The sequence below is a fragment of the Mastigoproctus giganteus genome, chromosome 4 (genome assembly GCF_048544385.1).
Source record: "Mastigoproctus giganteus isolate SK-2022 chromosome 4, ASM4854438v1, whole genome shotgun sequence".
Classification (NCBI taxonomy): Eukaryota; Metazoa; Arthropoda; class Arachnida; order Uropygi; family Thelyphonidae; genus Mastigoproctus; species Mastigoproctus giganteus.
The window spans coordinates 50012382-50293358 of NC_143578.1; the positions used below are offsets into that span (position 1 = coordinate 50012382).

The following is a 280977-nucleotide window of genomic DNA, read 5'->3' on the forward strand; positions in this document are numbered from 1 at the left end:
ACTTTGAAGAAAAAATTAAAATGTAATTTAATATTATTTTAATATAGTGGTCGGCGATGAAATAGCGATCGTGGCATTGGTAATAAATAATATTGTATTCTCTTAAGACCCATTCACAATGAAAGTTAAACATAAATATAACGTATTGTACCAAACGTTACCGTAAAATTAAGAAGTCATACCAACATTCACAATGGGAACATAAACATGACCGTAAACATATTTGGTAACCATGGAAACACATCATGCTCTTCTTTCATACTTCAAAAAAATTATGTTTGCATTATGACGGATGATATAACTATGCAGTTTATGGTTATAAATAACGCCGAAGCACACATGTTAGGTGTTTTGCATCAGAAAAACTTAGAAGTGCAAGCACAGGCGATGGTGATTCATCCTATGAACTAGAGAAGGATTCAACAATGGGACTTCCATAACCTCTACGATTGTCTTGTTTTAAGCCACTTAAACAAAAGCATAAAAGCTTGGAGTTTGCAAATTTTCATGTTAACGTCTTATGATTAAGTTTAAGTGTAACCTTAAACTTAATCATAAGCTTAAGGTTAAGACTCGGTCACGGATTGAGATCCGTGACTGAGCGGGCCACTGCAGCAAAGAAAAGTCATTGTCATGTTCCTAGAACCATTCCATAGTGATTCGGGCTTTGTGCACCGGCGCATTATCCTGCTGGAAGTAACCATCTGACTGAGGATAAACTGTCAACATGATCGGATGCACTTGGTCAGCAACGATGTGACATTCAGATGCGAATCTATGGTTATCAATGGACTGGTTATCAATGGACAGTTGTCAAGGACACTACTGACACTACACTGCTGCAACAGGATCTGGAAAGGTTCAGCAGATGGGCTGAGAGGTGGCAAATGAAGTTTAACATTGACAAATGTAAAGTACTACACATGGGAAACAGCAACCCCAGAGCAACGTATCAACTCTGTGGTACTACACTGACAGTGGTAGAGAATGAAAGGGACTTGGGGGTGATTGTGCAGGCAGATATGAAGTTCTCTGAGCAGTGCAGACGGGCTGCAAGAGTAGCTCATGGAGTATTGTCAATGATATACAGGAATTTTTCCAGCAGGGATAAGGAGGTGATTATTCCATTGTACAAGGCAATGGTCAGGCCACACCTAGAGTACTGTATACAGGTCTGGAGGCCTCATTTCAAGAAGGATGTAGAGCTGCTGGAACGAGTACAGAGAAGGGCAACAAGATTAGTGAATGGAACAAAGGGGTGCTCTTACGAAGAAAGGCTTAAGTTTTGCAAATTACAGTGTCTGGAGACTAGGCACCAGCGAGGTGATCTGATAGAGGTGTATAAAGCCTTGAATGGTTTAAGCATGCTCAATGCTGATGGGATTCTTCCTCTAGCTCAGAAAAATCACCTGAGAGGGCATAAATTTAAATTGAGGAAAGACAGATGTAGGATAGACGTGCGGAAATTTGCCTTTAGCCAGCGGGTGGTTGGTTGGTGGAACAGACTGCCATCCCTTGTGGTGGAGGTTGATAGCCTAAATAAGTTTAAGGCTCAGCTGGACAGGTATTTTGAACGAACAGAGGGGTGAAGTGGAAGTGGGTTTTTTTTTTTTTTTTTTTGGCTGATGCTGCATAAGCTTGCTTTCTTGCATCAAATGCCTCTACTAATGCTAATGCTAATGCTAATGACTCAACGTGTGCCAAGAAAACATTCCCGACACCATAATACTGCCCCACCACCTTGCACAGTAGTCGTCAGACATGACGGATCCATGGATTCATGTTGGTTTCGCCAAATTCTGAGCCTCCATCAACATGATGCACCAGGAACTTCGACTCGTCAGACTAAGCAACTGTTTTCCAATCCTCGATAGTCTAGTGCGGTGTTACTGTGTCCACAGGAGGCGTGCTCTCTTGTTCTTCATTGATAACAAAAGTACGCGATGTGGCCGTCGTCTGTTATAGCCCATTCGCCACAAAGTGCGACTAGCGGTCCGTTGCGATATTTTGTTCTGCGCACCAAGGTTGTATTCTGACGTGATGTGCGACATTGTGGCCGGTCTGTTTGCTTGCACAATTCTAGCCATCCTGCTCTGATCTCTCTCATCAACAAGCGATTTTCTTCCACAGGAGTGCCGTTGAGAGGATGTTTTCTGTTCGTTGCACCATTCTCTATACACCCTTGAAATTGTGGTGCTTGAAAAGTTCAGGAGAACTGCCGTTTCAGAGATGCTTTGTCCAGCACGTCTTGCACCTACTACCATGCCAAGTCCGTTAGATCACTCCTTTTCCCCATTCTTGCTACGGTTCTGCTGCGGTCATGTGACTTGCAACGTTATGGGACAAACCATTTGTGCACAGCAGGGGTGTACCCAATAAAGTGGCAGCACAGTGTATATGGAACGGTCATAAAAACATACTAGTAGGCTCCTATGGGTTGGGTTAGGTTATGAATCTACTTGCGATCCGCATTGATAGGGTGCCAAATATCTCTAACATGCAGGCGACTAACAGCCCAAAACCGGCCCTGCCACCCCTGAGACTGACTAACTCAGGCATGGAGTGAAAAAACCCACGAAAGTTCATGTTGTTGACGGGATTAGAATCCAAGCCTTTTCCACCCGGTATAGGGAAGACGGTGACGAAAGCACTGTGCTACACGCGCAGCCTGTTAATAAAATACTGGTAGGTTACGATTCAGCAAAACTCTCCGAAACAATCAATTTTTTTAATAATTTGAGTGAGGTTTTTTTTTTTTTTTTTTTGCACACTGCGCTGGTATTATATATTTGACAGAAATTTTCTCTTTTCATCCAATAAAGTACAAAATCAACATTATTAGGAGTAATATTTAAAAAGATCAGTCTTTCTTTTGTCACTGTTCTTACTATGCGACACGTAGAAGTATTAGTAGTGGCAATTATGCCAGCAAGCAAGCTTATACAGCATCCCCCAAAATAAAAACCACTTCTCAAGTCACCTATCTATTACCTCTAATAGTTTATTCTTCCTTGAATTTATGAAAACTAGTCACCTCCACAACAGATGGACTTTGTTCCAACAACCAGCCACCCTCTGGCTGAAGACAAAGTTGCTCACATCTATCCTGTGACCATCCTTACTCAAGTTGAATTTATTCCCCTTCTTCATGTGGGTATGTGGTCTAAGAATGAGGAAGACCATTAACATTGAGTTTGCTTAATCCATTCAAAGCCTTAAACAACTCAATCAGATCACCTCGCAGAGACCTGGTCTCCAAACACTGAAATTTGCAGAACTGAAGCCTTTCTTGGTAAGAGCTCCCTTTTGTTCTTCTCACCAATCTTTTGGCAATCCTCTGCACCTGTTCCAACAGATCTACATTATTCCAGAAATGAGACCTCCACAGACCTGTATGACGTATTCAAAATGCCGCCTAACTATTGCTTTGTATGATTTGATAATCACCTTATTCCTGCTAGCAATATTCCTGTATACCACTGACAAAACCTTCTGAGCTGTCCTATCTGTTCTGCTCAGAGAACTTCATATCTGACTGCACAATTAACTCCAGGTCTTTTTCATTTTCCTTAACCTGAGTTTAGTACAATCCCCCAGTTGGTACGTTACTATGGGATTACTGCTGCCCATATGCAGTACTTTGCATTTGTCAATGTTAAACTTCAACTGCCATTTCTTGGCCCATCTGCCTAAGTTTTCTAGACCTTGCAGTAGTTTACCTTGATTACCATCATTAACCACCTTGCCAACTTTTGTATCATATGCAAACTTCGACATTAAGCCTAATATACCTTCATCGGTAGTAGCACACGCTCTTTGAGTAGACCGGGGTTCAAGCTCCTGATTGCTAAATACGGTCGATCTGCCAACACACACTGGAACAGCGTGGCAGATTATGGTCCATTTCCCTCAACGTGAATTGTTGAGGAGCCTTCCATCCTGCAGTGGGTTGATAATGGCTGCAGTTTACCTTCATCGGTACATTAAATTTTAAAAAAGCAACAATAGGTCCATCACTGAACCCTGGGGGCTCTACTAATAAACTTCTCCAACAAGAGCGGCGTCTGTGATAAACACTCTGTCTTTTCCCACTCAACCATCCATTTATCCATAGCACTAGCCTTCCCTTAATGCCACCCTGCTCAAATTTGGAGAGCAGTCTTTTATCTGCAACAGTATCAAAAGCTTTCCTGAATTCCAAGTATATGATATCAAAATTATTTTTTGCACCCAGTTCCTTTGTTACTGTGTAATACACTGATGTGCAAAACTTAAGGACCAAAACTGTTTCTAAAGGCTACAACCACAAAATTTTTACTTAAGGTACTTACTGATGAGAGTAGATTCAGTCTCAGCAGCGATTCCGAATGTCAGTTAATCTGGCGATAGGTTGGCACACGGTATCACCCCGCAAACATCACTGAAAGGGTTCGATATGGCGGTCGAGGTGTTCTCGTCTGGGGAAGCGTTATCTTGGATGGACGTACACAACTCCAGATACTGGAAGGCGGTACTGGAACCGGTGCACGCTACTGTACTGAGGTAATCCTTCCCCTTGTGCGTCTCTTCCGAGGTGCCATTGGCCCCGAGATCGTGTTTATGGATGATAACGCCATACCCCATCGCACTCCAGCTGTTGATATGCTTTTGGAAAGTGAGGACATTGTTCATATGGATTGGCCTGTCCGTTTCTCTCGATCTAAATCCCATCGAACACATAGGATCTCTGGGGAGACGCCTAGTGGCCCGTCTACACCCACCAGAAAATGTTCACCAGCTGAAGATGGCGCTGACAGAGGAATGGACGATGTTACTGCAAGAACTTATCAAAACAACATTTTTCTAAGTATGGACAGGCGGTGCAAAGCCTGCATCGACATTAGGGGTAGCCATATCTCTATAGCACACGCTCTTCGAGTAGACCGGGGTTCAAGCCCCTGACTGCTGAATACGGTCGATCTGCCAACCCGCACTGGACCAGCGTGGCAGATTATGGTCCATTTCCCTCAACATGAATTGTTGAGGAGGCTTCCATCCTGCAGTGGGTTGATAATGGCTGCACTTTACTTTTACTTTTTTTTATCTCCTATTGGGGACCACCTCTTCCCTTTGTCCCATCTTTGGCAGTGATGCATCTGCATTATGGCAGCTAGTGCTATGTTGCCATTTTTGAATAAAGTCCCTCTGTACCGTTTTGTTTCCGTTGTGTCGGTGTTGTTTCCTTCATCATTTCTGTACCTCACGAGGTTCCGTTGGTATGCTTTTCCCATATCCAGGCCACTCCTGTGAGAAGCTACAGGTGAAAACTTGATTGGTCTTTAAATTTTGCACCCCAGTGTAGTATCCAATCAGATTGGTGAAACAAGATCTCCCCTTAACAAATCGTTGCTGTCGCTGCAAAAATACAGACTACATATTTCTGACACAATACAAGGGTGCAATTGCGACATGCAGAACTTATCTGCATAATACCACTTCCAAATTTGACTTCAAACCAATGGAACTCCTGCGAGTCGTTTTGGAACGGGATGTGGGACGTATGGACACGCGACCATCATATATTTCGACACTGTGAAATCCTTGCAGGCTTCAGATCCCTTCAGACATCTATTTGAGTCTATGCCTAGGCGAATAGCGGCTGTTATCCGCGCGAACGATGGCCCAACACTGCATTAGGTAGGTCGTCATAATTCAGTGTTCACTTAGTGTATATCAGTTATTATAAAGTGAATAGGAAACGTAAGTATGTAACCCATTTTTTTTTTTATTTATGCTTTCATCCAAGTTAGCTGGTTTTGCAAGATTTACGTGCGTCCAGAACTTTAGTTTTTCATCCAGCAAACAGACGAATAAACCGGAGAATAATGCAATTTTCAAGCACACTTCTTATGACTTGAGTTGCTTTGGCGCAAAAATAAAAACTATAATTTGCCTTCATAATTTTTTTAAATTTATTTCTTTAATTAATGAAGATCTGCGAAACATTATTACATCGCTTGATGGCGCTGTATTTAAATGGTAAATCACGACAATTTGGAATCTATCTTTGCAACGTAAGCAGCATACTCGTTCAACTTATTTGAAGATGGCAGGTAGTAAGAAACTTACTAAGGAAGAGGAGTTACTGCTCCAAGATTTCAGTAGGAATGTTTCGACAAAGTCATCAGCCTTATTCTATGGAAATGCCTTCATAGTATCAGCAATCCCAATATGTAAGCAATTTTTGAAGTGCTTTTAGTAAATCTGTTCAGTCCATCTTCCTTTTCCTATATAAAAAGCCGGTGAAAACTGACCTAGTTAATAAAAGAACAAGTCAAGAAATTTTTATATTTCCTTTCTTAGAAAGCGATATGACAGTAGAAAATCAGCTGGGGAAAGTTAACCTTTTATAGGAACTTTATTATAACACTTGCTCAGTAGCACTAGTTAATCGTTACTTACTGTGACCCTGTATGAACTCATTAATGACGTAAGTGATTAACATTTTTATACGAATTTTAACTCATAGTAATCCAGCATGGCAGATCCGTAATCTTTTCGTTACTTGCAAGTTTAAACTCCTAAGTAACGAAAAGAATATTATTTTGTCTCGCTAGTTAACATAAGGTTATTTTTAATTTATTATTCATAAATTAAGAATAAGATGAAAATAAGATGCAGGATATATCAGAGACTGCTGGGAATCATTGGGGTACAAGTAAACACATGGGTTGTGTTAGGGTAGCTAAGAAAAAGAACAGGTGCATGTATACTTGCGTGTACACCAATGCTAGGAGTTTAGTAAATAAATTTGATGAAGTTGAGGTATTGCTCAAAACATCAAAGGCAGATATTGTTGGGATTTCAGAGATGTGGTGTCACACAGATATAAGGAATGCAGAACTGGAATTTGGGGAGTACAACGTCTACAGAAAGGATAGACAGGATAGGAAGGGAGGAGGGGTTATGCTATTAGTTAAGAAATACATAACATCCAAGGAAGTGAAGCCAGTGGACATCGCTGGACAGTGCAGTGTCGAGTCAGTTTGGTGTGACATAAGCATTGGGAGATCAAAATTGAGAATAGGAGTGTGCTATAGGCCTAATGACTCTGATGAGTATAATAAGAAACTGTGCAGGGAAATAGTGGGCCAGTAAATCAGAGTGTCTTATAATGGGGGATTTTAATTTCCCAGATATTGATTGGAATTTGGGGGCTGGTCACTCGCACACTAGCAAGGCTTTTGTGGATTTATTAGATGATTGTTTTCTACGTCAGCATGTTCGGGAGGCAACTAGAGGGAGTAATACTCTTGATTTGATTATCAGTAGTGATTCTTCATGCATTAAGAATCTGCAGATAAATGAACCACTAGGTGGCAGTGATCACAGTGTGCTGAAGTGGGATTTACTCAAAGAGGTAACTATCATCAGGGGTAAAGGGAAGGGTTATTGCTTTCGTAAATGCGACTACGATGGACTGAGACAGTATTTAAATTCTATATAGTGGGACCAACTGATGATGTTACCAACAGCAAATTCAAAATGGGAAGCATTCAAAGAACTTATCTTGGAAGCTACTAGGCTTTACATACCAACTAAGAAATATTGTTCAAGGTTTAGGCCTAAATGTATGTCAGATGAACTAATGAGACATATGGCAGAGAAGAAAAATGCATGGGACACATACAAATTAACACGGGACACAGAAGCCTATGATAGATACAAGTTGATCTGTAACCAAGTTACAAAGTAGGTTAGGCAGGCGAAGGCAGATTACGAGAAATCTTTGGCAAGGGATGCAATGAAAAACAGCAAAGAGTTCTTTACTTATGTAAACTCTAGAAGGAAGGGGATGAATCAGATTGGTCCACTTGATATCGATGGGTCAACTGTTGATGATCCTGCTCAGGTAGCTAACAAACTAAATGAATATTTTGCATTGATATTCACACATGAGGAGTTATTCAGCGAAGGGGAATGCCAGAGGTGTATTCAACTCTGGCAGTAAGCTAGAGAATCTTGTAATAACTGAGAGTAAAGTGGAGGAGAAATTGTTGAAGATAAACACAAGAAAGGCACCTGGGGCGGATGGGATCTATCCAGTTATATTAAAGGAGGCAGCAAAGGAAGTAAGCAAACCCTTAGCCATAATTATGAGAGCTTCCTTAGACTCAGGGGAGGTACTCATAGACTGGTGATGTGCAAATGTGACCCCAATTCACAAAGGAGGATCAAAGGCTGACACAAGTAATTATAGACCTGTGAGTTTAACTTCTGTTCAATGAAAATTAATGGAGGCACTGGTTAAAGAAGCACTGCAGGATCTAGACAAGACTTCAGTTATAGCTTGGACACAGCATGGTTTTGTTAAGGGAAAGTCTTGCCTGACAAATTTGATTGGATACTATGATGCAGTCACAAAAGAACTGGATGCAGGGAATAACTTTGATATTATATACTTGGATCTTAGAAAGGCTTTTGATACTGTTGCACATGGAAGACTGCTGCACAAATTGGAGCAGTGTGGCATTGGAGGCAAATTGCTGCTATGGATAAAGGGGTGGTTGAGGGGGAGAAGACAGAGAGTGGTAATCAATGGACGCTGCTCATCGTGGACTAAGGTTATTAGTGGAGTCTCTCAGGGTTCAGTATTGGGTCCATTATTGTTTTCTGTGTTTATAAATGATATTGATGATGGTATATCAAGCTTAATGTCCACAGTTTGCAGACGATAAGAAGTTTGGCAGGGTTGTCAAGGACACTACTGACACTATGCTGCTGCAACAGGATCTGGAAAGGTTGAGCAGATGGGCTGAGAGGTGGCAAATGAAGTTTAACGTTGACAAATGTAAAGTACTACATATGGGAAACAGCAACCCCAGAGCAACGTATCAACTCTGTGGTACTACACTGACAGTTGTAGAGAATGAAAGGGACCTGGGGGTGGTTGTGCAGACAGGCTGCAAGAGTAGCTCATGGTGTATTGTCAATGATATATAGGAATTTTTCTAGCAGGGATAAGGAGGTGATTATTCCCTTGTATAAGGCAATGGTCAGGCCACACCTAGAGTACTGTATACAGGCCTGGAGGCCTCATTTCAAGAAGGATGTAGAGCTGCTGGAACGAGTACAGAGAAGGGCAACAAGATTAGTGAATGGAACAAAGGGGTGCTCTTACGAAGAAAGGCTTAAGTTTTGCAAATTAGTGTCTGGAGACTAGGCACCAGCGAGGTGATCTGATAGAGGTGTATAAAGCCTTGAATGGTTTGAGAATGCTCAATGCTGATGGGATTCTTCCTGTTCCTCTTGCTCAGAATAATCACCTGAGAGGGCATAAATTCAAGTTGAGGAAAGACAGATGTAGGATAGACGTGCGGAAATTTGCCTTTAGCCAGCGGGTGGTTGGTTGGTGGAACAGACTTCCATCCCTTGTCATGGAAGTTGATAGCCTAAATAAGTTTAAGGCTCAGCTGGACTGGTATTTCGAATGAACAGCGGGCTGAAGTGGAAGTGGTTATTTTTTATTTATTTATTTATTTTTTTTTTTTATTTTTTTTTGGCTGATGCTGCATAAGCTTGCTTTCTTGCATTAAATGCCTCTACTAATTTATTTTCTTAAGAAAATTAAATTAATGCCCTTCATCCCCACTCCGTTTCTGGGTCGATTTTGGACACAAAATTATTATTTGCAAAGCAGCTTTCGGACTTTATTATCTTATTTTTATTGTTTTTTAGTAAGTTAATTTGCTGAGCAGTGCAGCAATCCCAATATGTAAGCTGCCAGTGCAGTTCATGGAGTCTTGTCAGTGATATATAGGAATTTTGCTAGCAGGGATGGGGAGGTGATTATCCCGTTGTACAAGGCAGTGGTCAAGCCACACCTAGAGTATTGTGTACAGTTCTGAAAGCTTCATTTTAGGAACGATGTAGTGTTGCTAGAACGAGTACAAAGAAGGGGAACAAAGGGGTGCTCTTACCAAGAAAGGCTTAAGTTCTGCAAATTGCAGCACCTGGAGAGTAGGTGCCTGCAAGGTGATTTGATTGAGGTGTATAAGGCCTTGAATGGATTGAGCAAGCTGAATGCTGATGAGATTCTCTTTTTTGCTCAGATTAAGAATCTGAGGGGGCATAGATTGAGATTGAGGAAAGACAGTTGCATAATGGATGTGTGGAATTTTGCCTTTAACCAGCAGGTGATTAATTTTTTGGAACAGACTTCCATCTTTTGTTGTGGAAGTTGTTAGCCTAATTAAATTTAAGGCTGAGCTGGACAGGCATTTGGAATGAATGGAGGGGTGAAATGGCAGTTTTTTTTTTTTTTTTTTCTGGCTGATGCTGCATAAGCTTGCTTTCTTGCATCGTATGCCTCTACTAATTCTAATTTATTACTTTAGCAACTTATTGTTTGGTATCTGAATTACATTTTAGTTCAAACACTTATTAACAAATGTATTCTGAGTTTTCAAATGTTAATACATATTGTGGTGGAGAATGAAAAGGACCTGGGGGTAATTGTGCAGGCAGATATGAAGTTCTCTGAGCAGTGCAGACGAGCTGCAAGAGTAGCTCATGGTGTCTTGTCAATGATATACAGGAATTTTTCTAGCAGGGATAAGGAGGTGATTATTCCCTTGTATAAGGCAATGGTTAGGCCACATCTTGAGTACTGTATACAGGTCTGGAGGCCTCATTTCAAGAAGGATGTAGAGCTGCTGGAACGGGTACAGAGAAGGGCAACAAGATTAGTAAATGGAACAAAGGGTTGCTCTTACGAAGAAAGGCTTAAGTTTTGCAAATTACAGAGTCTGGAGACTAGGCACCGGCGAGGTGATCTGATAGAGGTGTATAAGGCTTTGAATGGTTTGAGCATGCTCAATGCCAATGGGATTCTTCATCTTTCTCAGAATAATCACCTCAGAGGGCATAAATTCAAATTGAGGAAGGACGGATGTCGGATAGATGTGCGGAAATTTGCCTTTGGCCAGCGGGTGGTTGGTTGGTGGAACCGACTTCCATCACTTGTTGTTGAAGTTGATAGCCTAAACAAATTTAAAGCTCAACTGGACAGGTATTTCGAACAAACGGAGGGGTGAAATGGGAGAGGGTTTTTTTTTTTTTTTTTTTGGCTGATGCTGAATAAGCTTGCTTTCTTGCATCATATGCCTCTACTAATGCTAAATGCTAAATTTTTTTTCCATTTAAAAAAATATTAAAGTTATGTCCTTTCTGAACAGCCCTACATAAGAATAGGACATTTTTATCTATGATTTTTTTTTTTTTTTTTTTTTTTTTTTAATGATTGGGGATGAGGATATTAACAATAGGTATTTTTTATTTGCATGAATTTATTTACTAGCTATAATGTAAAAAGTAATACTCTTATTTTATAAATAATATATTAATCATTCATGAAGTATTAACCCACAAAGTTATTTTTGTGGATGATGGACTAATATATGATAGTGCAAATTCCAGAAACTTATTTCTGTGCCAAAAATTGTCATTGTTATAATAAACCTGAAAATAATTCTCCCTGTGGCATCATGACCTTGTCAAGATAAGATGAGTAGAAACATACTTTTGCAATATCACAATCAGTCAATTTAGTTATTTTGCTCTATCAAGTGATTATTAATACCAGCTTCATTTGTTAGAGAAAAATATGAAATATTGATTCTAGAAGGATGGAACATTTCTGTATATACCAACAGAGATGTCTCAATGAAACTTTCCATAGAATGTATCTGCCATGGATCTCCGCAATTGCCAGCTCCTTTTGACTGGCCACTTCACGGCTTGGACCTGTTGACATGATCTTGTAAATAATTGGTTCTGGATGATCATTAAGGAACATGTGGCTTAGCAGCACTATTAGACAATGGAGGAAATGAAACAAAGTTGAGACTATCACTTTGGTAGCAACATCAGTATAAGAAAATATCACACAGGACAAGAATAATTGTGAAGTTCACGGACTTACAATAGGTTATGTTCCTAGAAAAGGTGCCACAACTTGAAATTGCTCTTCCCACAGGAACAATGATATATGTTCTTGATTAAGGGCTCAGTATGAAACTTTATAGTTATGAATACAAATATTGTATTTAATATTAACTACCAAGCATACATAATGTATATAATAATGCCCATTATGACTATTATAATTACTTTGAAATCCACTGAACTAAGTGTTATCAGTTTTATTTTCACTTCAGTTGTAATGACCGTTTAGCCACTTTTGTTTTCAGCATTGTTGAACATTGATTTTCCTTTTATTAGCTATAATGTAAATGAAAAGAAATCAGATATACATCTCTAACTCCAGGCCGGACAGATGTTTAGCCTGGAGCCAGTGGTGCAGTTTCAAATTCTGGACCCACCCTATCCACATAAAATTCACAAACATGCTCTCCCCTGTGCTCTTTGATAACCGCCAAAAACCAACTGTCAAGGCCTCTTGACCCTGCAAGTTTACCCAAGGTGGCAGGTACACTTGGCATTTCAATATTACCTGGAGCGAGAGGTAGGCGCTTCCGTAGCCAGGTGGGCAGGAGCAGCAGTGCATAGCACACGCTTCTTGATTAGACAGGGGTTCGAGCCCGTGACCACTGCATATCCCCGAAGTAATATGGTCTTAGTTGCTAATGCTCCTAAAAACCAAATAACTACAACTACCTGGAGCAATGAGGTAGACAGATTGGATGACACATTACTCTGTAAGATGTATAAAATTTGCATTGATTGATTTTGTATTGATTTTTCATATAAATTTTATTTTTATTTTGCCTTTACTGATGTATTTGTACAGTTTGGTGAGATGTATAATTTTTTAAAACGTCGAGCAGACTGCCATAAGGACTAACATGCATAGCATTTCATTAGTGATGTATGGATTAGTGCAGGCCAGTATTTTGGTCCGAAAAAGTGGTTTACCAATGTATAATCCTGATAATTGACTTTTTTAATGTAATCTATGATTGAATTGCCATAAGAAAAATGTTATTAGACAATAGCTGAATGCTTTAGTATAAAGTCATATTAAAACAGAAGTTGTGGACTGTACCAGCTCTGATCAAAACGTTTAGGGGACTGAATTTGAATCTTTGAATTGCAGCATTGTAGGAGTTGCAATTTGTTAACTCATCTGGACACAGTGATGCATGAATTGCCCATATCTGCAATTGGTCCAAAGCATATGTTGAATGGGTGTTTTGTTTTTTTTTTAGCATATTTGAAAATGAACGATTTTACTGAGCAGCAAATTTTCATCAAATTTTCTTTCAAATAAGAGAAGAGGGCAACAGAAACACATGAAATGTCAAAAACAGCTTTTAGAGAAGCTGCTCTGAGTTGTTTGAAGCCTCTTCTGTAGCTTAAAGACAGCTGCTCTTCACCAAACACAATCCTTGCTCTGGTCACTCTTCAACTTTGACAATTATTGATTATTTGTTCAGGTCTCTCAAGTGAATTAGCAGTTTAACTATCCATAAAGTTGCTAGTAAAGCTGTTATTTTTTTTATGGACATGTCACTCAATTTTAACACAAGACTTGGGAATGCAATGCATTTCAGCCAATTTTGTGCCTCATCCTTACTGATGATCATAGAGACTGGCGAGTTCTTTCATGTCAGAATCTCTGTCACTGTGCTGCTGCTGATCTACACTGTTTCTTCCCATATTACTGGTGATCAATTGTGGGTATATGGCTATGATCTGGAAACAAAGGCCCTATCCTCTGAATAGAAGACTATCTTATCCAAGGTCCAAAAAAGCAAGACAACCTTGATCAAATATCACACGATCTTGATCAAAGATCATGTTTATTGTATTTTTTGACTCGTAACACATTGTGCATTATGAATTTATCCTTCGTGGTAAAACAGTGAATGAAGAACACCAAAAAACAGTTTTATAGCAATTGCAAGATGCTGAGTGGAGAAAGCGACCAGAAAAGGCAATTGGATGGCAGTTTAGGCAATTGGTACCGGTATCAAGACAATGTCCCTGCACACTTGGTGCTTTCCATTCAACAATTTCTTATGAAATATTCCATCACTGTGGTCCTCTATTCTTACTAGATTTATTTCCCTGTGATTCTTTTTGTTTCCCAAGCTGAAAACTCCCTTTGAAAGGCCAGAGATTTACTACAGGTTATTCAGAATGTAACATAGGAACTAGTAGCAATTCCAAAAGAAGCCTGTCAGGAATTCTTCCATAAGTTGTATAAACATTGGAATCAGTGTATACAGTGTAAAAGAGATCCATTTGAATAGCTGGTAAAACTTTTAATTTTTCCAAATGTTAGCCCTGAACTTTTTGATCACATCTCACATTTAATGATTTTTGTAATACATATAAACTTTGTGATTATGTACCATATGTATATTTTGAATAATATTTATTTTAAATCTGTTATAGGGCTCTTTTGGAGAATCCATCAAATGGAACCATATCAGTCTGCTATCCTCTTTGCTGCTGTTACTCTAGTTAGCACATGGCTTGTGTCATTTGCTTACCGCAATGTGAAATTTGTACTAAAACATAAGTAAGGTTTGATGCATTTTTTCCCCTTATTTTAAAAAACAAAAATCTTGGTTTTAATATACTGTACTTCTAAAAACATTGGCTATCTAATGATCTTTGGATAATACTCCGAGTGGCTGCTACCTACCTGATTGTGAACATGTTCCCCTTTGGCCCTCAGAACAGTTTGGATTTATTGTGGAATGGGCTCAACGAGGTTTTGAAAGCATGCCAGAGGGTTGCTGGTATTGATAGAATTGCTTCCCACGATAGTTGCAAATTGGATGGTTTCAGACCTCCTGTCCGAATAAGTCATTCCACATCACCCCACAAGTGCTCAATTGGATTGAGATCTGATAACTGAGGAGGGGTACTTCAGTTGACTGAATTCACTCATGTTCCTGGAAACACTTTGATACAGTTCTGGACTTTGTACATGATGAATTATCCTATTGGGTGATTCCATGTCAAGTGGCCTAATTTTGAAGATGGTCCCTGCTCGACCATCTTCAATTTTGTTGAAACTTGGTGTAGATGTTTAAACAGGTTTCCAAAAAAGCCGTGCAAAAATTCAGTTCAAAATATAGTATACTTGAAGCACCAGCACCTTTTTTGTGCAGGTCACTTGTGTTACGCAGAGCAAATCACAAAAAATTGTGATTTGAAAAAGTTAAGTGTTACTGTTGCACAACATTGAGAGATAGTGCTCCGAAACTTGGTACCTAGTTAACTTTTGGCAGATAATGCAAAGCTTCTGGTGTCCACGCTCAAAAACCTTCACATTTTTTATAATGTGGTCTAAAACTGGCACCAAAAATTTATTGTGACAAATTTAAGCAAGATTTTTGAAAGTCATAACTTTGAAATAAAAACCTTTGGTACCTTCTTCTTTGGGCATTCCATTTAACATCTGCATGAATTCAGCCTAACTAAATATGAGCTCTTATATTTGTTTGCTGGCTGAGATATTTTCCTTCAAAGATAGACTCAAAATTTGACCTATCTTTAGGGGCAAATATCTTAATGTGGGGCACCTTCAATTCTCTCGTTTTTGCCACCATTGGAAAGAGCAGATTTTAAGCAACAAGAATCATGATTTTTCAGTTGTCTTGCTACTTAAGGCCTAAAAAATGGCCTTAAACATTTTATATTTTCCACATAATATTTGCATACTTATTTGAATGCCCTGCAAATGCAGGAACTTGATCACTGCTCAATACTCCACATTGTCAACCATAGCATCCTACCTCAGATTCCGGGCGCCACCTCTGGTGTACGATCACTTATTCGAATGAAATTTTACATGTTAATTATTGACTATGTAGCCAACTTATATTAAAAACGGCATCTTTCTATTGATGTTTTATTTAGCTCAGGGTACGAATTTTTTGAATACCCCCTTGTACAAGAGGAAGAAATTAATGTATGCATCATTAATATGCTAGTTATTAATATACAAGAGGTGAGGGAAAGAAAACTTTGGGGAACCCCAACAATTGAACTCATAAATTGTTCAGTATGGCTACAAATTTCCATAAAACCTGGAGGGATTTGAAAACAGTTTTATTTTGAGTTGCTAGATGTTGAATGCTATATACTTACTAATTTTTACTTTGAATTTATTGAGGGGGTTTCTGTATTTAATAAATAATGTGCAGTTTTCTTTATATCCTTATTTCTTAACAGTTAGAATGTTTTCCAGTCCTATAGCAGAATAGTTGTAGAAGCTAGTTTAATCACAACTTGCTGTAGTGTATCATAAAAGTGAACTTTATGTTGTTATTTTAAACTTTTTATTTTTATAATAGATGTTTATGTTTTGTGATGTTTCAGAGTAGCTGTGAAAAGAGAAGAAGCAGTAACTCGTGAGATCATGAAAAAACTTGGTGATGATAAAAAGATGTCAAAGAAAGAGAAAGATGAAAGGTGGCATTAATTTTTTAAGATTATTTCCTCCTTTTCCTCTGTATTCACATAAAATTGTATGATTTGTCTGTTGGGTTTCTGTAATTTCTGTGTAAAGTAGAAATACAGTTGATAATTTACTGAACATACTTTACACAATATGGTTACTCCTACAGCAGTTCAGAATGAAATCCATTTCTGTTCACATAATGTGAACATCTGCCTACCGCACTTCTGTATCTGCGATTTGTATCTTTTTATTTCATCAACATTCCACAATTTCCTACTGCACTGTTTCACTACTTTCCATAAGAAAAAGCCTATGAGGTGTACTCTGTGGAGGTTGTCACAGACATTCTCTCAGATATGCCAGACAATCTGTACTTGCTACCTGGGAGTCTAAAACGCTGATGGAACTGATATTCGGGTGACACTCAAGTCAAGTGGACCCAATTTCGGCAAAGTCTGCACGGTCTGTGACAGCCAAATCCTCTGCTTGCACCTTCATGATGGTGGGACTGTTAGTAATCCTGGGTATAACCTCCATGCACAAGTACATGGTGGGTGACCACCCAGGTGTGAACCAACGTAAGCAGGGGTCGAGGTGTGGCACCCACACCACATGGAGGAATGCCACCCCTCTATCTTACTTACTAGGCAGTACTAGGTGGTAGATGACTCTCATCAACCGGCGAAATACCACCACTTTGCTTATTGGAGGCTTGAAGTGGTGGAACCCATGTTTAGTCTCTAGAGCTAAGTTCCGGTCAACCCTTCCCTATCTCTTCCATCATGCAGTATGATTGATGACTTTTGAGGTTGTGATGAACATCGTGGCGAGATCCAATATTCCTTACATTTCGAGGGTACAGCTCTAAAACGGTGTTTGCAGGCCGGCCGCTAGTTAGTACAAAGGACCGAACCTATTGGTAACTCTCTAGGAGGCTTCCGGATCAGCTAGTGTATAATCTTGCTACCTCTACTCTGCCAGATAGTGACTGAAGTGAGTCCGAGTAGTGTGTATGCGGGGAGCATTGCCGAGGCCACGTTATGTCAAGGATCTGGGTATATTCTTACCACGTGTACGCCATATCCAAAAATTTCATTACTTCATACAGCATGTCCCACCCACTTTTTCTTACTATTGAATACACCACAAATTATCAAACTAATAGAGCAAGCTTATCTGCGAAAAGATCTAAACCTCCCAAGCACTTCCTAATTCATTTCACAAATATACGCGGTCTCAATTCTAATCTCAACGATGTCCATTTCCCCTTGCAGTCTGTCAAACCCCATGTACTTTTTCTGACAGAATCTCAGTTCTCGGTTGATTCAAGTACTGCTCATCTCAGATGCCCAAATTATTCGCTGTATGATTCCTTTCGCCTCAAAGGTGGTACTTGTGCATATGTCCGTTCTGATATTCCCTGTCAGAGACTTTGCAATTTGGAATCTCCTCTCTTTGATCTTCTCTGGCTTAAAATCTCTCTACCTCATTGTGTCAAATTCATCTGTTGTCTCTACTGTTCTCCCATCTCCACTAATCACTTGGAGCTCTTTGACTTCCTCTCTTAGCATCTTGACTTTCTCCAGTCCAACTTTCCTAACAGTGAGGTAATTTTCCTTGGTGATTTTAATGTTCACAACTCCAGCTGGCTTCTGTTTTCTAGTCATACCGACCCAGCAGGTCGAGATGCTGAGGCTTTTGCAATTACTAATGATCTAGCACGGATTGTTCATTTACCTACAAGAATACCAGACAATCCTAATCATACAGCCAATATGTTTGATCTTTTTCTCACAAACAACCCTTCTAAGATCACGGTCGAAGTGAGAGGTCCTTTAGGCACTTCAGATCACAACTTGGTGATTGTCTCTTCTCCAATGGAACCTTTATCTCATGGCTATTCCCAACCTCTTGTTGTTTGGCATTACAAGAATGCAAAATGGGATGATCTGCAAGACTTCTTTTCTTCTTTTCCTTGGTCGGATTACTGTTTCAAAACTTCCGATGTCAACGTTTGCTCAGATCGTGTCAGTGAAATTATCCTTGCAGGAATGGAATCCTTTATCCCACACTCCACTTTAAAATCTCATCCTTTATCTAAACCTTGGTTTTCTAATAAATGTGCTAAGGCTGTTCAAGAGAAGAATGTTGCATATCATAATTGGCTTGTTTCTAATTCTTCAGTTTCATTTTCTGCCTACACCAAAGCTTGCAACAATTGTAAAGTAATTATTAATCAGTCCAAAGTAGAGTTTGAACAGGCTAAGAGTAGGAAACTTGCTTCTTGCCCTAATGGTAGCCAAGCATTCTGGTCTCTTGCCAAAGCTATTGGCCGCAACTTTTGCCCATCTCTGCTCCCACCTCTGTCCAAACCAGATGGTTCTGTTGTCACTTCAGCCAAGGATAAAGCTGACCTGCTAGCATCCCATTTTTCTTCCAGCTCATGTATTAATGATCTTGGTAAAACACCTCCCACCATTCCCAACACGCTCCATTCAATGCCTCCTGTGGTCTTCCGTCAAAAGGATATCAGAAGGATTTTGATGAATCTTGATGCTAAGAAAGCTCCAGGTCCTGATGGTATTTCTCCACTTGTTCTCAAAACCTGTGCTCCTGAACTTACTCCTATTCTTTGCCACCTTTTTTCACTTTCTTATTCCAAATGTGTTTTTCCTTCTGCTTGGAATTTTGCACATATCCAGCCAGCTCCTAAAAAGGGTGACAAAATCCCTCCCATCCAATTATCGTCCCATTGCAATTACTTCTACTGTTTCTAAAGTAATGAAGAAATCAATTAACCGCCAACTCTTAAACTACCTAGAAACCCTCCTTCTGATCAACGAACGCCAGTATGGATTCCGTCAGTGTCGATCCACTGGTAATATTCTGGCTTATGTTATCCATTTATGGACTAATTCAATGGAAAGGTTCGGCGAAACACAAGTAGTTGCTCTTGACATCTCAAAGGCTTTTGATCGTGTTTGGCATAAAGGTCTTCTAAACAAGCTTCCATCTTATGGTTTGCCAACTGTTTTTTGTAATTGGTTATCCAGTTTTCTCTCTGATCGCTCACTGAGGGTGATGGTAGATGGCTCTCTGTCTTCTAACTTCTCCACTAATGCTGGTGTCCCCCAAGGTTCAGTTCTTTGCCCTACTCTTTTCCTCTTGTATATTAATGACCTTCATCCATTGACTGGAAATCCTACCCATAGTTTTGCTGATGATAGCACATTGCATTCCACTTTCCATTTTGAGAAACCTTGTCCTGCTCAATCAGCTTCAATTTCTCGAAAATCTGCTACCAATTCCTTAAATGCCGATCTTCAGGTAATTCTCCAGTGGGGCAATGACAACTTAGTTGATTTCAACCCTTCTAAAACTCAATCTTGTCTTATATCTCGCAAAAAGGATTCTTCTGCTCCTATGCTTATCTTTAGTGACACTCCGATTTCTAGGCAAAATGATATATCTCTTTTGGGGATTACCCTGACTTCTAATCTCTCTTGGCACAAGCACATTACAAATATTGCTTCCTCTGCATCTAAAAAACTTGGTTTTCTCTTTCGCTCTCGCCGTTACTTTTCTTCCAAACAGATGTTCACTCTGTATAAATCGCAAATCCACCCAGCCATGGAATATTGTTCCCACATCTGGGGTGGCACCCCCAGAACCTCTCTCAGGCTTCTTGATTCCATTCAGAAGAGGACAGTTAGGTTAATTAATGATTCATCTCTAACAGAGTCTCTCCACTCGCTTTCTCATAGACGTACTGTTTCTTCTGCATGCCTCTTCTACAGATACTTCCATGGGCACTGTTCTTCTGAATTGGCTTCTGTAATTCCCGCTCTCTCTTTCAAAACACTCCGAACACATGCCCGCCACCAGCCAACATCCATTTACTGTCCAACTTCAAACCCACAGAACCAACTTTTCATCTTCCTCATTTGTTCATTCAACTACCGTTTTCTGGAACAACCTTCCTTCGTACGTATTTCCTGAAAATTGCAATCTACAGAAGTTCAAGTCCAATGTCAACAAATATCTTCTTTCGTCTTCCCAGCCTCCAACCCAAGCACAGTACTAAGTACTATAGGTTCTAATACCTCTTGTGTTTGGGATTCACATAAAAAAAAAAAAAAAAAAAAAAAAAAAAGTTCCAGGTGCCATTGAAAATAATTTGGATTTTTGACAATTTAGAGGTAACCTTATCCGACTACACAGTTTGATCTAAGATTGAGGGTTTACAGGATCTCATTATTCAATGTGATAATGCAAAACTGTACTTGCCTGTCTCAATTATCTTCCATTAAAATGGATCAAACTTAAATCAATATGGTTTAAAACCTGCAGACATCAGTAGCTGCAGAGATGCTTGTTAGATATCAAGCTCTTTTGAGGCCCTCCTTTACAGATTTCCTAGAGTTTGGAATTAACGTTTCTGCCACCAGCTTGTTATCCTCTGTGCATACATTTCTAGGTTTACTGGATTTATGACCATTTAAAATTTGAGCCAAATGAATTTATTGGGAATTTAATAGATTGCACAGTCTGCTTGGAGGGAGATAGCCTGAGAATTTTGCTCGTTTTCCACCTGGCATATTCAGCTCCTGCTTTGTTAGTTATTATCAGATTGCTAGTCATTATCACTTAAGGAAGTAAAACAGTTCATTAGCTCCTACATATTTCACTATTTATGAACTTTTTGGTCACTCAGATGTAAGTGATTATGTTTAATAATGCAGCCAGCTGTCTGCTTTTCTATTACACCCATAAAATGGATGTGTAATTGTTTATAATTTTTGTGTGTTCTAGGGTCAGTTTTCCTGTTTGCAAAAGTAAAAACCATGGAAAGTGCTTACCTATTTTGAAAAGGCCTTAATAGCTTCATCTTATTAGGACCCATATTGAATGGCACCCTCAATATTTTAACCTAATGTTACAAGTACTTCATGTAATAGTACAATTTAAAAGAACCCTTGCTTTAGACTGCAGGCTGTGTAATCTCTTAACTTTCGGCTAAAAATAGTAAAGGAAGAGACACTTAAATGAAGCAGTTTTTTTTTGTTTTTTTTTCAACATTAATCCACTTAAATTGTATCCCCCTATTAACCATAATTACTCTAATTTAAAAAGTTGTTGTAAATACTTAAATACCAAATTTCAAAATCTCTCTGTAAGAAACAACTGCTTATAGGCTTCCCATCAAACTGTTCCTGAAACTTATTGAACTGGTTAATTAAGCTTTTAGGACTCTGATGCCTATATTCTGTCTGTATCAAGTGGATAAAAGTGATACATACAGAATTTCTAATGAGAAAGATATACAGTACAAGTTAATCACTTAGAATATTGAAATTTTAAATCCACTTGCTTGGGTATTTAACTTTTTTTTAACGGAAAGTGAATTTTCTTAAATGCTTTGAACTTTAGGATTATTAGTAGAGGTGGGATTTAATTCTTAAGTAGTCATATGGAGTTCTGGTGTAGTCCAGAGGAAGACTGGATCAAAAATTCTTACCGGGGAAAACAAATAGAATGTATTGGAAGTCAAAGTGCAATATTGAAAGTCACACTGGCCTCCGGCCCACCATTGTTTCCCTGGTAAGTCTTATGGCCAGTCTGCCTCTGGTGTAGTCCAAGCATTTTAAGTGTTTATAGCATGGTGTTTTGTTGTTGTCATTGTTAGCAGTATTACAGCATTTCCAAGTGTAAATATAATTTTGGTTAACAGTTTAAAAAATATATTTGAACCAAAGTGGCTGTTTAGGAGCACTTTTTGTAATGTTTGAAGCTCTGTAGCATCAGAAGTAGATCTCTTATTGCGTCGTTTTTCATTAATCAGTAATACAGGTAACCCTCGTGTAATGCGAAACCGTGTTTATAAGGTACTAAGAACCAGTATACAAAGGGGGTTACATTCCAAAAAGCTAACAAAAATACGCTTTTTTTTTTCCTAACTATTGGAAACTTAATTTTTATAGTAGTAATAACTTAATATTTTAACTTCATTTTTATAATAGTAGTAACTTAAATAGTAATAACTGAACTAACGTCTTACCTTACAAACTGTGATACATTATATGTCAGATAACGTACGTTCATTTAATTTTCTTCCTCTTCATTGCTGCTAAACACAATCTCTTCTGCAGCATCTAGATTTCGTGTACCTTCTGCTCTCTTTAAAAGTCAGGACTGCACGCTTCGAAGTCACAATTTTTTATGGTCTCAAACAATCACAAGTTCCGTAGAACAGAATTTAACCCAGGGATCTCCCAACAAAATACAGTGGACCTCCCCTTTAAAGAAAGCACAAATTTAACTTTATTACCTTACCATTTAACAAAGTTAAATGATATGTGAAAATAGGAAGAATATTTTCCAGTTAGCAAAATAAAAATAAATCTACACTTGCATACATAGCTTAATTAATATGTACTGTACATACTAATTGATATTTCTGTTCACTGACTTTTTTTTTTTTTGTTGTAAAATTTAAAATAGTAAAAATGATAAGCTATTAATAATAAAGAATGCAGCATACACAAGTTGTAACAAACATGATACGCACAAGTGAGATACACAGTAATGAGTTTCTGAAAATTTGTTTTCTAAATGATTGAATATATCATGGAAGGGGAAACATTTCACCATAATAATGTAAAAACTCATTCCAACTATTGGTACTATAGCAATTGCAAGAAGATAGTTTACTACTGTTTATAATTGATTACACTAACAGAAAAGACCAATAAACCAGAAACTGCAAATTGTTTTTATTGTTTATTGGTAGTGACCTCCAGAAATGTGTTTTAGAAAAATATCACAAAGGTGATAACAACTAGCAAGTCAACAGCAGGGATTCACAAAAAGGAATAGAAACGTTGAAAATTACATTTAACACAATACATAGCAGGGTTTTCCCAGCACAAAAGCTCAAAAATACCGTGTTATGTGAGATTTCCTGCAATTCTCAAACCATGTTATATAAGTACCATGTTGTGCCGAGGATTGCCACAATTTATCAGTCGTGTTAGAGCGAAACAGTGTTGTAGAACTATCGTGTTATACGGGGGTTGCCTGTATAAGCTTTATGGAAGTAATATATTGTATTCATAACTTTTTCATATTTTTATCATGTGGGTTTATATTAATATTTGTTATTCATTTTTTAGGAGAAATTCCAGTCAGTATTATAAACATAATTTCATTTTCATAGTTGGATAGTTATTTAAAATTTTAAGTAAATCATTCCAATTTTATTTTAATTTTTTTAATTCATTTAATGTACTCTCATGGAACTCCTTCTGAAGGATAGACTGCCTATTAACAATTGATGTTACTGAATATCAATTATTGAAAAATCTTTCAGTTATTGAAAGAATATAAATTGCTTTCAGTAATTTATTGAAGGCAATTTACGAAGTGATGTGCCTCTAGACTACTAAAGAATTGCACGTTGGATTTTCCTGGTCAGTACTGCATAAATCAATGCTTCATTTGATTGGTGTCAGTCACCAGTTGAAATTCTAAAGTAATAATGCACTTTATTTTTGAACATATACTAGCTAAGTTTGACTGTTCTGTATTTCTTTTGTCTCTGTCTTCACAGATTAGAGAATAATAGCAACACAAAGGTTGATCTTTGGGCTACCAGGCGATATGTATGGTATGGAATGAATCAACCCTACTATCATGCTAACTATTGGAATCAGACAGGTCTTGAAAATTGATTAATGAAGCTAAGGAAAATGCTGCTTCAGGCTTCAGCGAGACTAATGACACTTAAATGCTGTGCTTGATGCACTGTATTTAGCTTAAATAAAATTTGTTTCTAGGATTTTTTTATTAGACTTAACATCAATAATGAATGGATTGGATATTGCTGAAGGAGATGTTGATATCATATCAACCAAACATGTCCAAAAATGTGAAAATTCTGATAAGTGAAGTTCCAGTTATAATAAACCCTAGTGATGCTGTGAAGATGATCAGTAATATCTGCATATGCTTTAGTTGTGAGATAGGATACTGTCACAAGTTCAACAGTTGGAAGTGATACTTTTTTGACAAAAAAAAACATTTAAAAAAAAACCCAACCACCTGAAAAAAAGGGCTCCTGTTCCAATATTTTTCTGAGAAATATACATAGTTTGTTTGAGTGAAAGAATAGGCCCCAGTTAATTTTTATGGTTTCATATGATTGTAGTAATTTTTGCTTTTAATAACATTAATACTTTGCAATACAAATTTTAATGTATTGTTAAAAGCAGGTAACATTCATCAAAGTGTTCATGAAAGATAATGAAGGTTACAATAGGGTAGGGGTCAGCAACCTTTTTTGAGTGACGAGCCATTTTTGATTTAATTAAAAAAAAAAAAAAAAAATCTGAAGAGTTGCACCTCAGCTCAAGCTGAGGAGGGGGGTTTAAGAAATGGATAGGGTGGGAAGGTGTTTATTAAATAAAAAATATTTTTTGAAATATTATTTATTAATAGGGAAAATATGTAACAAACATCCAGTTCGGTACGAATTAATGTGACTTTTGCTACTGAACTTCTTGAGAGAGTCTCTCAATATCAGGCGGGTATGCTGTAATTTTCATCTTTAAACATGCTGAGAGACTCATTGTTCAGGAGGTTTCTTGATTTATTTTTAATATAGTTCATGTTCGAAAATATGTAGCTTGTCGTACATGTGGGCTAAAAGTTAGAGCTACAGTTACATGTTCAAAGAGCCACATGCGGCTCGCGAGCCACAGGTTGCTGACCCCTGCAATAGGGTGACTAGGATTGATTGAGCACATCAAAAGTTTAAATATCTCTTGAATTTAAAACACATCTGCATGCCTTCTTACACATTAAGGAAAAAATTAGTGATATTCTCATGTTAATGGATATTAAAATTACATAACTGTTTCAACAAGATCTTACTAACTTAGCTGAAATGTGCCATCTTGTCTGTTAGCCACATCATAATCTTGTATGACAATGTAGTGTTGAAGAATTTTAATGAAGTGAGTGTTGAGGGGTGAAAGGCATGTAATACAAAATAGTTACAATGAATTCTGAATATAGCGCAGTTGACATTTTTACTGTCATACTGATTAAAGAGAGATATGCTGTTTTGAGTGAATTATTGATAATCTGTGTGTATTGAGGCATTGCATTAAATGAAATTCTTATTAATAGAAAATTGTTAACCATAAGGTCAATTTAAGTAGTTGATTTTATTTGATAATATATACCTATTTTTTTTTATTACAGATATGTTTTTAAACCTGGCATGTTTAATAAAACATGCTGTTTTGGTAAAAATTTGTTTTATTTTTGTTACAGAATCTTGTGGAAGAAGAATGAGGTTGCTGATTATGAAGCAACTACATTTTCCATCTTTTATAACAACGCATTATACCTCATGCTTATAGTACTCTCATCATTCTATGTTTTACGTTCCTTTGCACCTACAGTGTATCCTTTTTATGAAAGTGTTAAATTTTTTATGCAGATTTCTTTTTTTGTTTTGTTTCTGACTGGCAGTCAGGTAAGGATAAATGTGATGCATAAGATGATAGAATTTGTTCAGTTTCATTACTTGGCCATTTCCAGGTTTTGACTGCATTTTCCCAGTTGGAAGCCTCCTTTCAACATCACAGAAAGGATCTTTCTTGATACTTAAGATCAGCATATACATGCTTGTGCACCTTCAGTAGTGGACTTGAATAATATTCAGTAGGTTCCTACTCTGACAATCAAATGCAATTTAACACCTAGCACATAATGCATGCTTGTACACTTGTGCTTCCTTCCATCATCACAAAATATGTTGCATGCTAGCAGCAAATCCAACTCTGCATCTCTCGTTTCCTGCAAAATGAAGAATTTGCAGTTTCTTACAAAGAATTTACAGTAACAAACTGTAGCATTATTGAACAAGTACCTGATTCTTGTAATCGGCTGATGTTTAGTATTACTCTGGGTGGAAACAGTGATCAACTTATTATTATTATTTCGACAATCATACACAACAGTTAGTTTCCTGTGTGTTTTCTTCTTTCATGTTATCTTCCTCTAGAACAAGCCTCAGAGATTGTGGTAGTCCAAAAATGAATAAGGAAATCCTTTTAGCAGATCCCTTATTGGTATGAGTAAATATTTTCTATTCTTTTGCACCCAACGTATTTCAACATTCCTTTCCTGCTTATAGTCATTGTAATGGTATCTGGATAGACTTATTTCCTTCCTCTTTAAGACTAGTATGTATCCTCAATTTTTCTTTGTAATATAACTTTCTAAGTTGGAATAAAACCTGTTTAGCATCATGTTCTTTTACAATTTTAATTGTTTCCACCTGTTTGTTTTACTTCATTTAGTATTAGTGGGAAATGATGCAAAGATGCTTATATAGTAAAAAAAAACAAAAAACTAGCCTCATCTGACCATCCCCTCTAATCATTTGTCTAATTTTTTCTTACTTTTATTCAAACTACCCACCTTTTGCTGAAGGACATAAAGAAAAAAAAAACTGTGTATCATGGACACCTGATGAGGAACAACGAATATGTAATTCCATGGCTAATTATTGAGGGGAGAATGGAAGGAAGAAGAAAGCCAGGGAGAAGACATACATCATGGCCTAATAACATTAAGATTTGGACAGGACTAAACACAGAGCAGCTGTTCAAAGCTACTAGAGACAGAGACATTTGCCATGGTTGTCACTGACCATCCCTTAGGAAATGGCATGCAGAGAAGAAGAACCCACCTTTTAATGTTAAAATCTCTGCTCTGTAGCTAATTCCTCTTTTGTGTCACCATTTTGCACTCTTATTGCATTGGTGCTTTCCCCTGTTGCCTGGAAATTTGCTCATCAAACCCATTCCTAGAAAGAGAAAACAAACAGTTCATCCAGTTTTTGGTTTTTTTTTGTCTTTCCTTTAAGTACTTGCTGTTCACATTTCAAAAGGTATTACCCAGGTTTGATAGAAAGACTACAAAGAAGGCTTTTCTCAGATCTCACTCTCTCTTTCTTGGAATAACCTTTAACTTCTGCCCCTTTATGGGACAAACATAATTATAGCAGCCTTTCATATTCAGAAAACAATTAATTTTTCCCCTTTTACTCCCTGAAGTTTTTGTTAATCCTGAACACTCCATACTCCCTCTGAATATTTTTTTTAACCCAGAACAAGTCTCAAAATCTACCCTGCCATGGGATAACATTTTCAGATCTGAAGTAATATCCAAAACTTTACTACCTAAGGCTAATCCAAGTCTTTACTACATGCCTTCTCCAGATATTTCAGGTCAGCTTTCCCCTCCCCCAGTCCTTTGCCATTCCTTTCTATACTGGGTTAAGCACCCCTCCTAACTCCACATTCCTCCATGTCCAGACACACACTACTAATCTAGTAGTCTCTATGAAGGTGAATTCAACACCTGCTTCTGCTGGATCCTCAGCCGTATTGGGATTATAGGAAATGATTTGGCTGCGGTATCAGCAGCCGTGATGAATAATCTTGATCTGTCAGTCCTCTATACAGATTACAGGCAAGTAAACTGTAGTAAGTTACATTCTCAGTGGCAAGATTTGTGGCATTGGCAGGTTACAAACAAACTTTATCAGATCAAGCCTGGAATCAAATTATGGCAGTCTGGTCATCATGTAGAGACCATAAAGAGGAAGTTGTTCTTGCTTGGCTCCACATAGGACACAGTCATCTGACACCTGTCTGCTGAGGGCTGATAACCCTCCTGTGTGCAAGCATTGTGATGCCGTTTTATCTATTAAACATTTTATCCAAATGTACTAATTTTAGAAATGCTCGTTTTACTGCTTTTTGCCATCTGACTGAGCCTTATACACTCAGTCAGATTTTATCAGACAGTGACTGTATATCAGCAGTTTAATTTTTTTTACAAGCCATTAATATGTATACATTTATATAATATTGACAATTTGTTTTTACTGTTATACTGAATTTTAGTGTGTGTGTGTGTGTGTGTGCGCTCGCGCGTTTTGAAGAGGTAACCTTTTAAAACTTTAACTGTGATTGGTGCATTGTAACCCTAGTTGTTTTTGCACCATAAAAAATCAAACCCAACCTTCCATATACTCTTACATCATCCCTACTCTTACTTTCCCTTGACCCACAAATCCAAGATTTTTACTGTATATTACTGTATATTTTAATTAAACGTACTTTCCTTTAACTTTGCAACAGTAACTATGTTTTTTCAGTAGGTACTGCAGGAGGTCTTTTGGCATTGTTATCTACTGGATCTCAGTAATGCAGGATAAGAAAACAAAAGACAATTTTTCGTTTTCTGTTTTTATATCCAGCTTGACTTAATTGTATAATAAGACAACTTTTATGTTACAAAAATAAATACCTGAAAAATTCTCTATATTGCATATGACTTTTTGCATCATGCACCTCTACATTCTGTTGAAATTATGAAAATTTAAATGAACCCTTGGGGGCTGTTGTTTGCACTAAAAATTCTGTAATGATGTCTGCTTAATTTACATAGGCATGTTTTGTAGTTTACAAAATAGTTTAATATTGATTTATGCTGTTTGGTTCAAAATTTATATTTAGTTGTGGTTTGGGTCGCCTGCCCTCACATAGCGGCGCCTCCGTGGTCAGGTGGGCAGGAGCAGCAGTGTGTAGCACATGCTTCTTGATTAGACCAGGGTTCAAGTCCGTGACCACCAAATACGGAAGATGCGGAAAGGTCAGGGAATGACCACCGCATATACCCTAAGCAATATGGCCTTAGTTGCTAATGATCCTAAACACCAACAAACAACAAACCCTCACATAGCAAGCATATGCAACAGGATGTTATAGTGTGGGGATTGGGTTCAAACTTGCTGATATGTATTGCACTGTTCAGTCACTTTTCAGACAAACTCCAGTAAACACTGCTAGTTGCTGCACTGCTCCATATCGTGTTAAATGAATGTTTTCTTTCAAAATTTTTTTCATTCTCAAATACCATTGTTATGTATAGGTACTTAATAATAATTGTATATTATTATACAATATCACTTATAAAAACGTCATACTCAAAATATTTTATAATAAAATTTCAGAACTATTATACGATTTCAGAGAAGATAGGCTTAATGGTTTGTGATAAAAATATGTTGAAAGCGGTTTGCGAGTCAAAAAAGGTTGAACTACTGGTAAAGAATTAAGTCAACTGGTATGGAATTGGTACACTGGTAGCAGTGTTTGAAATCATGCAGTTAATAATTTACTTGACATTTTGGACAATTATGTGCTACCAATTGCAGTGACAATACAGCCACTCACCGGCTAATGTAATACTTGAATTACGGAAATTCGACTTTACGTAAGTTTTTGCCAGCTGGTGCAAATTTAAGAAAATCTTGGAAACATATTTTGCATCCTGTAGGAATAAATGGAGATATTGTGAGAATATTGTAATGTGAACCCAATAACATATTGTTTGATAATTCATTCCAAGACCTCGGAAGTTGAAATTTTCGCTATATAACTAAGCTATTTATCTCTCTAAAAGGTCATTTTTATAATGAAAATTGCACTATACTTTCATTGTTATCATATCTTCCATTATAAGAATCAATTTTGAATGCCTTTGTGATATTTTTTAAAATGCATTTCTGGAGGTCATTACCATAAAACAGTAAAAACAATTTGTACTTTCTGGTTTATTGGGCTTTTCTTTTAGTGCAATCTGTTATAAACAGATAGGTAGTAAACTCAATCTTATTGCATTTGCAATAATACTGATAACTGTTTGTCATCTATTGCATGGAGTTAGGTCTCGCTGCTTCAACAGTGAATACCGTTTAAAGGAAAGTGTGCATATAAAAGAACATGTTAAAGGATCAACACGTTTAAGATCAGCAGTGATCACAAAACAGCGTTCAGGTGCTATATCAAAGATGGAAAAGCTATTAATGATATGGATGGAAAATCGGATTCAGAAGCGAGTTATACAGAGAAATTCACTCTATTTCTCTGTATAACTCGCTTTATACAGAGAAATAAAGTGGAAACAGAAATATAGAGAGAAATAGAGTGGGCCAGTAAATCAGAGTGTCTTATAATGGGGGATTTTAACTCCCCAGATATAGACTAGAACTTGTGGGTTGGTCACTCACACACTACCAAGGCTTTTGTGGATTTATTGGATGATTGTTTTCTACAGCAGCATGTTAGAGAGACAACAAGAGGGTGTAACACTTGTGATGTGATTATCAATAGTGATTCTTTATGCATTAAGAATCTGCCGATAAAGGAACCACTAGGTAGCAGTGATCACAGTGTACTGATGTGGAATTTACTTAAAGATGTAACTGCCATCAGGGGTAAAGGGAAGGGTTTTTGCTTTTGCAAAGATGACTACAATGGTCTCAGACTTTTTTTAGGTTCTATACAGTGGGACTAACTGATGATGTTACCAACAGCAAATTCTAAATGGGAAGCATTCAAGGAAGAAATCTTGGAAGCTACTAGGCTTTTTATTCCAACTAAGAAATACTGCTCTAGGTTCAGGCCCAAATAGATGTCAGATGAACTAATGAGACTCGTGGCAGAGAAGAAAAATGCATGGGATGCACAAATTGTCAGGAGACAAGAAGCCTATGGTAAATACAAGCTAGTCTGTAATAAAGTCACGAAGGAGGTTAGGCAAGCAAAGGCAGATTATGAAAAATCCTTTGCAAAGGATGCAAAGAAAAATAGCAAAGAGTTATTTACTTATATAAACTCTAAAAGGAAGGGGAAGAATCGGATTGGTCCACTTCACATCAATGGTTTGACTGTAGATAATCATTCTCAGATAGCTGCCAAACTAAATGAGTATTTTGCATCTACATTGACACATGAGTTATTCAAGGAGAGGGTCAGCTGTGTATCAAACTCTAACAAGGAGTTAAATGATTTTGTAATAACTGAGAGCAAAGTGGAGGAGAAATTGTTGGTTAAACATAAGAAAGGCATCTGGGGTGGATGGAATCCAGGGCCGCCATGTGGGTGTCAGCTGCCCATGCGCAAACTTTCATAAGACTGCCCTCTACTGTAGAAAGGGGTTACAAAAATAATTTAAAAAAATTTTTTTTGTTACCTATATATAGGTAACAAAAGACTACATTATTCAGTAATCAAAGTACATTCAGTTCAACTTATTGGTGGATTTTATTTAATTAAATGATATTTATCTGTAGGGAATTAGGTGTATATGACAAATACCTAATACTGTAAACTTTATCAGATATCATTATTATAATCTTCAATAAGAACACACACACACACACACACACACACACATATATATATATATATATATTAGTAGGTAACAAAATATTTTTTTGGCACCACAAAAAGATTACATATGTAAGTAACTATTAGTGTAATATCCTAATCTTATATAATATGTAATAACTATAATCAAATAGTAGTCTATTGCTTTTAATTTGTAAATTTGTATTATATTTTTATATAATAATGGAATTTAATCACACACATAATTTGTACTCTTTGGGCTTTTCCCTGGGCTGTTTTAACGCATGGATGCACCTGGCATGCGCCAGGGGACTCTGCCTACTGGGGGCCTCACTTGTTGATCTTAAATAATTTTTTAAAAGACTCTGTCCCATATGTTACGTTGCGGTCGAAAGCACCTCAAACACAGAACATAATGATATACGAATAATGTTTTTGGCTTTCTTTAAATAGTTGCAAAAAAAGTACCAAAAATATTAATATTTAGAAAATTAATTAATTAAATTTAGTTCTCGCTTATGATTATAAATTAATAATATATATAATTATATATATTATTAATTTATTATACTAAGAGAGACCCAGAAAAAAATTTAAACTGAAATAGGGGCCACATTTGGAAATTTGCTGGGGGACCTGAGAGTTCTTAAAACGGCCCTGGCTTTTGCCGCTACAAAATTCTTAATTAATGCACCAATGTCCAAATTATCCATAATATCATTTTCTATAGATATTGAAGAAAAATCTGTTAAACATTCCCGTGCCATAGTTGATCGTAAATATTTTTTTTATAATTTTAAGCTTCTAGAAACTTCTTTCCCCTGAAGCAACTGACACTGGTAGTGTCAAAAAAATTCTTAGGGCTACTGAAATATTTGGAAACGCATCCTGTAAATTGTTCTCGTATATAAAATTGAATAAATCGTGAAGAGACATTTCTTTTTTTATAAAACGTAAATATTTGATTTCCTCAAAAAGAGTTATGTCGTCAATATCGCGATCATTCGAATTTTTGTCATCGCTTAATTTCATGTGCAAATCTTTGCAAGGTTTTAATATATCTTCCTCATTTCATTCTTTTAACGCATTGATATGGACAATTTTAAGCAGTTCATTATTCTCTCTCAACAGCATAAACCTTTCAGTAAGAGATGACAAGAGTAGTGTCAAGTATCAATAAAAAAAAGTGTTTTAAAATTATCTATGGCATTTTTTATAGGTTCATCCCTTGCTTCATATTCAAACATTTTTTTTTTCCTTTGGTCTTTTTTGAACCTCGGTAAAAACATGATCAATATCCAAAATATTCGCTATTTGTGTTGCAGATACAAAATTAATAACATTTTCAAAATTCTGGTGTGTTCTGTAATCTTTTAAATGATTTACAAGATGTTCAATAACTGTTTCTATATTAAATGATGGGTTCAGCATCATTTTACTGATGCCATTAATTTGGCTTAAAATATCATGCCAAATAATGATTGAGCAAAGAAATTTAAATGAAGTTATTTTTGAAATAATATTAGCTTGAGCTCTTGAATCATTGTTATTATTATTATTAGCTATATGGTGCAAGGAAGGCTGAGGCTTATGCTGCACCAGCCAAAAAAAATTTGAGAGAGAAAGAAAGGAATCACCAAGAGAGAGAGAGAGAGAGAGAAGAATGATTAAATGACTTGAAATAAATGTATATAATACCTGGCCAATGTCGACAGAGCAAAATTCCAAAAAAATATTTCTGCAATGTTTTTATTTTTATTAAGCTACACAAACCTGATAAGTGTTAATTGTTCTGTTAGGCTTATATCCAGAGGTATCAAGAATTAAAGAATAATATTTTGCGTTTTTAACCATTTCTAAAATGTTTCATACTTGCGGAAATTATATGAATTATTTCATTCTGTATATTCGATTCGATTGATAGTCGATTAAAAACATGGCCCCTGTAATAAATGGTTTTGTTTTGTTTTTTTTTATTTCATTCTAGTTACAACAGTTTTTCTCAGTTCATGTTCGTCACGTAGCGTAACACGAGGGGTACCGTTACAGAATTTGAGCCTTTCTGTGAAAAAAAAAAAATAAAATAATAATAATATAGGCTATATATATATATATATATTTTTTTTTTAAGAAGTGTGAGATTTTATAAGTTCGAAGAAATATATGTATTTAATTTTTGTATGTAAATAGTAAAATTTACAAATAGTAAAATTTACGGTCCTGATGGGATTATCCAGTTATATTAAAGGAAGTAAGCAAACCCTTAGCCATATATCTGGGAGCATCCTTGGACTCGGGGGAAGTCTCCATGGACTGGAGTTGTGCAAATGTATCTCTGATTCACAAAGGGTGACAAGTAATTACAGACCTGTTCGACTTCTGTTCCTGGTAAAATAATGTAATCACTGATTAAAGAAGCATTGTAGGATCATTTAGACAAGGCAATAATTGAGACAGCATGGGATTGTTAAGGGGAAGTCTTGTCTGAACAATTTGATTGGATAATATGATGTTGGTCACAAAGGAATTGGATGCAAAAAATAATTTTGATATCATATACTTTGATTTCAGGAAAGCTTTTGATACTGTTGCACATGGAAGACTACTGTACGAGCAGTATGGCATTAAGGGCAAGTTGCTAAAATGAATAAAAGGATGGTGAGTAGGAGAAGACAGTGGTGGTCAATGGTTACTGCTCTACATGGACATGTTATTAGTGGTGTCCCTCAGGGTTCAGTGTTGGGCCCATTGTTTTATATATTTATCAATGATATTGAAAGTATATCAAGCTCAGTATAAACGTTTGCAGATACAAAGGATGGTGGGTTGTTAATGACAACCCACCAACTGGAAAAGTTGGATAGATGGGCTGAGAAGTGGCAACTGAAGTTCAACATTGACAAATGCAAAATGTTGCATATGGATACCAGTAACCCCAGAGAAATGTACCAAATCAACCCCAGGGGCTCACATCTGGTGAGTATGGGCTTGACAAACCCAGGGTCCTGAGCTGGATATCTTTCTTGGTGATTCCTTTCTACTTCTCTGTCTCAGGATAACTTGCGAATTTTTTTTTTTTTTTTTTTGTGGCCGGTGCAGCATAAGCCTAAGGCTTCCTTGTACCATATGGCTAATAATAACTGTGGTGTTACACTCAGGGTAGTGGAGAATGAAAGTCCTTGGGGTAATTGTGCAGTCAGATATGATGTTTTCTGAGCAGTGCAGACAGGCTGCCAGAGTAGGTCATGGGGTTTTGTCAATGATATACAGGAATTTTGCTAGCAGGGATAAGGAGGTGATTATCCCCATACATAAGGCAATGGTCAGACCACACCTTGAGTGCTGCATACAGGTCTGGAAGCCTCATTTTAGGAAGGATCTAGAGTTGCTCAGAATGAGTAAAGAAAAGGGTAACAAGACTGGTGAAGGGAACACAGGGGTGCTGTTATGAAGAACGGCTTAAGTCCTGCAAATTGCAGCTTCTGGAGACTAGGCACCTGCTAGGCGATCTGATTGAGGTGTATAAGGCCTTGAGCAGGCTTAATGCTAATGGATTCTTCCTCTTGCTCAGATTACAAACCTGGGGAAGGGGGACATAGATTCAAACTGAGGAAAGACAGTTGTAGAATAGATGTGCAGAAGTTTGCCTTTAGCCAGCAGGTAGTTGATTGCTGGAACAAACTTCCATCTGTTGTTGTGGAGGTTGATAGCTTAAATAAATTCAAGGCAGAACTAGACAAACATTTGGAACGAATGGATCAGTGAAATAGGAAGATTTTTTTTTTTTTTTTTTTGAATGATGCTGTATAAGCTTGCTTTCTTGCACCATGTATCTCTACTAATGCTAAAAACTGTCAAACGAAGTTAATTGGAAAATGACATGGATATAGCATTTCGTGTGTTTAGCATAATATAATTAACTGAATGATAGGAGTACGTATTTAGAATTTTGTCAGAACTCGTTTGGCCTTATGTGGCTCCTAGCATATAAATTTAAAAATTTGGAACAGTAAAGTAATTTACATCGAGACAAAAGAAAGAAATTCGTGTCAGCATATTTTGCTTGAAGAGAGGATAAGCACTGACAAGCAACAAATAATCTAATATGCTTCTGAACTAAAGCCAACAGTTCGAAAAAAAACATTGTGGTTTACCACCCTGCAGCATGATAAAACCTGTACTTTCACTGCTCGTTCTACAGAATTAGAGGAAATGAACTTTAAGGTAATACCCCTTATATCATATTTGGCAGACAACTCCATGGGGTTATCACCCTTTTTTTTATCTGCTAAAAGATGCAGTAAGAGGACGGCACTTTTCGTCAGATCAGGTCAAGATAGCAGTACACAAAAGGCTTCACCAACCGCAAAACTTCTCTAGAAGAAGCCAGGCATTAATGCAGCATTGGAAAAGTGTCGAATAATGGAGAATACAATGAAGATTGGCTATATTCGTAGTTTCCTTGTTTGTGAAATGCAACTTTTATATAACTTTTTCAGTTTTCATTTGAATGGTCCTTGTAATATGAAAATCCGCATGCATCTCTTATTTGTAGACTGTGTGAAAACAGTCCATAATATTACTACCCTTTAAACAATAAAAAAGTACAATAGAAATCTAGTGTTCGCGAGTAGCACTAGTATTGTATCGCTTCTTGGCATTCTGGCTTAGATCGTATTGTAGCACTAGTACTGTGCCACCCACAAGAATGCTAGTTAAATATATAGATAGACTGATAGTTTTACGATTCAACAGTAGAATATTATGATATTTCTCCTTATTCATAATACATTGCTCGACAAAATTAACAGATCATATCAAAAAATGTGTATCTCGTGCAGCTCGCGATGAAGAGAGAAAAAATTTGGTATGATGGTGTACCATAGAATAACGAAACAGCGAGAACTTCGGATGGGTATAAAGAGTATTATAGGGGTTGTATCAGAATTACCAAAAAAGTCAAATTACAGAATTAGATACAAGATGCTCGAAAATACGATCGCGTGACATCAGTATGGTGTGTGATTCCATCCAACAGCTAAACAGGCATGACAACGGTGAACCATGCTCAATATAAGGGTGTCTAAGTTTGTGGCAATAAATACCATTCCACCAGCTCAGGTCTTAGCTTACCAAGTGACCGAGGAGTTGACTATCGGTGTCCATGGGCGTTCCACAAATTCGATTGGAGTTATCGTGCTGGCTATAGCAATTGTTGGATGTCTTAAATTTCAAGATATTCCTCCACCACTTGAGTTCTGTGTGCAGTGGCGTTGTAGTGCACGAAAAGAAAATCTGGGCCAACTGTACCCACAAGAAGTCACACAGATGGTTCTAGGATCTACTCTCGGTACCTCTGCACAGTTATAGTACCCATATCAACAACATTACGAGGGGTGCGGATGTTGATCATTATTCAGCCCTACGCGAGAATACCGCCTCCACCGTAAATGTATCTTTCTCTGCTGTTGAGGGATGGTACCACTAGCTGCCTTGAGAATACAAATTCATTACTCCAAGGCTGGCCTTCACTCTGACAACCAATACGGCTTTAGAAGGAGATGCTCCACGGTGGACGCCTTAGAGAATATCGTCAAAGCAGCTACCACTACCAGGCATAAATACTTCCTTGTCATTTCAGTGGATTTTGCCGGGGCGTTAGACTCCCTCTGGTGGCTAAGCGTCCTCGGCAGACTCCGGAAAGCAAAACTACCAGCTAATTTGTACAATTGTATAAAAACCTATCTTGCAAACAGAACAGTAACCGTCAGTGCTCCGTACTGTTCAGTCACACGACCAATCTATAGAGGATACCCACAAGGCTCAGTACTTGGCCCACTTCTCTGGAACGTGGTGCTCGACAGCTTTCTAAACCTCGACCTTGGTAATGTGAGATTGCAGGCCTATGCGGATGACCTGATTCTGATGCTGGCGGCAGATTCAAGAACTCAACTAGAGATCTCTGCAAACCGTGCTATAAATATCCTACAAGACTGGGCCACCCAAAACCACTTAAAGATATCCCCAACAAAAACCTGCTCCATCCTACTTAAAGGTTCTCGCAATATCAGAAGGCCTCCCCAGATAAAGATTCAGGAAACAACAATTAAGCTTTCCACCGAACTTAAATATCTTGGTATTCTGCTAGATAAAAATCTGTCCTTCACACCCCATCTTACTTACCTCCGAAGCAAAATCAAAAAATACTCCGCACTAATAGCTAGAGTCACTCGTCGCGACTGGGGGCTTAAGAAGAGGACCCTAGCCCTCTTCTATAAGGCAGTCTTCTTACCAGCAATAACATACGCATCAGGAGTCTGGTTCCACAAGGCGGTAACAGCAGTAAACAAAAGAAAGCTAGAGACAATTCAACGTTCAGTCCTACTGACAATCTCGAGAGCCTGCTGTACTGTAAGCACCCACGCCCTCCAGGTCCTCTTCGGCGCTCTCCCCCCCCTGGACCTGGAGATCGCCCGCTGTGGGTTGCTTTACCAACTATCCAAAGGCAAAGCAATCACCTGCCTAGACTACACAACTGATCCGGCAAACGATCTTAAACTCGAGAAAAAATGCCTTCTCACCCACCTACAGCAGGCCTGGCAAACCCGCTGGACGACTTCGACAAAAGGGGAAGTCACCCGAAGATTCATACCGGATAATCAACTAGTGTTTCCCAAAAGCCCAAACTGGTTTTCACTGGGACTGCTGACATCTTACCTGCTCACGGGACATGGCGCAATAAGAGCAAAACTCTCCAGTTTCGGATTGAGTGACACCCCTCTCTGCCACTGTGGACAGCCAGAGACGTGGGAGCATCTCATGCACCATTGCCAACTAGACGAAGACCTCCGCTGCCTCTTAGTAACTAGAATACGTTTCTCGCCAATAAACGAAGAACAATATCTCCTGGAGAGCGAGGACAATTATAAAGTCTTAACGCAGTTTGCGCAGGATCTTTTTAATAGAAAAATATACCCACAACCTTAGCAGGAATTTTCCCACAAACTAACCACTCGTCATCCATAATAAAGATCCTTAGATGTGTCAACCAAACAAAAACCTAACAGTTACAATCTGAAGAACAACTAATCAATCATTAACTTAACCTGGATCTGACCACTGGCTTAAACTCGAGCCATTATCTGGACTTGACCACTCACACGGACGGGACAACGTGTCCCAGGAATGGCATACAAAGACATTGTGCAGTTTGCTGCCGAAACATCATTAGGCGATCTGAACCGGGTACCCTCACTCGGTTCACTTTCTTTCCCTTCCCTTGGCAGGGAATGGTTACTCTGTACCCTCCCCTGCCATCCCCTATCTTCCCCTGGCGAGGCATGGGCCTGTACCGCCGACTTTTGGGGTTATCTTCACTATTTACCCCATATTTCTGTCTTTCACCCCTCCGTCTTCAGTCTCCCTTCCCTCTCTAGCTATCTTGCGACTAGCGTTTGACCCTTGCCAAAACTACACAAGCCCCACACTAAAATTAAAAAAAAAAAAAAAAAAAAAAAAAGAACTCTAACCCGTATAACTTATATCTCGGCCTGACCCAATTTCTAGCGTTTCTCCCCCCGCCTCCATTTTTTTTTTTTTTTTTTTTTTTTAGGTCCTAGCCACTGAAATCTCAGGAAATTAGGTGGCAGGACCTGCCAGAGTAAATAGTAAATTTCTAAAATACCGGTGTACCTGGTCTGCCTCCACAAGGTATAGTGTGGGCAACGGTGGGCCTCATTTGAGACCCAACGGCTAAAAAGACCAGATGAACAACGGTACAAAACATTACAAGCCACAATATCCACACACTTTTAAACCTCTGACCTCTACAGTGTTCTGTATAACACCACAATGTATATTACGCGGAGATGGGGGAAACCCCTGGTGCCGTTAGACCCTAAACACACTATACACTATAGCTGCCTTGAGTAGAGTCCACTTGAATCGAGCCTACTTAACACAATCCTATTGCAAATGTTTTCACTTGTGGCACCCTCAATTTCACCACAGCAACCTCAAGAGACAGTTGATGACAGGACATCGTCTGGTTTCGTCTTGCCGTTAGAGCCAGATAGCGGTCTGTTCTGGTTGACGTAGTCTTCTGGCAACCTTGGCTAACTTTTCTTGTAATGGCTCCTGTCTCCTTAAACTGCTACCAGTGCCGAGACGAAACTGCGTGATATATTTAGCCATCGTTTGCATGCCAGAATCTCTAAAATCTGGTACTGTCCGACTGCCATGAGAAGAATCCTGTCAGTCATTCTGCATCCATCGATAATACGATGCTGTATAATACAGCAACCCTCGATTGCGAGCCTTCATCACACTTAAAAAAAAAAAAAAAATGAACTCTTCCGTTTCCATGGAGGCACAATGATCTTGGTCGTAAAGTAGAGTACTGTATATCCATAAATCGTTTTAAAGTAGTGACAATCAACTGAATTATTAAAATGAAATGATCTCAGATAGTGTATGTTTATTATTCTGAAAATGTGCACTGAAATATAGCTCTTGGCAACTAAACTGATACTGTCTGTCACTTTTAATCTGAAACAAGAAAAAATGAGATATCAAGGATGTAATAAATACACTACTGTATATTAAATGAAAATATTCAAAAAAGTTGCAAGACGATTTGCAGTGCTAGGTGGCGTATTGTACTTCACGTGTCTGTTGGCTGGTGTTTTCGTTGCGTATGTCTTATTATTTTTAATTTTTTGTTATTTTTATTCTATTTGTATATGCATAAAGTATGAGTAACATTCCTCTTCGAAATGAAGACTATAAGAAAGTTGATTATTGGAATAGTCGATATGAACAAGAAGATTTAAATGATTGGTTGTTGCCATACAACCATTTTCGTCATCTGATTCTAGAAAACGTGAAAGGCTCAGATAAAATATTGATGATTGGTAAGCATTAAAATCGAAAATATTGTCAACAATAGACTTTAATATTAACATAGGAATTGTCGGGTGTAGTTATACTTACCATACCTAAACGATATTAACTAGCCCAGCTTTTCTCAACATTTTTATATAATCCACATAAACGGTGAATAAATAAATCTGTGATGCTTAGAAAACAGGCCTTGTGCGTCGGGTTGCATTATATCGTCCAAGTTCTTGCGACGACCGACTAACTGGTTAAGATATTTTTTATTTTTATTAAAATAAAATATAATATATTCATAAGATAAAACAGAAATAAAATAAAAGTGTTAAAATACAATAAGATAAAAGAGTTAAAATATATATAATAAAAGCCGTAAAATACATAGTAGCTTCTGAAGCGAAGTGCCTCTTCATCAGCTGGTCTGTGACTGGTGTACTTCAGTATATATTAATGGTTACAATAGCACAAGTCAGCTGGGCATGCTCAGGTATCACGAGTCTGGTGTCGGTAAAGTAGAATTACGTACACGTGATGATCACCAGAGCTCATCACACTGCAATACAGTATATTCTGTAATAGGGTGTAAATGTACTCCCCTTGTCCGATTCATAGTACTATTATTGGTGGTTATGTGTAGTGCTTCAAGCCATGAGCGCTGGCGGTAATCACGTGAATAGTCGACGATTTCAATATCCCGTTGGAGTCAAGATTGTGCTGCTCAACCCAAAAATGTTTGGCGACTGACGTGATCATGTCCAGCTGACTTGTGCTATTGTAACCATTAATATATACTGAAGTACATGAGTCACAGACCAGCTGATGAAGAGGCACTTCGCTTCGAAAGCTACTATATATTTTAACGCTTTTATTTTATTTCTGTTTTATCTTATATATATATATTATATTTGAATTTTTAAAAAAATTATTTTAACCAGTTAGTCGGTCGTTGCAAGTAACTTTGATGATAAAATCTGTGATCCGTCCTTCTCGAAGTTGTATTTCGTTTGCACTGGTTGTTAAAATTTTGTAGAATTCGTCTTTTTGATTTCTCTTAATTTTTCCTATACACAAAAGCGCCTATAAATATAATTAATAAAAATTATTTATCCATTAATATATAGTTTAGCTGCTAAATGGGTAAAATTACCCATTTAAGGTAAAATATTTAATGTATTTATGTTAAATTTATCTTAAATTTTGTTAAATTTATCCAAATTATAGTTTACAAATATACTCATCAATTACATGTATTTTATTTTTAATGCGCTTCCTATGTTTTATCATATTGATAAAATCTCATCCAGATTTTCCTGCATCCCGCTTATAGGTTGTGACTTACAGGTCGAGAAACGCTAATCGAGCCAGTTTGGTAGAATCCAGGGCCGAATTTATGTTTAGAGAATGAGACCTTTGACTAGAACCCGTGTAAATAAATAAATAATAATTTTTTATTTATTACCTTTGAAGAGAAGTGCATAATGAGCAGTTGCCTCATACCACAATATATACAAGTCATACTATTTTTAGTTAAATAAAAATTAGGCCCTTATTAGTATTTCAAGTGCCATTATTTGGATTTTTTTTTTCTTTGAATGTTTTTTCTGTAGGCGTCATATATTGATATATTGTCAAAGGCCTGCAGATTTATTATTATTATTATTAGCCATATGGTGCAAGGAAGCCTGAGGCTTATGCTACACCAGCCAAAAAAAAATTTCTGAGTTACCCTGAGACAGAAGTAGAAGGGAATCACCAAGGAAGAGAAGAATGATGATATCCAGCTCAGGACCCCGGGTGTGCCAAGCCCATACTCACCAGATGTGGTTATTAAAATTTTATAAAACTATTGCCATATCTCTAAAAGAATAAACTAAGCAAACCAGTTTTTAAATAACTGAGTGACACCACTGACTTTCCTTACCGTATCTTGTACTTTTGCAACTACAGTAGAACCTCATATATCTGCCATATACCTGGGACATAGCATATGCCAGATTTTTTAAAATTCCCATTTTTTTAAAGGTATTTAAATTTGATTTACAGTAACCCTGATCACTAATATCCACCAGCATTAAGCCAAAATGTAAAAGTTTGCTGTCAGATTAGGTGTGTAACATGTTTTTCTAAAAAATAAAGATCATGGGTTTGAATGCTGCTTCCATTATAGGTGTTGTGGCTGTCCAGTATTTTTTATTATAAGATATAAATGATGTAATATAATTTCAATAAGCAAATCACCTTAAAAACTAAATATAGTACATACTACTGTTGTTGTTGGTTTTACGAGCATTGGCAACTAAGGCCATGATGCTCCGTGTATATTGTCTGTAAATTGCATGGGTTCTGAAGTCAATTTTCTGTTTGCTGGACAAAAAGCCCATGTTTTTTGGAGAAAAAAACCATGCTACCCTTGCCTGAGACCTACTAACTCAACCACATTTGAATAAGACCCAGAAAAATTTCCTCCCATCATCAACGGGATTGAACTGATTTTTTCTGCCCAGTGTGGGAAGGACAGCAGTCCTACCAACTGTGCTACCCATGAGGGCATGTACTACTACAAACTGTTCTGTGAACTAGTATTGAAAGTCTCACAAAATTAATGATTTGGGGTGAGGGGTGCCATCAGATTATTTTCCACATGTGTGCAGTAAAATGGTATACAGTCTAGGAAATATGTAGAACAGAGAGAAATGAGTGTTTGAAAATCATTAACGAAACAAAGGATAAATCTAGTCCTCATTAAGTTTTCTTTTTCTCCCCATGTCCAATAAACTTATTTCCTTTCTGCCCTTCTGCAGTTGGCTACCCCCAGAGAAATATTTTAAGGAAATGCAGGATTTTTGAATTCTGTGTTTATGAGGATCTACTATACTGAAAAATCCCTCCCTCTTTTATATCTATTTCACATGTGTGCATACAATTTCTATTCCCTTAATATTTTGCATAAGCCAGAGGTGGCCGACCCATGGCCTATTCCTTCACATTATGTGGCTCATGGTCATGTAGACAAATAAGTGTTATGCATCCTCTGAGTTTAAAATTACCTTGTCACAAAATATAGTTTTTCATTGACTTCTGAAAATATCTGTTTTTGGTAACATTTGAGTACAGCTCAAATGTAACTCTCGTATAACACGGTTATTAGGTTCCTGTAAAATGTTGTGTTGTTCGAAACCATGTTATAAGGGACTAAAAAAAAGTACACAAAAGGGGGGGGGGTTACATTCCAAAAGCTAACAAAAATACACTATTTCATTAACAAAAGTAGCAAAAATACACCATTCTAGATTTCGTGTATCTTCTGGTCTCTTTAAAAAATCAGTAATCTGGGTTTGCTTTTGCTTGATAAATCTATGAATTTCATCGTATGGAACTAAGCATTTTTGAAGCTCCCTTTTAAACTTTGGGCTCCTTTCATTCAAGAATCTGCATTCAAAAAATAAGATTCTAATTCCTTGGCTAACTTTATGCCTTCCCCTATGCTTTTTAGTGTAAAATTTGGAAGTCTAGAATTTTCATCTGCGATATCATCATCTGAATTGATTTGATTTTACCTCCAATGCCATTTGCACCAAATCTGCTACACCGGCTTCTTTTTCTACCAGTAATTCTTGAACATCATCAGTATTCATATAATTTTTTAGGAGCATCAGCGATTAAGGCCATGTTATTCTGTGTATATTATCTGTAAATTGCATGTGTCGATTTTCTGTTTTGCTGGACAAAATACCCAAGTTTCTGGGAGGAAAAAAATCATGCTATGCTTGCCTGAGCCTGATAACTCAGCTGTGTTGTGAAAAGACCCATAAAAATTGCTCCTTTCATCGACTGGATTCGAACTCATGTCTTTTCTAGTCAGTGTGGGGGAGGAGGGCGATTCTATCAACTGTGCTACCCACGAGGGCTTCAGTAGTCATATCATCAAAATCTTCCCCTCCTACCGACATAGCAAGTTCTACTATCGCACTGATTCCATTTTCTGCCCATTCGATCATATTTCCCGAATGAACTGACTCTGGCCATACATTTTTTCCACACGCATTTAACGTTGATGGTTTTACTTCTTTCAGTGATAAAGCTATGATTCTGATACAGTCCACAATTGAGAAATGTTTCCATGCCTCCATTACTTCAATAGATTCAGAATCAATTTTTTTAAAATCCATTGTAATGATTTTCTGATAGAATGAGTTTTAAAGGTGGATATAATGCCTTGGTCTAACCGAATGAATGAAAGTTGTATTAACCGAGCATAACTGTGGTGGTAGGAACATAACTTCAATGACTTAAATCTTTTGGATGGCCTGGTGTGCTATCCAATAGTAATAAAACTTTGAAATCTAGATTTTTCCGCAAGTTCAATTAATAAAACTTTGAAATCTAGATTTTTCCGTAAGTTCAATAGCACAGAACATAACATGGGAATTTCACAACAAAATAAAATACAGGGATTTCTCAAATTTTTTTTTGACTAGCGAGTCAACAGTGGGGATTCAAAAAGAGCGGAAGTGTTGGAAAATTACATCCAACATAATAATAGCAGGGTTTCCCCTGCACAAAAGCTCAAAAATACCCTGTTATGCGAGGTTTACCAAAATTCTCTAACCATGTTATATAAGTACTGTGTTGTGCAAGGATTTATCAACCGTGTTAGAGCGAAACCGTGTTGTAGAAGTACCGTGTTATACAGGGTTGCCTGTACTTAAACTAAATATAAACATTAATAACAAAGATTTAAGCGGTTTTGAAAAATGCATAATTAATGATGATGAATCGTTCTTGCAGCCTATTTCTTGCAAGATCCTTGCAGTCTGTGGCTTTCACCCTTTTGTGTTTTGGCCCACTAACCAAAAAGGTTGGACACCCCGTATAAGCTCAAGCAACTGCCCACAAGAAGTGGTGCTGCATTAAAAATAAACAGCAACAAAGCAGAAAAGGGTACCAATATTGAAGTGGGCAGGAATGCCATTATTAACTTTTAAAAATTAGTATTTCAGTTATTAAATTCCAACAAAAAAAAAAGTTTCCAGACTCTTAAAATTGTTTCTGTTATACATTCAATGTTATTAATCATGACTTCCAAATGTCACAACCAGTGAAAATTTGTGAATATTTGTGATATAATAAACCCTAATTTGCTGGATTTTGAAAATAACGGACATTTACTAACCCATGCTTTTTGTCCATATGGATCCCAGTGACAAATTCCTTAGTGTGATGGTGTATACCAGGGGTGGCCAACTTAATTTGTGATGCGATCTACTTTTTTTATTCAAAATGTGTCGCGATCTACCATCTCAAGAATTTCATTGCACATGGTTAAGAGTTAATCAATGCATATTGAAAATTGTTGTTTATAAATTTTAAAATTAAATACAATTCAGAATTCTTATTTTAAATTAACTTATATTTAAATTTTTAATTTATGTGAAGTTTGTGTCTTCATGTCATCTGCCAAGCTTTCAAAATCAGGGATATACTGCGATAAGGCCAACAGCAAAAAATTTTCTGTATGCAAGTCCGTAAGAGTAGAGCAAATCTTCGTCTTTGTTTTTTTCAAATATGAAAAGGCCGATTCACATAGATATGCAGAACCAAAACAGGAATTTAAAAGTTCACTGCATTTTTTACATTTGGGTACTTCTCTCGGCAAACATATTTCCAAAAGTCTTTTTCTGATGATCTGGAAGATTTTAAGAAGATTTCGCAATGTAATAATTTCATGTTCAAGCAATATTTTCTCTATGTGAAAAATCTCAGTGATTTTTTTTCCTGCAATTTGTTTCGTATCTAAGTCGACATTAAATGGATAAAAATGTATTGAACAATGTCTTAAATTGTTTTAAAATCACTTTAATTTTCTTGTAAAATCTAAGAAAAAAGCCAAATCATACAACCACTCCGTATCTCGTAGCTGCTGATAATCATCTCCCCTTTGATCAGCAATTTTTTTTTTTATTTTATTCAGCAAATTTTGAAATCTCAGTAGAAACTTACTCCGACTCAGCCACCTCACATCTGTGTGTAATATCAGATCTGGTTCATTTTCATTAAGTTGCATTTTGAAATGTCTCCTTTGAAGGGATTGGCCTCTGATGGAATTCACGATTTTGAAAGCTACGACCATAACATTTTTAGTATTTAATCTTTTTCTGGCTAACACTTGGTGGATGATACAGTGGTAACTCAAAAAATCTGGTAATTCGTCTTCCTTTTGGCACAATGCGATGAATCCATTAAGATGCCCCGTCATTGCTCCATCTGTTGTTATTGACACGAGCTTAAATAGTGGTAATTTAATTTTTTCAATAAAATTTTTGAATGCATTAAATATATCAAGACCTCTGGTTCTTTCTTTTAATGAAACCATATCCAGCAGTTCTTCTCTAGTGGCAGAATCATCGAAAACCATACGAATAAAAACGAGCAATTGAGCTGTATCATCGACATCTGTAGATTCATCCAGTTGTAAAGAAAAGGACACACAATTAGCCAGTTGAGCACGCAATTGTTCACTCACATTTTTACTCATTTTTTTCGATGCATCACATCACAGTATTTTGAGATAATTGCAGATCTTGAAGAGCACTTTTAAGCCATGGAAGCATTGCAAATCAAACAACAACATTTTTCTTTTATCATTACAAAAAAGTGTTCTAGTTCCCACTCTTGATGAAAATGATACGTTTTACTTTTTTGTAATATTCATTTTAAATCAAAGGGTATTAAATTAACATATAAGTACTGTCCAGTTATTAATATTAAGTAAGCTAAATAAGAATTTGACACAACACTTCTCTCCACAATGTAACTGTATGAATTTTCACTAGACAAGCCTAGTGGCTGCGCGGCAACGAGTAGTCACGTGGTTCAGTGGATTTGTAAGAAGCGTATGCAGTGGGACACATAATAATAATAACATTTAGATTTTGACTAATCTATTTTTTATATACAGGTAGTTCTCAATTTTACAAGTTAATTCGTTCCTAGTGTGCGCTCGTAAAGTGGGAATTTATGTCCCATAGACTTAAGGTTAAAATTAGGGGTTACGTTCTCAACAATGAAATTAGTTAGCTAATTAGTTTATGTTTAAACAATGATTGATTTATCGAAAGAAATGAAAACATAGCCTGTAAAATCAAACAAATTATAATAATAGAGAAATTATTTACGACTTACAAATGTTAAAGAATGTTTATTCTTCACCATCATCATCGACTAAATGCACACTCGTTGATTACTCATTATTGGCTGGGCACTCGGTTTGTTGCTCAAGGAGTCTTCAGAAATGTTTCAAGAGGTGTTTGTTTCCAAGATAATCTTCTCTTTTAATTATAAATTTCACGATTGCATGCATAAGCATTTTTTAATGGCACCACAAATTGCAACTAACACGATTCGCGTGGAGTAACAAGTTTACCAAGCTTTAAAAAAAAAGGAATGAAGAGAAGATTCTGAAAATTTATGTTTTGATATGATTGAAGATTTCATTAAAGGGCAAACACATTTCACCATAATAACTTAAAAAAACCACACAATTCCAGCTATTGGTATTTTCGCAAATGCAAGAAGATCGAGTTTACTACTGTTTATAATTGCTTGCAGTAACAGAAAAGCCCAATAAACCAGAAAGTGCAAACCGTTTTTATTGTTTTATGGTCGTGACCTCCAGAAATGTGCTTTAGAAAAATATCACAAAGACGTAATTGATTCTTATAACGGAACATATGATAATGATGAAAGTGTAGTGCATTTTAATGATTTGAATTGGTAACTAATACAATTTAAAAACCACGCTCACGACCTTTTATGTGGCCTTAAGGTCACACTCGTGACCTTAAAAATGACATTTTAGAGAGATAAATAGCTTAGTTATACAGCAAAAATTTTAACTTCCGAGATCTTGAAACGAATTACCAAAAAACAATGTGTTATTGGGTTCACATTACGATATTTTAATGATATGGTGTCTCTGGAACTGATTAATATCGTAAAGCGTGGTACACTGTATTGTATAGCTGCACACATGGTATGTAATGCGGTATTTATGAATGTTTAACATTCATTTTTTGCAATTAATGTTCATATTTTCGATTTTGTTGATACTTGATACTTGGGAAAAAAAACTCATAAAGCGAGAACTGCCTGTATATTTAAAATTCGTCGTGAATCGACCAAAATTAAAGCCGCGATCGACTTGTTGGTCACCTCTGGTGTATACCATAATTTGAAATATTTTAATCAACAATATTACACAAAATAGTGGTTGTACTTTAACACATGCCATCTACTCCTGCTACATCTAGTGCAGATGCAACTCATTCAACGATTGTACAGTTTTCCATAGTTTTTGAAATACTTGATTTTTTTAAATAATTATAAAAATAATACAGCTGAACATACAGTGTCTTCAAATTTTCCAATGTGAAATGTGTGTTTAAAATTTATAGGCTGTGGAAATAGTACTCTGAGTGAAGAAATGTTCAAAGATGGCTTTAAACATATTGTGAATATTGACTATTCCAATACTGTTATTTCCAAAATGTCTGTTCACTGTGATGTATGCAGTCGCATGGAGTGGTGTGTCATGGATGCTACTAATCTGTCATTCCAGGATGGTAGTTTTGATGTTGTTATTGAAAAAGCTACTATAGATGCAATGATGGTAGAAGAGAAGGACCCCTGGAACATTTCGCAAAATGGAAAGACCAATTTAGAATTAGTATTAACTGAGGTACTTGTCAGTATTTTTATTATATAGTAATTTTTTGTAGCATTTTGTGAAGATTTTTTAAGTATAAAATATAAATTTTTAAATGTATTATTCTATGATTACAGTTTAATCTGAGTTGGATGGGGGGGGGGGGGGTAGGAACAGGTGATATTCTTCCAAACACATCTTATCTTGACAATACAGGTCACTTATAAACCTTATTATTGTCGTATTTTTCACTTTATATGAGTTCTGTTTGCTTAGAAAGTAAAGCAGGTCAACATGCTCATACAAGAAATTAATAGTGAAACCTCCAAGCAAATTCAACAGTTAATTGACTTTTTACAGCGATCTGGACTCCAACTCAAAAATGCCAAGTCAGCCCACATGACAATCACGAAGAGGAAGGTCAGGAATGACATTCGAGTTACAGTTAATGGTGAGTCAGTCCCCAAAGTTTCATCTCATACTGACCTGGGACTAGCATCTAAACAAGTCAGAATTACTGAGAGAACCCAGCGGTGGTTCCAATCGGATATGAAAATTGTCTTTAGAAATAAGCAAAGGGCATATAGAAAATGGTTAAAAATCGAGCAGTACAAACCACGAAACCTTTAAAAGAGAGAGAGCTTGTTTCCTTCGTTTCAAGAGGGGAGCACATCAACAGTATATATTATCCCAAATTACAAAATCCCGGAGAATTTTCCCAAAGTGCAACAACCATCTCAACATGGATGAAAAGCTATTTGAGGGGTGGACTCACATACCTTTCGATCATCAAGATATGACCACTGAAGTTTCAACCCTACCTAGTGTAAACCAGAAAACTCTTTCTGCCATGGATGATGTTATAATCACTAAGCAGCAGCTCATTGATGTGATAAATGGCCTGCCCAACAAAGCTACTAAGGGCCCTGATGGTATACCACTGTTATAGTTAAGGTGTGCTCTGTGTACATTGTGGATCTTCTCTTAATCATCTTCCAGAAGATTCTAAAGACAGGCACCATACCGGAAATCTGGAAATCTTATGTCAAACCAGTCCCTAAAATTGGAAATCCCAAGATGCCTAAGGACTTCCGTCCAATCTGCGTAGGATGCACATTATTAAAGATATTTGAAAAACTCATATACCCAGTGATTATTCAACACTGTTTTGCTCACCGACCACCCTACCTCCACACAGTCCTGCACCATAGGTCCATGACCACTAATCTCCTTGAATGACAGAGCCCAACTGGACATAATCTTTTTCAATATCAAATCTGCCTTCGATACTGTCTCCATTCCTACTCTTATAGGCACCTTAATAGAATATTTCAAAGTATCTAACCAAATTGTCAGCATTCTGAAGTCCTTACTACAGCGGAGACAATTATAGCCAATGGAACTCACCAGAATACAACCTATGCAACGAGGGGTATACCTCAAGGTGGGGTGATGTCGACAACTCTTTGCAATCCTACTTGAACCATTCCTTGCAAAAAATCCAGATTTTAGCTCCTTCGCTGATGATCTAAAATTTTTTATCAATTCAAAAGACCCCAAACAGATACAAGAAATTAATAATGAAACCTCCAAGCAAATTCAACAGTTAATGGACTTTTTACAGTGATCTGGACTCCTACTCAAAAATGCCAAGTCAGCCCACATGACAATCACGAAGAGGAAGTTCAGGAATGACATTCGAGTTACAGTTAATGGTGAGTCAGTCCCCAAAGTTTCATCTCATCTCATGGGATGAAGACTTAAATTTCAAGGAACACTTCCTAAAGGCAAAGAAAAAGGCCTATGCTGCTTTCTGGGCTAACCGCCAGGAGCTCGCAGGCTGTCACAACACAAATTGATTGGACAATACATTAACAGATGTCTCACACCCATACCATTATATGCCTCAGAAATCTGGTCCTCTGCATCTACCTGTCAATGGAATATTGGATTCTGCGGTGGCTGAACCGTCTGGGAGGGAACCCATTCACCATCTGGAAATCCATTCTCCTAGTCAACCTAGGCATGACCTCCTGGAAGCTCACTGTCCTCAAAAAAAATCTGTCAACACTCACCAAGCTGCTAACTTGCCAGATTGATGCCCCATCAATAGAAGATGTCATCACACTAACAAGAGGAAGAAATAGAAGCCATCACCCACTTAGGATGAAGCTATCAACCTTGGACTCCCTAAAAGGAATGTTCTCATGTAACACCATTGAACACTTCAACATCTTCTCCATTGATCTGGTAAAGTTTAAAGTCAATAAAGCCTACAGAAGCCAAATCTGGACTAAATCATCAGGATTGCTGTGAAAATTGAGCAGTTTTTATCAAAAATTTGTATGATATGAACAATTAAAAGCAATAATATAATGAAAATAAATAAATCTGTTATGTTAGTTGCTGATAATGAAGTCAACTTGTGTATTTAACTCTTCAATTATTAAGATCTATGTTATTTCAAAGTGAATACAATTAAGTAAATGTATATATATATTTAATAGTTTTTACTATACAATAATTATATTGTAAAGATCTGAAAATTTGTATAAAAGTGTATAATGTATATTTCAAAATTTCTGTACACCCTCCTAGCCCCACTACCTGTACAGGGGATGAACCTTGTGTTAATAAACTGATAGTAATAATAATAATAATTTTTTTATGGAGTAAAAGACATTACCATAGCAGGACTGACCCAGCAGACATGGGCCAATGCCACAGGCACCTGTGACTCAGGGATAGACCCTGTGGAGTGTGAAATCATTTTTAACTAAGGGAGGGATAGACAATTTCTGTCCATGTGCAGCATTGTTTCTAAAGAATTGGATATGCAAACAATTTCCACCTAACATCCAGCATTGGTGGAAGAATTAGTAGTGGGGATATGTGAACAGTCAAATGTATTGCACAGTTGGCAAAAAAAAAAAAAAAAAAGTTGATTTGAGGGAGGTAAGAATATGGCAAGAAGATGAGACTGGATATAACACAGTAATTGAAGCGAAGAAAAGGTTAAGTTATGCAAAGGCAGAAGCTGTCTTGATTATCTTATTAACAGCATTTGACATATCTAGTTCTGGCAAGGAATTCAAAAAATATTTTTATGCTCTTTAGATATGAAGAACATTACAAAACAACTATATTATCCTCACTCAACAGAATTTCTGAGTTCTTTAAAAGAAAACAATACAGGAAAAGGATTGTCTACTGATGAAATTTTGAAGACTAAATGCACAAGGCATAATGTTATGGGTTGAAATTAACTATATAATATCGATGTAAATACACCATAGTTTACCCATAAATTAAACCCATGTTTAGTCTCTAGAGCAAAGTTTCCGGCATTCCCCTTCCCCCGTACTTCTCCTTCAACCCATGCACGGTACTAAGTACTATAGGTTTTGATACCTTTCGTGTTTGAGGTTTTCATAAAAAAAAAAAAAAAAAAAAAACATAAGTAGCGTAAAGGCATAGTTTGATTATATCTCATATTGTGGCTACCTTCACGAGATACTAGGTATTGCACTACTTTGAATAAATAACGCTTCTCTAGTAGAGGAGACTACTTTTATTTATTCTCAGTGGGCACCACGACCCAGACGTGTTTCAGAGCTTGTTGGCTCATTCATCAGTGTGTGGGTAGGTACCCTGATAATGCAGACATGCCATTACGGTTGCGAAGTCATCACACTTCGAAGTAGTGCAATACCTCGTATCTCGTCATGAAGGTAGCCAAAATATGAGATATAATCAAACGATGCCTTTACACTACTTATGTAGTTAAATTTATGGGTAAACTATGGTGTATTTACACCAATATTATATAACTGATGAAATTTATACTTATTAATGTTTTATTACATTAAAGTTTATTGTTTAAAAAAATATATATATATATATTTTTTTTTTTCATAAATTTTTTTCATCATATTTGTGTCTTAATACCATCTAAGTCAGTATTTCTCAACTTTTAATAAACTGTGGAACACCACAAAGCGTTTCCTAATTTGGGTTGAGCACCAGAACACACACACGGCGCCTCTGTAGCCAGGTGGGCAGGAGCAGCAGTGCATAGCACACGCTTCTTGATTAGACCGGGGTTCGAGCCCGTGACCACCAAATACGGAGGATGCGGAAAGGTCAGGGAATGACCACCGCATATCCCCAGAGTAATATGGCCTTAGTTGCTAATGCTCTTAAAAAAAAAAAAAATAAATAAATAACACACACACATAGATAGATAGATAGATATAACAAAAGGCAAGATTAGAAAACAAGCCTTGTGTGTCGGGTTGCATTATATCATCAAAGTTTCTTGCAACGACCGACTAACTGGTTAAAATAAATTTATTAAAATAAAAATGATATATACATAAGATGAAAGCATTAAAATACTAAGATAAAAAGGCGCCTCCGTAGCCAGGTGGGAAGGAGCAACAGTGCGCAGCACACGCTTCTTGATTAGACCGGGGTTCGAGCCCGTCACCACCAAATACGGGGGATGCGGGAAGGTCAGGGAATGACCACCGCATATCCCGGAGCAATATGGCCTTAGTTGCTAATGCTCCTAAAAACCAAATAACAACAACAACAACTAAGATAAAAGAGTTAAAATATATATAATAACAGCGTTAACATACATAGTAGCTTTCGAAGCGAAGTGCCTCTTCATCAGCTATTTTTGTGAATGGTGTACTTCAGGATATATCGATGGTTACAATAGCACAAGTCAGTTGGGCATGATCATGTATCATGTGTCGGTAAAGTAGAATTACGCACACGTGATGATCGCCAGCGCTCATCGCACTGCAATACAGTACATTCTATAATAGGGTGTAAGTGTACTCCCCTCGTCCAATTCATAGTACTATTATTGGTGGCTACGTGTAGTGCTTCAAGCCATGAGTGCTGGCGGTAATCACGTGAATAGTTGACCATTCACATGATTACCAGATTAATAGTTGACCATTCACATTGAGCAGCAACCGGTCGCTGCTCAACCCAATAATGTTCGGCGACTGCGAAGTGTTCAAAATTAGTGGTTCGCAGAGCCACCTCATGCTCAGAAACCCGATCTTTCAATCTTCTACCAGACTCACCTACATGACATCCTCCACAATCCGGACACGTAATACGGTATACGGAACCACTCTGTAGGAAAGGAGGAACAGGTGTTTTCACCTTAGAAATAATAGATTGTAATTTCCTCCCAGGAAGTTGCACACATCGTATATGATGGAGACGCAAAATCCTAACAAGACGTTCCAATATGCCCGGATAATATGGGATGTAGGCGGTAGAAATAAATTGATTGACGCGAGGCGGGTTAGATTTCGTAACAAATTCGTGAGCCTGAAACTCACATCTGTCTAGAACATAGCCACAATTTGAAATCTCCCTGTAATTTTAGAAATCTCCAATTGCTTGTCACCAGTTAAAGTACACCATTCACAGACTAGCTGATGAAGAGACACTTCACTTTGAAAGCTGCTATGTATTTTAATGCTTTTATTTTATATATCTTAACTCTTATCTTATTTTAACACTTTTACCTTATCTATATATCATTTTTATTTTAATAAATTTATTTTAACCAGTTAGTTGGTCATCGCAAGAAACTTTGATGATATAATGCAACTTGGCACAAGACCTGTTTTCTAATGTTCGTTTAATGTATGTCCTGTACGTGTATGGTGTTACTGTCAGTTTGCAGAAATTGTTTGTCTGAAGCCCGTAATAGACAACATTTACGCTTTGCACATCGGTGTAAAGCCCATCATATTATTCCCAGGGGTTTTAGATTCAAGGAATCATTCTCCTGTGACCGTTTCAGGTGTGCCTGCTTTGGCTTTGGTTTGAAAATGTTGGGAATCTGGATTGGTATGTTCATCAAGAATTGAAAAGGATCATCACGAACAAATCCAGGCTCATGCAAGAATTAAGAGGTTTGGTCCCTCCTATATTTTCTACAGTGGTTCATGTTTTGTGTTCCCAAGCCATGCATGTGACTGAAGCATATCGTGTATGTCAGCTGAATAAATTTAATGCTTTATTACGAGAAGCATATACTGCTAGGAACACACACATGAGAGATAACTCGCAGTTTGTTTTGAACGTGAGTAGCAAACAATTATCTAAGGAGCAACATGATATCTTGACCCTCAACATGAAGTTTGCAGTCCTTCCTTGTAAACCTCCCATTACACATTTGGCTATGGGTGTGGAAGCATCTCTCGACAAGCTACCTGAAGAGACTGCTAACGTAATTTGCTTTAAAACAGCTTCGATTTTGCAGCAAATCCAGCCTATTACTAATAACCTCAGACATTGTCAACAGGAAGCTCTTTCTTCTTTGTGCAAAGATGGCACTATTGTAGTTTTGTCTGAAGATAAGGGGCGGCGCGCTTTTGTCCTGGACAAGTCGGAGTATATTCGTAAAGCCCTCGGGATTGGGAGGTTTATGAAACTGTGCAAGACTCCCCTGTGAAAGTGTTGGAGAAGTTGGAATCTAAAGTTAATAAACTTGTGCATTCTTGGTTTTTAGCTAAGTTTACCAAGAACATCCGCTGGAAGCTTCATGCAACAGGTTGTGAACTCCCACAGTTTTATGGACTTCGAAAGATCCATAAACCTGATATTACTTTACGACCCATTGTTTCTTGTTGTCATACACCTATGTATAAACTTTCTAAACATGTTATTAGCACCCCTTGTTGGGAAAACTGTTTACACTGTTTCCAGTAGTACGCATTTTCTGCATATTATTAAAGATTTTATTATTTCTGAGAGCGATGTTATGGTCTCCAAGTTCACTTCTGTTCCTGTACAATAGGCTATTGCCTGTGTGAGACGTCTTTTGAGCAGGGATACCTCGCTCTCTACAGATATTTGTACTGCTCTCAATCTGTGTTTAATGGTTGGTGTGATCATGTTCAGTGACTGTTTCGCCAAATACAAGGTGCCCCTGTTAGTCCTATCGTGGCCAATATCGCCATGGAGAAACTTGAGAGTCAGATTTTCTTGAACTTACCTATTCCTATCACTCTCTGGTGTCATTATGTTGACGATATTTTTGCACTTGTACCCCGGGAATCAGAATCTGGGCTGCTGCAATATCTCAATTCCCTGTCACCCGTCATTCAGTTTACGATTGAACTATAGGTTGATAATACCCTTCCTTTTTTTGGATGTGTTAGTCCAACGCGTGGATTCGCGTTTAGTAACTTCCATTTTTAGGAAGCCAATTTACCAGTTACGGCTCTGTGCACGCTCCTGGTCACTTACGTAGCACTGCTTGTACTTTATTCTCCCGTGCTTGGACGCACTCTAGTTCAACTGGTGACAGGCAATTGGAGATTTCTAAAATTAGGGCGGAGCTTTCAAATTGCGGTTATCCACCTCATGTTCTAGACAGATGTGAGGTTCAGGCTCACGAATTTGTTATGAAATCTAACCTGCCTCAGATCAATCAATTTATTTCTACCACCCATATCCCCTATTATCCAGGCGTGTCGGAACGTCTTGTTAGGATTTTGCGTCTCCATCACATACGATGTGTGCAACTTCCGGGGAGGAAATTACAATCTATTATTTCTAAGGTGAAAAAACCTGTTCCTCCTTTCCTACGGAGTGGTTCTGTATACCATATTATGTGTCCGGATTGGGGGGGGGGTGTTATATAGGTGAGTCTGGTAGAAGATTGAATGATCGGGTTTCTGAGCATGAGGTGGCTCTGTGAACCGCTCGTTTTGAACACTCCGCAGTCGCCGAACATTATTGGGTTGAGCAGCACAATCTTGATCCCCAACGGGATATTGAAATCGTTGACTATTCACATGATTACCGTGATTACTTGAAGCACTACACATAGCCACCAATAATGGTACCATGAATCGGACGAGGGGAGTACACTTACACCCTATTATAGAATGTACTGTATTGCAGTGCGATGAGCGCTGGCGATCATCACGTGTACATAATTTTGCTTTACTGACACCAGACTCGTGATACATGATCATGCCCAGCTGACTTGTGGTATTGTAACCATAAATGTATACTGAAGTACACCATTCACAGACTAGCTGATGAAGAGGCACTTCGCTTCAAAAACTACTATGTATTTTAACGCTTTTATTATATATATATTTAACTCTTTTATCTTATTGTATTTTAACACTTATCTTATGTATATATCATTTTTATTGTAATAAATTTATTTTAACCAGTTAGTTGGTCGTCGCAAGAAACTTTGATGATAAAAGGCAAGATGGTTACTTACATTAAAGTAAGGGTACAGGTACATTGACGATTGCTAATGACATTGAATAATTGAACATTACATATTATTGCATATTGCATATTTATTGATATAATTAAAACTATTATGCTGTTGAAGTTATTTGAGTGCCATATCTTATATATAAATTGCATTCACGTGAACATGAATGCAATTTATAGTTTAGATATGGCATGTATTACAGATTTTTACTCAAATATCAACGGCATAATAGTTTTAATATATACTAGGGGGGCTCTGCCCCTGCTTGCTTTGCTTGCCAACCCCTGGACCTCCTTTTCTACGTAGTATGTAAAGGTATGACGGAGTAAGTAAAATCTTTTCTATGTAAAAGACACCCGTTGAAACACACTGATCGATATCTAATCTAATATATAAAAAAAAATAGAAAGTGTAAGAAAAACTATAAAAAGTAAAATTGTGTGAATGAAAGTTACTATTAATTGCATGTTCTATCTTAGCCTCCTCACTGGACAGACTGATGGCTATGCAGGCCCTCAGGGGGCTCATGGTTATCCAAACTGACACCATGCTGTAGCCTTTCCTAGCTGGTATGGTGTGGGATGCTGCCACTGGCCATTAGGGTAACCCCCAGGCCAGTGTGGGACAGAGCTGCAAAAAGCACACTCCACCATAGGAATATCTTCCCCTAGTCTCCCCCTTTCAAATCAGACAAGTGCCTAAACTACTGCCCCCCCTCTGTTCTCTGCCCCCTTTATCCACTTTCCCATCTACCCATTGTCTCCTTTCCAATAAAAAATTTTTTTTTTTTTTTTGGGCTCTCCTTGGATGCCTAGGCTACACCAGGGTTCACTCCACCAGAACTTTCTTCTCTCTTAATGTGTTCTGGCCCACCTCACCTCCCTGGGGCAGTGATGGAAACTGTGGGTTGTTAGTGGCTCTCCACAGGCCCCCAGGCTAAGTGGCCAGAGAAACAATACAACCCACACTAATACTTCACATAACACATACCCTGGCCTTATGCAGAGTACTGTATTCTACACAGAGTAAAAATGCAAAGTTGGGGGAGACCCCCAGTGCTGCCAGACAAAAAACACTATGTCACTATGATAGATATCTAATCAGGAATTAATCTGTGTAATTATTTACCTGTGCATTTGTAGTGTGCGGCATTGAATCACTATATAATTATTTACCTGTGTTTACATAGGTCGCTGAGGAAAAGGCCTTTTGCTTCGGGTTTCATAATGCATGAAGAATATTGTTGCATCCCAAAGAACAGGACTAAAATATTTAACTGAAATATTTACAAACTATACAAATATTTACAAAATACTAAGCTACTGTATTTAAAAATACACAATATTCATTAATATATAAAAACGTTACGATGGAACATCAAATGTTAGACAGTGAAGCACGAGGTTGGTGAATGTTATAGAGGCAGTTGTCAATAATTAATTGCATTTGTAGAGGTGTAATTGCCTTTTTTGTCACATTTCAGCAAAATTTTTGAATTTGATGTTAAAATTGGACTACTATTTATTATTCAGCTTAGTCAAAAAAAATCATCAGTGTACTTCTGAAATGAACTTAAAAAGATTTTGATTTGAGGAAAAAATCAAAATGGCCCCAACAGGTTGTAGCATGAGTAGAGGCAGCACAAACCATCCTCATAAAGTCAGCAGTTCTACACAGCTAAATGTGCATACTGAAAAGCAAGCAGAAAATATAACAGATATGCCTTCAGATTAAGTAAATATTAATTGTATAGATTTTAATTTTATTCATATTACACTGCAGTATTCGTGCTTCTAATTTCATTTATTTATTTTTTTAGATAAGTCGTGTTCTAAAGAGTGGTGGTCACTTTCTCTCAATTACATTTGCTCAGCCTCACTTCCGTGGTCCATTGTATGCATCTCCAAAATATAAATGGTCTGTAAAGAAAGAGGAATTTGGAATTGACTTTCATTATTTTTTCTACATTATGATAAAAGGAGAATCGTTGAGACAGTTTTTCTCATATATTCCCCCGACAGTGATTGAAACGAAAGAAAAGGAACATAATGAGCCAGAGAATGAAAATTTTCTCTTTCTTATAGATGACTACTAAAATTAATTTTATATACTTTATTATATTGTAAATATGCTGAAGTTTTTTAATACTATATACTTTTTTATACACTTGTGTATTTATACTGCTAAATGTTTAGTTTATATTTATGAATTTTATTGAAACTTCCATTTTTATCAATAAATTGTATATATTTTCTTATCTTGAAATTCATGATATATAGTTTCTACACTCTCTTTATTCTAACTGGACATGGCACCATGTGAGCCATGCTTGCTTCCTTCCACCTTTTCTGATACTTCGCTCTGTCTCTGTGAACAACTTGAAGAATGGGAATGTGTCCTGTATCACTGTCCCTACTACCAAGACCTTTGTCATCCACTGGCTGCCTACTGCAATCAGTTACAAACCTTTGCTGACAAGGTCTTTTCTAGATGACCTACTGATGTCTTCTACTGCCTCTGTTCCTACACCTGAAAATGGCTGAAAATTTAGTTTCTCAAGTTAAATACCTAGAAGTAATTCTTGATGATAAATTGCAATTTACACCACATTTAGATTGCCTGAGTTCTAAGGTTAAAAATTATACCGCTTCCATTATTAGATTAACTAGAAACGATTGGGGTTTAGATAAGGTTATACATTTATATTATAATGCTATTTTTATACCATTAGTTACTTATGCCACCTCTATTTGGTATGCAAGAACCGCTTGGGTAAAATTTAAGCAGAAATTATTGTCTCTACAAAGAGTTATGTTACGGGTATGTAAGATAGTGTCGACCAGTGCATTGCAAGTTTTAGCTGGGATTATGCCTTTGGATTTATTTCTTGTATATAGATCATTCTGTTATTATTTACGTAAGGGAGGTCAAATAACGTTTTTGGGTATTAGTGTAAATCCATCATTAACGATTACAGAAAACAAGCAGGATATATTATCTAAGTTAGTTAGTGGCTGGAGCGTTGGGACTTAAGTGTAACTGGTAGGACAGCATATTCTTTTATTTCTAGTGTACAATTTAATTATAAGAATAAATTAAACAAGTGGTTTTATCCTTGTATGGAGGGTTCATACATACTTACAGGACATGGTTCACTGAAAGCAAAATTACATGAGTTAGGATTGGAAGATGAGCCTTACTGTGTTTGTGGCATGGTAGAGTCATGGGATCATGTGTTATACGATTGTAATTTGTATGATGAGTTCAGATGTGAGCTGATACATTTGGTGGCTAATTTTGGCAGGGGGAATGAGGCAGTGTTGTTGTCTGCAGCTGTTAATTATGATGCATTACAGCATTTTTGTAGAATGGTTTTTAGAAAGAGGAGGTTGGTATTGAAAAAAAAATTTTTTTTTGTATTCAGTATACGTGGGAATTTTTTAAGAATAAAAAATTAGTTCATGTCATACAATTTTCTAGCGACAACCGACTAACTGAGTTAAAATAAATTTATTGAAATAAATAAATAATATATACATAAAATACTAAAACAGATAAAATATAAAATAAAATAAGTGTTAAAATACACAGTAGCTTTTGAGACAAAGTGGCTCTTCATCACCTTAGGGTGCCTCCATAGCCAGGTGGGCAGGAGCAGCAGTGCGTAGCACACGCTTCTTGATTAGACTGGGGTTTGAGCCTGTGCCCACCAAATACGGAGGATGCGGAAAGGTCAGGGAATGACCACTACATATCCTCGGAGCAATATGGCCTTAGTTGCTAATGCTCCTAAAAACCAAACAACACACACACACATCACCTTAGTCAGTTAATGGTGTACTCCAGTATATATTGTTGGTCACAACAGCAAAAGTCAGCTGAGCACGATCATGCATCACGAGTCTGGTGTCGGTAGAACAGAATTACGTACACATGATGATCACCAGCACCCATCGCATTGCAATACTCACTGCATGCTCAGCTTACCTTTGCTGTTGTAACCAACAATATAAACAGTTTTGGGTTCAGTTTTGCCTTACATTTAATAACCATTCACCAACTAAGCTGATGAAGAGGCGCTTCTCATCAACGTCTCAAAAGCCACTGGTTATTTTAACGCTTTCATTTTATTTTATGTATATATTATTTATTTATTTCAATAAATTTATTTTAACTCAGTCAGTTGGTCATTGCTAGAAAATTGTACAATATGCAACCTGAAGCTCAAGGCCTGTTTTCAAAAAAATTAGTTTCTGCATTCATTATAAAAAGTAGTGACTCAGGGATCGAGGAATTTGAGTGCTTGCTCATGGTAGTCTTATTCTTTTGTTACCAAGAAAAAAGGCTTGAAGCTGTAGCCTTAACATTAGTGATAAAGTCCAGTCAGTTCATTTAATTTTAAAATCTTGCTTAAAAATTAAAATGAAAAAAGAAAAGGGCACCTTTAATTAAATTTTATTGGCAATAAAGTTAGTGGAATCGCAATAGTATTATCGGAGCCCTCAGAGTGTATCAAAGACAGAAAAATGTCTAAGTCCTCCTTGTGTGAGAAGAACTGTGTTAAATATTGTAAGGCATTCTGAAGGAATTTATCACCAATTTTTAAAAGTAGGAAAGACTTTATAACCATCCTATACTTGCAATTACCTGGTTGATTTAAATGTTATTAATTTGACTTAGATCGGTTGAAAACTAGCATGTTAGGTAATTCAAAATGATCTCAGATTTCATTTATTTATTATGAATTGTAGCCCTAACATTAATGATAACATAACTTAATACCAATGCACCAAAATAAAAGTCATTTAGATAAGACACTAAATTTTTTTTTTTTTTTTTTTTTTAATTTCAAGTTAAAAGTTTTCATTTGTGCTTCATTTTTAGCTTTTCAGACATTTCGATAGGGTTCAGTTTTGCCTTACATTTAATAACATATCGTGCAAACTCATGAAATAGTCTCTCATATCCACATTATCCACACACTTTATCCACAAGAGCTGGCAGTAGTATATCATAACCCTAATTTTTCACATGTTCTCTCACTTCATCTAAGGAATGAGTACCTCCATGCCCAGTATAGTGATCATAGAGAATTGCTTATTTAGGGATGTTGTAACCACTTGTTGAAATGCATCAAATTCTTTTATCGAAACAAATTATGTGATTTGTCTTCTGACAGCCGGGACAGTCACCTCCATTAATCTTCGAATTAAGATAACTATAATTAAAAAACTCTGTTATTCCATATTATTTACCTGTATGAAGAGCATCACGTTCCATGATCTATACCGATCCCTTGACGACATGCACAACTCATCTGGGTGGTCGGGATGTCCAGGCAAATAAGAAAAGGGAAAAGACATCATAAGAGAGTAACTGATCCCAGTCAATAAGAGAGACTAAGAAAACCTATCCTCTCTCTCTCTCTCTCATTGACCAGATCAGAGATCTTCATGTCAAGGCTACAGTTATGCTCAGGTCTCTTTTATTATCAACTGCCTTTGAGTTCGATATCCAAATGCTGTGTTACTCTTGGTTTACTGCTACCCAGATGCAGTACCTTGCATTTATCAATGCTAAATCTCAATTTTCTTTTTTCAACCAATATGACAATAGCATTTGGATATCGAACTCAAAGGCAGTTGATAATAAGAGACCTGAGCATAACTGCAGCCTTGACATGAAGATCTCTGATCTGGTCAATGAGAGAGAGAGAGGATAAATTAAATAGGGCAAGTTGTGTTAGTGACGAAACCATCTGAAGGTATGACAAAAGAAAAGAAAAAAGAAGGGTAAAGGAAAGTAAAAGTAAGGGTGGGATTGTATTTAATATGGTGGTACAAAGATTGTCTAGAGGGTTCTCAAAATGAGAGAGAGAGTTGCAAATATTCGGGGAACCTGTGGCAAGAGATTGTCATTTGACCCTCAAAATGATGGCTGGTGAATTGGATACGAATAAGGAGATGATTCATCAAATTCTGCATGAAGATTTAGGGGAAAGGAAAGTCTATGCCACACAGCCTCATGGATGAGCAAAAGCAACAAAGTGTCTTCATGTGAAGACTTCATCCAGACTTTTCAAGACAGTTCTAACTTCCTCGACTGTAATGTCACTGGAGATGAGTGTTGGGTGTTTCCACAATGAGACAGTGTCAAAGCATGCAGTAGACTTCAAAATCATCACCAAGGCCCAATAACAGTTTTGTTTACAGAAAAGCAGAATCAAGATGATGCAGATCATGTTTTTCAACAAATGGTGTGATTCACAAGGAATTTTACCTGAAGAGAAGAGAGTCAATGTGTCATTTTATATAGAGTTGCTTCAAAGACTACTGAAGTGCATTTCCTGGGTGAAGCTGCAATTTTGAGAGAAAGGCAGCTGATTCTTGTTGCAATAGCACTATGCCAGTGGTTTTGACTGTATGCAGTAGTGCCCACCGGTGGGCCCCTCAGGATTTTAGGTGTGTGTGTGTTGAAGAACTTGCCAAACTCAAATTAGACATTGTCCAACATACCTTTTACTTCAGAATGGAGACATTGGAACACTCTTGCATCATTCTGCAGTCTATGTCCACCTAGCTGATAGGTGGCAAACAGAATTTAACAAAAGCATTATTACTAGGCTATTGTCTTCTTTACCATTCCATAAGAGGGCACTACAATTGTAACTCCACATGCATTATTAATTGTGATAATTTGATTGTTTTTGGAAGCCTTATTTTCGATGATATGGTATTACTATAAATATATATATGCACTTTTTGGGTGCTTTATACTTGTCTTGCATTAAATCCAATTTCAAGAACAATTGAATTTTTCACCAATTTTATTTTATTATTGTTATTATTATTGAATTTTGTTATTTATTATTTTGAATTTTGAAATTTATTATTATTGAATTTTTCACCAATGTTATTTTATTATAACAAAAAAAAAAAAAAAAACTGACAGTTGCAATGATTAAATTCCTTTTTTACTGACCTTAAAAGTCTGTAAAGGTGGATGCTTTTTACTTGGCTGAAAATTTAAAATATCTATTGAAGTCAACTTACAACTTCAAGGCAAGTGAAAAATTATGTTGCACTGTCAAAAGTGATTGTACAGCTGACAAGTTTTCACATCATCTTTATGCTCTTAGAATTTATATGATACCTTGTTTACCTGATGTATTAGACTTGGAGGTAGATGTATAGATGGTGACTCTGTTCATCATAAAATGCATGTGATATGGATGTTCATTACTAAGGTAAAAAAATAACATTGCCCTTCTTAGCTTTTCCTACCTCATATTTTGTCAAGAAAGGATTCAGTGCAGTCAGCAATCCCTTGTTCAAAAAAAAGAAAGACAAAGACAAGTGGCACATGACAAAAATTGAGCAATGGTCCAAGGGTGATACCTCATATTTTGGAACAAAAATGTGATTAACTTAATTCTTATAATATAAGAATTAAAAGAAACATCATTTATTGAATAAACATATCAACTAATAATATTACACAAAAAACTAATTGGTTGTCAGTCAGCTATAATTTAATGAATAGGCAGTATCAAAACCAAGGTAACTAATTAAAAAACAGCTGCTGTTTGATCACAAAAATTGAAATATTTTCTTAAAATAATGCTTCTATGCATTATGTTTTTTAGTAGATTGTCTGGGGATGCTGCTATCCCTCCAGTGTGGCTGACTCTGCTCAGGCTAAGGTTCTTCAGAAACAACTACATTTATCCATGTAGTCAACCTAAAACATTATCCATTGGGGTAATATCATTTCAGGTTGACTACAAGAATACCTCGCACAGCGCAGTTAATGCATTGGAAAAAACTACCACACTGACTGAATCAGCTAAATGGGGAATAGTTTCAATGGGAAAAATAGTGATATGTGGGTATCATCAGAGGCGGATTTAACGGCGCGCGCCCTGGGCCCAACTTCTGAAGGGCCCACGCAAAACCCCAACAAATTAGTTCAACTATTAGTTCAAAACTTTGTGATTAGTATTATGCTATTATTAATTATATTATACATATATTATATTCAAATTTTATTGGAAATAAAACATTAAGAGTACATAATATTTTTTATTTATTTTAAAAAAATGGGTAACATGTATTTTTATTTTTCCTGTCTCTCTCTTTTTTTTTAAGGGGCCCAATATTTTCTTCTGTGCCCGGGGCCTCAACCGACCTTAAACCGCTCCTGGGTATCATAGGGATTTTTTTATATTAGAAATAATTATGCATGATTAGTTAGAAAAATAATTAATACAAATAGTAATGAGGTAGACTAAGAATGAAATTAATTGATAATCAAAAATTGTGCAGTTGCAGATTATAAACTGGACTATAGTGAATCCCATACTGATTAAAGCTGCACTGTGCAAGGTATTGCTGTACATGGACAAACGTTGTCATTTATAAAGAGCTAAATCTAAGCACAGTCACCATCACTGGAAAGACAACAGCAGCATCCCCAGACAATTGACTGAAAAACGTAATGGAAAAGCATTATTTAAGAAACTATTTCAAAAGTGACTTCATTGAGCACATGATGGGAATCAGAAATTGTCATGAATTTCTGGTCTAGGATTTAATTCCACCTTTCAAGAAGTTATTTTTTATGAAAAAATTATATTCACTTTAATGCATTTTTGCTTTACTTGGTCTTTTTCAGACCAAGTAAAGCAATTTATTTGAAGTACATCAGAATTCACCTGAATTCCTTAGGCTGTAAAATCAGTTTAAAGTATTCAATAATTTGGTCTTAAACGAGTTGGGATAGTGCCCTTGCGTCATCTCAATGTATTTAAAAGTATATGTTTACTTTTTCAGTTATGGAATTAAGAAATTCCACTTGAAAAAATAAAATAAAACAAAGAACTTTATTAAATGAAATGATACAGACTTGAACATAAAATTAACAAATGACAGTGTATTAAAAAAAAGATATTATACATCATACTCCTAGTAATTCCTAGGAAACTGTTATATCAAAAAGAAATAAAAAAGGTACATAAACCGTTAAAACATGGCGGCAAACTCTATGCTTTGTTATAAAAGCATTTAAACATTATTATTTTAGTCTCTTTTGCAATTTATTCTTAAAATATGCCCACATAATTATATAATGTTATATTCAATAGCTTTGTTTTTCTATGTTAATATTAAAAACAAAAGTTTTGTTACATAGTTGATCAGATATTTACAGTTTATCAAGTATAATACAATGTGATTTCTTTAGCTCGTAAGGTACCAATTTTTTTATTTTTGTGAGATCAGATTCTTATTTTGTGAATAGCATTATTAGTCTTGACAAACATAGTGGCAAAACTACTACCATACCGTCACCACAGGGAAAGAATAGTTGGTTTGAAATGGTGGTTAAGGAATATGGGGAGGGGTCTAAATAATAATCCTGTAGAACATATTGCAGTTTAAGTTCTATCATCTATTAGAACAGCATCTTTGATATTGCTTAAAAAATATAAGTATGTTATTCAGAAAACTATTTATTCTACAAATTATGTACAATCGACAAACTTCAGTAACATTATTTCTGTTAAAACGACAATTCACTTGTTAATTTACATTGATTGTATTTAAATTATTATAGTAGTCTTGTTAATATTAATAAATTATATCAAATTGTTTATTCATTTGATTTTTGCTAATTATAAGTTCTGACAAACCTATTCCATAATTTGATTTTCACAATTCCATTTGTTTTCTATTTTTCGATTTTAATATCATAGTATAACTAGATATTTTAACATTTGAGGCAAGTTCTGCAAATCGGGATATCCCCCAGTTTATAAAATCAAGAGGTATTCTAGTACTAGCAGTTGGATGAAATGGGGCTTTTTTTGTGTCTCAGATGTCATGTGATATTTATATATGCTTTTCACTTTAACATAAACATCTTGATGTTCATATAAGAACTAAAAACGAAAATGCACATCATAAGCAAAAATTAATTTTTATTAAAACTAGCCATTTGCCTCTTATGCACCAAATCAGCATCATATGTGTTGTTATAGTGAACAATGTTTCCTTTGCTACTAAGCAAATTCTATCCAGGATAGTTACTGCAATTTTACGTATGAGTAAATGGATATTTGTTTCTAATAGGCATATGCTTGTATGGTGTAACTCAAGACATTTCATGATCAGTTAGCAGTTTTTTTTTTTTTTTCCAGCTTACATAAAAAGATAAAAAGAAATCAATGAAATGTATTTTTGCTAAGTGAAAATATATGCCTCTAACTGCATAAACTGAAAAAATAAAGCTCTGAAATATTTCAGCTGTACTGCTGTTACAGTGAAAAAATATTCTTCTTTGTTATTGTCATGTTTCTGTTAAAATGATGTTATAAATTTATGAAGGAGGCATCACAGTAACCAGAACTTTGTTCTGTCATTACAAATAAAAGACTCCAGTCAAACTACTTCTGACATGTAGTCAGATTACATTACTGGATGGCAGTTGTTTGAAACCAGCATAACCAGCAGTGTGGAGATAGTGTTATTTGGTTCTTGTGGATCGTGTTATTTGGTTCTTGTGGATCATTATATCCACTTAAATTCATTGCTAGTTAGTGGACATTTATGTCAAGTATACCATACAACAGCTACAACAAATAAACTCCATGAGGTACCACACATTACTTGAGAAGTTAAAGGTTGCAATACACAGGATGAGAGCTGGGCTTGCTTTTTAAGGAAGTGATTCTTCTCATTGACAATGCATATCTCCAGAAAACCAAAACCCATGAGAAACCTGCATGAAATTCTGCTTTGCCCAGCATACAGTTCCAACTTGCCTCTATCAGTCTTCAAAGACTGGTTGGTATTATAGACCCCAAGTTCTACTACAATAGCCTAAACAATCTTCTTCCGTTTCACTGGGGCAAGCGACTGAACAGTATCGCTGAATGTTACTGAAAAGTAATATGATCATGTCTCTGTATCTATCCTATGTTGATTTTATTACAAGCAAGCAGTTTATTTGGAAAATACAAGTAAATTCTGCTTACTTAATGATCCCTTTTCATAAAATGTAGAACTGATATAAGCAGAGATAGAAACCTTTAATAATGATTGGTACAACATGAGAAAATTCACATGTAGCCAGTTGTGGTTGACCAGTCCAGTCAGTTTGCAGATATTTGCATTATTTGAATCTGCACAATACCACAAAAATGCATTACCCACTGTTAACTGAGTATGTATGTGATTACTATAACAGTGACATCATTGTAAGCTTTTGCCTTGTTTGGTTATTCTAGAACAGAAACAGAATTTAGGCCAACCATGGCCATACAGAAATTATGCATGTTTGAATCAAAATTATGCCATAAAAAACACATCCCATTGTTAAATGAATGTGTACCTTCTGTAACAATGATTTTAGCATTCCACTTGCTATCCCAGAATATAAAGAGAAAAATGTTTTATAAGTATTCCATTCACTGGGCAAGTTTCATTCTGAAGACCAAGCTGTTCAAAGTGGTTAACAGGCTTTAAATACTGCAATTTTTTTAAAATTTACTTTGTAAATGCCTCAAAAAAGAAAATGTTTTCTCTGATTCCTCTGTTGCAATCTGTATGGATCTTTTCCAAAACACTTAGTACAAGTTTTTTGTTTTTCATTTATATCAGATACCATTTCAGGGTCAGGGAGTGCCTTATTAATGCACTGAACTGTGAATTCTTCAAGGTTAGTAATGGCTCTACTTATACCTGTGATTCATTCTCTGTATCTGCCAACTCTGTCAAGTGTGAAATGGTTAAGGAAATCAGCTGTTCTTACCACCTACGAACCACTTTCTTAAAAAAAAAAAAAAAAAAAAACTGTAATTGCTTCCAGCTATCCCAAATGCAGAAAGCATGTTGAATTATCTGACATGCTAGCTTGCCATTTCACTCTACATCTTATCACATAATATGCACAAAAAAAAGTTTCAGATATAGTCAGAAACTATTATTTTTTGCTTTTCATTACTTGACAAGTACTGTTTATCACTGTCCCCATTCTCTGAATGAGAATTACGGGACTTCTCAAGGGCAGAAATCAGATTATTTATTGTTACTACAGAATTCTCTCTAGTAATTGCACTTTGTCCCCCACTAAAGCTTGGAACTAATTGTTTACCATTAGAATAAAAATTGTTCTTTTCATTTCCATTCTTGTTTTTTTCATTATCTTTATGCTGCAATCCAGTTTTTAGTCTTTTATTTTTCTGTTGTCTCTTAGCCTTTTTCACATAATTACTTTTTCTAAAGATTTTTGATGATCTTCCTGACTTTTTTACTGCTTCTGCAATTTTACTCCCTAAAGAAAGATGATCTTTTTCGTCATCACTGTGATCTTCTGATACATCAGTAGTTACATTGCCTTCATTTATTGATTTTTGCTCAGGCAAATACATTTTATACAGTGATAATGTTGACTCGTTTTGCAATGGCATGAAATACAAAGTCTCTTTTTCTTCGTTATGAGATTCATTATCTTCATTTGAAACAACATCATTTCTCTGTGTTACAGAAGATAAAGTAGAACGATTTTCTTCAAAAGAATTCTTGTTAATCTGCTCCATATCAATTTTATAGATTTTCCACTGAGGATCGTTTGTGTCATATTTCCTTAAATGTGAAAAATCCAAGTTAGTGTGAACTTTTTCAAATTCTTTTGATGAAAATTGCTCTGACTCATTTTTTGTTTCTCCACTGTAAACTGGATTCTGTTCTTTCATAGGATATTTTATTTCTATATCACTAATTCCTTCATCAGATAAAGATTCTGTGGATGGAATAAAAAATTGCCTCTCTTTGCTATCTAATAAGCATTTCCCTGCTGAATGAATGTCGTGAAATTCAAAATCATCATTAGCATCAGTAGTAAAAGAGCCACATTCATCTGAACATGTGAGTGAGAGTCTGCTGTCAAATGATCTTAGGCTGAAGCTACTAGTGCTATCAGAAAGGGATGAATAAATATGAGAATTATCATCACAAGAACACACAGGAAAAGTTGTGTCTGTTATGGGAAATTTTATAACAGAATCATTATCAGTAGGGAAAATATTTAGAGAAGGTGGATAATAATTGTTAAAACCATGAACATAGGAATTAATGGTCTCTAAGAAAGGATATCCGCATGATTGGGATAGCAAATATTTGTTCCATTCAGCTTCTTGAAAGCTGGGTAAGGAATTACCCATCATGGCATAATTTGGTAGGTTCTTAGTCAAAGATGAGCTGATGAAATTTGTTTTCTGAATTCCACTAATAATGTTGCCAACAGGCAGAGGGCAGCTCTTTTGATCTGTAAAATAAAACAAAGAAATAAGTATATTTTAAGCACACTGCTCAGAACAAGTTAGAGGCTGTTTCAAAATTGCATGGAACAAAACTAGAACCATATTCTACAAATTATATACAAATTAGATGAAAAGTCTAAAAATAAGAAAATGATTCTTATTAATATATGTTTCAAAAGTCTAAACATTAATCACAAATTACAAAACATAAAATAAATTGAAATAAATCACTAAAAGGAAAGCAACTGTTCAAGGTGACCTTTACTCTGTTTAATGCATCATTCAGCATAATAAATCTACCATTACCTGGTTGGTATTACTGTTTTAGGACCATTCTTACTGGTTTCAACGGCGCCTCCATAGCCAGGTGAGCAGGAGCAGCAGTGCATAGCACACACGTCTTGATTAGACCAGGGTTTGAGCCCGTGAGCCACCAAATATGGAGGATGTAGAAAGGTCAGGGAATGACCACCGCATATCCCCGGAGCAATATGGCCTTAGTTGATAATGCTCCTAAAATCCAAATAACAAATAACTGGTTTCAACAGCTTCCAAAATGCAATTTCTTGTTTGTCTTGTGTGGTAATACTCGCAGAATGGATTTTATGCTTCTCCAAACAAAGTAATCTGAGGGTGTGAGACTGGATAGTCATTGTGGCCATTGTATGAGGCAGTTCCAATCCAATAGTTACTATACTCCATATTTAAAAAATCAGAACTATAATGGGGAAAAGCTGGTGCACCATGGTGTATTAACCGTATTCTCTGCTGATTTTAAAGGGGTATGTCTTCCAGTAGTTCCTACATATTGTTCTGCAGAAAATGTAGATATGCTATTCCTGAAAGCATTTCTGTTAAAAAATAAGAACCATTAAGACTCTCCCCGAGGACACCACACCACACCAAACATTAAAGAAAAAGGTACATTCATAATGAGTACAGGTAGTTCCTGACTTTGAGTTAATTCATTCCTAGCTCGTGCTTTTAAAGCGAAAACTCGTAAAGCGGGAATTTATTTGCCATAGACATAATGTTCAAAACAGACATTATGTTCACAACAATGAAATTTGACCATAGTAATGTTAAAGGTCAATAAAATAATAGTTTACACATAAACAATGATTTATTTATCCAAAGAAATGAAAACATAGCCTTCAAAATTAAGCAAATTATAATAATAAAGAAATTATTTATGTCATACAAATGTTAAAGAATGTTTATTCTTTATTATCATTAACTAAATGCACACTCGTTGGTTTGTTGGAAGCAGAAGGAGTCTTCTTTAGAAATGCTTCACGAGTTGTTTGTTTCCTAGACAGTCATCTCTTTTCTTTATAAATTTCATGATAGCATGTATAAGCATTTTTGAAATTTGTAGCAACTTTTCTAATGTGCTCAAAATTTGAATCTTGTGACTCAAAAATCTTAATTGCTTTTTTCTGTGTTGAAAAGCTTCGTCAAGCCCCTTGAGAGTGAAGGAACAAACAGGAGTTCAGCTGTTAAACTTTTTTTTCCTTAGCTTCTTCACATTTTACCATTTCAAGGAGGCCTTCGTTTGTCAACCCTCCATTGTGTGCTTGAAGCACACCAGTGATGTCAGTTGTAGAAACCATAAGCTGCAATTGGTTAGCAATATTAAACCACTTCTGTTTCATTTTGTACTGTCTCTTCTGGTTCTTGAAATCCTTCAGAATTATCAATAAACTGAGGAAGAGTTTATTCCAAACGCCCTTCAAATTTATTCCCCTTAATAAGCTGGATAAATGTGAAATAAGACAAGACGGCAAAAATGAAGAGTGACACAACTACTCTGTAATGTCAGAATGGCAACTGCTTTATGTTATGTGAGTCAACGAGACCCTCTTGTCTGCCTGAACAAGCGCACACATAGTAGTACTGTATTGTATAGCTACATGTGTGGTTTGAAATGCCGTATTTATGAATGTTTTCGAAAATTGAAAATATAAACCTTTAATGTTCATATTTTCGATTTTGTTGACACTTGATACTTGTAAAAAAGAACTCGTAAACCCAGGAACTCAAAGTGGGAACTGCCTGTACTGACAATCGTATATGGGTTTTCTTCAGTCTGTGTATGAGTGTTTCAGGACTGACAATTCCATTTCTTTTAAAATGTAAAAATAGCTGATTATAGCTGAGGATCATGAGTACATTGCAAAATGAGCCACTAACAAAGGCTTCTGCATTTACTGCTGATCAAACATTTAGGTGACCTGACAACCTTTTGGTAAGAGATACTTGAAGATCATAAAGTATTTGCAGTTTGTTGAAATCTCTACCAGTGTTTACTTAATGGGTTCAGCATAGCTGTTTCTCTAAGTCATTAATGTTCATATTTTCGATTTTGCTGACACCTGATAATTGAAAAAAAAAAAAAAAAAAAAACAGAACTCGTAAACCCGGAAACTCATAAAGCGGGAACTGTCAAATTATGTGATGCATTTAGCTCTCTGCAACACTCATTTGGAAAGGTCTGGATTTGATTCCTGATAATGACTGCAGGAATTAGTGAATGGAACAAAGGGGTGCTCTTACGAAGAAAGGCTTAAGTTTTGCAAATTACAGTGTCTGGGGACTAGGCACCAGCGAGGTGATCTGATAGAGGTGTATAAAGCCTTGAATGGTTTGAGCATGCTCAATGCTGATGGGATTCTTCCTCTTGCTCAGAATAATCACCTGAGAGGGCATAAATTCAAATTGAGAAAAGACAGATGTAGGATAGACGTGAGGAAATTGCCTTTAGCCAGCGGGTGGTTGGTTAGTGGAATAGACTTCCATCCCTTGTCGTGGAAGTTGATAGCCTAAATAAGTTTAAGGCTCAGCTGGACAGGTATTTCGAATGAACAGAGGGGTGAAGTGGAAGTGGTTATTTTTTATTTATTTATTTATTTATTTGTTTTTTTGGCTGATGCTGCATAAGCTTGCTTTCTTGCATCATATGCCTTTACTAATGCTAATGTGCAACATGGTCTGTTGGTGATGTGGCTAAAACCCAAGAACATGATGCATTTCACATTAGTGTGAATTTATAATCAACCACATTCAAATAAAAGCATTTAGAACTGCATAAATATTATCAGAATTGCACATCTGTGTAGAACTAAGCTAATGAGGGTGGAACCTTACTCACCACAAGGCATCTGCAGGATAGCCTACATCTGTCCATGTTCAAGCATTGGCTGAGTTTGACCATCACGGGGTGTGTGTGTGTGTGTGTGCACGTGCACACATACACACACAGTAAATTATTGTGTTCTTAATCTGTATTACATAATTTGTATTAATCGGGAGTCTCTGCACTATACAGATATAAGCCCAACCAGCGATTTCCTAACAGCAATCGCATTAAGCATTAATGTCAAACGCATAATTTTTTTTTTTTTTTATAGGTCCTAACCACTGAAATACCAGGAAACTAGGTGGCAGGACCTGCCAGAGCAATTTGTTGTAATACTGGATACACCCGGCTAGCCTCCACGTGGCAAGGTATGGGCAACGTCAGGCCCCACTAGAGGCCTGGCGACCAATAAGCTGGACAAACAATGGGCACAACATATCACACTGCACAGACACGGCCCACACACTTTCAAGTCTCTGGCTTGACGGTGTACTGTCCTCGATACAGCAAAACACACGCGGAGATGGGAGAAATCCCAGGTGCCATCTGACACGAACATACCTTATACCTTGTACAGATATAAGTATTCTATCCATTTCATTCTTGTTAAAAGTACAACAAAAAGTGTCTGTAGTCACTATGCACCACTATAAATGACATTTATTCCTATAAAATCTTCATTTGAAATGTAATATATGAAGGGGGAAAAATGAGAAATTATGTATTGTACAAATCCTTACAAAGGGTGTTCAAAATAGTGCCCATGTACATGCAAACAGGCATCTATGTACCTTTGCATGTTGTCTGCCTCATTTATATTGGTAATTTGTAATGATTTACTCCTGCCCCAGAAGATTATGGAGATTATCTCTGTAAACTGCAGTTTTTTAATTACTCCAGATAATGTCTGGTGTTGCCAAACATAGGTTACTTAACCCTTTTAAAGTCTTATAGATTTGGGCTCTACAAATCTTTCTTGTTAAGAATATCCTTTTATGCTTCCAACAACCTTGTTGCTCTCCTCTGTGCATTATTCCAGATGTGGCCTAACCATTGTCCTTTACGGGATGATCACTACTTTGTCCCTTCTGGAAAAACTCCTGTATATCATAGATAGAACTTCATGAGTTGTCCTATCAGCCTGTTTGCACTGTTCAGAAAATTTCATGTCAGATTATACAATCAACTCTCAGTCCTTTTCATTCTCCACTCTCTTGATTATGATATCACTGATTTGTATATTACTCTGGAATTATCGTACCCAAATGCAGTCTATGTTACATTTATCACTGTTAAACCTCATTTTTCAACCCATCTGCCTACTTTAACTGGATCTTCCTGATGGTGCTTGTAGTAACACACAAATCTACAATTACCTTTGTAAGTAGATGTAAGATTGTGTGGCACAACAAGGTCTCTTTGATGACACAGCTTGGTATCTCCATGAAGCCTCCACAAGTGTGGTGCAATTTGGTCTTCCATGGTTGAGTAATAAACTTATCCTAAACCAAAAATACAGGCACAAAGGCAGATTTCAACACAGAAATCCAAAATGTAGCCAATTTATTTAGTTGTTGGGACTGTTTGGATCTATTGTAATAATTGTTCTCTCATTCCAATAAACTAATTAAATACTACACATGATAAAGTGTCTTTACTAAACCTATCACAAAGGAACTGGATACAAATAATAATTTTGATACATATACTTGGATCTTAGGAAGGCTTTTGATTCTGCTGCACAAATTGGAGCAGTGTGGCATTGGAGGCAAATTGCTGCTATGGATAAAGAGATAGTTGAGTGGGAGAAGACAGAGTGGTAATCAATGGTCACTGCTCTTCGTGGACTAATGTTATTAGTGGAGTCCCCCAGGGCTCAGTGTTGGGTCCATTGTTGTTTTCTGTGTTTATTAATAATATTGATGGAATATCAGGCTTAATGTCCAGGTTTGCAGACGACACGAAGGTTGGCAGGGTTGTTAATGACACTAATGACAGTACGCTACTGCAACAGGATCTAGAAAAGTTGAGCAGATGGGCTGAGAGGTGGCAACTGAAGTTTAACATTGACAGATGTAAACTACTGCATATAGGTAGCAATAACCCCAGAGTAACATATCAACTGTGTGGTTACTACACTGAGGGTAGTTGTGCAGTCAGATATGAAGTTTTCTGAGCAATGCAGACAGTCTACAAGGGTAGCTCATGGTGTCTTGTCAATGATATACAGGAATTTTTCAGGAAGGGAAAAGAATGTGATTATTCCCTTGTATAAGGCAATGGTCTGGCCACACCTTGAGTTCTGTATACATGTCTGGAGGCCACATTTTAGGAAGGATGTGGAGTTGCTGGAACGAGTACAGAGAAAGGCAACAAGATTAATGAATGGAACAAAGGGTTGCTCTTATGAAGAAAGGCTTAAGTTTTGCAAATTACAGTGTCTGGAGACTAGGCACCTGCAAGGTGATTTGATTGAAGTATATAAGGCTTTGAATGGTTTGAGCATGCTCAATGCTGATGTGATTCTTCTTCTTTCCTAGATTAATTGCCTGAGGGGACATAAATTCAAATTGAGGAAAGACAGTTGTAGAATAGATGTGTGGAAATTTGCCTTTAGCCAGCGGGTGGTTGATTGCTGGAAGAAACTTCCATCTGTCCTTGTAGAAGTTGTACAAAGCTCAATACCATGGTTAAGTTGCTATGTACAAACTGCACATAACACAAGCTAATACCAATGCATGTCCAGTGGTGCTGAGAGAATAAGTCATGACCCATTAAGCAATGATAGAATATGAAATGGTGTGATGAGCCATCCTTCACCCTTTTTGTGGCAAATAGATATTGTGCATCTGTGGCAGCAGCTGAAGAAACTGTACCTTCCTATAAATGTATCCGACTACTGTGGGATGAGTGATCATCCACACCCCATGCTGAAACAGTTCTGTACTCTACATTGTCAAACAGTGGTACAAATATCACAAGGACAAAGTTATCCACTGGCCTTACCCTGCCAGATATTTAACATCTATCCCATAGAATGTTTCTGGGAGTTTCTGCCACCATCCAACCTGCAACTGATGACTCTCCCTTGTGGACAAATGATGACAGGTGCCTGTCGTACAGTTCCAGAGTCCTGTGGATTTGTGCCACACCACATTGGTACTGTCTTGATCACACAGCAGACCAACAACATACTAATTGACTTTTGATATTATTTCCATTATTCTCTTCACCATCTGTATATCATATAGCATATGTTCTCATCACGTAAATTGTTTCAGCTGTGCGATTCTGTGATTTTCACCATTAGAAGTATGCGAGTTTATCAAATTTTAACAACAATCCTCTAATAGTTTTCAACAATAAAGTCAAAATTGCAAAAAATTTAAAGGTATTTATGCACATGGTTTTTCAATGTTTACAAATTTACAAATTCCTTGAAAAAATTCACTAGTGAAAAAGTTATACTTACATGATATTATTAATGATATATTTAAAGAATTGTTCAAGCTATTTTCAGTAATTTGCTTCTTGGTAAACTGTACTTCTCAGTAAAATGACATACATCTTACCTTATATATGTGTGCACATGTATGAAATAATATATACAGTAAATAGTATGATTATTTTTAATGTCTTGGGACTCAGGATGTGAAAACATACATAAGCATTTATATGATTTACAGAACCTATAACATTCAGTGCTTTACCTGATAAATTAGGATATGTTCCACGTTTTCTCTGCATTGCCTTTTTCACAGCATTTCGATATGGCAAGTCAGAAATATAAAGTACAAATGGAATGACAACCACTTCACATAGTCGTAACCAGATTGTTGCATTATCAACCCATGGTGACCAAAAAGTTGGTACCAGTACACCAATAATGGTGAAACCCTGAAAAGTAAACAACACAACATATATTTGTAAAACCTTTTAACCCTACTGGAACAAAATTGCATACTTTAAACACAGTTATGAACTAGTAATTCTTCAGTTTTACATTTTTGTAACAGAAGAGTGTTTTTTTTTTTTTTTTTTGCAGGTAAATCTGGAAAAAGATTTTTATACATATATACTGTGTGATTGTTACGCTTACAATCAAGTTGTGATGTAATGGAATGTTTATCTCACTGTTTAGATTGGCTTAAATTGCATAAGCCTGTTACCTGTCATTATTCCATTATAGTTTAAGAATTATATGGTAATAGAGCTTGAAATAGAAAATTTTACAAAACGGAATGCACATTTATAAAATATCTTATTTTTAATAATCAAGTATGTACATTGTATTACCGATGACTATGAGAGTCACAACAGCATTCAGGTGTGTTCCGGTTATTCTGAGCCCTGTAAATATTGTATACTGATCAGTAGCAACTACGAATTCTGAAACCCCACCTTGGAACTGGTGGTATACCATTGTTTCACTACTGATATTTGATTTCTGCATTACATAATTTCACTGGTTTGTAATGCTATACATCATATTAAAAACTTATATACAGTGTTCTGTGGTTGATTTTCTGTTTGCTAGACAAAAACATAAGTTTCCAAGAGAAAAACCATGAATACTCATGCTATCCTTGCCTGAGTGTATATGCTGGAAAAAATGAGAAAAACAACATTATAGGTTTATATATTTCATTTGTGTATTCTGAGCCATTCATAACCACAACACATGTCAAAAAAAATTGTTGGCAGGGGCTTTTCAGTCTGCCCTCGTAATATAACTTTTAATCATAAGTAAAAAGTCTTAGCCAAGACTTGAAATAGAATGCTCCTTAACAAAATACCTTATTTTTAATAATAAACTAAACATATCACATTACGGATGCGTATGACGAACCGGAACGATGTTATGAGGTGCTCCGGTGTATTTCGAGCCTTGAATTTAACGATTTACAACTATGAAATCAAGGGATTACTAAATTTAGTATAATTTGCTAAGGCAGATTATGAGAAATCTTTGGAAAAGGATGCAAAGAAAATAAAAAAAAACAACAACAAAGACTTCTTTACTTGTGTAAACACTAGAATAAAAAGAAAAGAATCACATTGGTCCACTTTGTATCGATGGTTCAACTGTCGATGATCCTGCTCACGTTGCTGACAAACTGAATAAGTATTTTGTGTCTACATTCACACATGAGGAATTCTTTAGGAAAGTAGATGCTAGTAGTTTATCAAACTCTAAATGATTTTATAATAACTGAGGAGAAAGCGGAAGGGAAATTGTTGAAATTAAACATAAAAAAGGCACTTGGGGTGGATGGGATCTATCCAATTATAATAAGAGCCAGCAAAGGGGGTAAGCAAACCCTTAGCCATTATGAGTGCATCCTTGGATTCAGGGGAGGTCCCTGTGGACTGGAGATGTGAGAATGTATCCCCAATTCACGAAGGGGATCAGAGGGTGACACAAGTAATTACAGGCCCATTGATGTAACTTATATTCCAGGGAAAATAATGGAGTAACTGGTTAAAGAAGTAATGCAGGACAATCTACACAGCAATGCAATTATATTGCAATTACAGCATAGATTTGTTAAGGGGCAGTCTTGTCTGACCAATTTGGATACTATGATACAGTTACAAAGGAACTGGATGCAAAAAATAATTTTGGCATTGTATATAGTACTTGAATTTTAGAAAAATTTTGAACTGGATGAAAAAAATTATTTTGGCATCGTATACAGTACTTGAATTTTAGAAAAAATTTAGAAGAAAGCCTTCAGGAACCTTTGGTGACAACTTTCCAGAAGAGCCAATTGAGATGGCTAGGACATCAACTCAGACATCCTCCAGCAGTCAATTTCATCCTGCTTGCTCTCTATAAACCCATAAATGGCCATAGGAAATGAGGGAGACCTAAAATTCAATTCTGGCAGTATATTAGCAAAATCCTTAATAAATCTGCACAACTATTTCCTATTGACATTTTCCAAGCACACAAAACAGACAGACTTGGCTCTTGCTCGTACAATAGACTTTTCTTATATCAGATTTTTTACCAGAACTGCCTGTTTACTCACAAACTTTCTTTTATTTATGTTTATATGTAGATATTGTTTCCCTCTTGTAAATAAACTATGATGATGATGATACTCGGATTTCAGAAGGCTTTTGGTACTGTTGCGTGTAAAAGGCTGCTGCACAACCTGGAGTAATGTAGCATTACAGGCAAGTTACTGCTATGGATAAAGGGATGATTTAGTGGGAGAAGACAGTGGTAATCAATGGACACTGCTCTTTGTGGATTAATGTTATTAGTGGAGTCCACCAGGGTTTGGTGTTGGGTCCATTGTTGGTTTCAATATTTACTAATGATATTGATGAAGGTATATCAGGCTTAATATCTAAGTTTGTAGATGATACAAAGGTTGGCAGGGCGGTTAACGACAGTAATGATGGTGTGCTACTGCATGCAACGAGATAAAATTAGGCAGATGTGCTGAGGAATGGCGATTGAAGTTTAACATTAATAAATGCAAAGTACTGCATATGGGTAGCAGTAATCCCAGAATAACGTACCAACTGTGTGATACTACACTCAGGATAGTAGAAAATGAAAATGATCTCTGAGTAATTCTGCAGTCTGATATGAAGTTCTCTGAGCAGTTCAGACAGGTTGTCAGGACAGCTCCCGGCAGCCTGTCTGCACTACTCAGAGAACTATACTAGCAGGGATAAGGAATTCTGCTACAAGATAAACAGGTGATTATCCCATTATATATTGTGATCAGGCAATAAATGTGTGGGCAGGTATGGTCGGTGACTGCTTAGTTGGCCCATACCTGTTACCATCCCGCATGAACTCTGCTAAATATCGGATCTTTCTTGAACAAGTTCTACCAGGGTTACTTGACGATGTTCCAGCAAATGTGAGACGCAACATTTGGTTTCAACATGACCGGGCACCTGCCCATTATGGAAGGTGTGTTCGTGACCATTTGAACAGGCATTTTGGGCATCAATGGATTGGCTGTGGTGAACCTGTTGCCTGTCCCCCACGCTCACCTGATTTATTGAGCCTTGATTTCTTTCTGTGAGGGGCCCTCAAATCAATCGTGTATGAATCGCCTGTGGAGACGGGAATGGATCTCGTGGCGGGACTCGTCTGCGCTGCTGCTACTGTCAAAGAAACTCCAGGTGTGTTCGACCGTGTCTGCCAATCCATGTTGCGTCGGTGTCATGCATGCATCGCGTCTCATGGTGGAACCTTCGAGCATCTGTTGTAACATCATGAAATGCATCCATCTCGTACTCCATTGTTAATATTATGTCAAATAAATGTTTGCCACTAATTACTGTCTTGTGTCATTTCTGCTTCTTGTGCCTCTTCTACTACTTTCTCGTGACATTTCCGGTTATGGGTTCCTATGCAATTCACATTCCTTTAGATGTTACCTACCTCCCCTAAACGTTTGTACCAATATTTTTGAGACACCCTGTATATCTTTGAAAGTAGTGTTGCAATTTAATAAATTTTGATTCTGTTGTAACAGCAAATTTAAATATCATGCCTATGCAAAGTTTCGTTATCTATTGTGGCTGTGGCATACTTTTTCTTTATTGAAAGCTTTTCGGTTTCTCGCTCTTAAAATTTGAATTAATTCAAGTGTACTTACTTATTTAATTTTTTATATTTAATCAATATCATTATCAATTATATTACTCTTAAGCTATATTACTATAACCTCTTTGGAATTAAAAATTTAAAATTGTCGATAAATAATGAATTAAATGAAGCAGTAATTAAAGCAATACTGTATATGACAAAGACTTTCTGTCTTCATGTAATCATGTATATTACTGTATATTTTGTACATTATTGTTTATTTAAGCCTGTAAAAGTCTCGGGTCCAGCACGAATGTACCCTTGTTTATTGTACATTGTGTTCCTCGCACCTTAGTCTGTATTCACACCCTTCTGGCACAGAGCCATCCCGGGGTGACCCAAGGTTTTTTTGGGAAATAAACTGATTTTAATAATAATAATAATATATCAACATTTAAAAATGCATTAATCATAATAGCAACAAATTTTTATACGAAAAGCCCGTGACTGCTAAATACGGTGCTGTTTCTTGTATTCTCTCTATCTGATGAACACCTCTGGCCGTGTGGTCGTCCTGCAGTATAAACACAAAATTTATTTCGTTAAATGAAAAAAGCAATTTTCTTTCCTTTAAATTGTTCCTTAAATAATCTTGTTCTCCTGCATTACATTATTTTGATTTTGTCCAAAATTTGTATAATTTTTTTTTCTGCGTCAACGAGACAATGCAGTATTATTTAAAAAATTGTTTACTGGTAAATTCAATTTACGTTAAAACAAATCAGTGATACGTGGTCAGCCAGAGTCGATGCCGTTTCAGCATTCAAAAGAGGATATAAAAAAATTAAAGAAACTCTTATCAAAATTTCAGCATCTGAACACAAAAAGCCATTTAGCCATAAAGTTCGGGGACCTCAAAATAATTTTGTCTCGAGCCTTGAAATGTGTAAGTACACCCCTGACTGCAGGTCGTAACTGGATTCATCTGTGAAGAGCACTCAGCGCAATTCCTCATCACTTCAATTACCAGGTTCCCGTGCCTACATTCTTCTGTCCCTACCATGTCACACACACACACAATGACTTTATATTTATGTGAGTAGACCAATGGAACACACAATATAAATCTTTTCACACAAGAGTCCACGTTTGTGCAGATGATTTCTAATGGTTAGAGTTGAGGCAAAGGGTCCGAGCAGCATTCAGGAGTTAACAATGATGGTCTACGAATGGTCAGGGTTTCTTGGAACCAATTCCACTACTTGTTGATGGCAGGTTGTGGAATGGGTCGGTCTTAGATGTGGCAAATCCGTGAGATGACATTTTAACAGGTGTTTTTTGGAAAAATAATTTACATCTGCACATCAATCCATGAACGTTACTTATCATTTCAGCTAAAAAGTATATTTATATGGTAGATTTTCCAATAGTTTATGCAGTTATTTCCTAATTCTTCTGACCAGTGTAAATATAAACTAGTCATCAGTTTCGGCCACTCTGTTTATTCTTCTTCTTTTTCTATTCTGAAGCCTGGATTCGATCATCATCTATTTCTTTTTTCATTCACAGGTGAGTTAGTCGATTTCAAGCAAAGGTTGCATGGCTACAGCACGATATATTTATACCTCATGGACCAAGGCAACATGGCAGTCCTTGCGGGTAGCACAATATAATTAACGTCCTCCCCACAACGGGTTCGACCCGAGTTCGATTCTCATCGATGACGCTAGGAATTTTAATGGTAGGTGTTTTTCACAACATAGCTGGCTTAGTCGGCCTCAGGCGAGGATAGTGTGGTTTTTTTATTCCGGAAATTGGGTTTTTTTTCATCCAGCAAATCGCCTACAGAACACACGCAATTTACAGACATATTATATACGGTGCAATATGGCCAAGTTTCTGATGCACCTAAAACTCACAACAACCAACCTGCTTTGGTATATATGATTACTGTATTCTAAACAGCCAGCCAGATCTGGCTGGACAGACTCTATCAACCAAATTCTTGACAACTTATTCCCTATGGATAATCCTGAAGATTCTCCAGAGCATATTGCAATTCGGGAGGCAAATAACAAATACACCACTGAAGAACACACTGAGCCATTTACTTTAGAAGAACTTACCTCAGTGGTTAAGAAGATTAACGTGAAGAAATGTCCAGGAATGGATATGATTGAATATGTGTTCATTCTCCGACTTTTAAAATTAAGACCTCTCTATCTGCTCTTCAATAAATGCCTCATGGAAGGCATCTTTCCCTCTGGAAGGTTTCTTTGCTCCGTCTTATCGAAAAGCCGGATAAGCCTGCCTCAAATCCATGTGCCTACAGACCAACTGTGCTGCTTGCTAATCTTGGGAAGGTCTTGGAGCAGCTCATGGGTCTTCGATTAACAGCTCTGTTTCAACAACAAAATCTCTTTTCCACCTGTCAATATGGCTTCACTTATTCGTGAATGAAGGTCATTCTTGGGAGGAGGCCTTGACTGACTTCGTTTGCCACATTAAAAATTCTAAGTCCAAATTTGAACTAGCTATTATGGTCGACTTCGAGGGTGCCTTCGACACTGTCTAGTGGGTTAGTGCCCTTGAACGTCTCCGGTCTGCCAGATGCTCCCTTCATATGTACAAATTATTTCAAAGTTACTTCTCCGACCACTCAATAATTTTCAAATCAAAATTTCTTCAAGTCTCTAGGAAGGACTTTCGAGGGTGCCCCCAGGGTTCATTTCTGGGGCCCCTTATCTGAAACACTGTGCTTCAAGACTGGCTGGGCTGCTCTCTCCAGAATTGTAAAATTTTTGCTTTTGCCAATTACCTGACAATTGTGGCCTCAGGCAGTTCTTGTGCGGTGTTGGAGGTGAATGCAAACCTGATTTTAACTGATCTTTCCACCTCATCATTGGCTAACAAACGTAAATTTAATCCAGTGAAAACAAAATGATGCTTTTTTAAATCCAAGTTAGACCTCAGGCGGCGGCCTACCCAAGTAAAAAGTTTTGTCAAGTGGCTCCCTATTGTCACTGAGGCGAAACTCCTAGGGATATTTATTGACCATAAGCTTTCCTTCTGTCCTATCTGCGCGGGTAGTACAGTGGTATCGTCACCGTCCTCTCCTCACCGGGTGGAAAAGGCCTGGGTTCGAATCCCGTCGATGACGCGAGGAACTTTAATGGGCTTTTTTCATTCCGTGGCTGAGTTAGTTGGTCTCAGGCGTAGATAGCAAGGTTTTTCTCCCCAGTAACTGGGGTTTTTTCGTCCAGCAAAACAGGCAAATCAACCATAGAACATACGCAATTTACAGACACAAATACGGGTTAATGTATTTAATTACGGATAACCCTAAAATAATAATAATTTTTTTTTTTCCCGTTCTATCCTTATCTGATTCACATGAGTACTAAAATCAAAAATTTCAACAATTAGAATTTCCAGAGAGAAATTCTAATTAGAATTTCCAATGCTGTTTTCCTGCCCATAGTCACCTATGTGGCAGGAACTTGGTTTCATCGACCACCAATTCCAAAATGAAGTTAAAACTGAATTCCATCCAGCGGAGCATGCTCCTCTCTATCCTCACAGTCTGTAGAACAGTTTCCACCGCTGCAGTGCAAGTTATTGCGGGATCCCTTCCTTTGGATCTATTTGTCATCTATCGTGGACTCTGCTATCAACATAAAAAACAAATACAGTACGTGCTCTACTGGAACTGGCCCACCTTCCTGTGGTGTGGACTAGTACCCAGAACCATCTGTCCATGTGACTGATGCTTCTGGGTAGCCAAAAGGCCAGAACAGAACACACACAGAATACACGCAAACCTACACTAACATATTTCTGGCCCTTTTGCAGTTGACTCTGTCCTTCACAGAGACACGAGGCAGAGTTGAACAGACGTTCCAGGCGCCGCCCTATACATATACATACGTCCGTGTCCACAGATTATTATTATTATTATCTTATATTATTTCTCCCTGATTGGGGGGGTTCCACCTCGTGACGGGTATTGCTACCAAATACACAGGGTGGTTGTTATGTCTGGTGTTACTGTTGGTCGAGGAACTCTCTGACTATCCTACAGGTGTTCAGGATTGCGACTTTCTGGAGTTCCTTGTAGGTGTTTGCTGGGAGACCTATTGCTGCTAGGCTGTTATGTAGGGTGTTTGGCACCATACCTGTGGCTGACACGATGATCAGGATGGTCGTCACTTGTTGCATATGCCACATCTTTTTGTCTTAGGTTCGTGTACTTCCTGATTTTTACCCCCATGGGTTTTCTGCAGGTTGTCAGGGTTGGGTACCTCTATGTCAATCAGATAGGTAGCCTTTTCCTTCTTGTCCACAAGGGTTATGTCCGGTCTGTTATGCGGAATTGTCCTATCTGTTATTATGGCACGGTCCCAGTACAGCCTGTTGGTTGAGTCTCTAGTATTGCCAGGAGTTCGTACTTGTAGTACGGTACACTCTCTTCGCTCAACTGGTATTTTCTTGCTAGCTTCTGATGTATTATCCTGGGCTACCTGGTCGTGTCTATGAGTGTACTCAGTCTGGGTGATCATCTTGCAACCCGCGGTGATGTGTTGGATCGTTTCTGAGGCCAGGTGGCATCGTCAACGTGTGTCATCGAATACCCTGGGCTCCTTGGCGATGTATTTTCTATAGTTCCTGGTGTTTATTACCTGGTCTTGGATGGCGAGCATGAATCCTTCAGTCTCAGGGAAGAGCGTCCCGCTCGTGAGTCATGCATTGGAAGCAATTTTATCTATGTGATCTTGATGGAGATCATAGTAGTGTCTGCCATGGCGTGTCTTCTCTGCCCATCTTTCTAGTTTCGTTTGTGCCTCCTGGTTGGGAGGGGACTCCTCGCTTGGGTTGAGTGGGGTATATCGCTTGTCTACCTTCCTTATGCCTTATGGCCTTGTGGAGTGCTGCTGTGTGTTTCTGGAAGTAATCCTTCAGGTTAGCAATCGCTGTCTTCTGTTGCTCAATGAGATCTATCAAGCCCCTTCCTCCTTCTTTCCGGGCAATTGTCAATCTCTATCCACGGCTGATTTCGGGTGGTGTTGGCGGCTCTTAGTCATCATTGTCCTTGTCTTTCTCATGATATCCTCCAGCTCGGTGTTAATCCAATCTATGACCCCGAAGGGGTGTGTTAGCACTGGGACTGCATAGGTGTTTATGGCTTTAACTGTGTTCCCTCCGTTCAGCTTTGCTTTCAGCAGGCTTCTGAGTCTCTGATGGTATTTTTCGGTCAGGCAGGCTTTAATTTCCTTGTGCTGTAACTGCTGAGCCTACATCATCCCCAGATATTTGTGGGCCTCTCCCTCTGCCACGGCTTCGATCTCTTTATCAGTCTGCAGCTGGTAGTTTCGGTTGACTAATTTTCCCTGGCGCAATTTTGGGTCTTGCATTTGTCTAGACCAAATTCCATCCTAATATCGTTGCTGAATTCTTCGGTGATCTAGAGTAGTTGCTGGAGTTGCTTCTCGGTTCCCGCGTAGAGCTTGATGTCATCGATGTACATCAGTTGGGTAAGGGTGTATAGGTTCTTCCTTCCTTTTTTGAGGTTATATCCGTACTTGTTACTGTTGAGCATGATGGATAGCGGGTTAAGTGCTAGACAGAACCACAGTGGGCTCGGGAATCTCTCTGAAAGATTCCTCTCTTCTTATTATTAGTTACATGGTGCAAGGAAGTCTGAGGCTTATGCTGCACCAGCCAAAAAAATTCCCGGTTACCCTGAGAGAGATCATTTTGCTTTCTTGTGGTATGCTTTCTCAGTCGTTCTCGTGCCAATCTGATCCTTGCGGTTAGGTATAATTAGGTATAAGAAATGTTTCTAGGTATAATACGGATGCCTACATTATGAATATTGTTTTGCAATTTCCATTGAAATCAATAGCAAATAGGAAATAAATATCTTTATTGGTAATTGCTATTGATTTCAATGGAAATTTAAGCAGTTCTGAAATATGTGCTAAATTAATTGCTTTTAATAAAAAAAAATAAAAAATAAATGTATAAACTGAATAAGAGACTGCTCGAATGTGATTATTCGAGACCATATTTTGATGGTGTGTGTTTTTATGATTATTTTTTAAAATCCAAGCAAGAATTGTATTCGTGAATTAAGCATATCCTTTCAGTTCTTTCGTTAAAAAGCCATTATTTTTGGTTCAAAAATATTATTTTTTTGACTCACAGAACTGAAAGAATGTTTGATTTCCATTTATCAAGATACACACACTGGACAGCCTTAAAATTAGGAGGATTCAAAATTGCAATACGTAACATAAAATTAAATTAAAGATAATAATATGATAAACAATGAATTAATTAACAAAACAAAATTACATTTAAATTAACAAGGCAGAAAACGATAGATAATACGATAGAAAATAACACAATCACAATGAATATACACAATTTACCTTGTAGTCTTTCATTTTAACTTATTGGGTTTTTAATAACCTAATTCATATCTATTGTATAAGTATTTTTTACTAATAAATCGAAATTAAAATTAAAATCGAAACAATTTAATTTCCGTTATTTTATATTAAAATCTACTTAGCCCTGTAACTTACGTAATAAATTTCACTTAATGTTTACAAAGTTTACTGTCTTTCCATGTTTGTCACTCGGGTAATAACACCCAGGGCATTCACCTATCGTTCGGTTAAGGACCTGATCGCTAAAATATCACGTTATAGATTTTAGTCACGACTGCCAGTGGCTATAATTTTGGCGTTTGTGTCTTAATCTTACAACGCCCGCTAAATCTAGAATTAATTACTCAATAATAATAACAAACACGGAATGGTATAGAATTGGTATTGAAGAAAAAAAATTAAGATGCAGAGATCAGTGGACTTAAAGAGCGTGAGTTTGTGTTGTGACACGAAACCTTGAGATACAATAAAGTTTTCTGAAAATTCTGATTAATCCTGCACCTGTGTGGATTTTCCAACTTGAGATAAAATCGCTCTAAAATAGTTCCAGATTTCTGCCTTCTCCCATCCCGGCCAATTCATCCCTTACTTTTCTTTGGATATCACAAGATAAAAGAATCATTTCATTTCCTGAAATTTTCTAGCATTTTAATAATTTTAATTAGAATTACTAATGAAGAACAATTGACAACAACAACCACTTGGCATTATGAGGCTATCTGCTGAAAAGATCAAATTTGTCTCATAATTTAGGATGAGAACAATGTGAAACCTACTCTGGAGGAAACTCTAGGAAGTGATAGTAATCGAGCAGAACTGAAACATGAAATACAATGGTCATAAAATTTCTGAAGTTTGACTAATCTCCAAAATACCACCGTAAGGTGTTTAGTAGAAAACTTCAGAACTGGTAATTTAAGAAACCGCATTCTGATAAAATGTGTAGAGAATATCTATAAAGAACCAACATTCAACAATTCAAAACACCCTACAAACTGAGAGTAGATTGTATTTACGGTTGAAAGAATGCATTTTGATTGTAAATTTTTTCTTCCTTTTGCACACATGATATACAGAAATAAATGTCTGTCCAGGACAAAACAGGAATTCTATTTTATTTTGAAACGACTTCCGGTTAGTGCCATCATTTCTAAGTTTTAAAACAAACCCCTCGTCTTGCTTCGATGATTTATTGGGATTTGATAAAATGCATCATCAATTACTATCTATAAGAAATGCACTTAAAAGGTGTACTTTAATTTGTTTTTAATTAAATTTTAAAGTGATAAAAAATCGAACATTAAAAATAGCAAGAGCTTTTTAAGTAACTCACCTCTTAAAAAGAAGCTCTTGCTAGTTTTAATATTAGATTAGTAAGTCAGAGTAACTAGAAATCACGATCTATAATTAATGTCGAGATAATAAAGCAAAAGGTATCGCTCGTGCAAAGCTATTACCTCATCCTCACCGGAGCAATATGGCCTTAGTTGCTAATGCTCCTAAAAAACAAATAAAAACAACAACCTCATCCTCATAGATTCATAATTCAAAGAAAAAACAATCTTAAAGAATAAATTTAAAAAAATGAAGTTGCATCCCAATGTGTAAGAAAAGTACCGCTGTTTAGATAAATTACAAAGCACAGCAGGTCCCTTTTAACAACAGTTATGGAACGAATGTCAATGTTTTGAAAGGTTTTCATTTAATGTTTACAAAGCGGATTCAAATATTAAATTTAAAAAAAAGTTTGAACGTTACCAATAGACAATGCGGCACTCATTGCAGTTACCTAGGTGAAGTCACAGCAGCAACACGCCATCTGGAAAGTCACCGAATCCAAGGTACCAAATGATTATCTGTCAGTTTTGACATCCATAATAATTATAGTTTAAAAGAAAATTTTATCCCTTCTTATGGTGTGACAGTTGAAATGTCAGTTCATTTGCTCTTTTATAGAGTCAATCATCAGAGTCATTTAAAGCGAAAGCAAAGAGCGTGAGAACAACACTGGTAAAAGGATTATTAAATACTATTTGGTTTACGATGGCGTACTTTTATTCCCTCCGAATTTTTAAATATAAATAATATGAATTTGAACAGCACCAGCGAATACTTGTATAAAATAAATTTTCAAGCTCTCACTGGCAACTTAACATAATCATAGTTAAAAGGGGAACGGATTGCATATAAGCACCATCTACCCCCATCTAGTGGAAAAGGCCGGGATAAAATCCTGTCGATGACGTGACAAATTTTTATGGGTTTTCATAAGGTGGCTGAGTTAGTCGACCTCAGGCGAGGGTTGCATGGTTTTATTCTCTCAGAAACTCGTATTTTTCGTCCTGCATAAGGAAATCGCCTACAGAACACGTAAGTTACACACATAATATATATATATATATATATATACTAAATAGATACGTTATAGTGTAAAGTTAATATCTTTAAAGTTTGAAAATCCATATAGCCATAGTCCTGCCATATCTCCAGTATACATGAAAACCAAAATATAAATCATATTAAGTAAATTAATAAAATAATAAAATAATAAGCCCAACACAGGAAAATTATTTTGCAAGGAACTTTGTCGAGGGCTAAACCCTTACAAAATAACCAACCCATGCTAGACTGAGCCATCGGTTTCTGTTATCATCTGCCTGTATACTAAAGCCAAAATAATATAATAGTGGAAATGTGGAATAATTTAGTATAACATTAACGTAAGATTTGAGACAAATGTAAGTCTAGAATGCCAAAACAACAAGTGTCGTACCGTAATACATAACAACAATTTATAAATGATACAGGCTGGATGATATCATCCAGCCTGTATCATTTATAAATTGTTGTTATGTATTACGGTACGACACTTGTTGTTTTGGCATTCTAGACTTACATTTGTCTCAAATCTTACGTTAATGTTATACTAAATTATTCCACATTTCCACTATTATATTATTTTGGCTTTAGTATACAGGCAGATGATAACAGAAACCGATGGCTCAGTCTAGCATGGGTTGGTTATTTTGTAAGGGTTTAGCCCTCGACAAAGTTCCTTGCAAAATAATTTTCCTGTGTTGGGCTTATTATTTTATTATTTTATTAATTTACTTAATATGATTTATATTTTGGTTTTCATGTATACTGGAGATATGGCAGGACTATGGCTATATGGATTTTCAAACTTTAAAGATATTAACTTTACACTATAACGTATCTATTTAGTATATACATAACGTCCGATGTAATGTTCGATCGTTTGATGGCATTAATTGGGTGTTCTATATATTACACTTTAACTATAATTTTACATCTTTACAACCTAAACTCAGTAATTTTATGGATGCTTTATATATATATATATATATATATATATACGGCCCAATATGAGAGTCGCTGATGTGTCTAAAACCCAATAAGAAAAATAACGAGGAAAAATGAGGAAAAAATGTATTCTATATATAGCATTAGCATTAGCATTAGCATTAGTAGAGGCATTTGATGCAAGAAAGCAAGCTTATGCAGCATCAGCCAAAAAAAAAAAAAACCCACTTCCACTTCACCCCTCTGTTCGTTCAAAATACCTGTCCAGCTGAGCCTTAAACTTATTTAGGCTATCAACCTCCACCACAAGGGATGGAAGTCTGTTCCACCAACCAACCACCCGCTGGCTAAAGGCAAATTTCCGCACGTCTATCCTGCATCTGTCTTTCCTCAATTTGAATTTATGCCCTCTCAGGTGATTTTTCTGAGCTAGAGGAAGAATCCCATCAGCATTGAGCATGCTCAAACCATTCAAGGCTTTATACACCTCTATCAGATCACCTCGCTGGTGCCTAGTCTCCAGACACTGTAATTTGCAAAACTTAAACCTTTCTTCGTAAGAGCACCCCTTTGTTCCATTCACTAATCTTGTTGCCCTTCTCTGTACTCGTTCCAGCAGCTCTACATCCTTCTTGAAATGAGGCCTCCAGACCTGTATACAGTACTCTAGGTGTGGCCTGACCATTGCCTTATACAATGGAATAATCACCTCCTTATCCCTGCTGGAAAAATTCCTGTATATCATTGACAATACTCCATGAGCTACTCTTGCAGCCCGTCTGCACTGCTCAGAGAACTTCATATCTGCCTGCACAACCACCCCCAAGTCCCTTTCATTCTCTACCACTGTCAGTGTAGTACCACAGAGTTGATACGTTGCTCTGGGGTTGCTGTTTCCCATGTGTAGTACTTTACATTTGTCAATGTTAAACTTCATTTGCCACCTCTCAGCTCATCTGCTCAACCTTTCCAGATCCTGTTGCAGCAGCATAGTGTCAGTAGTGTCCTTGACAACCCTGCCAACCTTTGTATCGTCTGCAAACTTGGACATTAAGCTTGATATACCATCATCAATATCATTTATAAATATAGAAAACAATAATGGACCCAACACTGAGCCCTGAGGGACTCCACTAATAACATTAGTCCACGATGAGCAGTGTCCATTGATTACCACTCTGTCTTCTCCCCCTCAACCACCCCTTTATCCATAGCAGCAACTTGCCTCCAATGCCACACTGCTCCAATTTGTGTAGCAGTCTTCCATGTGCAACAGTATCAAAAGCCTTTCTAAGATCCAAGTATATAATATCAAAGTTATTCCCTGCATCCAGTTCTTTTGTGACTGCATCATAGTATCCAATCAAGTTGGTCAGGCAAGACTTCCCCTTAACAAAACCATGCTGTGTCTGAGCTATAACTGAAGTCTTGTCTAAATGATCCTGCAGTGCTTCTTTAACCAGTGCCTCCATTAATTTTCCTGGAACAGAAGTTAAGCTCACAGGTCTATAATTACTTGTGTCAGCCTTTGATCCTCCTTTGTGAATTGAGGTCACATTTGCACATTTCCAGTCTATGGGTACCTCCCCTGAGTCCAAGGAAGCTCTCATAATTATGGCTAAGGGTTTGCTTACTTCCTTTGCTGCCTCCTTTAATATAACTGGATAGATCCCATCCACCCCGGGTGCCTTTCTTGTGTTTATCTTCAACAGTTTCTCCTCCACTTTACTCCCAGTTATTTCAAGATTCTGTAGCTTACTGCTAGAGTTGAATACACCTCTGGCATTCCCCTCGCTGAATAACTCCTCATGTGTGAATGTCGATGCAAAATATTCATTTAGTTTGTTAGCTACCTGAGCAGGATCATCAACAGTTGACCCATCAATATCAAGTGGACCAATCTGATTCATCCCCTTCCTTCTAGAGTTAACATAAGTAAAGAACTCTTTGCTGTTTTTCTTTGCATCCCTTGACAAGGATTTCTCATAATCTGCCTTCGCCTGCCTAACCTCCTTTGTAACTTGGTTGCATATCAACTTGTATCTATCATAGGCTTCTGTGTCATGTGTTAATTTGTAAGTATCCCATTCATTTTTCTTCTCTGCCATATGCCTCATTAGTTCATCTGACATCCATTTTGGCCTAAACCTTGAACAATATTTCTTAGTTGGTATGTAAAGCCTAGTAGCTTCCAAGATAAGTTCTTTCAATGCTTCCCATTTTGAATTTGCTGTTGGTAACATCATCAGTTGGTCCCACTGTATAGAATTTAAATACTGTCTCAGTCCATCGTAGTCGCCTTTACGGAAGCAAAAACCCTTCCCTTTACCCCTAATGGTAGTTACCTCTTTGAGTAAATCCCACTTCAGCACACTGTGATCACTGCCACCTAGTGGTTCATTTATCTGCAGATTCTTAATGCATGAAGAATCACTGCTGATAATCAAATCAAGAGTGTTCCTCCCTCTAGTTGCCTCCCGAACATGCTGATGTAGAAAACAATCATCCAATAAATCCACAAAAGCCCTGCTAGTGTGTGAGTAACCAGCCCCCAAATTCCAGTCAATATCTGGGAAATTAAAATCTCCCATTATAAGACTCTCTGATTTACTGGCCCACTCTATTTCCCTGTACAGTTCCTTATTATACTCATCAGAGTCATTAGGCCTATAGCACACTCCTACTCTCAATTTTGATCTCCCAATGCTTATGTCACACCAAACTGACTCAACACTGCACTGCACTGTCCAGCGATGTCGACTGGCTTCACTTCCTTGGTTTTTATGTGTTTCTTAACTAATAGCATAACCCCTCCCCCCTTCCTATCCTGTCTATCCTTTCTGTAGACGTTGTACTCCCCAAATTGCAGTTCTGCATTACTTATATCTGTGTGACACCACGTCTCTGATATCCCAACAATATCTGCCTTTGATGTTTTGAGCAATACCTCAAATTCATCAAATTTATTTACTAAACTCCTAGCATTGGTGTACACGCAAGTATACCTGCACCTGTTTCTATTCCTAGCTACCCTAACACAACCCATGTGTTCACTTGTACCGCAATGGCTCCCAGCAGTCTCTGAAATACCATGCATCTTGTTTTTCAGGCTTCTGCTCATTCTAATAGAAGCAGTGCAAGAATCTCTTTCACCTCTGCCAGTGGCTACTGTCAATCTATTGGTCTTTGTCTCCCCCCAAGCTAGCAGTTTTCCGACCCACCCAACACTGCCTCGATAGCATCAGCAAATATTCTTGCACCCTTTCTATTTAAGTGTATCCCATCCCTGTAGAAGCAATCTCTCCTGTTAACAAGTACAGTCCAGGCTGAAAAAAATTCTACCCCTTGTGCCTTGCACAATAGGGTGACTAAATTTTCAGGGATGCAAATCGAAACAAAACGAATTCTGGAGATGGAAAAATTGGGACAAAACGCACTCTGAGAAGAAAAATTCGGACATTTCTCGACTCCATCGATAAAGGTTATGGTGGTGTAATTTTTACTGCCCTGGTTTTTCTAGAACACCCTACTATTAGAAACGCTAATATTATTTTATAAAATTGAACAAAGGAGATCTTTAATATTAAGAAAAATTATATATCAAGTAAGATTATCAATGATTTAACGGTAGAGCACAAAAAATCCTAATCGACGTACAATTATCACGTTTTATATAACAAAAGATTGACTATAGGAACCCAAAAAACAAAATACATTTTATATTAAAACCTATCAAATAACAGTATTCAAAACTATTAGTTTGTTCATCACCAGATACTATTTTGTTTAGAGTTTTTGTTTTATAACAAAGTGAAAAATTCCAAACAAGCTGATTTGTAATCAGTTGCTACGATACTCGCAGAATCGCTTTCAGTGTAGAAACTTCCATTCGATTTCTCTCTTCTGCCCAGGTGAAAGAAAATATTTACACATTAGTAGTTAAAGAACTGAGAGGGAGAAAAAAAAAAAAAAACATATGGCAGAGCTCCAAGTATTCTGAGCATGAAAAAGGCTTGGGTTCGAATTTATCTCGATAACAGGAATTTTCATCAACTTTTCCACAATGTGGCCGAGTTAGTCGGTCTCATACGAGGGTTACACGATTTTATATTTAGAAAATTTGAGTTTTTTTTTCTACCAAATAGCATACCCACGCAACACTGCAAGCTATTACACTGAGTGGACAGAAATCATGGGATACCTACCTAGTAACGAGTAGACCCACCTTTCACCCAGATAAGGGCAGTCACACAGCGAGGCATTGAGTCCACTAGTTCACGAAAGCGTTCCTCAGGTATTTCCATCCATGCTTGCTGCACCGCTATCCATAATTCCATCACATTCCTGGGTGGAGGTTCCAAAGCTCGAATGGACTTTTCCACAGCATCCCAAAGATGCTCCACAGGGTTCATGTCCGGTGAACGGGAAGGCCATTCCATGGTGGTAAAATCTGCAGAATGCTCTTCGAACCATATTCTAGTCACCAGAGGCTATGGGGAGGCACACTGTCCTTCTGGAAGATTCCATTGCTCTGTGGGTGCACGATAACCATGAAGTGATGTAGATGGTCTGCAAGGATTCCATGTAACCTGGACCGTTCTGAGATGCATCTAGACATACCACAGGTCCTGTGTGCCAGTTGAACACGCCCCAGACCATTAAAAAACCGTCCACCTGTCTGAACAGTTCCTTGTTGACATGACGGGTGCATAGCTTCGTGCAGTTTCCATCAGATACGCACCCTCCCGTCCACTTGAAATAACTGGAAACGGGACTCATCGGACCAGGATACCCGTCTCCAATCATCGAAGGTCCAGTGTCGATGTTCTTTTGCCCAATTGAGGCATAGAGTCCTGTGTCGTGGTGTTAGCAATGGGACCCTGGTGGGTCGGCTGCTCCCATAACCTACTGCGACTAATGATTGCCTGGTGGTCTTGGTAGAGACGATTCTGGAACCTCTCTCGTTGAAGTCAGCGGTGATTTATGCCACTGTCGCTCTCCGGTTGGCTGAAACAATGCGAGACAAACGTCGACGGCCACGTTCATCCACCACATTTCTCTGTCCACAGCGCTGTCTGCGCAGGTAGCACAGTGGTATCGTCACTGTCCTACCCACACTGGGTGGAAAATGCCCGGGTTCGAATCCCGTCGATGACGCGAGGAACTTTAATGGGCTTTTTTTTCATTCCGTGGCTGAGTTAGTCGGTCTCAGGCGTACATAAGGTTTTTTTTCTCCAGATACTGGGGTTTTTTCGTCCAGAAAAATAGACAAATCGACCAGAGAACATACACAATTTACAGACATAATACATATATGGATATATGTAAGAAATTACGGGTGGCCCTAATATAATATAATAATTTGCCCACTTGATACTGTCGAACGGGAACAGTTCAATTTCTGTACCGCCTCCGCGATAGAATGATCCTTGTCGGGCACTCACGTTCATTCCTCTTTCAAAGTCGGTTAACTCACGACATTTATCCATACTGTTACCGTCTACGTGAATACAGTGTACCTATATACCTGCCAAGCGTTGGGTTCGTCCACTAGCGAAAGGGGTGACAGCGTTGCGTTGCTCAGTGACCAGGTATCCCGAATTCTGTCCTTTCAGTGTATATATTATACCTGTAAATTGTATGTGTTCTGTGGTCGATTTGCTGTTCACTGGACGAAAAACCCGAGTTTCCTGGAGAAAAAACCATGCTACCCTTGCCTGAGATCGACGAACTCAGGACTTTTCCACCCTATGTGGGGAAGAACAATGATTATACTAATTGTGCTGCCCAAGAGGACGCACTAAACGGAATCATGGAACGGGAGAGCCATCAGTTACAATAACTGTTCACCTCTGGTCGTTACTGATGGCACGTTAACGACAAAACCTTATGCTGAAACCATTTCTAAGACTAGTGCTTCTCCTATTCATATACTCTATCCCAAAAGCTATTTTTCAGCCGGAAAATACCCGCCCACATATAGCTCTTATACACCGACAGTGCCTAAGTGATGTGGACACGCTTCATTGACCTGCACGTTTCCCACAACTTTCATCCATTGGACGCATTTAGGAAGGATACGAATGGACATTCACTGACCTCTGCCTCTCACCCTCTACCACTGTTACCCAACTTAGAGCACAAATGCTAGAAGCACATTCACCAAAATGACATTCGCCATCTTTTCAGCTCCCTATCGCGCCGTATGACCGCTTGTTCATGAAAGCCATACCTCACAGTGATGGGCATATCCTAAATACTGCTGAATGATACACAAACTTAATAATTTCTTGTCTATATTGATATCTGTCGCTACACTTATTTTGAGTTCAAAGCCTATTATTTAAGCCTATTATTATAAGTGGAGCGATTTCAATAAGGAGCAGTGTAGGAATTTCCGGCTTTGGTTGCTGAAAATTGCCAGATAACTAAAAAGAAAAAACGCATTAAAAGAATAATGGTTCCTCCACAAAAAAGTAAAGTGAAAGGTGAAAATTGTAAGGCTAGAATTTTATAATTACATACACCAGAGTGTCTCCAAAAGTTAAATTGTATCTATGGTACACGAACTTAATAATTTCTTGTCTATATTGATATCTGTCGCTCCACTTATTACTTAATGGAATACTTAAAAATTACTTAATGGAATACTCTTGGAAGAGTATTATTATAAGACTGTAATACTCGAATTGGAAAGAAATTGCTTCTGCCCTATTTTCATGAATCATAATTATATGAGGTGATTTCTATTCAGAGCAAATGGGTCAGTTGTGCAGAATTCAGGCGTTTAAAGAGAAATACGATCACGCCTGACCACATGCTTAACTGGAATCCAGTATGGTTCGCTCATATTTTCTAAACTATTTTTAGAACAAAGACTACTTCAAAAAAGCGACGGAATAACGAAGAGATATTAGATCCCCCAAACCTCCTAGTTACTGAGTAGTTCTTACCTTCTAATTTCTGAGTAGAGTATGAAGAAGTTAGCCGTATGATAAGCGACGAAGCAACCAAGGCTATAAGACATCAATATATTGTGTCTGCAATTGCTGATGTGTTCTTCGGGTGGTTTGCTGTTTGCTGGATGAAAAACCCGAGTTTCCGGGAGTAAAAACACGCAACCGTCGCCTGAGACCGAATAACTTGGCATGTTGCGAAAAAACGTCCATAAAAATCCTTCGTGTCATTGAAGGGATTCAGCTCAGGCCTTATATTTGGTGTGCGGAGCATGGACTGTATGGAGAGTAGATCTTAGAGCATGATTCTGGGAAGAGGTTCCCTGCTTCATCTATCTTCCTCAAACTCTCCCTCAATAGGATCTGCTGGCCATTCCATTCGAAGAATATTTCTCGCTTTGGAGGAATTCGTTGAACTGCTGAGCTCCGTGTGGAAGAGCATTAGCATCCCTGAAAATGAATTCAGGGACTATAGTACCTCTGAAAAATTTCACATAAGACTCAGATTTTGTGTTTTTTGTTTTTTTGCCAAGCAAACTAAGGGTATAAGTAATCACTTTATTGTCTGTAAATTGCGTATATTCTAAGACACTAATTCGTCTAAAACCCTACAACAAAACTAAACCAAAAACCTCAAGGGATCTTCCAAGTAACACAGTCGTTAGAATTTGCCCTTCTGGTTAGCACAGTGAATACGTTCAGCGTTATTCCATATTGTGTGCTGTTGTGCTTTATTCTTTTTTTCCTCACACCTTGAGCGAGTTGGTCTCAGGCATCTTGTTTTGCCTTTTTTGTAGTTTTATGTTATTATCTTGCTTTTACTGTTCAATACAAGTCAGTGTGAAGAATTGTACGGACAAATACTATTACTATTAAATACCATTATTATTGATTTTATTAGTATTTGCATCTTTTATCATTAAAAATGATGAGACAGCCACATCCTACTTGTGCTCCCATTGAAGTTTTGTTACCTATCCTCTAAAGAGATTCTAAGCACTTGAAACACTATAAATACTTGTACTCGTATGTAACTTTAATTAAGCCTTTGTGATGCATATGCATATAATTGCGGCGAGATTGTGCATTGTTTCATCCCTGTCTGTACCTCCCCCTTTTTATTTAAAATAGGTCTAGGAATAAGCAAACATGTTTCTTTAAACATCCCGAACAGAAGAAACCCCAGTATTGTAGATGAATGTTAGCTTTCTCATTAGGATAAAAGAGCATACGCCTATGTTAAAGACGTGTCTCCAACCACCTATTGAAACTTTTAACCGCGACTCGTTAGTGCAGAGAACAATGAAACAAATATTCTCAACGTACTGCTACACTTCTGTCGCTCGTATAAACTTGACCTTCAAACCGGATTTTGTAGGTCAGTAACCCTGTCATATATTTAGCTTAATAGCCCAAGAAAATCTAGTTGTACTGAGTTAACGCTCTTGATCTCCACCTGTATACGCTTGATTACATATTAGTACATTTGAAGATGACATTTCCTGTACGATTTAGGATCAGATGATCGGAATTAATTTGAAATATTTTCTGTCTATTGACTTACAAGGAAGTGGGTTGGAAGGGAATAACTGCGGAATTCACTGATAAATAGGAGCAGATAAAGAAGTAGTCAGATACATTAACATCTCTAATACGTATTATTGACTTGCTAATTTAGTGTCCAGGAAAAAAATCATTCACAAATGCCCTTTAAACCTTCACTCAATTTACAGACAAGTTGTAATAACGCCTCACGGTCCTAGTTGCCGCAGCAAAACGAAACCCCAAAACAAAACACCTTTGCTTGGAAATATATCTGTGTTCGAATCCCGTAGATCGCAAATGTACTTATTCAAACCTTCTGGAGTGTGACTAATTCCAAAAGACAATCAGGCGGCAGATGAAGGATTTTCCTGTGACTTCCTCAGTTTTTTTCACTCCTCGGACCAATCAGCCTAGAACACAATTTATATATATATTGACCCCTCGTGAATTGGGGTGTTTTGATTCTCTTAACAACTGCAAGAAAAAAATTAACATCCCTCCTCTTCTAAAAGATTTCAGTCTTTTAGTCCATCAAAACAGCCAAATCGACACGAGAACTCGCAATTTACAAGCACAGTACAAACAGGCAGATGAGGTGTTCTCGGGTGGTCTTAATATCACAGTTTTTTTTTTTTTTTTTTTTGTTTTGATTTTTTTCTGAGCACCACAATGGTCACAATACAGTAGCTGCAACAGACAGAACAACTTTAAGAATACCACACAACAGACAAAATTCAAGGCAATTAAGGTTCTCTGTTAATGATGACAAAATAAACGGGAATTTTTATAGAATGTATGAAATGTGTGAAAAATTAATGTCCTCTGTGACTATATAATGGTTTCGCCTCTCATTCAATTGAAAAGGTCTGGATTCAAATCTCCTCAAACAGCTGGGGGAATTTCTTGAAGCCATTTTCATTTGGGTTGCTATTAACCATTCTTGGAAGGAGACGTATGGTTTTCCAGAGTGAGCTATTCAATTATTATTTTCGCTTAATGATTTATTCTCCTGATGACTGAGGTCATAAGAGTTAATACATTCATTGTGATTATATACATGTTGAATTTTGGTAGTGTATGGGCTCGAATCCGTAACCTCATTATCTTTGGCCAAGCTAAAGAAAGAATGACGTGTCCTCTTGATCGAAAGGATATCCTTTAATTCCTCCCCCATTCGGTAGCCGTGTTTACATGGTGATTAAAACTAACTGGAAGTTAAGTCTATCCGTTGCATTGAAGCGAACCAAAGGTTATAATGGTTTCAGTCAAGGGTGATTGTGCGTCTATAATACTAGATCCTCTGGTATTTTTGCTCAAAGAACTATTGCTCTAGCAGTGGTTCTGAAGCAAAATTTTGCCATGGTTGAATACAGTTTTTAAAATAACATTTTGAAGTGAAGGACACCGTTTGGTGTTGTGCCACCCTACTCTTTCGGCATTTCCTTTCAGAATAAGCATGCTTAAAATAATAAAATGATTATTCTGATATTCAAAGAGGGTTCATGAAAGTCAGGGTTTTTGAAAAAGCTTGACCTTCATAAACTAAGAAATAGTTTATAATATTGTAATAAGAGACATAACTGCGCTACTGAACTGCAACTTGATTAGAATCCGATCCGCGATTGGTACAAACAAGAATAAGGCTGCAACTGATCTATAACAATGTCGTTATTTTTGCTACTTTGATTTGGTGACAGAGAAGCTAAGGCCATAAGGCACATCAGTACATGATATCTGTAAACTGTATAATTGCATGAATTCTAAGGATCGGTTTTTTATTTTACTGGATGTAAAATGTTCAGGAGAAGCAGACAAATTTAACCGATTAACTCGGCAACCATGTAGCCGAGTTAATCGGTCACGGAGAGGACTGCTAAAAAAAAAAAAAAAAACCTTCAATGAATGTGTAAAAAACAATATTCAGGTAAGATGTTCAGTGGTACTCAGGAAAATGAAGTAATACCAATACTGTAACAAAATTTGATAACACCATAAATCCAGTTACTTTTTAATATCATCCATGAAAAAGTTTGTGGCCATAGTTCAGAATCCCTGCTGTGGAAACTATAACAATGGACAAATATAGCATATTATCTCACCATACTTGACGATCATGTCCAACGGGAGATAAACACTGCTCCAAAATGAACATCTCAGTCAAGATCTTCCCTAATCGCAATACCTACCCAGTTGTTCGATCTCAATTCCATCAAGAAGTCTTGAAGCAGGTGGGTTTGATCGTTAAGCGAAAACCAAGATTTGCTTTTTTTTCTCACACTGGAAAAAAAAAATGTTTCCAAAAAAGTGGTCCATCGAGCAAATTAGCCCAGGTAAGATGTAGAAGAAAATAAAGCATTGCCAGTAAAAATATAATTTTTTTGACAGACTATACTCACTGGTTGCTACAAAAGTATTCAAACACCAAACAAGTCCATTAAAAAAAATACTGTTCCTGACTCTGAGTGATTACCGGGTTACAGTTTATTGCTCAATTAGTACTGTTTGGACTTCCTGAAAAAAAAAACACCTTTCGTGTACCCATGATCATAATTTCCAATTTTCAACTAATTGTGATTGAAAAAGAGAGGATGGGGACTCTTCCCATCCTCTCTTTTTTATGTCGTATTTTATGAGTATATGTCAAAGAAAGCAAAAATCATACGTGATCAACAGTATAAAAATCACAGGAAGTACCTCAGAACACTATTATGGGGAAGACTTAAGTGTACGAGAAAAGTTCAATGCAGTTCATGCAAACCTCGAATGTCATTGGCGCGTTCCCATCATAGCAAAGCATACCAATCATTAAGGCACAGTAATTACGATAATAAACTATACTGAGCTGTGAGCTGAAGTATTGCTTCAGGACAATATTTCTTGTTTTAGTCGCCGTTGGAACTTTAAAAATCGAGTTTATAATCGTTACTATTCGTAACACCGGGAACATTTGAGTGAAACATTTTAAGAAGAACAAATATACTTTACAGACCTAATGATGAGACAACTGGAATTGCAACAAGTACTGCTTATACCTTGAGGTGAAAATTTTTAACGTCTATAACTGATGAAGCTAATAAGCTTTAAAGATTAATAAAGGAAGCTATAAGTTATAGATATGTAAAAAACAACTTTGACAGTAGAAGTTTATTGATGAGATGGTTTTCAATTAAATGATAAATTTGATTTATTTCTGAGTTTAAATTCAAATACAGTTTAGTCTTTGAGTTTGATATTTAAGTTTAAAAACAATTAATTGGTTATCTGTGTTTCAAATGCAATACAAAGATGTATAGATGTCGTTTATATACTCTAGGAAAACCATATGTGTCAGTTCCGGAGTTATTAAACACAAAATCTGTTTATTTATAATTTATATATTGGACAGCTCTTTATTTTCTTTTTCATCCAAGGAGATGACCATTTTTTGTGCTACATCTTTTCGTGAGTAGTTCGAAGAACATGATGGTGAACGGTGCAAAGAAGAATAACAAGATTAGTCAGGGGAAAAAAAGGGTATTCTTACCCTTTTGTACCCTGAAGAACTTGAGTTCTTTCAAGTCTTTCATGGGCACAGAAAGACTTGAGTTCTGTAAATTGCAACATCTAGAAGCTAGATACCTGCAAGATCTGATTGAAGTCTTTGAGATTTTAAATGGGTTGAGTAAACTAAATGCTGATGGTATTCTTTCACGGACAATACACACACACACACACACACACACACACGCTCAAGCGCAGGCACACACAAGGGCAGTGGTGTTTTCGGGCCGGAACGCACCGGAACGACGTCCCGGTACTTTTTTCTTAATGTCATAATAGAAAATCATTAAATTTATACACCTAATATTATGAAACAATGGCATAATCAAAGGGGAGGGAGAAATATCTATTTTACCCATTCCTACTAAAAATATATATATTAATAGTAATCTTTAAAATTAATAGATTTCTTTAAAATTTATTTAAAAACAAAAATATAAATTTCGCAATGAAACTTGAACGTTTCTTACTAAAGTACAATGTGTTAGATAAAGAGATCCAACGAATGAGATATACTGGGATGCGTGCGAACGCTGCATTTTGATTCGCCATGAGTTGGACGCTAGAACTGGTTGTTCTATGAATCGTGAGTCTGAAGTCTGATTCAGTTACTGTGGCGTTATCAGACAGTCTTCCGTAGCCGAGTGGTCAGGAGCAGGAGTGCAGTAGCATACGCTCTTTGAGTTAGACCGGGGTTCAAGCCCCTGACTGCTGAATACGGTCGATCTGCCAACCCCCACTGGACCAGCGTGGCAGATTATGGTCCATTTCCCTCAGCATGAATTGTTGAGGAGGCTTCCATCCTGCAGTGGGTTGATAATGGCTGCACTTTACTTTTTACATATAGTCTTCTGGAGAACGAGCGTTCCGATACTATTTTTTTTTTTTTGTAATACACCTCTGCACAAGGGGACATAAACTAAAAAAGGATGGTTGCAGGATAGAAGTGTAGAAATTTGCTTTCAGCCAGAGATTAACTGATTACTGGAATAAAATTTCGCCTGGTGTTATGGAAGTGAATAATTTTAATAAATTTAAATATGGGTTGGACAAATTATTAGAAGGAATGAGCAAATGAAGTGAGTATTTTTTTTTTTTTTAATGGCAGATGCTGTATAAACTCGCTTTCGTCATTTTGCCACTACTGAGGCTAATATTAATTCACTTCTCCAGTCTAAATTCTTCAAATATGAATCCTACTGAAAATTAGTGGGAAATACTGTATACTGACAAGCAACCTGCGACCTTCGGGGGAGAGTGGGAGGGGGCTTTGGAAGGAAATTTTAATTTTATGTGGGAATTCTTTTCTAAATATTAGGAACCTCTTAAAAGGAAAAAATATTAGAGTCAAATAATTGTAGTTAAAAGAAAGTAAAATAAAATTTAAAAATAATGTAATTTTAAACTGTAATTTGAAATTAATGTTACTTATTTCTCAATATTTTTTATGTATCGTAATTTGAAACATTAGAAAAAAGAGGAAGGTCTTTTTCAGGGGTGCCCAATACGGTGCCCGGGGTCTATGGGTCGCTCGTTAGCAAGGTAAAAGTCGCCCGCAGCGACTTCTTAAATTTCTGATTTGCTAAATCTACGGATAGTACGGAGGAAAGTTTATTATTATCATTACTTGTTTAAAGAAAAGAAAAATTTAGTAGCCCGCAAGAGGATTCATAAATAAGTTTGGACACCCCTGGTCTAGATCTTCACTAATATTAATATTATTAATAATATGAATATTAATATTATTATATTGGTGCTATAATAATCCTAATATTTTGAGTGGGGAGTATAATAATCAATAAAAGATTCGAATTAAGTGTTTTGTTGATAAACGAATCCATCGTGATCGGTTTTTAATTTCTAAATTATTTGAAGGACGAATTAAATACTTACATTTAACTGATTCATTTCTACTCTTTCAAATTACATTTCATATTCAGCAACTAAAATTCTAATATTAGGGTTACCCGAGAACAACTTCATCCACACATGTGTATTATGTCCATAAAGTGAGTATGTTCTCTGGTCTATTTGCCTGCTTCGGTGTGGGCGAAAAACCGGAGTAGTGGGATAAAAAAAAATCTTGTTATCCTTCCCTGGACCGACAGACTCAAACACGGAGTGAAAGAAACCCATAAAAGTTTTCGCGTCATCGACGGGATTCGAATTTCTGGAAAAGACAGTGATTATAGTCACTGTGCTATCCCTTAAGGGTGTATTCAGCAGCAAAGACGAGCAATTGATACATATTTTCCATCCCATTTGAAAGAACTGATTTCGGGGCTGAGGCGAAACTGTAAATTCCAAGATCCCCAGTCAAACTGCCCAGTGGTTTCCACGGAATATTATTAGGGAAAAGGCTTTGGAGGTTGCGAAATCTATGGGAGTAAATAAGTTCAAAGCTTCTGTGGGATGGCTAGACAAGTTCAAAACTCGGCATAAAATTTCTTGGAAAACCGTAAGTGGTGAAGGTGGATCTGTTGATATTGGGGTTGTAACAGAGTGGACCGTCAAATTGGAAGATTTATGTCGTGATTTTGAAGCTAAAGATATTTACAACTGTGACGAAACAGGGTTGTTTTTTTAAAGCTCTTCCTGAAAAAACAATGAGTCTAAAAAACGAAAAGTGCCAGGGCGGAAAAATTTCTAAGGAACGCTTGACTGTACTATTGTGTACAAATATGCTGGGAGACTTTGAACAACCTCTTGTTATAGGAAACCCACAAAATCCTCGTTGTTTCAAGGGCATAAAGTTGAATCTTTTGGATGTTGACTGGGAGTCTAATAAAAAGCGTGGATGACACGAGATATCATGAGCGAATGGATAAGTCACTTTAACCAAAACATGATTCGTCAAAACAGAAAAATTATTCTTTTCATGGATAATGCTGGATCTCACCCGCACATCGAATTGTCCAACATTCAAATCATTTTTCTGCCACCAAACACATCTGCAGAGTGTCAGCCCTTGGATCAAGGGATAATAAAAAATTTTAAACTTCACTACACAAAACGTGTTTTAAGACATCTCATTGCAAACATGAACGATGTAACACGTGCGAGTGACCTTGCAAAGAAAATCAGAATCCTAGATGCGATTCAATGGATTTCCTCTTCAGTAAACGCAATTAGAAAACAAACTGTCGTGAACTGTTTTGTAAAGTCTGGCTTCTCAAACGCAAAAATTGAAGTTGTGAACAGCAATGTGGAGCACCAAGAAGAACAAGAACTTCAACATCTATTGATAATGTACGATACTTCCGCTACAAGTGACCCTGGCTACAAAGATATAGACTCAAACCTCACTACAGAAGATGGTGCTCTAGATATCAACGACATTATCATCGATATTTTTCAAGAAGTTCCTCATGAGGATGAAGAAATGGAAGGAGGTCATTCTGTCGAACAACATATTAACGACGAACCACCGATGAAAATAGAAGAAGCGCTCATACAATTCAATCATTTAAAAATGTTTTTCGCCGTTGAAGAAGATACTGAAGGACTTTCGATGGTTTCTTCACTCCAAACAAATGTTGAAAACAAAATTATCAGCCGGAAGAAGGTGCAGAAGAAAATATGTGATTACTGTATGTATTTTTCTTAAGATAAAGTCATAATATGCGTAGCACAATTGTATGTATATTATTTACAAAAATATTGTGCAAAATCTGTATATAATTTAATTTAATTTTACATTAAACGTTTAACGATTTTTCTTTCTTTCTTTTTTTTTTTTTTTTCTCCCTCACTCTTCTTGTTAGCGGACACTTCTCTCTAACGCACACATTTTCGTTCCCCATGGCTGTCCGTTAAAGGGAAGTTTCACTGTATACAGTATAAACCGCACATGAACTTGCTTGTAGAAACATTAAAAGTCAGTAAGAGTACAACTAATAAACATGCACATAAGGTAAAGAGTCTGGCAAGTAGCACGCGCACACATAAAGATTTATACATGACGTTTTACTCTATATTTTAATATATTCATTTAAGGGGTCCACGTCAATTCGGTGCATGACAATTCGCTGTATGCGACAATTCTGTGCATGACAGTTCGATGTACGAGACAATTTGGCGAATGACATTTCGCTGTATATGACAATCCTGCGTATGAAAATACGGTGAAAGACAATTTGGTGTATCACACAGAGATCAGGCATTAACAAATCAATGACGTAAAAGGTTTAGGAAACAAGAGAAATTTTGGCGACTTAGAAAGAAAAAGAAGATGTAGAAATTTAAAAAAAAAGAAAATAATATAGTTATATTCATTTATTCCGTATAAAAGGATTGACGCCAATCCTTCTCATAGGTAGGTTGGAAAGTGAGTATGTGCCTATTTCAGCATGACTCCGTTCATATTGTAAAACCTATAATACGGATAAGATTATTTATTATTTTAACATACCTACTCAGCTGAATCCGCCACGGGCCCTGTTGAAAATGCTTCACCGGCCAGAGCTCTTTTACATAAGGGGACTCGGACTCCAATTCCAAACACTACACAATCTCCAGGGAAGTATACCCGCCTGGAAAAGGTCCGAGTATACTTCCCTGTGCGAAAAACCAGTAAGGGCGAAAAACTAGCAAGGCCTCTGTTGCAATTTTTAGGAAATACAAATGGGGGAGTTGTCCCAGAGACCAAAAGGGATACAAGAGAAAGCTGTTCGCCCTTTACTTTTAAAAGTAAAGGGCGAAAAACTTTCTCTTTTATCCCAATCTTTAACCTGTCCGTGGCACTTTTAAAATATATAAAATCAAGAACAGTATCGTGAAATATGAAGAATATCAAGAACAGTATATAATATAAAAATCAAATAAAACATCAAGAACAGTATCGTGATCACTAAATTCGCAATTTACGCCATGGCATATATGTTAAACGTTTGCATTTTCTGTATTGCTTTGCCATACGTTGAATTCTCCCAAAGAATTCACCGAATCATTGCACTCACCTAATTGTCGCGGCCACCAACTGTCTTTTAACAAATTGTCATACACTAAATTATCACATACAGCGAAATGTCATTCACCAAATTGTCTCCTACACCGATCTGTCACGCACCGAATTGTCGCATACACAAAACTGCCGTACAACGAATTGACGTGCTCCCTCATTTAATGAATAGATGTTTATAATGATTTAGTTAGGTGAACGGTTAGGGGGTGAGTTTTGGAGCCATTGTTTCCCTGAATGTCTTCCATCACTACATTGTTTGGGTTCTTTCGTCGGTTTGCTTATTTGCAGGATGAAAAACTTGAAAGAGTTGTTTCCGATGTTGGTGGTAAAAAAAAAAAAAAAACTACATGGTCTCCTTGCATGGACTGACTCGCCCACTAACAGAAGCCTTATTAACAGTTTACTATAAACTTGTATTAATGTATCCATTTTTTGTTTTATTTTATATTTTTAATAATGTGAAATGGTGTACGTATATATTTTATTCTGTATTTTTATGTTTTTATTCAGGTAACAAATCAGAGTTCATTATACCTCTGTATTATGTTTGCCTTACGTAAATATTTGCTGTTGTTTAAATAATAAACATGAACGATTCACAAAATTTAAGTTGGGTTAATTATTGGACATAAATTCGTCTTTATATTTTATTACAAATGGTCCTGCTTGCTTACAGTCGTTTGCTTTACAGTTTGTGTGATGCGTAGATACTGTTAGTTGTGCTGTGACGAATATGGAACATCAAGGGTAGACGTCAAGATGCGAATTTAACAACCTCAAGAAACTCGTTAGATTGTCACTTGTAATGTGTAAATCATCTGTGGGTGGTGGGCAAGTTTCATTAACTTGGATGCTATCAAATGTGGACCTTCAGACTGCTGGAGCCACAAGTCATACTGTAAATGTGCCAGAGAATACAAATCATACACGCACGTGCTATTTTACCCTGTTTCAAAAACCCGTCGTTGAAAATGTGGAATGTAACAGAAGAGAAAGGACTGTTTACTGGCCCCTGATATGTACAATGGCGCTCAAAAAAATTGCACCACCTTATTTTTAGGTTGCTTTTCCTTATACTGGCAGCCAATCTTTTAGAAATAGCTGTAAGAACATAAGCAATAAAAATATACATATGAAACTATCAATTGCAGAAAAATTTACTTTTATCCTTATGGGTAAACATAAATAAATCTGCAGTCATTATCAATCCACTGCATGAAGGAGGCCTCCTCAACAAGTCATGGTGAGGGAAATGGACCATAATCTGCCACGCTGTTCCAGTGCGGGTTAGCAGATCGACCGTATTCTGAGTTTTATTACTCAAAGAACGTGCGCTATTATACTCCTGCTCGTGACTAATCGTCTAAGGAGGCCTATAACTGGTAAATATACAATGAAATACAACAATCACTTTTCTCCAAAATAATAGCTTGTTACTTATGGTTCATATAATAACAAAAATTCTATGAAAGCAGTGACTTTTTCATTACTTTGCTCATACCAAGACGACAGGCATATGTATAACCGAAAAACACAAAAAATGCACACAAATATTTCGTTAGCCCACTCCTTGCTTTGGTGACTGTTGAACATCGTCGTGACATTGACTGAATAAGGTTGTGAATGTATTACTGGGAAATATCATGGTACCAGATATGGATTAATTTCTCTGTTTTTGGTTCCTTTTGCATTACTGAAACATCCATTTTGTTCCAACAATTTTTATTGTGCGAATTGATTTATCTTTCAACCATTTTTCACCTGTGGACAGTAAAGTCAGAGAAATAAATTACATTTATTTAAGCAAGGATGCGACGTTTCCTAAATTTAAAACTTTTGCTAATTTCATGAAGTAGTACTTACGGTTTTAGCTTTATGATATGGAGCAGAGTCGTCGTGAAAAATGTAATTAGTAACGTTCCTATAGTGATCTCTAATTTTGGGAAGTAATTTTGTCTCAAGAATGTTCTTGTACACCTCATCATTCACTGTTCCCTTCACAAATTCAAGATGGCCAACTCCTCTATGTGAAATACAGCCCCATCTCAAGTGATATGGGGTTGTATTTCACATAGAGGAGTTGGCCATCTTGTTGGCCATGCAGAATGTTTCACTATGGGGACGATACAGTCAGGATGAAATTCTTCACCTTTTCTTCGTCTAATAATCTGCTGGCTCTTCGAACCAAGAAAGTTGAATTTTGATTCATCAGAGAAAAAATAACACATTTCCACTGACCCCTCAGACCAACTAGCACGGTCTTTTGCTTACTTTAGACAATGGGCTTCCTTTTTTTTCGTCAAAAGTAACTTTTTCTTAGGCGATGTGCTACTAAACCCGATGAGAAACGGCGTCTACTCACTGTAGTAGTACTTTCCTTTACACCCGTGCTGTTTTTAGATCTGTCGATGAGGATCTTCTGTTTCGGACACACAGACGAAACAGAAATCTGCCCTGCGCTGCAGAAATATTCGTGTGTGTCCAATTCTTTTCATTGTTTGGACTACCAGTTTCTGATAATTTTCGTAATAGACGTGCCACTGTTGTCTGATTACAATGAATTCTTTTAGCTATTTCCTCTGCATTCGACGCAGCAGCAACACTTTTCCTATGTAGTGTTAATTGTGAAAACTTAGCCATTGCAATAGCACAGAACACTGGGCTCGAGGCATATGCACTGTATTTATATTGCCGCTAGAGTGATGCAATCATGTATGGCACGTGACATCATCGAAGAGAGTTTGCTAAAGATGGATGATGCAACAGGTATGATGTATTGCTAAATTTCAAAGAAATTCGGTGAATTTTGCAAGTGATGTAATTTTTTTGGGCGCCACTATAGTGAATGAATCTTACCTCAGAAAGCATCGTGTTAAAGATACATTGCTGTAAGACGTTGCAAAAAATAATATGAAGAGAAAAGGTTTTCTTTCTCGTCATATTTCTGTAGTTTATCAGGTTCATGATCTGGGTAGTAGGGATGAGTGAGGAGTAGATAATGTTTACAGACAAATATAACAAATTACATATCTGATTAAGTAAAAAGGATATTATGATTGATACAAATCAGTAGCCAAACTAACTGTAGAGCTTCCCATATCTTAGCTGATTTATAGAGCTTCCCATATCAATAAATAGTAGGACAACTGCAGGACAGACAAACAAACGTTTTCATGTTAGAGGTAGATTACAAGTTCCCTCAGCTGATGCTCATGCACCCGCAGGTTATTGAGTACTGTATAATGTGTCTGAAATAGCGAGTGCTGTTCTGTCGACCTGCCTGCCTTGCCGGCCAAAAAATACTAGTTCTGGGAGATAAAACAAATGCGCCCTCGCCCGCTAAATCGATCACGACATGAAAACAGCCCATAAAAATTACTCTCATTTCGACGGGATTCGAACTTAGTCCTTTTCCACCTGACAAGAACGGCTATTGCAACCAGTGTAGCCAGTTTACTGAAAAATTCTTCAGGCCAAGGACTATTTGTTGGTTCCAAATGCCCAATTTTCTGTGTAATGTGCCTTTAGATAACTAGAAATGCAAATAACTGTCTGCAAGCCAAAAAGAAAAGCTGTAGATCCGTTGGAGCTGTGCAGAGAAGCGCAACAAGATTAGTTAGCGGCACAAATGGGAACTCTTACCATAAAAAACTTCAGTTCCGCAAATTTCAGCTTCTGGGAACTATGCATCTTCGAGGAGACCTGATTGAAGTGTTTAACGGAGGGGGGAAGACGAGAGATTGTCAACCGGCTAACTCGGCCAAGATGTTAAAAAAGCCCATAAAAATTCAATCCATCTTTAACGAGATTCCAACTCAAATATTTTCCAGGGAGTGTAGAAGAATGGTGATCACAACCACTGTGCTTTCTGCGAGTGGATAACCCTGAGGATAGCGAGAAACTTCGTGTAACCAATGAATGCCAACAAAAACAGGTGGCAGCGTATACACATTAAGCTTGTAGGATTTGTATTTAATGAATGAAAATTCGCACTGTGTATTCTTAAACAATAGATAAACAGGGTTTTTTGCTACCTATGGCCAAATATTAGAAATGAGCCTCTGCTGTTCATAATTTTTTATTAAATAAATTAAATTATAATTATATTATATTAATTAATAATATTTTAATGTGTTGATAGATTAATTATAAATTAATTAAATTATAGAATAAAATAAAACAATTATCATTAAATTGATATATAAAAGCCTATACAGACTTATAATACAGTAATTGATTCAGATAATAACAATTTTTGTAATGACATTTTTAAAACGAATTATAAATTCAGTTATTCTTGCTTTTTCTGTAACCCATTCGGGGCCTTTGGTGAATCACCGGCGATTCGCTGTCATTGCAGAGCATACGTTCGCCATACCCTAGTTACATTACTGCTCTTGACCTCTTAATAAAATCGATGCTCTTTAATATCATCGAGTATGACACACTTTTTACGGTCACACAGCGTGTGCAGCAAGTGAATCGTTTCTCCCCCTCATAGTTTACTTACACTGAGGGGTGTAACTTGTAAACAGCCCTTAAAAGGCACTGTTGTATTCTCAGCTTCGTTTATACTTCATTATACTTGGCTGTGTATTCCACACGTTACACATCACTTACATAAAGTATCATCAATAACATATAGAGTTTAACAAGACTGTATTTGGTAAAACAGTAAGGAACCTAATGAACAAGCGTCAGATGCGGGATCTGGATAAATGATTTCGGTGTTCCAGCCAAGAATCCCATATGAATAAATTAACAATAAATAATTCTGAATAAATAATTCAATTGCGAACACCAAAGCAGTCACTGGACGAAAGATTACTTTCGCCACCCCACAAGAAAGTGTTGCTGAACAGTCTGTATTAAACTAAAGGTTCTATAACACAATATAATCATTGTTGTGATAACATTACTGACAGCTGATTAATGAACAACTTCCGCTGGCCATGGTAACTCAAGCGAGACGACAGACTTCTGTTTTGTTTTTTTTTTAATTAAAGTAAGTTTCCACACACTCGACATAACAGCAATTTCGAAGAAATGATTAACCAACCAAGGTTTGTCGACTTTGTCTGTTCCTTCCGAAGATTATTATTATTATTTTTTTTATACTTCTGAAATGGACGCTAAATTTGTAAACGGCACATCAACACGATCTTGCGAAAACTTATAAGCACTGCAGCGTTAGAGTGTTTCATCTTCTTGGTATAAATAAAAATAAATAAATTGCAGCCATTATCAGTCCACTGCAGGATGGAAGACTCCTCAACAATTCATGCTGAGGGAAATGGACTATGCTATTAATATTGACTACCAGCAGATCGATGATCATCTAAATTTTTTAATGACAATCCCAAACACGACACTTGTAAGTGCTCTAATAAAATAATAAATGTTCTGTTTATACTCCGGCACGACAACAAAGTCAGTAGAGTTTACAATAAATCGTCAATACAAATATTTATCGTATTTAGTAGTCACGGGCTTGAACCCCGGCCCACTCAAGGAACGCGTGCTATGCACTCTCACCCTGACCACTCAGCTACGGATGAGTTAAAGATCGAGAAGAAAAAAGAAAAGAAGAAACAATTGAGAAGAGCAATGAGAAATATCTGTAGATTTCCAATTCAGGATTGAGCTGGATTTGTTCGGAATTTGTGAAGCGGAAACAGCAGGACGATAAACTCGAGTTTCTGGTAGAAACGCAAGGGGGAGGAACTACACGAAAGACAGCCTAACTCGGCCCTGATGAGAAAAAAAAAAAATAATAATAATAATAAATAAAATAATAATAAATTCCATGAAAGTTCGTATATTTCCTGACTTCGACCGGCAATGGGAATCTAACCAAGCCTTTTTCACACGATATAAGAGAACAGCGATACTGTCCCCTATGCTACCTGCGAGGGCGTAATTTTCAGGAAATACAAACGGATGAAGGTTGTTCCAGAGAGCAGATGTACAGAGAATAAATGAAGAAGAGAAGTTAGTTGGCGAGTTTACAGTTCAATTGTGATTGATTGCCGGCAGGTTGTCACGCGCGTGTTCTGACTGGTTTAAACTTAAAGGAAAGCAGTGAAATTACAGATGCCAATTCAGAAGGCAATGCCCGTGGAAATATCTGCAGGAGATGCGTACAAGAGAAACTGAAAATAATAGGAAGTGTAGTGAATTAGTGAAAATAAAATCGTTGAATGTTTTTTTTCTTTTAGATTGGGTTGAAACATTTTACAAGTTTTGGGGAAATTTACATAGATGTAGGAGCAATATTCCATGATCGAATGAATCTGAAAAAGCTTAACAGCTGCTCAAATTAAAAATAATGGCAAGAGAACAAAAGAGAACCCTTAGTTTTATTGGATGGCACAGAATCCATAGTTCTGATATTGCCGAGAAAGGTTAGAAATTATGGGAACCTTCTAAGCAAGAACAGTGGCTACGACAGCTGTTCGTGCATGCCGTCTGGAAAGGGTGTCGATTCAATTTAAATGAGAAGAGCTTATAGAACGGTGGGTCTCATAAATGTTACTTTTTTCCCTCCTGGTTCATTTTCATATAATTTTTTATTCAAATTCAGTAAAATACAGTGAATATGCATTAATGAATATGGCTTTTTTCCGAACTATCGAGGGATTTTTAGAGTAATATTACATTCAAACGGTCACTGCTTTCTTATCTATGGTGGAGAAAAATATATGACACCGCGGTTTTTTTTTTTTAATTGTTGTAAAAAAAAATAATAGAATAGCATGTAAATGGGCACCACCATAGTCACCAAAAATCTGTTTTTTAAGGCTAATATGGCAATTTATTTTTAAAATAGTCATAATATAAAATACGCAATTTACAGACATGTTATATACGCGCACTGTGGCCTACGTTGCTGATGCAACGAAAACCCTACTACAACCAACCACATCTAATGTCAAGAAGATATATTCAGTAAACTATTATTAAACGTCCACCTAGATAAAGTCTGAAACACATGATGCGTCACACTAAAATGAAGATCAATCGACTACTGCACAGAATAATTAGTTCATGTATAAAAATAATTCATTATTTTACACTTTAACGGTAACGGCTCATCGCTCTACAAAATATTGACATCATAAATTTCAGAATAGCAACATGTATTTCAATGTACAGGGTGATTATTAAGTCCTTTACCACTTTAAATATTAATAACTCGAGAATTATGGGTCGGTTGTTTGTTTTGTAATCAGTATATGTGTGATTTTTTAACAATAAAAACGTTCGAACATTTACCACCAGTTTAAGTGATTTATTCGGGCCAACGTGGTTTACATAGAAGCAGAATTTTTAGGCAAGATAGGCCCCATATTAGCAATAATGTCAAACAGTTGCTACGAGAAGCCTTAATGAGAGAGCGAATTGTATCAGAATTTTACCCTGACGGTAAAATTTTGAACTATTTTTTATTTGTTTAAAATCCCACATGTACTTACAATGCAAAATTTGATTACAATGATTATAATGCAAAAAGCCGTTTTTCGACACGACCTAGTTTTAGAGTTATTAATTTTTAAAAGTGGGAAGGACTTTGTAACCACCCCGCATTTCAAAAAAATCAAATAAATGAAACCACTTACTGTAACATAAAAGTTAGTTAAAAAAAAAGTTTGTACTTCTAAGCATAAACGTAAACTCACTAAGCATAATTCTTAAACATAAACCCATTAAACTTAATTTCTGAACCTTCTAAACATAAAAAACTCACTACACCATAAGTAGTTTTCTTATAGACATTAATTCATTTTTTTTTCATTTATGGAGTAAAGCGGCTAAAAAGTAAAGCGGTTTTCTATATATATATATATAATAAATAAATTATCTGTTTATACTCCGGGACGACCAAAAGATCAGAGGAGTTCACAAGATAGACAGAATACAAGAAACAGCACCGTATTCGGCAGCCACGAGCTCGACCCTGGACACTCCAGGCACGTGTACACGGCACGCCTGACCACTCGGCTACGGCGACCGATTGTATAACTGTTGGATTTCTATTGGTCCAATTTTAACGAAATTTTGAAAGACACGACAAATATTTTTAAAAGGCCCAAATATAAAATTCATGAAAATCCATCCAATGGAAATCAATCTAGTTTTTCCATGCGGGCGGACGAACAGACGGAGCAACAGAGTAAAGACAACAGGCGCATATGCGTATATACACTGGTGTGCAAAACGTAAGGACCAACACAATTTCTAAAGATTACAGCCACAAAATCAAACGAAACAGCCTGCGACGATTTGCATAAACGTGGCCGTTCAGTAGAAAGCTGGTGCACATGCAAAAATTTGAATCGTGATGAGAGGGCTCACATAAAGAAATAAAAGCAGCAGTTCAGCAGTTATGTCCAAATTACCGAATGGTTGTTACAGACGGCTTTCATACAGTGTTACAGACAACGAAATGGCCAGTAGACATCTGGATGACTTTACCCGGGGTCGAATAATTGGGAAGCTCGAAGTGCGAGGAGTGTGGATGCAGAGTGGTTTCGCCCATAGCATCGTCTCACGTGCGTGGTTGGCCTTCAGAACGACAGGTACAGCTGTTCGAAGGACCAGTGGTGGTCGTCCACGAAAAACAACGCCCAATGATGACCGCTATATACGCCTACAGGCCAAGAGGGACCGACACCAGACAGCGGGATCCATTGCAAACCAGCTGCACAGGACGCAGGATATCGCGGTTTACTGTGGCCAGGCGACTGTTTGCCCGAAGGCCAGTACGCTGTGTCCCTTTAACACCTGCACATCGGAGACACCGTTTACAGTGGTGCATAGAACACAAGGACTGGACAGCAGCGCAATGGGGTAATGTACTCTTTACTGATGAGAGTAGATTCAGTCTCAGCAGCGATTCTGGACGCCAGATAATCTGGCGAGAGGTTGGCACACGGTATCACCCCGCAAACATCACTGAAAGGGATCGATATGGCGATCGAGGTGTTCTCGTCTAGAGAGGCGTTATCTTGGATGGACGTACACAACTCCAGATACTAGAAGGTGGTACTGTAACCGGTGCCCGCTACTGTACTGAGGTATTCCTTCCTTCCCCTTGTGCGTCTGTTCCGAGGTGCCATTGGTCCCGAGTTCGTGTTTATGGATGATAACGCCACACCCCATCGCACTGCAGCTGTTGATATGCTTTTGGAAAGTGACGACATTGTTCATATGGATTGGCCTGCCCGTTCCCTCGCCGATCTAAATCACATCGAACACATATGGGACGATCTTGGGAGACGCCTAGCGGCACGTCCACACCCACCAGAAAATGTTCACCAGCTGAAGATGGCGCTGACAGAGGAATGGACCATGTTACCGCAAGAACTTATCAACAACATTGTTCTAAGTATAGAGAGGCGGTGCAAAGCCTGCATCGACATTAGGGGTGACCATATCTCCTACTGAGGACCACCTCTTCCCTTTGTTCCATCTTTGGCAGTGATGCATCTGTATCATGGCAGCCAGTGCTATGTTGCCATTTTTGAATAAAATCACTCTGTACCGTTTTGTTTCCTTCATCATTTCTGTACCTCACGAGGTTCCTTTGGTATGCTTTTTCCCATATCCAGGCCACTCCTATGAGAAGCTACAGGTGAAAACCTCACTGGTCCTTAAGTTTTGCACACCAGTGTGTATATATATATAAATATATCATGGCATGTGAATATATATATATACACACTCAGTGATCACTGAATTATGATTACCTGTTTAATACCATGTTTGGCCACTATTCGCATGGATAACACCAGCTATTCGCCTAGGCACTGACTGCACTAGATATCTAAATACGTCCGTAGGGATCTACAAGGCTGCCTGCAAGGCTTTTCAGTGTCGGAATAGATGTCCATACGCCTCACATCCCGTTCGAAAACATTCCACAGGTGTTCAATTGGATTGAGGTCAGGGGAATTTGGAAGGCGAATCAAAATGGGTGATATTTTTATTGGGTTGCTAGAACCACTTGTACAGTATTGGCCAGGTGACACAGCGCATTATCTTCTTGGAAGATCCCGTTTATGTCCAGAAAAAAATACAACTTGGAAGGCTGCACGTGGTCTCCTAAGAGCTGCCGGTAGACCTCACCAGTGAAACGTTGGTCCATATGCACCAGGAGTCCTAGATCTTGCCAGCAAAAAGATACCCCATATTAAGCAACCATCGCCACCAGCCTGGATAGTGGGCACCATACACGATGGGTCCATGGACTCGTGTTGCTTGCGTCACACACCATGGCGTCTGTCGGCGTGTTGCACCAGGTATTTGGACTCTTCCGACCAGCACACTCGTTTCCATTCCTCCAGTGTCCAATCAGAATGTTATTGACATCGCAGCAGTCGCTGTCGACGATGAACAGCGGTGAGAGGAGGGTGTCTCTTGGGTTGTTTGCTGTGGAACTTTATAAGTCTGAGTGTGCGGCGTATCGTCATTTACGATGTCCTTGCATTCCTCATATTGTATTGCGATGTTAACTGTCGCACAGGTACCTGCTGTTGAGCCCGTACAACGCACTGCACTCTTCGCTCATCCACGAACATCCAACTTGCGTAATCCTTTCGAGTTCTGTCGGCGAAAGATGGTTTGACCCGTTCGACACCATTCTTTTAACCTTTACACAGTGGGCCGTGAGCAACCGAAAAGACGTGCTGTTTACGATATGGAAGCACCCAGCATTCAGTCTCCCTACTCTTCTTTCACTTCACACCCCGTCTGCCCCACACGTCCAAATTTAATTAACACCAAAATTCTTGCCCGACCTATTAGGCCTCAAAGCTTGATATTTAAAGCGCATACCTACCCGCCATCTAGAGAAATTCTCTAAAGTTATTGGCAGAATAGACCGCGTTCATCTTTTACTTCTTAGGTCCAGCCACTGAAATCTGAGGAAAGTAGATGGTAGGATCTGCCGGAGTACATTTGTCTTAATGTTACACCCGGTCGGCCACCCCGTGGCTGGGTATGGTAACGTCGGGTTCCACCAGGCGCCCGGCGGCTAACAGACCGGATAAACAATGGGCATAACACACTACATATCACATGATCCATACACTTTTAAAATCTTTGGCTTTGACAGGGTACTGTCACTCGATACATAGAACATACGCGGAGATGGGAGAAATCCCAGGAGCCATTAGACCGGTGTTTCCCAACGTGGGTCCTACGCCCCACATGGGGGAAATTTGATTGTTCAGGGGGGCAATTCAAAAATTGCTCGTCTAGAGTTTAAAACAACCGCCTACTATGACTTAACTTGTACAAAAGAAGAATTGTTGGTAAAGTCTCTGTTTATTGCTCATACTGCAACTATCAATCGTACTCTTGAAGCTAGTTATGAAATTTCTTTACTCATTGCTAAATCTGGGAAAAATCATACTATAGGAGAGAATTTAATCAAACCATCAATATCAGCATTTCTTAAAACAGTTCTGGAAAAAGATGACAAAGACGTGAAAGCTATGCCACTCAATAACAATACTGTTAGCGAAAGAATAGATGAAATGAGTGAAGATATTGAAATACAACTTGTTGGAAAGCTGAAAACAAGAAAATTCTCAGTGCAAATGGATGACTCAACTTTGAGAGACAGTGAAGCCGTACTGATAACTTATGTAAGATATATTGATAAAGGTAATTTTGCTGAAGGAAGAAATGTTATTCTGTAAATCGTTAGAGAGCACCACTACCTCCAAAGATATATATAATAAGCTAAAAAATTACTTAGATGACAATAATATACCAATGAAAAATATAACATCTTGCGCTGCAGATGGTGCTCCTAATATGATGGGCAAGAAAAATGGCTGCTTAAAATTGATGAAAGATGAGAATCCAGAAATGCTTCTTGTGCATTGTGTTAGGGAAAACTTGTGTCTCTTCAAGCTTTTTTGTGAAGAACAAAATGAAGACCATGTGAGACTTTTACTTCACACTGAAGTAAGGTGGCTCTCGAAAGGGAACTGCTTGAAAAGATTTATGGAACTATTTGATACTATTAGTGACTTTTTAAGTGACAAACCTAAAATGAAGCATCTGTTAACGGTCGATGGTAAAGCATTTGTGAGTTATTTAGCCGATATCTTTGAAAAACTAAATATATTAAATAAACAACTTCAAGGAACAAATAAAACTCTCGTCGATGCAAAAGCGAAGACATTTGGTTTCATTACATTTATTAAATTATGTCAAAAATATATTTGTAAAAAAAGTTTGAACAGTTTCGTTGTCTGCAAAAATGTGAAGTGACTGATACCGCTGTACTGTATTTGTTATTGTTGATCATCTGAAAATTCTGTCCGATGATTTAAAAGAAAGGTTTTTTGATTTAAAACAAATTGATTTTCCAACCTGGATGATGCAACCAATGTTAGTGGATTTGTCTGATGTATCAATGCAGTACCAAGAAGAATTCTCAGAAATGCAAAATGATGAGTCAGTTAAAACTTTATTCAATATAAAAGAAGCGATGGCATGGCTTTGTGATGAAACAGAAATTAAATACCCAAATTCAACCAACTTTGCAAGAGAGCTATTGTTACCATTTCCATCTTCATATTTAGCTGAATGTGGATTTAGTGCCATAAATGATTTGTTACTAAAGAAAAGAAATCGACTGGATATCACAATGTCTATTATATGTTTTGAAAATTTACTTCCTATTTTTTTCTTAATTTTTCCTAATGATTTCTTCCTAAAACCTAAGTCTCGTGTCCTGAACAAGTTGTAATTAGGCTTCATTTAGGGAATAATTCAATTTTTGAATATAAAAAATATGTATATTGGTGTTTCCCAACGTTACATAGGGGGCATCAGAATTTTAGAAAGACTTAGGTGGGGCATGGTAAAAAAAAGGTTGGGAAACACCGCATTAGACCCTCAACATACCTAAACCTATATTTAAGCGCCCGACGCACTAGCTCCCACAATCAAGCCTTTTGAAACCCCTTGATATTTTTACAATCTCACAAGTGCTACTTTTTAACTTTAACTTACACGACCAGATGAAATTACCACTGGTCAAGCGCAGGAAGCTGTTCAGCTTTTTATACTGCGAGCTATGTGGCATAGTCCATTACTGATGGGGGTGGTCACAATTCAGTGATCACTGAGTGTATATATATATATATAAAATTATTTTTATGTGTAGAATATAGTAAGTATACATATAAGTATCGAGTTTAACTAATGCTACTAATGAAAATACGGTGTACCCTGGGAGCGATACATGTGTTGAACAAAGGGTGGAAGAAAGGAAAAGAAAAAGAAAAAAGCGTAACGAAAAGAACAAAATGAAAAGAAAAGAACAAAATGCAAATTTTGAAAAAAACAACGACCAAGGTAGAAATAGCATTGCAGTATCTTTCATAATTTTTGTGTCTTCTTCAGAGGTCATCCACCAAAATTATGAAAAAGAACAGCAATACTCTTACTTCTGTTTCTGACATGTTCTGTATGTCAAAGAGCACGTGTAAGAAACCACGTGGTAAAATCTAAAAGGAATTTTGAATACAAATTTAGAATAAATAATTAAAGTCAAGTTATGCAAAACTATTATGTGTTACTAAAGTATTACATACATATAGACTGAAAATATTATGAAGAAAAGTAAAAATAAAGAGCAAAAAAGAAACAGAAATCTGGCGCAAAATCTATTGTGCCAGAAATCTCGCTTAGTTTCTTACAACAAATTTCTTATTCGTATTTATTATCTAAATACATTTCTTATTCGTATTTATTATCTAAACTTCAAGACACTTTCGAAAAGACTTATTTACTGCTGACATATCTTTGCCTCTTGCGCTCTTGTGTGTACACGTACTTTTTTTGACGATTTTAAATCAGTGAAGTACGGAAAAAATGCGCTGCTAGTTATTTAGATCAAGCTATGGTCATAACAACTATTAAAATGTTCAAACTGAAACAGATATTTCGATGGCACGTGCAAGAAAACTTGAAAGGACTGAGGAAAGACCACAAAAACAAGAAAAGCACACTTGAAAAAATCTGATAACTCCTAATTGCTGTTCAAGCTTCATAGTTTCCTACCATTGCAACAACTCTGTGTGGCGTGTAGGTTAGTAGCATTCCATTTAAACAGATGAGCAGTAGAGCAATCCAAAGTTCCTGGAGGTTTGTAAGGGACTAATGAGTTGCAACCCGTGTCTTAGGACAAGTTGGCAAATTTATTTTTCTGTCTGATGCATATTAATAAATATTTTAACTTACTAGTGTGAAGAAGCGCCGATCAGTGGTGCATCCAGAAAATTTTTTGGGAAGAAGAGACGATTAACAACGATATCATGCAGAAAAGATTAACAACAATATCAGGCAAAGTGCTATTTATGTGTAGTGCAACGCAATGGCAACTCGTTGGAATAAATCACAAAATGTGAGATAAATGTCAAAAGACTTTTTCCTCCTAAACTTAATTGTTTGCCAGTAGTAGTCTTTTTTGTAAAAAAAAAAAAAAATTGCTGCAAGTCCCATAAATTCAGGTGACTTCAGCTAACAGATAGGCACCAAGTTCTTCTAAACTAATTTTGATTTACGTACATAAACGCAACGGTTACACCAATTTAATATATAGTATAAATACGTTAGATATATTATTCATATTTACATTCATGCACATACCGTTTCTTTCTCTGCTTATTTTTGAATGAAATGAAAAAGACTGTGCATATTATTTGTGTCTTTTTTGGTTATAAACTATGCAATTAAATTTGGTAACATTCAATTAATATTCCTCGTTTAAGTATATTAATGATTCTTACTGTAAGCGAAAATTTTCATTAGAAAATGGAAACTACCTACTGGTGCCATTCAAAATCAGTTACAGTAATTCGCCACTGGTGAGACAGGTCATCCCGCACTCTCCACTGGATTCAGTTTAGCAATTGCAATGGTGTGCATATGTTCAAAGCGCTGAAGAAACTGAGACTATTAGGGATCAGTATATCGTGTCTGTAAATTGCGTATATTCTGTGCACAATTTGCCTGTTTGCTAGAAGAAAAAAAAAAAAAAAATTTCCAGGGCATAAAACCATGAAGCTCTCCCCTGAGACCGACTAACTCAGCTACGATGTGAAATAAGCGAATTCCTTAAATAAGAATCCCGTCATTGACGGAATTTGCATTCTGGTCTTTTTTCAGGCGGTGTGTGAAGGACGATGATTTTATCCACTGCGCTAGGGCAACTGCGATGGTAAAACCTTAACGGCGATTTCTTGCACATATTCTTCACTCACATCAGCTATGTGCGGGAAAATACTTTCCTGTATGAAAAAAAGGTTTCTCCAAAAAAGGTATCTCCAGCAGCAGCACAGCGCCCGGCATAAGGTGTGGGAGTTTTGTTCCCGTGCTTGTTCCTCGTTCAAATATATGTGCCTAGCCAAACTGGAAATCTATGCGCCTATCCAATCCGTTTCATTTTCGTTGCCGATTGAAATATAGTACGTCTACATAATTGTATGTAATGAAGACGGAATCTTGACTCGCTAGCAACATTACTGACTCATGGGTGCTGGGTCCAGGGAATGGTTTCTAGACAGAAGTTTAGAAAATACGTATTATTGGTCGTTGGAGTCATTCCTCCTAAGGTGGTTGCAATAAGGATGTGCCTTAGATGCAAGGATGGGACTTCAGTCATCTCGAGAATAAACGGAACTTTATTTATGCTGCCGAACTGCAATACCAAATTATGTAGTCGCGATCGCAATCTTTCCACACCGAATGGAAATGGCCTGGGCTCGGTTTCCATCTAAACGGCGCTATATTGCTTCAGGTAATATCGAAAACAAACAACTAAACAAGTCAAGAATGTGCTGTGCTACACATTACAGGCATATTATCAAATAAAAAAAAAAGAACAAAAAGAACCGAAATAATTTCGATTCCTCCATATTGCTCAGTCATTCTTCCAATCAGCTCACGGCAGGGCTTACAATACCGAGATCCCGGGAACCGAATACTGGGATCCCGCTCATTTTTTTCAGGTATTCAAATACCGGTATTGATACAAAAATACTGGTTTTTCGGTACTAATTAATTGTTTATAATTTAATGTTATAAATTATAGGTTATTAAAGGTGGTTATTAAAATCACCTTTATGTGGTTTTATAACCGCCAACCAAAAATGATAAATATTTACAAAAGTATACTGCAGCAGAATTTGACAAAGAAATTGTGCAGTTATATTCCAAGACACATTGGAACAGTTTATTTGTCTATGCTTGAAAGCTTTTTTGAGTTGATATATTGTGTGCAGAAAGCTTTAAATTGATTTAGATTCAAGTATTTATTTCTGTGAGGATGAATTTAATTTATTATCTGCGGCTATATCTACATTAATGCCTATAAAGTTAACAGTAGATGTTCTATGCAGCAAAGAAGCAAATCTTTTAAGTGCAGATGTTGCAATAAAATTTATGATGAAACTCTTGGCAATCAAAATTCTGAAATAGCTATAGAATTGGATACAGCATTGAAACTCCGTATTTCACAGAGGCGTACAATTTTATCACGTTCTTCAGTATTTGCAAAGCGGGACACAATAGGATAGCAAATTATTTAATATTAGTATTAGTAATGGCCATATGGTGCAAGGAAGCCTAAGGCTTATGCTACACCAGGAATAAAAAAAGGAAGTACAATAAAATAATAATAATAATAAAATAAAATTTAAAAAATAATTAATAAATAATAAAGAAAAGCAAATAGACAACCTATGCATTTCCCTCCCTCCCATCCAGCTGACCTTTGAATTTTCCCAACCGCCCATGTAGGTAACTTATTCCAGTAATTTCTAACTCGCTGGTTGAAATAAAACTTCCTGCAATCCAGTCTAAACTCCACCCCCCACCCCCATGATTTTTCCGGTTTTGCCCATTATCTTTCCTCATATGGTCGCCCTTTTGCCGATCTCATCAAAAGAGTTCCCCCTTCTTTGTACCCTTTCAAGAAACTTGATGTCTTTTTTTAGGTGCGGTCTCCATACTTGAACACTATTCCAAATGTTGTCTAACAGTAGCATATATATAAGTCTATTATATTATATGATAGACTTATATAATGGGATTATGACGTCCTTATCTCTACTAGCAAATGTTCGATAAATCATCGATAGGACATCATGCAACATTGCAACCTGTCCACAATTCTCGGACAACTTCATGTCTATCCGTATCGTAACTCCCAAGTCTCGTTCCTCCACTACTGACTTTAGTTCAACTCCACCAAGTGTATAAGTTATTCTGGGGTTGCTGTTCCCCAGGTGTAAGACCTTGCATATTGCTGAATTAAAGCATAGCTGCCACTTTTCTGACCATACCGGAAGTCTATCTAGGTCACTCTGAAGAAGCTCTGATTGGCGGTGATCATTAAATACTCTACTTAGCTTTACATCATCTGCAAGTTTAGACATCACGCCCTCTATTCCTTCATAGATGTCATTTAAGATAATCAAAAACAACAGTGGTCCCAATACTGATCCTTGGGGAACCCCACTTCTTACATTAACCCAATCTAAGGAATAACCATTTATCACAACCTCGATCACAACCGCAACCTTGAGGGCACCCTCTTCCCGGCCGGTGCCCTCAAGCAATCCTCTATCCATCTAAGGATTTTACCTGTGATTCCAACCTGTTCCAGCTTATAAAGTAACCGCTCATGTGGAACTGAGTCAAATGTTTTGCTGAAATCTAAATAAACAATGTCGAAATTATTTCCTAAATCCAGCTCACGAGCGACCGTGTCAAAATGGCTAACCAAATTTATTAAACATGATTTTTCCTTTACAAAACCATGCTATGTATCCTTCAGAATTCCATTTCTATTTAAATGATCTTGAATTCCATCCTTGATCATTACCTCCATGATTTTCCCTACTACTGAAGTTAGACTGGCCGGTCGGTAATTTCCCATTACACTCTTAGAAGTTTATGTTCCAATTTACGCTAATCCAACGGAGTCTCTCCTGAGTCCAGTGATGCTCTCATAATTAGCCTTAATGGTTCAATGCACTCACTTTCCGCCTCCTTTAAGATTATAGGGTTATATGTCATCAACCACAGGAGCCTTACTCGCCTGTGGGCGCGAAAGTTTTTTCATTAAATAATCATTTGAAATTTCAACATCATTAACTACATTTTTTCAACTTCACTCCCATAATAACTCATTGACACAAATGTTTTTTTTTTCTGTAAATATCGATGCAATGTAACTGTTAAGTTGATCTGCAATATCAGTTGGGGTATTTAATACTATCCCACGCAATTACATATGAGTCCGATTTGATTTGCCTTTCTCTTCTTTGCATTTATATATGTGAAGAATTCCTTAACTGCACTCCTTGCTCTCTTCTTTATTCCTTATTCCCACTCTTTGCTCTCTCCCAGACTCAGTAAAGATACTACTGTATAGTGAAAATTATACTTAGCTTAATAAAACGTCTTTCTCCTTCAGAAAACGAAGAACATAATTCAACCTTGGAAGACCAACATGGAACAGAACATCAGTGTTCCGCAAATTCTTTCCAAAATAAGAAATTGCCTGACTCCAATGAGATTTTCAAGGATAAACTTGAGTTGGAAATTAATGAAATACTTTTAACTGTTTTTTCTAAAAAAAGTTCAAAGCCTAAAAAAAATATGGACTCAGATCGTCTACGATTATCAGTACAATAGCACCATCCAGCACAGAATCCGAAAGGGCGTTTTCTGTCGCTAATCAAATACAGTATGTACCAAAATTAGATCCATTTTAAACGATCATACTATTGATTGCTTATGTTTCTTAAGAGCTCACTTTATTCGGACAGGTAGTGTGGATGCTTAAACATAATTAAACTTTGCAGTAACAATATGTATTTTTTTGTTTTTAGAATAACTGTATTTTTAATAATTTTTTTCAGAATATTTATTGCAATAAACATTTATTTAAAACATGAATTCAAGTTTTTACAGTACTTGTTTTTATCTTACTTTATTGCACATAATTGTCATCAAAATTTATTGAGAAAAATGTTTGTTTTTGAAATACCGGTATCCCGGTTTCGTAAATTAAAAATACCGAAATACCGGTATCCCGGTTTCATAAATTAAAAATACCGAAATACCGGTATCCCGGTTTCATAAATTAAAAATACCGAAATACCGGTATTAAGATTTTGACCGGTAATGTAAGCCCTAGCTCACGGTAATAAACAATATTCAGTCCTTTCTCTACAGTACACGATATATGAATCGCCTGTCAGGGGCATCCATCCTTTTCAGGCTAAGGAGCAGATAAACTGCTGAAGGTCGTGGGTCGCACGGGTTGTTGCGACAAGCAGGCAGCAAGACCAGTTCCTTACCACTAATTATGCATTTTTCGACACAGAATTAAATTTTTTTATCTACATTTCTATTTACAGTTTTTTTTTTTTAAATTTACTAATTTCTGAGGATGATACATAAAAAATGAGAAAACAATACAGAAAAATCGAATATTATTAAAAACGGATATTTTCAAAAGTCAATGTTTTGCGACATACTAATTTTAAACTCGGGGGGGATGCATAACTTGAAGGCTGCTCACATGGCCGTAGGCCGCACGCAGTCTGCGGTTGGACATCCCTAGCCTGTGATATGTATGAAAATAAATAATAAATAAATAAATAAATAAGAATTGCCAGATTTCTATTGGTCCGATTTTAACGAAATTAGGAAGGCTCCACAAATCATTCTAAAAGAGCTAAATGTAAATTTTTACAAAATCCATCCACTGAAAGTCCAGTTATTAAATGCGGTCGGTCGGTCGTACAAAGAAATAATAATTGCCAAATTAGCAAAGTTTTATGAAAATTGGGACAGTCAATAATTTTTTTTAAAAAGAGGCAAATACAAAATTGTATGAAAATCCATCCATTAGAAGTCGAATTATTACACGAAGATGTACGGACAAACATACATATGGACATGGCGAAGACAATAGGCGCTTCACGCATATACACTAAAGCGCCAAAAAGCCCAATGATTGTAACCATTGCTCACCTTGTCCTATTCCTCTAGAAAGCTTCCAGTCCTGAGAAATCTTTTCCAAATGCTGCACATATTGCTGTTCGCTTGAACCCATCTGTTCATTTCTATCCTTTCTATAGTCTCCCCTGAACTTCCCTCGTGGTAGCACAATGGTTATAATCGCCGTCCTCTGACACCCAGTCGGTCTCAGGCGAGGTTAGCATGGTTTTTACTCCCGGAAACTCTCGGGTTTTTCGTCCAGCAAACAGCAAATCGACCACAGAACACACGCAATTTACAGACATACTATATACTGCACGCACAATATAGCCTAAGTTACTGATGCACCTAAAAACCCTGAACCACAACCAACCAATCAACCACCCAACACTCGGTGGTAAAGGCCGAGTTCGCATTCCGTCAATAACGCGAGTAACTTTTGTGGGCTTCTTTATAATGTGGAGGAGTTAGATATGAAAAATTATTCGAAAAAAGACGGGAGTTTACGTTTATTTCAGGAACAAGTGTATTCAACTAGGTGCAGTTTCAACATATTCGAAGTTTCAATAGATCTGAGAGTCGTTTTGAGAATATTCTTTTAGTAACCTAAATTTTCTTTAAAGATTTTTTTTTTTCATGCATGGAACACAATGATCCATTTCTTTCTTGGCCAAGATATGTTATTTCGTCTTGTCATTATCCGTCCAGAAAGAAGCGAAACCTACCCCATATCTTCAGTTCGGAAATTAGGTCATTTTTTTAAAAGTAAAATTAAAAAGCACCACTTCTCCAACGATTCTATTACTTTCTGTGTGAAAATATCCTTATATTTATATCGTGTGTCCTCTGCTATAGAATACAGCATAGTGGATTTAAAGAACTGCAAACAATATACAGAATGATCTATTATGAAGATAAATAAGGTGGTGACATTGCATGTTCGGTCTAATTTTTAAAAAACATTAAATATCTTTCATCTACCAGTTAAACAAAATACTTTTCAGGGACCAGAACAATATTATTTTTGGAAAATAATTAGACGATTACACGAATGCAGGTCACATATAGCCAATCTCAATAGAAGTCAAGGAGAGTATAACAGAACTAACAAAATAACAAATTAATTTAATTAAGGGAGATTTTTCAGAGAAAATTCTCAAAATTAATGTTACCAATTTACTTGTTCATCTCAGACGATGTTATGTGAAATTATATTAACACTTCTTATCTTATTTAATAACAAAGACCCGTATCTCCGATAATACTGTATTCTTTGAAATTTCACAATAGTAGAGTCAAGGGACAACACATTTTTACAACTCCATTAATAGAACATAAATGAATTTAGCTTGAAAATTAGGCAGCACACGGAGATCAGAACTGCATATAATAATGCAGTAAATAAATACAAACGTCAGCATTTAGTGAAAGCTTGGCACTTGTACATACACTGGTGTTCAAAGAAAGTGCATCACGTAGGAATTTCACATTTCTAATCCTTTTTCGTGATGGTATGTTACATTAATGACTAGCATCACAAATATAAATATAAACAAAAGATATTTATTAATAGTTCAGGCAAAGCTAAGTAATATTTGACAGGTGCTCTCAAAATATTCTAAAATGAGCATTTGCAATCTTTATACAACAGTTTGGTAAACACGACAATTATGGCTGAAATGTTATCAGAAGCCCTCAAATTGCTTCAGTTTATCATTTTAAATGGAAAACAAAATGAAAAGTTCGCCAGGTGCAAACTAATATTTAGTTGAACCGCCTCTGGCCCTGATGACAGCAGCACACCGTCGAAGCATTGACAAGATCAATTTCTGAAGATAATCAACTGATAGTTCGTTGTTCTAAACACGAATTAAGGCTTCCTCAAGTTCACGAAGGATCTTTGTTTCTTTCTGGCAACTGCAGATTCCACACGATGCCAACAGTTCTCTATAGGATTCAGGTCCGGGCTGTTTCCAGGCCAGCTAAGAGTTGTAATAGACCGTTCTTCCAATCGTTTTCACCTGTAACAAATGTAAACATTTGTTACAGGTGGCATGCTCCTTACGCCAAATTAATCGGGCCTTTTTCATTTTTTGGGTGAGTAGGATCTTCTTCTTCTTAGGACGACGGGCTACAAGTCCATTTTTGAAGAGGCGTCTTCTGACTGTTACTGCACTTGCTACCACTCTTGTATGTTCTTCTCATTCTCTTTTCAGCTCAGACGAAGAAGAAGATTTACGGTTTTTAAAGCATAAGGGCTTCAAAACTCGGTCTGTTTTGGCGTAGAGACTCGTTTGCGTCCGGATCCTTTTTTTCCTATCAGCAAAACCAGTATTCTTGAGTTTGGAAAGAAATCTATTCACTGTCAACTGATTACAAGACACTCTATAAGCAATATGACGGGAAGAACATCCTTTCTCACGAAAAGCAATAGCCCTCTTTCTTCGTGGCGTCAACTGCACGTAACTAGCTATCCTGACACAAGCAAGGAACGACTGCAACTCTTGCAGAGCGTGCTTATATAGAATGTAACAGCTGATGCAATATTACGTCATCACCTACGCATGTCAATATTATCTGATGCAATCTGTAAGAACTATTGCCATATACTTTCGTTATTCGGAAGACAATTACAATTTTAAGGGGTAATGCACTTTCTTTGAACACCAGTGTATACTCGCAGTTTCTATTTATGGGCTATTTTTCGAACCTTAGAAAGTAGGGGAGCCCAATAAAAGCTTTAAAGACATAAATTAACATTAAGATAATGTTAATTTATATCTTAATAAATTAATATTAATCTCCTCCTCTCTTAAGATCATTTATGATATTAAGAGAGGGGGAGATTAAAAACATTTAACTCTTATTCCTTACTAAATGGATATCCAAATCAAACCATCAAGAAGACAATCCATCAATATACCATTCAGTACATTAATGTAGCCCTTCATTTAATATGTGAGAGATTTTCCTAAGAAAGCAAAAAAGGCTATGTGTTATACTCATCCGCTATCTCCTTGAGATCTATTCTCTAACCTAACAGCAAGACTTCTCAATCAAAGAGGAACAACTTACTGATGGGGTCAATGCAGGCAGGTTTATATCGGATAGACAGGTCTTTTCTCCCCACCTCCTCTTCCTCTTCATCACCACAAAGGGAACACATGTGAGGGGAACGGAATTAAATAATAAAGGTTTGTAGCACATTGTCAGGAAATGGAACACATATCAACTTAGGTGATATCAGTAATATCAATCCATGGATTAACCAGTTTGGCGACAGTCAAGAAATCAACTTTCAAACGACCACTACCACATCAAGAGAGAACCCCAAGTGATGAGTTATAAGCAAGAGTGCCCTCGCGGTAACACAGTTAGTATAATCACTGTCCTCCCCACATCGGATGGAAAAGACCTGAGTTCACATCATGTCAATGACGCAAGGAATTTTTATGGGTATTTTGCACAACGTGACCGAGTTAGTCGGTCTTAGGAGAGGACAGCATGGTTTTTTTCTCTCTCTCAGAAACTCGAGATTTTCGTTCAGCAGATCTACCACGGAACACACGCAATTTACTCCAACTACTAGCTACTCCATCATGCCATCTATGTGGCTGTTTGGTATTTCGTGTTATAGTTAATCTGGCTTACTGATTTTTCTGTAAATTATTATTTTTTTCTAACATAAAAGTGCGTCTTTCTTTGGGAAAAAAGAAAAGTTACATTATATCGATAGGAATACACAGCCATAAGCCAAGACGCTCAATTTTAATTGCAATTTCCTTTGATAAAACTTCAAGAGAGAGAGAGAGAGAGAGAGAGAGAGAGAGAGAGTCCAAAAAGAATCAAATTGTAAAGTGTCCGCACTGACCAGTATCTAATTATTCACCAGAGATTATAACACGCACTGAACCAGCCATCTTGGTTTGCACACATTACTAATAAATAGCAATATACTTCTCCTTTAGGAGAAGTGTCATTTATTCGAAGTGATATTTATAAGATATTTATAATTCATAAATTTTCGGAATGATCTAAAAACTGTTGACAAAACTGTAAAATATCAATATTCAATCATAACGTTTTCTGTTTTCGCATTTACTTAAAAATTAGTTATCACACTAACAAATAAAATAAATAATTAAAAATTAAAAACACATAATTCTGTATTTTTAATATGTTATTAACTTATTTTATGGTAGTTTGATTTTTTTTTTTTTTTTTTTTTTTCGCTTGAATGAAAATGGCAGCTAGCACCGCTTACCTGTTGCAACCTGTCGGCATTACCTGTTGCAACTTTCAACAATTCTTTTAACGCAATATAGCAGTGTTTAATTTTGTAAATCATTATTAGTTATCTCAGTATCCTAAATAATGGCACTCCACTTCTAGCACCTACTCACACCCCCACAATTGAACTATTGGCAGCAACAACAACATTCCACACTGACTGCTGCTGATGGTGAGGTCATACTACTTCCATGTAATTTTAACCTTCTTGGGTTGACACAATGAATATTAAACGTCAACGTTTTAATATTCTGTCAACGAAAATTAAAAATATTCCATTGTTAAGCTTTGAATAGTTTATTAGTGGACAAGAAATATTTCTTGTCCTAATAAAATATTTCTTGTAATAAATAAAATAATAAATAATAAAATTTCTAATAAAATTAATAATCTTGTCACTAATAAAATATTTTGCACAGATCATATATGAATACGTACAAGGAGCTTATTTTCAGAGAACAGTAGATAACACTAAAGGAACAAAAATGTCAGGACACAATAAAGTAGGTAAGAATAACTCCATATGCAAACCAATAAAGCTAGCACGACAGACATCTTGGGTTCTCTACTGAATCCAGCCTGTTATCCAGCGAGTATGATTTTTTAATCCCAAAGCAATGGCTTGCAATATCAGAAATATCGGTTGCGCAGGCTATTGAATTCAACCTAAAAATCAATGTACCTTTTTTACTTTCACTTTGTAAATTTATAGCTTACGTATTAGTATTAGCATTAGCATTAGTAGAGGCATACGATGCAAGAAAGCAAGCTTATGCAGCATCAGCCAAAAAAAAAAACCCTCCCATTTCACCCATCCATTAGTTCCAAATGCCCGTCCATCCCTGCCTTAAATTTATTTAGGCTATTAGCTTCCACAACAAAAGATGTAAGCCTGTTCCACCAATCAACTACCCGCTGGCTGAAGGAAAATTTCCGCACATCTATTTTTCAACTATATTTCCTCAATTTGAAACTGTGCCCCCTCAGGTTCTTAGTCTGAGCAAAAGGAAGAATCCCATCAGCATTCAGATTGCTCAACCCATTCAAGGCCTTATACGCCTCAATCAGATCACCTCGCAGGTGCCTACTCTCCAGGCTCTGCAATTTGCAGAGCTTAAGCCTTTCTTGGTAAGAGCACCCCGTATTGTTCCCCTCACCAATCTTGTTGCCCTTCTTTGTGCTCGTTCTAGCAACTCTACATCCTTCCTAAAATGAAGCCTCCAGACCTGTACACAGTACTCTAGTCGTGGCCTGACCATTGCCTTGTATAATGGGATAATCACCTCCCTGTCCCTGCTAGAAAAATTCCTATATATCATTGACAAGACTCCATGACCTGCCCTGGCAGCCCGTCTGCACTGCTCAGCGAACTTCATATTTGACTGCACAATTACCCCCAGGTCTTTTTCACTTTCCACTTCACTGAGTGTAGTACCACACAGTTGGTACGTTTCTCTTCGGTTATTGCTACCCATATGCAGTACTTTGCATTTGTCAATGTTAAACTTCAGTTGCCACTTCTCAGCCCATTTTCCCAACTTATCTAGATCCAGTTGGAGTAGCATACTGTCTTTACTGTCGTTAACAACCCTGCCAACCTTTGTATCATCTTCAAACTTGGACATTAAACCTGATATACCTTCATCAATATCATTGATAAATATACAAAACAACAATGGGCCCAACACCGAACCCTGGGGAACTCCACTAATAACATTTGTCCACGAAGAGCAGTGTCCACTGATTACCACTCTCTGTCGTCTCCCACTCAACCATCCCTTTATCCATTGTAGCAACTTACCCTTGATGCCATACCTCTCCAATTTGTACAGCAGTCTTCCATGTGCAACAGCATCAAAAGCTTTCCTGAAATCCAAGTATATGATATCAAAATTATTTTTGGCATTCAGTTCCTTTGTGACCACATCATAGTATCCAATCATATTGGTCAGACAAGACCTCCCTTTAACAAACCCATGCTGTGTCTTAACTATTACTGCAGTCTTGTCTAGATGATCCTGCAATGCTTCTTTAACCAGTGATTCCATTATTTTCTCTGGAACACAAGTTAAACTAACAGGTCTGTTGCTAGTTGTGTCACCTTTTGAACCTCCTTTGTGAATTGGTGATACATTTGCACAACTCCTGTCCATGGGGACCGCCCCTGAGTCCAAGGAAGCTCTCATAATTATGGCTAAGGGTTTGCTTACTTCCTCCTTTAATATAACTGGATAGATCCCGTCCACCCCAGGTGCCTTCCTTATGTTTAACTTCAACAATTTCTCCTCCACTTCGCTCACAGTTATTACAAAATCACTTAGCACCCTTTTAGCGTTTGATAAACTTCTGGCACTCTCCTCATTGAATAATTTCTCATGTTTGAATGTAGATGCAAAATACTCATTCAGTTTATCAGCTACCTGAGCATGATCATCAATAGTCAACCCATCTTTTCCTTCTAGAGTTTACATAAGTAAAGAACTCTTTGCATCCTTTGCCAAAGATTTCTCGTAATCTGCCTTCCCAGAGGCAGATTTAACGGTGGGTGCACCGGGCGCGCGCCCTGGGCTCCGACTTCTGAAGGGCCCACGCAAAACCCCAACAAATTAGTTGAACATATTAGTTCAAAACTTTGTGATTATTATTATGCTTTTTATTAATTATATTATACATATATTATATTCAAATTTTATTGGAAATAAAACATTAATAGTACATAATATTTTTTATTTATTTAAAAAAATGGTTAACATGTATTTTTATTTTCCCTGTCTCTCTTTTTTTTAAGGGGCCCAATATTTTCTTCTGCGCCCGGGGCCTCGACCGATCTTAATCCTACCTGCCATAGGCTTCTGTGTCACCTGATACTTTATATGCATCCCATACAGGAGCGGATTAAGGCCGGTTGAGGCCCCGGGCGTAGAAGAAAATATTGGGCCTCTTAAAAAAAAAGAGAGAGACAGGGAAAATAAAAATACATGTTAACCATTTTTTTAAATAAAAAAAAATATGTACTATTAATGTTTTATTTCCAATAAAATTTGAATATAATATATGTATAATATAATTAATAATAGCATAATTATAATCACAAAGTTTTGAACTAATATGTTCAACTAATTTGTTGGGGTTCTGCGTGGGCCCTTCAGAAGTCGAGGCCCAGGGCGCGCGCCCTGTGCGCCCGCCATTAAATCCGCCTCTGATCCCATATTCTTCTTCACTGCCACGAGCCTCATTAATTCATCTGACATCCATTTAGGGCTAAACCTTGAACAGTATTTCTTAGTTGGAATGAAAAGTATAGTAGCCTCCAAAATTAAGTCCCTGGAGGCTTTCAGTGTTGGTAACATCATCAGTTGATCCACTGTATAGAAGTTAAAAACTGTCTGAGACCTCTGTAGTCACCTTTACGAAAGCAAAAGCCCTTCCCTTTAGCCTTGATTGTAGTTACATCTTTAAGTAATTCCCACATCAGTACATTGTGATCACTGTAACCAGTGGTTCCTTTATCTGCAAATTCTTAATGCATGAATAATCACTGCTGATAATCAGATCAAGAGTATTACTCCTTCTGGTTGCCTCTCGAACATGTTGCTGTAGAAAACAGTCATCCAATAAATCCAAAAAAGTCTTGCTGGTGTGCGAGTGACAAATCCACAAGTTCCAGTCAATATCTGGAAAGTTAAAATCCGCCATTATAAGACATTCTGATTTACTGGCCCACTATTTCTCTGCACAACTGCTCATTATACTCATCGGATTCATTAGTCCTAAAACACACACCTACTCTCATTTTTCCTTTCCCAGTGCTTATTTCACACCAAACAGACTCAACACTGCATTGTCCCCCAACATCAACCGGTTGCACTTCCTTAGATTTTATGTGTTTCTTAACTAACAGCATAACCCCTCCTCCCTTCCTGTCCTGTCTATCCTTCTAGTACACATTGTACTTCCCAAATTCCAATTCTGCACTGCTTATATCTGTGTGACACCACGTCTCTGATATCCCAACAGTACTGCCTTTGATGTCTTGACTAGCACTTCAAGCTTATCAAATTTATTAACTATACTCCTAGCATTGGTGTACATGCAAGTATACATGCACCTGTTCCTAGTCTTAGTTACCCTAACACAGCCTATGTATTTACTTGTTCCACTATGACTCCCAGCAGTCCTGGAAATCTCCATTACCTTGCTTTCCAGGCTGCTGCTCATTCTAATAGAAGCAGTGTAAGAATCACTTTTGCTTCTGACTGCGGCCACTGTTTACCTTTTAGTCTGTGTATCCCCCCAAGCTAGCAGTTTTCCGACCCACCTAATACTGCCTCCATAGCATCAGCAAATATTCTTGCACCCTTTCTATTTAAGTGTATCCCATCCCTGTAGAAGCAGTCTCTCCTGTCAACAAGCACAGACCAGGCTGAAAAAAATTCTACCCCTTGAGCCTTGCACAATCTCTCCAGGGCTGAATTGATCGACAAGGCTCTCGTCCTATACTTCCTCTTATTGTGTCTGGGCAGAATTGCAGACACTTTCACATTCAACCCTAACTCGCGACTTTTTTTCAACATTGACCTGTATATGTTGAGTAAATCTGCAGATCTCTTACTCTTAATGTTATTAGTTCCAACGTGTACAACAACATCACCTTTTGTTCCCTTAAAGATGATATCTGCTCTACAACGTCATCAACTTTTGCCCCTGGCAGACGTATGGAGGCTGGCTAATAAGATAACTTCCAAGTGGCATCTCCAATTTGAAAATATGTCTCCTTTCCCTTGCAGAAATGTATTTAATTCATATTCTGGTCATTAAACTGACGGGCAGAAGTTAAAAAATTGATAATAAAAAGTGTAATGGTTTGCAAAATAGTTGCTAAAAGTCAATGAAATTTGGTATGGAAGTACAATTATCTTATGATGCAACAGTATGTGAACTTATGGATAAAATATGGCCGCCATGACGGGTGGTCAAGCGCGAGGGTGCATAAGTACACGTGCTTTCAGTGACCGGGGTTCAAATCCGTGATTACTAAATACGGTGCTGTTTCGTGTATTCTCTCTAACTTGCGAACTCCCCTGGCCGTGTGGTCGTCCTGGAGTATAAACAGAAAATTTATTTATTTTATGAATATCTGCATATCATGAATGTGCAAATTAGGAAATGAGTATCTGAAAACGAGCGCTGATGCTGTTAATGAGAATAGACAAAAGTCCTGTTGGTAGTGAATCACACTTTCAGGAGAGCAGTTCATAACACAATGTAACCCTCTAAGAGGTGGCTGACGGTGACAACTCGCAATTTTTTCTAGAGCAGTGGCTTTCACACTGGTGCCCATCGATTTATTTCGAGGTACTCATCAAGAAATCCCGTGCCTTTGATTTAGGAACGTTGCACACGTGCACAGGCACTTTTAAGAACATATATGTGTAATCTTCACTATTAACTAATTTAGTAAAAATAATATTCTCAGAAATATTTCTCTTGCTTTTCTTAGAATTTTATTTATAAAAATATTTATTTTCGTGTTTTTTGTTTATTGTGCTCACTCTCCCCCACTCCCAGAATATATTGTACGGACAATGGAGAAAAGAGTTGAGAATCATTGTCCTATAGATTTCGTACATGCTCAATGGGATTCAGGTCAGGATACCTCGGATGCTATTCCATTCTGGAAATATCGTCACTCTGAAGAAAATTCCTCCCCCCAATTGTCCTCCATGGAAGGTGAGGGGATAGAAATTTATCGTCTGTTAGAAGAAATTGTATACTTTGCACCCCTAAAAAGCGCCAAGGTTGTCGCACCGATTGTGTCGGAGGCAATCTGAACTTGTTTGTTGCGTCATTTACCTTTAGGACAATGCAGTACCCCCATATGGTCAGATTCAAAAACTGAATCACAGTTTGGGAGGTCTCACAAAACCGCCATATTCTCTGGATCTATCCCCCGCATGTGATTACTTTTTGTTCATTTTGCGTAAAGAGCTTCCGGGACACCGGACTGAATCTGCAAACACCATCAGCACGATAGCTGTCAGAGGATCATTTCATCTGAGCACGGCCAATTACAAGTTGCGATTGATTGTCTGTCTCTTTGATGGCAGATGCTTGGACCTTGATAGGGAATACTGTACACTGAGCAAAGACGATGCAGAGTGTTGTAACATATTGTTTCTATTAATTACTTGTGTGAGTAGAATGTATTAATCACACATGGAAACTTCTGAAATGATCCTTATAGTACAATGCAAATTCCGTACATCAAAAAATCATTTATTATAAAGTACTGGAAATGTATGTATATTTATTCATACATTTCTAAATTCATATAATTTGATTTAACTTAAATTCTGTTTGAGTGACTCGATAATCTCCATTTGGGAGTATGGAAAAATAATAAAACGCGAAAATATTACAAGCGAACAGAAATTTTGCGATGTACAAACACAAATAAAACTATCATAACAGATTTTGCAGTCCAACTGCCTTTAGAAGACATGTTTTTTTTTCCCGGGAAGTTTATGTGAAACTACGTTCCCCATCCATACAACAGTTTTCGACGGGGTTGAGATCAAAACCGTCAATGGATCATTTTCAACGAAAAAATTATTTTGCAAACGATCTCTGGCCTAGAAGAAATCATATTTGTATGATATTGCTGGTAAATGATAAAATAACGTTAATTTAATGAATACGTATATGTAAAAAATATTCATTTTATACGGTTAAATAGTGGGAAGTCATCAAAACACATCCACTTGATGCAAGTGATCTCTTTTATTGTAGGATTATATGATTCTCCAACACCAAGATATAAATACTTTATTCCCTCTCATCTTATGCTCTTGTTAGAAATGAATCTCCATTCCATCTGACCATATGAAAACATCCCTGTTTCTTGAGCACAAGGAAGAAATTGTCCTTTTTCCCACCCTTACCACCGTAAACCACGGAGCTTAAACTTCGACTAGTTTGGGAAAATAACAGCAATCCATTGATTGCTTGTCCAATTGGCACGTTCTTTGATCTATATAGAACCCCAGGGGCTCACATCTGATGAGTATGGGCTTGGCACACCCAGGGTCCTGAGCTGGATATCATCATTCTTCTCTTTCCTTGGTGATTCCCTTCTACTTCTTAGAAATTTTTTTTTTTTTTGGCTGGTGCAGCAAAAGCTTCAGGCTTCCTTGCACCATATGGCTAACAATAATAATAATATTTCAATCGAGTTTTAGTCCATTTTAATCTATGATTATAGGCTAGACGAAGTTACAGATTCTGAGCAGCCTCTCTCCTACGCAAGATTCTAGAACGACCTCTCTCGTGCTCTTTAGCAATCGTACCATACTTACCGTCGCCGTCCCCGACAGTCCCCCCACCCACAAAACCGTTAGTGGGTCATTCGGTGGCGGACCTAGCGGTACGAAAGTTTCTTCACCGTTACAGGCTTATGGTTCTAAAATTTAACATCCCCTAGCACCTTCCTTTCATTCACTTCTAAGCGAAAAATTGTGATTAGGGCCGGAAGCATTTTTTATTGTCGTTGTCGTTTGTTTACTCTTACCAATGCCAACTTTCCTAAACATACAAATGTTTAGAAACTTTGTTACTAAACGGAAATTGCAAAATGATGGCATTATAAAATTTGTTCTTTGCTTTTTGTGAACAATTAACTTTTAGGAATAACCCTCGTTATAAAGAAAACTGATGCCTGACATAAATTTAAAGTATTCACCGCTGCTAGAAGCAGGAAAAAAAATACTGAAACAATAAAAGAAACCACAAATAAAGTGGCATACTTCCAAAGCAGTCCGTGCAACACCCAAGAAAAAAATAAATTAGTTAAAAAATATATACATTTTTAAATCCTTAAACAGTGACCAAACTAAGTACCTGTTTTTATATAATACAGTAGACCTTATTTCGAAGTTCTGTTGTGTTGCTATTTTTTTGTCCGCTACTATACTTATTTTGCATAAATCGCACAGCATAAGTGGTGATAGATTATAAAGTTGTTACAATTTTTTTTGTGGTAGGATCCATTTTTTGGAATAGAAAAAAAAAAAAAAAGAAAAGAATGCGTTATTTCGTAGTTTAATAGCATTATGTTCACATACAAGAAGTGTAATCGACCCACGCGAACAAGTAAGGAATCTCGCAAACATGAGAAGGGAAGATGAAGTTAATGTGCCGCCCCTTGTGTGGTGCGCGTGTTAGCGAAACTGCTCACGTATAAAACCAGTGTCCAGATGGAAATCCCACGGTGCGATAAAAAACCAGTCTGCGTCAAGTAAAAGCTTTTAACAGTGTCATAGTGATACTGTCTACTAAGAAAGCAAAATTCTTGGTGTTTATCTGTCTTCCCTTTATGAGTTTAGTTATCATCTTAACGTCTCCTTGGATCGTGCAATAAGGAAAAGTGGTTTTTATTTTATTATTATTATTTTTTTTTTTTTCGAACCCCCACTCGCGTCTTTCGTCGCCATGAACTTGAACTAGCACGTTTGACCTTGAAATGTATCAATTTCTTCCATCTTTAATCTCGTTCCGCTTCTCAGAAGAACTCGCGATTACTCCACAGACCTGCTGATCTACCTGGAGTCTTGCGCTGCTTGCTTACTTTAGCGTGAAGCAGTGAAAGAAAAATAACCAAAAACATTACTCAGAAAGGAAGAAATGTAATCTCTAGTGCAGCTATTAAACAGAGGTTTTAATGCCGTGTAAATGAGGAAAACATTCAATTATTGAAGCGTTATTAGTTCAATTCCTCGAAATGTACATGTATTTTTTCGCTTTAGAATCGTAAAGGTGTAAATATTGCAATGTACCATGATTGCCAATACTATTTGTAGCACAAGTACGATATATCATTGCATTAAAAAAAAAAAAAAAAAAAACTGAAGGACATCAAATTAAGTGAAGGAGGAGGGAGATTCACAGCTTTAATAATCACTTTTTTTTTTTTTTTTTCCATTACTTAATCCCCTCTCCCCACCCTTGTCCCAGTTTCTTCAAATACTGTAGTTATACGGAAATACGCGGGAACATTTGGGCCAGAAGATAATGTTGCTCTATATTTTGTAGAATTCCCTAAACTGTACTTCTTGTGAAGTTCAATTTCTTAAAAGTAACTGTTTATACTAGTAACACTTATTAAGATTTATGATTTATTAAGAAACTGATTTTACAGGATTCCTCCGTTTAGATTGTAAGAGTTAAGAAAGTTCGTTCTTTATACAACTGCGCATTTACCTGTTCAGACAAACGGCCAATTTTACCTACGGCGCATTTACCTGTTCCGACAAACGGCAAACAAAACAAAAAAAAAAAAAAAAAAAAAGAGTTTATCCTCCTTTTTTTCAGTTATGAAAGGGTATGCCTTTAACAAAAATTACCATGATTGCCAATACTATTGTAGCACAAGTACGATATATCATTGCATTAAAAAAAAAAAAAAAACCGAAAGACATCAAATTAAGTGAAGGAGGAGGGAGATTCACAGCTTTAATCACTTTTTTTTTCATTACTCAACTCCCTCTCCCCTGGGAGAGGAGAGGGGGTTAAGTAATTATTACCCACAGATTGTAATCTAGGAATAGTCCATTAAAAAAATCTTAATCAAATATATTTTAAAAAATTTGTATTTAACAACGTATTGAGTTAAATCCATTCAGTTATTCTACGTACGATTATTTATCTGTTCTCTCTGCATATGTGGTACCTAGTTGATACCCCTTATGGCCACGACATATCAGTTAACCTGTTAAGGTTTTGTTTTTTTTTTTAATATCATGGAAATTGGTTAATATGATATGTACCGGTTCCTATGGTTACCGGTTCCATAAGCGTACTACATCATTGCCATCTCACTTTGCTTATTGGAGGCTTGAAGTGGTGAAACCCGTGTTTAGTCTCTAGAGCAAAGTTTCCGGGATCCCCCTCCCCCCATACTTCTCCTCAACCCATGCACGGTACTAAGTACTATAGGTTTTGATACCTTTCGTGTTTGGGGTTTTCATAAAAAAAAAAAAAAAAAATATATATATATATATATATATATATATATATATATATATATATATATATATATATATTGAAATAATCCTCTCTACTTATACGCCTTTTTTATGGCACCTATAATATATACATATACACAGTATACGTACTAGAGTTCTTTACTGGGTATGGCACCCACAATACGGATCGGATCGGGTCTTCAAATAACAACACTCCAGTTCGCAAGTTGAGTGCGGTTTCAGTTTTTTATTGGATATAATTAATTACAATGATTAAAAATTAATATATTAACTCATAAAGAAACGGTTTTTATTATTTACTTTTTTCTAAGTAACGTTATTTTTATTGTGAAATTTGAATTACATATAACATTACTCCAGTAGTGATATTTTTATAAATTATGTATATTCGTCTATAAGATACAATTAGTTTCTGAGATTTCAAACTATTATTCCTTACCCTCCCTCTCTTTCTCCCGCGAGGGCCTGCGCAGGACTCTAATATGTACGCATATGTATGCTCCACCTCATTTTTCCAAATCTGTCAGAACAAGTGTGTCAACTAGCAAGCATCAATTCAACTTGATTTCATCATCAGTTCAAAATCATTTAGGCCCTCTACCACTGTTTGCCGGAACAACCTTCCTCAGAGTGTATTTCCTGAAAAGTCCAATGTCAACAAGTTTCTTCTGGCTTCTTAACCTATACCCGGTATTAGAGTTCAACAACCTTTCGTGCTTGGGATTGCCATCCGAGGGGGGGGGATTTCATTCAAGGTCTACGTGCACTACGTTTTGTAGGATAGTGGGGAATAATGCTGGAGGCGCGAACTTCATGTGGGAGTAGTCGCAACGCTGCAAAATACGCTTTGATAGTAATGCCACTGTAACACCCACAAGGTATATAAGTGAATCCAAGACGACGCCAAACAAAGTATTTCCTGTATTGGACCAACTCTACACTATTAAGTTTTGGAAGAAGAGAAAAAGATAAAAACACAGAATTATGTCTTGTGCAATCACAAGCACTATCATAAGCATAATTTCTTGAATGTGCAACCACAAAGTGAAACTTGGAGCCACTGATTTGTTATTGCTCTGAAGAAGACTACATACAAATATCGATCGTTGTTGTCAACGTGACTATCAGGACCCTATTGAAAAAGTTCATGAACCAACCTCCTCCCTGCCCTCCCTTAACGGTATTCCCTTCACTCTACTGTTCGTTCTTTGTTTTAACGTAATTCAGTTCTCTTTTTAATTAATAAATTTCAGTGTGCTAAAATTGTGTAGCTTATGTCACGTTCTGTTTGCGTGATGCGCTACATACCACAGCGAATGCAGCAAGCATTAAAGTAAAATAGATATATTATAACTGGTTCAGTTCCAATCACCTATTATTGCCCAACTGCGCATTTATGAAAATGTGCACGAATATTCACGTCATAAAAGAATCACAGTGGAGCAGCAGTTCAAGGAAAACGGCAGTGTACTCCTGAGAACAGTAGATGCTCAAGGAAAGATGCTCTTCCTAAGACAACATTTATTTTCATGTAGTCAGATTAAGGGGAAATAAAAATTATGTGGGCGGGAAGCAGGAATTATTGGCAACAAATATGTTTCCTTCAGGAAAGTAGGTTTTTTTTTTTTTTTTAATAATCATGCGAAAACTGAAATGCCCTTGAGAAAGAAAAATCAAGCACGAATAATATCTTTTTGTTCTTTAGGTTAAAAAAAATGCTTTTTTTTCTCTCCTTGAGGTCCATAAAAATCGCCATCAGTAAAATTTCTGGATTCATCTCTCAGTTGGGGATTTGTGGGGAAGAAGGAAAGGTAACACACACAGCAGGTTATAAATAAAGTATCCAAATATGTGAATTAAAACCACTGGTAGCTAAATAAATAAACACAGGTTGGTCCTTTATCTTCAAGAAAGGACCAACTTGTACAAGTTTCGCTTATTCAGTTACAAATGATCCGCCTGCAGTGCTGTCGTAAAATTTCTGGAAACCCGCAAGCAAATAAAGTTTTTAAATTATTAAATAAATAAAGTTATTTAATAATTTCACCATTTAATTTTTGTTAAAGGAAAGTGTTCGAACTTTAAATGTCGTTAGTGAATATGCAGTTAAATTTTGAATTAATTTTAATAGCTGAAACTAAAATTAAACAGCACATGTTAGAGAAAACGAGTTTTAAATTGATATACAGTATATAATTAAAATAATGAAATATACCTTACTCCTTGGTTTTAGCGATGCCTATTTAATAATTTCACCAAAGTCGCACTCATTTGATTTCTTCACTTAAGCTTAGGTAGAATTTTTGTGGAGAATGTTCCCAAGAAAAATTTTACCATATTTGGTGATCACAAAAAATGTGATCATAGAGTGTTTTGTAAGATGGAAGTATAGTATGCAAGATTCAGCAAAAAAAGTTCGCATTTTTAGAACAAAAGATCATATGCATCCATGATTCCCCCCCCCCCCAATTCGTGAGGATTACGTTGGTTAATCCCTACGAACTGATATATCCATATGATTCAGTGGTATATCAAACTTTGGATTCCACTCTGAAAGAAAGAAAGAAAAAAAACTCTTTGTCTTGGATTCCACTCTGAAAGAAAGAAAGAAAAAAAACTCTTTGTCTTGGTCTCCAAGAGATATCAGCGTGTGTTCCCAAATTGTTTTGTCGTTTGATCTCTGGATCAAATTTATGAACCCACGCCGTTTCAGCTAGGGTAACAGCGAGTTTTTATAAATACTGTTTTAACTCCAAACACGCAGTTGACCGTTGCAGTCGAATTTACCCTTATTTGTCTGTCAACATTCATTGCACCCATCTGGTTCGCTGATGACAACAACCTTCATATGAATGCCTATATAAAAAAAAAAACACACTAGAAAATCCAAAAAATTTGGTTTTCAATCCCAGGAAGACCTATAACAACTGCACGTAAAATTTAACGGCAATATTACTTAGTTGAAAGCAAACTTAAAAATTTTGACTATCCATTGTGAAATTCATTAAATACATAAAATGCATCTATTTTTTTCACAATACGAAGTTCCAAACGACTCTCGTACGTAGGAGACACTGAAGTAAATGCTGGCATAAGATTGAGGCTTTGCACTATCAGAGGTCGTCAAGTTTTCAGATCAGCGAATAATTACCACTTGACATTGGTAGAGGAGCACGGACAAAAATTCGTTTACATATAGTATAAACATATGAGAGCCTAAAGGAGGACCATGTGCACCACCGTGCTATACAGTAAAAGGAACTGAAGCCTCATCAACTGATCTATAACGATTATTAAGCAGCTAGTCAAGCAGATTCACTAAAGAGAAACGTATACCGTAGGTATAAGTTTAAAGGGCATATCGTGATAAACAGAATTAAATGCATGAGATATATGACGGAACAGTGACTCTATCTTTTACTTTTATCAAGATTGGCATATAAAGCGGATAAATATTGCGAAATTATAGAAAGTGAAATTCTAGGAAGAAACGAAAAAAAAAAAAAAATAATAATAATCAAAAAATGAACGTTTCAAAAATTTTGACGAAAGTGACGCAATGGAACGATAATTAATTAGATAACTTCTCCCTTCCTTTTTGATTTGTATATTGAAATATTTACAACAACAGGCGCTAAAAGGAATAAAAAGAGATCCGGACCGGGATCAGTAGAATCTTGTACATTTGAGCAAAATTATGCTGAAATTATTCTCCTATGCACACTATTACACTGGTCTTTCTAGGGATAGATCGGTAAGGAGAAACATATACCATGGTTATAAGTTTAAAGAAAGGCATAATGTGATAAACAGAATCAAATGCATGAGATATAGAGGAAGCTCTATTTATTGGCCATAGGAACAGACAGAGATCATAGCACATGAGCAGTACAATTACAGAAATTATATACGCAAAGTACAAATTACAAGGGTTAGGAATTCAGGGTGAAGCACAAATCATCCCAATTTATGTCTAGTCGCCGTAGCCGATTGGTCAAGAGCAATGCTACGTCAATACATGCCTTTGAGTTCACTGTGGTTCAAGCTAACGTGACCGCTAAATCGACGATGTGCTTGTATTTTCTCTATATTGTGAACTCCTCTGACGCTGGTTGGCCGTTACAGAATATATACAGAAAATTATATTATTATTTATTTTTTTTTTAAATAAATAAACAAAAAGTAGCGTGTTTGACAAATTGGCACATATTTTCAGAACCAGTAACCCAAAGGCTATTTATGAAAAATGATGTAATTTAAATATCCGTTACCAGCTGCAACATATTATTGAGATGTTAGAACAACGCTTTTCTTTGCATCTCTCAAAATGCCTAAATTAATACTTCGTATTTGTTCTTATATTCTGTCTTTCAAGTGCTGTGGTCGTTTGTTCAGGTAACCTCGTTCCTTGAGAAACTCCCATAAGACGAAATCGGCAGCGGAGAAGAAGGTGGCGATTCTGTTTGCTGTTTTATGTCGTCATAAACTGCAGATGGTTCAGAGACAGTCTTCGCAATACTATCATTATTCTACGTCTTGTAGTATGACAGGTGGCTCTGTTCCAAGGACATATACATTCCATGGGCCTCTTTACAGCTAGACTTAGGATGTTCCTAATGATTTCTCAATACCCTAGGCACAACAAAAGTGCATATATCTAAATGAACATTTTTAATTTATAGCTTAAGGCCCAATGGATTGGCGTGTACCTTCTGCGCTTAGTGACAAATTTGCCAGTGATTCTGCAATATCTGCTTCCTTTTGTAGTCATCTCTCGCTTCATCCTCTTCCCTATGACTAGTCCAAATATGCAGCTTTTTTTTTTTTTTTTTTTTTGAGTTTTCCAGTGTGTGTTCTCAGGCAAATTTTGTGCGGGCAGAAAAACCCGGAATAACTCGTGGGGGGGGGGGTGAAACCCTGCTCCCTCCGCCTGAGATTGGCTAACTATAGCCTCATTGAAGAGGTCTCAAAGAACTCCTCCAGTCGCAGACGGGAAATGAATTCAGACCCCTCCAAAGTAGCAAGCAGCCACGGAAGACACAAGTTATTAATACGAATTATTCACTAAAAAATTTACTGACAGTTATATAAGCTTTTGCTGGAAAATTTGATTACTAAAAAATGTACTTGTTTCATAAATTTTGCTTTAGCTTCTCTTCCTTACTCGAATACCATTCGACAAATAGGCAGATGCAATACGTATTTATTTATACATCAAAGGTAGATATAATGAAGCCATGATGGACAATTTATGATGTCAGAAAAGCACAATGACTTTGAAGTTGTTGTTCTTAACAAGTTCACATAAAAGTTTAAAATGAATTTGAAAGAAAACATCCTCACATCTGCTGTACGCTTTTTTAATCTTTTGATTTTTTTTTTTTGTCCTTCTTCTAAGAAGTAAAGATAATAATATGAATATCAAAGTCGTTTTTCAACTAATAGGCTTCAGGCAGTCTACTGCAGAGACTGATTTATAAACCACAAACTTTACTTGCTGCGGTCCTGTCTGGTCAGTTACTGGTTTGCACTTATGTAGATATGGATCTAGTTAGACAGCTTTTTATTTTTATTTTTTCTTTCTTCTTCGCTGCAACAGTCATGTTAGCCCATACCTGGGGTTCAAGTCAATTCCACATAATTCATCGCTGACATCAGGGATATTAAGATGTGGGGTTACAATTGCCAATCAGAGGGCAGCAATGTTGCAGTGACAGAATAATCTTATATTTGTACTGTAGTAGTACTTCATTTGTGGGATTTATGTTGCTCGAATTACTTCCCAAAATTTATGATCACAATATATTTATACCGTAATTTCGGTCACGACACATTGATACTACGAAACTTTTGTACAAATGAATACCTATCTTCGCACAGCTACGGAACAGTCATAATCTAAAGCACTGGTGGGCTAAAAAAAAAGAAATAATATTTAAGTTAAATTACCATCTACCGCCCATAATTTCATAGGTTCCTTAGCCAGGACTTTTTATGTCTCATCAATAATAAGTTCAGCATTTTTTCTTTTCTTTTTTTAAAATATATATCCAGTTTGGCCTGTTACTGTGTTCTTTTATAAAACTATTATTCTTGCTACTAGTATTGTGCCGATGCTTGTAATTTAACCCGATGTTTACCACAATCATGCACACACACTGATGGACAAAATTAATGTAACGCGCCATGAATATTTTAATTGCAATAGTAAATACAAAGTTGCAAGTATGCTACTATATAGAATATTATACGCAAATTCCGAATATTCAATCGAAATTAACCTGGATGGTTGAACATGCTATCCAGAATTAGTGAAATCTATAAAACGGCCGAGACGACAACTCACGTTATTTCAAAACAGTCACTTCATAAGGAATCAAATTTCACTTGCAGATGACAATTCAACCTGTTTTAGAAGATTCCTTCGTAAGTTGAGAAAAACAGTGTCAACACTTTACAATTTCAAGAGACGGAAACCATTTTCAGAAGGCCAGGAGAGGAAAATGAAGAGTCTTAACTCAAAATGATTGGTATTTTGTCGTCCTGCTCCATGGCAGAGGCGCAGCAGTCAGAATGACATCACGCAGATGACACTCCAGCTGTCTATGGCTTGAAGTACAATTTTGGGGACTCTGTGCCAGAATGTTGGTGATGTGACCTCCTCCAAACGACGAGCCCATCTCGACTAGTGGCGCCAACAGGTCATTTGTAGCCTGGAGTAGTGAACTAATGTATTCTTCCATTATGAGGCTTGATTCGACTTAGGGCGGATTCAAGATGCAGTTTGATCTTGGGACAAAGAGAAATCCAATCCCCTCCCAATATCAGAGAATCGGATGACACGTTAATAGTGAGAGAGTCTATGGTCGCACCACCATCAACAGTTTTACTCGTTTTCATGTGTTCTATGGAGGCTCTACAACTACCGAAACCTTGAGCCCTATGCGAGACTTAGGAATTTTGTTTTCGTAATCAGTTCGGCCAGAGAAATTTTGGCGCTCCAGGCAATGAGGAACATTCTAGTGGCCGTGTATATCTTTTACGAAAAAATTTAAACAGTTATGCTAATCTATTTGCCTTTCGACAAGTCATTCAAATTGAAAATAATAATAATGAAAAAAGAAATAGCATTCAGAACTTTACGATTTTATTATAATCAACCTCAAAAAGAATTTTTTTTTTTGAAAATATGACAAAAAATTATTTTTCCAAAGAAACGTTCACGGACCTGATTTTAATCTTCTGTGCAATCAAGTAATCCCTACTTTCTAACATCGACGTGCCTAGAACACAAATAGCAAGGATATGCCATAGACCCGTGCCAAAATGTAAATATACAGGGCATCCCTAAAATAAGTGCTGTAAATCGGTGAATGTGTTCTATAGATCTAAACAATGAAAAAAGTTATATAAACATGAATACAACATTTTAAAAAACTAGAGTTATTCGAAAATTTTCTTTGCAATAGCAGGATAGCAGAATTTCGTTTCAAAAGTACCTTAGGTACCCACGGTTACGTTTTAAAGAAACTGGATTCGAGAGTAAAGATATGAATGACTAATGGCTTTTATCACTACTACCTTCCCCATTCAACGACGAAACACCCACACCGTGTTTACAGTAATAGTGATTTAACCATGTGCACTAGAACATGACAACACTCACTTTACGTAAGCAGGCTTTGTGCACTGTGTGGCTTCAAATAGCGTTGGTTCAGTGTCGTAGTTGATTTGCAAGTCTTTGCTTCAACTATAACACTAACAATTTCTGTCTAATACTAAGATTTTAGTCAATTTTTGTGTAAATAAAATTTCTTGAACATACTCTTTTTATTATTAAATCTTTTGTCTTACAGGTGTAAAATCCAAGGTCTGTCCTACTGTAAACATTACTTTTGAAACGAAGTTCTTTGATCCTACTGTTACGGAGAAATTTTTCAAATGGCTCTAATTTGTTAAGTTGTTTTGTTAATTTTGGTAATTTGTTAGAAGTATTTCTGGATCCGTGTTTATATAACATTTTTTCATTGTTTTGGTATTTTGGTATCCGAGCTGTCGCCCAGTTCGTCGATACCTCCAGACAATGGCTGTTTCCATAATGCTTAATAAATGCAGAAGTATTTTTGGGCAAATTTTGGGATAACATATGTGGAGGAGGATATGCACATTAAAAGATGTGTGTACATCGCTTGGGGTTGTAAGGGGATTTAAACAGAATAATAAAATTAGCAACTGACGATATTCAAAGAATGAATTGCTAGCACTTGGAATCATACAGCCGATTCACAAGAAGGGTGATAAACCGCTTTGCTCTAACTAGAGAGGTATAACATTGCTGAGAGTTACTTACAAACTGGGCCGTTTTAACGCATGTGTGCACCCGGCGAACGCCAAGGGTGCACACACACCCTTGGCGTTCGCCGGGCCTCACTTGTTGATCTTAAATTTTTTGAACACCTGCATTTATTTGGTGAGAACGAAATTAAAAATAAATCTCATAAGTTAGATTTATTTTTAATCTTTATTTAGCTGCTTTTTATCACGTAGATTTAAATGGCGAAGAACTGAGTTCTGAATGTATTCATTTCAAATCTTAAATAACTTTAGATTTGATTGACACAAAAAACAACTCTGGCGATAAAACTGAGAAAAAGGAAAGTATAAGTATTCAAAAATTGTAAGCTCATATGCAACGAGAAAGCATTTTCAATGTATTTCCAAATATTGAAATCGCAATGAGAATTTTTTTTAGCATGACGGTGACAAACGCAGGCGGTGAACGTTCATTTTTCGAAGTTTATAAAGAATGAATATAGAAATAGTATGAACCAATCGCGTTTAAAGATTTCAAAGACTAAGAGAAACGCAGAAAAAAATTAAAACAAAATTTAAACTGAATAAGGGCCACATTTGGAAATTCGTCGGCCCCGAGAGTTCTTAAAACGGCCCTGCTTACAAGGTATTGTCGAGAGTTATTTATAACGGACTGGCAGCATATTCAGAGAAAATCATTGGAGAATATCAGTGAGGTTTCAGATCCAATCGCTCAACAACTGACAAGATTTTCATCTTGAGGCAGATACAGGAAAAAGCATTTGAGCACAATATACACTTATTTAACCTATATGTATAATTGAAACAAGCTTTTGATTCCCTCAACAGAGAGGAAATGATAAGTGATTTCCTTCTCTTGGGCATACCCGCAAAGACTGTGCAACCCTAGCTGGCTCTAAAGCACTGCAGGAAACAGTGGCCAACCTGGATAGTGAAGCACAAAGAAAAGGACTTAGGATAAATCAGGCGAAGATAAAATATATGAAAGTCCGGGGAACGGCAGATAACATGGAAAATTTAAGAACCAGCGGCTTCTCGTTTGAGTGTTCAGAATTTCACCTATCTAGGTTCGCAGATAAACCAGTTCAACTCAATTACTAATGAAATTAAGTCCCGTATCCTGAGTGGAAACAGATGTTTCAATGCATATGAAAAACTAATGAAGTCCAGAGTATTGAACAGACATTTAAAATTAAGAATATGCAAAAGTCTCATTAGACCAGTTGAGTCATACGGTTGTGAAGCTTGGACATTAACAAGTAAAGATGAGCAGTTGTTGAGACGAGCGTAGAATTTTACGAAAAGTTTTTGAGCTCGCACAAGACGTTGATGGATCCTGGAGGGTCAGAATGAACCATGAACTTGACCATCTTATTCAGGGTACGGACATAGTCAGATTTGTAAAGAGCCAGAGACTTGCCTGGTTGGGACATGTTATGAGAATGGATGACAACAGCACAACTAAGAGTATAATGAAATGGAAACCTACCGGTAGGAGGGCATGAGAAAGATGGGTGATGACGTAGAAGAGGACTTATTGGTGAAACATCGTTGAGCAGGCTAAGACCTACCCTGGGTTATAACGCCAGAGGAAGAAGAAGAAGAAGAATTGCTAGCAAAGCAGTCAGACTTAAACCCTATTGAACTTATATGGAATAATCTAAGAACACAAATTCCGTACTTACGAACTGCAACTAGGTATTATGGAATAATGGAATTTCGCCTCGCTCTTCGGTAGGTAACCCTACCTTAACAAGCAGAGGACGGTGACTGCCAGCCCCTGCATAGCCGTCAGGTGCGATCATAATCATACAGATCCTCGTAATCATTTTTACTGACTTCTAAGAAATTGCTGTTAGTCCATTATCTCCTTTTCTGATAAGTATATCAGAAGAGGTGATAATGATAAATTGCATACTACTTACTCGCACAATGCTCGTAAATACCTTCCTGAAAACTTGAGCATTGTGCGAGTAATTATTTTCTATGAGCACAATATTATAAAAGGGAGTTAGGTTCCTGGAGAAATCAACCAACTTAGTTTTAGCAAACCTACTGAAGAAAAGATCCACATTAAAACAAAAATGGAAAGAAAAAATTACTATCATAATGAAACAATATTTTAACACACTTAAAATGTAGGTTTTTAACTTGTCTTACTCATAAAAACTTATCATCCTGAATTATTGGGATGAACGGAAGGGCAACAAATGCGTAAAAATCGGAAGTGTTATTCGAGTAATAATAATAAATATGATATGTTTTAGTGGAAAGCGGTGTAATTATTAGAAAATAGTATTTTTCACGTAGCTTTTTTTTTTTTTTTTTTTTGTACGACTTACGGGAACCACTTATACTGTTTATAAAATTATAAGAAAGAAAATTATAAAATGAAATAAAAGGGGATGGATAGGGAGCCGAAGACGACTGACTTGGGGTGATGGTTACCAGAAATTCGTCATTAATTTTTTAAAAATGTGAAAATCGCGCAATTATTCATTACTTTAATCCATAGCTACGACTAATCAAGGTGACCGGGTGTGTCGTGGTCAAAGAGTAATTCAAAAAAGGGTGTCTACTACATTCCCTCAAACCTGATCCTCGCTTTACACTCCTGTCTAAGGAACTACAAGCAAGATATTCAAGACCAAATATTATACATATTCTACTATACAGCAGGCATTTAGTCCGTCTGCAATTTAGATAACTTCTGAAGTGGATAAAGAATTATATTGCTTATTAAATATACATTTACTTAGCATGCAAATAGACTTCTTGATATCATCTTGTATCTTTTTGCCTACATGTTAATCCTCTATAATCCACAACATAACCACATTCCGTTTACTAGAATTGCGTCATTTATCAGCCTCCGGCATGGTTCTGCATAAATTCACGGTTGCTGGCGTCCAAGAAATCATCAGTGGATGCAAATATCTGGAGTGGTCTGGGAAGGTTTTTGTTTTATTTATTTATTTTTTTAAAAATCTGAATGCGTTATTTACCACCAATCAGGTACTACCTCGAATATCGAATTGGTTTTTTAAATTATACAGTTCTACTGGTAGTCAAATTCAAATTACTGAAAGCGTCATGTCAGTGAACACGCTATTTCAAAGAATTCGTACTTGGCTGGGATTTGATACCCTCTTTCTGAGACAATTTGCACTTTTTTTTTCTTTTTTCCGTGATATTATGCACTTTACCGCTCCAGTTTTCATCGCTAAAGGAAGTAAAAAGTTGTTAATTAATACAAAATTATGAAAATTTTGCTTTTCCTCTCTCGCACACCAGTCACGTGAAAACTATGTCAAAGTTACCTCGAAAATTGGCAATCTTGGACATATATTTTTCTCGTTATCTGTCAGTGTTGCAAGGGCATGAGGCAAACTACGACACCTTTTATGTTGTAATTATCGAATAAACTTAATTCCAAACCATCTCATAGCCGAGTCGTCAAGGGCGACGGTAGAGAAGTGATTGTGGTTCAAGACCGCATGACTAATATACGGCGATGTTCTTTTATTCTCTCTATCTTGTGTATCTCTGACCTTATGTGTGGTTGTTCCGGAGTAATAGAAAGAAACAGAAAATTTATTTATTTATATTCATTCAATCTCAAGAAATACCGTTTCTCGTTTCTTCTTCTGCCTTTCATTGGGTATTCATTCCTTTTAATGAAATTTGCGACAGAAATCCAACACTAGCCATGTTGATTACAAGCATCGGACTAGTCATGCCTTTTTTTTTTTTCAAGAACTTTTGAATAATGACAAGAAAATCTTGTACAGCACAAGGTAAGCCCAGTTTAATAGTTTCGCTTATCATCTGATTTTCCATAAGACACTTGGACATTCACTCGACTTTGAAGTGTTTTTCATAGATCCAATTGTTCATTGCCGACATCGGGGGTGGGGGGGGGGTGCCATTTCCATACTGTGCAATTTGCCTGGGTTACGCTCATGACTCTATCCAAAATTACAGTAATTGCCCTTTCAGTTCTTTGCACTATTGACTTGATATCTTTTTTGTTGTATGTACTTTCGAAATATCAATTAGCGAAAAATCCGAAAATCGGCTTACATCTCTTGATTTCCAGCTTATAAAAACACGTTTTCTATAACTTTCCTTTAATCCTTTTCCTTTAATTTAGAACGCTGAGCCTTCTCCAGTCATGCCTCTCCAAAAAAAAAACTACCTGCTGAATTAACACAAAAGATACTTGTAAAATATGAAATATCCTGATACAGGTCACGGGCCGAATAACCTAAGCTCAAATACATCGAAAAAAAGTATGAAAATTTTCCTAGATGTTTTTAGAAATCTAGCTAAATTAATCCGTCTCAGAAGGCAGTTGCAAAAGAAACTCATGATTTTCAACTTGCAGACAAACAAAAAGTTATTAGGAGAGAGACAGACACCCACATAGTGATTTCAAAGTCTGATTTCCATATTCATAAAGTAACACTTAAGATATAATCTCATACAAAATTCTCGCTTCAATCTCAAAAGGATAAAATAAACGGTTCATTATGGATCATATCGTTGTAAGGTTTTCAGGCGTATCAGCGACTTAGACTATATTGCAATGTATACAAGTACGTATACAACCCACACAGCATGCCAGTCGGTTGAAGGAATAACTCAGGGAGAAAAACCATACTCCCTCCACCTGAGATCGGCTAACTACAACCCCAATATAGAGGAATTCAGAAATTCCTCCAGTCATAAACGGGAATCGAACTCAGCTCACATTTCTCCAACCGAATGGCAAATAGGGAACAGCTATACTTTCCCGGTGGATATACATCATACGCAATCTAAAAATTCAAAAGAGTGAAGTTCTACAGTCTCCTACGAGATTCTTAGATTTCCCTTCTCCTTAAAAACATACCTTGAGACACACATTAAGAATTAGGTCTCTCTATGTTAGTCTAATGTTCTTCTTAAAAACGCCTGAATTCACAGCCGTAAGCTATTTATAATGTATCAAAGAAAGCAGGCGATGAAGATATTGTAGGAGATACGTTTAGGCAACTAAAGCAACTTATAATCCAATATTAGCACTTCTTTTATTATTGTGGAACTCGGAAGTCGAAACACGAGCATAAAGAAATATAAAAGGACTTTACCATAGTTTTTCCACCGACTTCTTTTTCGTTTCTGAATAGTGACTGTGTGGGAAGTTGAGCGAATGAATGAATGAATGAATATTTAATTAGCCGGACCAGTTGAAACTCCCTGTTGTGCAAAAGTTTTTTTCTTGGCAGGAAATTGAGAATTTCCTTGTTTCTGACCTTCATTCGCTTAATTATTACGCAAAAGAAATATTCAAAAGATATTTTCATAACTTTTAATACGATACGCGACACTGGGCCGATCAGATAAAGACTTGTCAGTACGGATTTAAGAACCGGATAGCCGGAAGAAAAAAAAATAATAATAAATAGATAGATAAATAATATTAAGTACATAACCCAAACAGTGAAAATTCGAAATTTGGTGAATGCTGACACTCACCTCTATATTTTCTTATATAAACAGCTTTCGGTAGATCCTTTTCAGTAAGGTTTTCAGTTAAACGCGTTTGCAATACATTAGTATTGGCAAAATTATGCATGGAAGCACGTCATGTAGCATCAACCATAAATTAATTAAATGAATTAATACTGCATACAGTATTCATTTCCGTAATTACCGCTATTCACCAAATTCTGAATATAACTAACTTTTAGACATCTGATCAGAACATAGAGCGAGTAGGCTTTTTAAAATATACAGTTAAATATAGATCACGGTTCAGTCATTTTTAAAATATGATTACAAATGTTGTTATCTAAATCAATTAATATAAAAAGCCTGTACTTTTATATAGAAACCACAGGCTCTGGATAATAATTTAAAAATTATTATTTAATCAATATTATAATTACTTACTCAAATAATTATAACAATATTAATTGATCGATGTTATAATATAATTATAATTTACTTTTTATTAAATTATTTAATAATTAAATATATTATATTTCATTAAATTTATTCAATTATTAAATAATAATTTAATTAAAAGCGCATATCTGATATTTGATGCCAGAAGAAATTTCTGCTTCCATACAGCCAAACGACCTCGTAGTAGGCCTACCAGACACATAGAAAGACTAATTCATTCGAAAATATCAAAAAATAATAAAACTTACTTACATTTACTGTTCAAGTACAATAATCTCATAAATAACTGCTTCGTGTGGAAAGTCAAGGAAATTTAACGTTTCTTAAATCGAAACAAACACACAAAAAAACGATGCCAAAAACAAAGCAAGAAAACAATATTTTCTACATTTTTTGCAATTAATTACTCTCTATGCGCCCTCTACGAAATGAATTCATTCAAACTCACAAATTTCATTTTATTCCCAAAATGCACTTATATAAATAAATAAATATACAAATTCGATAATATGCTTTTCAATAACTAGCAATCCATGATAAAATAAAATGCTGATTTTTTTTTTTTTTTACTTTATTGAAAATTAATTCGGCCCAGTCGTGTGTATAATGCGAACAATATACAAATGGTTAATAGTTCATAATAAACATAATAATAATAAATGATCGCAAATAAAAAGCCATTTAAATACTGATATAAGAATTACTCACGAGAAACGGAAGGTGGTTTGCAAGAAAGCATGCCCACGACACAATAGCAGCTGCTTTCCATCCTAGTTCTAACCTGTTGCTTCTTCTCCAATCCTTCCTACCAACCGCACGAAGCGGCCGACAGCTACCGTTGCTACTACTGGTAGCACTGCCGCTGCTTGCTGTTCCGGTGCTACTGTCGGTTCCGATATTCACTCCATCCGAAAAATGATGACTTACGTAATATGGATAAGAAGATGTGAGTGTAGGAGCTCGTGACATCTTACACTGTAGAATCTGAACATCCACAGACGATACAAGGGCTGTAAAAATAAGAACTCCATACAGACAGATTACAAACACTGAAAATTTTATGTCCCAAGCCATAGGATGAGTAGAACAAAATTCTTCAGACCATGATATCTTTGGAGATCGTGCAAAAATTGCCGCAACTCCTACAAATATTGAAATAACGGCAAGTACGACGATGTGATATCGAATCTGACTTCTTCGTATGCTGTATCGATATCGGAAAGGCCATCGTATAGTAAGAGCCCTATCAACTAAAAGGGATGTAAGAGTAGTAATTTGAAAAGTGCGAGATGCGATGAGTCCCCATATTATAAACCCACAGGGGATGTCAAGACAGGGATGAATAAGACTGGTAATGGCAAAACCAAGAACGAAAAGGGTGGAAACGAGTTCTTGGACCACGACAGCCAGTAGGAAAAGATCTACCATTCTCCATCTGTGGCTATATGTATGGAAGATGTAAATTGTCCACACTATGAGGATGGCAGTTAGAGGAGCAACTGCAGAAGCTCCTAGCCAGCTGTATGACAAAAGTTCCATTTTGACTGGAAGTCGCTGCTCACGTGTTCCGAATCATCACCAAGTTCAATGAATATTTGTCACAGTATTTAACGGTATATAGCATCCAAGTGACAGAGGTACATATCGACTGTCAGTTGATGCACACACACGCAAAAACGCTACTTCAAACTGCCGCCAGATGAGGGCGCCACTTCTGTAACGAAAATATCCAGTCACGTATGATTTATAACGTAATCTCTTAAAGAAAAGTAAGTTGCGAGTGGCGAGATGTCATTTCAGCTGAGTCCATTGAGCTCGCTGGATACGCACACACACACGTATAGATACGCACGCGCGCACACAAATAAAATCTACACGGGATAAAACATCTCGCCTTGGCAGATCCGTCCGTTCCTCCCAACGACTCGCAACCAGAACATCGGGTATTTTGAGGGCACCGTCAATTGCTAAACGCTAAGTCAAGACTCCGCAGCGCGACATACCTAAGGTGGATCACGTGACTTCCCCCTTTCTACTCCTCCCCCTACCGGCTATGCAGGTTCAAGCAGCTATTGCCGCATTCCATACCTGCAGCAACCTTTGTCTGGAAGGGTTGGTTCTAGTGCACGTGGCTGTTGTTTTTATGAGGAAGGTGATTACGATGCTGGTGGTGCCGAACCGGACCTCACAGCGCAGTCTCCCCCCTTCCCCACCTTTCCGTCTTCCCATGACTCCCAATGTATGTTCACTGATCGTGCGTGCGTGCGTATGTGTGCGTGCGTGTGTGTGTGTGTAGCAAAAACCAAATAAAGGGTTCAACGAATAATAAATGAGTGAAAGAAAGTATGATAAATAACTCTGTCCATAAGTCTGGCTTATTTTTATATGCTGCAAAAGATCATATGTGCAGTACACTGACGCTTCAAAAGACTGGTCTCATTCTGTGGCCTTGAAGATGCTACTTATATATAATGATTGGAAAGTCGTTACCTTTAGTCGTTATTTTTAAAATGCTGGTGCACAAACAATATCACATATAATATTTATTCAAATTATGTTTATTAAAGAATTAGGTACCGTTTAATATTCTACTTTACAGTTTTGGTTTTATTTAGTTTTAGATAAGTAAAGCCTAGGCCAGCGTTTCCCAAACTGGGGTCCGCGAAACAGCCTCTGAAACTTGTAGAATTATTCGTTCTATGTTTAGATTTAATTTAATTTTCTGTTTATACTCCGGCAAGACAACCAAGTCAGTAGAGTTTACAATAAATCGTCAATACAAATATTTATCGTATTCAGTAGTCAAGGGCTTGAACCCCGTGTTCACTCAAGGAACGCGCGTGCTACGCACTCTCGTTCCTGACCACTCGGCTACGTCAGGCCTATATAGCAAACTAATGATAAATAAAGTTATTATTACATATTTATGTAAAAATAAGAATAAAGTTGAGTTGTTTTAAACATAAAATTTTGAATTTTCTTTTCAGAAAACCCAGTGTTCATACATATATACATAGAGAAATATATGCATATATATAGGGGTCCGTATACTTTTTTGATTTTTGAAAGAGTCCTTAGATCTGAGTAGTTTGGGAACCACTGGCCTAGGCAACTGGGTATCAGTGCTAGGGCACTAAAACTAGGTATATAGGGGTATAGGCGTCAGTAAACAGCTGTTCCGCAATGGTTGCCGGTTGAACGAGGAAGGAATGCAAACACTTAATTCTAACAACATTAACGATTACCGTCAAAAACAGATGACAACAGGATCTGTGGTTGAAAAGAGCGCAGTGAAAGATCATCCATTTCTATGTCGGATGAGGGCATTTAGGTGGTACAATATTGCTATCAACGTAAGAAATCCGTTAAGTAGCGTTTCTCAAACTGTGGTCCCAGAACTCCTGGAGATCTTTAGAGGACCCCCTTATGTATATAAGGGGGTCCGCGAATTATGTCTCAAATTTTTATAAATATTTGAAAAGCTGGAACAATTTACAGCATAGAAACAATTTTGTTAAGTTTGGGGTCTTTGGAAATTTTTTTACAATAAAAGAAGGGGGGAACTTTGAAAATTTTCAAACTAAAAGGGGAGTCCTTATGTCACCGGGGTTTGAGAAATGCTGCGTTAGAGCGTAAAACTCGACTGACTTACATTATTTATTTTTTACAGAAAATTCTGAAAACAGAACTAAAGTGTCTACAGGCCACACCGGATATAATTTCCAAATTGAAGTCGAATAAATTTTATTCATTCTACGTGACCCAGGCCTTCTGAATCGTGACGAAGATTGATATGGATTGGGACTAATGGATGGCTTCAGTGAGTTACAGAAAATAGAGAAAGATAGAGAAAGAGATGGTTCGTATGTGAGTGATTGATATTTTATAGTAAATTTGGTGTAATACGTGCTTGTGAGATGTCGGTATTCGATTCACCAAATAGTGAAGAGGCCACCAGGAAGATGAAATGAGTGGAGGACTATATCAAACCAATCTCCGAATTGAACTATAAAAAGATTTGTATACACCCATATGTCATGTAAAGATTTATTGGCCAATGGTATCTTTTTTTGTAGACAATAAAAGGAATTTATATATATGCGAGGTATGGCAATAAAGTTCTCGGACTGGCGCAATAAAAGGAACAACAAAATAAAGGAGCTCAAACGTGGTTTTATTTTTATTTTTATTTTTATTCAAAGTAATTACCACCTGATCGAATGTGTTTATTACACCGTTCTAAAAGTTTCTCAAAAGAGTAGACAAAGGTGTCCAGAGAGACAATGTTCATTTCGGCGGTTACGTTTTTCTTTATGTCCTCAACATCCTGAAATCTCTTTCCTTTGAGGGCAGTTTTCACTTCGGAAAGAGAAAGAGGTCTGCTCGTGTTAGATCGGGAAAGTAGGGTGGATTGGTGATCTGTACAATGCCATGTTGAGTCAGAAATATCTTCATAAGAAGTGAGGAATGGGCGAGGGCATTGTCGTGCAAAAAGAACCAGCTGCCTTTCTCTCGAAATTGCGGACTTATCCAGGAAATGCGCTTCGATATTTTTTGAAGCACCTGTACGTAGAACGTAGCATTGGCTCTTTCCCCAATCATCAAGATGAACCGCATCATCTTGATCCTGGATTTCCGTAAACGAAAAATTTTGAGCATTGTTGATGATGTTGAAGTCCACTGCATGCTCTCTGATGCTTTGTTTCTGGGTCTTACTGAAACATCCAATGTTAATCTCCAGTGAAAATACAGTCGAGGAAATTACGATTGTCTTGACAAGACAACCGTAATTTCCTTGATTTTCTAGATGAAGTCTTCGCATGATGATACTCTTTGTTGCTTTTGCTAATTCGTGAGACTGTGCGACACAAATTTTGCACAGACCTTCCTTTTCCCTAAAACCTCGTGCAGAATTTGATGAATCGTCTCTTTATCATATCCAACTCATCAGCCGTCATTCTGGGAGTCAAGCGACGATGTCTTGCCACAATTTCTCGAACTTTTGTAACTCTATCCTCATATTGAGTGGATGACGGGCACCCACTTCTTGGATCAAGAAGTGGGTGCCCGTCAACCACTTCTTGATCCAAGAAGTGATCGTTCAAACACGGATCTTCTTGATCCGTCTTTGAACGACCTCTGCCATTCAAACACACTGGCTGTTTGAATGGCAGAGGTTACTTCATGTTTAATTTTCATAAACAAGTTTCTAACATTTCATACGTTTCTTTTGCGGATTTTCCCAGTTTGAAGCAAAGCTTGATATTCATTAGTTGCTCCATTGCAAAATCGTGACACGGAACGTTATCGCTATTAACGAAACTGGTTGTTATTTGCAACCTGTCATTGCAATAGATGCAATGCTACTGGACAATCCCTCCACTGACATCTGTTGGAGGAAGTTTGAGCAACAATATACCACTTTTATTTGGGCAGAACTGTAGCAAAGAAAAATTGCCAGAGAAAGCCAAGAACTATTGACGAATTGAAGGAAACTTTCACTGCAGTGTTACTGTGGAATTTTTTTTTTTTTTTTTTTTTTTTGTTTGTTTGTTTTCAATAGAAGATGATGAGATCAGATTGAAAAACGTTCTTGATATTGAAATACGAATATGAATATGGGTAAAGTAAATGGCATAACTTTGTGATATTTAATATAACAAAAACTATAGGGATTAATTAGCATACATATGGAAAAGGGCTTAAACCGTTTCGTCCGCTTGTATGTTTTTTTTTTTTTTTTTTCTCCCCTTTGGCCAGCAAATTTTAAACTGTACTGAACATCCAATGGCCTTAGCATTAACACTAGAACTTTATATCACGTATTGCCTGGGAATTGTACTACTTTTAAACAAATGCATCACCGAAAGGCTATTCTGACATATATTTAAACATATCAGGGCTGGTCCTACGGAGGATGCAACGAGTGAAACGCACTGGGTCACCGTTTGAAAAGGAACCCAAATTCCAACAAATGGAGCCTCCTCAATCCCGGAGAGGATTGGATGGGTCAAACTTTAATACTTGTGCCCAAACTTTAGTAGCAGGACAGGACCATTACTGTTCGCGATGGCAATCTGCGCTACACCAGGACTATTACAGCTGGAGTCCCACAAAGTAGGGGGTCCTGTCCGGAATCTTGTTCTCAGCTGTTTTCGTGCCGTTCGTGACTGGCCAAACTGATATCATCACCTTTGCTGATGACATAAAACTGTTTACTCCCATCAGCCCTGGAGACACTGCTGAATACATCACTGCCTTAATCCTTCAGAAAATCCAGAACCTTGAGGCCTTCCTCTCTGATTTCGAACTTCACATCAATCCTGAGAAATCAAAACAGTTGACCGTTTCTCTCAAACAGAACCCAACAATAGTGCAACCGGTTCATTTTAAGAGGATCCGCAATTTCTGCCGTCCAACAACATACAGATCTGGGCGTTATTTTCGATCAAAAGCTCTCCTTTCTACCGCACATAGACCACCTGCAAATAAAGTTCTGTCGACTCCGGTGGATGATTAAACAACTTATGCACGTCCAGGACCAGGCTGTTGGGTGCAGATATATTAAGACATGTGTTTATCCGGTCATACTCTATGGCGCCGAAGTCTGGACTTCAACTGCTACGACCCATCTTAGACGTATTTTCGCGGGGGAATTCTGGTTACTGAATTGGGTCATATGGAAATTTCGGTTTCCCCCTGCACCAAGGACCACCCAGATGGCAGCCGCTCTCAACATCAGACGTCTTCCTGTCACCATTCACGAGGAAGACTCGTCTTTGCCATCAAAATGATGGTCGGCATTATTTCAGTACAAGATTTCTCAATCGGACAGTGGAGAAGAAAAGACTCCAGATCTATTTGCGATCAATATGGCAGCAGCGCTGGACGACCTCCACAAAAGGGGAAGTCACGCGGAGGTTCCTCCCCGATCTACAACAAATATACCCACAGTATCCGGTATGGCTTTGCCCTGGATTGTACAGCACGTATCTCCTAACAGGACATGGAGCGATCCGCCACAAATTACACCTTCTCGGACTCGAAAACAACCCAATGTGTGCATGTGGCTCTGTGGAGACCTGGGGACACCAGATGTATGACTGCGAATTTTATGAAGATCTTCGTGTTGAATTAATCATCCAAGTGCGCCTTAATCCCAAAAACCGGGAACACTACTTACTGGAAGATGAAGCCTCATATATAGCATTCACCAAGTTTGCCCAGAACCTGTATGCTAGACGCTTGACCATTCCTCTGCCTGCAAACTTCGAATAGATGTGTCAAACAAAGCTTCTCAGAGATCCCCAATCAGATGTCAGGTTTCACTGCTTGATCCTTCATGCAAGACAAAACTGGAACTCTTATGAGAAGTGACAAAACTCCACTTCCCAGAACATTGACTACCGGACGGGACAACAGTCCCATGAATGACTCCCAACTGTGACATTTTGCACAACCTATTCAGCCAAACCAACATTGGATCGCCTCTGCTGGGCCTCAAGTTTTTCTGGATGGTGTGGACCTGACCCTACGGTCTGGTTTGCTCCCACTCATGCACACAGGCCACATTGGCAACCTGAGCCAGCTCCCTTGTTTGGCTCACTGTCTTACCTGTTCCTGGCAGAGCGGGGAGGGGAATTTGCTGTCCCCTTCCCCCTGCCATCCTATTTCTTCCCTCTGGTGGGGCATGGGCATGCCCCACTGTAAACTGGAGTTGCCTTCCTTTCGGCTCCATATTTCTGTCTATCTGCCCCCCAGTCTTCAGCCTTCACCCCACTCTATCTGACAGCAACGTGAACATGCCCCAGACAATCTAAAATCACCAATCAAAATTAATTTTGCCCAACATTTTGAGCTTCTAGCGCTCCCCGCGACGCGTACGCGATATATATATATATATATATATTTTTTTTTTTTTTTTTTTTAAGGTCCTAGCCACTGAAATCTCAAGAAATTAGGTGGCAGGACCTGTCAGAGTGAACTATATACTAGTGAGTACCTGGTCTGCCTCCACGGGGCTAAAGTGGGACAACGTCGGGCCTCAGTAGGGGTCTGGCGGCTAAATGACCAGATGAACAACGGTACAAGGCATCACACACATATACAAAGTCCATACACTTTTGAATCTCTGGCTTTTCCAGTCAACTGGTTCACCCACAATGTAAACTACGCGGAGATGAGGGAAACCCCTGGTGCCGCTTGACCCTAAACACACTTTACCAGATTTCTCAGCTAAATGCGGTTCGAGGATCCCAGTCCCAAGCCTTACGGCTAATCCAATCCTTCAGGCCATTCCAAACCAGTTAAAGTTATCTGATCGATTCCTACCCGTGCAAATGCTGCAAGACATACACTCCTTGAATGGCGACCTCTACAAATTCACAGTCGATAAGAAATATAGGCAGAAAATATTCGGTCGATTTCCTTCCCAGGACCACGTCACAGGACATTAGAACCTGCTCCCGAGAACCTATCCATCACTCCAGTGCTCAAACCTTTCTGGAGTCATAATGCTGGTTTTTTTTTCACTTTGTTTATTATGTTGTGTAATTTCTTTTATGTAAACCCCTGGCTTGCAGCCGTGAAGGGAGTTTTAAACAGCATTGTGCCTTCTGTATATAATAAACAGTTAGGGGCGTTCGGGTTAGAGCAGATTTCTACTTGAGTTATTTCAACTTCGACATGGCATCTTTATGCCTTTATCAACACAAACGTTAATCGTATTTAGCAGTCACGGGCTTGAACCCTGGTCCACTCAAAGAGCGCATGCTACTGCACTCACGCTCCTGACCACTCGGCTACATCAAGCCCAATCTCGTGTTAAATCATTTTCCCATATAAAAATAGAGTAATGTACATTGTGTAACGTGCATAACGTTATAACAGAGTTCAACTTTTACTATATTTGTTGTTTAGTACAGTAGTGTTGAACCCGGTTTTAACGTCCTCGGTTTAAGAGACAATGTGAAAAAAAAAAATGTTGGCTCGTAAGAACAGAGTGACAAGGGGTCACTTTTAAAGTGAACACGGGAATTTTTTTTAATGAGATCTAATAAAAAGAAAATATTCTCTTTATTTATTCCGATCTTTTAGCTAATTTTTTACCTATGGATATGAATATTTTTACATATTTTTGGGACCCAAATTTATTGACTTGTTTTAACATGAGACTAAATTTTAAGCCCATATTTTGCATTATTTTTCAAATAAACCTCCTTAAAAAGAACATTCTTTGCCTTCCCCTCTTAATTTAGTCTATCATCCAAATAAAAAATGTATTATTATTTCTCGGTTGAAATGCTATACTAAAATATCACAGGAGGTCAAATTAAGGGTATCATAAGGTAGTCTAAGTTCAATAGCTCGTAGGGTTTTTAAAGTAATATAGATAACATTTGTTTTTGTTTGTTTTTGCAGATACACACATCAGGAATGATTAAAAACAATTATAGTGGTCGAGCTACAAATAACAAAAAATCACCGATTTCTTCCGTTGCCTAATCAATGAGTTACAGAAATTTTCTTTCTTAAATCTGCCACCTCAAAATATGGAGACTCAAAAATTACCCTAAGTCTTGACATTTGGTTCACTCCGTTCCAATGTATTTCAAAGTAAATTCATAAAAAAAAAAAAAACATTAAAATAAAAACACATTTCCATTATGTTTTGTGTACGTGCTGACGTTCCAGAAAATCGACCATGATCACTCCTTCTGCACTTCAGAAGACGGATATCATGACTTTCCCAGCCTTCTGCATTCGAAACTTTTTATGAGGAAAAGGGGGATGTATCCGCTGTTTCGATTGTTCTTTTGTTTCATGGTCGAAGTGGTGTACACCCATGTTTCGTCCATAGTAACATGCAGCCCCAAAATTGAGCTCCATTAGCTTCAAAATGCTGCACAATTTCATGACACTTCACTCTTTCCCGCTTGTCATCTGCATTCAGTGCTTTAGGAAACCACCTCGAATAAACTTTCTTCAGTCCTAAAACATTCACCATAATATAGAGCTCGTCCATGATGTTGAATGTTGTCTCAATATGCTTCAATAATATTCTGCGGTCTTGTATGATCAGATCATGAATTATTATTATTATTATTATTATTATTATTATTATTATTATTATTATCAATTTATTTCTCTGTTGAAGAGACACCCCTGGGACAGCCATTGGCTAGAAGGGTGAGAGTTACATTCTAAGGTGTGAAGCGGACCCATGAGCAAAAGGTTACAAAGTTCATGGGACGTTCACCCTGAAAGGTTGAATACAGAATTTTTGAATACATGAGTAATTATGATTTTATAATAGAATATTTACATTTTTGGCATCTTTGAACATCATAGAATATTTATATTTTTGGCATCTTTGAACATCATAGAATATTTATATTTTTGGCATCTTTGAACATCATAAAATATTTAAAATTTTGACATCATCTTAGGTTGTCATCTAGAGTACCGAGAATATATAGTTTTTTGAGCCGAGTGGCTGTGCACTAGTTACAGGAGACGATAGGAGTCGGCAAAAACTTGCAATCTGTGGGCTTTTTCATTACAGGGCTTTTCCGGTTTAATTCTTAGTTGATTGAAGAGTTCTATTGTGTTTGCTGGAAAAAAGCGACTTAGCTGTCCAGGTTTTTTAAGTTGCTTTGAAGAGGATGTCTTGTTTCAGTAATTCTGGTGTCTTCTCGACGAGAGTGAAACAAGCCGTCAATACTGGGAGCGTCCAATCTTCCTGTTAGCAGTTAGGCTAATGTGAAAATGTTTCTTGTGTTGATTGTCTGTTTCCAGGGAGGAATGCTGAGACTGGAAAGTAGGATGGCTCTAGAGATAGTAAATGGGTGGTTCGAGATCCTGTTCAGATATCTCAAGAGCCAGTATTCAATACTAAGGAACGCTTTCAGGTTGCTCGGTGGGGCAGAGGACCAAATCTACCCCACCGAGCAACCACCGAATGGCATCCGCATTTGCATATGCCATTATATGTCGATACGGTAACAGGCCTTCCAATGCGGGTTCATCTTCAATCTCATCCACGCTTAAATTCTACAACCCAGTTTTTGACAGTGGTGCATGCAGCAAACATTAGGAAAACCTAATGTTTGCTGCATGTCTTCATGAATACCTTTCGACATTTCCTTTAAATGAAGGTACTACTCAATAACTGCACGGTGCTTGATTCTCTCGACAGTCATCATCTTCATTCACCTTCCATACTTTAGCGTCCTCTGTAAAGGAGAGAAGTATAGTTACAAACCTGAAATTTTCTATGAACACACAAGAGGAGTCACAGCACATATTAGCAATATTGTCTTTCACGAAAGCCTTTGCGATATATATTGAGCTAAAAACTTTTCAACCCCCCTCTTATATCGCGTATTTTAAAACCATATGAGTTCAAAAAGGTATTCTCTTTAAGCTTCCAAAAAATGCTATATTCGCTACTGATGTACTCAGTGTCTGAAAAATTGCACAACCGAAAACGTGTGGGCTGGTTTACCTGAACTTAGGTAAGAAAAAAGGCAAGATTTGATGAAAACATTACAGCAAAAGATATTTGTATAAGGTGGAAAACCAGAATAAATCAGTACGAAGTAATATCCTCCCGCTGGCAGCAATATAAGCTGTTCATGAGTTTTGGTATTGTGTCAAAAAGTTGCCTGATATCCTCTTGAGGAACATCCCTTCATGTTTAGGGTGGCTATTTCTCTTAAAACCGCTATGGTTTGGGCTAGATGAAGCGGCTGTACTGCGGTATTTTGAAAGCAAAAGCAAAAATAATTAGCTTTTTAAACATTTATTTAAAAAAGCAGAAAAATCTTTGTCTGTCTATTGGTATAGCTGAGGGAAATATCATTTCAGAATAGACAACACAATTATTTTGGAATTCTGGACTATTTTCTGAAATACAAGAAAACATAAATTCCTGTTTTATAGATATAATTTATCTACTAAAATACTTCAATTGAACTTATCTTCAGCTGAAGTGGACTCGAATAATACAGACTACAAGGTATATTGTTGATTATATGGATGTAAAGCTATATATAAGCAAAGATTATCAAGTGTCTCAGCTAGTTACGATGATTACAAACTATTGCTTTTAAAACTTGTGCTCCAGAGTTAACTGTTTGCCATTTCATTTTAAGTTTTCATGTTCCACTGGTATTTTTCCTTCTACTGTACACGGAAATTTGTCCATCTTTAACTAGTCCTAAAGAGGGGAAAAATCATCATCATCCAATTAATTATCGTCCTATTACCTTTACCTCAACTCTTTCTAAAGTAATGGAGAAATCCATTAACCCCCAGCATGTAATCTTATGCGTGTAATTTACCTCTAATTAACCCGATTAACGCACGCAATTAACGTCACCAATACACAGGGTCATATTAAGATGAAAGTACATTTGTATAGAAGCGACCACATCCAGGCAACAGCTTTCGGAGGGGTAACAAAATGAATAGTATCACTGGAACATTTTCATATTCCAGTAATGGGTAGGGGAGGAGGAATTTTCTTTTTCCCATCATTTTGCAGCATAAGCCTTAGGCTTCCTTGCACCATATGGCTAATAATAATTTTAAAGTCTTTAAGCTGGCCATACACGCTCAAATTGATAGTCAAGTTTAGTAATTAACATATTCGTGCCAGACGGATATACGCGATGGGATATTTCATGTCCCTCCACTTTTTTTTTCCCCTTATCTTTCCTCCTTTATTAATTTCGTAATTCAGGGGTAGCAGAGTGGTTATAATCATCGTCCTCCCCCAACACAACGGGTGACAAAGGTCCGAGTTCGAATTCCGTCAATAACCGAGGAAAAGTAACCACCTGCCCCCGGAACGCGGGTTTTTCGTCCAGCAAAACAGGCAAATCGTCAAGAGTAATATGGACAGGGGAGTTCATTTTGGGGTGGCCCTAATATAGCGCTTTAATCGATTTCCTAATCACCTAATTTGCATATACTGTAATTGATTATGAAAATGCCATAATCGATTATTCCGATTGAATTCTGCAGTGGCCAGCAATAGGGATGGGGGAAATAATTTGAAGACGGCTAATATCAATATTAGCGATATATCGAAGATATATGTCAATACTGTACCGAAGACCATATATCAATATATATGTCAATACTGTACCGAAGACCATATATCAATATATATCGATATATTTAAAATTTATTTATTATGCCTAAGTTGTGCTAGCAGTACTTAAGTAGGTTCACTTAATTGTTTGAGCGTATGTTCACGCTAACTAGCACGAATGTGTTAATTATAAAAATTTAACTATCTGTTTGAGGCGGCTTTACACAGCCCTGCCTATATGAATTCCGTCAGTGTCTCCGTGCAGGTGAAATCTTGGCTTATATCACTCATATCTGTGCGACAAAATTTATGGAAAAGTTTGAAAAAACTCAAGTAAATGTTCTAGAGGCATTCCAATACATTTATTGGAATGCCTCTAGACCAGACTGCTATATATATATGACCTGACTGCTCATTGTTTGTGATGGTAGAGGACCGTCTTCTATCTTCTCGACTAATGCTACGTGAAGGTTCTGTTCTTTCTTCTATGTATTTTCGCTTATACCTTAATGATTCCTCCACTGATAGGAAATTCAATTCATAGTTTTGCTGATGACAGCATACCATCCTCTACGTTCCAGTTTCACAATCCTGCTCTGCATAGAAAATCACAACTATAATATCCACCATCATGCGTCATTCTCGCTGAAAAATTCAATCAAGTAATTTTCCAGCGGGAGTAACTGAGAATTTAGTTAACTTGAATCCCAGTCATAGTCCTGTCTTATTTCTCTCCCAAAAAAATAATAATAATAAAATAAAACGAATCTAATAATATCTGCTGATTCCATGTCCGTCTTAAAAAACACCAACCTATCCTGAAAAAAAAAAAAAAAAAAAAAAAAAACAATCTATATACTGGGATTAACCTTGACTTCTTACCATTCTTAGTATAAACATATCACAAGTCCACTGCATCAAAAACCCGATGCTTTTCTTTCCGCCTTGGCATTATTGTTATTTTCATTTTTTGTAAGATATTGACTCACTTTAAAGTTTGGAATATGGGAAATGATTAGATTCTAATCATTTCCCATACTCCATTGTTAAAATATCAGAAACCATGATCAATATAAAGTTCAATAGCGAAATACGTGTTTCCCAACTACTGTACAGTTTTCCAATGTAACGCTAATGGCATAATCGCAATAACTCTCAGCTAGTTACGAGGATTATACTAATAATTCCCCATGTGCCGCTGTTAAAAAATCGTAAACTTGAATCAGTACAAAGCCGGGCAGCAAAAAACGTTTCCTGATTGTTTTCGATACAAAACAAATGATATTTAACTGTCTATTTGCAGAATGGCTTTGCTTACATAAAATCAATAATTAACTTCTGGTCTTCCATTCCCGATTATTTTTTTATAATACTCTCTCTCTCTCTCTCTCTCTCTCTCTCTCTCTCTCTCCCTCTCTCTCTCTCTCTCTCTCTCTCTCTCTCTCCTACAAATTCTTCCACTACCACGTCAAATGCAATATTGAACAAATCACAATTCACACTCTAGCGGTTATTGTGGACGTACTATTTGCGAGCAGCAATCTCCATGTTTTTATTTAAACTTTCAGTAAAATAGTAAAACAGGAACATCAGACTCGCAAGATGCTTCAATATCCTGTTTGACTTAAATCCAAGGAGACTTCGTACCCAATTTAATTTGTTGTAGTTCCAGTCACGTTGCATGAGAATGAGATGGATGTAAGCAGCCAATCAGACATGTTTTTTCTTTTTTCATTTTCATTTTTTTTTTGTTTTTTGAAAACCACCTGCGAATGTGAAATAAATGGTTTTGTTTTTACTTTTTATCTACTGTGTTTTGATGAAGATGAACAATTTTATAAGGCTGTCTTTCTGTCAATGTATTTTCACACTGTTTAGCATCGTAGTATAGTGATAGCAAATAATAAAAAAATACTCTTAAAAATATTTATGCTATTTTTCTCTTATTTAAGCACATTTATCCATACTCAGTTCTGTCTGAGACATGAAGCGACACCTGTTATTACTTGGCCAATTATGAGTGATCAAGCAAAATTTTTATAAAACGAATTTGTCTTTTGGAAAGGTTTATTTTGCGTGTTTATGGAAGTTTATAAAAATCAAAATAATAAGAAAATTGTCATGGTAAAAAAGCATTGTAAAATAAATGACGATGTTATTTTATTTTTGTGTTTTAAAATATTTTAAAAATATTTTAATACGCAACTTCGTATGTAGAAACAAATTCATCTGGATTTATGTAGAAACAAAAGTGTCTATATCAGGGAACGTTTCCATTTAATCTCAAAAATATCTAATTCAGTGAAGATAATAACCAAATTAATAACAATACTGCTGACGCTTAGCAATTATTAAAATTTATAAATGTCTTTCACGGTATATGGTTCCTTAAAATAGTTTCGTTATTTTTATTTTATTATTATTATTTTTTTTTTAATTCAAAACTATTCATATTTAGTTACCAAACGTCTCGATTTTCTGGGATTGTCCCGAGAAAATCGAAACGTTCGTCCCGTAATGTCCCAATATTCCCAAAAAAAGTTTTGTGAATACTGTTTTTTCACAATTTTCATCTCAAGTTATTTTCTGAACCACGTATATGATGTTAAAATTATATGTAATTTTGTTAATTTAGCATGACAATTAACATTATATTAAAAAATAACAGCACTACATTTTACATCTATTGTCGAAGTTTGAGGGGGGTCGTAATAAAGCATCAATAAGAACTGTATGTTCCGCTTGCTCATGCATTACTTATTGACATCATGTACTGTTTTCGGATCTAAAATAATCAAGCAAAGCAAGCACAAGAAGGCTGTTATAATTACAGTATTGATAAAGATAAAACAGTCTAAAATATTTTATTTTCTCCTCATTCATAAAATGCCTATGCGTAAATGCGTTTATAAGGAACACTATTCAAAGGAATGGACAATTTAAAAAAATTTCCTTGATGACAACTTTGAATGCGCAGTTTGCATGGCAATTTTAAGTAGCAGTGCTTGTGGTCGTTAAAGGACACACAGCGAGTCCAATAAATAGTTATTTGGCTCGCCGTGTGTTCTTCAACAACCGTATCGAACGAACAGTCGGATCCTCTGATTTTTCGTGCATCTCAGCGGTAGCAGACCTGATGGACATAGTGTGCGTATCTGTCGGCGGTACCAATGGTGCCCCACAAAACCGCGAGACCTGATGATATTGTAGTTTCATCACTACAAAACTTCCACTGCAGGCAACCCCGTGTCAAACCATCAGCGCCAGAATGTAAGCAGCAAATTCATTACATTAATTAAAGTGCACAGTAAAACTGCTATCTTTCCGCCCCTGAGAGCTGGCGCCTAGACGTAGCATCTTCCATCTTAACATAGGCTCTGGGTTCAGATTCTTCAAAACCAATCGTTTATTTTTTATTGATATATATATATTTTTTTACCTAACAGTATTCCAATGAAGGATTAAAAGGAAATACTGCCAAGGTTTACTTACCCATTGCTGAGAAAAATAGGTACCTTTCTTAAAAAAAAAACAGCGATAACGCAATAATCGAAAGGTTGTAAATACATTAATTAAGCGCCAACGTAACTCACCACTATATTAGTCAGTATATTGTGTACGTAATAGGATGTATTCTTCGGTTAGTTTACTGTTTGCTGGACAAAAATCCGAGTTTCAGGGAGATAAAATCGTGCAACCCTCGTCCGAAACCTACTATCTCGAATACGTTATGGAAAAAAAAAAAAAAAAAAGCTGATTAAAAGTTCCACCTGTTGAGAGGAAATTCGAATCCAGGCGTTTTCCACACTCATAAGACTTGAAGCCATGCCAATTATTATTATTATTTATTATTATTTTTTTTTAAATTCCTTACCATGATAATGTGGAAATAATATTTTTTGAACATACATTGGACATAAGAGCAAAGTCGAATGGAAGTGAATTCACATATCGACTTATTTGAAATTTTTAATTTTAACTTCCTTATAAAACAGAAAATCTTCTAAAAAAATAAGAGCTGGTGAGAACACGGCAAACAGTCACGAATGCAGCATAAGCCTCAGGCTTCCTTGCACCGTATGGCTAATAATAATAATAATAATAATAATAATAATAATAATAATAATAATAATAATAATAAGATTATCTGGTATTTTTTTAATGCAAAATGTATTTTGACATTTTCGTTCCTATAGCTAATGTTTTCTTATAGAAAACATGACAATGTGGAAATAATATTTTCTTTGTACCTGGATTAGGAATTTTATGTTCTTACCCATGAATTGACTGATAATTTTATTTGAACCAAAATTAAATTACAAGAGACTTTTTTGTGCACTATATTATGAAATAATATTAATTTTGCTATTATTGGGGTATCTTAAAAAAAAGTCACGACAGTAAAAATAGTCAAATACGAACCTATTTTTCCAACATCTTGCCATCAAACGAATTCACATTTATAATTTTATGTCTTCAAAATATGTAATGGCATACACGTACGCCACCGAGCGGTTTGAGTGAAAATCATTACTCATATATATTATTATTTCGAAAATGGATAATTTTAACGAAAGAAGCTAACGTTGACAAACTAAATACCGAAGGCTAGCAATATTATTAATAATTAACTAATTAGTAACTAATAAATAAATAAAACTAACTACACGTTAGTTTATTTATGCCATCACGCAATATATAAATTACAAATATAGTATTTATTACAAAAAATAAAATTTATTTATTATGTGTATCGCAGTCGCTGTAATGATAAAAATTACAAATATGAACATTAAAAATACTGCTCAAAAATATTTTATTTTATTCTCAGGATATCTTTATTTGAATACGAGCCCTTTGTTTCCTATGAATTTTTCGGAACACTTTGAATTACTGTCACACCAGGTGTACTCTGCTCGTTACTCCAATTACTCTTCTTTTAACAGGGTAACGCCCTGGACCTTCTTAGCACTTTACGGTTATTGTTACCAACTCGCCGTCACTGCATGTAAACGCCCCTAGCAGTTCTATATATAACCTAACGGCTGTTCTCTCAAGTTGTTTATGAAAAGTAAGGTCTCCGTTGAAAATTGCCTACAGAGGCTGTTAACTGTTCCATCAAATTGGCTGTGGGAGAGCATTAACCCCTCACTTTGAAATTCTAGATGAAACAAATGAAGTTTAACCAATGAAGCCAATGAAAATAAAACTGGAGACCTGCTTCGGCAATCTCCAATTTCCCCCAGACTGCTGTCTCAAATGCGAAGGGTATGCTAATTATAGCGATACTACAATGTTCATCAGTTATATTGCCAATGAGTTTCTTCTGGTACAGTATAAGGAAAATGTGCGTATGGACTCCACATTAGATATCTTCAAGCAGTTCACATAGAGAACCAGCAACAAAATAACAGTTCGCAAACTTTTACCAGCCAGAGGCCATTTGGAATTAAACAATGGTCGACGAGTTGTTCATTTTATGATTATTTTTACGTTTATATGGATTGTTCAACATTTCGTAAGTCAATTCACTGAACTGAATTACAATAAAAAATCAAACTTTTGCTCGCAGATCTACCTAACGAGTCTTCTTTATACTTGGAGGTCCATGTGTATATATCTGAACAGCTCATGATATACTCACAGGCTACCTCAGCAGGCTCAAGAGAGGACTAGAAGTCTACAGTGATTGTGCCCGCAATTTTCAAGGGGCCTGACCGAACTTTAATATTATATTTTTAAGTTATTAAATTAATTTTAATGATCAGGAAATAACTACAAACTTAAAATAATAAAAATGCCTTTATGTTATTATTTTTATCTTAACGATTTATTATATCTTAGAATTGACTTGTTGGTTTTTGACCTCCATATCTAATGTGGGCACATATAAAAATACTGTATATACTCTGTACTACTCGATTTCCCACACCGCTGTTTACTTTTGCGGAAATAGACCTCAATACTCATATCAGTCAAAGAAGAACATAAAATAATGACACCTTTTCCCTTATACAAACTACAAGTTTATTGTGGACGCTCTTTAAATGTTCATTGTTCATGTTTTCCGGTATACTGATGCCCAGAAGTTAAATTAGAATCGTGTTTTAATAAAGTAATTGTTCAAATTAGCACAGCGGTTAATTAAAAGGTAGAATGATGGCGGACAGCTGAGCTGGCCAGAGCTTTAAACTTTTCAAGAAGGACAAATTCAGTGCTATGTTCAGCAACAATATCAAAGAGGACAAAAAGACCTCAACGACTAGATCGAACAAGAGATACAACACTCCAGGATGACCACTCTCTGGTATGAACGGAGAGAAGCTATAGAAAGATGATGACCGTCCGGCAGTTCTCAAGCTGATGAATTGACTGCTAAATAATATAAGGAGGGGAGAACCTTTCACATGATGCCATAGGTGCCTAATTCATTTTCGTGGATAATAATGCACTTTCACACAGATCTCAGCTAGTTGACGAATTTCTTTAAGGCGAAGTTATTCTTCGAATGGAGTGACCAGCAAGACTTCCAGACCCGAATCCAACTGAGCATGTCTGGGATGTTCCATAGCACATGGATGAATGTTCGATCAGTGAGCCGTGATCTTTTTTTGCAGAGGAGTGTAATGTAAATCAACAAAGGCTTTTTCATCAGCCTTGTAAATCGAATGAGAGCTTGCTAGGAGTTATTTGTCTGCCAGTGATTATCCCTAATCTGTCCTCTGCCATTACGAGAATAAAAATAAATTTATTTAAAAAATAAATTTCTGTTTTTTTCTCGTGATGCAGATTTCATTTCAAACTCAATGCACCGTAAATGTCTTATAATGATACTCTCTTCAACAACTTATTTGATAGTATTCCTTCCACCAACTTCATATTATTCTTAATATCTTGTATTTTAGTTTCACTTGATTTTGATGCCTACGTATGTGTGTGTGATTTTTTATTATTATTATTATTATTAAAGCGGATCAGTCAAATTGGATTGGCATCATGGGTTAAAACACGTTATACAGCAAACTCTCGATTTACCGGAAAGCGGATTAACCGAGAAGCAGATTAACCGGAACACTTCAAGACTCCAAATTAAAAAAAAAAAAAAAAAAAAAAATCAACTAGAAATCATAAAATTCAAGTAATACCTAAAATATGTATAAACAGATGTTTTGCAAGTTGTACAAAAAGCGTTAATTAAAATAGTGCATCCGTTAATTAAATGTCTAAAGAACCATTATAACGTTGGTGACCAAATCATACGCGACATTGTAAAAAATAAATGCGTGTCCAATACGCGAGTAGTGCGTGGTAAATTTTTTCGTTTTTTATCTATCACCATACTTTTTACGTAGGTTGCTGAACATTTTTCGATACAGTAAGTCCCCGACTTACGTAACTTCGGACTTACGTTACGTTATTTATATATTTTTATATGACTGAAAATTACAGTGAAGGGGACACACATTTCACCATAATAACGTAAAAACCCACAGAATTCCAGCTATTGGTATTATTGCAAATGCAATAAGATCGAGCTTACTACCCGTTTTTATTGCAGTAACAGAAAAGCCCAATAAACCGGAAAGTGCAAATTGTTTTTATTGTTTTTTGGTGACCTCCAGACATGTGCTTTAGTTGTTGTCGTTGTTGTTATTTGGTTTTTAGGAGCATTAGCAACTAAGGCCATATTGCTCCGGGGATTTGCGGTGGTCATTCCCTGACCTTTCTGCATCCTCCGTATTTGGTGGTCACCGGCTCGAACCCCGGTCTAATCAAGAAGCGTGTACTACGCACTTTTGCTCCTACTCACCTGGCTACGGAGGCGCCATGTGCTTTTTGTAAAATGGGAGCTCGCGTGGGGTGATAATAGTGAGTTTTCGCCTTAACCCTGTCAAGTTCTTTAAAGAAAATTTAATTTTGACTATCATGGTGCCGACTAAGAGAATAAATGACAGCGGTACTAGTAAATCTATCAAGAAAAGGAAAGCGATCGAGTTGGATCAGAAAATTAATATAGATACTGTAATGAAATTCATGTTGTTGGCTTGTTTAAGTGTGCAGCATTTATAATTAAATTATAAGTTATAACTAAAGAAATTAAATTAAGCACTACTTAAATATTAAATTAATCGAACGTAAATTACATTTTACATAAACTCTGTACTATAGAACACAGTTTATTTTATAGTAAATTCTCAATTCATAATGTTCTATAGTAAATTCTCAATCCATAATGTATTATGCTTCGTGCATTTATTTACTTAGTAAATAAACTGTGCACGTTAAGTAGAGCGTTTCTATTAATTTCTAAGGAAAAAGAAGCGCAAACGAATTATTTCGTGCCGCGACTTTAGCATTTTTCTCCTAAGCATCTAAGACTACGAAGCATCAATAAATTTTGTAAATTACAAATATTCTACAGTCCTGTTTTGTGGGATGAAAACCCCGTAGTTTACCGATGAAACATCATGCAGTCCTCGCTCCAGAACAACTAACTTAGCCACCACTTGAAAACAAACCCATAAAAGTTGTTCCAATTTCAACAGCATAAACTCTAACATTTTATACACAATGCGTGGAGGAAATAATCCCAGTGTCTGTTTGCTAGGCCTCGAGGGCATTTGTCCTGCTAAATGAGAGAAAAATTCCATTCAGGTTAATGGTAATCAATTGTCAGGTCAGTGCTGATACGAGGGTATAGTAAACGAGGAACCCACCTAGAGGTACATTTGAATTTCTGCATCAGACGTACATTTGAATTTCTGCATCAAGCACAGATGGGTCCACTTCTGAATCAGGTTCGTTACAAATACAGTAGATTCGATTTCCGGGATGGATGATAAAAAAAAAAAAAATTTCTCGGTTAATCCAAAAATACAGTAAGTCCCCAACATACATAAGAGATACGTTCCAGGACTTCTTACGTAAATCGAGTTTTACGTAACTCGAGAATGACTAATAAAATATTACTACTATACTACCTCAGAAGAATGAAGAAAAATAGTTATATATTTTTAATTAGTTCAATTAAAAACTTTATCTGGGTATGGCGGTGAAGTAGCCGGAGTGGCACATAACAAAAGAAAACATAAAAGGAAGTAAAAACGCATGTCATTGTACTGTAAAAACTGATTTGTATTTCGTAGCCTTGGTTATATAGTTGACTTCATTGGTGCCAATCGCCTCACCGCTTCTCGTATTCTGTCTTTCTCCTTTATTGTGTTCACCGTTGCCACTGACAAATCTGAATTCCGCGCGATATTTGTGGATGTTTGGCCATTTTCATACATCCTTATTATTTTAAAATAAAAATCAAAACTGCCATATTATGCAATCATTCAATTCAAGGGCATAGAGCTAAATCATCCCCGTGAGGCCATGGCAAACGCATTGTAAACAGAGTGTAATAGTAAATGAGCTTTATTTTCTTTTTATTCCTTATCAAACAAAGAGAAAAATTGTTGTTGCTGTTGTTGTTATTGTAGGTTTTGGCACAAAAGCTACAGCGGCCATATTGTGCCTTTCAAATTAATATAATACTGTACTGTAGTTTCAATTTTGTGAGTTTTTAGAAGTGAGAGATATGTTTTACTGAGAGAAAATTATGGCAGTAAGTACACTGTAGAGGGCCTTTGTTTCTGAGAAGGTAAAAATGAGTTATATGAAAGTGTCCAATGCGTGCTCTTGCAAGAACCACTGCTTCTTTTCTTACTTTCCTGGTGTTGGAGGTCCAGAAGGACGGCTGGATGTTAATTTCTATAAGTTTATTATTGATATATTCTTGCCATATATTTTTCCATTGGGAGTACAGTAGTGGGTTTTTCACATAATGGTTTTGTAATCTTGCACAGGAATCTTCATATCAATTACGTTTGAATTTATTGGTTGTTTTGCTGCCTGATCTGCGTTTTCATTTCCAAGTATTCCACAATGAGCTGGAATCCAGTAGAATGCCACTGTATGCTGTTTGTCTTGTAGCTGAATCAGTTTAGACCTGATTTATTTCAGCAGAGAATGGTAATTGTGTATTTCATTCTGTATTGAGTTAATAGAGCTTAAAAAATGTGTATAATGATTTAACTTCAGTGAATTTCAATTCACAAAATTCAGAAAACTGAATTTCAGAAGTGGGGAAATTTTATGTACAGTTTAGAATAAACGATATAACGAAATCGGTCATTTAGGATTAAAATTAAACCTGAAATGGAAAAGAAATTCAGTAACTGTACACAATACAAAATATTTTTGGAAACTACAATAAAATCAGACTAATTGGAGATTCATTGTTATTTCAAAGTAAATTGTTAGTCAGATCGCAGATTCTCGCTAACAGCCGGTGGGGAGGGCAAATTATGAGAGTGGTCGATCAACCCTGTAATGCAGTCTCCAATGTTTTGGTTGTTGTATGATAGATGGCGGGTGCTACTGACTTGCTTTCCGAGTGGTCACTGGTCGTACAGTTCTCTGACCCAACTGTTGTGTGGTGCCATTCAGGCAGTCTGCAAAAACCGGCTTGAATCACAAAGAAAAACAAATTTCCTTCATTTTTACTGCAAAGCACTTATTTATCTGAGAAATGACTTTGCTAATATTAGAGTTTGGTCATATTCAATGGGTAACTATCGTATCTTAAAACGTTACAATAGGAAAACTTTTTATTTCCCGAAGGAGTGTACTGCGGAATCGAAAACTTCAAAATTCTAATAGAGATTATACTTCTAGATATATTTTTAACTATGACTTGACATCAAATTGTGCATCTACATTAATAAATAAATTTTCTATTTATATTCCGGGACGACCAAACGGTCAGAGGAGTTTACAAGATACATAGAATACAAGAAACAGCACCGTATTCAGCAGTCACGGGCTTGAACACCGGTCATTCAAGGGACGTGTACTTATGTATCAGCGCGCCTGACCACTAGGCTACGGCGGCTTCTTTAATAGTACTTCTTTATTTTAGATCATTGACTATGGTCCATAGTCAATGATCTAAAATGTGTATTGACAGTATAATGTATATTGACTATGGACAAATTTTTCTTTAAAAATTTCCAGCAGAGTGCCCTAAATCCCTCCTACTACTATTACTATATCACTACCAAGGAAGCTTGTTAAAGGCCTGTTCAATCGCAGTTACACGATTCTATGATCCTCTTTTCCACTCGTGGAATTATCACAATTTTTCAGTCCATACACCATAAAAATTGATCCATAAATACCAAAAATATACGCTACCGGGGGTCAGCTTTCACCAGAGACAAAAGGAATATAGTGGGGAGAGAGACAGTATTTCCTTGTGTTTCATTCAAACCCTTGAAACGATTCTGAGAAACATACACATCACACTAACAAATTATATGTAGTCTGCCTATTATTCTATACAAATTAGTACACTATGGTGAAAGTAGTTGATGTATAACGCTCACCCGTCCCAAAAAAAAAAAAAAAAAAAAAAAAAAAACAGTATTATGCGATGGTTTTTTTTGGTTATGAGCCTGAGAAAGTGATTAAATTGCGCCTTCTCCATCAAAGGAAGAGGTGCAAATTTAATCACTCCCTCAGGTTCGACCAAAAGTCCGGGGTTGGACCTTTAATAAAAGTTAATGAAAGCAATGTTGTCTAAAATACGGAGAGAGCTTCTCTTTTTATATATTCCCTCTTAAATGGCGAAACTGCCATGATTAGGCCTGCCACCTCTAGAGAAATCCCAAGGGTCGGGGCCTGTTTTAAATCTTGAGATGGGGCCCAGAACTTGGTATCACTACTGGTCCCCCGCGAGTGAGTTACATATCTGTGTGTGTTTCAATATACAATACTAACGTTAGCTTATCATAAACCAATCAGGTGCTTTCGTGAAACAACTGAGAAACGTAACTGGCGGATCCAGATATTTTTTAGTATCTGGATCTAGCCTGTCTGGATGCTGTGTGTACAGGATGTAACGCCAGTATGGTAAATTCATTTTTTTTTTTTTTTTTTTTTTTTAATATATCCGCAGAATCACAAGGATGAGGAATTTCCAGTAAAACAAATTCAGAATCCTTTAATAAATTTTTTACTCACACTTTTGCATACATAATTATAGCATAAAACGTGCTACATAATTCTGCTACTACTTCACTTACGGGGTTTCGAAGGCAGTTTAAGGGCATAAGTTCAGTCTTCTACATTTTCGGCAGAAAATTTCTACCACCTCTTCTGCTGTGAAAGGAATGTTCCTGTTTATATTTTTTTTTGGGGGAGACACATTCTCCCTGTGCCCCTCCGCTAAATTCGCCAAATACAAGAAGGAATCGCAAGAATCAGAGGGCCAGATGATTTTTTTTTTTTTTTTTATTTTCAATGATTGTTAAAGAGAACGGGAGAAATGGCTTTTCGAGAATATTCGTTTCGTGCTGGTTACAATAAACTGCAACCAGTAACGAAACGAAATACATTTTAAATCATAATTTTTAAATCAATAAATATATACGTTATTTCAATTAAAGTTAAAGTTGTAGCAAGTGAGGAACTTTAATGCTTAAAATACAACTGTATTTCTTTAGACACTTTAGACTTTTCTATTTCACTTTTATCAGCACAATTATTGATAATAGATGGCGCCAGGAGACACTAGCTTATCCTTTTCTATCGCTTTACGGTCCTACGTTTACCAATTAAAAAATTTAAAATTTGAGGCAACAGACATTTCATATTATTATTTTATTATTATTATTATTAATAGCCATATGGTGCAAGGAAGGCTTATGCTGCACCAGGAAAAAAAAAATTTCCCGAGTTACCCTGAGAGAGAGAGAGTAGTAGGGAATCACCAAGAAAGAGAAGAATGATGATATCCAGCTCAGGATCCTGGGTGTGCCAAGCCCATACTCACCAGATGTGAGCTCCCGGGGTTAATTTACTTCAACCTTGTTTAAAATTCACGAGGAAGCTGTTCAGAAATCTCCCTGGTGGTGTCCAGCTTTGCATCTGGTCTGAATTTGCTGGTTTTTCAGTTTGAACTTGATTGAATAACGCAATGCCCTGGCAAAAATACAAGCTCTACTAACTTATTAGGGCATCCAGAATTCTGGTTTCATTCATTAGACCTTTGTCGTTGGCAAATAAAATAGCTAGGGTGTTGAACTGCTGTGATTTGCTCCTCTTCTGTTGCTGTTTTTTTTTTTTTCTGCTCCAAAGCATTCTATGAGGCATCAATGTACTGTCATATTGCTTCCTGATGAAAAACCTGAAAAACAGCGAGGTAATCCCTCCCCCGAAATCCACAGTGTGAAAACAACTCATCGTCAATATTTTCACTAGTTCTTTGAATACTCACCAAATTGTTGGAGTCACTTGGATATTCAGCTACTATGACATCGTTATCAACTTCTAAAATTCTTCAAGAACAATTTCTCCACTGATTAAGCCTCTCGCTTGGAGTTCTTCTCAAGATTGCTCAATGTCTTATAGCAGTTCATCCCTGTTAATTGGCGTTTTAGTAAAACCTGCTTTTGAGAAACAATTCTTAATCGTGTTTCCGTCACATCTTGAATCCAAACTTTTGCCAATTCTGATATGCACATCCGCAAATCTATAACAGAATCTATAGGTTGGTTGGTTTCTATTCTCAGTATAATTTTTTTCAGTATGCGCCTTCAGTAATGCATTTTCAAATTCTTGATAATGCCTTGGTCTATAAGCTGGCTGCAGTTTAGACGAAGTATTCGGGCGGGGGGGGGGGAGAAAACAAGCTTCACGCTTGTAAGTTTCGAAATTACCGAGTGGTGGGCAAGGCAGTTGTCGAGAATCAAAGCGATTTTTCTGATTTCTTTCGTCATCTATCGAATTTTAAAATTCACTTGTCATCCAAGCTTTTTTGTTGTAGTCCAACTCTGACGACCTTACTCCTTTGAAAAATGGGCTGTTTACTTTTGCCTGTTACCAAAATCTTCAGTTTTTCATTACCAGCCATATTTTCGCAAACCAAGACTGTAATTCTCCCGTATTTTTACCACTTACAAACTTTTGACCTTTAAATTACAACCCCTTTCATCAGAAATAACTTTTTCGAGTAAGCCATAGCACTTTTCAAATTTATCCAGCCAACCAGAACTGGATTGGAAAGATTTCTGTTCAAGAAAATTTGCATACGCCATAGCCTTTTCTTTTATTAATGGCCCTGATATCGGCATGTTTTGGAATCGAATCAACTTCACCCACTTAAACGGCTTCATCTACATCTTCATGAGGCATAATTTCGCATGCTTCCGACTGGGTTCCGTTCCCTGTTTCAAGGAGTTCCTTTTAGACATTGTGAGATTACTTGCATAGCAGTTAAAACAACTGATTTAGGGACTTGTACCTACCATAAACAGACAGGTCAAATTTAGTGAGTATGGATGACTCATTTCTGCGAAACATGAATTTCCAGGATAAAGGAAAATCACTCTCTCCTAATTCTCTATTAGGGTACTTACAATAGAAAACGTTGACCAGAGCCAATGTCCGTGTCAGGAACATTCCTTAATCTTTGCCAATGACTGTGGACACATACAAAGCAGTTGACCAGAGCAGTTTCTCGGTACAGTAAATGTTCCTGATTAGGAAAACGGGCAACACTAAATTGTGGAATGCTCTTAAGAATTAAACCCTTTAGCTATTAAAAGCTAGTGATCAATTCTTAATCCGTTTAGCTCTCAATTTATACCTTCTACAGTGTCAGCTCTATTGCCTAAAGGCCAGAGGTGCAAACAATGTGTACCCAGGTCTCTCGAAATCAGTTTGTTATAAGTGCAAAGTGTATTCAGTGTCAAATGGCACCAGGGGTTCCCCCATTTCCATGTTGCTTTCATTGGTGTACCAGAGATTTAAAAGTGTATGAATACTGTATGTGTGTAGTGTTGTGTATCATTGTTCTTCTGGCCATTTAGCTGCTAGACCCCAATGTTACCCACACTTGTCCCCATGGAGGCAGAGCAGATACACCAGTATTGAGAAATTGACTCTGGCAAGCTGTGCCACCTGGTTTCCTGAGATTTCAGTGACTAGGGCCTATTGCAAAAAAAAGGGGGGAGGTGGGAATGGATGCTAGAATCTAGTTAGGCCAAAAGAGGTTCATGTATGAAGTGAGAATTTGGACACTTTTAAAAATTTTTCATTGTGTGGGGCATTTGTTGGCAATATAGGCAGAGTAGGGAGGGAGACTGATGGTGAAGAGACAAGTATTGGGACGGAGAAGGCGACCCCAAGGCAGAACATTGGGGCATGCCCATGCCCCACCAGAAATAGGAGTGGCAGGAAGAGGAGGGGACAGAAGCACTGTTGCCTCCCCCACCAGGGAAGAGAATGAAAGTGTGTTGGGCTAGAACCCAGCACAGGTCACTAATAGGGCATGTGGCAGTAATTACTGTTCAGTTCAGTTGTGGTTTGGATTTCCAGTCCACTTGGTTGACTTACATTTTGTTTTCTCAAAGGTTATTTCAGTCAGTTTCAGGATCAGGTCTGGTTATCTGTTCTAGATATGAGCCTGAGTCAAACCCTGTTTCCCAGGGTGCAATCAGAGGATTGGAGGTTGCACTCCATTCATCATTTGGGGATATCCTCCATTCACTGTTGTCCTAGGGGGTTTTCATTCTCACTTGTTCTTGGTCCATTTAAGTGGGTGTTTTCTTCATCAATTTCGGTTTTCTCCTGTTCCTTTCAGTTTTGGTCAAGTGAAGTCAATGTTCAAGTTTGTCAGTCATTGTGGAAGGCAAGTTTAGTTCTTCAGCTGTAGGCATTTTGTGCATATCGGCTGAAAGGTGTATGCTCATCTTGTGTCCAGATGTTCTTGGTTCTTTGGTGGTGGCAGCAGAGCTACGGTCTTAGCCAAGTTGTAGGAGGTCTAAGGACGAAGTCAGCCTAGACAAGTTATGAAGTGTTCATCATCTGGTCCGTGAATCACTAGTAGTGTTCTTCTGGAGAACAAGTCCTGGGCAAATCGCAAAAGTGACCTATATTCCTCCTCCGAGTCTAGGAGATATAGCTCCAGGTCCTGCAGTGTATGTCTAATCCTGGTAATTAGGTGGCATCATAGCTCCTTGTAGTATTCGCATCCATGTATCAAATGATGCCAGGTCTCTGCCTCTCCACAGAAGCAGAGAAGGCTATTGACCAGACCAAAGGCTGTCAATTTGGCAATCAGTTTGTTAATGAAGAAAATTTCCACTTAATTAGCTTGTTATATGGAAACTATTTTCAATGTAATGACTAAGGGGAAATCAAAAAAGTTAGCTACATAGAAAAATTTGCTATATGGAAGTTCATTAAGAGGTCTGACTGTATTTAGTATAGGGAGTAATTTTTTTTATTTTACATTCACAGTTCAGACTCCAATTTAAAATAAAAAAATATTTGCTTTATCAGTCTGCAAAAAATTGAGTTAAAAAGCTAAATTACGGATTTATCAACACCTAAAAATTGTACAAGTTCATTTATCTACAACAAAAAAGCAGAAGAGAAAAAACCATACTGGTGTAATATTTTATGTATTATTTATCCTCTTCTGAAAACATGGAAAGGATTTTCTTCATTGCAATCCACCCAATTTTATACTTCTTCAAAGAAGCAACAACTGATTCCATAACCAGCTGAAACAGATTTTTCACCTAGAAAACTACCATAATGCAGAGTACTGTCTAAATTGCATGTATCTTATGGCTGGTTTGGCTGTTTGCTAGATGAAAAACCTGGGTTTTCTAGAGGGAAGGAAAAAAAAAAAAAAAAAACTGCCTCTCACCATGTGATCTTTGCACAAGGTTTTTCATCTAGCAAACATCTCAAAAAAAAAAAAAAAAAAAAAAGTTTGCCAAATGAAAAACTTGAGTTTTTCATTTGGCAAACATCCCATTCGACCTTTGAAAAAGCCCTGTACAAGTTCCACCCATGCATCTCAATTCAGGCTTCATACTGTACAAAAAAAAAAAAAAAAAAAAAAAAAAAAATGCATTAGCTTTGATGGGCCAATTGTGAAGAGTTGATTCAGGAATATCTTATGATCTGTTAATTTGAACCATCACACCATGGGAATTTAAACTATATTGGATACTTAGCAAATACATTTATATTCATTCACCTATATAATTACTAACTAAAGCAAAACTTTGCACTTAAAAGGATATACAATATACGGAATTGTGTTCTTTTCAGGACACAATTGTATAAGTTATTGTTTGAGGCAGAAAATTAACTCTGGCTTGGTTCACTAAGGGCCAATGTCAAGTTTTGTGCAGTGTTTATAGTATGACTGAACATTATTTTGCTGTATCTTTCTTATGCTAAAATATTCAATATTTAGCTGTCTTAGTACAGAAGAGAAGCTAGACATTGACATTTTAGCATAAAAAATACAAAAATAATAGCTTCAATCATGTCATAAACATATTGTACATAAAAACTATCAATGGCGCTTTTAGAATTATAAATTCTCAACTCTATTTGCTTTATGAATATTTCCATTCTCTACCAACCATACAAAAACATTCTTGTTCATTTGGCTGTCAAGTCTTGACCCTTCAGTTACACTGCTAGAGACTTTTTTTTTTCTTCTTTGAATTGTAAAAAAACACATACAAAGCATGTGCTTTGTGTCTATGCCATTTATGTACATTGTGCTGTTATGTTATTTTGGTTTTTAGGAGCATTAGCAACTAAGGCCGTATTGTTCCGGGAATATGCGGTGGTCATTCCCTGACCTTTCCGCATCCTCCGTATTTGGTGGTCACGGGCTCGAACCCCGGTCTAATCAAGAAGCTTGTGCTATGCACTACTGCTCCTTCCCACCTGGCTACGGAGGCGCCTATACATTGTGCACTTTTACAATTTTGCTGAATGAAAATCCCACGCTTACAGTGGTGGGGGGCTTGACAGCAGTAATTCTGCAAATGGTCAGGTGTATTACTAAAGATTTGGTCAGAGCCATCTTGATCAATGTTTTCAACCAGTGGTATACATACTCTTAGGAGTAATATGCAAGAGAGGCTGTGTGTGTGTGTGTGTGTGTGTGTGTGTGTGTGTGTACACCAACAAAACTGAAACTGAAATGTATGAAAATTATATCGTACATATCAAAATTATAGGTATTGGGATACTATTTTTTAAGTTTGAAATACAAAAATACTTTGCACAAAAGAATTGGGAAGTATTGATCTAGATCACTGGTTCCCAAACTGTTTGGAGGGTGCACAAATGGAGTGGTCACAACAAAAACTGTTTATTTTTAATTTTGAATTACAAACAAAATTTATTGTTAGAGGAGGGGGGGGGGGATGGTGGCAAAGAAGTTGTAGAGAGGCATGAGGATTTCCCAGAAGTCAAAATGGATATGACAAAAAAAAAGTTTTGGGAATCACTGATAGGCTGCTTTCTACATGAACTCATTAGAGAGAAATCAGTATTCTTGATCTAGTGATTCACTTGCCGTTAAAAATCTTAAAGTTAAAATTCCCAGCTGGTAGTAACCATATTTTGGTATGGGAAGTATCTAATGAAATTACAATTATTAATGGTAGATATAGGTAAATTTTATTTTCTTAAAAAAAAAAAAAAAGGAATTTTCATATACTGGCTTTAGATACCATTTTAGTTCAATTCCCAAGTCTACACACACTAAATGGGAAATGTATAAAAAATAATTCTAGATATAGCACATTGTTTCATAGCTTTAACACAAATAGAAACTGGAATGGATGATACTGATATCAAAAATACCTGATATTAATGATAACACAGAGAAAAATTATAATAAAGCATCACTAAAAAGTAATCTTTTGATGAAAATCACAACATCAATGCTATTGTTGTTGTTGCTAGTGTATCATCAAATTCATTGATTTGAATATTCCAGTGGAATAGTTTGCTTTTGAGGGGTTTTCAGTACATCTACTATTCCAGTCATAGTACACTGCATGGGAAGTGGGGAGTTCTTATTTTTTCATATAAAAAATATGAAATACAAAGCAAACTATTCCTCAAGTAAACACAATAAAACATAACAAAAGAAATTTCCAATAAATAACAAAATGTTTTATATTTTATTTAACAGAGCAAAGGCATTTTATTACAATAGCTGTGTGTTTCAAATACAGTAAAAATAATAATAATAAATCTTCAGCAGTTAAAAAGAAATGTTGTTATTTAACCCTCATAAAATTTTGGTAGTTTGTCACCCAGTATTACTCTTCTCTCTATACCTTCTTCTGTAATAATGCCAATACGAACTATTCCACCACTGGAACCATCACGAGCCATTGCAAGAGCCAAAGCTATTAAAGAAAACTTTAATATCAGACTTCATTTTTAGATAGTAAAGCATACATACACCTCTCTCTCCAAAATTAAAACAAAGCATCCACGAAAACGTTTGTTACAAAAACTTGTCTTTCAATTTACTGCATATAAAATACAGTAAAATTTAAATGTAAATCTTCCATAAATTATAACTTATTTAATCCTGGTTTTGTTTTTATTGGCACATGGGTGGCTTAGGCCACACAGAACCAAGTCCAATTTAAAAATCCAATTAAAAAAATATCTCTCAGTGTTGGTATACCACCACCCACTTGTGTAACCTTTTTGAGGGCAATCAACTTTATTAAAAAAATTTCTTAATTAAAAATTAAACTAAAGAATTAAAAAAGTCAAAAACAACAAGGGGCACAAAATCATCTTTATTATAAATTGGTTTATTGTTGCTTTTTTTTACCCAAAACAATATAACAAATGGCATACAAATCCATGGGTTTTAGGAGCATCGGGGACCAAGGCCACATTGCTTTGAGGTCATTTTTCTGTTTGCTGGACGAAAAACCTGAGTTGCTGGGAGAGAAAACCTTGCCTGAGACCAACTAACTCAGCCACATAAAAAAATCCATGCACCTATTCGTGTATCTTTACTGGTGCATTACAGGAGAGACTGCTTCTACAGGGATGGGATAAACTTAAATAGAAAGGGTGCAAGAATATTTGCTGATGCTATCGAGGCAGTGTTAGATGGGTCGGAAAACTGCTAACTTGGGGGGGGGGGATACAAGGACTAATATATTAACAGTAGCCACTGGCAGAGGTGAAAGTGATTCTTGCACTGCTTCTATTGGAATGAGCAGCAGCCTGGAAAACAAGATGCAGGGTATTTCAGAGACTGCTGTGGGGTCATTACGGTACAAGTAAACACATGGGTTGTGTTAGGGTAGCTAAGAATAGGAACAGGTGCATGTATACTTGCGTGTACACCAATGCTAAGAGTTTAGTAAATAAATTTGATGAATTTGAGGTATTGCTCAAAACATCAAAGGCAGATATTGTTGGGATATCAGAGATGTCGTGTCACACAATATAAGGAATGCAGAACTGGAATTTTGGGAGTACGTCTACAGAAAGGATAGACAGGATAGGAAGGGAGGAGGGGTTATGCTATTAGTTAAGAAACACATAAAATCCAAGGAAGTGAAGCCAGTCGACATCGCCGGACAGTGCAATGTCGAGTCAGTTTGGCGTGACATAAGCATTGGGAGATCAAAATTGAGAGTAGGAGTGTGCTATAGGCCTAATGACTCTGATCAGTATAATAAGAAACTGTACAGGGAAATAGAGTGGGCCAGTAAATCAGAGAGTCTTATAATGGGGGATTTTAATTTCCCAGATATTGACTGGAATTTGTGGGTTGGTCGCAAACACACTAGAAAGGCTTTTGTGGATTTATTGGATGATTCTTTTCTACATCAGCATGTTCGGGAGGCAACTAGAGGGAGTAATACTCTTGATCTGATTATCAGTAGTGATTCTTCATGCATTAAGAATCTGCAGATAAAAGAACCACTAGGTGGCAGTGATCACAGTGTGCTGAAGTGGGATTTACTCAAAGAGGTAACTACCATCAGGGGAAAAGGGAAGGGTTTTTGCTTTCATAAAGGCGACTACAATGGTCTGAGACAGTATTTAAATTCTACACAGTGGGACCAACTGATGATGTTACCAACAGCAAATTCAAAATGTGAAGCAATCAAAGAACTTATCTTGGAAGCTACTAGGCATTACACACCAACTAAGAAATATTGTTCAAGATTTAGGCCTAAATGGATGTCAGATGAACTAATGAGACATATGGCAGAGAAGAAAAATGCATAGGATACATGTGACACAGAAGCCCATGATAGATATAAGCTGATCTGTAACCAAGTTAGAAAGGAGGTTAGGCAGGCGAAGGCAGATTACGAGAAATCTTTGCAAAGAATGCAAAGAAAAACAGCAAAGAGTTCTTTATTTATGTAAACTCTGGAAGGAAGAGGATGAATCAGATTGGTCCACATGATATAGATGGTTCAACTGTTGATGATCCTGCTCAGGTAGCTAACAAACTAAATGAATATTATGCATCGACATTCACACACGAGGAGTTATTCAGTGAGGGGAATGCCAGAGGTGTATTCAACTCTGGCAGTAAGCTAGATAATCTTGTAATAAATGAGAGTAAAGTGGAGGAGAAATTGTTGAAGATAAATACAAGAAAGGCACCTGGGGTGGATGGGATCTATCCAGTTATATTAAAGGAGGCAGCAAAGGAAGTAAGCAAACCCTTAGCCATAATTATGAGAGCTTCCTTGGACTCAGGGGAAGTACCCATGGACTGGAGATGTGCAAATGTGACCCCAATTCACAAAGGAGGATCAAAGGGCGACACAAGTAATTATAGACCTGTTAGTTTAACTTCTGTTTCTGGAAAATTAATGGAGGCACTGGTTAAAGAAGCACTGCAGGATCATCTAGACAAGACTTCAGATATAGCTCAGACACAGCATGGTTTTGTTAAGGGGAAGTCTTGCCTGACCAATTTGATTGGATACTATGATGCAGTCACAAAAGAACTGAATGCAGGGAATAACTTTGATATTATATACTTGGATCTTAGAAAGGCTTTTTATACTGTTGCACATGGAAGACTGCTGCACAAATTGGAGCAGTGTGGCATTGGAGGCAAATTGCTGCTATCGATAAAGGGATGGTTGAGGGGGAGAAGACAGAGAGTGGTAATCAATGGACACTGCTCATCATGGCCTAATGTTATTAGTGGAGTCCCTCAGGGTTCAGTGTTGGGTCCATTATTGTTTTCTGTATTTATGATAATGATGATGGTATATCAAGCTTAATGTCCAAGTTTGCAGACGATACAAAGGTCGGCAGGATTGTTAAGGACACTACTGACACTATGCTGCTGCAACAGGATCTGGAAAGGTTGAACAGATGGGCTGAGAGGTGGCAAATGAAGTTTAACATTGACAAATGTACAGTACTACATATGGGAAACAGTAACCCCAGAGTAATGTATGAACTCTGTGGTACTACACTTACCGTGGTAGAGAATGAAAAGGATCTGGGGGTAATTGTGCAGGCAGATATGAAGTTCTCTGAGCAGTGCAGACGGGCTGCAAGAGTAGCTCATGGTGTCTTGTCAATGATATACAGGAATTTTTCTAGCAGTGATAAGGTGGTGATTATTCCCTTGTATAAGGCAATGGTCAGGCCACACCTTGAGAAATGTATACAGGTCTGGAGGCCTCATTTCAAGAAGGATGTAGAGCTGCTGGAATGAGTACAGAGAAGGGCAACAAGATTAGTGAATGGAACAAAGGGTTGCTCTTACGAAGAAAGAGCTTAAGTTTTGCAAATTACAGTGTCTAGAGATTAGGCACCAGCGAGGTGATCTGATAGAGGTGTATAAAGCCTTGAATGGTTTGAGCATGCTCAATGCCAATGGGATTCTACCTCTTGCTCAGGATAATCACCTGAGAGGGAATAAATTCAGATTGAGGAAAGACAGATGTAGGATAGATGTGCAGAAATTTGCCTTTAGCCAGATGTTGTTGTTGTTGTTTGGTTTTTAGGAGCATTAGCAACTAAGGCCATATTGCTCCAGGATATGCGGTGGTCATTCCTTAACCTTTCCGCATCCTCCGTATTTGGTGGTGACGGGCTCGAACCCCGGTCTAATCAAGAAGCGTGTGCTACGCACTGCTGCTCCTTCCCACCTGGCTACGGAGGCGCCTGCCTTTAGCCAGAGGGTAGTTGGTTGGTGGAACAGACTTCCATCCCTTATTGTGGAAGTTGATAGCCTAAATAAATTTAAGGCTCAGCTGGACAGGTATTTCAAACGAACAGAGGGATGAAATGGAAGTGTTTTTTTTTTGGCTGATGCTGCATAAGGTTGCTTTCTTGCATCATATGCCTCTACTAATGCTAATGCTAATTGTTGAAATTAAAAATACATATATTATTTGTAACTGTATCCCTTATAATGACATTGTAAAGTACATGATTTTATACTATATGTAGTCTTTATTTAAAAAAAACTAATTGGAGCCCAAAACTCAACAATGAATCTGTTCGTGTTACCTTTTTTACATTCTATTCCAGGATTAGGCTTACAAACATTCATGTCCAAAACAGCCATTTGCAAAGAACCTAAGCCCAAGTTCAGTCACTGAAAGGGAAAAAGTGTCCCCCAGACAGTCAATGATAGAAAAACATTAACATTGTGTTAACATTATTTTCTCAAGAGTACAGTGGACCCCCACTTTACAATATTAATCTGTTCCAGAGACACTATAGTATTGCAAGAATATTGTAATGTGAACCCAATAACACATTGTTCTTTGGTAATTCCAAAACTTTGGAAGTTGAAATTTTCACTATATAACCAAGTTATTTATCTTTCTAAAAGGTGATTTTTATAATGGAAATTGTACATATTGATTAAAACTAATATACTGATTAAAGCACAAAACAAACTAATAACTAACACATAAAATGAAAAAAATCACATCAACTAAAGGTTACAAAAAAAAAAAAAAAAAAATGTGGCCAACACATTTACAAACACTACTATTGGCTTAGAGGAAGGACCACGTGGCCCAGTCAGAGACAATTGTAAGCCCATCCCATTGTAAAGTGAAATAAGTAGGTGCCAATTAACATGATCACTGGTTAGTGGAATCAGCCGCTTTAATTTCAAAAAACCAATTCAAATCACTAAAATGCTACACTTTCATTGTTATCATATGTTAGGTTAAAAGAATCAATTTTGAACATCTGTGATATTTATCTAAAGCACATTTCTGGAGGTCACTACCATATAACAATAAAAATAATTTTCAGTTTCCAATTTATCGGGCTTTTCTGTTAGTGCAATCTATTATAAATGGGTAGTAAACTTGACCTTACTGCATTTGTGATAATACCAATAGCTGGAATTCTGTGGGTTTTTATGGTGAAATGTGTTTCCTCTTCAATAAACCACATAAAAACAAATAAAATTTCAGAATCTTCTCTTCACTTCTACTTTTTAAGCTTCGTAAACTTGTTATTCCATATTTCACTTGCATGTATCGTGTTAGTTGCAATTTGTGCATGCTGTGTTCTTTGTTATTGATTGCTCATCTTTTTTCTGTTTTAAATTTTAATACAAAAAAAAAAAAAAAAAAACTGTCAGTGAACAGAAATATCAATTAGTTAGCATGTACATATTGCAGTAATAATTAAGCTATGAACATAAGAATAAATTATTTTTATTTTGCTAACATGTGGAAATCTGATTTTCATGTATCTTTTAATTTTGTTATTGGTAATAAATGGCAATATATTCTCTAGCCTGAGGATTTCTCCTATTTTTGCTTAATAGAATTGCTGTTTAATAGAATTAAAATGCAATTTGCAAACATGATCATGATGACCAGTGCTTACCATATATCGCATAGTGAACAGTATTTTATTATGGAGAGTCCATTTTAAAGCGATTTGATTGTATAGTGAACCAATCGTAAAGCAGGGGTCCAGTGTTTTTTTTTGGTAGTTGTTGGTGCATAGGCTTCTGTGGCCATAATGCACCTCCCAAGTTTTTTTGCAGTACATTGATCGAAGCCCGAGGCGGGAATCGAACCCGCGACCTTTGGGTTGCCAGGCAGGCACTTTATCCACCCGGCTAGCCCGGTCAGCGGGGTCCAGTGTATTTCAGTATCTATGTTGAAACAGTACCCCACTTTTATACTACATTTCAGACCAAATTTTAGGCTACGCATCCAAATATGTTTCATTAAAGTAGTAACAAAAATAAACAATTATAAATATTAGTTCTGTCATGAAATTAAGTTTATTTCAGTTCTGAATTATGGTTTAATTTTCTTAACAAATGAAAATATAGTCTATGGAAACTAAAATCCATATCCTGGCAAATATACATTTAAAACAGACAGTAATAACATTGCAGTACTCATGGGTCACAGAATTAGTCACAACCCACAGTGCATCTATGATAACCATTCCAATTACAGAGACCATAGTTAATTTACAGGACTTATGGATATAACTGTCCTTATTGCCCTTGTATTTGGGAATTTTTAGTACATCAGTTACTCAGGATATAATGTATAAATGTATAATTTCTTGTGATACTGCGCACACACACACCACTCAATCAAAAGGCCTCTTCAGCCCCACATGAAGAGGCCTTTCAGAATTCTTCCAGTCTCTCTGGAAGAATTTGAACTCAGACTTGTCCAAATCAGTGAGAGGTGGCAAAACTACTATACTATTACAGAGGGGATATAAGCAGGAGGAACCATTTTGGATATAACTCCAAAATGGTTCCTCCTGCTTATTTTCAGCCTTCCACCATATGGCTATAGACAATGGCTAGAATATATTGCCAAATTTTATGGCAATATATTCTAGCCATTGTCATTAAGATAATATTAACATTAAGATTAAATGTCAGGTATTTCCACTAGCTAAGATTTCCAATCCTAAACTGATGAAAAGACTTTCTCCAATTCAATATCCTCATGATTTCTTAAATCATTTCAGCAAATCCCCATCCCAACTAGACAAACTCTCCCTGAGGATGTGTTACACACATCTTCAGGGAGAGTTTGTTATCATTCATAATAGATAGGGCATTTCAACAGCAATCAAATGTTGAGAACAATTTTCTTAATATACAATTAACCTTAATGTCCAACTTAATGCATAATTTAGATCTTTCTGTGGAATTTTATGCAGTGCAATGTAAAATACTATCCAAACTTTTAGAGGCCTTCTATAGTATTAAAGGGTATATTTTGTCTTCATCGAGAGTTCTCTCTCTCCAATCATGTACTGGAGATGGAATATAATAAGTTATACTGGGAACCATTCAAGCTGGAACTCTGCAGTGGAATATTCTCGCTGTATTATTCTTCTTTGCCCTCATTATATGTTCTCCTCCATTAAATCCTAAAACAGTGGTCAACAAATTTGTTTCAGATCTAGGCATCACTTGCAAAACCCATCCAGGATGAAAAGTAAAAGGTTATCGTATTGCAAAAAATAGAAGCCATATTATATTTAAATGAAATTACTTCATACTGTAAAAAGAAATGGGGGAAAAAAAAAAAAAAAGAAAGAAAGAATGGGTATTAACAAATTAAGAAGAGAGGAAACAGATTAAACTGATAAAATACATATTCTGAACAATTCTGCAAGTTTCATATTCAGATAGGTATTTCTACTGGCCTTCAAAAATAAAAAATAAAAACATTTCACAAGTGGCTTTTACCGACGAGCAATTATAAGTTTAAAGATAATAACAGCATTAATAGTTCATACTAAAATAACCAGTTCCACTTACTGTTTATCACAAATTCTGCACATTCTTCTTTACTCATTCCAATTTTGAAGTTTGCATCTACAAAACCATAAACATATGTACTCCCAGATCCCCCTATAGCAATAGGCTGCCTTACCAACATACCACCCAAGGGAATAGAATAAACCTGAAAACAGAAGAATTATAAACAAATGGTACAAAATCATTTGCCTAATTAAAAGTAACTGCACTAAAATAACATAAATTCAACAAAAATGTTTTGGTTTAAAAAATCTGATTATAAAATGCTTCTGTTTATTCACTAGTTATACAATTTTTTTAGGTTTTACTTTCTATAATACAGTTATCAAAAATTATTAACCCTAACATCAGCTTTCTTTTTATGATTCAACTAACATGAACCTTGGTAGCACAATCTGCAGTCATGTGCACCAACATTTACATCAATTGGTTTTTCTTTCTTTTAAAACAATTTATGAATAATTCCATTTCATTTACTGCATGCATCTTCAAACAGGAATAACAGTTCGGCAAGAAAATAATCAAAGTGAATTTTACCTCTTTAAGCCTTAAGAATGGAGGTATGATATTTACTTCCATATAGTATATAGTTCATACAATTAAATCAATTAAATGGTTTTTCATTTAACTGTATAAACACATTTAAAAAAAAAAAAAAAAAAATCAGTGGCACTTTAAATGTTTTTATTTTATTTACAATTAATGAAATTCATTAAATCTATTAAAAATATAAATCTTTTGTTTTATTTTTAATGAATATTACTCTTTCTCACATTGCAATATTTTCTAATTGAATTTATATTAATCTATAAACTTAAAACTGTTAAGCAGTTAAGCAATGTTAGTGGATTCTTTTTATTATTTTCCATATGTGCTGCTACTCTCCTTCTCAGATGGCCGTAGACTCTCATAACCTTGGAGGGTCGAGGCAAGGTGCATATCCAAACAAACAGATATGGTTCCTATATATAACTTAGCTTCATATTAATATTAATAAATTATTGTGCCACAGAGCAAAAATGGAAAGAAAATGACAGTTTGCAGTTAAAAATACGTTTAATGTTATGTAAAAATATGTTGATGTTCACATGAACAAAAACACAATTAAAAATAATACAGGAAAGAAATACATAGCTTTCGGACTGGAAGGTGTCCATCAGTTGTGACCGTTAATCTAAAATATAGAAATATAGAACTCTATATGCATACCATGGCAGTCATGTATGGGGAACTACATGTATGGATGTAATTAGCTGTTAGAAGGGGAAAGCTTGTAGTTGTAGCTGTAATGCCTGGGAACATTGTAAATGCCAATGTTTGTCAGCCAAGAGGATGGTCATCAGTGATGGGATGGACATGGCATTCTCTGTTTCAGTTAAAGGAATCACTACAGCATGAAATGTGCAGTGACTCCAACCAGCGTGGTGTGGGTCAATGTCGTGCTGAGCAATGGCTGAGTTCTGCACATCTGCTAAACGGATAGCTTTTTTGTGTTCAGAAACATGACTGCTGAGCCTCCTGCCAGTTTCCCCAACATAGCAGCCAGTGCAGTCACGGCAGGAACCGATGTTTTAACTCTCGACACGAGGGATCGCAACTTCCTGCACAGGAGTTGTAAGCACTTTATCCCATGAGCCTTTAAGACTCTAGAAATCTGTTGTGATAGGTTCGGGTAGAACGGGATAAAGGCGGAGTCATTACTGCACATGGTCCTGTGGGTGGTTATGTGGTCACACCTATCTAGGGCACTGGTGGGGTAGCCGCACCTCGCAATGTCTTAACCCTAGTAATCTCATTACGCCTCTCATCTGCAGAACTAGAGTCCAGGTGTGGGTTAGCAGGGCCCACGCTGTGCTGTGAAGATCGCTGTGTGCATGTGCTGAACTGGCCAGCACACATCGGCTTGTGATAGACTGTTATCCTCAAACGCTTGCCCTCGTGCCAGAGAAGGGTATTGTATGACTCCAGTTCAATGGTGAATTGAATAAAAGGTGGCAGAGAGTTAAGGTGGTGCAAAAGTCGGTTGCCCAACTCTCGGTGAATGACCACAAACACATCATCCACGTAGTGATACCAAACAGCAATGGGATCTGGTAAGCCCACAAATGCACAACTCTTCCATTGCGATGTTTGCCGTAACTGAACTAACCAGGGAACCCATGGCTTTATTGTGTATCTGCTGGAAAAATTCCACAAGGAAGGAGTAACCTTAAGACCTATTGTCTCCTGTTGTGGTTTGTCAACTTACAAGTTATCAAAGTTTGTCTCGAGCTTACTCTCTTCCCTAGTGGGCAAGACAGCCAACACCAGTGCAAGGTGTTGGCTGTCCGGTGCAAGGGCATGCACTTGTATGCATGCGATAGACATGCATGCAATAGACAACAGTCTATCGCAAGCCGATGTGTGCTGGGCAATTCAACAACTACAAGTCAGCACACACACGCAGCCATCTTCTCGGCTGCGCGTATAACTCTCTATTTTAACTCGACTAGTTTGCCGTGGCCACTTTAACCTGATAGCTGTGGCCCCCTAATTTTACTTTACGGTTCTTCCACTTTCTGTTGGCTGCAAGTCAATTCAGCCCATAATTTTCTTAATTCTCATAACCTTTAGGATATTAACATTCTCTCACCTTTCACAAATCTACTACACTTCTTTTTCTACTTTACTCACCCTTCTAGTTACTGGCACTTTGTTCAACTTTCACGTCCATTTATGCATACTTTATTCAAGTGCATTTTTTGGGATGGTATGCAACGGTACGGCATACCAGCACCTTTATTAACAGTGACGTGTGACAGTTGGATGCAGTGCACTTCGAAATTTATAATATTCTGTAAATTTTTTTTCACATGTTTACCTACTATTCAAATAAGCTTAAAATTATTTAACTAAATTTGCATTTTTCACTATCTATTGTTAAGATATTTTCAACATAAAACTGTGTAACCATTTTTATAATTCTAAATTACTCAGTCGGACCTCTGTTTAATTATTCTGAATTCCCCTTGGAAGTTGCATTTAAAATAGTTTCCGTTGAGCAAAGAAAATTTTCATATAGCGAACGGATTAGGAGAGAATTAACTCGGTACGCACTGCTCGCATTTCTGGCCTTCAGGCAATTTAGGCAATTAGTGCTGCTGTGCGCATTAAGAGAGCTAAAGGGATTACCATTTTACAACTTAGTGGTACTTGGTAAAACCTATCCGACCACCTGTCCCACATACAGAGAAATCACGCTGGTCAACAGTGAGCAGATCAAGGGGTATTCCCAATGGTCCACCTTCTACTGCGGTGATGTCCAAACTTTTCCCATACAGGACCCATATTCAAAAAAAAATAATTCAAAGTTAGATTTCTTTATGCTGTTTTAATTCACTTTCCAGGCGGGGAGTAGGTTGTACCCCGCTGTGAATCAACTGTAAGCGTTCCGTTCAAGAATTAAGAGAGCGTGATTTTCTTTTACCCCGAAAAATAATCATCTGTTTTTTTGTGGAATTGTGGTATATCCACATTTTTCCGTAAATTTTCCCTACCTCTGTTTACATGGTTGCAGTACCTGAATATCTGAATGACACTGACATTTTGGACATTTTCAAAAAAAAAAAAAAAAAAAAAGAAGAAGAAAAAAAGAAAGAAAGAATTTTCTTTCAAGAAAAAAGAAGAAAACAATTCAAATTTAAAAACTAATGACAACATCGATGACGAGAGAAGGAAAACGAGGACAACGAAGATATTAAACCTTCTAAACATGAATTGTCACCATTTGGTGAAAATAAAGTTAGAAAATTGTCAATTAGGTTACAGTTAAATGAAAGAGATACAATTCGTGGATTTTGGGATACCTAATTGAAAAGATGGTTTCGGAAGAATTGAAGTATTTGATGGACACTCTGAGTACGATACTAATTTCATGAAGTGAATGTAAAAGAGGATGTTCACAAATGAATCTGTTCGCCAGCCCAACCTTCGTTGATGACAAAAAGTTTCTTCACTACTATTTCTTAAAATTGTAGGCCCACTGCTGACCCGCTTCAATCCAGCAAAATATGTCAATTTGTGGCTGCTTCGGAAACATCGTTCAGCAAGAGGCAACCCAAAGAGGAAGAAAAGAAGTCGGCATAGGATTTCTGTAGGATGAAAACTTAATAAAAATTTGGAAAATTCTACAAAAACTTTATTATGAAATTATTTTTAGGGTCCGTAGTCTAACAAAGGACCCTTATAATGTCACTTGGTTGTCTGTATGTCCATCTGTCACAGCATTGTATCTCTGGAACCACTCAACCTATTGACTCGAAATTTTGCATGGGTCTGTACATCACATGGGATGACATAATGCCATATTGATCGTTGTTGACAAAAATTTGTCTGAGAAATGGAGGGGTAAAATGTGGGAGGGCCAAAAAATGTTGTCGACAACCTATATACAAGGAAAGAGCTCAACGAGTAGGTTTAAAATATAATTTTAAAATATTTTATAAATTAAAAATGGCGGCGCCAAACCGGAAAATGTGAATAATTTTCGTGTCCCCCCTCTATTTCCGTCGCTAATGGAGCTAAAAATTTAAAAATCACATTAGCTATGTGTTATTCAATGCTTATCAAGGGAAAACTATTCCGATTGAAATCTATCATTTACTTTTTGTGTTAAAATTAAAAAAAAAAAAAAAAAAATTTATTGTACTTTCGATTCTTTGTACTAAGTCTCCTTTTTGGTGACAAAAAGGTTGCTAAATAGTTAGTTAATAATTCTATAAAGATCATTTATAAATTTTATGACGAGAAGTATTTTTTAACAATTTTCAAAGCTGGAGTTGTCCTGGCAAGGAGGTACTCAGAGAGCCAGTGTTGAGGCGGTGGTGGTGGGGAGGCGTCTGTGCAGAGTCTTGCATGGCCCTCATCTGCCAGTTGCTTCTCTCCCAAGACTTTAATTGCTTCTTCAGAAAGAAGTCATTCACAACAACTGGAAACACTCAAATAGACAACGTTTTCGTTAGTTCCTCATTTTTTGGCCAAGCTGGTGTACTAGAAACATTTTTCAGTTATCATAAAGCCCTACACTAACACATAAAATACTACACTAATGACCATTCGTGACTACGGACCCTTCATTCTGAGTGCCCGGCACTCGGCAGTTGACCGATTTATTTACTTATTTTACTCACATTTTACTTATTCTTTTATATACTTGAATAATAAATGTATGCTTAAACTTTGTTAATATACTAAATTTGTTGTTCTTAATCCAAAAGCATTACTACTAAAGTAACAATATCAGGAAAAAAAAATTTTTTTAGAGTACTTTTCATATCCTTTTAATTTAAAATGTTTCATGATAGCAAAGAATGAGTACCAGCACCTTTTTTTTTTTTTTTTTTTACAAAAAAAGCACTGCATTATTCAATATATTAATACAAACCTGTGTGTGTACTGAATATTTGTTTCAATTAATGAAAGGAAACTTACCTGTCCTCCTCCTCTCTTATCCCAACCTGCACAAATTATTCCAGCAGTTAGTATATCTCTGTAATTATAACAAAGTTCCCTGAATATGTTAGCAGCTGTCTTCACTTGTGACAGTTCTCCCATTTCCATTCTAGATGTAAAAAAATAAATTTTTAATCCATTTATACCAAACATCAAATAAAAATAAAATCAAAACTGGGAAAATAATGATTAATGGCAGTATTAAAATCTCTTAAAATCATAAAGGGAAATGGAAAATATAACAGATTTAATTACCTGGAACTGACATGAAAAGTTAGGACTGGTAACAGTAAGCTTATTTATCAAAAGTAAAGAGTAAAACTGAAAGTACATAAATAGTGATTGCCATCGAACCCAATGGAATTTTTCCTAATCTTGCAGCATACTTGAAAAGGGTCGTGAACTACTGTTGGTAGCTACTGGTATAGACTACCTCTCCCTGAACACACAACAAATTCACAATGGAAAGGGCATTTCAATAGCAACCAACCATTTGGAGACCAATTTTCCTAATAGGCAATAGCCTTAATAATGTCCAGCTTGAAGTGTATTAGGTCTTTCCAGTGCATTTGAAGCAATGCATTCTAAAACACTATCCAAACTTGCAGAGAACTTCTACAGTATTAAGGGAAATATCCAGTCTTCATTAAAAGTTCTCTCTTATTCCTACTTGTTGCTTGCAAACATCAGAACCATACCTTCGCTTTACATCAATATGACAAAAATTTTCCTTTTTCCCTTCTAAAATATACCATACACAGCATCAATATATTTTAGAAAGTGAAAAGTCTTATACAATGCTTAACCAAAGTCAAACATGTCTCTGGCATGTATCCTATAATAGATAATTATCTGTGTATGCGTTTTGATGGGCTACTTAATATTCTTTTAAGTGACATATGAATGATAATCTGATTGTCCTAAAACATTCAGTCTAATGCAGGGGTATTGAACCTTTTTTGACTAGGGGTCAAAACAGATAAAATGCTGAGGACTGAGGGCCATATGTGTGTTCTTATGTTCAATGGGTTGCAGGCTGTAAGAACAGTTCATTATCAATAATTATGCATTTTCCAAAATGGGATTTAATTTCTTTTGATCAAGGCAATACCTCCACCCTACACAAGTGAATGATTAATCTCAGAACTAAGTCCCATAAACAAGTTGTTTTTTTTTTTTTTTTTTTTTTTTTAAGGAGCATTAGCAACTAAGGCCATATTGCTCTGGGGATATGCGGTGGTCATTCCCTGACCTTTCCGCATCCTCCGTGTTTGGTGGTCACGGGCTCAAACCCCAGTCTAATCAAGAAACGTGTGCTACGCACTGCTGCTCCGGCCCACCTGGCTACAGAGGCGCCCATAAACCAGTACAGTGATTACTCCATTTGTAGGTGCCTCCGTAGACAGGTGGGAAGGAGCAGCAGTGCGTAGCACACGCTTCTTGATTAGACCGAGGTTCAAGCCCGTCACCACCAAATACAGAGGATGTGGAAAGATCAGGGAATGACCACCGCATATCCCGGAGCAATATGGCCTTAGTTGCTAATGCTCCTAAAAACCAAATAACCAACTCCATTTGTCATTTGTTTGTAGAAAAACTCACAGGGATGCCCAGCTACTTGTCCATGAAATGGCAACAATACTAAAATGTCAGCCTGTGTAATGGAACCACAAAACAAATTAATATCATGTCTCTTATGAGAAGTGCTAAAAATTTCAAACCATCTGAAATTTGCCATTTGAATAGTAAACGAGTTCAAGTCAAAAAAAAAAAAAAAAAAAAAAAAAAAAGCTTAGTGACTTTGTTTACTCTTTTCCCAACTGCTTTTCCCAATCATAATTAAATTCACAAATTATGAATTGCCATGTCAAATGTTTCTTTGGACTATTTTTTTTAAATAATCATTAGGTAAATATTTTTTAATATTATGTTTAATGCCAGACATTTAACCTCACTGTTATGCAATTCTTTCACAATAAAATGGACAAAATCCTAAATATATATTTTTAGTGTCAAAAAATGGACAGAATATAACAGAATAATTTTATCTGTTATCATGAGATAGCATTTCTACATTTTGTTTACTAAAATATATTTGTGCAAGCTGCCAGTACTAAATGTCTGGAGTGACCTTGACATTTGCCTAACCCATTTCATTTCTAGTGTAAGCTACTCCTCATTAGAATAACCTATTACTACTTTGAAATGCATTAACAATAAACATTAATTCTTCTACACACCAGTTGGTGTTCAAACATTAATGACCCTAAAAATGAACAAATACCAGAATGATCCTATTAAACATTATTCAGTGCTACTCATGTCTTCTTAATTATACAGCAACAAATATGTTACTGCAAAAACAAGATATACTCTATATATATACTGAGATTTAACCACAGATTTAAACAGTATCTGTCAAACCTTTGGTCCATATAAAATGATCATCCTGATTCACAAAAAAATTAGAAATTTCATTTTTGTCACTGTGAAATACACTGAACAGTTTGTTTCTGTCAATGATCAAGATAATTCACTTGCCCAATTAATATGATTTGTATTGAATGTTTCTTTGGAGCTGTCATATAATGACACTTTCAAAACTTTCTGAAAATAGAACAGATTCACTAAAAGAAAATTGAAGAGATCAGGAAGACTCAAAAAACCCACAAATGGAGAACAAGTCATTTGAATTATTGAAAACGTTTTAGCATTATAACACAAATCTGGTTTTAGCAACAAACCTGGTGTCAATAAAATTACAGGGCACTGAAATATCATCTTTTACAATGTCCAGTTTCTTAAATGGCTTCAAGCAAATGGAATATTGTCAGTGGTTCTTCAGAATTTCATAAAACCAGTTCACCTCAGCCCATAACATCTTGTTTGGAGATAACACAGTATTAATAGAAGCATTATATCAATATAAGCATTACCCAGCACAATTTCAGGGTTGTCATTTGATGTATAATAATTTGTCCTTTTTCTGTCAATAGCTGCAGCAATAGCCTAATATGAGTGAGAATATGCAAATATCTTAATTTGGATTTCACATATATATTTTAAATGACACAGTGATTCATGAAATATATACACTGAAACATACAGTTTTGGCAAACTTATAGCTATGTAACTGCACCTCTGGGAAACAATGTTTGTTGCTGACTATACTAATGCTATCTCAACCATTCTACTGACAAAAAAAGAAGGGAGCAGAATACACACTAATAGCATCCCTGTTCTTATAATTCTGGATTTTTTTTTTTTTTTTTGGGTTGGGTAGCTATTTCAAGTGTGATTCAACACACATCTGTAAACAGTTAAAGATATCAAGCTTTGTGTAAAGAATGAAAACTAATCAGTAAAAAAAATACTGTTTATGACATCCTGTATTACACACGTCAACTTATAAATGACATGCAAGAAACACAACTCAAATATCATTCTCGAAATATGATCATTATAATGAAATTTAGTTGTTTGTATAATTTTCACCTGAAATATTAAGCCATCTATGAAGTTCATGCAGTTTATACATACTGATGTTTTAATATGTACTGAGCATTGGTTTCTTAGATTGCTCTCTATGGCAAACTACTTTGCAGTTTCTCATATTTAATATTTCTTACTTGAAGTTTATTATTTCTATCACAGGACTTTTTGGGATAGCATTATTTTACTTAATCTAAAAGGGGTGATACTCTGTCTTACCTCATCTGAAATGTGTTGTATTATAAGAAAAACAAAAAAACTACACTTTAAAATATCTGAAAATATCTATGTCTCTATAGCATTATTAGTTGTAGCTTAATAAATATTGAATAATACAGACCAGGGATGGCAAACCTTTTTAAAGGTGCGTGCCAAAATTGGCTAAATCTTTTAAAAAACTACCCTCGTGTGCCCCTCGGAAGGCAATATTCAAGACATTTAATCACACAATTTTGTCAAAATTTCATCAGTATGTATCACCACTCCAACTTCAAACAAATCACTACACGAATACAGCTATTTACTGAATGGTGTGACGTCACTACATGCCTGGCAGAGAGAACAGACACGCACAGGTCATGACTCAAGGCGAATTCCCTGGAGTGATGTTTTGAAGTTTGAAATCTTTTTGGGATGCTTTGAATTCAGCATGGAAAAAATTTATATGCGTGATACTTTGGGCATGCATTCCATAGGTTCGCCACCTCTGATATAGACTAACCTAATCATGACTTTAAACGAGTTATGAACTTCGCAAGTTATTTCCACTAAGCAGTAACTACAATTTATAATACTGTTGCACCATAATGATTACCTTTATAAAGAGCATCACATTCAAGAACCTGTACCACAATCACATGCATGACCCAGAGTTGTGCATGCTAGTCAAGGGACCAGTATAAGTTCCAGAATGATGCCTTTTTTATAAAGGTAATTATCATGGTGTGACAGTGGTTTAAATTGTAATTATCTCTTAACAGACTAAAATGGTTAGTTGTAATTGAAATTAATGTGTGTAGTGTTGTATACAGAAAATGTTAATTTATACAGGATTATTTTGCAGACTATTCAAAAAAATTAAGGCTACATGAAATATTTATCTTTATTTATAAGAATCAGTTACATATCAATTACTTTTTTATTATCACCATTTCAACCTTTATCTTTTTTTTCTTGCTGAATGCCCATTCAAAATACAGGATGTAATGCACATAGATCAAATGAACATTCGGGGAAAAAAAAAAAAAAGAAAGAAAGAAAAGGGGGCACCTAACAGGTGCGTTAATCTCTATATTAATATTATATTACACTGATTAGGATCAAAATTTGAAAATTATAGGAAATACAAGATATTATATAGTAGAAGTATAAATACAGTAGGTTTCAAATGTATAAAACAGGAAAAACAGCAGTACAATAGAAGTATTGCTTAAAACTGTAGCTCAAAACCAAATTTTCTTTTATAGGAATTTAGACACCTAACACAGAGAAAGCAATAATTATTTCATAAGAAATTAGTAAAGAATGAGTAGGAAAACTTATCCCATTCAGAACAATTAAAATTCACCTAAAAAATAAATAAATCAATCTACTGATTTATATCAGTACTAGGACCACTGTTGTTTTTGATTTTCTTAAATGACACTAATGAAGGAATATGGAGCATAATGTCAAGATCTGTAGAGTAGTTTTTTTTTTGGTTTTTTTTTTATGAAAACCCCAAACATGAAAGGTATCAAAACCTATAGTACTTAGTACCGTGCATGGGTTGAAGGAGAAGTATGGGGGGGGGGGATGCCGGAAACTTTACTCTAGAGACTAAACATGGGTTTCACCACTTCAAGCCTCCAATAAGCAAAGTGGTGGTATTTCACCGGCTGATGAAAGTCATCTACCACCTTAATGATCAGTGCCGACAGCACTTCTTCACAATGATTTAGATAGCCTTCAGGAATGGCCACAAAAGTGGCAGCTAAGTTTCAATGCAGTAAAATTCAAGGTTTTACAATTAAGAAATAATGGTTCCAAAATAACTTATACACTTGGTAGGGTTAAATTACAAACAGTAGAAGAAGAAAGGAATTTGGGAGTTATGATATGTATGAAGTTCTCTGAGCAGTATAGACAGGCAGCAAGGAAAGCCCATGGTGTCCTATCAATTATTATTGTACATTTGATTGTAGAGATAGGGATATCATAATCTTACTGTATAAGATAATTGTAAGACTGCATCCAAAAAAAAGACATCGAGCTTCTTGAAAGGGATGTCCATGTTAGGTAAGACTTCAAATAAGTGGGATAGAGCTTGGTAATTTGGCACCTTAGAGAAGACCTGACTGAAGTGTAAGGCTCTGAGGAGAGAAAGTAAAATGAGGGCAAAATTTTTACTGTTATAAATAATTCCAGAACTAAAGGCCATAAATTCAAATTAAGAGGGAAGAGGTTAAACTGCACTGCAGGAACTTTTCTTTCATCCAGTGAACTGTTGATAACTGGAATAATCTGCCTCCACTGGTGGTTGAGGGTGTCAGCTTGGGAAAATTCAAAGATCAAATGGAGAGGTACTTACGTGAAGAGGGATCAAATAAGTTGTTTATTTTCTTTTTCTTATTTATTTATTATTTTTACTTTATTATTCTTTCTTCAATATTTCATTAAGAAGCGTCATTGGCAATCTATTATACATTTAAAAAAAAATTTTTTTTTTATGAAAATCCCAAACACGAGAGGTATTAGAACCTATAGTACTTAGTACCGTGCTTGGGTTGGAGGTTGAGAAGATGAAAGAAGATATTTGTTGACATTAGACTTGAACTTCTCTAGACTATAATTTTCAGGAAATATGTATGAAGGAAGGTTGTTCCAGAAAACGGCAGTTGAATGAATAAACGAGGAAGATGAAAAGTTGGTTCTGTGAGTTTGAAGTTGGACAGTAAATGGATGTTGGCTGGTGGTGGCACGTGTTCGGGTTGTTTTGAAAGAGAGTGCGAATTATAGAAGCCAATTCAGAAGAACAGTGCCCATGGAAGTATCTGTATAAAAGGCATGCAGCAGAAACAGTACATCTATGAGACAGACAGTGGAGAGACTCTGTTAGAGAGGAGTCATTAATTAACCTAACTGCCCTCTTCTGAATGGAATCTAGAAGCATGAGAGAGGTTTTGGGAGTGCTGCCCCAGATGTGGGAACAATATTCCATGGTAGGGCGGATTTGCGATTTGTACAGAGTGAACAGCTGTTTGGAAGAAAAGTAATGCCGAGATTTGTAATGTGCTTGTACCAAGAGAGATTACAAGCCAGGGTAATCCCCAAAAGAGATATATCATTTAGCCTAGAAATAGGAGTGTCACCAAAGATAAGCATAGGAGCAGATGAATCCTTTTTGCGAGATATAAGACAAAACAGAGTTTTAAAAGGATTGAAATCAACTAAGTTGTCTTTGCCCCACTGGATAATTACCTGAAGATCGGCATTTAAGAAATTGGTAGCAGATATTTGAGAAGTTGAAGCTGATAGGGAAAGGTTTTTCAAAATGGAAAGTGGAACGCAATGTGCTATCATCGGCAAAACTATGGATAGGATTTCCGGTGGGCAATGGAAGAAGGTCACTAATATACAAGAGGAAAAGAGTGGGGGAAAGAACTGAACCTTGGGGGACACCAGCATTAGTGGAGAAGTTAGAAGACAGAGCGCCATCTACCATCACCCTCAGTGAGTGACCAGAGAGAAAACTGGATAACCAATTACAAAAAACAGTTGGCAAACCATAAGATGGAAGTTTGTTTAGAAGACCTTTATGCCAAACACGATCGAAAGCCTTTGAGATGTCAAGAGCAACTGCTTGTATTTCACCAAACTTTTCCATTGAATTTATCCATAAATGGGTAACATAAGCCAGAATATCACCAGTGGATCGACACTGACGGAATCCATACTGACGATCGTTGATCAGATGGAAGGTTTCTAGGTACATTATACATTTATCAGAACCATTACTGAATATATGTTTATCCACAATCTTGCCCTTAGATTTTGCATCTACAAAGACATTGTACATCACTTAAAAAGTTTTAACATTGAGCTTATGATATTAATCTAAATTAAATAGATTAATTCGTAATTATGAACTTACATAACTAAATGATGCTTTGTCCTCAAGATGTACAATTTAACTACTCACTATTGGCATAGCAGAAGAGTAGATCTAAATATGAGTATTATGAAAAAAGTTTAGTATCATGTAGTTTAGCATGTCAGAAAGGATGGTTAAATAAGTTTTATGCATGCAGCTGTTCCTTTGTATACATAATGAAATCCAAATGTAGAAAATAAGAATTTTCTTTTCTATTCCCAATTTTGATTCTTTAGGGAAAAAAAAAAAAAAAAAAAATATATATATATACTGGGTGGTAATAAAATAAGCTTTCACATTCAGGAGACCCTAAGGTCAAAACAGTTTGAATTAGCGATTTGAAAATCGGTGGGTATGTCATTTAGGGTATGGAGAAGCGATTTGCAGAAGAAAAAAAATCAGTTCAAATTTTTGCCACCAGGGGAAAAAGGCATTGCACATATATGTAAAAATTGTCATTTACTTCAAGACACACTGCTTATGCAAATGACATCCTGTTAGATAAAAGCAGAAAGGCCAACACCACCGTCGATAACCATTACGGCTCTTACAAAAAAAGGAACATGCTCTTTTAGTAAAACTGTTCTACCAGAATAATAGTAACACTAATGCAGCACTACGTGAATATCAGAAACTTAATCCTATTGAATCTACAGTATACACGAGAAGTGAATTCGACGAAATGTATAAGAAATGTAGCGATATATGGTAGGATGAAGTGACCGAGTAAGATATGAAAAAGCGACCAAAATAAGACTACACTGCAGTGTTTTTCACAATTTCAGTGTCTTCGTCAGAGGTCATCCACCGAAATTATGAGAAAGATGGCAATGTTCTTGCTTCTGTTTCCGAGATGCTCTATATGCTATGGTATATGTGTGCTGTAGATGTGTTAAGCAGGAAATTTGAAATTTTGTGGCTGGAATAAGGTCTAATAAATTGTCCCAATAAGTGTAATTATAATTATTATTAGTAGGGCATACAGATCATGGATGACCTTACAGAAGCAAGCAAAAAGAATTGAAAAACTGAAGTTGAGAAAAACAAATAACTGAGATGAAGTAATGGAAAGTGTAGAGCGTAATTTCAAACATAGGTGGTGGAACAAAGAAAATATTGAAAAATGTATAGAAGAATATATAAGCAGTTCCAGAAGAATATAGAAGCAGTTCCAGGTGGTGTGAGCACAGCCTAGACAGTGTTTTATGATGATAATAATAGTATTAAGAAAATAAGTAAGAGTAGAGGGTGGAGATTAATTGTAGCAAAAAGGATGATAACATTAATTATGGATCGGGGACACTGCATAAGCAGATGTACCCTACAGCCATAACGTATATATATTTTACGGTATGAAGAAAGTGTGAATATCTTTTTCCATATCTTACTTGGTCATTGATGAACTCGCATGAACATTACAGTCTCCAAGCATTGCCTTTCTTGCAGAGCGGGAATAATGTGATCTCTAAGAACGCAGTACCGTGCACTAGTTACTGTACACCCTACGGGGCCACAAAGTGTAGACTGTTCAAAGAAAAATGGTCCAATTATAAACTGTGCTGTGAATCCACACCATACTGTAATGTATGGACTTTGTAGTGGTCTTTTATGCACAGCAGATGGACAAGAAGTTCCCCATATTCGGCAGTTTTGTGCATTTACAGCCTCATAAAGAGTGAAATGTGCCTCATCAGACCACAAGATCATTCGAGCCAATGTATCGTCAAGTTCCATATGGGCCAGAAATCGTAAAGCAAAGTCTATTCGTTGTTGCTAATCACAAGACTTTAGTCATGAATCTTGTACGGGAACCAGCATAAAATTATTCTAAGCACTTTACGTACAGTAGACTAAGGAGGGTTCAAGTCTCTTGACACATCTCTGGCACTAATTGGTAGTGTTTCGCATTCTGACCTGGAGGCCTTTGCAACCACCACTTCATCCACTACCTCTGTTCCTAAAAGTGGTTGTCCCCTGCCTGGAATTACACCTAACTCCCCGATCGCTTCAAATTTCTTTATTAGTTTTCGAAGCCCCACCTACGTCAAAGGTCCTTTACACAAACCTTTAACCCTTTGCCTGTCCCATGCATCACATGTGATACACACTTACTGGAGTTTTAAATACGATAAATTTTCGATAAACGTCTGAAACTTACTCAGTTTTTCGATTTAAACGTGTTATAGTTTGTCTTCCAACTCAGTGTGCATCACATCTGATTCACAAAGCGCAAGAATGTGAATTATCTGAAATAATATGGTGGAGTTAATAAATATATAAAAAACGCACAAATATAAATAAAGTAGCTTTTATTTCTCATTCAATACACTACATAATATTATTTATGGTATTCATTGAAACAAGGTAGGCAAAATGGTTTGTCACATTCGACACATTCTGTTGAGACTTGTTTAGATTTTTTCATTGCTTATTTGCGATTTTCCTTCGATATGATTTTTGTATAACAACGACACCTTCTCTGAATGAGTTTTCCGTCTTCTCTTCTTGGTATATTTCGTAATGTGTGGGCCTTTTTAATTGGTTTATTTATAGAACTTAAGATACGTAAAAAATTACTCTATAAAGCCATGCAACATGATAAAAGTAACTATTTTGAACGAAAGTATGGCTTAGTACATGCAAAATATATGTGGACAGGCAAAGGGTTAAACAAAAAAATTTTCTTCACACTTTCTTCATAACATAAAATATATATAAATTGTGGCTGTAGGATACATCTGCTTATGCACAGTGTCCCTGATCCATAATTAATGTTATCTTCCTTTTCGCTACAATTACTCTCCACTCTCTACTCTTACTTATTTTCTTAATACTATTATATATATATATATATAAATTAAGTAAGTGATATTAATGAGATATAAATCAGAAGTCTTATCACTGGAAATGACCTCTATACCAGTACAATGGTATGAAGTAATTTAACCACTTGGCACACACTTGGAAATTTGAGTTCCATCCTAAGCCAGAAGAATTTTTGATAGCCATTTCACTTGGGTTGTTTGTGTTGTATGAAGCAATAGCATGCAGTTTCCCAAGAGTTTTTTTTTTTTTTGTGTTTTTTCCTCCCTGCAAACAGACAAATCAACTTTGAAGGTATGCAATTAGAGAGCCACACACTGATGAAGAAGGTTTGTTTGTTTGTTTGTTTGTTTTTTTTTTTTTTTTTAGGAGCATTAGCAACTAAGGCCATATTGCTCCAGGATATGCGGTGGTCATTCCCTGACCTTTCCGCATCCTCCGTATTTGGTGGTGACGGGCTCGAACTCCGGTCTAATCAAGAAGCGTGTGCTACGCACTGCTGCTCCTTCCCACCTGGCTACGGAGGCGCCAATGAAGAAGGAAAGTGGGCAGCCACCATACGTGGCCTATATACAATCTCCAGAACTGCAGGCAGAACGCTAATCATCATCACCACTGGAAACAGTAACTAAAACTCTTAACCTTTATTTTTGTTTGAAATATTGTTTGCAGTCCCAGTAACTTATACATTCATTTGGGTTGAATTAAAAAAAGTAAATGAAGAAAGGGATTTTGAAGTTATGATATAGGTGGACACGAAGTTCTCCATGTAGTGCAAACATGTGGCAGGGAGGGCTCATGGTGTTTCACTGACTGATTAAACATTTGCTTATAGAGATAGGGAGATCATAATCCCACTGTATAAAGCAAATGTGAGTCTGTACTTAGAATACACTGCCCAGGTATGAATAATGCACTTAAAAAGGGATGCTGAGCTTCTTGAAAAGGTTCAAAGATGGAAAAGGTGCCCAGTGAGATCAGTAAAGGAAAGATTTCAAGTATGTGGGTTACAGAGCATGGTAACTGGGCACCTTAGAGTTCTAATTGAGGTCTATGAGTATAAGTATTTGGCACTGATCTTGGGAGGAGAAAATAAAACAAACGAAGGCAAAATTTTCACTGCTATAAATTGAAATTACAAGTGAAGCAGTTAATACTGGAGTGTAAGAATTTTTGCTTTTAGTCAGTGGGTTGTTACTGGAATAGTTCTATTCAAACTAAAATTCACATGGATATATACTGGAGTGTAAGAATTTTTGCTTTTAGTCAGTGGGTTGTTACTGGAATAGTTCTATTCGAACTAAAATTCACATGGATATATATATTCAATCTCATTGTAAAAAAATCAAACAAAAAACAAAGCATAAAAAAAAAAAAAATACTCACTCATAAAATGATAAATGATAAGTTACAATATCTGCAATTGCCTGTGTATCAGCAGCAGAGCCAGAACGACAACAGTAGATATGATCAGTCACTTTTGTCAACTTGTCTGTAACTCGGTTGGCAATATAGGCACTGCAGAAAGATAAGTTAAGAGAAAATGAATCATCTTCAAATATATAATAATTTTAAAAGAGTTATATACTTGTCTGATCATTAATTTGTCTTATACTCTTATTTTAACTACAATATAATGTCAATACAAATCTCAAATTATTCAGACTAAATTTACTAAATTTTCATCATTACACTCATATAATGGAAAAAAAAAACATTATAGAAAAAACTTTTTAAGTCCTCTCCACTTCCCTTTCATTCCTATATCTGGTAGTACAAGTATAATGTCTGAAATCTTGCAACCTCACGGCATGGAGACTGCTGGGTTTTTTTTTTTTTTTTTGATTTTTCAGATTTTTAAATAATAAATCTAACCAAATATATGTCAAAATTCAAACATGGATAAAGGGAGAATGCACTGGCAGCACAGCTGTCTACTTTTTTGATTAATTTTCCATGTGATTAACTTATTTGTATTATCTACACTATTTTATTCTTATTTATTCTTTCATCCTTTGTCATTGATCACAATTTGGAAACAAGAAACTTGGTACTATGAAGTTACCTAAGTGATCACCTAGAAAATCACTACATTAGTATTTCATTTAAAAAAATAATACAAAATGATTTTTTATGTAATTTTTTTTTTTATTACGAATAAGGTTTTTAGATATTTCCCCACACCTTTGAGCGATCAATACCAAATACTTTTTTACTGTATTGGCAGATGTCAGAACACCTTCAATCGCTCTGAAATCAATGCCAAAAAAAAAAAAAAAAAAAAAAAAAATCAACCCAGATAAGAAATGTGTAGCCTGGATAATAATTGTTGGCATTTAAAGTAGGTATCAATTTTACAAACATTAGATAGGAAATAAGATAGTTTTTGGTATTTTCAATTTTCTGAACAATATTCACTTGTACAATATCATTGGTCAACTGTATTCTTAAACACTGGATGAAAGTGTAAACTGCAAACAATTTTCCACAGCCATGTTGTTGTTATTTGTTATTTGGTTTTTAGGAGCATTAGCAACTAAGGCCATATTGCTCCAGGTATATGCGGTGGTCATTCCCTGACCTTTCCGCATCCTCCGTATTTGGTGGTGACGGGCTCGAACCCCAATCTAATCAAGAAGCGTGGGCTACGCACTGCTGCTCCTTCCACAGCCATGTTCAGATATTTTAATACAGTACACTCATGCCTGTTTTAATTATTAACAGCTGTACAGTGTGTAACCAGAAAGGCAAGTTTAATGATTACAACCATAATAACACCCTGGGATAAGTTTGCATGTGCTATCAAGCATGCAAACTTATCCCAGGGTTGTTGTGCAGATTTTGTATTTCCATGCATACTACTCTTTCTCGCTTTAGAAAGCTGTTGTTGTTATTATTGGGGTTTTTAGGGCATTAGCAACTAAGGCCATATACTGTCTGTAAATTGTGTGTGTTCTATGGTTGATTTTCTGTTTGGACGAAAAACCCAAATTTTCAGAGGGAAAAAAAACCATGTTATCCTCACATGAGACCAACTAACTCAGCCATCATTGTGAAAAAAGGCCTATAAAAATTCCTCTTTTCCACACAGGGTAGGGAGGACTGAGATTCTACCAACTGTGTTATCCACGGGGGGGCGCTTAAGAAAGCAATAAAGATATAACTAATATAAAGATTAATATCAATAAGGATTAATTTTCAAAGCAAATAAATGCACAGAATGATAACTGAAACTTGCATTGTCGAAAGAATCGGAAATTCAAAAACATAAACCAAAATGCTGCTCTCTTTAGTTAGCAATTTATTAAAGACTGCCTGCTCCATTAACAAAAGTTATTACAGAACAATGAGAAAAGAGTAGAGAAAATGTAATGAACATCACATAAGTTCATATAAGATAAACTGATTGCACAAGATTTCATACTAAGTATTTTTACATACAGCAAAGGTATGGCTTTTAACCTGTGTTCGTAAGCAAATGCAATTTTTAAAAAAGTAAAAAATAATAATTCAAATGTCTGGATTTCAGATCATTATGGTTTATGGACAGCTGGATTTCAGATGTTCTATCTGTATATATCTCCATCTATGCCGGTTCCACTTCAGTAGATAGTCAATATACATTATTTTAACCTGTTTTGACAAATTACAGTTTAATTTCTTTAAGCAAAAAAAATTAAAAATTATAGACACTTAAAAACAGCATAAGGTACATAAAGAATACTATAAGATACAGGTGAACCTTTTCATAATCATCTATAACAGGTAGGTAAAACTGACAGCCTTCAAATGTTTGCTCTGATTCCCCACTAATTCTGTTAAACTTTTGAAGGTTACCAGTGTTAAGCCAATGTGAAGATAATGGTAATACATAAAGAAGATATACTAATATAAAATTTATAAATTATGTGAAAATATATAACATTTTCTTCAATAATCTTACACCCATGTGTTGTGTACACAGTAGTGCAGCCTGAGAGTTCCCAAGAGTCATTGGTGTGGCCCACAAGAAGAGTCGGTGATGTAGCTACAAGCACATCTGAATTTGACACCCTGATCTACAACCTCAAAACACTCAAGCTTTCTAGTAGACGGATTTCAATACACCAAGAACAATGTAATAATTCAAAATACAATAATAATTTCTTAAATAATAATTAAAGAAAAACTGAATTATAATTGTTGTCATATTCAGGAACAGTTACATTTCAACTTGAAGAGAACCTCTACTTAATTATAGAGGCAAATTTGTTAATCATTAACATACAATTCATCATTTCTTACTAAGCTATTATCAAACCTAACAATGACTGATACACTCATGAGTTTACACTGCCAAACTGTGTTACTACATATACTGTTTACTGCTCATAACTTGATTAAATAAATCTTCAAGTACTTACATAAAACCTTATAAATCTGAATAATTCTGATCAATTAAATCTTCTCATAAATGCATAAAACCACACAACTCTGATATAATTTTAGCCTGAAAAAGAATTTCTGCCTTTTTTTTTTTTTTTTTTTTTTTTTTTTAAGTTTTAGTCTCAATTTCAAGACAAAAACAATATTACCTATTTTGTGTCCTCTTTTTGGGATTATATCTCACATGCACCAACTAATTAGTAAGACCATCATTCCACAGTATTGCTGATCTAGTATTTACATGCCATGCATTGAAAAGTGTCTAAAAAGACTAGGTTGCACAACGTGTACATTCAATAGTATTTAAATGTTAATTCTACTATGTTGGAAATTTAATTATATTGACTACAGCCTAATACCCAAGAGGCATCATTCATCTACTACAATTTGTAATTAGTTGGGCATATGAGCTCAAATGCCACACAAATTTTTTGACTGCCCCTTACCATGGCAACTGATAATGAAGTGGAATCCTGTCATTAGACAGCAGTAATGTATATTCTCGTAGTACAAGGCCTCATCAACTAAGTTCTAAGACTATTCATTACAAAAAAAAAAAAAAAAAAAAGTGGCAGAGGGCCTAGATGACGATAAGTGCAGGAAGCTGGTCTCCACATTACTGGTTTAAGTCACTTTCCTGTCCACAAACCAGCAATGAGCTGGTGCATTAAGTTCAAGCTTCTGTTGCAATCACAATGGCTTCAAAAGTGGAACAAATGGTCCATCAACTTTTGTATGAAGAATGTGAAAAATGGAGAGGAAATCCTCCATATGTTAAGAACAGCACCTGGTGATGCTTGTTTAAGTAAGACTCATTAATCAGTGGATGAAGCATTTCCAAAATGGCAAAGAATCTGCCAAAGATGACTCCTGTTGAAGTTGACCTTCAACTTCAAGCAGTGATAAAATGTTTACTAGACTGCATGAAAAAATTGTTCTGATCAACTTTAAAAATCTAGGATGCTGATGAACTAGAAATCGGAATTATGCCAGCCAAATTTTATGAAAAACCTTAGCATATATTGAGTGTTAGCAAAACTTGTTTCGAGAGTGTTAAGTGATAACCAAAACGTTCATCATTTAGAGCTGTGCAAGGAGCTGAAAAGATAGGTGCAATTGAACCCAAATTTCATCAATTCACTGTTACTGGTGATGAAATAAGGGTGTATGACAGTGACACTGAAATGATTCCTGTCGTCCCAGTGGAAGTTGCCAAACTTGCCCCATCTGCATAAGCATGACAGGTTTGGTCACACGTGCACACAACATTGTTTATTTATTATTCATTTATTTTTTTTGACATTCAGGATATCATTCATTATGAATTTCTTCAGCTTGATCAGGCAGTAAACCAGGGGCCAAGAATAAAGAGGTTCTGAATCAAATGAGGAGAAAAAAGTTAAAAACTCCATCAGCTGTTTGAAAATGGACGATTTCTCCACCAATACTCCTGTGCAAACTGCACTCTCTGGTCAAGAATTTTTAGTCCAAAAAACATTCCTGTAGTGATCCATCCTCCATATTCAACTGACCTTGCCATATATGATTTTTTTCCCTCTTCCACATTTTCAAAATGAAATTGAAGGGACAAAGGACACAAAGATTTGATGACATTTTGACCACCAAACAACAGAATACAATAATGGAGCTCATCGTTGATGGAAGTAATGCTGGGACAACTGAATATCATTGGGTGTGGGGGAGGAGAGTACTTTGAAGGAGTCTACTATAAAGATGATATGAACTCTATAATTTAAAAAAAAAAAAAAAAAAAGTCTTAGAACTTTTCAGTCATATCTTGTGTACTCCAATAGAAATAAATTAGTTCCACAGGGTAAAATGTTAATCAGTTTTATAAAAGGAGGATTGTACAAGAAGTTGTCAGGTGATGTCACAAAACGGTATGTTGGGGATTGGTTACTATACCATGATAAATCAAATGAACAAATACCTGCAACTCATACTGCCATCTCTATACAATGATTTCTGTCCAAGAGCAACACGGTCCTATCCCTACCCTCTATACTCTCCAATTTTGTTTCTTATGATTTCTTTTTGTTAAAAAATTTTTAACTCCAAAAGAGAAGATACTTCACACACACATATATATATATACAGTACTCTCGATTTTCCGGGATTGATGGTAAAAAAACAAATACCGGATAATCGATTTCCTGGTTAATCCAAAAATACAAAAGTCCCCGACATACGTAAGAGATACGTTCCAGGACTTCTTACTTCGTCGAGTTTTATGTAACTCGGGAATGACTAATAACATATTGCTACTATATTATTATTGACAAATCTGAATTCCACGCGATACTTGTTAACGTTTGGCCATTTTGATACATCCTTATTATAATGATTCCTTAGAGATTTAACAGATGCACTGTTTTCAAACTTTTGAATAATTTCAAGATTTTGTTTAACTGAAAACGTAACTCTTTTGCATTTACCCATCATTTTCGCGATTTATAAACAAAAAAATAAATAAACAGTTACTATAAAAAAATTTTCGACATCCCTGACAGATAACGAAACAAAATTTGTCCTTTTGCGCTGCAGCGAAACAACAAATCGATGCGACGCAATAAAATAAACTAAACATTTGGTCTCTCTCTCTTTTTTTTCGAGCAGCGGATGTGAAGACAGCAGGGATTGCAAGGAAATAGGTACACTAATCTCCCAATTACGACTTATAATGCCACTTGCCGCTTATTTACAACTTGCAAAATATCTGTTTATACCTATTCTAGTTATTACTTGAATTTTTTGATTTATGGTTGATTTTTTTTTTTTTTTTTTTAATTTGGAGTCTTGAAGTGTCCTGGTTAATTGAGTCTGCTATATATATAAAACAAATATATGAGGAAAAGGAAGTAAGAAAATAGATAAAAATATATAAAAGGAAAAGGAAGCAAGAAAATAAGCAAAAGAAATCTAAGGTAGCATAAGCTAAACCCCAGAAATATAAGCAAAAGTAGTAAGGAAATAAGAAAGTACACTGCCATCACAGAGAAAGGGTGAGAAAAAAGGTAAAAAGAATATATTCTTATTAGAATATATATAGATATATTCTCAACTGGTGTATATAATTAATAATAATATAAGTTGTAGTGAAAAATCACAACGGCTAAAAAAGAAGAACTAAAAAATATATTGTGCTGGTTTATGGATCCGGAACACTGCTAGTAATAGCAGAAATACCCAGCAACCATAATGAAATATAGATAAATAGATTAGGTAAGTGTATGAATAGGTGTGCTGACCTCTCAGGTGTAGTTACCATGGAAAAATTAAAAAGTGCCTGAAATAAATTAGTATTAATTTGCAATTTACTTTTATTTATTTTTGAATTATATTTGATTTTTTATTCCTTTTCTTTTTGGTCTGTCAGGTCGGCTATGATATACGTACATATGTCTGTTTATTTTTTGTCTGCTACATGCATGTCATAACAGAAACAGAGGCTTTACTTCTTGCTGTATTTCCTTTGGTTTTGGCTGCTGGCTCATGATTACATAGTTAAAATCTTAGGATCTATACCATTAAGTACCATTTTTATTTTATTTAATTTGCTTTTATTTTTCAGGTAATGTTTTAATTTTTTTTCATGGTAACTACACCTGACAGGTCAGCACATCTACTCATTTGCTCTGTATCTCATATTGAGATACAGAGCAAATGATGCCATCCACACTACCATCGTAGTTTCTTAAGAGTTATCTATGGTGTACCTACACCGATATTATATAGATATTAAACTCTTACTCTTAATGTATTATGCCTTGTGCATTTAGTTATTTTTAAATATCATATAAACCTTTTGGCATCTCTCATATTGTGTGATTATCTTTGCAACTGGGTTGTCATGTCTGCAATACCAGGGTACCTGCCCACCCTCCGATGATAGGCCAATAGCTTTGAAACGGTGACATCTGGGTGGTGGTACTCACTGAGAATAAGTAACATAGTCTTCTCTATTAGTGAAGCGTTACTTATTCAAGGTAGTGCAATACCATGGCAACTTGTTGTGAAGGAAGAGCACAATATGAGATACAGAGCAAATGATGCTGCCCACACTACCATCGTAAGAGTTATCTATGGCATATCTACACTGATATTATATAGATAATAAATTCATTATGTAGCAGTGAATGGGTTAAAACTTTCCCAGTGACTAAGAGAACAAGCACAGAAATTCTTGTGTCCACCCAACTTCTACTTATCAAGCAATACATTGTGAGAGCAAGTGATATATGAGAGTGACCAATTTATATATTTTATAAATATATCAATAAACAGAGGACAATTTGTTTTCAAGGTGAAGGGCAGGATGCACATGAAGTTTAGACTAAGCATACCTATAATGTATAATTAATTGCTAACTTGTTTAACAAACACTGACTGACTGGTTAACTGTGAATTATAGAAAATTATAATGGATTTTGTTTTGCATATTTTATTAGTATAACATTCTTCATCTGCCAAATCTGAGTGTAGTTTTCAGTGAAGCAAAATTAGTGCATAACCAAAAAATAATCAACAAACTGATGCTAATTAATTCAACTGATATGCTAACTTAACAGATTATATGAAGCGTAGCAATAAAGTTCCTGGACTGGTGCCATTGCAGTCACGTGCAATGAGTTTTAAAATAAACAGAAGTGGTATGTTATAGTTCAAACTTCATCCAACAGATGGCAGTACAGAGATTATCCAATAGGCTGACAGGCTGCAAGTAACAACCAGTTTCATTAGTAACATTAACGTTCCATGTCACAATTTTGCAATCAGCAACGAACAAATATCAAATTTTGCCTTAAACTGGAAAAATCTGCAATAGAAACATACAAAATGTTAAAAACTGTTTATTGTGATGAAATGCAAGTTGTACCAATGGTTTAAAGTGGTTCAAAGACAGATGTGAAGATGTTCCTGATGACTCAAGAAGTGGGCCTCCAACCTCTCAAAATGAAGAAAGAGTTGCAAAAGTTCAAGATATTGTGGGAAGAGATTGATTCTCAGAATAATGGCTGATGAGTTGGATGTGAATAAAGAGATGATTTGTCAATTCTGCATGAAGATTTGAGGAAAAGGAAGGTCTCTACAAAATTTGTGCCACACACTTTTCATTGCTTCTGCTCATCAGTGAGGCTATGTGGCACAAATTTTGTACAGACCTTCCTTTTCCTCAAATCTTCATGCAGAATTTGACAAATCATCTCCTTATTCACATCCAACTCATCAGCCATCATTCTGAGGATCAAACAATGATATCTTCCCACAATTTCTTGAACTTTTGCAACTCTTTCTTCATTTTGAGAGGCTGATGGATGCCCACTTCTTGAGTCACCACGAACATCTTCACGCCTGTCTTTGAACTACTTATACCATTGGTACAACTTTCATCACCATAAACAGTTTTTAACATTTTATACATTTCTGTTGCAGATTTTCCCAGATTAAGGCAAAATTTGATATTTTTCGTTGCTCATTGCAAAACTACGACATGAAACATTTTGAAATCCACTGCATGCTCTGACAAGTGTTGTGTGATTCAGTACAACTCAGATATGAAGTGTCAGAGCATGCAGTGGACTTCAAAATCATCAAAGGCCCAGGAATTTCATTTACAGAAGTCCAGGATTAAGACGATGCTGATTATGTGTTTTGGCAAACAGAGTGTGATTCAAAGGAATTTGTACCTGAAGGGGAGAATCAATGCTATGTTCTATGTACAGGTGCTTTAAAGACTACTGAAGCACATTTCCTGGGTAAGGCCACAATTTCCAGAGAAAGGCAACTGGTTCTTGTTGCACAACAATGATCCCACCCATTTTGCACATGTGAAGACGTTTCTGATGAAACATGACATTTTACAGAATAATCATCTTCCCTAATCTCCCAATCTAGCACCAGCAGACTTCTTCCTCTTTCCGAGGATGAAAACTGCTCTCAAAGGAAAGAGATTTCAGGATGTTGAGTACATAAAGAAAAATTTAACTGCTAAACTAAACATCTCTTTGGATGGTTTCACTGACTCTTTTCAGAAACTTTTAGAATGGTGTAATAAGTGCATTCAATCAGGTGGTGATTATTTTGAATAAAAATGGTTTTGAGCTCCTTCACTTTGTGTTCTTTTTATTGCACTAGTCCAGAAACTATTGCCACACCTCATAAATAATAACCTCATCAAAATGCTGCTTAAACTGCTTTTGCTTCTTCTAATATGCCTAATCAGATGCAGAATTTATACAAACTGTAGAACTATAACAGTGCCTTTAAATGCTGTCACAATGTATATACCTACAGATTTCTGTAGAGAAGGAGGGATATCAGAATTTATGTTAAGACATTCCCAATGATTAATAGAGCATACATTGATAATTTGGTGCTAATTTGACTTTTCCTTAATGATAAAATATGCAAAACACTTCCACTTCTTATAAGTATTAAATAAATAAGTTAAATGATTTTATGGGGGGGGGGGAAGATGTTGAATTTATATCAGTCAGATTTTAATGAAATTCTGGATGGCTCAACAAATCTTTTAAAAGACCCAAATATAAAATTCAAAAAAATCCATTCACCAGGAATCAGTTTCTACATGCAGACAGAAAGACAGTAGCTTTATGCATTTGTCAATGTGCCTAAAAAAGAATTGCTGCAACATACAGGGCCAGACAAAGTTATAACGAGCCTAGTCTGAGAGCACTACAGAAGAAAACCATTCATTAGAAAATTATTTGAAAAAAAAAAAATGGGAGAGAGAGAGAGCTGAAACAAAATTATCAAATGCTTCACTGTAAATAATATAATAATTTTTGGCAACTAGTTACTGCATAATACTTGTCTTGTCTTCAATGTATGCATATTACATGTTCCTTTAAAATAACTCCATGTATGTCCTTTCTGGTGTAGTAAAAGTTGAAAGTGAACTGTTTCATTATCCACAGCAGAACATAACAAGTAAAACACTGTTACTGATATGCAGTATGAAGTTTCAAACCTACACTGACAGATTTAAAAACATACACATCATTTATGGTGGACATGTTCCTCTAGCAAGCACATCAAAAAGCCACAGCAGAAAAGACATTAATACACTTTGTACACCATACTATGAGAGGCTAGAATTTAAATGATGAAATTTGCATTTCCATGTTTAATAATATAAGTGATACTACTATAAAAAAGCTACACTGTTCAATTGCAACAATGTAACAAAGTGCCAATGATGACATTCACCTTTGCTGGCTTAAAAGTGTTACATGAATGGGCAGTATAAACTATTCAATGTATCTTTTTTAAAACAAATCACATAAAGTATTTTGAAATAAAATAATTAAAAGTAGTCATCTTTAACATTTTAAATTTTTATCTTTATTTTTTACTAAAGTTTGTCATGCCAAAAAAAGTTACAGAAGCAAACATGCACATGCCAACAGTGACAGCTTATTTTTTTTTAATGTCCACACTTCTCAAATATTAGCATAATCAATGATTCAGATCAAAAGTCTAAACTATAATGAAGAAATACTAAAATTCACATGATCGTCACGTTAATAGATTTTTGAGAGTTAAACAATCTCTCATCTAAAAGTCACAGGTAAGCGATGAAGCTAAGACTTGGGAAAAGTTTAACTTATGGCTTTGCCATTGGTAAATGTTTAAGTAGAGTACCAGTCTACATAAGGAAAGTTCTTCTATGTTGCAAAGATGGGCTTATTTGACTAGAAAAATGCTATCAACTGGTCACAAAACATAAATAGAAGAAACCTAGTAGAATTTCTTATGGGCTTATAATTAAACCCCATAGCAGATGCTTTAAGCCAGCAATACACTAATTTTAAGATTGCATGTGCACCTCATCATCTTTCATTGCTATATTCAAACTACATAATTTCCAAAAAATAATTATTTTATTTACTACTGTACTTCTCTCCTCTTTGGAGGCATGATACATTGTTCAGTTTGAACCTAGAAGTTGAAAACACGATACAGTAGACTCCTGATTAACTGGCCCCTATGGGACCAGGCCCCAGGCCGGATAAACAAATGGCAGGTTAATCCGAAAACACATGCAAAATACCATTTATAGGTTGTAAATTAATTAAAAAATATATATACAATATGTTGTATATAAATGTTTATTAAACATTTATTTAGATAAAAAATTGGTAATCTTCATTTGTCTTTTTGATTTAAATTTGTTTTTCGAAGCAAAATCATGCCACTTTTTCATAAGAATTATATCAATGGCAGATGAATTATCTTGCTGTTCGATATATCTTACTGCAGTTTCAAGTGCTTTCTTCCCTTCCGAATGATTTATTCTTTTGTCATTTTAATCTCCGCTCATAGGTTCTGGGCTCTCTGGTTCTTCATCTTCCACCATTTCTCCTTGACTAACTGCTTTGATAATTTCATCATCTGTTAACATTTCATTCTCTAGAATGTCATTGCCTACAAGCCATTTATCGATGTCTCTTTCTTCTAGGTCTTTGAACTCTGATAATTGTTTAAAATCATTAAGCAGAGCAATGTTGTTGTGGTCTGTCAGGTCCTCAGTGCACGCTCTTTGTCCAGATCGCAGTTTGCAGTTAATTTTTCAACATCAGGCTATAGTTTTCTCCATGATCTCACAAAAGTTGATGATGGCATTTCCTCAAAAGCAAATTCCAACGTGTAAATCCCGTCCTTGATGTTAATTTTCTTACGGGCCTCAGTGAGTTAAGTTTCTTTAGTGACGGTCTTCTCAAGAATTTCTGAAAGAAGTTTTCTTCTGTAAAGACTTTTCAGACTAACTATCACACCTTGATCCATAAATTGCACCAAAGATGTAATGCCAGGTAGCAAAAACACAACCTTGGTGTCATCAGAAGATAGGTTGATGGGATGCATTGGAGCATTGTCAAGGACAAGAACAGCCTTGAGTGGTAATTTCAAATGCATCAAATGTGCCTTAACTTTTAGAAAGAATTCAGTTGAAAACTATTTTTCAATTGGAAAAAAATTCATCTAAGCTGACCTCTGGGCTTTATAGTAAACTGGTAGAGCATTTAAATTTACATTTTTAAATGCATTTAAATTTACATTTTTAAATGCTCTTGGTTTGGCTGACTTTCCTACAACGAAAAGGGGCAGTTTGTAACTCCCAGCAGCATTTGTACAAAGGGCCACAGTAATTCTCTGTTTATTCATTTTGAAACCAGTAGCAAATGTTTCTTGTGGTGCTGCTAGCGTTTTCATTAGAAGAAGCTTAAAATTTATGCCTGTTTCATCCAAATCGTAGACTTGTTCAGGAGTAAGATTTTCATTCTGTATAACGTCTAAAAATTTTTGGGAAAATTCACGTGCGACATTTTGATCTGCTGACAATTTGTTGCGCTTTTTCCATTGTGAAAGGCATCCCTCACTGGCTACAAATTCTTCTCCACTATTGACTTTCTTGTGCAAGTGTACTGCCTTTTCCTTCAAAACCGGCCTGCTAAGAGGTGTTCCTCTTTGTTGTTCTTGCACGAACCATATCCATAATGTGTCGTCAATGACTTCATTTTTTGGTTTCTTCATAGTGCACTTGTCTGACAGCACTTTTTTTTAAATTCTATTTGCATACTGAAATCTTGAAGGGATTTCCGGTTTCTCCACCAATCAGTCATCATATTTTTTCCAACACCCAGTTCTTTACATATCCGTTTAACAGGTTCTCCATTATCAAGACATTCCAAAGCTTTTAGCTTTGTTTCAATAGTTAACACATTCCGTTTACGCTTGTTCGAGCCTATCATTTCAAGTTAACGTAATTTAAAACACAAAAATTAATGACGAAAATATGTAGACACAGAGTGACTGCAATCCAAATAGCACAGATAGCAAAGACTAACTGAAATTTAAAAAAAGTTACAGGATCGTTACAGTGCACTGTACTCGTTCCCAGAATCTTTTAATTTTGTTTTCCTGCTGAGCCCATGACACCGAAAATCTGATTCACAGAAAAATCTCAACGAAAATATGGCCAGTTAAAAAGGAGGCAGGTTAAAGCGAGACTGGATAAGGAGGGAATCTACTATATTTGCATAACCCCTAAAGAGTGTTTGCTATGGATTTAAATTGAGTTTTCCTAATCTCAAGGTGCTCCAGATGGGAATCACCCTAAGTGCTGTGGCACAATATTTGGGCCGACCGGGCTAGCCGGGTGGGTAAAGTACCTGCCTGACAACCTAAAGGTCGCGGGTTCGAATCCCACCTCGGGCTTGGATCAAAGTACTGCAAAAACCTTGGAAGGTGCATTATGGCCACAGAAGCTGATGTGCCAACAACTACCAAAAAAAAAAACAATAGTTGGAAATCACTGGATCTGAAGGTGCCTCCATAGCCGGGTGGGCAGGAGCAGCAGTGCATAGCACATGCTTCTTGATTAGACTGGGGTTCGAGCCCGTGACCACCAAATACAGAGGATGCGGAAAGGTCAGGGAATGACCACCGCATATCCCGGAGCAATATGGCTTTAGTTGCTAATGCTCCTAACAAACTGGATCTGATTACCAGAAATTCAGTGTGCCACACTTCAGTGTAAAAATTATATATGCATTTGGATCTGCTTCATTTCCATTGTCTATACTGTTGTTTTGATATCTACCAATCATGCAACAGCTTATGCACTGAAACTGCTATATGCATTATCCATCGCTTGTATACTGCTGCTATAATTCTTCAAATAATGGCTTTGGCAGCCTTTCAACATCTGGCTCAGAAATCCAATTATCCCACCACTTTAAATTTCATCATGTTTCACAGTGCATTAGATGAAAAAACACATCTCGGCATGCAGGATTAAGTTATTAGTACTTTCACAAAGTTCTTCATCTTCTGTGTACCGTTGCCCTTTTAAATTCACTTTTTTGCCCAACTAAAATGGATCAAACGATTTATAAGGGTTGCACAATTTTCCCAAAGAATGGCATTAAAACCTCTACTCTGCAGAGGTCTCAAAATGCACTAAGGTTGTGAAAAATGTGACACTGCTGGCAGTACACATGTAAACACACTTCATTAAGAAGTACAAATGTGCCTCCATTCATTATTCCTAAATCACTAACACTAATTTCTTTAAGTAGTCTTTGACACTAAATGCATTACCTATATTAATACTGCTCGTTCTTACTACTTGTATTAATTAACAATAATTAATAAAATTATATTAATAAAAATAATACTGATTTTCAGTGAGTAGGAAAGACTGAGGTTGGAGTTTGTAAATCAAATTTGAGATGCCAAAAATCCTTCTTTCTATGATTATATATTAGACTACTCAAAGAAATCTTTCATATTCTGTTCCACACCTTAAACCATGTTAATTTTTTCCCATCCATGTTGACATTAAAATGAAGATTTTTATTGATTTTTTTTAAACCTTACCCTGTAGTTGTTCTGGAATCAGCACCAATTACTACTCCTCCATCAAATTCAACAGCCATAATGGATGTCTAAAACAGATAAACAAAATTACTGTCAAGAAGTGAACAATATAATTAATACACTGTATACATTTCTGACTTGCTTTCCATTAATAGTGCACCAACAGCAGTTTTCAATTAAAGAAATAAAAATATACATTCATTCAGAAGAAACACATTAAAATATTATACTATGTTTAATATTTATGTATAAAACAAATATCTTTGATTATTTGGATTTGGAATGTCTTGTCAATTTTTCATTCCTTCAAAAGAAATCTGAGGGGCTTTTTTTTGTTTCACACTTTGTTCTAATGATAGGGTCACATCCTAACAATTCAGAAGCATCCTTTGTTTCATAAATCATTAAAGAAAGACTATGTCAAACTCATCAGAAGTACCACATGCTGCCTAGGTCACACTAATTCCAAATGGCTTGAATTAATATTTTACCTTTTACCACAACAAAACTCACTCCCTCAAGAATTCCATTAAGCACATAAACAGACTTAGACAAGCTTCAGTATATGGAGATATGATAGTGAGCTTCAATATCAAATTCATGTTACTTAGCTTCTTCCCCCCACCCCACAAAAAAAAAAAACCTAGCCCAACGTCCCAAAATAAATATGTACATACCCTATCAACTGAGAGGGACATATACTTCCAAAAGAAGAGGCTGAGGATGGAAAGCCCACTCTTTTTCCATCCACCAAAAGTATTTGTACCTAATCTAAAATATTATCCTTTACAAATTGACACTCAAATTCAGCTGACATCAATACCTATGTCAATAGCATTTATTAATGATACTGGTGAGGTATTTCAAGAGTGATACTAAGTTTTCTGATGATACAAAGTGGACACAGTGGTTAATGACAGTAATCAGGGTATGCTACTAACTAAGCAGACAGGCTGGAAAATTAAAAGTGATAAATGCAAGGTACTTCATTTGAGTAGCAGAAATCCCAGAATAACATACCATCTGAGTGTCATCAAACTCAAGGTAGTGCAGTATGAAAACAATCTAGGGGAAAGTGTACGTGATAGTCTCAATGATGTCAGGGTCCTGCATACACATTTGGAAAATCTCATTTTAGGAAGGGTATAGATCTATTGGAAAGGGTGCAAAGAAGAGCAACAGGATTAGCATGGGATACAGAATTATATTCTTACCAAGAAAGATGGGGGGAGTGTAAAGTTAAGTCTCAAACTAAGCATCTGTGGGTAATCTAACTAGCTGAAAGTGTATAAGGCTTTAAAAGAACTATGTAAACTAAATGCTGATGGCATCTTTACCTTTTTTCAGATGAAACATATAAGGGGCATAAGTTAAACTGGAAAGGATGGTTGCTGAACAGATGGGAAGAAATTTGGGCTGAAATCTATTATTTGGGTACCCCTCGTCTCCATGCAGTGGGCATGGTCATAGAACGCAGTGTTTGTATGGCTGAGTTCTGTGATTGGGTGATTATTGTGAATGCGTTTTGTTTCTGATTGTTTTGTGTCATCGAGGAGGGGGGTGCTTAGCTTAGGTAGGGTGTTTATCCCCCATTCCACTGTTTTAAAATCAGAAAACGAGTTCCCGATTTTAAAACAGTGGCAAGTGGGGAGATAAGCACCCTAGGCATGTCAACCTAGGAGGAAGGGGGGGAAAGCAGTGCATGGCACCTCCCAATCACTGCATTCTTTCTTACTTTTAGTCGAAGCATGGAGAGGTATCCAAGATCTGGAGCTCCACTGAAATTTGTATTTAACCTAGAAAGAAATCAATTGTTGGAATAAACTTTCGCCTAGTATTGTCGAGGTTAGTAGTTTGATTAAATTTAAGGAAGGTTTGGCCACATTATTGGAAGGAATGAGTAAATTAAGAGGTTTTTTTTTTTTTTCTGCTGTATAAGCTTTGCTTAGTAAGTTGCCAATACTAGAAGTAAAAATCTGGATGTTACTAAATGACGAGTACCAAATCTAAAGCATAAAATGCATCCACAACATCGTTATAAATAATTATTGCAGGATTATATATTATGGAAAGTTTGGCTACTAATTAACAGCAAATAAAGCATCCTAACGAATTTAAATTTAAAGCTAGGGCTATAAGTTTCGTGAAGAACAGTCTAATACTTATTAGCAAAAACTTATGTATTTCGAGACTAATGTGACCACCATTATGACTTAGTCGAGAACTAATTCTCTACTTCTCAATACGGACAGACGAGATAAGTCTCGAAATGTATAAGCTTTTTATATTCAAGCATGTTAAGATTATTAAGCTGTGGGATGGACGAACAATGAAAAACAGGAATAAGGAAACATGCACTATTCTGCCTGAAACTATTAAAACAAATTCTAATAGCTAGATTAAAAATGCATGTAAAGATATGTGCATATTTACGCCTGTGCTATGTTCTTCTTTTAACCAATCTGGAACTGTATCATCTCGGAAGTTCATATTTAATTTGCCGGTAACGGGTAAACTAAAGTCACCAAAGTTCCTTGCAGACTCCATCTTTAACCAGACGAATTACACAGCAGAAAACACGAACCTCTGCTGTCATAGGAGGAATGTCTAAAACCAACGTTGAACTGTACACAAAGAGCCAATATTTAGCCCAATCACGGGACAAGCAGGTCCAGATTTACATCGTTTCAATATATTGTCCTTCATAACTTTAAAAATTTTAATTGAAAATTTAAAAATATTCGCTTCTTTTCTTCCTCATTAAGAAATATTTTAAGGAACAAATCTAAACAACAGGGTCTTGCTTATTTTGGACAACGTGACTGACCATCCATTAGCATTTTATTAATTAACTTAGCAAATAAGTGGAAATATAATAATAAAATGCTATATAAGCTTGCTTTCTTGCATCATATGCCTCTAATAATGCTAAAGCTTAAATAAATAATATTGGCATTAACGGTAACCAAGTGTGTGCTCATAATCGAAAGTGTACTATGCCTGTCGAAATGTGTGTTCAAGGATAGAATGATGATATCCAGCTCAGTACCCTGAGCTGGATATCATCATGTATCATGGGGTTGGCACATGAGTATGTACCAAGTCCATACTCACAAGATGTGAGCCCTAGGCTAAAACAGCGTCGAATGAAAATGATTTCAGAAATTCCTGCAGTCGTCGGCAGAAATTGAATAATCCAGACCTATCTAAACGAATGTCAGACGGCGACGTGTCATGAGGGTAGGCTGTCACGGAGAGAAAAACAAATGGAAATTAGAGGAAGCCAGACCAAAACTGCATAGTGGGTGGTCAAGAATTTCTCTCTGCGCGTGTAGCACAGTGGTATCATCACCGTCCTTCCCACACCTGGTTGAAAAAGCCCGGGTTCAAATCCAGTCGATGACGCGAGGAACTTTAATGGGCTTTTTTCACTACGTGGCTGAGTTAGTTGGTCTCAGGTGTAGATAGCAAGGTTTCCCCCAAAGAAACTGGGGTTTTTCATCCAGCAAAACCGACAACTCGACATAGAACACATACAATTAACAGACATAAGACACACATTTGGAATAAGCTTGGCTAAAATGAAGCCATATTTCAAAACCAAATATTCAAATTCATATATATATACACACAGACACTCATACACAAAAGAAATTAAGTTGTTCACATTACATGTAAATAAAATTAAATGAAATTTGTTTGATGAGAGGAAAATAGTTAATTTTTACAACATCTCAAATTTTAAAAAGCAGAACTTTTAAATGTTTAAAAAAAACTGACATATTGCTAAAATTTTAAAATGGCAATAAAATAAATATCATAGGAATTGGTATTAAAGATGACATTATAGACCATAATAAAATTTGGAATAAGCTTGGCTAAAATGAAGCCATATTTCAAAACCAAATATTCAAATTCATATATATATACACACAGACACTCATACACAAAAGAAATTAAGTTGTTCACATTACATGTAAATAAAATTAAATGAAATTTGTTTGATGAGAGGAAAAATAGTTAATTTTTACAACATCTCAAATTTTAAAAAGCAGAACTTTTAAATGTTTAAAAAACTGACATATTGCTAAAATTTTAAAATGGCAATAAAATAAATATCATAGGAATTGGTATTAAAGATGACATTATAGACCATAATAAAATTTGGAATAAGCTTGGCTAAAATGAAGCCATATTTCAAAACCAAATATTCAAATTCATATATATATACACACAGACACTCATACACAAAAGAAATTAAGTTGTTCACATTACATGTAAATAAAATTAAATGAAATTTGTTTGATGAGAGGAAAAATAGTTAATTTTTACAACATCTCAAATTTTAAAAAGCAGAACTTTTAAATGTTTAAAAAACTGACATATTGCTAAAATTTTAAAATGGCAATAAAATAAATATCATAGGAATTGGTATTAAAGATGACATTATAGACCATAATAAAATTTGGAATAAGCTTGGCTAAAATGAAGCCATATTTCAAAACCAAATATTCAAATTCATATATATATACACACAGACACTCATACACAAAAGAAATTAAGTTGTTCACATTACATGTAAATAAAATTAAATGAAATTTGTTTGATGAGAGGAAAAATAGTTAATTTTTACAACATCTCAAATTTTAAAAAGCAGAACTTTTAAATGTTTAAAAAACTGACATATTGCTAAAATTTTAGCAAATTTTAGCAATATGTCAGTTTTTTTTTTTTTTTTTTTTTTTTTTAAACATTTAAAAGTTCTGCTTTTTAAAATTTGAGATGTTGTAAAAATTAACTATTTTTCCTCTCATCAAACAAATTTCATTTAATTTTATTTACATGTAATGTGAACAACTTAATTTCTTTTGTGTATGAGTGTCTGTGTGTATATATATATGAATTTGAATATTTGGTTTTGAAATATGGCTTCATTTTAGCCAAGCTTATTCCAAATTTTATTATGGTCTATAATGTCATCTTTAATACCAATTCCTATGATATAAGACACACAGCACGGCAGCATATGAATTTAAATATTCGGGTGGCCTAATATAATAGTTTGGTTTTTTGGTCAAGAATTTCTGATTACCATATTATTAGAAAACTTTGCATTCAGGGTGCACATAACAGTTAGCGCTTTGTCATGCAACAGTGTGGTGCAATCTGATGGTATCTGGTGAATTGCTGCCTTTAACTTCAAGGCCAGCGGTTCTGTTCCAATGAAGTTATTCAACCAACAGTGAAAATATGGCAAAGTCACCGGGGCGAAATTGTCTATTGTAGTGGTATAAATCATTTCATTGTACATTGTGCTAAGTGTCAAAATCAATTAGGCGATTATGTGAAAAGGTAGTTTTTGTCCAGTCACCTAAATGCATATTTTTTTGTACACCCTCGTACATAGTAGAAAGATTTAGCTACTTTTTTAACATGGAGAATATTCTTATAGGGAGTGTCCGCCATCTCATATATTAGATGATTGCACCAAAACTATCGGTATTCATATTGTTGCGCTTCACATTCGCCACGGCGTTCCTGATAAAATGCGTATCCATTACAGACGAATTTTATGAGAATCAATATCGTCAGGTCACAGAACACGAACAAAGTTTTGCATATCTCTATGCGAGTCTGCGCGGGTAGCACAGTGGTATCGTCACCGTCCTCCCCACACCGGGTGGAAAAGGCCTGGGTTCGAATCCCGTCGATGACGAGAGGAACTTTAATGAGCTTTTTTCACTCCGTGGCTGAGTTAGTTGGTCTCAGGCGTAGATAGCAAGGTTTTTCTCCCCAGTAACTGGGGTTTTTTCGTCCAGCAAAACAGGCAAATCAACGATAGAACTCCATACGCAATTTACAGACACAAATACGGGTTAATGTATTTAATTACGGGCAACCCTAAAATAATAATAATAATAATATCTCAATGCGAGTCTGCGCGGTAGCAAAGTGGTATCGTCACCATCCTCCCCACACCGGGTGGGAAAGGCCCGGGTTCAAATCTCGTCGAAGACGCGAAAAACGTATTGGGCTTGTTTCACTTCGTGGCTGAGTTAGTCGGTCTCAGCCGCAGATAGCAAGATTTTATACCCCAGAAACTGGGGTTTTTTTGTCCAGCAAAACAGGAAAATCGACCAGAGAACACACGCAATTTACAGTCATAATACATATATGGGTATATTTTAAGAGATTACGGGTGGCCCTAATATAATAATTTGAATATCTCCATGCGTACACATTCTTGCTGACCATTTTATAAAAATGAGATCAATCAAACGACCAATGACGTTGAGTTTAGAATTTGGGCTGGCAAAACTGAGACAATACGGCATATATCTTTTCGGTAAACATATCTTGTCTTGTCTGTGTATCTATAGTAAGTGTATCTCATTTATCACCTTTGTGGCTAGCACAGTAAGTAGAACTGCCGTCCTCCCCACACGGGGTGAAAAAATCTGAGGTCGAATCCCGTGGATGATGTCAGGAATATTTATGGGCCTTTTTTTACAAAGTGGCTGACTTATTTGGCCATAGGTGAGAATGACACAGTTCGCTCTTATTTACTGACTCACCTGATTTGCAGGATGGAGCTTCCTGGTTTTTGGTAGGCAAAACCATGCAATTCTTACATGGAACTTATACTAATATTCTGCCAGGGTATGAGAAAAGCCTATTAAAAGGCCTTTCTACCTTTTTAGGAAGAATTTCTCAATTTCAACCAGCAACTGAAATGGAAAAAGCCATTTATGCGGTTAGAGAGAGCAGATGCAATCCTGCAATCCATTGGGCTACCCCGAGTATGCATATTAATATAAAAATACACTGAGTGATCACTGAATTATGACCACCTACCTAATACTTCGTAGGCACTCCGTTTGCTCCCAATACAGCACCTATCCGACGTGGCATTGATTCAACTTGGTTTGGTTTTTTTTAGGAGTATTAGCAACTAAGGCCATATTGCTCCGGGGGGGATTATGCGGTGGTCATTCCCTGACCTTTCCACATCCTCCGTATTTAGTGGTGACGGGCTCGAACTCCGGTCTAATCAAGAAGCGTGTGCTACGCACTGCTGCTCCTTCCCACCTGGCTACGGAGGCGCCACGCATTGATTCAACAAGATGTCAGAAGTGTTCGGGAGGTATGGCCAACCAAGCTGTGTGTAATGTGGTCAGCAATGCAGGTATGGAGATGATTGGTGTATCCAGACGCCTGATATGCCTTTCCATAGTATCCCCACAAGTGCTCTATGGGATTGATATCGGGGGAAGGCCGGAGGCCAATCGATATGCTGGAAGTCAGAACTGTTCCTACAAACCATTCCTACAACAAATGCCCGATGGCTCGGCGCATTGTCTTCTTGGAAGACATCATTGCCATTCGGGAAAAAGTGTAACATAGCGGGGCCGCCGTAGTTAAAGTGTACCAGTCCTGGTACACTTTAACTACGGCGGCTCTCGAACACTCCACCAGTTTAGTCGTTTGGTAAATCGAGGTACCATCTCGTCGAGCACCCACAATCTGTTCTTTATCAAAGTCCGATAAATCCTTCATTTTACCCATCACGCTCGGAATTCTACTACCTACTGAACCACTGACACCTTATCTATGTAGGTCGTAGGTCGACTAACTTCGCACTTTCGTACCTCACGTGGTCAACGGGTCGCATTCAGATTTCATAGGGTGGTCATAATTCAGTGTATAATACACACGGAGTGACATAACTTATCCTTTTCAAATGCTAACCGATCCTTTTCAAAAGTAATTCATTTGGGTAACATCTTTTGTATAATGACAGATGCAGAATTTTCATTTCTTAATAATCTCCCATCCAGGAATTTCAAGAAAATGGTGCATAAGCTCACAGGGAATGATGCATGATATAGGACTACTACCAACTGAATATATAACATTCAGGGGGAAAAAAAACAAAAAAAACCCCAAACTATTATATAAGCCACCCGAATATTTTTTATTCATCTGCCGTGCATTGTGTCCATAAATTGCGTGTTCTATGGTCGATTTGCCTGTTGTGCTGCACGTGAAACTCGAGTTGTCCTGGGAAAAACCTTGCTATCTACGCCTGAAACCGACTAACTCTGCCACGGAGTGAAAAAAGCCCATTAAAGTTCCTAGTGTCATCGACGGGATTCGAACCCGAGCCTTTTATACCCTGTGTGGGGAGGACGATGACGATATCACTGTGCTATCCGCGCAGACAATACATAACCCTCAATATGCATGGTCCTAATTCCTGCAATCTAAAGGAATAGAAATACTGAATATCAATTAAAGAATTTAATGACAATGCATATGCCACCACTGTTGCATCACATCAAGCCATACAATGATTTGATATGATGCAATTTGTGCAAGTGACTATACTATACGAAGTGTTAAGTCCTGCTATGAAATCCAGGTTGGCAGCTTGGAATTTTCCGATATGAACGTTTTTTTTTTTTTTTGTTTTTTTTTATTATATTAGAGCCACTCATAATTTCTTACATCTACCCATATATTTATTTGTCTGTAAATTGCGTGTTCTCTGGTCGATTTGCCTGTTTGATGGACGAAAAACCCCAAATTTCGGGGGGGAAAAGCCTTGCTATCTACGCCTGAGATCGACCTAACTCGACCACGGAGTGAAAAAAGCCCATTAAAGTTCCTCGCGTCATCGACGGGATTCGAACCCGGGCCTTTTCCACCCGGTGTGGGGAGGACGGTGACAATACCACTGTGTTACCCGCGCAGACGATATGAACATTTGGGGGAACAGCAGTGTTATCTCGTATATGCCATGAACTATTTGCTATAAGATTTTCGTCTCACTGTGCTATAATATAGACGTGTCGCCGCGTCGATTACCATTGGTTTATTACCCTGTAATGATTATTATTATTATCAATTTATTTCTCCGTTGAGGAGACATCATTGGGACAGCCATTGGCTAGAAGGGTGTGTGTTACATTCTAAGGTGTGAAGCGAACTCCATGAGCAAAAGATTACTAAGTCCCTGGGACGTTCACCCTGAAAGGTTGAATACAAAATTTTGTAAAAAAATTTTGAATGCGAAATTTGGACGTAATTATAATTTTATATAGAATATTTCAAATTTTGTTATCTTAGGTTGACATTTAGAATAATGAGAAGATACAGTTAAAATGTATCAAAATTAAATGCAGTTTTGGGCCGAGTGGCTGCCCACTAAAGTCGCACGAGGCAATAGGAGTCGGAAAAGACCTGCAACCTGTGGCGTTGTCGTTATAGAGCTTTTTCGGATCAATTCTTAGTTGATTGAAGAGTTTAATTGTGTTTTCTGGAAAAAAGTGACTTAGACTGTCCAGAATTTTAAAATTGCTTTGAAGTTGCTTTGTTAAATTAGTATCATAGTTTATATTACAACAATGGCAAGTGATGCAAGACACTAAGGTTATACAGCATCAGCCAAAAAAACAAAAAAAGGACAAAAAACTTACATTTCCCATATCACCCTCTCAATCCCTTTTAGTCTGCGCGGTAGTACAGTGGTATCGTCACCGTTCTTCCCACACCGGGTGGAAAAGACCCGGTTTCGAATCCCGTCGATAACTCGAGGAACTGTAGTGGGCTTTTTTCACTCCGTGGCTGAGTTAGTCGGTCTCAGGCGTAGATAGCAAGGTTTTTCCCCCAGAAACTGGGGGTTTTTTTGTCCAGCAAACAGGAAATTCGACCAGAGAACGCACGCAATTTACAGACAAAATAAATATATGGGTGGATGTAATCATTTACGGGGGACCCTAATATCATAATTTTTTTTTTTTTTTTGTCAATCCCTTTTAATAGTTCTAGTTCTTTCTTCCTTGCATTTATTCAAACTACCCATCTATGCAACGCTCGGTGAAATTTGTTCGGCACTTGGCAAGGTGGATTTATGGGCTTATACAGTTTTTTTACATATTTTAGTCCTCCGATCAGCGTGGAACAACATGAACCGGGATTGAGGGCAAAGTTTTTCTAATCCTCCACTGTGTAATTTGGTATTCCTGCACTCACAGTAATTGTACCTTTATTATTATTTCTTTTGTTGTTGATAGGAATGGAAAACAGTTTGATCCTCGGCTGCGATACCCCATCCATATGCCAACCACTAGAAAATACAATGAATTTTACATTCTGGAATGCCTCTGTGGTTACCATCGTTGTAACGGATTGTTATTTGAATGTAGCCTCTAGACTGTAGCCTTTTTGTTACCTTCTACAGGTATTCTTACCCTCCGTTAGCTGCTTGCATCAACAAGCTGTTTCCTACCACAGGATTAGCTGCTAGATGTTATGTGGTTACGTGAAAGATCTTTCATGTTCGGCAAGGCCGCAGTTTCCAAGATATCTATATCAGCTCGTCTAGCGCCAGCTACAATGCCAGAAAATCGCGGGTAGCGTCTGGCGCCGACTACAATCTGGAAATCGCGAGTGGCAGAGTAGTTAAAAATCATCTTCTTCTCACACTGGTAGAAAAGGCCCAAATTAAAATCTCATCAAAGATGCGAGATTTTTTTTTTTTTTTTTTTTTTTTTTTTCACAACGTTGCTGGAAATGGTCTCAGGCGAGGGTTGCGTGGTTTTTTTTTTAGCTGCAGAGTTTATTTCCCCTTCAATTTGGATATTAGGGTTCTTAATGGCCCAATAACTTGAATTGTTTTTGTTAACACGTCCATTGATTTTGATATTGCCTCAGACCACAAAATTTTACTGCACAATTTTTTTTATTTTCGTACGTGTGAAGAAACGGTATGGCAATTTGAGCAGCCCTATCTGGATCATTCTCATCGTTACGCAAATTTGGAGCAATGAAAAATTACGAGGCAAAGCAGTCCCTTGTATCCTGAATCTTTTAAGATTCATCTCACTGAAATTTGAGTTATTTTTAGAGGTGGCGGCTCGTGACTCTGATATATGGGGGGTGCTGTTTCTTAAAGTTACATTAAATTGCCTTGGTTATAAGACATGTAGACATAGATGGTAATAATAATAATCAAGATAAAAATACTACGAAACGGTAACTGGACACTTGCCATTAACAGACTTGGGTAATCTCGAAATTTTATTTAAAAATAAAATCTATTCTTCGGTTTTTATTTGTTGAAAATAGATTAATAACTGCTTCATTCAAGTTTGGTGCACTGTTCAAATCGGCACTGCTCGATCCGCAGTTCGTTTGACTCGTTTTATCAACTCTAAAAAAATGCGTATTGGCAATCTGCCAACCGGGCATTGACTCAACCACTGTGGCCAAAAATGTGGAACTGTGTAGCGCACAGTTACACCTACGGTTAAACGTCAATTTTGAAAATGATTTCGTGTTTTTATTCGTTTATTATTGAAATGATTATTGGAAATAGATGATGAGTATATTATATGCGAGACCTGTTAATGAAAATATTCATCGCGTTGCATTGTTCTTCACAAAATTTCATATAACTCCGTTGACTGTATATTTAGATTCAAAAAGCTGAGGGTGCTGCAATTCCGAAGTGCCTATCAACGAGCCGCCCCCGATTTTTAGTCTACTTGAAAGCTTTCTTGTGGATTTTTGAAGCTTCAATCCAGAACTCGTTTATCACATGTACCATTATTTTCAGTTCGAGGTGAACGTGTCTGCTACATCTGGAAGATTAGTAACACTTCCTAACTTTTTAAAATGCTTAATTATTTTTTGGCATATTTTGAGGCTCGCAGAGAGTCACAATAAATACTTAGTATTTCTTTTTGGATGATCGTTCTATTTGAATACCTGTAATAAACTTTTATTACAAGAATTATATATTGGGTTGCTATATCAGCCATAAAGCATATAAAATTTTAATTATTTCTACAACAAATAAAATAAAAATAGTTTTCTAAATATAGTATTTTTCAAGATTTTTAAAGTGAACTCTAACTTTTCCCTTGCTGATGGAATCCGTCATCACAACTAATGCCACAAATTAAAGCCACAAGCAACTAATTAATGTCATCATAACTGGTTTCACCATGTTAATGTGTACTGGAGAAAAAGGAATCTTAAACACAGCACATAAATCACAAGTTTAATTTTCAGATATTTATAATTAAGTCTGCTATCAAGTAACGAAGAAGGTTAGGTAAGCTAAGGCAGATTACATGAAGTCTCTGGAAATAATGCAAAGAAAAGCAGCTAAGACTTCTTTACTTATGTAAACACTAAGAGGTAAGAGGTGAATTATATTGATCCGTAACCGAGTGGTCGGGAGTGCAGTAGCACACACTCTTTGAGTAGACTGGGGTTCAAGTCTCTGACTGTTAAATACAGTTGATCTGCCAACTCGCACTGGACCAGCGTGGCAGATTATGGTCCATTTCCCTCAGCATGAATTGTTGAGGAGGCTTCCATCATGCAGCGCGTTGATAATGGCTGCAGTTTACCTTTTTTTTTTTTTTTTTTTTGTACTGCGCATGAATGGTTTAAATGTTGATGTTTCTGCTCAGGTTGCTGAGAAACTAAATAGGTATTTAGCATCAACATTCGCACCTGGGGAATTTTTTAAGGATGGGGATGCTGGAAGTGGGTCAAATTCTAGCAGGGAGCTAAATGATTTTGTGATAACTGAGAGGAAAGTGAAGGAGAAACTGTTGAAGCTAAATGTAAAAAAGAACCTGTGGTAGACAGGATATATCTAATTATATTAAGGGAGGCTGCAAAAGAGGTAAGTAAACTTTTAGCCATGATCATGAGAACATCCTTGGATTCAGAGGAAGTTTCTGTCGACGAATACCCAATTTCAAAAAGGGGGATCTTCTCTGACCAACCTGACTGGATACTATAACACAGCAACAAAGGAACTGAGTGCAAAATTAATTTTGATATCATACAGTTGGATTTCAGAAAGGCTTTTGATACCGTTCCACATAAGACTGCTGAACAAATTGAAGCAGTAGGACATAAAGGGCAAGTTACTACACATATGGATAATGTTGAGAGGGAGAAGACAGGAAGTAGTTATTAATGGACACTGCTCTTCTTGGATTAATATTATTATCGGAGTGTCCCAGGGTGCTGGGCCCATTGTTATTTTCTACATTTATTATTGGTACTGATGAAGGTATATCAGTATTGGTACTGATGAAGGATGATACGAAGGTTGGCAAGGTGGTTAATTACAATAATCAGGTCAATTACAATAATCACTGCCACCTTCAACAGGTTGAAGGTAGCAGTGAAAGGTGTGGAAAGTGTCTTTATGGTGCACTTTGGACACCTTGTGAGTAGTGGAGCAACATTTGGATGGGCACAAATTATATGGAAGCTACTTACTACGTGGTACATCCCTTTATGGTTGCAATGTATCCGTCTGCGAATTAAGCCTTTCAACAAGGTAGTGTGTCATATCTCAAAGCCAGAATTGTACAAAAACTATTATATTCCAGCCACCGTAATTTCTTACATATACCCCTTTATTTATTATATGTCTGTAAATTGCGTGTGTTCTCTGGTCGATTTTCCTGTTTTGTCGGACGAAAAAAATCCAGTTTCTGGTGAACGTACTTCCTTGCTCTATTTCCCCCAAAATCTCATGCAATGACAGAATTTCTCTGGATTTTTTCTTCCCAGAATCACTTTCGGATGTAGAGGTACTTTGAATCCATTATGTTAGGGTTAATATTGAAATAAAATATAAATTCACTCAATGACAAAACACACACAATGAAGTCACTTTTCACTCAACTCGGAAATCAAGGTAGTGTCAACATTGTCACTAGCAAATACTCAAGCCGACTAAGGGGTCGTTAAAGTATTTCGAGAGTTCACGTGTTTCTGAGAACTGCTGAGTTCAAAGTCACATAACGAAAAATATATTGCAATGAAAAAAGTAGGTACAACGTAGAGAGGCTAAACTTTGACTGATCGCGAAACCGCAAAGTGATACAAAACAGATGTCTCCGATAGAATGAAATCGATGACACTATAAATTCAGTCGCTCTAAAGCAATTACATACTATGTAATAAGGTAGCACGGCTGAGTCGGATACACCGCGCTACTGCGAACCTTGGGCCGCGTACGGCACGATCCACGTCGCACGACCTTCTACCGTGTAAGTGCGAATCTGCGCTCGGCGGGGATCACCGGTATATGATATCAAAATTATTTTTTTGCATCCAGTTCCTTTGTGACCACGTCATAGAATCCATTCAGATTTGTCAGACAAGACTTCCCCTTAACAAACCCATGCTATGTCTGAACTATAACTGCAGTCTTGTCTAGATGATCCTGCAATGCTTCTTTAACCAGTGACTCCATCATTTTACCTAGAACAGAAGTTAAACTAACAGGTCTGTAATTACTCGTGTCACCCTTTGATCCCCCTTTGTGAATTGGGGACACATTTGCATATCTCCAGTCCACGGGGACCTCACAATTATGAATAAGGGTTTGCTACTTCCAAATGGGATGGATGGGATCTACCCAGATATAACTGGGTAGATCCCATCCGCCCCAGGTGCCTTTCTTACGTTCAATTCAAGAATTTCTCCTCCACTTTGCTCTCAGTTATTACAAAATCATTTAGGCCCCTGCCAGAGTTTAATAAACTTCTGGCCTTTACTTCCCTACAGATTTCCTCATGTGTGAACGTAGATGCAAAATACTCATTCAGTTTGTCAGCTACCTCAGCAGGTTCATCAACAATCGAACCGACGGTCAAGTGGACCAATCTGCTTCATCCCTTTCCGTCTAGAGCTTACATAAGTAAAGAAGTCTTTACTGTTTTTCTTTGCATCCTTTGCCAAAGAGTTCCCCTAATCTGCCTTCGCGTGCCTAACGTCCTTTTTGACTTGATCACAGACTATCTTATATCTACCATAGGCAGCTGTGTCTCCTGACCTGTGGAGTTAAAGAAAAAAGTTAGAATAACGGAATTTATAATTCATTTTAAAAATATCACTGCAATTGTATTATCTAAATCAATTTTATTAAAACTAGAGGATTTTGAATAATATTTTAATAAGTATTTTATTTTAGTTAAAATGTAATTATAATCATTATTTAATTAATATTAATTAATTAATTAATTAATATTAATTAAAATAATATTAATATAAGTATTATAATATAATTATGATTTATATTTTATTTATTCATTAGCAATTAAAGAAATTAAATTCAATTTCATGTAGGTTAGTGCAAAAGCATCATTTTAACGTAGCCATCTACCAAAGTAGTTAAATTAATTAATTAAATTGGCATCGTTTTGGTTATATCTCATATTGTGAATGCCTTCACAACGGTATGGTATCCGGTGAAGGCATTCACAATATGAGATGTAACCAAAACGATGCCAATTTAATTAATTAATTTAACTACTTTGGTAGATGGCTACGTTAAAATAATGCTTTGGCACTAACCTACATGTTAAGCTTGCCTGATTTCCATGTTGCGGAGCTTAAAATCATATTCTAAAAAAAAGAAATTATAATTTAAATTTGCATTACAGACTGTTTTGAAGTTATAAGTTACAGAGATATATTCCATTCCATGTGTTTTTTTTTTTTTTTTGCTTGTAGTGACCCAGGAATGGGAAGTTCCTTGAAGGCATCATTTTGAATATACATAAAGCCCTTAATTTTGGTCTTTATAAAAGGAGAGACCATGCAAAATGCAGACTGTTTATTAATAATCTTATGATGTTCTTTTTAAAATATCCTATTTCATTAGAAATTTAAGTTTAAAATCAACATTATTAAGCAATTTATTTATGATACACAGTGCCGAACTATGGTGGATCCTATGGTGCAAGTGGAGTAGCTGCTGGTGCAACTATTGCACAACTACTCAACTCATAGCCTCATGGCCCTGTTTCTCCGCGCTCAGGGTCCAGTGTATCATAAATATACTAAATGTCACATAAATATCATAAATACACTGGACCCTGAGAACGAGGAGAGAAGAAGGGGATCCAAAAGGAAAAGAGAAAAATGAGAATGTTAGATTGAAAAAAAAAAAAATTGTTGCACTAGAGTCCAAGTGATGATACGTTATTGGCACACACGCGTGTCATGTCTTACATTGTGTCTATTAAAAATGGCTAGCTATTCCATTTTATTATTTTTTTTATATAGCAACGGGTAATTATTACCAAAGAAATGATCTCATAATCTTAGCAAATACAATCTCTTCCTCTTCTTTTCTTTTTTTTTTTAATATTTGACATTCTTAGAAATACAGATTTGTTTTCAGTAATGACTGAGCATGTTATTAGCTGTCTTCAGTGCAAAATTACAAGTGTACTGTGGAGCTTGAACAAAACGTTTAACATGATACGCACTTCCCCTTGTAATTTGATGAGAAGTTTCAATGCGATCAACTAGCGTAATATTGAAAGAATTGCTGGAAGGCAACTTATGTGAAATTACAGGATGTGAATTTAATTTATAATTACAATAATTATGAATTATAGGCCATTATTACAGATTATAAACTATATTATTGAATTATATATACTTATTATATAAAATATTGAATTATAAATTATATTATTGAATTATAAAGTCAAAGAACGCCTGGAAGAAGTGTGTAATGGGACACTTGGGGTAAGTGTCCCATGGCTATCTTACCAAAATCATGGGATAGTTGTCCTTGACTTTTGGTAGTATGGTGTACTTTTAATACGTTATAGCGTATGGATGGCCTGCATGAATTCAGTCGGCTACGTGATGCATCCCAACTCAGTTAAACCAATTTCAATTCAATCCAAAATGTCAATCCGAAATTAACTCAGTGGGACAAAGCCACAACAAGATCGGAAAAAGCAGGACGCTTGCCCCTGGTATATCACAACGGAGATACCAAAGTGTAGGATTTAAAAAATAATATAATAGATATTATATATATTTATTGTTAGTTTTAGATACCGCAAAATGAGAGAGCGACACGCAATTTTCAGCAATTTATCATTAATTTATTGTTCATTTATAATGTTTATTTATGGGAGAGTTAGAAGAACGTCAAATTTTTATTTTGTTACATATGCAGGAACACCTAATTATGACTCTTTAGTGGAATATGTTTCAGTTTACAGCTCATAATTATTTGCGACAAAAGAAGTGGAAACAAAGTGGCCAGATCTCTGGAGTTAATTCATGAGGCACCCTCGCGTGTAGTATAGTTGCTAAAATCACCATCCTCCCCAAACCGGGTAGAAAAGATCCGAGTTCGAATCCCATCAATGACATGAGGAATTTTTGACCCTTTTTTCGCAACATGGCCGAGTTAGTTTGTGTCAGAAGAGGATTACATGTTTTTTTTTTCTCCCGGAAACTCGACTATTCCATCTCCATCAAACAGGCAAATCGCCCACAGAACACACGCAATTTACAGGCATAATATATATGGTACAATATGGTGTAAGTCTCTGATGCGCCTAAAACCCAACAACAACAACAACTGAATGGGGAAAAGTCCTATCAAAACCACAGAACATCCATTATTTTTTTTAAATAACAGCTACTACAAACGTTCACACGCAGTCAGAAAAATAAAATCTATAAATGAACACTGCAAATAATTGTTAATATAAAAATATCTGCTAATGAATTCATTATATTGGTTCGCTGAAAAATATTTTCATTACAATTATTTTACCAGTAAATCTAGTTACAATTAGAAAAGAACAATTTTTTAGATATTGGAGTAAAATTATTTTAATTTTGATTTCGTGAATACTACAAAACTTAATAATTTTTTACTCTTTTTATGCCTGCCATTTGAGGTTGTTTTATTTCTGTTTCACTATGGATATATATGAGCCAAAAGGATTGAGTACTTCACTTTATACGTTCTCAACCTCTTTTAGAACTGTGCTGTACGAAAATAGATTGAACATCTCTATCGAGCATAATATTCAAATTTCCTACTACTAAACTATAAAAATAACTAGGACAGAGCAAATTTAGAGATTCTGTGATGCGCTTCAAATCGTGTTCCAACTTTTCTTATGTCTTTAAATCACTGAATGGATTAAATAGGGCACATAGTGAGACAGTGGCCTGTTTTGTTTTTAACATAAGAACGATAGTCAATAATACAGACGACGATTTTTCTTTGTAATTTAACAATAAATATACCTTTTACACGTTCCTAAACGGTAAGATTGCCCAAAGCTACTGACCGCATGATCGCTCTCTTGTTACTCGCCCTCCCCAAACTCCCCTTCCTTCTCGGAGAGAAAAACTCCTGCTATTCTCGGCTGTAGTTGGAGGCCTGCAACAGGTAGGCCGACACATGCAGCGGTCGGTTGGTGTAAACAGTGCCAAACGAAATATGTATGTTATCGGAGCAACGCCAATAGTTCCGGAATAAGCGGACTTCAAGCGTTCCATCCACTTTGCCAATGGAGCTTTTCTACTATTCTTTGTAAGTAAATGTTCAATGTATTTGTTATTTGCAGTTTATGTTTCTAATTAACTGATGGAGATGTCTTACAAACGCTACTGCACACCATGTATGGTATACTGTATTTATATTCCGATAAATAGCTAAGGCCATTTATCAGCCGAGATGCGCTAAACTAATAGCCGTTACTGTATTTTACATGAACAAACCACAATGCGTCCTTTTATTATTATTTTATTTTAATATTTATCTTATTATTTTATTACTAATTATTTGTTTATTTATAGGGTATACCCCAGTAAACCAACTCAGGCTATCTTTGCCTAATGGCTCACTTTGTACTCTTATACTCTTCTTTAATTGTATATCATCTTTGTAAAGTCTTATCATATATCTGCTCTTTTGGCCTTAAGCACTTTGAATACTATAGTACTGATATTATTACTGTAGTATTACTGTAGTAATTATTTTACAGACTGATGTAATGTTAAATAAATAATTTGATGGCATTAATCTGATGTAGCATTATTATTTTATAATAGATTAAATATATATATATATATATATATATATATATATATATATTAAATAAGTTATTAATTATATCTATAAGCCTGTATGTTAAAAGATGAATTTCAGTACCTTCCATCCTATAAATAGAAATATAAATAAATATAGTTCAGCCGATGTCTCGAGAACAACTAATAAATTAATGTTTTAAAATAAGCAAAATTACCAGAATAAAAAAAAATAATCATAATATGGTTATTGGAAAAAGATAGAAACTATACGTGTATTTTCTGTCGTTTAGCCGTATCATACAATTTTTTTTTTTTACTTATAATAATCAAAATAAATAGAATGAATAAACAAAATGAAGACATTTAACTTATATTTATACTACAAGGTTTCAAAATATTTTTAACTACTTTTTCTAGATGGTAGACGCGATAGAGGCTACGTTATTGTTTATGTATTTGTTAAAAAAAAATGGCTGCGTGACGAGTTTTAAAATAAGACCTGCAACTTTATCTTTCAGAAAGATCACAAGGATTTTCAAGTTATCATTGAGGAAATGGGAATTTTTCTTTTATTTTTATTGACTATTGTTTCGGGTAATTCCAGGAATTATTAAAAAAAAAAAAAACATTTTTAATACTAAATTTGGTCAATACAGGAGAGCAATCTGTATTAAATAACTATAAGTACAATTATTTCCCTATCCGTGATTCGTCGTTAAGTGCTCGTTTCAATGGATGTAATCTTTGGAGCGGCTAATGGGGGGGGGGGGGTGTAGCGATTGAGAAACACTTATTTAAAAACGGGTAGCGTTAATAGCGATAAGCGTTATTAACTTTGGTTTGTATATTTATATGAACGTGAGTGGGAGTATAACAGATGCTCAAACGTGACCGTGATGTTATTCTGCATGTCGAATGAGCCTACAAATTACAGTGAGCGCTTCAATCTGTTAAATATTAAAAATAAAAATAATAATAGCAAAAAAAATAGGATCAAGGTTTTTTTTTTTTTTTTTTTTAAATTACTCATTCTGTTTTACAATGTGGTGAATCCATCTTCTACCACAAAATGTACACACTGATGACCACTGATGAGGCAAGGTGAGGGCGACCTTCTCAAGGCCCTGCAACGCCAAATAGTTACAACTTGCATACCAGTAGGACAGGCTTTGGTACCTTAGATTCCTTACAAATGTTAGAATTTTGGGCGCGATGCTTTTCAGCTTTAATCTCTGGGTGACACGCACTCCTTGCTATTATTACAACACGGATATCATTTATTACAGTAAAATCTAAATAACTGGAAAGTTAGAAGATAAATGTGAAAAAAAAAAATGTTATTTATAAATAGGAAGATTTTATGCTATAAATTATTATACAGTACTAATATGTTTGCAAATACAATATATATATATAAGGAGTATCAAATTGATACTTTGCTTTATAAGTACTGTATGTAGAGCGCGACATATCTCTCCCCAGGCTACAAAATATTTAAGCCAGGCCCTCACTGTAACATTAGTTTCGGATTAATCGTGCGTGATAAAATATTAACGAGATGCCCATGGAGGAATATGCAGTTATTTTTAGACATTAATGCAAGCAGCTATTAATGCTGGGCAACTTTTTTGTCTTTTAATTATACATAGGTTCGAGTTTATATTCATGAACTAGGTTCCAGAAGCCAATCAGATTTCTAATTATCTTCAACGAATACTTATGTTCAGAAGTTATAAGGTATCCTAATAAGAATAATTTAGGATACCTTATAATTTGAATGCAGTTCGTATAGTAGTAGAAAGCTCTGGGAATGAGTTTATAAGTTAAAATAACTTTCCAGTCATTTGGGCAGCTATAGAGAGGCTATTAAAGGACGCATTTTGAGTTCAAAGGCTCGAAATGTGTCCTTTCAGTGAAGTTTTTGCTACTTGGGAATAGAAAGAAGGCAGACAGAGTCAAATCAGCAGAAAGGGAGGATGTTCCATCGACGGTGAAATATCTTTCAGGTGGAACATATTCCATTTTCTCCAGTTTGGATCCATATCACTTCTTTATATTCTCAACTATCAAAGCTTCGCCTAAAAATTAACGCTTTGGGTCGTTAGAGGGAATCCAGTAAAGTACGTCGAGGGCACTAAAATCAACCGCAGTAAACGAGTTCCAGAAATGCATCACGTCGTGGCAGAAGAGGAGATGGCTTTATGTAGAGTCGCCAGAGGAAATTCCTTTGGGAAAAGACAAAAGCAAGTAATTTTTCAGTTCCGTTTTAACTTATTTTAAAGTCATTCCTGGAAATTTCTAGCCACACAATTTTTTTTTTTTAAGAAAGTGTGAATGCTGTAGATTGGGACCATTCTTGAGGAATGTGTTTGATCCACTGGCAAATGGCACTCGATGTTGCCATTCGTCTTAGAAATGGGTGAAATGTTCTGCCACGAAGGGAGTCGTGGCAGAACAGTGTGGTTCCGATGGATCCATATCACTTCTTTATATTCTCAACTATCAAAGCTTCGCCTAAAAATTAACGCTTTGGGTCGTTAGAGGGAATCCAGTAAAGTACGTCGAGGGCACTAAAATCAACCGCAGTAAACGAGTTCCAGAAATGCATCACGTCGTGGCAGAAGAGGAGATGGCTTTATGTAGAGTCGCCAGAGGAAATTCCTTTGGGAAAAGACAAAAGCAAGTAATTTTTCAGTTCCGTTTTAACTTATTTTAAAGTCATTCCTGGAAATTTCTAGCCACACAATTTTTTTTTTTTAAGAAAGTGTGAATGCTGTAGATTTGGACCATTCTTGAGGAATGTGTTTGATCCACTGGCAAATGGCACTCGATGTTGCCATTCGTCTTAGAAATGGGTGAAATGTTCTGCCACGAAGGGAGTCGTGGCAGAACAGTGTGGTTCCGATGGATACTCTGGAGCTTGGCCCCAAGATTCAGTAGCAGGATCCACTTCTCATCCATAGTGACAAATGTGGAGAAGAAAGTTTCCACCATGGCAGTTTGGTCAACACAATACATCGCTGTCTACCACTCGTTTAGATGTTGTTGTTGTTGTTATTTGGTTTTTAGGAGCATTAGCAACTAAGGCAATATTGCTCCGGGATATGCGGTGGTCATTCCCTGACCTTTCCGCATCCTCTGTATTTGGTGGTGACGGGCTCGAACCCCGGTCTAATCAAGAAGCGTGTGCTACGCACTGCTGCTCCTTCCCACCTGGCTACGGGAGCCTCATGTTGTTGACGCCAAATTCGTACACGACCATCCACGGTGTGGAGTAAATAACGTGACTCATCCGACCAGCACACCTTCCAGTCTTCTAATGTCCAACTTGCATGATCTTTGCACCAGGTGAGTCTTTTACGCTGATGAACCTTGGTTAGGAGAGGATGCCGTAGGGGTCATCTGCTGGTATAGCCCATGAGTACGACGCATGGTCATGCCAGATATTTTTCCAGGTTGGTCCATGTTGTATTGAGTAGTCAACTCTTGAACAGTGCTGCGCCTGTTCGCCTGTACGAGTCGTCGGACCCGGCGCTCACTTCTAACTTCAACCTTTCGTTGACCTTTGCAGTTTTGCCGTCAGGTCGCTGTTTGACCATTTTGACGTCAGTCCTGGTACACTTTAACTACGGCGGCTCTCGAACACCCCACTAGTTCAGCCGTTTGGGAAATCGAGGCACCAGCTCGTCGAACTCCCACAATCTGTCCTTTGTCAAAGTCCGATAAATCCTTCCTTTTACCCATCACTCTCGGAATTTTACTACGTATTGAACCACTGACACCTTATCTATGCTACGTAGGTCGACTATCTGCGCATTCTCGTAGCTCACGTGGTCAACGGGTCGCATTCACTTTTCATAAGGGTGGTCATAATTCAATGATCACTCAATGTATATTCACAAATTTGCGAAATATAAATTAGGAGACTGTAGCTTGAATTCACTTCATGTATTCTTAGATTCCTCGTATTCAGTTTTTATGGCCGGCATTTAGCAGTAATTTTCCCTAAATATGTGGAGCACTTCACTTTTTGAAGGAAATTATTTCAAAAATCTTTTGTTTAATGCATAAACCAAAAGACATTGCTCTTCTAATCCAGCTAGCGACAAAAAAGACGCCAGGTGGTGCATGAAAGAGATTCGATTACTACTTCCTGAATCGATTCAACGTCGATTACTTTCATCAAAACAGCTATAATAATTATGATTATACTTAAAATATGGAAATTCTAATCCTATTTCGAGGGATTTAATCTTTCTTCCTAGTTATTTCTGAATTGAGAGATAAACTATTGTGCATTATATTCTTTCGGAATTTCTGATTTAAGTGTTTGGCAGTGCTTATAGAAAGCCATCGATTTCCTTGTAAAATTGGGAAATGGGAGCTGATAATCTTTCGAAAAGAGTTGGTGACAGCCTACGAAAGAACGTCTCAAATTATTTCGTGTCTGTTATCGGATTTGAATCTAATGCAAGGAGCGGGATTTGTGATATAACGAATAGGGAAAAGCAGGACAATTGTCACAGGCTATAAACTCTTTCTACGAAACCCAAGTAACCTATTGTATTTTCATGATTATTAAAATACACATAAATGAACAAAAAAAATATATATTTTTTTTAAATTGCAATGCTATTAATGTAAAATAAGTTGTAATTATGTTTTCCTAACGGGTTTTTTTTTTTTTAAATAAAGAAATTCGCCTAGATAACTACACGTATAAATAAAATACCGATAAATATTGACTAGTTTTCCATTTGGGTAAAGAAAGCTAGTTTGTTGAAACTATACTGTATTTTCTAACTCTCTGTCACCTTTACGTTACGTGGGCTGTGCTTTAGCAAATACTGACAAATGGGTGTTAATTAACCGGATAAAGGAATGGTTGAGTGGGAGAAGACAGAGAGTGGTAAACGCTGCTCATCGTGGACTAATGTTATTAGTGGAGTCCATCAGGTTCAGTGTTGTGCCCACTGTTGTTTTTTTTATATTTATCAATGATATTGATGAAGGTATATCAGGCTTAATGTCCAAATATGCAGATGATACAAAGGTTGGCAGGGTTGTTAATGACAGTAATGGCAGTGTGCTACTGCAACAGGATCTAGAAAAGTTGAGCAGATGGACTGAGAAGTGGCAACTGAAGTTTAACATTGACAAATGCAAAGTACTTTGAAGTGTGGTACTACACTTAGAGTGGTAGAAAATGAAAAAGAACTGGGAGTAATTGTGCAGTCGGATATGAAGTTTTCTGCACATTGCAGACAGGCAGCCAGAGCAGGTCATGGGATATTGTCAATGATATACAGCAATTTTGCTAGTAGGGAAAAGGAGGTGATTATCCCTTTGTATGAGGCAATGGTCAGTCTACGCCTTGAGTACTGTGTACAGGTCTCGAGGCCTCATTTTAGGAAGGATGTAGAGTTGCTTGAGCGAGTACAGAGAAAAGCAACAAGCTTGATGAAGGGAACGAAAGGATGGTCTTACGAAGAAAGGCTTAAGTTCTGCAAATTGTAGCGTCTGGAGACTAGGCACCTGCGAGGTGATCTGATTGCGGTGTATAAGGCCTTGAATGGGTTAAGCAGGCTCAATTCTGATGGGATTCTTCCTCTTGCTCAGATTACGCACTTGAGGGGCATAAACTCAAATTGAGGAAAGACAGTTGTAGAATAGATGTGCGGAAATTTGCCCTTAGCCAGCGGGTAGTTGATTGTTTGAACAAACTTCCAGATCTGTCGATTTGGAATTTGATAGCTTAAATAAATTGAAGGAGGAACTGAACGAACTTTTAGAGGGAATGGATGTGTGAAATGCTTTTTTTTTTTCTTTCTTTTTTTTTTTTGTTGGTTGATGCTATATAAGCCTACTACTACAGTACTACCTGTAGCGAATAACTGTTAATGAGGCAAATATTTAAAATTTTATTTCCTAAAATGTGACAGACTATTTCTGGGATCTTAAAAAAAAACACATATAAATAAATGATACCCCTTTCTTCTATAAAAACTCTTGGATAATTTTATTTATTAATTACTCTGTCTATCCTTAGACAGGCATAATAATTATGGATTCTATAATACCAGTACCGAAAGTAAGCCTGTTGGATCGGGTAGGAAGTATCGGTAAGATACTTCCTACTTTGTACTGGTACGACGTACCAATAAAAAATATAAGTTCTGATATAAATATATAAACAGATGTCAGGTACTTTTGCAACGAATTTATATTTTATGTGAGTGCTTCTCTCGTCTCTTTTGCTGCACTATTGAAGCATTAGAGACCACGTTCGATCACTGTACATAACCACTTGATGTTCCTTGATATCTGTTAGCGATAAAAGGGGAAAAAAAACAGTATTTGGCAGGGGTGGGATTCGAACCCACGCCTCCGAAGAGACTGGTGCCTTAAACCAGCGCCTTAGACCGCTCGGCCACCCTACCATATTGCAAACAGCCGCTGATCATAATTTGCAATTATTTACTTGGGAAAAGGGGGGGGGAGGGGAGGTTTATATATGCCATTCAGTTGTTAAAGGTTTCATGACCTAAGATTTTATATTATAAAACAAAATTATTTGCATTAGCACTATTGGTAGTAATATGAATGCTTTTTACAAAAAAAAAAAAAAAAACCCTAATAAGAAATAGATGTTCATTTATTTTTATTTCTTATAACGGCTAAAAACAACAACAAAAAATGTAAATGAATTAATTTGTACATTTTGTAAATTAAACAGACTTTTAGTGGTTAAAACAAAAAATAAAGAAATACTGTATACTTATGCAACTTAATAATAGGCTTATTACTTAAACTACAGACTTTTTGCAACTCTATTAAGAAACTTGTAATCGACTGTTGCAGTAATATATTTTTTATTCAGTTCTTAAAATAGTATCTATAAGTTTTTCCATATACGATAAAACTCACTTGAGACTCCCCTACAAGCTTGATCTTGAAATTTTAAAAAATATTTTTTTGATCCTGCTCTCTCTCTCTCTGTTGTTTGTTAAAAGTTTGCTTCATAGAAAACTTTTGAACAAACAAAGGATTGAAGGAAATCGAGATTTTTTTATGTTACATGCTTAATCTTTTGCAATATTTCGAAAAGAGAAAATGAGACAGTGCAAGATCAGGCTGTATGGCGACATAGTAGGTTATAAATTTTCAATTGCTGGAAGCATTCCAGAGTTGGTCTCTTGGGACGTGGGACGCTCTCCTGCTGCAAAGTAACTCCTGTTATAAGAGAAAACAACCATTCCTTTTCGACCGAATAAGTTCGTTAGCAGTAATTCGTACCAGTGGTTGGTATTCTTATCTGGTTTACTAATATGAAATGTATTCTCGAGTATGAAGGTTGACCTGGCGGCATTGTGTTTTTGCCACTGATTTGGCCTTTATTATCTTAAAAGTTGGTTCCTCTCTTTTACCATGGAGCTTCATTTATTTCTGTCTAGGCCTTTCTCTGACCTCGTGGGTAACGAGGTCAGAGGAATGGTTATAGTCTGTCCTCTTGCACCGTACGAAAAAAAAGCCTAGGTTTGCATCTCCTCAATAACTCGAATAACTTCTTTTTTTTTTTTAACTTAAAGGTTATACTGTACTATTAGCTCAAGACTGACTTCTGGAACCTCGCATTTTTCCGTCCAGCAAAACAGGCAAACCGACCGGAGGACGTACGAAATTATACTTTAGGTGTATGACTGTGTAACCGATACTATAATATTTGTTATAGCAAAATATTTGTTTCTTTGAGCCTTTTCCTTAATACACTGTTATTGTTATTTATTTTTTGTAATATCAGCAAGGCTTCACCTCGTACAGAGCCTCTCATGACATGGCCTTCACGTATCTGTTTTCACCTTGCGACTTCCTTCAATGAACTATAAACTTGTCCTGTTTTTTTTTTTTTTTTCTTTTTTGTTTTCCATATTTTATTGGAATTTTGATACTTATTCCAATACATCACATATTACATATACAGTTAATTTTTAATATGACATCATGCAGACATTTATTTATGAAATTTTATGGAAAGAATTTTGAAAGGTTTCATATTTGGTGACTGAATCCCATTAGTATAGTCTTTGCGCTTTACTTATTTATTACCGACCAAGGTTATACTGGAAGGAAAATACTCCCTGTGAAAATAAATGTACTTTTGTTTTGATCTGCGAGTAAATGTACCGAAGGACTTATTAAGATCTCATGCCCAATATTTTTGTTAGCAATGGCGCAATGGGTTAAGTTATCGAAACCTATAACAGAAAAATCAAAAGCATATAATTGGGATTTTTATGTGTGTGTTTGTTTATTTGTTAAGCGCCAAAGCAGCTAAGGCTATGAAGTGTCAGTATATTGTATTCGTAAATTGCGTATAATCTGTAATCGATTTGCCCTGTTTGCTGGAGATGAAGAACCCAAGCTTCCTGGAGATTAAACCATGCAACCCTCTTCTGACATCCTCTAACTCAGTCACGTTATTAAAAAAAATTTTAAAAAGCCCATAAAATTGCTCGCGTCATTCAGATTCGAACCCGGACCTTTTTCGCCCGGTATTGGGAGAACGGCGCTTATATGCATTGTGCTATGCGCGAGGATTGGCTGAAGTGATCATATACCTGGAAGAGGAAAACAAGTTGTGGTACAGGATTGAAAATGGACGATACCAGACATTTTTACAAAGCTGTTTGTGATTACTGGTAAGATTTTTCGTTAGATCAGAGAGCTAGTTAAAAAATAGGAAATAGAAACGTGTAGTCGCTATGTGCCTATTAAACGCAAAAGCAACCAAGGCTATGAGGCGTCAGTATATTGTGTCTATAAGTGTGTACATTCTTCTGTTGGTTTGTTGTTTTCTGGACAAAGCACTCAGTGTTCGGAAAGAAAAACATGTATTCTTCGCCTGCGCATCGAAACCGGCTAACTCCCACATTGTGGGAAAAAAATTCTCAAAACTTCCTAGCGTCGTTGACAGGATTCGAACCAATGCCTTATCCATCCAGTGAGGAGAGGATGGAGATTTTAACCGCTGTGCCATTCGTGAGGGTGGTGGTTGTCATAACTCATAAGTGAAATCAATCGAGGACTAGATCTGGAGGTCCCTTCCTGTTTCTAATCTTCCTAAATGGAATGACATTCACGAGAGAGTACAAGGGAAGCTGTCAAAGTTTATTGATGATTTGAAATTAGGAACAGCAGTTAACAACGAGAACCAAACCAATTTTTTCTTCAAAATGATTTTAAACGATTACGCCATATTTGAATATGGTCTGAGATGTTACAACTAAAGCTTAATATCTCAAAATGTAGAGTTTTGCACCTAACATTTAAAGATATTATGGAGGAGAACAGAAAATTTAGGATTTACTTACAATCTAGAAGGGGGTGGGGAGAAGAACAAAAGGGTTATGATACAGTCAGATGTGAATACGAAATCTATCATTCAATGTAAATAGGAGTCAAGAAGGTACATGTTATGCTGTCTATGAGTTAGAGGATTTTTGCAAGTTGGGAGAACCCCATTAGCCTTCTGTATAAGACAACAATACACTATATTCGGAATATTATATTTAGGCTGCATTCAAAAAAAAAAAAAATAAATAAATAACTTATTCACGTTATGAAAAATATCAATAAAAATTCCTCGCATGATTGACGGAATTCGAACTCAGGTCTTCTTCACCCTGTGTGTGAAGATGGTGATTATACGTGCTACCCATGAGGGTTCCAAGGAAGTGCAAATTTCTTGTTCATTCCTTCCTATTGCACTAGGATCTGTAGTTGCCTCTTTACTGCATGGTTCACATAAAAATAAATCGATATCATTCATTTAATTTCCCAGTTGAAAGATGGGAAACAAAACAATTTAATGGCAGTGTTAGGAGAAAATGGGGTTTCTCCTATGATGGACATCAGAATATCAACGTAATGAAAAGATAATAGCAATTGTTTACCATAAGCTAACCCCACACAGATAGGTATGTCCCTGCGCTGTTCTCATTCATCCTTAACAGATCAGAATTGGAATAATAAAAAACCTTAACCCACAAAACCATCCAAGTATGCAATTAAACATACTTGGAGGAAGAATTGACTAGAATACAAAAACATTCGAGAACAATGGCTACTATAAAGTAGTTATCAGGAAGGAAATAAATAAAGTAATTAATAACGCTCGAAATAGAAGCAATATTCAAAATGGAAATGGAAATGCAAAAAAAAAAAAAAAACAGCAATACATTAAGATTCTGAGGGAAGTCAAGAGAAAGAAAGGAAACAAATATAATATTAATATCAGAGGAAATAAAAGCGGCAAAATATCCAAATGAAACTACGCTATTTTTTTAAAGTGGTAAATCAGCTAGATTTCCCAAGAAGCGAAATGTTTGTAGGACGTTCAAAACGAAAACTGAAAAATAAGAAAAGATGAACGTAAGCGAGCAAACATTTCTAGGAAACAGGACATGAGGTAGCTGACAGTGACCACACAATATCATAAAATTGCTACTACTACTACTACTTACAAATTAAACGATCTGATAGTGGATTTTTAGAGTTTTTAAACGAATTAAAACAGTTAGCCGAAATATTGGAAACCGAAACTAAATTTCCTGATGTCTCACTTATACGTCGACATAAAAATAAATTTCAATTTGAATGTGATTATGAAAATCCAGATGAAGACATAACCGATGCACAGTTAAATTTTAAAATTAATTTTTATTTTTCAATACTAGACACAACAATAAATTCTCTTAAAGGCAGGTTTGATTTATTAAAAACACATAGTGATGATTTCAATTTTTTATATGACATATATAATTTAAAGCAAGTAACCGATGAAGAAATTCTAAAATATTGTAAAGATTTGCAAAATAAATTAAGAGACGATATGAAGAACGAAAAGGATATCGATGCCATTGACATGACCGATGAATTAAAACATGACCGATGAATTAATTTAATATTTTTAAATATTAAATTAATAAAGATTATTATTACATCAGTAATAATAATATAAAGATTAACAAATAGATATTTATTTATTTATTTTTTTTTTTTTATACTGGGTATACTTTAAATAAATATCTATTTGTTAAACTATGGACCCCAGTACTCCAGGCCCATTTGTCACTAATATAAAGATTATTATTTAAATCTTAATAATAAAGATTATTATTATTAGTAGTATTATTATTATTATATATTTATGTATTTTTATAACAATTATTATTAATATCTGTTTTCACGATTTTTTTTTCAAAACTAAGTGATATTATTTAAAACATACATACCAAATTTCGATAAAATTTATTCCACAAAGCTGCCTTAATTTTATGTTACCTTTTCATGTTCAAATATGTGTAGCATGAATAAAGCGTGCTAAGGAAATAAAATAAAAAATGTAAATATTATTTATAAATTGTAATATCGATAAAATATTATTACAAAAAATGTCATTTATTTGGGGGGGGGTTACAATGTCCCGGACGGCATATATTTCCTTTGAACATGGGCGGCCAATATATACGGCGCGGCCCTGGGGTTGACAACTAAAAGTTATTCAGTGCAAGTTCATTAGGAGAAGTATTCAAGGGATTTATTCCGGAAGTCACAAAGAAAGATGCTTAAGTGGGTGAGAGAGAGAAGTTAAGGCTTAACTGAGAAAAAAAAAAAAAAAAAAAAGCATGGAACAGTTAGAGACTATGGTAGAGGTACTGATTTATGAGTATTGTAAGCGGATTTGTTAGAAAACCACTGATAGGATAAGAGGAAAAAGCTGTTTATGAGAAATCGCTAGCAAAGGGAATTAAAATGGACACAAAGAGTTGTTTTTGTATGGGAATACGAAAACACAAAAGAAGAGAGAAGAACCACATAGGCTTATTAGTTGACCGAAGTGGAAATGTCATAGAAAGCGCCCAGAAGTGGCTGACGAGTTAAATAGGCAATTTTAAACGAATCCTTACAGTTGAAAGACAATCCGAACCACGAGGAATCAGTGATAAGGAGTTACACTGCTGGAAATTAAACGATATAACTATTTCGGAGAAGAGTCAGTTCTTCGGGTTTATCGTCCACAAAACAGAAAATCGACCTGAGAAGACAGCAATTTACAGACAATATATTGTAGATGGAGCAATATGGTCTTAGTCGCTGATGCTACTAAAACCTTACTACAACAACAACCAACAAACCGACCGAAGAATATGCGCAGAATGTGCGCAATTGTAGACTAATATACTAACATACTAACACTTCATTAGCCCTTAAAACTCGCCTAACCTAAGTACGGAATTTTTATCAGCGTTGATGTGTTTTTTATTATTTTATTTTTTTTTTCTTCACAGCCTGGCCTAGTTAGTCAGTGTTTGTCGAAAGTCACGTATATTCCGAAACATCGTTTTTTTTTTTTTTTGTCCTTCAAACATGCAAACCGACCACATAATACGCTTAATTTATATATACAATATACTGACGCCTCATATTTTCAGTTACTTTGGCGTTTAACACACCCGCACATACGCACGTCACTTCCTTTAAAAAAATTAGGTACGTGCCATCAATCTCAGGGTCCTTTCTTTCATTTGGGTCTGTGTTTTTCTAGCAAACAATCCTCTGCAATTTCTATATTGCTAATTTTACAATTCTCAGGCTCGCGAAGCACAAGTTCTCTCTGTGAAGGGGAGAGGGCTTTCATCCATGAATATTGATGCGAAGTACCCACTCAATTCATCAGGTAGATTATCACGAACTTTCTCATGTCGATTATACAAGAATTCAGTCTAATTTGCTTCTGTCTTATTTCTATTTACGCTCATGGTTAAAATTTCTTGTCCACTTTCTTTGCTCTCTTAGTCTGGTAAATGCAACCAGAATTGGCCAGTTCTATGGTACTGTGACAGACAGACCTATAACTGTCTCCTATATGCTTCACATCTTTTCATCGCTCTATAAAACAGTCCCATACTATCTCTCTTTTTTTTTTCTTTTTGCTCTATTAAACACCGCAGTTCGGTATTTATCCACCTCAGCAACCTTCTCGTCCTATATTTTGTTAATGTTATATACAGTATATGCATTCGTGGCTTCCATGACAATGGATTTAAAGTTTTCCCATAATTCACCTGTACTTGTCTCCCCACGTTGTCCTCCCAGTTAATAGAGGTCACATGCTCTTAGCCTCATAGCCCTTTTGCTGGAACTGTAACCCTGTTTCCTACCTTCAGTAACTGAGATCTCAGTGGTCATTATCATCCACCTTAATACTCCATGATCGCTTCACTCAAAGCGTACCGTTAGGCTGGTCCTTGGGGGGAGGGCTACAATTGATGAAACATACCCCCCCCCCCCCCCGAATTGAAAAGGGCTTCAAATTCCAACAGGCACTCCCCCCTTCCTCTGCCTTAATGTCAGCAAAAAGGATGGGATGGACCATCTTTAATTCTTGTTCCTGAGATCATTGGCCTCCAGTACTGGCCCTGAATTCCTTTACTTTCAACCGTATGATATTGTCTTATTGGATCAAGAATAACTTATAACAGAGCTAATAGAAACTTGTCACCAAGAACGAAAATGGAGAGCTGGGTATGCTATACACCAAGTGATTGTGATGTATAGAATTATAGCCTCTATATGCAGATTAATTAAAACTTTAATGGTAGAAGCCTCATATGTGGTATCGAACAAGAACCCTATTATTATTATTACTTTGCTCCATGTCGCCAACTGAATACATATCCTCATTTTTCCTAATTTACCTCTCTGCTGCACTCCGACTAGTAATTTCCTTGAACCCTTAAAGCTTCATTAATGACATTAGCAAATGCTCTTGTACTGTCACATTAAAATGTATTCCATCTCTTCAAGAAAAAAAAAATTCTTTTATTTACTAGGCAAACTACGCAGATAAAAATATTTCCCCAAAGGTCCTCAAGCCTTGAGTTAATCTATAAGCTCTCAACATTAAGTCCCTCCTAATTGTGTCTGGGCAGAACTTCACCCACAAATACATTCTAATCTATCTTGCAACATTTTTCAACGTATCTACATTTCACCATATCTACCAGTTCATCAGTTTGTGTGCAATTAATGTCATTAGTTCCCAGATGGATAATAATACTCTCTTTCCATTCCTTAAAAACTGACAACGTGCTTGTTACATCATCAACTTTCGCTCCAGGTAGGACTTACTCTGATTATAGTCAACCTATCTTTATTGTAAAAAATGTTAACCCGATTCTTATCAACAATAGCTATAATATTTATGTTTTGAATATAAAACTTGTTTTAAAAGTTTTTGTTTAAAAACTTTTAAAACAAGTTTTTTTGATTGGTCAAAATACTGATAATAAGCAACAGAGACTTAATTATTTTCAAGCTTTTAAGAACTGAAAATTCGGGACGCATATTTTTGTAGCTCAGTGTGATCTCGAACCAGCGATGTCTTTAACTCATTTCTACACATTGTGATGTGTGTAGGGGAAAAATAATAATAAAAGTTTTATATATTTTATTTTATTTTTCCGCCATCACACATTGGTTCTCAATAATGACCCTCCTTCAGGAAAAAAACTACAATAGCAAAAATAGTTTTATCCAGGTACAAAAGATTACCATTTTTGTTAGATTGCATTACCCTACATAGTGAGTAAACGGCTGTCATGCCTCGATAATTTCGCAGGGGATTTTTCAAGACTGTTATACGGATGGCTGACTGCATTAAGTGGAGGTGAAATGTCTCGAGAGATCGTAAAGTAAGGTCAACTGTAACATTTTATTAGCACACCGCAATAGTTCAGTGTAGTTAACTACTGTGATAAAAGGTGCTGGAAGTTCTAACCTTCTAAGAGGAATTTAAATTGTTCATCAGATTTGGCCGGGAAGATAATGAAGATTATAGAAGGTCATTATCAAGGCAAAAATATTGAAATATTTAAAGTTCGATTGACAAGAATAGATCGGAAATTTTAATATATATCAGCATTATTTGCGATTTTAATTTGTATCATAAAATTTATTAATACACTGGTCAAAACATTTAGAGAGATCACTCCAAAAATCTATCGGACAGTCCACCATAACGACATCACTATATCTGTAGTGATAGCACAGGTTCAGGGACTGATGTTCAGGTGTAAATTACTAAGTTCTCCAACAGGCCAAGAAACATGCAAAGTGACGCATGCAACTATTAAATACTCAATACTCAACCATATGGCAGATACATCTCATTTGTGAACTACAGCTGTGGATTGTTGGGAAGATCTGTTATCTCAGACGGATTTCCCCGAGTATAACGCTTGGACAGTCATTGGAAGAAGACTGGAGATAGCACCAGTTATGGCATGGCTTGGACGCCACAACTGGTGCTGTGCCATCCTGCCTCCAGGATGGCACAAAGTGTCATCAGCTGGTTGAGGAATCGATTCCAAAATACCCAGGCCGTTTTGGGCAGGATGGGAGTGGGCACCCTTTCGGTTGTGGGGCCCAATGCACCGTTATGTGCATTGGCATAGTTATGTCATTGATGACAATGCAACAGCACATCGTGCCAGAATTGTGCGAGAATGTTTGGGAGAACATGACATGGATTTCCACCATCTTTCCTGACCACTACATTCACCTGATCTCATTCCTCTTGATAATATGTGATATATGCTGGAGAGAGCTATTTGGCAACGAAGTCCTCTTTCTTCAACTTTGTCGGAGCTACGCGATATTTTGCTCGATTCGATAATAAATAAAGGTTCGTATTTTTTTGGTCAGTGCGTGTATTATAGGTGTATGAACTATTTGCTTGTGTAACTCAAACAGTGACGTAACCATAAATTTTGTTTGTAGGAGGTAGTACCATCCCCATTAGTAGCTTTTACAAGTGATACACATGACAATGACATATAAAACAAAATTGTTCTCGGGATTTTAGTCCCCCTCAACCCTCGTTGGTGCGCCTGTGAGCATGAAACCGAAATGGAATCATGATATGGATGGTATGGTACAATCGTGCTTTTTAACAACCATACTATCCCCGATGGCTGGTATGGTACGATTGTCAGAGTACAAAGAGTGGGAGTACTGATAATGATGAGGGCACTTACCCCACGGTGGACTCGTTTAGATGTTCAGTACACTAACTGAAATATAAACACAAATGTATAATGCGTTTTTTCGTGTGAGAAAGGGGGGACGAGCGGACTGGGAAATTTTCTTCCACCGGGCTCTGGTACAACCGGTCCCATGTATGATCGGCTCAACAGCCGTATATTCCCTTGTAAAGTTGCCCCAATGTATATCGGCTCACTGCGCTTCGCGGGGTGGGCCTTATGGCCAGTAGCTCCGTGAAGGGGAATTTCTTTGCAGTACGATTCTGGTTGGAGTTGTTTTAAAATTAGCATTAAGGCAGCTGAGGACACGAGATGCTAGTGTGTCGTACTGGTAAATTACGTGTATTCTAAAGTTGGTTTGTCCGTTTACGAGATGAAAACACGCAAAACTTTGCACCTCGCGTAATACCAGCTAAACTCAGTCCCCCCCCCGCCTCCTGTTTGAAAAGGCATCAAGAAGCAAATCAGCGACGATATCTGAATCAAAACGGTCCAAACAGGTGACAAATGGCAGCCACTTCCCTGCAATAAAGTTGTTTATGTAAATACAGTTTTATTTGATTTTAATTTTAGGGTCGATTTCTTCTGTTATTTTATATTCATATTCTAGATTCAAATAAATTCAGCAAACACTAAGGACACACCCATGTTTTTTCTGCATTTTGATATCAGTTGAGGTCTAACTGCATTGTTCTCTCACCGTTATAGCTTTCACACTATTTTATTTTCAGCAAATTAAGTACCTCAGACAATTAACATTGAAGATAAGGCCAAGGTTTGAATAAGAGTATAATCATTGTAGCTTGTTTGTTTTTAAACTTTAAGAAGGGAGGGTAGCTAGGGAGGATAAATCCCCCTTAGCTTCCCCATTTTTCCCCTTTTCATATTATAATTTTAGTCACGCGTTGAGGGTGTATAAGCCATCAATGTGGAAGGTACGAACGGAAGCAGATTAGGTGTGTAGTTAGCCCTGTTGGTTCCCAACAATTTTAGTCTCCCATCCTATTTTTTTTTTTTTTTTTTTTTTGCAGCAATAATTCGCTATTGAGCCAGAGTATGAACACAACTCACCAAGCAAGATTTATGAGTAGCGCCACTGGGCGTAAATAACCGGTGCGATGTTGTCAGAATCGAAATATTAAACACTAACATTATAAATAATAATTAGTATAACAGCTGTATTTTATTTGTGTGAAGCTGACACACAGACTTCTTATAACTAGTTGAAACATTTATGTCCATTACCAAACGACATGTAACAGGACAATAACCTCAAACCGTAACTGTGCTTACATCTCAAGGAAAATATAAGATAAATGTGTTTTATTCCTCATTTAAATAACTAAAATATTTTCCTTTTATTAATTTTATTTTTCTTCTCTTAAGGTTCGCGTTGGCTCTAGCAGCATTCGTCCTTACTGTATGCTCCTGTATTACTGGTGGGGCACAAATTCGTGAGTTCAAGAGGACTACTGACCTACCCGTGTACATCGTCCAAAGAAATGCACTTCCTGTTTCCGATAAAGCGAAGTCTAAGAATGAGGTCACGGTGAGTAGCGGTTATTGACAGAACCTTAGGGGATAGAGACGTCTGTTTATCTAGTAGTCCATTGTAGGTCATCGCATTAACTGTTACACGGTATTCTCTATTTTATTGTGAACATCGAATTTCGTCAGTTTTATGATTCGCTGGCAATTCCTAACCGTTGAATATAAATGAAAATAAAAAGTAAGGTGAAATGTTCAAAAAAGTCAAGTGAAAGATATAAATTTAAACTAGTGTAACTGTTTCTCTTTTTCACAGGCCACACTAGAAAGGAAGAAGGGAAACAGTCCCACTATTCCAGATAAATTCATACGTAAATGGGTTTCTTCAGGTTGAGGGGGGGGGAGCTGTATTACTTATTTCCCTCCTGTTATAATCATAATGCTGACTGGTCAATAACCTTAACTGAAATAATCAAAATTAAACCAAACTAAAAGTTCCATATGTATTTATTTTTGAATTAAGTATGCAACAAAATGACCCAAAGAATTAATAGCAGTAAACATGATAGGAGCTCAAAACCAAAGCATGTAAAGAGGACCCCAAACTACTGTAATTATACATTTTTAATCTATAATTAAAACTATATCATTATATATTTTTATTTTGGTGAGCCTTTCAGATAGTGAAGCCCCAATGGGTTTGCCATGGCTTGTGCCAAAATCTTGCAGTGGTCTTGCCGAAAAACAGTGGTAAAACTACCATACCCACTGACAAGTCCACAACTGCAGTTGGCAGTCTGAAGAGTCAGATGACCTGATGATTGATAAAGTATAGTTATTTTAGCTCAGTAGGAATCGCAAAATCCTCACGAGGGGGAGGCCCAGACTTATGGTTTTTCAGCGAACCAAAGGCTTTTCGTCAAACTAATAGTTCTTCAGCATATTCTGTTATCTTGTTATTTATTATTTTTTAACCTCATGATTGGTTTATTAGGTTAAGCTATGTTAGGTTAATATTCTCCCAAAGAAACTAAGGCTGTGAGGTGTCAATATATTGTGTTTGTAATTGCGTTTATCTTGTGGTCAGTTTTGCCTGTTTTCTAAGCAAAAAATTGGAGTTTTTGAGAGATAAAACCATGCAACCTTACCTGAAAGTAGCTAACTTGGCCATGTTGTGGAAAAGAATAAATAAAAATCCCACATTGGGAATTTTTATGATTTTAAGCCATTTTATTGTTATGCGTAGTTACGATTTTTATGGCAATAAAAATTCTTTGCATTGTTGATGCATTAGAACCAGGGTCTTTTCCACAAGGTGTGGGAGAACAGTGATTATACATAGTGACCATTGTGCTGATCGCAGGAGGGACTAGTTTATATAGCATTAAAAAAATCTAATTATATAATACTAATTTCTTTCATAATTTGTTGCTTTCTGTATGAATGCATGGATTTTATCTGTATGGATATTCTGTTAATGGATGCTAGGCTGGATCTTGAAGGGGAGGATGTAGCAGGCCATGGATTGAAATTGGCCCCAGATTCTCCTCCCCCCCCTCCGAATCTAGGCAAGATTCCTTTTGCCATAATGAATTATTGATCAACCATTGCTTCCATGAATTTCCCAACCACGGACATTACACTGACTGGTCTGTATTGTCCATTTCAATTTTAGAATTGCCTTTATTGATATGTTGGTACTTCTCAATCTAAAGATACCTCTTCTTTTCCAATCCATGGACAAAAAGCCTGGGTTCAAAGTCAGTTAAGAAGGGAAGAATTTTTTTGGCATTTACATACTGACAAGAACTGAGTGGTTTTTCACCCAGGAAACATGCAAAAGAATATAGGATGCAATACATTGAATATAGGATGCAATACATTACAGATACAATACATTGAAGCTTTATAGCTTTAGTTGTTTTGTGATAAAAAATAAACAACAGAATGCCACCTGTACCTATTTGGAATTAAATGCAGTTTTAAGTTTTTTTCTAAATATGTATATGCATTTAAAACAATTATATATTAGCATCTGGATGTTTATAGAAAAGAGAAGATATAGAAATTCAATTCTGAATGAAACAAATACTTCACTGCTAAGTAACGAGAGCAACCTAAACAGCGTACATTCATCGCCAAAATACCTAGGCAATGAGGAAGTTCATATTATATTTCATGCTTCCTTCAGATGTATTATTAGACAGTGCATTACAATGGCCACATTAATTTGGTGTTCCTCTTTCTTTACAATTCTTAAATAGGAGATAAGAAAGCTCTTTATATAACAAAAGAGACTACTATAAAATTTGAGATAGCAAAAAAATATGTGCTCTGAGGAATCCCATAATTATAAGATTTATTTTTTATAAAAAGCTCAAACATGAAAGGTATTAGAACCAATAGCACTTAGTACTATTCATGAATTAAAGGTAGAAAAGACAGAAGATAATTGTCAATATTAGACTTGAATTTCTGCAGATAGTAATTTTCAGGAAATTCGTGTGAAGGAAGGTTGTTCCAGAAAACAGAAGATGAATAATTAAATTTAAACTCACAGAACAAACTTTTCCCTGAAAAGCTGGTTCTGTTAGTTTGAAATTGGATAGTAAATGGATCCTGACTGTGTGGCTTGTGTTTAAACTGGTTTGAAAGAGAGTGGGGGAATTACAGATGCCAATTTTGACGAACATGCCCATGGAAGTATCTATAAAAAAAGGCATGGAACAGAAACAGAACTTCTATGAGACAGATAATGGAGAGACAGTTCATTAATTAAAACTGACTGCCATTCTTTTGAATGGAGTCTAAAAGTCTAAGAAAGGTTTGTTTTATGGACACCACCTAAATGTGAAAACAATATTCCACAGTACGACAGATTTGAGATTTGTGCAGAGTGGTAAGTTGATGCTTAGAAGAAAAGTAATGCAAAGAGCAAATCCAGTTTTTTAGATGCAGAGGAAGCAATATTTGTGATGTGCTTATGCCAAGAAAGATTAGAAATCAAGGTAATCCCTAATATATATGATTTTTTTTCTTGTCTAGAAATCTAAGGGTCATCAAAGATAAGTATAGAAACAGAAGAATCCTTTCTTCGAGATATAAGACAGGACTGAGTTTCAGAAGGATGGAAATTAACTAAGTTAGTTTTGTCCCATTGAACAATTACCTGGAAGTCAGCATTTAAGGAATTGGTGGTGGATATTTGAGAAGTTGAAGCTGTTTTTTTGCAGGACAAGGTTGCATTCCACCTTCTCAAACTGGAAGATGAAATGCAATGTGCTACCATCAGCAGAACTATGGATAGGATTCCCAGTCAGTGGAAGAAGATAATTAATATACAAGAGGAAAAGGAGCTGAACTTGGGGAACACCAGCATTAGTATAGAAGTTAGAAGACAGAGAATCATTCTACCATCACGTGCAGTGAGCATTCAGAAGAAAACTGGATACCCAATTGTAAAAAATTCAGCATGACTGGAGCTTGTTTAGAAAAATTTTATGCCAAACAATCAAATGCCATAGAAATGTCAAGAGTGACTACTTGAGTTTCACCAAACTTTTCCATTGAATTTGTCCATAAATTAATAACATAAGCCAATATACAAAGTATTAGCAGTGGAATGACACTGACAGAATTCATATTGGTGATCATTGATCAGATGGAAGGTTTCTAGATAGTTTACGAGTTGGTGGTTAATGAATTTCTCCATTACTCTAGAAAGTGTAGAGGTAAGTGCAATGGGATGACAATTAGATAAAAGAGATTTGTCAGTCTTTTTAGGAACTGGTTGTATATGAGCAAATTTCTAAGCAGAAGGAAAAACACCAGTGGAATAAGAAAGTGTAAAAAAAAAGTCGGAACAGAAACAGGAGCACAGGTTTTGAGAACAAGTGGAGAGATGCCATCAGGACCTGGTGCTTTCTTGGCATCAAGGTTCAATATTATGCTGACATACTTTTGACAGAAGACCATAGGGGGCATTGACAGGAGTGTACTGGGAATTAGCGTTAGCATTAGTAGAGGCATATGATGCAAGAAAGCAAGCTTATGCAGCATCAGCAAAATAACAAAAACACCTCCCATTTCACCCCTCCATTTGTTCCAAATGCCTATCCAGCTCAGCCTTAAATTTATTTAGGCTATCAACTTCCACAACAAAGGATGGAAGTCTGTTCCACCAATCAACTACCTGCTGGCTAAAGGCAAATTTCCACACATATTCTACAACTGTCTTTCCTCAACTTGAAACTGTGCCCCCTCAGGTTCTTAATCTGAGCAAGAAGAATCCCATCAGCATTCAGCTTGCTGAACCCATTCAAGGCCTTATACACCTCAATCAGATCACTGCACAGGTGCCAACTCTCCAGGCACTGCAATTTGCAGAGCTTAAGCCTTTCTTGGTGAGAGCACCCTTTTGTTCCCCTCACCAATCTTGTTGCCCTTCTTTGTACTCGAACTAGCAATTCTACATCCTTCCTAAAATGAGGTCTCTAGATTTGTACACAGTACTCTAGGTGTGGCCTGACCATTGCCTTGTATAATGGGATAATCACCTCCCTGTCCCAGCTAGCAAAATTCCTATATATCATTGACAAGACTCCATGACTGGTCAGTGAACTTCATATTTGACTGCACAATTACCCCTAGGTCTTTGTCGCTTTCCACTTCCCTGAGTGTAGTACCACACAGTTGGTACATTTCTCTTCGGTTATTACTACCCATATGCAGTACTTTGCATTTGTCAATGTTAAACTTCAGTTGCCACTTCTCAGCCCATTTGCCCAACTTATCTAGATCCAGTTGGAGTAGCATACTGTCTTTACTGCCGTTAACAACCCTGCTAACCTTTGTATCATCTGCAAACTCAGACGTTAAACCTGATATACATTCATCAATATCATTAAATTCCTTTGTGACCACATCATAGTATCCAATCAAATTGGACAGACAAGACCTCCCTTTAACAAACCCATGCTGTGTCTTAACTATTACTGCAGTCTTGTCTAGATGATCCTGCAATGCTTCTTTAACCAGTGATTCCATTATTTTTCCGGAACACAAATTAAACTAACAGGTCTATAGTTACTTGTGTTACCTTTTGAACCCCTTTGTGAATTGGTGATACATTTGCACACCTCCAGTCCATGGGGACCTCCCCTGAATCCAAGGGAGCTCTCATAATTATGGCCAAGGATTTGCTTACTTCATTTGCTGCCTCCTTTAATATAACTGGATAGATCCAGTCCACCTCAGGTGCCTTTTTTATGTTTAACTTCAACAATTTCTCATCCACTTTGCTCTCAGTTATTACAAAATCACTTAGCTCCTTGTTAGAGTTTGATGCTTCTGGCACTCTCCTCATGTGTGAATGTAAATGCAAAATACTCATTCAGTTTATCAGCTACCTTAGCATGATCATCAATAGTCAATCCATCTATGTTAAGTGGTCCAATCTGATTCATTCCTTTCCTTCTAGACTTTACATAAGTAAAGAACTCTTTGCTGTTTTTCTTTGCATCCTTTGCCAAGGATTTCTCGTAATCCGCCTTCGCCTGCCTAACCTCCTTTGTGATTTGATTACAGACTAGATTATATCTGCCATAGGCCTCTGTGTCACCTGATATGCATCCCATACATTTTTCTTCTCTTCCATGAACCTCATTAGTTCGTATAACATCCATTTAGGCCTAAACCTTGAATAGTATTTCTTATTTGGAATGAAAAGCCTAGTAGCCTCCAAAATTAAGTCCCCGAAGGCTTCCCATTTAGAATTCAACATTGGTAACATCATTAGTTGATTCCACTGTACAGAATTTAAAAACTGTTTGAGACCCCTGTAGTCACCTTTATGAAAGCAAAACCCTTTCCCTTTAGCTTTGATGGTAGTTACATCTTTAAGTAATTCCCACATCAGTACATTGTGATCACTGTCACCCAGTGGTTCCTTTATCTGCAAATTCTTAATGCTTGAATAATCACTGCTGATAATCAGATCAAGAGTATTATTCCCTCTGGTTGCCCCTCGAACATGTTGCTGTAGAAAATAGTCATCCAATAAATCCACAAAAGTCTTGTTAGTGTGTGAGTGAACAAACCACAAGTTCCAGTCAATATCTGGAAAGTTAAAATCCCCATCATAAGATATACTGATTTACTGTTCCACTCTATTTCTCTGCACAACTGTATGAGGTGGTTTACTATCTTGAACAGCCTTAGTACATTTAAGGGAAAACCAAGGTTTAAGTTAAGAACAAGATTTTAAGGTGGAGTGTGGATAAAAGATTTCATTCCTACAAGAATAATTCAATGACATGATTTCAGAAAACATTGACATCAGAAGTAATCCAACCAAGGAAAGGAAGAACAGAAATTTTGCAGAGCATCTTTCAATATCATTATATTACATTGAGTGTGAAAATGAATATGCCTCCATTTTAATGACTCGTGATCATGAGATCTACACAAAACTGACGTATTTCTGTGACCAAATCCACTATTCTGAAGTGTCCCCTCCTCTACTGCTTTTATACCGAAGGTGGATGCCACACTTATCATATCCTGAACCTGGCACTAACCAGTCTTGCATAATTCAGGCATTTAATATAATGTATAGGAATTGCTGTCTATTAAACAGAAGTTTTTACTGATGAGAATACCAGAAGTTTACCAAGTTATAACTTGAAGTTAAATTATTTTGTGTTAACTGAAAAAAGTGGAAGAGAAATTGATGAAGATAAAAGTAAATAAGGCACCTTGGGCTAATGGGATCTATCCAAATATATTAAGGGGAGGCAGCAAAAGAGGTAAGTAAATCTTTTTCCGCAATTATGAGAGCAACCTTGGATTCAAGGGAGGTCCTTAAAGGTTGAAGATGTTCAAATGTCTCCCCTAGTTCATTATGGGGGATCAAAGAGTGAAGGAGAAATATGATTGCCTGCCTGGCAGAACACAGAGGGTGGTTATAAATGGACACTGTCTTCTTGGATTAATGCTATTAGTGGAGTTCCTCAGGATTTGGTACATTTGAGATTTAACACTGGTAAATGTAAGGTACTGCATATGGGTAGGGTCAGTGCTGCCCAAAATCCCGATATACCGATTGTATTTAAAAAAAAAAATAGAATTAGTCTACATCTCAGAAACTGTTTTTGCAATAAAAAATGTTTCTCGTAATCAAAACAGCCACTAAAAACATTAAAATTTTATAATAACACATGGAACATGTACATTGCAGCTATACAAACAGTATATGTTAATGTTTTATGTCATATTAATGAATAAACAACACACACTTATATACACAGGGTGTCTCAAAAATATTGGTACAAACGTGTAGGGGAGGTAGGAAACATCTAAAGGAATATGAATTGCATAGGAACCCATAACCGGAAACGTCACGGGAAAGTAGTAGCAGAGGCACAAGAAGCAGAAATGGCACAAGTCAGTAATTAGTGGCAAACATTTATTTGACATAATATTAACAATGGAGTACGAGATGGATGCATTTCATGATGTTACAACAGATGCTCAAAGGTTCCACCATGAGATGTGATGCATGCGTGACACCAACACAGCATGGATTGGTGGACACCGTCGAACACACCTGGAGTTTCTTTGACAGTAGCAGAAGTGCAGACGAGATCCATTTCCGTCTCCACAGGCGATTCATACACAATAGATTTGAGGGCCTCCACAGAAAGAAATCAAGGCACGATAAATCAGGTGAGCGTGGGGGCCAGGCAACGGGTCCACCACAGCCAGTCCGTCGACACCCAAAACGCCTGTTCAAATGGTCACGAACACACCTTCCATAATGGGCAGGCGCCCCGTCATGTTGAAACCAAATGTTGTATCTCACATTTGCTTGAACATCGTCAAGTAACCCTGGTAGAACTTGTTCAAGAAAGATCCGATATTTAGTGGAGTTCATGCGGGATGGTAACAGGTATGGGCCGACTAAGCAGTCACAAGCCATACCTGCCCACACATTTATTGTGAAGCGATGTTGTGCTGCATGGGGGCGCACACCGTGTGGGTTGTCGTGAGCCCACACATGAGCATTGTGCTGATTGAATAAGCCTTCCTGAGTGAAATAAGCCTCATCCATGACCAAAACATAGGTTGGAAAATTCAAGTCTTGAACACTTTCTTGGAGAAACCACTGCGCAAAAGCCACACTTGCAGGATGATCTTGGGGGAACCATAACTGAACCCTTTGGAGATGAAAGGGCTGTAAGGAATCGTCATGCCAGACACACTGTACATTGCAACAAGACACTCCTAAGGCAGAGGCAACGGCACGTGTGCTGGTAGTAGGATTATTCTGAACGGCATTCAACACACTTTATTCCATGGCGGGAGTTCGTGTCGAACGTGGTCTGCCCGCACAACTCCTGTTACCTCTAAATGACCCATAATCACACAAATTTTGATGCACATGCACAAACGGTGGTCCAGTATATGTCTGTCTGGGAAGTGTTCTCCATAAATTCATTGAGCAGCTTGTCCATTGCCTTCTGCTAATCCATACACTAGGTGCATGTCTGCCAGCTCACAGTTCGTATATCAATACATGCTCTTCGTGCGGCAACTACTGCTTGAATGAGTAAACCAGAAATTTTCCCCTCTCGCAAACTGATGAACAGCACCGTGTACCAACTTATGGTGACGTTCCTGGTTATGGGTTCCTATACAATTCACATTCCTTTAGATGTTACCTACCTCCCCTAAACGTTAGTACCAATATTTTTGAGATACCCAGTATATATATACATACAGTGCTTTTTTTGTGATGGTACGGCGTACCGGCACCTTTATTAACAGTGACATTTGGATGCAGTGCACTTTGAAATTTGTAATATTCCGTATATATTTTTTTCGCATGTTTATCTACTATTCAAATAAGCTTAAAATTATTTAACTAAATTTACATTTTTCACTATCTATTGTTAAGATATTTTCTATATAAAACTGTATAACCATTTTCATAATTCTAAATTACTCAGTCGGGCCTCTGTTTAACGAAGCCCTTTTATAGCGAATCATTTTGATTTCCCCTTGGAAGTTATTATTATTATTATTAGCCATATGGTGCAAGGAAGCCTGAGGCTTATGCTGCACTAGGCAAAAAAAAAAAAAAATTCTGAATTTACCCAGAGAGAGAGAAAAGAAGAAGGGAATCACCAAGAAAGATAAGAATGGTGATATCCAGCTTAGGACCCTGGGTGTGCCAGGCCCATACTCACCAGATGTGAGCCCCCAGTTGCATTTAAAATAGTTTCCGTTGAGCGAAAAAATTTTCATATAGCGAACGGATTAAGAGAGAATTAACTCGGTACACCCTGTTCACTTTTCTGGCCTTCATGCAATTAGTGCTGCTGTGCAAATTAAGAGAGCTGAAGGGATTACCATTCTACAACTTAGTGGTACCAGGTAAAAACTATCCAACCACCCGTCTCACATACGGAGAAGTTGCGCTGGTCTGCACTGAGCAAATCAAGGTGTATTCCCAGTGGGCTCTGGTCCACCTTCTACTGTAGTGGTGTCCAAACATTTCCCGTACAGGGGCCATATTCGAAAAAATTCAAAGTTAGATTTCTTTAGTTTGTTACATTTTCCATATCTTGTTGCTTGTAAAAGTAAAATTGAAAATATTTGAAACTTTTAGTACAGTACAGTACACAATTACATTTACTGAACAAAACATTTAATTAGAAAATGTTTTTGATAATTAACAAGATTTAAAATGCTGTTTTAGTTCACTTTCCGGTTGGGCTGTAGGTTGGACACCTTTGTGAATCAACTGTAAGCGGCCCCATTTGAGAATTAGAAAAGTGATTTTCTTTTACCCCGACAAATAATCATCTGTTGTTTCGCGGAAGTGCATTATCCACATTTTTCCGTAAATTTTCCCTATTTCTGTTTACATGGTCACAGTATCTGAATGACACTGACATTTTGGACAGTTTCAAAAAAAAAAAATTTTTTTTAAAATTCAAATTTAAGAACTAGTGACAATACCAATGACGAGAGAAGGAAAATGAGGACAACGAAGTTATTAAACCTTCTAAGCATGAATTGTTGGCATTTGGTGAAAATGAAGTTAGAAAATTGTCAATTAGGTTACAGTTAAATGCAATTCATGGATTTCGGGGGTGCCTAATTGAAAAGATGGTTTCGGAAGAATTTGATGGACGCTCTGAGTATGATACCAATTTCATCGATTGAATACAAATGTGGATTTTCACAAATGAATCTGATTGTCAGCCCAACCAGAGCTTCATTGATGACAAAAACAGCTTCTTCACTACTGCTTCTTAAAATTGTATGCCCTGCCGCCGCTGACCCGCTTCGATCCAGCAAAATATGTCGATTTGTGGCTGCTTCGGAAACGTCATTCAGCAACCGACACACACAAAGAAGTCGGCATAGGGTGTCGGATGAAAACTTAATAAAAATTTGGAATATTCTACAAAAACTTTATTATAAAATTATTTTTACTTATTATTTTTAGGGGCCATAGTCTAACGATATAACCTTAAAATGTCACTCAGTTGTCCGTCCATCTGTCTGTCACAGCATTGTATCTCTGGAACCACTCAACCTAGAAATTTTGCATGGGTTTGCACATGAAGTGGGCCAACTTAATGCCATATTGATCATTGTTGACAAAAATTTGTCTGAGAAATAGAGGGGGGTTAAAATGTGGGGGAATAAAAATGTTGTCGACAACCTATAGCTACACCGTTGGAAAAAGCTCAATGAGTATGTTTAAAATATAATTTTAAAATTAAAAATGGCGGCACCAGACAGGAAAATGTAATTTTCATTTCCGTCGCTAAAAATTTAAAAATCACATTAGCTATGCATTATTCGATGCCTATCAAGCGAAAACTGTTCCGATTGAAATCTATCATTTATTTTTGTGTTAAAATTAAAAAACCAATTTTTTATTGCACTTCAATAGCATGCTTCTTTGTACTAATAACTCTCCTTTTGGTGACAAAAAGGTTGCTAAATAGTTAATTAATAATTCTATAAACATCATTTATAAATTTTGCGACCAGAAGTATTTTTAACAATTTTCAAAGCTGGAGTTGTCCCGGCAAGGAGACACTCAGAGAGCCAGTGTTGAGGCGGTGGTGGTGGAGAGGCGCCTGTGTGGAGCCTTGCACGGCTCTCACCTGCCAGTCGCTTTTCCACCGAGACTTTAATCGCTTCTCTAGGAAGAAGTTGGAGTCGTTTCTCCCACCCTTGGCATTCACAACAACTGGAAAGACTCAAATAGACAATGTTTTCATTATTTCCTAAGTTTTAGGCCAAGCCGGGGTACTAGAAACTTTTTTCAGTTAAAATTTAAAACAGTAAAAAGAGAAACAAAACAATCAATAACAAAGAACATGGCACACACAAGTTGCAAGTAACACGATACATGCAAGTGAGAACGGAGTAACAAGTTACAAAACTTTAAAAATAGGAATGAAGAGAAGATTCTGAAAATTAATTTTTTTATATGATTGAAGATTTCATGGAAGTGTAAACACATTTCACCATAATAACCCAGAGAATTCCAGCTGTCGGTATTATCGCAAATTCAATAAGATCGAGTTTACTATCCGTTTATGATAAATTGCACTAACAGAAAAGCGTGACTGCTAATTGTTTTTATTGTGTTATTTTTGTGGCCTCCAGAAATCCGACTGTAGTAGTAGTGGCATGTGATGCAAGAAAGCAAGTGTATGATGCTTATGCAGCATCAACTAAAAAAAAAAAAAAAAATCACACCATTCCTCCAAATGACTGTCCAGTTCCTCCTTAAATTTATTCAACCTATCAACTTCCACGACGACAGTAAAAGTAAAGTCGTGAACCACACGACTGTTCCGTGTGGTTCAGTTGGAGACAATTTTAGGGTAATCTCCAGTGCTGTGGTCTCTTGCCCCGATTAAACGGCATGTTGTCCCAATTAAGTGAAGTAAACCCTGGCTATTTCCTCGATTGGGTTCTGTTTTTTAAGATTTGTCCCAAATAAATGGCTGCCCTGATTAACTGGTGGCCCAAATAACCGGAATCTACTGTATTAACTGTTAATATTTTCTCTGCAAGTCTAAGTGGAGATTATCAGAAAATTTAATGTATATAATAAACCTGCCCTTGCCAATAGATTATAATACATCATGATTTTGATATCCAAATAATTCCATTTGAATGACTGATGTTGTTTATTTAGATAACATTTTCATATTTAAGTTTTTCTACCACTACTTTCATTTATTTATGCATAATGTTACCTTAGTTTATTTACTGTTATTTAAGAAATAAGAGTTGATAAATAAAGTGAATCAATTTTCTGCAGACCTAAGTACCTTGTTCTTAGCCTTGAGAATTTTTGGCATATCAAATACCCAGACCATAGGATGCAAATTCTTATTGTAATCCAGTTCATACTCTTCATAAAGTGTGAATTTTTTAGAGATGGAGTTAGCAAAATTCAGTTAGACAATTGCAAATTGTTCACAGGACAATTTGCAACTGCCTACACTATAGAATATTTTTTTCTGGTGGAATCTAAAAGTTTCTGCTTAATGGAATTAGTATAGAGACAGGAGGCAATTAAACTGGAAAGGTGTAGTTATTGATCCACCTTTATATGGTACGTTAATAATATATGCAAGTTCAATAAAAACATTTGTAATTGTTATACTGAAAAAAAAAAAAAAAAAATTGCCAAACAGCATTAAATCTGTTTTTTTTTTCCTTTCTTTTACAGAAAAGGGAAGATACAGAATTTCTGAATGAAACAAATGCTTCACTGCTAAGTAATGACGGAAATCTAAACAGTGTACATTCATCGCCAAAATACCTAGGGAATGAGGAACTTCATATTATATTCACACTTCCTTCAGATGTATTATTAGACAGTACATTAAAAAGGCCACATTAATTTGGCGTTTCCTCTTTCTTTTCAAATCTTAAACAGGAGATAAGAAAGCTCTTTATATAACAAAAGCGACTACTATTATTAGTGGGATCACCTGATCAGCCATCATAATAGATATGACAAATATACATTTTAAACCTTTATGTATCTTTCAATTGGAAAGAGGAAACAAATGTTCATATACAGTATTTGCATTTTTCTGGGGACTGGTGAAAAAATGGTGCCAACTACAGAAATGTACAGATTCTAGGAAATGAAAATGAAGTTGATTTTATACTTCAGTTATTTTAATATACTGAAATTAATTGGAGCTTTAAACATTATTTAAAAAGAATTAAATAATTTATTTGCTTACAATGAATACACATTTGTACATCTCCAGATTTTAAAGTAAAATATATTACACTGAAAGCACTAAAATATATGCAAACTGTAATTAGAACCTGCAAAAAAATATGTTCACTTAATTATGTGCTATGTGGCATCTATTAATTGGGTGGATTGCCAAGTGAGGATGAATACATTTGAATTATAGAATACTTTTAAAACTGTATTTGTGTGAAAATAGTGGAATACCAGGGAAACTTGTTGTGAATGCAAACTGCCCTTTTAATTGTTTTACAGCCAGCACAATTCAACCTGCATAATTAATACAATGGTCTTATTGCCCACAGCAGAACATTTTTGGTATTGTACTACCTTTAACAAATGGCATCACTAAACATTAATCTGCCATTTATTTAAAAGAAGAGATGCTGTTATGATAGCCTGTTTTAATTTAGAGGTAAAAGAGCTCAAAATTTCAAAAAGACCTCTGATAGAGAGGTATAAAACAGCAAAAAAATTTATAGGAATAGAATGTGTTGTCTCAATTTAATGTTTGATGATAAATGGAGATTAATGTATTGGTGGTGCCATTTGTTTAAAAGCAGTGCAATGCCAAAAAGTGGCATCGACTAAAGGTAATCTACCATTTACGTAAAAATGTCAGGAGTGCTGTCAATAAAAATGGATGAATTTGAAATTCCTGGTTAGGACAACCAATACTGACATAATAGGGCTAACAGAAACGTGGTGTCACCCAGAAATTGGGGATGATGAGTTCCACTATAGTACGTATAATGTAAAATACATATGAGGGATGGTGGGATCATGCTTCTTATCAAAAGCAGCCCAAGTGCAAAAACAGCTTTTGCTGAGTCTGAAGTTACATCTGCCAGTATAGAACCTGTGGAGTGTGAGTTAGTTGGAAGCAAAGGTATAGTGGGAGTAATCTATAGACTGGAAGAGTATGATGAGAGTCTCTACATACAGATGGAATAAGCAAGCAAGCGTGAATGTCTTATTATGGGTGACTTTAATTGGTCTCAGATTCATTAGAATAAGTGGGAGTGAAACTTACCACGGGAAAAAAAAAATTTTAAATTAACTAGATGATTACTGTTTGTACCAGCACGTTAGAGAAAGTATCAGGGATGAAAATATTCTTGACCTTGTCATTACTAATGAATCATATTACATCACAGGGCTTAAAGTACAGGAACCACTGTCAGAAAGTGATCACACAATCATCATTGGAAGAAGAAAGATGTGATGTTAAAGGTAAAGACAGATTTTGACTTCAGAAGAGGGGACTTTGACAGTTTAAAGTGCTATGTGGCATCTATTAATTGGGTGGATTGCCAAGTGAGGACAAATACATTTGAATTATGGAATACTTTTAAAACTATTTGTTTGAAAGTAGTGTAATACCAGGGCAACTTGTTGTGAATGCAGAGTTTATTCTGTTGTAAGATCTTGGTATTACCAAAGGCAGTTAAATTTTGCTGGCTGCATGTTTTGGTACAAGCATGAAAGGATAAGTCAGTCTCCCTAACCTTGGTATAATTTTGATAAGGCTGAATAGCATTAGCTATTTTACAATTTTGAAAAGCTTTAAAACATCTGTGTTAAATTGCAGTTATGAAACAATTGAAATTTAATCTGCATTTACTTAAAAGATTTGTTTGAGGTTAGCGCAATGCCAAAATCTGCAAAAGCATAAAAGTACAGTAACACAAAAACAAAAGGCTCAGGCCTCCATGCAAACCTTCAGTGCATTCAAACTTTCATTGCATGTAGGCTATAAATTAGTGTGAAGATGAAACCAATTTTCTTTTTTTCTTTTTCATATAACAGAAATATGCACATTTATAAAATCTCAAGAAATTATCAAATATTTTGGTACCATGTCAACAAATGAGCAATGCTCATTTGTTGACATGGTACCATGGTAAAAATCTGCAAGTAATAAATATTATACATATATTATACATAACCAATTTTTAGGTAGTAAAGCTACATTTATTCATTAATCTAAAGAATTAATTTTTACACACCAGTAATAATAAAAGTTTCTTTCTGTTTTTGTTTAGTCTAAAGGAATTTAATTGTTCTAGAAATGGTTTTGTAATGGAACAAAGCCTACATTTGAATACTAGTTATATTTTTGTTTTAAAAGAAAGAAAGAAATTCTTTTTTTTCCTCCCCTCTTTTCACACATATAGTTCTGAGAGTAAATCAAGGCTGCCCAAGTGATTAACTGAAATACATTGATTGCTCCAAAAGTGATGCCTTTAATAGTACATTTCAAACTCTGCACAAAAACATGTTGACACATTTACTGTTTTCAATTTTTCAACATAATTACCATTTCTTCCAATGGACTTGGTCCTGCAGTGAATAAGAGGATGTAGTCCCACATGTAGAAGCTATGTGGCATTTTGTGCAACCATTTCTTTACAACTGTCTAAAATGAATACTTTAGTACAAATTAAGAAATATCCACGATTCAGAATTGTTTACTGTCTACAACAGTGTTTTCAAGTGTGTTCTGCAGAACTTAGAGGTCTTGCAAATATTCTATTAATTTAGCTTTGATTTTTTTTGTTTAATCTG

The 280977-nt window shown here is 36.5% G+C and overlaps 5 protein-coding genes and 1 non-coding gene across 6 annotated transcripts; 3 read left to right on the plus strand and 3 right to left on the minus strand.

Annotated features, from left to right (window-relative positions):
* Nucleotides 1-6023: 6023 nt before the first annotated feature.
* Nucleotides 6024-28823, plus strand: LOC150086709 (translocon-associated protein subunit gamma). The gene is made up of 5 exons (XM_090371538.1): nucleotides 6024-6212; nucleotides 14401-14527; nucleotides 16339-16431; nucleotides 25757-25888; nucleotides 28642-28823. The coding sequence occupies exons 1-5, from the start codon at nucleotides 6086-6088 to the stop codon at nucleotides 28706-28708; spliced, it is 546 nt and encodes a 181-aa protein (XP_090227664.1). The 5' UTR covers nucleotides 6024-6085; the 3' UTR covers nucleotides 28709-28823.
* Nucleotides 28824-40376: 11553 nt separating this feature from the next.
* Nucleotides 40377-59673, plus strand: LOC150086710 (EEF1A lysine methyltransferase 4-like). The gene is made up of 3 exons (XM_090372233.1): nucleotides 40377-40610; nucleotides 49047-49330; nucleotides 59398-59673. The coding sequence occupies exons 1-3, from the start codon at nucleotides 40451-40453 to the stop codon at nucleotides 59671-59673; spliced, it is 720 nt and encodes a 239-aa protein (XP_090228359.1). The 5' UTR covers nucleotides 40377-40450.
* Nucleotides 59674-69470: 9797 nt separating this feature from the next.
* Nucleotides 69471-158951, minus strand: LOC150086711 (uncharacterized). Its single transcript, XM_090371539.1, has 3 exons — nucleotides 157741-158951; nucleotides 77746-77932; nucleotides 69471-70901 (listed from the first exon to the last, which is right to left on the minus strand). Exons 1-3 carry the CDS (start codon nucleotides 158569-158571, stop codon nucleotides 69538-69540), a joined length of 2382 nt encoding a protein of 793 aa, XP_090227665.1. The 5' UTR covers nucleotides 158572-158951; the 3' UTR covers nucleotides 69471-69537.
* A 30208-nt stretch (nucleotides 158952-189159) lies between these two features.
* Nucleotides 189160-231172, minus strand: Prosbeta1 (proteasome beta1 subunit). Its single transcript, XM_090371540.1, has 6 exons — nucleotides 231031-231172; nucleotides 228598-228665; nucleotides 214135-214266; nucleotides 202281-202410; nucleotides 196812-196956; nucleotides 189160-189420 (listed from the first exon to the last, which is right to left on the minus strand). The coding sequence occupies exons 1-6, from the start codon at nucleotides 231142-231144 to the stop codon at nucleotides 189293-189295; spliced, it is 717 nt and encodes a 238-aa protein (XP_090227666.1). The 5' UTR covers nucleotides 231145-231172; the 3' UTR covers nucleotides 189160-189292.
* A 15719-nt stretch (nucleotides 231173-246891) lies between these two features.
* LOC150086713 (uncharacterized) lies at nucleotides 246892-278043 on the plus strand. Its single transcript, XM_090372235.1, has 3 exons — nucleotides 246892-247003; nucleotides 264996-265158; nucleotides 277870-278043. The coding sequence occupies exons 1-3, from the start codon at nucleotides 246981-246983 to the stop codon at nucleotides 278041-278043; spliced, it is 360 nt and encodes a 119-aa protein (XP_090228361.1). The 5' UTR covers nucleotides 246892-246980.
* TRNAL-AAG (transfer RNA leucine (anticodon AAG)) lies at nucleotides 253862-253943 on the minus strand. The gene has a single exon. It is a non-coding gene; the product is annotated as a tRNA-Leu (tRNA).
* Nucleotides 278044-280977: the final 2934 nt, after the last annotated feature.

Excerpts from the sequence above, each read along its gene's own strand:
- LOC150086709 (XM_090371538.1), top strand. The coding sequence starts at position 6,086 with ATGGCAGGTAGTAAGAAACTTACTAAGGAAGAGGAGTTACTGCTCCAA. Across the intron at positions 14,528-16,338 it reads AAATTTGTACTAAAACATAA|AGTAGCTGTGAAAAGAGAAG; the intron begins GTAAGGTTTGAT and ends GTGATGTTTCAG. Across the intron at positions 25,889-28,641 it reads CGTTCCTTTGCACCTACAGT|TAACTATGTTTTTTCAGTAG; the intron begins GTATCCTTTTTA and ends ACTTTGCAACAG.
- LOC150086710 (XM_090372233.1), top strand. The coding sequence starts at position 40,451 with ATGAGTAACATTCCTCTTCGAAATGAAGACTATAAGAAAGTTGATTAT. Across the intron at positions 40,611-49,046 it reads AGATAAAATATTGATGATTG|GCTGTGGAAATAGTACTCTG; the intron begins GTAAGCATTAAA and ends TAAAATTTATAG. Across the intron at positions 49,331-59,397 it reads TAGAATTAGTATTAACTGAG|ATAAGTCGTGTTCTAAAGAG; the intron begins GTACTTGTCAGT and ends TTATTTTTTTAG.
- LOC150086711 (XM_090371539.1), bottom strand. The coding sequence starts at position 158,571 with ATGGAACTTTTGTCATACAGCTGGCTAGGAGCTTCTGCAGTTGCTCCT. Across the intron at positions 77,933-157,740 it reads CAAACCACCTTCCGTTTCTC|GGTTTCACCATTATTGGTGT; the intron begins GTGAGTAATTCT and ends TTTACTTTTCAG. Across the intron at positions 70,902-77,745 it reads AACATATCCTAATTTATCAG|ATCAAAAGAGCTGCCCTCTG; the intron begins GTAAAGCACTGA and ends TTTATTTTACAG.
- Prosbeta1 (XM_090371540.1), bottom strand. The coding sequence starts at position 231,144 with ATGGAGTCTGCAAGGAACTTTGGTGACTTTAGTTTACCCGTTACCGGC. Across the intron at positions 228,666-231,030 it reads AAGAAGAACATAGCACAGGC|ACATCCATTATGGCTGTTGA; the intron begins GTAAATATGCAC and ends TATCTGTTTTAG. Across the intron at positions 202,411-214,134 it reads TATCATTTATCATTTTATGA|AATGGAAATGGGAGAACTGT; the intron begins GTGAGTATTTTT and ends TTTTACATCTAG.
- LOC150086713 (XM_090372235.1), top strand. The coding sequence starts at position 246,981 with ATGGAGCTTTTCTACTATTCTTT. Across the intron at positions 247,004-264,995 it reads GAGCTTTTCTACTATTCTTT|GTTCGCGTTGGCTCTAGCAG; the intron begins GTAAGTAAATGT and ends TCTTCTCTTAAG. Across the intron at positions 265,159-277,869 it reads AGTCTAAGAATGAGGTCACG|AAAAGGGAAGATACAGAATT; the intron begins GTGAGTAGCGGT and ends TTTCTTTTACAG.